The 256043-nt window shown below is 40.3% G+C and overlaps 1 protein-coding gene across 3 annotated transcripts; it reads left to right on the top strand.

The window, feature by feature from the left end:
- Positions 1-83019: 83019 nt before the first annotated feature.
- On the top strand, positions 83020-208292 carry TFEC (transcription factor EC). 3 transcript variants are annotated; one of them, XM_073331607.1, is made up of 8 exons: positions 83020-83090; positions 162938-163189; positions 165143-165238; positions 185248-185362; positions 186274-186327; positions 189300-189375; positions 204674-204821; positions 205728-208292. In XM_073331607.1, the coding sequence occupies exons 1-8, from the start codon at positions 83061-83063 to the stop codon at positions 206106-206108; spliced, it is 1152 nt and encodes a 383-aa protein (XP_073187708.1). In that variant the 5' UTR covers positions 83020-83060; the 3' UTR covers positions 206109-208292. The 3 variants fall into 3 exon arrangements, with proteins under 3 accessions (XP_073187708.1, XP_073187703.1, XP_073187717.1); XM_073331602.1 differs by having other exon boundaries at positions 186271-186327; XM_073331616.1 differs by lacking the exons at positions 83020-83090; positions 162938-163189; positions 165143-165238 and adding an exon at positions 172551-172619 and having other exon boundaries at positions 186271-186327.
- The last annotated feature ends 47751 nt before the right edge of the window (positions 208293-256043 follow it).

Genomic DNA, 256043 nt, shown 5'->3' with positions numbered 1-256043 from the left:
GTGGGACCTGGTTGAGTAGATGTGCTTAGAGACTATCTACTGGATATTTCCCCATGTATGAGCTAGGCAGCCAAATGCCCATCTTCTCTTGGTTTGTGATTTGCTCTGGGGTTTAATTGGGAGATAGGCATCTGGATGTCTTGAGGGAGGAAGCAGTGCACGTGCTCAGAGGCAGATACTTAAGTGTGGAGGGAACCTTTACCCTGAAAACTTAGGCACCGAGTGAGTTTAGGCACCTATGGGGTATGGCAGGAGTTTTGTGGATAACAGTGGAGCCAAAACTGGGATTTAGGTGCCTAAATCTGGAGTATAGGTGCCTACGTACCTCTCTTAATACTGACTGAAAAGGATTTGTAATACATTAGTAAGATAAGACAATAAAAAGTCAAAATAAGGGTTTTTTCACAACGTTTGCTTATACTTTGCTTTATACTTCCCACATATCTTCTCTGTCCTCCTTGTCCATGTGCTGCTCTATTAACTGCATCTAAATTCCCTTGTATCTCTCTCTCCTAAAGGAATCACTAAGATCTGAGCTCACCTATCCCATCCACCTTTTGATTGCTTCATAACCAACATATTTTAAATACAATTTTTTAGCATCAGTTCTTTATCACCAAACCAGCTGATCAAGACACAAAAAGCAATGAGGAAAGGAAATATTTAGTTGAAGCAGTGTTCCCAACCTCATTGTTTCTTTTCTCTTCTCTTTCCCCTCGCCCTTCATCGTATAAATAAAAGTAGCAGTTAAAGTTGCTGAATACTTTTCATTGTAAGACCCTTGCTTTCAAGTTGCTTTTACCTTTGCCATACGGAATCCCTTTGGGATGAAATTTTCCATGCCGGGTGTCTGCTTCATGCTATTTTTTTATTTGTTATTTTCAGCCAAAAAATCTCAGCTGTTTTCAGAACGAGAATAGGGGAAAATACTTTGTTTTGCCCATGAGCTCATGCTCAGAGGAGACTTGTTACAGCTGAATTCTCCCAAGCTTCTGTCCTGAGCATTCTCCAGCCCAGGGGATGAGCTGGACTTTCCCCTACAATTGCTGTTACCAGCTGCTGTGGCTGGAACGGATAGCTGGAAGACTGTATCTCCCATGATCAATGCCCCCCTCCTGGCAACTAGGAAGCATGCAAGGAGGAGAAGGTAGACACATCTTGACTGGAATGCAGAGGTCAAAAAGCCATGCCTGGAGAGCTGGTGATGGTCGTGGATGGTGGTGGTGGTAAAGACCGAGATGGAGGATTGGGATGAAGGAATGAGGTGAGCTGAGGAATCAAAGACTGGTGAGGAGTGCTCTAAACTCTGCTGACGAACTCTGCTACTGGAATTTCAGACCTTTTCTTTTCTTTCCACTCTTTCAGTCTGCTTTTTTAAAGACCTAGGAAATTACATACAAACTACTGCATTAAAAGGACATTCAGGTTGCAAAGCCAAGCAGTCAAAAGTTAGGAAATGCCAAAAGTAAGGCTGCTGATGTGATCTTAATTTGCCCCCTTTATGCATAAGTTTTATTGTAAAGTGATTACATGATCACATACTATTCTTTCCACAGGGCCATGGCCTCATTCAGTATACAGAACGAATAGTACCTAGATAATGAATCAGGGTTGAATGTTGGATCCCCGAAATGAGACAGTGGATTGCAGGGGGGGGAAAAAGGATGGTCTTGTGGCTTAGGCAGATGAATGCCACTCTGGTGAACTGTATTCTATCTTTGCCTCTGCCATAGAGTTTTTATGTGATATGGGGTGTGTCACTTAAACCAAACTTTTCATAGGTGGCCACTGAAGTGTTCCTCATTTTCTGAGTTCCCAAATTGAAAGAGTAGCATGTTCCAACCCTCCAATGATGAATGCAGAACCAAGGGCAAATGTGATGTATTCTGAAATGCCTTTGTAGTCTCATTTCTTGAAGAACAATCATGGAGCAGCAAGAGTTGTGGCTGAGCTGGGAAATTTAGTTAATTAACCATTGGAACAATTTACCCAGCATTGTGGTGGATTCTCCATTACTGACCATTTTAAAATGAAGATTGGATGTTTTTTTCTAAGACATGTGCTCTAGGAATTATTTGGGAAATTTCTATGGCCTGTGTTATACAGGTCGTCAGAGTAGATGATCACAGTGATCCCTTCTGACCTTGTAATCTATGTATCTATGAATGATTTGTCATTTATTTATTTAAATTGATACATTCTCTAGGTGTAAATTCTCTATGTTTAGCCAAAAATTAAAGAATACAACATAAATGTCTGACCTAGTTCTATAATATAAAACTATAATCCACTGAAAATGGTTTTGCACAGTCAGCTACCCTATTTGGATATATTTCCTATCCAATTTTGTCTAGTTGTACCAATGAAAAAATTTACTAATCAGTACTAAAGACAAAGATATGTGGGCAAGATCCCAAAAATTGATGAATTTTTAAGAGAAATAACCCATCATTCTTTCATCTAGGACAGGTAGGATTTTTTGTCTCGATAGGTGAGCAGCATACACCACCAATTTGGTCAACTTAATGTACCCTCTCTGCACATATGCACATTAAACATTATTTGAAAGCTGCTTATGTCTATTTTAAGATGAGGTATGATGTGGAGCTGTCAAGTGGTGTTGTTACCATAGAAATGGAGATAAATAATGACATAATTAACATGATAAAATGACCACTTTGGAATATTTGCATTATTTTCAGTTTGTTTAATTACTTTTTTATTAATTCAAGACATAAAATTAAATTTCGTTGTGACCTCAAAGCAACACAACAACAATCTAAAGGGTAAAACAAAATCTAGTAATTAATTTGTGCAAGTATCATTGAAATTTAATAGCACTGTTGACACTTCTAGTTCACGTCATTATCATCATTTTGTTATGATCTCTCTTGAGAGTGTGTGGGTTACCATAATCTTCATTGCCTTGGCATGTGCACAGTTCCATGCAGGGAAGATTGTTCTGACTACAGACACAGTTGATTGTGCAGCAACCCCTACTGGTACATGCACAGATAAGGTTTTGTAGAAGCTCAGAGGACACTGGGCCCTTGAAGAATACAGGAAGTGGTTAATCATCCATATTTTTCCACTCATGTTGCAATGGTGACCCAATAGCTGGTTTATCTATGCGTGAAGACATCCAAATCTTTGTTTGCCAAGATGCTTTTCTGACATGCTCTTCAGAACTGTCCTTACATGGTGGGAGTTTGGCCAGTGACTTGTCCTTTTGATGGCTCAATTGAGGCACAAGCAATACATGTCTCCATGAGTCTCCTTTTCTTTCTCACTCTGGTCATGCAGTGCTGCTATCAACTTCCTTGCTGCAGAAATCACAGCTTGTCCATCACTCTCCCAATTTGGCAAGATATTTGAAGTGGTAAGCAACCTTTGTTTTGACAACATTAAACAGATTTTTTCCCACTACCAAATTTGGATGACAGTCACATCCTTAATGTGCATATAGCAGGAAGTATGTTGCAGAAGTCAGAAATGAGTGTATCATAAACTGCTTGCTTGTCGGTTGTGCTGTTAACAGTGCCTGTTTCAATCTATTTTATCTTTGTATTCCATTCTTGGAAGCAGTGAACAGTAAGGGCGAAAGCATCTGTATCAGGTGATCTAATTACTATGATTCCTTTGACAGCAAGTGACCCAAAAGCCATATTGGCACATACATCATGCATAAGCATCCTTCTGTCCACTTCCTCTTGAGTACTGTACGGGTCTTGGGCTTCTCCAGCTCCTGTATTGGTGATGGACTTTGCTACTTCACCACTGGAAAACCATCCAGCAACGAGGAGTGTTTGTGCTGGGTGTACTCCTACACTCTCAAGTGCATTTTGAACCATACATTCACAGAGGAATTTTACAAGTGACTGCTTGTTGGATGCCATGTTAGAAACTTTTTCCTTGGAGGCTTGGGGTGTCCACCAGTCACCTGGTATGTCTTGCATACAACCTTAGATCCTGTCCAGTGCTATCTTTTACAGCTTTCTTAGAGTTACTGTTGTCAGATCTGTCTCAAAGACTAAGATTACAGAATTAGCTTTGTCAAATCCTTCTAGGATCTGCGTCAAATATGCAGCAGCCAATTCACTGAATGTGTGGAATTTGTCTTCAGCCATCATTTGTGTGACAGCTATGGCATCTCTGATCCACATGGTGGTTTCTTTGTTGCATGTTCTTAGCTGATGGATTCTTTCAGCTTGAACTTCCAGCTGATGCCCTAATTCAACTATGTCCTTCTCATTGTTCCATCAGCATGGAAGAGGGACATAGGCACAGGTCCTATTCGGTAACAAAGAACAGTTGCCATTGAAACATCATCTTTGCATCTTGCTACGGATACAGCTGTATGGGAAAACAATTTATAGACTGATAGTTGCTGTGATTGTCTGTCCCTTAACAGACTTAAATTTGGTCTTCTTGCCCATGTCAGCAAATGTTTTGATGCCAGGTAGCTTCTCTAGCCCTATCAAGACATATGTCCCACCAGAATCAAAGTGCATCTCTCACAAATCTCTCCATTTGTTCTTGACCAATATCTGCCATTTTCAGTAGGGATTCTTGTATCCTTGTTAGACGTATGCCATGTGTTTTGATAAGCCACCTCTGGATGTGATTCACAGTTGAATGGGTTTGTTATATTGTTGATGACATGGTTGGTAAGAGCTATAACATGGTGTTCATCCCTCTTCAGTGCACAGGGTTTGTGGATTTTGATCTTCACTATTTCTTGTTAGTTCATTTCTTTCTCTCATAGCTTTTGAATATTTGTAATATGAAGCTGAGTATTGTCATCTCTAACACTAATACTGACCTATGCATAAGTGTCACTGAAAGCTAGTTTCTAGATTATTCCAAAGGCTAATCCTGCATGCCTAGGCAATTTCAATTTAAACCTTCTACCAGGCAGAGTAGATGCTACATTGTATGTACACAAGCTTACACACAGAAGCTTGTGTACATACATGTACATACATGTACATTCATGTCCATTCACTAAGAAGTACAAACTATGGGCACGCAATCTACTGCTATTGGTACACAACCTGATCTGGTCAGCAAATTTCACTTGAAAATATAGACAACTATTATAATCACTTGTGAGATACTTTGACCACTAGGAATATGTCCTGTGAAAACATATCATGTTAGTATATTGCACAATGTTGATATTCGCCACTTTTGTCACATGCTAAACAGCTTAATCATAGGACTGGAAGAGACCTCGAGAGGTCATCTAGTCCAGTCCCCTGCACGCAAGGCAGGACTAAATATTATCTAAACCATCCCTGACAGGTGTTTGTCTATCCTGCTCTTAAAAATCTCCAGTGATGGAGATTCCACAACTTTCTTAGGCAATTTATTCCAGTGTTTAACTATCTTGACAGTTAGGAAGTTTTCCTAAGGTCAAACCTAAACCACCCTTACTGCAATTTAAGTCCATTGCTTCTTGCCTATCCTCAGAGCAGTGGTTCTCAACCAGGGGCACATGTACTCTTGGGGGCCATGCAGAGGTCTTCCATGGGGTACATAACTCATCTAGATATTTGCCTAGTTTTACAAAAGGCTACATAAAAAGGACTAGGGAAGTCAGTACAAACTAAAATTTCATACAATGACTTGTTTATACTGCTCTATATACTATACACTGAAATGTAAGTAAAATATTTATATTCCAATTGATTTATTTTATAATTCTATGGTAAAAATGAGAAAGTAAGCAATTTTTCAGTAATAGTGTGCTATGACTTTTTATGTCTGATTTTGTAAGCAAGTAGTTTTAAAGTGAGGTGAAACTTAGGGGGGAGGTACACAAGACAAATGAGACTCCTGAAAGGGGTACAGTAATCTGTAAAGGTTGAAAGCCATTGCCTCAGAGGTTAGTCTCCCTCTTTCTTGTAACAACCTTTTATGTACTTGAAAACTGTTATCATGTCGCCTCTCAGTCTTCTCTTCTCCAGATTAAACAAACCCAGATTTTTCAATCTTCCCTCATAGGTCATGTTTTCTAGACCTTTAATAATTTTTGTTGCTCTTCTCTGGACTTTCTCCAAATTGTCCACATCTTTCCTGAAATGTTGTGCCCAGAACTAGACACAATACTCCAGTTGAGGCCTAATCAGCGCAGAGTAAAGTGGAAGAATTATTTCTCGTGTCTTGCTTACAACACACCTGCTAATACATCCAAGAATTATGTTTTATTTTTTTGCAACAGTGTTACACTGTTCACTCATATTTAGCTTGTGATCCTCTATGACCCCCAAATCTCTTTCTGCAGTACTCCTTCCTAGGCAGTCATTTCCCATTTTTGTAGGAGCACAATTGATTGTTCCTTCCCAAGTGGAGTATTTTGCATTTGTCCTTATTTAATTTAATCCTGTTTACTTCAGACTATTTCTCTAGTTTGTCCAGATCATTTTGAAGTTTAATCCTATACTGTAAAGCACTTGCAACCCCTCCCAGCTTGGTATCATCCACAAACTTTATAAGTGTACTATCTATGCCAGTATCTAAATCATTGATGAAGATATTGAGCAGAACCAGACCCAGAACTGGATCCCTGTGGGACTTCACTTTATATGCCCTTCCAGCATGACTATGAACCACTGATAACTACTCTCTGGGAATGGTTTTCCAAACAGATATGCACCCACCTTATAGTAGCTCCATCTAGGTTGATTTTCCCTAATTTGTTTATGAGAAGGTCATGCAAAACAGTATCAAAAGACTTACTAAAGTAAAGATATATCACATCTACTGCTTTCCCCCATCCACAAGGCTTGTTACCATGTCAAAGAAAGCTATTAGCTTGTTTTAACACAATTTGACAAATCCATGCTGACTGAAAAAATATTTGCCCATACAAAACCAATAAAAATCTTTTAATACATTATTGTTTGCTAGCTTTGACCAATAAACATCAAATTAAGATGCTGAAATTAACTTAAACAGTGAAAACAATAGTTATAGTTATGATGCAGTGTTTTGGGGGCTATGCAAAAAAATTAGTTTCTCATTTTGGGTACCATTGTTTCACCTTGTATACAGGCTTACAGCACCACCTGAGATCTTCACATGAAACCTCATCTAAACATCCATAAAATAAACGTTCAAATGATATATGATGTGGGTGTGTGTAGGGTGGGTATATTAAACTCCAACAAATAGCTCTTTCTGGGGAATTACGACATGCCTATGAAGGTTTATGTATGAAGTGATTTATGCTGGAAGGAAATGGTCAGTTGAGATCGCATGTAATTTCAAGTTATCTGCATTCCTGCTTCCCTAGAGCATAGGAGTCATCTCTTTCAGGATTGAAATTGTCACTCATCTGTCACCTAGTTTCAAAATCACATTCATTGTTACTCAAACTATCTTATCCTACTTGTGCATGTCAGTCTTTAAAGAGAGATGACATTGTAAGTTACATGTTTGCTTTGAAGTGAGACAATGGTCAAGTATGTTCGTCTCAATGATCTGCTAGTGAATCTAAAATGAAAATTTACAATTTAAAATAATACAGTGAATGTGTAAGTCTCCTGCACACTTGTGGTGTGGGAATAAAGGTAAAAAATGGACACACAATGTTCCTGAGTCACCACAGCATTACTCCAGTTTTATAGTTGTAAAAGCCATTCTGATTAATGGAGAGGCAGGATTGTCCAGTGGTTGGGGAACTAGCCTTGGACTCAGGACACCCAAGTTCAGTTCTGTGGTCAATCCCAGGCTTCTTATGTGGCCTTGGAAAAATCACATATGGTAAAAATTTCCAAAAGGAACTTGAGTGCTTCACAGAGTGTCATGGGAATAAATACATTACAGACTAAGAGTTCCTCAGATAATGTGGTAAACAGGGTCAATCTCAAATAGATTATATGGCAGTAATGAATCCCAGAATTTGAAAATGACCTGATATTAGAAATAGCTGATAAGACGTTTATCTAATTCTGCTGTTCCAGGCTATTCTCCTCTTTTGAGAGGATAACATTTTAAGGAGGAGAATTCATTTGGGGTTTGATGCAAAACCGATTCAGATTAACAGAAAAATTCCCACTGATATCTACAAGCTTTGGATCAGATCCTTGGCTAGGTCAAATTACTACAAGTGACAATGGGACTTGACTTATCCTGTGCCCCAATTACAGAGGTCTGTTCATAGCTATATGCAAAGATGCTGCTGTGCATTTGGAAAACCTGTATTTTTTCCTTTTGAATTTGAGCTGCAATTCAAACCCTGTTTTCAAAACAAGATTATCAAACATCAAATATAAGCAAAGCTCTTAGTAAATCTGAATGCAAGTTAGCAGTCATTCATTTGCACATTATTAAACATTTTTCACAAATCACAGTGTTGTCACTGTAATTAGAAGCCTCTTTATACTGCATCAGTGGCTTGTTAATCTGACACATACGTTATTAATATCAAGGTCTTAAATATGGCATTTACATTAAAAACATTCTTGCTCTTGAGACATCTGTGATTATTCTGTTTACTTTAGAGACTTTCACATCATTTAGGAGAACTTCATAATATATTAGTGACTTTGTATTAACCTCCTGGTATAATTCTGATTTAAATTTGTAAAGCCAGAAATAGTCTAGGCTGATTATATTTGCTATTTTCATATTCTAATTAAGGCTGGACTTCTGACATGGCTGCCATAAGAGTTTTGGAACCAACAATTTTTACAAAAAACGAAACAAACGAACAAAAAAAAACAGCCCATGGTTAGTGGGGGTTTTTTGTTTTTGCTTTTGTTTTTTGTAATTTGTATTTTCTGCCTGTATATGAGTGGGCGGGAGGAGGGTGAATGACAAATAGGGGAAGAGACTTCAATGCGAGCCTTGAAAACTGCAAATTTAAGTTTTGAGCGTCTAAAGGGTTATTGGAGAAAAGGAGCTTACCAACAATTATCTTCAAGAGATTAAGTCCTCCAATGAGTCTTAAAGGTCCCCCCAATCCAGAAAAAAAGAATTTGGAGAGTCAGACTGGGTTTTAAAATGTAGCTCCAATACGGCAACACGTCTGTTCAGAATTGTCCACTGTTACCCACAGAACTGTCCACTTGGCATATTTTGTTATTTGCAATAAAAGTAATGGAAAAAATAAAGGTTGTGGTGGGTGCAAAATAGTGCCCAAGACTTTTGACATTTTGAAAACTATATTTCTTTTACTTTTGCACTTCTTGTCACAAAACCCCTCTGATTCTCTCCGATAAATAAAATTAAAATTAAAAAGAGCCATGAGAAAATGACAGTCCTAATTACAATATAAAATATATATGGATCAGATTGTGGCACAGCTGTTTAGGGAAGGAAGACATGCAACCTCTGTGGTTCTCCAGAACTTGGGATTCCTTTCTTGCACTGCTCCTGCACCACCTCTTGTACAGGGCAGATTGTAAATATCAATGCAAGAGTAAAATTAGAACTAAAAATGCCAAAAGTTATAAAACAGGGACCGGGGAAATAAGAATGTCACAATAAGATTAACTCATCCACATTCAGCAGTGCAAGTGGAATCCATTTCTTAATGGTACAGGGGATATGGGGGGCACATGACCTCCTTACGTGACCCTTCACATGACTCCTCCCTACCTTGTTCCTGGGGCCCCCACGCTCTCCCCATCCCCTCCCCCTGATCCACCCCCCCTTACTTGGGGCGGGACTGGGGCGGGACTGGGGCGGGTACAGCCACGCCATCAGGGCTCTCCTGGGGACTGCAGCGGGGAAAGGAGCAGAACGCCGGCAACCTCCGGCAGCTACACCCACCCCAGACCCGGCCCCAGCCCTGTCCTCTGATGGGGCTGCTGTACAGACAGAGGAGACCCTCCATGGAAAGTCTGGGGGCTGTACAGCTGTGCCAGAGGAGCTTCCTAGGTGAGGCCACCCAGCATACCGGACCATTCTGCCCTACTTGCACTGCTGTCCACATTACATGTACAGGGCCAAGTTCAGCTGAGATGTAAGTGTACCTAATTTATATTGACTTTGATGGGAGATGCTCTCATTTACGCAAGGGCTGAATTGGCCCTATGATACAAATATTTCTGTTACTAGTTAGGTTGTTAAATGTATACTTTACTAAACAGGGGCCAAATTCATCTCTGATGTGACTCCACTGTCTCCAGCTGAGTAATACCAGTGATGAATTTGGCCAAGTACATGCAGTGTGAGGCATAGTGTCTGATTTTGAATGTTTGAACTTTGCTTTCATTTGGAAACAGATGATTGAGCATAAATCGCATTGAAATCTTAGTCCAGACTTTGAACTGACCATATCTTGTATACCCCAATTCCAGATGCATTGTGTACAATATTGGCTTGGCCTTGGCTTTGGCCTCTACAGCAGAGGTCTCAAAGTCCCGGCCTGTGGGCCATCTGCGGCAACCTCCGCACTGCGGCCTGTGGAAGAAAGACGCATGCAGCCATGCTGCTGGCAATGTCTGCTGCAGGCACCGCCCCCCGCAGCTCCTATTGGCTGGGGGAGAGGGATGGAGATACCATCACTAGTCTCTGGGCAGAGTCAGCCATGGAGGCAGCATCACTTTTTTCCACAATAAATATAAACAAGTCAAAATACCGAACACAGCTATCCGATGCCCACCTTGCTGCAGCCCTGAAGGTTTCAACTGCTCAGTCACTGAGGCCAAACATCAACAAACTGACAGAACTGAAGTGTTGCCAGGTGTCTGACAAACACTAAAAACTCTCTAGCAGGCAAAGAATTGTATAAAGTTGTATGACAGTTTTATTATTCCTAAGAAATTCGAAATAAAAAATACAGTTTTCTTTTCTGAACATCATCTTCAGTGACATTGGCCTGCTGGAAGGATTTGAAGACTGGCACTGGCCCTAAGGTAAATTGAGTTTGAGACCCCTGCTCTACAGGCCTCTTCAGGCTCCCTGGCCAGAGATGTCCGTGACCTCCAACAAGTATGCTAGTGATGGTAGTATTTTTGAGGTACTGCTGCTCCTCCCTGAGAGTCTACCTGTGCAGTGTCACAGGTTCAGTCCTGTCTTCTTTTATCAACATAATTGTTAGATCACTAAGGCAGATTCTGAGACACTGTCTACAATACATCCACATTGTAACAGGGTGGCTTGCCCATTAAGGCCAGTGCCCGGGCCCACCAACCCTTGTTACTAAGGAAGCTTGATCAGGGATTACCTGATGGACCTATAACGAGCAGTGGGAAGCTGCAGAGAGGAGGATCTCAGGGAGAGCAGAGTGGAACAGAGAGGCTGTTGGGAGTAAGCAGGCTCCATCAGAGAAACCTTGGAGTTGGGGAGTGAAAGTACAGGTAGGAAAGGTCTGGGAATGACTTGACAAAGAGGTAAATGGAGGGACTTGAGAACTTTGTGTTTGAATGTTTGTTATTTTAATAAAGGAGAAACTAAGAAGGGGCATGAATGGACAAAATTATTTGTGATTTATTGAAGTCCCTTGAATGGGGAGACTGAGACAGGGGCTTCCCTGAGGCCATGAGAGGCCACTTCTAGGGCACCCCATCTGATGACACACATCTTTCTCTCTTTGAAGACAGTGCTGTCACTCAGATGATCAAATACCTGAGTGAGACAGGTACATGAATGAAAGGCAGCTGGTCACGTTTAATCCAGATAAGAAATAATTTTGGTAGAAAGGGGGGATTACTTCAAGAAATTAGCAGGAACTATGGCCTCGATTTACAAGGGATTTAGGCATTGCAATGCTGAGTGTTATGGTGCCTAAAAATCACAGGAACAACAGTGCAATCCACAAATCTTGAGGTAGGTGCCTAGCCTCCCTGTACAATGAATAGGGAGAGAGAGACACTTAGAATGCAATCCACAAAAGACAGCATGCTGGGTGGAGAGCTGGCTAAACTAGTCTATGGGAGATGCCAAAAAGAGGAGTGTGTCTTAAGCCCTTCCCAGAGATAGGTACTTAAGTTTGGACTGTAGGGAGGTGCCTAACTCTGCTTACTGATCCCTGAACTGGAACTTGTCTTGTGGTGTCAGGTGTCTAATGTGTTTCTTCCAGGAATAAATTAGATGCCTGCCTTGCCTTGCACAAAATGACTGGAGCAGGAGGAAGCAGTGCTGCTGCATACCTTAAACTTTTAATTCAGTGGTTAGAGCACTACCTGGGATGTAGGAGACCCAGGTTCAATTCCTCCCTCTGCCTGAAGGGGAGAAAGGATTTGAAGAGGGGTCTCACACTTCTCAGGAAGATTCTCTGACTGCTGATCTATGGGATATTCTGATGGGAGGCTCCCTCCATCTCTCCTGTTGAAGTTGTTCCACTCTGGGTAAATAATGAAAGTGACTGAAGCAGGAGGACTGGACTCTGGGTGTCTCATCTCCCAGATGGGTGCCCTAACCACCAAGCTACGGAGTCATTCTCTCTGTGGCCCAATGACTGTTCCGCTGTGGATAAATACTTAAATAGTCTTTGGGCCAGAGAGAACATAAGAACAACCATACTGGGTCAGACCAGTGGTTCATCTAGCCAAGTATCTTGTCTCTGATAATGGCCATTACCAGAGCTTCAGGGTTAATGTACAGAACAGGGCAATTTTGGAGAGATCCACTCTTGTCTTCCTTTCCTAGCTTTTGGCAGTCAGAGGCCCTCAGCATGGGTTACATCCCTGACCACCTTGTCTAATAGCCATTGATGGACCTATCCTCCAAGAACTTATTTAGTTCTTTTCTGAACCCAGTTATACTGTGAACATCACAACGTCCCATGGCAATCAGTTCCACAGGTTCATTGTGCATAGTGTGAAAAAGTATTTCCTCTTGTTTGTATTAAACCTGCTGCCTTTTAATTTCATTGGGTGACCCCTGGTTTTTGTATTGTGGGAAAGAGTAAATAACACATTTTTCCCACACCATTCATGATTTTATAGACCTCTATCACACCCCCTCCCCTTAATTGTCTCTTTTCTAAGATGAACAGCCCTAATATTTGCTGTCTTTCCTCATAGGGAAGCTGTTTCATACCCTTGATCATCTTTTGTTGCCCTTATCTGAACCAATTTCACTATATCCTTTTTGAGATAGGGTGACCAGAACTGGATACAGTATTCGAGGTGTGGGCACACCATGGATTTATATCATGGCATGATGATATTTTCTGTCTTATCTATCCCTTTCCTAATGGTTCCTAACATTCTGTTAGCTGCTGCATATTAAGTTTTCAGAGAACTCTCCACGATGACTCCAAAATCTCTTTCTTTAGTGCTAACAGCTAATTTAGAACCCATGTTGGGATTATTTTTTCCAATGTGCACTACTTTTGCAGTTATCAATGTTGAATTTCATCTGCTATTTTGTTGCCCAGTCATCCAGTTTTGTATTCTTCCCCTCCCCTCCCCCGCCACTTCAATCAGCTTTAACCCTAACAGGTGAATGAGAATGACTTGGTAGCTTGGTGGTTAGGATACCCAGCTGGGAAGTGGAGAGTCTAGTTCCTCTGCTCCCAATCATTTTCACTAAGGCAGATACAGAGAAAAAAAATCTGATTAACAGATTACAGTATGCAAGACTCTCCTACCAAAGGTAGCATCTAGAGCAGGGGTTCTCAGGAAAAATCCTTTGGTGGCCTCAGAGTGTGGCCACCAACTCTTGCTGGTGTCCGCTTTCATGTTTTTTTCTAAAATACTTGATTAGCTTTAGGAAAAACAAATAAATATGCAGATATATATGTCCAAATCATTGTAATTTATTTATGGCTAGCTAGTAAGTCTGTTGTGAAAAGTGATACTTGTATGTCCGTTAATATCACAACAGACTTACTAGCTAGCAACAGACATACAAGTATCACTTTTCACAGCAGACTTACTCATCCCAGGCAAGCCTGGAGACAAACTAAATCCTGGATAGGGGTTGGGTGAGGCAACGGGGGGTGAGGGGCAACCGGGTGGATGGCCAGGGGAGGCAGTGGGAGGCTGGAGCCTGAATCCCTGTGGTCAGATCCCAAAGCCCAGCGGCTGAGGAATGGGTCCTGGGGATGGAGCCCAAAGCTGTGCAGCCCAGGGCCTGCTGCCACACAGCCAGAGCCCAGGGCTGGAACCCGAAGACCTGTGGCCAGAGCCTGCAGCTCCACCACACCAGGGCTGAAGCCCAAAGCCTGAGCCGCACCACCCCGGGAAGATGGGGACTCGCCAGTTGCCTGCACCTCCAGTGTTGTGCGCCAGGTGTCTCCGGAGGGGGCAGGGCCCAACCGCTGCTGACAGCCCCAGCAACCAACACCAAGGTGGTGCATCCAGGAGCAACAGAGAGGGGCCGCTATTTTGCCACTTCCCCGCATTACAGCCCAGGAGGCTGTGGCTGCAGGAAAAGGCCTTGGTGGCAACATGCAGCCATGGTGGCCGCATTTGAGAAATGCTCACCTAGAGGTTGCCTCTTCAATCCTGTGGTGGCCTAGTAAGGTATTTAAGGATGGTTTGCAGTTTTCTAACACAGTTCTTGAGGGTAAGTATCCCTTCTACTGACCCTTGAGATAGAGACATCTCTCATGGAATAAACCTAGATAGGAGGCAGAACCTCGTTACCCCAGACAGTGTAAGCTTCCTTAATGCAGTCTCTCATTCTGTGAGACTCAGAATCTTTAGAAGGCTGTTAAGCTTTTCTGGGGAGCTATGAAGAGGATACATTTCTCTACATTGAATTGCATAAGCTGCTTAGCTGCCTGTTCTCTTAGACCATCAACATCATTTTGAATGATATTTCCATTTATCGTTGTGCGCAGTTGGAATGAATGTTACTTTGCTGTATTGTTAAAAGCAGAGTGCTTTGGCTAGCTAGATTCTTCTGGTTTTCTCTCTGTAAAGTTGGTTCTTAAGATTAGCTTCTTCAAAAGCTTCTGGGTTAGATCCTGGGGTTTGGCTGGTCTGCATAGAATAAAGATTGATGTGAGTGTGTACACATGTGCAAAGGTGGTGTAAAAGCTCATCCTTGTACTCTCCTGATTCTGCAGTAGTTCTGTACAGGTCAATCCCCTGACTGCCAGGCTAATGCAAGCTGAAGGCTGCTCTAACTTACTTGTAAACCGTACCAAGGTACAGCTGGGGATTAGTACCTCCTTCTATTTGGGCACAACCCTTTTCTCCTGCTACACAGACAGCAGAGAAGATGACTGGAGTAAGAACCCCTGTTTTGGCTCTACACAATTGAGAGGATCATCATTATATTCAAGTGATTTTTCCTGGCTAATTATACTGGTTTTAGAAACAGTTTATACTGACAGTTACACCACATCAGCAAGTTAAAGAGGTATGAGCTGGCTGAATGGACTATAAGGTTGATAGAAAGCTGGCTAGATCGTCTGGCTCAATGGGTAGTGATCAATGGCTCCATGTCTAGTTGGCAGCTGGTATCAAATGGAGTGCCCCAAGGGTCGGTCCTGGGGCCAGTTTTGTTCAATATCTTCATTAATGATCTGGAGGATGGCGTGGATTGCACCCTCAGAAAGTTTGCAGATGACACTAAACTGGGAGGAGTGGTAGATATGCTGGACAGTAGGGATAGGATACAGAGGGACCTAGATAAATTAGGGGATTAGGCAAAAAGAAATCTGATGAGGTTCAACAAGGATAAGTGCAGAGTCCTGCACTTAGGACGGAAGAATCCCATGCACCACTACAGACTGGGGACCAAGTGGCTAGGCAGCAGTTTTGCAAGAAAGGACCTAGGGGTTACAGTGGACAAGAAGCTGGATATGAGTCAACAGTGTGCCCTTGTTGCCAAGAAGGCTAATGGCATTTTGGGCTGTATAAGTAGGGGCACTGCCAGCAGATCGAGGGACGTGATCATTCCCCTCTATTCGGCATTGGTGAGGCCTCATCTGGAGTACTGTGTCCAGTTTTGGGCCCCATACTACAAGAAGGATGTGGAAAAATTGGAAAGCGTCCAGCGGAGGGCAACAAAAATGATTAGGGGTCTGGAACACATGATTTATGAGGAGAGGCTGAGGGAACTGGGATTGTTTAGTCTGCAGAAGAGAAGAATGAGGGGGGATTTGATAGCTGCTTTCAACTACCGGAAAGGGGGTTCCAAAGAGGATGGATCTAGACTGTTCTCAATGGTAGCAGATGACAGAATGAGGAGTAATGGTCTCAAGTTGCAGTGGGGGATGTTTAGGTTGGATATTAGGAAAAACTTTTTCACTAGGAGGGTGGTGAAGCACTAGAATGAGTTACCTAGGGAGGTGGTAGAATCTCCTTCCTTAGAGGTTTTTAAGGTCAGGCTTGATAAAGCCCTGGCTGGGATGATTTAGTTGGGGATTAGGGCCTGCTTTGAGCAGCGGGTTGGACTAGATGACCTACTGAGGTCCCTTCCAATCCTATGATTCTACCAGAGAATCTGCCCCTTTCTGTCTGACAGGAAATCATCAAAGATCTTGAACATAGTGTTGGATGAGGAAGGTTTCTTTGTAAAGGTCATTTGTTTCTGTTATTTTAGTCTACTAGTGACACAACACTTCAGAACTGAATCACTGTGTTTATTACAGTTTCTTTAGAACTGTCTCAAATATATATTTGCTGGAGGCAGGAGCTTCTTCCAGGCCTTGAAAGATTCACTTTTTGTTACACAGAGGAGAAGTTTTATTTCTTGTCCTGCTTTTTCCCAAGAGTCAAAGTTAACTTAGCTTTTGAACAAAGTCCAAAAAAGAAAGTACAGTACTGATGAAGAATCACAATTCTTCAAAGTAAAATTTCAACTCATAAATTTTCTCAGCAATGCTTTTCTATTTTCGGCTCTATATTTCAACAAGTTTAGCCAAGCTAATATCACATTAGGTCATTGAGCAGATGTGAAGTTTGTTTTCTTAAAAAAACTCATTTCCCTCATCTTAATTTTAAAAATGTATAATGATTAATATTGGTACTTTGTACATGACAAGGTAAAATAAGGTCACTATATCTGCATTAAGTCAGGGTAGTATAAAAACAGATGGTTTACAGTAATACATAAAATAGACAGGGAAGAATGACATTTTTCTAAGGTCAGGGACAACTTATGTTTCCATATCAACAAATTCCATGTTAATTTATTTTTATCTTAGCTATTAAGAGTATGTTGCATGCATCATCCAATCATTCTTTACTGCAGTTAGGACAGTAAAGTCCTTACAGGAGTTAGGACAAGTGTTACTCATACCACAAGTAACAGTAAGAAATTAATTGAGGTCTAGACATGGGAAACACATGTGTAAAGGTGAGGGAACCATAAAGTTGTCCCTTCACAGAATAAGCAAGGGGTGAGATCTGCTAAAGCTATAGTTGGAAATCCTGTGGATCTTGGACCCTCATGGAAAGCAGAGATGTTCAGATGAAGGCCCATTGTCTCTTCCTTAGTCCTAGCGCTAAGCATCCCTGTTGTTATAGCCTTCCCACAATGCGCTTTCCCATTCAGTTGAAGTTACCTAGCTTGCTGGAAAATCCATGGAAGATAATGCTGACTCAGATTAACAGGCTTTATTCCTGGTGATGGTGCACAAGCCAAAAAGAACACAGCTTGGCTTTCAAATCCCAGGCTGAGTGTGCAGGGCTGGCAGCCCAGGGAGAAAAATCGTTTATTTGTAAGCTGAAGAAAATTGACTGGGGAGACATTGAGAGATATTTAACATGGAACCCTACAGCACTTGTCTTAGAGAGTAGCTTTTTGGAGTAGAATCATGCCTTTATTGTGGAACCGCATTTCCTCCACCAGGTATTAGGGGATTTCTGTTTATGTGATGTCACATGAAGCACCAGATTCCAGCAAGCAGTACCCAAGTGCATCTAGCAGAAAAAACTTCCAGGACCAGCCAGAGGCCATGATATCTGCATGTGACAGATGGTACAGACCCTTCAGAACCTGAAAGGTGGCCTTCCTAGTCAGCTCTCCCATGTCCTCGTTTTCCTAACAAAGGGAAGCAACATTTGCCTGGAATGGGGTAAGCTAGGTCCCAGAGGAGTGCCTTCAGGAACTTGAAGAAAGGCAGCAGGACAGTTGCATCCAGTCTTCAAGAACATATGCAAAGAACAGCCTCGGTATTAACAACTCCAAGTGTTTAAAAATCAAGATGCAGGCCCCAAAAAATCATGAGGCTGGCTTTTTTATTTTTAAAGCGGGAACTTTTGCATAATCCATGCTATTCGTTTTTCTCACTTCAGTAGCCAAAGCATTTTGATATTGCTGTAGACCTAGGACCAATAGATTTACATTGGATTGAAACACTTGTCAATTAGACTGAAATCTGGCACATGGTATTTCTATCATACAAAACTTTCCAGCAGGCTAACTGCCATTCAGTGTCAGTGCACCGAAACCTCTAATGTTTCTAGTAAAGACTCTAGTTTTGTGAGTCTTTACTGTGGAAAGCTATGTGCTTAAAATAAACTTCAGTATATCAGTAACTATTGTTGTTTTTTTCCTAATGTAGAATGAAATACATCAAACTGCAGAATCTCTTTGCAAGAGACAGCAGAATGATGTTACTAATTCCCAACTCCTGCTACAGAAGAAGTTTGCTGCCACCTTATGGGTCTGTAAAGTATTTTTGGTGTTCTTTGTAATAATTCATTGCTGTTGTTAATGGTTATGATGATTCCTTTTCTTTTAATTTTTATTCTTTATTTGTATTAGAGAATCATGGAAAAGCCCCAGTCAGGATAGAGGCCTCATTTTGCTGCAGTTAAATAGAAATATACACATTTTTATTTATTTTTGCTATATTTATTTTTTTAAATATCACAATTTTTATTGCTTCCTTGTCTGACATTTTAAAAAAATTATTTCCTGGTATTTTATTTTATCCATTGCAGCTTTCCCCATGGAGACACATTTGTTTAGCTACTATCATCTCTAGAAATTCTTCTGGGGAAATAGATCTTTAAAGATCTATTGGGTGTAACTTTTAAAGCCATTAATAGAATGGGTCCACTACATACTTTATGACTAAAATGTCCACTAGGAGAAGGCTGATGGAATCTAGTCTTGCATATGCAGAAGATGTACCAATCTTATCTTTTCTTCTATAGCCCTATAACTATGGAATATCCTGTTCCCTGGCCTGGGGAGAACTAGAATTAGCCCCTTTTCAAGGGGCTTTAAAGCCTTTCATTTTAGAAGATAGTCATCTTATGTATTAGGTACATTTTCATACCCAAAAAACATATAATGTACTAGTGGCTGGTTGATATAGAATAGGAAACTGGACGGCAGCAGCCATTGGGCACTTGAAACAAGTGACCACATGAAACACCAAGGAGGAAAGACAAATTACAGGTGCCAGTAATATTTTATATTTGTCTGCTGGTACAGATGTGGCATTCACCCCCCTCCCACCTCCATCTCAAACTCTATTGTTTTGGAGGTCCAGCATAATTCATGGATGGCTTTAAAGAAAAAGTTCAAAGAAAATTGTTCATACTGATTGTTATTACTCTGAACATAAAGAAAAGAAGTCCTTGTGGCACCTTAGAGACTAACAAATTTATTTGAGCATAAGCTTTCATGACCTACAGCTCACTTCATCGGATGTATTCAGTGGAAAATACAGTGGGGAGATTTATATACATAGAGAACATGAAACAATGGGTGTTACCATACATACTGTAACCAGAGTGATCACTTAAGGTGAGCTATTACCAGCAGGAGAGCAGGGGCGGGAGAGGAAACCTTTTGTAGTGATAATCAAGGTGGACCATTTCCAGCAGTTGACAAGAACGTCTGAGGAACAGTGAGGGGTGGGGGGATAAACATGGGGAAATAGTTTTACTTTGTGTAATGACCCATCCACTCCCAGTTTCTATTCAAGCCTAAGTTAATTGTATCCAGTTTGCAAATTAATTCCAATTCAGCAGTCTCTCCTTGGAGTCTGTTTTTGAAGTTTTTTTGTTTAAGTATTGCCACTTTTAGGTTTGTAATCGAGTGACCAGAGAGATTGAAGTGTTCTCCAACTGGTTTTTGAATGTTATAATTCTTGACGTCTGATTTGTGTCCATTTATTCTTTTACGTAGAGACTTCCAGTTTGACCAATGTACCTGGCAGAGGGGCATTACTGACACATGATGGCATATATCACATTGGTAGATGTGCAGGTGAATGAGACTCTGATGGTGTGGCTGATGTGATTAGGCCCTATGATGGTGTCCCCTGAATAGATATGTGGGCACAGTTGGCAACGGGCTTTGTTGCAAGGATAGGTTCCTGGGTTAGTGGTTCTTTTGTGTGATGTGTGGTTGCTGGTGAGTATTTGCTTCAGGTTGGGGGGCTGTCTGTAGGCAAGGACTGGACTGTCTCCCAAGATTTGTGAGAGTGATGGGTCGTCCTTCAGGATAGATTGTAGATCCTTGATAACACGTTGGAGAGCTTTTAGTTGGGGGATGAAGGTGATGTCTAGTGGCGTTCTGTTATTTTCTTTGTTGGGCCTGTCCTGTAGTAGGTGACTTCTGGGAACTCTTCTGGCTCTGTCAGTCTGTTTCTTCACTTCAGCAGGTGGGTACTGTAGTTGTAAGAACGCTTGATAGAGATCCTGTAGGTGTCTGTCTCTGTCTGAGGGGTTGGAGCAAATGCGGTTGTATCGTAGAGCCTGTCTGTAGACAATGGATCGTGTGTACTCTGAACATGACATTTTAACTTAACCTTTGTTTCTCTAGATGAAAACACTTCATTGCTACCCCTTCTAACGTCCCATATAGCTGACTCTGCTTAAAATCATGCATCAGCTATATTTGAAGAAAATAGTTGAAAAATAAACAAAGTTGTTAACAATTATTGTATCTACTTTAATAGTTCTAGTGCATGTATGGTCAGTGTTCCCTCGAGTTCCAACTTGGAGATAACTAGTGAAGCCATTAACTCTAAAAAGCTCCAGCTGACAGAAACTGAAGCAGAATGTCTGCATAGCAGTGCTGGTCCTCCACTTTCTATGCACTGGATCCCTGTTGAATGCAGAGTCCTGATCAAGACGGCTCCATGACTCTGACCTCCCACAATAACTACATTCTACTGGAACAATGACACTGACCAATACTGTTCTCAAGGTTTAGGAGTGGAGGTGCCAGACTTTCATAGCAGCTCGTCCTGGCCTATGGAACTCACTTCCACAAGAGATCAAATGACCATGGGCCTCTAACTCCTTTCAGAACTAAACATCAGCTCAGCACTCCCTCAATATTTTCCTCACACTCCTCTCACACAGAAAAAGAAACAGAGTTTGAGGTGTGTGGTTTATCTAGTTCTGTAATGAGGTTTTGTGGGGTTTTTTTAGCAATGGATACATTGTACAATAGTACCCAATGGTTTAGAGCTTGAAAAATTTACCTAGCATGTGCTAGCCTGAAGACTAAGCTTACTAGCCAGAGTAGAAAAATACATGTACTATCATGCAGTCCTCATCCCCTAACTCATGTGCCCTCTTAATGTAAAAGAATAAAATGTTTGAACCTTAGTTATGTTGTTTGGTAACAAATTGTCATTCAACATAGAAGAACAAGATTGAATTTATTTGACATATTTTACTAGTATCTGTCAAGTAATACACTCCCTAGTTAATAGGTGACCGGATATAGAGGTGATTGAATGCCATTTGATCAGTTCTACTTTTGGGCTCATCTAAACTCCAGTGAGGCTGGCACAAAACTGCCATGAGAGAAGATCCACAACCGGCTCGCTGATGCCCACCCTTCCCCTCCATTTATCCCATCACAACCATCCCTCCCCAGCCCAGAATATGGGTCAGTATCTGCTTTGCGATTGGATATCAGGCAGCCAGAAGAGTCCGTGGTGGGGAGGAGGCATCCTCAGGTGTGTTTGCCTGTCTGTATGCATACACTCATACTCCTGAGGGACAGCGCCCATATAAAACACACATTAATCTAGCTAACAGGTCATACGGGCAATGAGCACCATCATGAGATCCATGTCCAGAAGAAAAGTTGGCAGTTTAAGAATATTGATGATCATTGCTTAAATACCTCTGAGGGTATATCCACACTTTGAGCTGGGGCTGTGATTCCCACTTCAAGATGATGTATCCATCCTAGTTCTGATCGAGCTAGTGTGCTAAAAATGGTGGAGCCGCAGCAGTGTGAGTGGCAGGAGAGGCTAACTGTCCTGAGTATGGACTTAGGATCTCTGACAGGTATGCACTCAGGACGGTTAACCCTCTTGCCACTCTCACTGCTGCAGCTATATTCTGTTTTTAGCGCACTAGCTCCAGGAGAGCTAGCATGGCTACATCATCTTGAACTGGGTAGAACTGTAGATGTACCCTGAATATATATTTGCTTCATTGGTTATTCACTCTGTGCTAGATGCTTAAAATTTATTAAAACTTTTTTTTCTAAAACTGGGCTTCTTTATCTAGCTCTATTTCTGTGATTGTATTTAGCCTACTTATAAAATGATTGAAATATATTTTACCTTACAGTTTTAAAACCGAAGTGCTCTGCGTTGATGTAACTAGGCTCTTGTTGAAGCCAATGGAACTGCTGAGTACTTTTGAAAAGTCCACCTGTAAATGATAGATATGTATACACAAGACGTCTAAAACTGTAGATGAACTCCGGGCCAAGGTCTGACACCCTTACTCATGTTCAATAGTACTGTACTCCTTGAGTAGTCTCTCTGAAATCAGAGGGAGCACTCATGAATAAAGATGTTACTCAGCATGAGCAATGGTATCAGAGTCTGACCCGCAGAATTCTGTTTTGGATTCTCTTGCAAATATATTTTTGGGGTGTGGAGAGTCCCTGTTCTGGTAATTCTCTTTTCTTTTTCTCCTATTATGTGCTGTCCCTGTCACACATTTATTTTAACTTTTGTACACTAAACCCTCCATACACAAATCTCTAATGCCGTCATAAGATAGTTCTGTATGTTATTTCATTACATCTGCTTTGGGTGGCTAGCATCTTCTGAATTTTTTTGCTAAGTGTCAAGAGTTTCCAGAATGTTTTTTTTAAACTTACGAATATTACATATAAAAATAGAAACCAATAGGACACTTCCAAGATCACAATGACATGCACCCCTACTGAGTGATGGAGTTTAAATTCATAAACTCCACTCTCCTGAACAGCTTGCCGCAATTCTCCAGCAGCATCACCATGTTTTCATAATAGTTCTGTCCAAATTGGGATATGTGATAAAGGAAAGTTAAAAATGTTGCCAAGGTCTTGTGATTTTAACATGTTGTTGATACAATCCAGTAAATTTAGAAAAAATATTCAAGTCATTTGTGGTACAGTCAGATGACAGTGACTCAGCAGTTAAACTCCAGCGTCTGCCGCAACTGCACCTCTTGGGAGTTTCTAACAAGAACTAGACCGTAATTAGTTTTAAAAGTACTTGAACTGAATAAAGAGTGAAGTAGGGAAGTATATAAAACTTCCAACAACAAAACAGGAAAGATTACTGATATTCTATTATCTTTCTTTCCCATTTCAGCTTGACTGATGTGAGAACCAATCTATTCTATAAAGACAGACAAGATATTTAAGAGACACAACTCTTGAGAACTCTGTATAGTATCAATAGGATAAATTCCACGTTCATTTGAAGCTCTTGCTCTAATTAAGTCAATGGGAATTTGCTACTGATGCCAAAGGAAGTAGGATTGGACTCAAAAGATGGGTATATATGAGTAGATGAAATCTATTAACACACATTAATATGTTACCTATTTCTACCATTTGTTTCTCTCCTACCCAGTGTACTGCTTGTGTTGTGAGAATTTACATAGGTGTAAGAGGTCAAATGATGAGGAACATAACATTTCCCAAACATTATAGTTTCCAACACACTTTTCCTAAGAGTGCTATAAAAAAAAAGTGCAAATTAACTTTTATAACTAGACACAATTTTTTGCATGGGTGGGTAGGAGGATGGGGGGGGTGGGTCTACGCTGGGGAATTTTAAGGCAAGCAAAATAACACAACAGCAGAGAGGGTTTGGTGCTGTTCTTAGAATTATCAATGCATATTCCATCATCTTGTTTACATCCAACATACAGACAGGGATGGGTGCTCCAGTGAATTCCCAATAGTGATGGGAGGATCTAGTATGGAGTGCTGAAATTGGATGATCAATGTCTAGTTGAAGGCCTTTTATTTGCAGTCTGGCTGTCAGGCAGAGTTGATATTCCTGGGCCACTAACATTTTTATTGGTCAATGGCACATCAGCAGCAAACTTGCCAAATAGTTTGGCAACTGACTGTGTGGGGAAATTAAAAAAGGGGGGGAGGGATGGGTGGGTCTAACTATAATCTTGGTATTTGGATTCAAAAGTTGCAAGTAGGTTCTTAGAGGGTTAAACCCTAATCATTAGCTCTTAATTGTAATGGTTTAGAAAAGATTGGTGTGAGCTCCAAATAGATACCTTTTGAAATCAACTCCAAATTGCTGTTTTGTAAAATCTCTACCAGAGGAAACTTTTCTCTGTTCAGAGAAGCCATTCCATGAGTACAGAAGGACCAGCACTAATGAAGTAGTGAGGTCTGAAATACAGAATTTACTTCACAAAATCCTCCAACTACACTCGGCGAAAATATCCAGTTGAACTAGCTCTAACAAGTTCAGCAGCAAACGTAACTGAGGAGAAACTGTATTCAGCACCATTTTCAGCCAAAAAATTGTGCTTCTTTACCCAAAACTTTAATGATGAAATGGCATATACTTTAATGCCTGAATCCAAATGTCAATATTATAGGTAGACCCCCCACCAAACTGTGTACATCCTGCTTTAAAGATATATATCAATATCATATAACATTTTATATTATATACACACTATATATAATAATTAATATTGATTTATTGAAAGATCTAAATTATATAATGAGAGAAATCAAACTCATATTAAAATGTTAAAATAGTTATGTATATTTTGCATTAACATACTTGGACAATAAAGATAAATATTCATTTGTCTAATTTTATTTAATTTTTGAGACTGGGAATTAATATAATCTATTGAAATGAAAGGGTGCACTTTGGGTGGTTGTTTTTTCTGTAACATGGTGTATTGTATTTTGGGTAAGGAATATCGTACTTTTTCAGGGCACCTGCAGTGGGATTATTTTAGAGGAATAGGCATTTTTAAAAAGCACCCTGTTCTTCTTCTTCAAGAAACATGCTAAAATAACTCAGTTGGCTGTGAACTGTTAATATAGTGGTACTGTATTATTAGTCATTCTGCTGAACATTTTAGTTTAATAAATGAGAGATGAGTCTGATGTGAAAAAGAGGAAGCAACTTGGGTTGATATAGCTTGACCTCTCTTCGGGGAACAGAATTGCTCATTTAAAACTGAAGGAAAGCACGTACTATATCTGTAAAGCCAGTGAAGAAAATACATACAGCAGATCATATGCCTGAGACATTACTGAAGGTAACATTTTTCTGAATAATTTTACAGGCAGTACATATGTAGTACCTTCATTATAGCAAGTTGTGAGCATTAAAATGTCTTTAAATAGATTATTGATTTGTATTACATTGTGCCTAGAGATCCCAACAAGTTTGGGAATCTATATTAGACTTATAGAAAAAGACATTCCCTGTCCTCATAGAACTTGGAATCTTCGTTTAGACCAAAGTTTAACCGGTCAATGAAAAGTTGGGGGCAAAGGAGACACGTTACAATAATACAAACATTTATTCATAGACAGCTGTGTGTATGCTATGGAATTCAATACTGGCTCTAAAATTCAGTTGATACTCTGCTTTCTTAAATTGTATCATAAATTGTAAATTTTCAAGAGGCTGAAGCTAAGCAGATATTATGTTTAAATACACTCCTGTTTGAGTTTCATTCTTCAGTGTATTTTTTAAAAACTGTCTTACAAACTTGTGTGTAAATTTAATGCTCAGAAATTGTAGGCACTGGCTGGAGTAAGTATTCTTATAGTATACTTAATGCTAATTACAGAAAAAAACAAGGAGCAAGAATTTATCATCTTCCTTACTCAGATTGTGATCCTGCACTTCTGATGCAGGCAAAATTCCTATTGTTGCAAAGGGAAAATTTGCCCTTATAAAGGCTGTGAAACTTCCTGAGTTCATTGACTTAAGTATTGTTCCATTCAGCAGTTCATTACAAAGTGTCAGAACATCTCTCCCCCGAAAAGGGTAATTTTCCTACATTCCATATAGGAGTCACTGCCTTCACATTGAATACATCCATATAGCCACGTTCTTAAAGCACTTAGCACGTTTGCTCTAATAATATTAATAACAATAAATCTCAAATTCTCTAGCATCACCAGCAAGTGACATATATCATTAGGATTCTATAATTACTCAGGTGTACATACATTTCTCAGGTAGATTAGTTGCAAAGAGGCACATGTGAGAGAAATAAAATATAAAACAAACAAGTAATGAAAAACAAACTTCTCTAGGCAGACTTAGCAGACCAAAGTAATAACAGGACCTATAATTCCACCTTATATATCATTCTGATGTTGCCAAAGTGTTATATGATCCAATGGTCTAATAACTAGAGCTGTTAGTTGTTAGTTTCCAGTTAAAAACCTAAACCATTTTTATTTCTGAAAACAGTTTGCAGTCAAAGGGTTTAGGTTTTGTAAAAAATTTTGGTTTACATAAACGGAAAATGTTTACTGAAAACAAGGGTGGTTTTTAACCAAAACCTAAACATTTGTACCGAAAATCTGAACCAAAACCTACTATGTTATTGGAAACCAAACATTTTAACCATAAAAAGCTCAGGTTTTGGTTTCTGATTTTTCTACAACAACACAGGAAAGGAAAAACATCAACAAAAAAAAACTGTAAGTGCAAATGTTTTGGTCACTTTGTTGGAAAAATGAGAAGGTAGGTATGGTCGTGTTAGGCCATGAAGGGCCTTGAAAGTGAAGACAAGTAGCTTATGTTTGATGTGATAAAAAAAGGGAGAGCCACTGGAGGGAGGCACAAAAAAAAAAAAAGGAGGGGGTTGACATAGTCAAAGCGATGGCTGAGGAGAATGATCTTTGCAGCAGCATTCTGACTGAAAAGAGGGGCAAGACTGCATTTCTCAGCCCAAGCAGCCCCCAGCCCATGTCCCTGCCCCCCAGGGCAGGTGGAGGGACTCAGGCTCCCCACAGCTGCCAGTGCGGCTCTCCCTGACCCAGCTCTGGGCAGGGGTGGGGCAGCTCGGAGCCGCAGCCTGGTCACAGTAAGAGCCGGATAGGCAGGTGTGGGGAGCCATGGCAGATCCTCCACCTGCCCTGGGCATGGCGTCTAAGCAGCTTCCTACCTAGTGTCCCTGCCCCCCAGGGGTCCTTGCTACAGCAGTGCTGCAGTTTATCACAGCTGCCCACCTGGTTCTTACCATCAGAGCCCTGCATGGATACAAAATTTGTATCTTCATCCATGCTGCTATCTGCAGAAATGGTCCACAGATATAAAATGGATACCCATGGATTTGCAGGGATCTAGTCATTTGCACCCTCCCTTTCTCTGGCCCAATGGCTATTTAACTAGTTAGCTGAAGTGGAATAGCTTCAACAGGAGATATTGAGAGACACCTACATCAAAATATCCCATAGCTCAGTGATTAAAGCACTCACCTGAGAGCTGGGAGGCTTGGCAGGGGAGGACGAGTGAACATGAGTCTTTCACATCTGGGTGACTGCTCTAACAAATGGGCTAAAAATTCTAAGGAAGGCACTACTTTGTCCTCCATTTCTTGCAAGAAATGACTTAGGTGCCTGAACTGCCTGAGTCCAGCAGAGGGATTTCTAGCTGGATCGCAAGCAGAGTTATGTGCTTCCCTGCAGCCTGGCCTGCGGTGCATATCTCTGTGAGAAAGGAGGGGTTTAGACACATCTCTCTCATCAGCATCTGTGGTTGGCTAGTTCAGGTGGTCACCTGCCTAGCATGCTGGCTTTTGTGGATCCCATACTTGGGTGCCTATCTCTCCCCATTTGTTGTACAGAGAGAGAGCCTAGTCACTTAATCCGGGCTTTTGGGTCTCCAGTGATTTTTCAAGGTGCCTAAAAGTTATGCATTGCAACACCTGAGTTCCTTTGTGGATGTGGACAAAATTATAAGTTTGAAGGAAGTTGTGGAGGTCTTATGCCAGCTGAAGAAAGTAAATGAATACCAGGGATGTTTTGGGGTAAGGCGGGGTATTGGGAGAAGAAAATAAAGCATAAGGTGTAATGTAGAATGGGAGTCATCAAATCTAGTTTTAGGAGAATCCGCTAGTATTGTATTTGGTGCAGGAGGCATTTGGGGCATGGGAGAGAGCTCTGATTTTGGTGTGGGACTGATATAACTGGGAAAAAGAGAAAGTTGCAGTTGCGGAAAAGTGATTAAAAAATTAAGATAAGTATCCAAAAGATTTAGGGGCTTATTGAACCTCTGAACTATTTGAGATCAGTCCAAAATACAACTCAATATTTTTAAATACAGCTTCATTGACATTAGAGTCTCTCATTTGTCAAATTATTTCATATAGCGCATATGCACCCATGTATTTAGTATCAGACCTTAACTATTCAGCTTCATAAGAGCTGATTGATATGAAAGCACATCAATTTTAGTTTGCTTTGTTCCATCCATAAGACAGATACCAATAATTTTCTTACAAAAGAGATTCACAGAAAGAATGACATTATAAATGTCAGTTTTTTCTCACACTTTTGGAAAATCAAGAAACAAACAATTTTAAAAGAAATACATAACACAATGAGATACTTGGCATTTATTCACATTGAGTACTACCATGCTGCACAAGTAGTTTTATTGATTTCAGTGGGGCTATTCAAGAGGCAAGGAACTACTTAACATGAGTAAGGGGATCAGAATCTGGCCCACAGAGTTTGGAAAATACATGATATCCTGTAAATGCTCCACTGCGGGGGATGCCTTAAGAGTATATGTAACAATGATTTAGTTATTTTCATAACATTTTTAACAGCATAAGATGACAATGCTGAAATCCCCACATCTGCTTATACACAAGGGCACACTTCCTCCTTTCAAATGTCACTACGTATTTTTAGATACAAAAATCCTGGGATCTATATTCTTTCAACAGACTGCACAACACAAGCCGTTTTGGAAAAAGACAATGTCATACATGCCCTTTTTTGGTTAATTTTAGGCACCGCCCCCATTTCTCTACCCCTTCTTCCTCTGGAAAGGAATCTAGGAGTCTCTGGGTGAGTAGGTTCGGAGACCTCCCATTCACTGGTTGGTGGTAAGAAGCTTAACACACTTCCCCTTCACAGATTTCATCCTATACTGCAGGGATTGCCTATGGAAGGTGAGAGGACTGTGGCTGGGCTCAACTGGAGGGAATTATTCTGTCAGGAGGGATAAATTATAAGAGGAATGAGTGCTGAAGAGCCTCTTTCTCTGGATTTTGAGCTAATTTGGAAACCTGATTTGTCCTGGCTTTGAGAAGCTCTTTTTATTTTGTTTGTTTGACTCTCAAATCTGTGTTGCTTTTCCTTCACCTGGCCCTTGACTTACTTTTTCTATCACATTATTGTCTGAACTCACTTCTACTCTTGACAATAACTTCTCATTAGTGTATTCCATATGTTTTCCACCATTTGTGTGAAACAGTTCTGAGTTGTACAGCTCTTTTACTCCCCCTCTTTAACATATCATGTTTCACTGTTCACTCTAGTAATCCTCTCCATGACATGGAAGTGATTTGAAAGAACATGGAGGAAGGCAGGGATCGAATATCACATAGGTAAAAGAAGAGAGGGAAAGGGAATGAGGAAGATGAAAGGAAAGAGAAAGTAAGAGACACTGAAAGACCAGCATAAGACAAAAGATTTACAATAAGACTCAGCCCCTAAGTTGAGTTAGGTCAGTTCTCTTGCTGTCACTTGGATAGCATCGGTGACGCTAAATGTGTTTTGGGCTTCTATGATGTTCTGTCCTGATGTCAGGAATAAGAGCCAGTCTCTGGGCAACGTACTGAGTGCAGCTGGCCTACAGTAGGCTGCCTGATTGGCTACCCTGCCTGATTGGTAGGAAGAATTACCAGACTAGCTGTTAAGTCCTGCAGCAGCTTAGTGACTGCTCAAAACATTCACCCATGGCTGTGATAGTATCTGTGTCTGTTCCCACTCATGTTTCTCCCTCAGACTCAGCCTTGCCTTACTCTGGCTAGCTGGGTTCTGACCTATGGCTTCTGTTCCTGATTTCTGGCTCTGGTGTCTGGCTTCTGGCTCTGGTTCTGATCTTGGGCTTCCAGGCTACTAACTCCTGCTCCAGCCACTAAGCATAACTGCACAAAGTCCTGGTCTCTGACATCTGGTGTGTTATGGCGTAGGATACCTGTGAGAGACAGGAGTCTGATACCATCCAGCATCTTTTGAGAACTCTTTTCCATCCTGTTTTCACTAGATCAAAGTTTGAGATGATTCTTGAAGGAAGTTGGTAGACATACCACCTCAGAGAGCATTGGGCAACTGTTTGAGAGAGGAGGAACTGCTTAGTTAGGAAGTGGATCTCTTCATCTGACTTGCATTTGTACCTCTTGATATTTTGGATCATTTGGAGATGCTTCGACTGAATGGTGTTCAACTTCTTTTCGGTTTTGATCATGACAGGCCATGTTTCAGTCCCATAGGTCAGAATACTGACCAGGAAGCTTCATCTCTCTATTTGTCGAGGTGTTTGGGGTTTCAGTGAGCTTCTGGTGCTACAGTAATAATAGTAATAATTAATAATGAAAGGAAAAAGTGAAAGGCATAAGAGGGAAGCAGCAACAGCTGTAGCAAATTTTAAAAGAATGTATTTCATAGAAAATGGAATGCCAAACTATTACAATAAAATACTGTCAATGTAAATAGTGAATGTATACACATTGGCACCTGGTAGTTCAGAATACTATCATTCTACCTTGGTATCATCTTACATTTAATTTGCACAGGTATAATTGACTACACAAGGTGCAAAGTGGTGAAAATCAGGCCCACAGTACTGAAAGGTGTGTATGATTTTCCTGCCTCGTAGAATCTATCCCTGACTGGGGACTGCTATATTATGCCTGCCAGAATAAACTTTTATCTTTAGATCTTTAATTTTTTTTTCTGGAGGGGGGTGTCTTTGGAATGCACTATATTGCCTCAAATAGTAGGTGCTGTCTTAAAAAATATCTTATGGAATGATACCCCTGCATAAGGGATTTATTCTTTCTACTACATATCATTCTGTCTAACCTAGGCTGCTCGAAAGATGACACCTAGGCCAATTTGCAGCTGCCATCCCCTCTCAAAGTCTGATCTTTGAAAGCAACGCTAGCAAAGACTCAAGTGCAGACAGGAGAAATCACTTTTGAATAAAATTAGTAAATGTCCTTGACAAGAAGGCTCTACAGATTGTGGGGGAAATGTGGGTAGGCTCAAGAAGTAAGAGAACCTCTATGAAATTATTCTCCTTGATCTCTTCCATCTCAAACCTCTGGGATTCCAGCTCCCAGACACTGAGCACATTACATATTTTCCACACTTTAATACCAACTGCAGAAACTCATGGAGCTTTTTCAGAGCAGTAGGCATGCTGGCCTGAATCAGAGTTAATACAAAGAGCTTGAACTACTGATTAGGTGTCTATATTAGGACTCTTGTTAGTGCCTGAACTAAGAACATAAGAACAGCCATACTGGATCAGACCAAAGGTCCATCTAGCCCAGTATCCTATCTTCCGACAGTGGCCAATGCCAGGTGCCACAGGAGGAATGAACAGAACAGGTAATCATCAAGTGATCCATCCCCTGTCGCCCATTCCCAGCTTCTGGAAGACAGAGGCTAGGGACATCATCCCTGCTAATAGCCATTGGTGGACCTATCCTCCATGAACTCATCTAGTTCTTTTTTGAACCCTGTTATAGTCTTGGCCTTCACAACATCCTCTGGCAAGGTGTTCCATAGGTTGACTGCGCTGTGTGAAGAAATACTTCCTTTTGTTTGTTTTAAACCTGATGCCTATTAATTTTATTTGGTGATCCCTACTTCTTGTGATACAAGAAGGAGTAAATAACACTTCCTTATTTACTTTCTCCACACCAGTCATGATTTTATAGACCTCTATCATATGCCATCTTACTCGTCTCTTTTCCAAGCTGAAAAGTCCCAGTCTTATTAGTCTCTCCTCATATGGCAGCCGTTCCATACCCGTAATCATTTTTGTTGCATTTTCTGTACCTTTTCCAGTTCCAATATATCTTTTTTGAGATGGGGTCTGCACTCAGTATTTAAGATGTGGGCATACCATGGATTTATATAGAGGCAATATGGTATTTTCTGTCTTATTATCTATCCCTTTCCTAATGATTCCCAACATTCTGTTAGAGAAACTATGCATCTCAATTTAGCAGTTCTACCACTTCACCTAAAGAAGAATTTCAATGTTTGCTTCCATTTATACTTTTATTTTCACATCATCTTGTCTTTTTAAAAACATCCCGGTCTTAATTGTTCCCAGGTTTTCAGGGTTAAAATGCCCTCTGTTTGTCTGTTTTACTCTGTGGCGTCTATTTTCCTTCTTAGTACATTAGTTTCTATTTCTCTTTTAGAATCTGACACTGCCATTTTTCTATATTTTGACTTCCCTGTGGCTAGCCTGATTGAAAGGATGCTAGAACTGGGCCCTTGGCTTAAGAAAATAAATACTAGGATGCCTCCCCAACTATATACATCTGTTTTATTGTCATGAGAAATATATTTGTATTAGTGACCCAGATTCTCTGACGAGGCTGCACTGATCTTGACACAGGATCAGAGGAAGGGGGCAAAGATGACTTTATACTACTTCTGCAGCTCCCTAATTCAGGGGCTGGTAGGAAGTCACTCTGTCCCCAAGCTGGGGATAGCCAGTGCAGTGGTGCTCCATCTTTATCTGTTTTTCCTCATCTCACTGTGTTCAGGCCAGTTGGGGATTGGCATAGAGATAATATCCTGGCTCTGGCCATCATCCTAGGGAATCCCCTTATGTAGGAGAGATCCTCAGAAGGCCAGTTGAACTAACTTTATGGCCCCAATTCAACTTTGGAGCTGGTCTGAGGATCTGGCCCAATGTTTGCATAACTTTATTTCAGGATGTTACGCTGACAAGAAGTGAAACTGGAATGAAAGCACTGATCTAACATTTATGAGGTATTGAGTCTCAGGGATGAGAAGTTCGTATACTTTTTTTCTTTGTGGGCTCTTAAAATCATGTGAGAGTGAGTCACACTCACGTTGTATTTATGTGACTTAATAAAATACCATCAAATATTCCCGTAGTAGTTGCCTGCCTTTTTCAGCAAACCGGTTTGATAAACCTGTGCTGTAGCATGTGACAATGTAAACTACTATTGGACAACAAATACAGTTTATAGTTCAGCCGCATCTGTTTAAGTCTGCAGTCTCATAGGATTTAGAACAATGCAGAGAAAGGGAAAAAATATCTGTGTATGTGAATGAAGTGAGTGAATGAAGCAGGGGATCTAAAAATTGTTACTTGCAGTGCTAGTTACTGGAAAACTTTTGCAAAATTTTCAAAGTAAAACAAAACACAAAAACGTGCATTTTAATTTTATTGCAAATCTAGATTAGGTTTTTTTATTGTGTCACTATATATTATTAAGGCCAAATTCTGGCGTGAGGCTTATATGTATTTTCATTGGAAAGTGTGAAATTTACCAGCAGAATTCAGAGATGCAAATGTTACTTAATATTTATTTTAGTGTCCAAACAGTGAGCTGCCTTGAAGAGCTTACAATCCAAATAAAGAGATGTTTTTACACATGGATACAGGACAAGGGGATAGGGGTAGGGTGAAAAGAAGGCAAGGTTTAAAGTAAGGAGACTGTGTGACTGCTTAGACAGTACTATATGTGTCCTGAGGCATTGGGGGATATTTTAGTTGTGAATATTGTTTTGTTTCTTTATAGTAAACTATCATTCTGCCTAGAATCTGATGGCAGAAAACCTGGCGAAACCCATCTGGATCAACTCATTTTCTATCTGTTTTAGGAGAAAAGGGCATGGTCTGGGGGGAACAAAAAGGGTTGCCAAAAGCGAGACATATTCCATTCAAAAATCCATCATTTCCTGGTCTTTGCTGACAGACTCAGCAAAGTGCTCTGTGTACCTTAGCTAAGCCAACTATGCCAGCTCAGTTGCTATAATAACAGTATTGCTAACCCCATGTGTTCAAAAATCATGAGTCCTCAAATAATCCTGGTCTCTGACATCTGGTGTGTTATGGGGTAGGATACCTGTGAGAGATTGGCTTAAAATGAGATTTTTGAAAGATAACACACTTTGAGATCTTTTTTGTTTATGGCTGATTATTATTTTATTTTATAATTTTTTGAGCCTTTAAGGTTCAAGTTTGATAGGAAGCTTCAAAACAAATCACGCCCTTTCACTGAAATAGCAATGGGACTTTCCCTTAAGTACAGCTTTCTGAATCCTTTCTCTGTGTCTCAGATTTAATTAGATTTCTGCTTAGGTTCTTATTCCCAGAAGAGCAAGTGCAGCTTCTTATAGTAGAAGTTCTCTCTCTCATTCATGAGGACAAACAGGCCTATCTCTTTGCATCAATATTCACACTTTGCATAAGCTCTTTCAAAGCAGATTTCCATTTTTAATGGTTTTAATTAGCTTTTGCGAAAAACTGGTTTCATATGATATAAAGTGACAGATTTAATTCGTTAAGTGGATAATAATAACATGTGAATTGATTTGTTTCACTAGAGTTTAAAAGGCTTCTGCTCAATGGGGCCTCCTTGTTAATTCATTTAGCATGCTTTGGACCTTAAGGAGATTTTTTTTTTATTTAATTAACACAGATGACTCCCAGGAGATAGTGTCCTCCACAAACCTAAGTGATAGAGACAGTAATTCAAAACCTATTTGTAGGTCTTTGTTTTCATTTACTCTAAAAGGGGATTTAAAAAAAACCTACATGAGATCATTGTAATGTAGTGAAGTCCTGGAACAATCACACATGCTATGGAAAGATGGTCTTGTGGTTAAACTACAGGTCTTGGCATTGGGAGACCTTGGTTACATTCCTGGCTCAGGCACTGACTTCTTATATGATCTCGGGCAACTCACTTCAACCAATATATTCAAAAATAGACATTTATTTTGGGTGCCTCACTTTGTAGAATTCTACCCTGAGACACCTCGTGTCTATATATCAGAAGTGCTGAGCTCCTGCCACTTCCTTGGAGTCAATGTGAGCTGTAGAAATGCAGCATATCTGAAAATCAGGCACAGAATTGGAAGGTGCCAATTGAAGCATGAAAAATCAGTGGCCACTTAAAAACAATTTGGCCATTAACTCTGTTTCTCATTTTTTCCATCTATAAAATGAGAGTACATATATTTATTCAACCTCACAAGGATTTATTCAGTAAGAATTTAGGAATGAACCCACCAGCTTCAACATTTTGATTAGTTCAAAAAGCAATTGCCCAGTAACTCAGCAATACTATCGGATCATATCACATTATTTCAGTGCTCTACTTTCTACTCCTCATTGAATACAGAATCAAGTTAAAGGATTTGGACCTTATTTTCAAAGCCCTTTCATGGTGTTGGCCCAAGTTACCTGAGGCACTACCTTATACGACATGGTCATGACCTTTCATGAGAGCTATGTTCTACTAGTGAAGTGGAATTGTTATACTCAAGAGTGAGACTTTCAAACTTGCGGGAGAGAGAGCTTTCTTGACCACTGGCTATGTAATTCTGTTCCAGGAAATAACCCCTCCTGTCCACCCCATGAATTGTACTGACTTTAGATCCACCACTGTCAATTCTTAAATCAAGACTGGATGTTTTTCTAAAATATGTGTTCTAGTTCAACAGGGATAAATTAGGAAAGTTCTACAAACCTGTGTTATGCACGAGGTCATATCAGATGACCACCACAGTGGTCCCTTCTGCCCTTTTCTTTATAACCTATTAATTGGATCAAATTGTAAACCTCATTCCTTTGACCTGATCTTCCCAGAATAATAAAGCAAAAACAAACCAAATCCCCATGATGATTAGATGATGGAGACAGAGATAATGTGTTTACTTTTACATTTTTTAGGTTGCTAGAATACCATGGTATACATATCTAGACAAGAACATTTGAGATCTTTGGATGGAAAACATTTACAGATATGCAAAGTATTATTATCCACCATTGGATTATCTTCTGGTATTGTGTACTACATACCATCCAATTTCTGCATGGGATGAGGCAGGACCGGAGGAAAAAATATTATGTGATTCCATCATACACATTGTAAGGAGAGTGATCACTTTAGATAAGCTATTACCAGCAGGAGAGTGGGGTGGGGGGAGAGAAAACCTTTTGTAGTGGTAAACACCCATTTTTTCATGCTTTGTGTGTATAAAAAGATCTTCTGTACTTTCCACAGTATGCATCCGATGAAGTGAGCTGTAGCTCACGAAAGCTTATGCTCAAATAAATTGGTTAGTCTCTAAGGTGCCACAAGTACTCCTTTTCTTTTCACAATTAAAGACTGTACCCTAATTAATTTGCCTCAGGGAATAGAGTTAAGTTGCATGATAACCTTCCCTAACATCAGAGCAGCTTATCTTGCAAACTTAATATATTTTAAATGTTGCTTTTGGAATGGATTTTCCTAGGTTTTTAAAAAAATAAATAAAGATTTTTAAAATGCTGTCAATTACTAGTTAGACAGCAGAGTGTTGAATAAGGCAGGTCTCCTGAAGCCCTGCTTCATTCAACAAACATATTAGGGCCCTCATTCAAAGTCCTTTGAAGTCCATAAAAAGATTTCCCCGTGACTTCAGTGGGCTTTGGAACAGCCTATAATAAAGCATACAGTATGCTCATTTAGCCCTACCTCCTTCAGCGCTCTACTTTCACATATCTGATCTGTGGTAATGATGGCTTATTTTTTTTAAATGGTAACTACTGTTTTTATGTGTTCCAGGAAGGTTTGGTAGAAATCTTCCCAATAGCCATTGGCCTCAGAGTCTTCTGCTTTCTATGGGATTTAATGACATTTTCTTGTTCCTTTGTTTTCAGTGATTCTATGAGAGCTGCTGGTGTTCAATATGATTAACCAGGAAATTCTGTATTTTGGTGCTGAGATCAGGGATTGCTATTATTCGCTGTAAAGTTCCCATAATAGTTAGCAAAGGCTGGAGACAGTTCTTCGCCTTTGTTGGTTATTTTATTCTGTATTGGTTGGCAAATGTAGCGGATTATTCTGGAGGACTGCTGCTTCCTCAGATGAAATGCCAGCAGTGTCCTTCCTCTATTCCACTGTTCCTAAGTTTTATTTTATACATGGCAGTTCAGTTTTCATTTAATTTTATTCAATTGAATTCAATTATGCTTTAAAGATTTTTAGCACCTCTCAGTTGAATTTTTTTGTCTTGCCTTTCTAGGTTTGAAATTATAGAAAAATCAAATCCCTTGAGACTCTGTCCATTGCTTTTTTTGTTTTAAGAAAGCATTTATTTTTCCTTTTGAGGACTGCTTTTAGGGTTTTTCAGAGGATTATTGGTGACACTTCTTTATTGTTAATGTGCAGGTAATTTTTTATTTCCATCAGTATAAAATGTTTAAAAGGAAATCTTTTAAGGGCGAGCAGTTAAGGGCGAGCAGTTTACTATATGGTCTAGGTGCTGCTTGTGGTCATATTGAAGACAGGTGGATGATGCAAGAGATATTGGGAGAGAACTTTTACGTTCTGGAGGTTTGTATTCAGCAAGGTAATTAACAGAGCTCCTTGAAAAATCACAACGTTTTTACAACCATTTTTATTTAAAAATTTTCAGTGTTTTTTCTCACTGAAAATCAATTATTTTGAGGACAGCATTCTTCAGAAATTCAAAATTCAGTAAGTTTCAGCCTCTTGTAGTACTTAAGCACATTCTTAACCTTTATATCCCAATGACTTCACTTATGGGCTTAAAACTAGGCATGTGGTTAAGTACTTGCTGAAGCTGGGCCTGAATTTCTAGGATAAGAAAGGGGTCCATCCTGGAGTGAATTTTGTGTATGCTACTGAAAAAGGTGGTTGGCTCTGCGGTATTAGTCTTTCGTGAGGTATCTGTTAGACTTAGGGTATGTCTTCATTACCCGCCAGATCGGTGGGCAGCGATCGATCCACCGGGGATCGATTTATCGCGCCTAGTCTAGACGTGATAAATCGACCCCCGAGCACTCTCCCATCTACTCCTGTACTCCGGCGCTGTGAGAGGCACAGGCAGAGTCGACAGGGGAATGGCAACAGTTGACTCACCACGGTGGAGACACCACGGTAAATCGATCTAAGTACGTCGACTTCAGCTACGTTATTCATGTAGTTGAAGTTGCGTAACTTAGATCGATCCCCCCCCCACCCCCAAAGTAGACCAGGGCTTAGTTAATAATAATTCCCTCACAAGAAAAAACTTTGCTAAGGTTATGGGAACAGGTAGTTGAGTGTATATTACCTTTCAAGAACACAAGTTCTAAAAAACAAAACAAAGCAGGCTTTAGAAAACAGGGTAGTTTGCAGTTAAGATTGCACTGCCTATAAAAGGCACCAAACCCACCTGGATTCTGTTGATTTAGGATTAAAAAAATTAATTGCGGTTTTAATCATACTGTTAAACAATAATAGAATATTAATTTAAATTTATTTTAAATATTTTTGGATTTTTTTCTACATTTTCAAATAATTGATTTCAGTTACAACATAGAATACAAAGTGTAGGGTGCTCACTTGATATTATTATTTTTTATTACAAATATTTCCTCTGTAAAAAAAGATAAACAAAAGATGCAATCTACACATCAAAGCATGAAGGGGCATATGAATGTTTAGCATATCTGGCACATAAATACCTTGCAATGCCAGCTACAACAGTGCCATGTGAATGCCTGTTCTCACTAACAGGTGACACTGTAAATAAGTAGCAGGCAGCATTATCTCCCGTAAGTGTAAACAAACTTATTTGTTTTAGTGATTAGCTGAAAAAGAAGTAGAACTGAGTGGTCTTGTAGGCTCTACAGTTCTACATTGTTTTGTTTTTCAGTGCAGTTATGTAACAAAAATAATTCTACATTTGTAAGTTGCACTTTCATGATAGAGATCACACTACAATACTTGTATGAGGTGAACTGAAAAATACTATTACTTTTGGTTATCTTTTTACAGTGAAAATATTTATAATAAAAATAATATAAAGTGAGCACTGTACACTTTGTATTCTGCATTGTAATTGAAATAAATATATTTGAAAATGTAGAAAAACATCCACAAATTTTTATAATACATTTAAACTGGTATTCTATTATTGTTTAACAGTACGATTAAAACTGTGATTAATCATGATTAATTTTTTTAATCGAGTTAATTTGTTTTGAGTTAATCACTTGAGTTAACTGCAATTAATTGACAGCCCTAATTGTTATACTGCTTTATGGGAATACATAAAGCACATAGAAGTAGAGCTGCTTGGGAATTTTTCAACAAAATATATTTTGTCAGTAAATTCAGATTCACTGAAACCACAATTGCTCACGGTAGGGTGACCAGACGTCCCAGTTTTACAGGGACAGTCCCAATATTTGGAGCTTTGTCTTATAGAAACGCTTATTACACCCCATCTCCTGACCCGATTTTTCACACTTGCTATCTGGTCACCCTACTTCTTGGGAAAGGATTGGTTCAGATAAATTTCCCATTCTGAAAATATTTGAAAATTGACACTGTCAAAACATTCTCATTTGACATTTTTAAAATAAAACTGTTTCATTTTTCAAGTCAAAATGGCTTTTTTTTCATTTCAAAATTTAAGTTAATTTATAGGGTTTTATTTAAAAAGTAAACAAAATCAAAATGAAACATTTTAATTGATCCAATCTGAATTTTTTTTCAAAATGTTAGCATGTGAAAATTTTTGAAATTTCAACTTTTCATCCTGATTCAGGATGGTGCTTTTTTTTTTTTTTTAAATCTTGAAAATTCTCATAGGATGGAAAAACACTTCCCACCCAGCTTTACATAAAAAAGTACATTAATGTCCTGGTTCAACAAATAGCATAAAACTCTTCATTACGGGCTGGATCCTGTGAGGTATTCTGACAGCATTCTGACACCTACAGATGGTGATCAGAACCTCTGAGGGTTACCCCTAAGTGAGAAACTACTGCACTTCCATGAGTAAAAATAAGTGTGTTGACAATTCGTCTCATATAGTACGGGAGATACGCAAGTATGAAACAAATTATAAAATCAATCTGTGCATAATTTTTAATAGACTCCTTGCAAAGTTGGGGAGATGGTAGGCTGGCAGGGTTAAGGTAGTTTGGATGTCTTGCTCCTGTTTGAAAAGTGCAGCCTTAACTTTGCTATTCCTGGGTTTCTAATGTCTAACTTCTTGTGTGTGGTAAGATGGGGATGAAGTTCTTGAAAATAACATGCAGTTAAACCTCTGACATGTGCATGTAATTGTACTTCATCTAAATGAAGTTATTTGTGTTATTTCCTTCATTTTTCAAATAGTTCTTATATGGTGTGGAGAATTGAAGAATGCTGAGGGGGGGAGGCATTCTCCCCCGCCCCCTTTCCAGACTTCTTGTGGTCTGTAGGAAGGTAGACTCACTAAGCAGCTCCAGAGATTTTGAGGAGAGGATCCAGTCACTTGTAAAAGTAGGGATCTTCCTGGGTCAGTGCATCAACTGCTTTGCAAGCCTCGTAAATCTTATCAGGGCTTTTCTAACCATTTCCATCCCTCAGATTTATGCTTGCGGAGTCTCTAAAAGCCCTAGGAACTTGGCAGTGAGAGGCTGCTGAGGACATTGAAGGCTGGAAACAGAGAGAGGGCTAAATGGGGGGACCTGAGGAGCAGCTCACCACTGCAGGAGAAAACACTGGGGAAGCATTAACAGGTCTCTTGCTTCCACAGCCAGTGAACCTCCTTGTTTTTCAGCAGCAGGACACCATCTAGACATGAGGGGAGTATGTGTTTTTCTAGAGGACATGGGGAGTCTGTCAGGAGCAGAGTTCAGGGGCCTCGAAGGGGACACTTGAGCAGCTTGAAGTACAAAAGATGGCAAAGGAAAAACACTAATGTTTCCTTACACTGTCCACTATATGGTATGTCAGAAGGGAGCATCACTCCAGGGGAGACTCACAGGACCTCAGAAAGTCTACAGGCGGGAGACTGGGAGAAAACAGATGTCTTAACATGGAAGAAATTGAGGGAGGGAATATTTCCCCTTCCTGAGGTCTGCCAGAGGAGAACTCCCACTGGGCCTTACTCAGCCAACCATGTGAACCTCTGGGACGAAAAGTTCTCCTTTTCTATTGACAAGCACCTCTCACGGTCCAGTTACACTTTTTTTCTTGCAGACAATATGCTCACAGACTTAGGCCTGGATCCACAAAATGACTTATGCACATAGAAAATCACTGGAATCTACAAAGCCTGAACTAGGCTCCCTATATAATACATGGGGAAAGACACATACCTGAGACTGGGAGCCAGCATGCTAGGGAGGGAGCTGCCTAAGATAGCCATTGGGAGATAGTGAGAGTTCAGTCTGGGCTGCAGGGAGGTTCTTGAAATCCCCCGCCAAGAACCCTCTCCTGGAGTCAGGCAGCCTAGGTGCCTAAGCCATTTTTGCAACTCCACACAAAAGTGCTAGAAGAGGGGAGGAGGAGGAGGCTGTTCTGATGTGGGATATTTTGGTGTACGTCTCTCTCAGTCTCTCCCACTGAAGTCATTATTAAATAATTAAACATTAATTGGCCAGAGAGCGAGAATCCCCCTGTAGTCCAGTGGCTAGGGCAGGTACCTGAGAGGTGTGAAACCTCTGTTCAAATTCCTTCTTGTCATCAAACATAGTGGGCAATTGAACTGGGGTGTCCCACATTCTGGGCTAATGGTTATAAGGAAGCTTCTTCCTTGTTGTTTCATGTGGAGCTGCAAGAACAGTTTAGGATTAGAGGTTCTCAGGACTAGTTTAAGTTCAGACAGGATGTCAGTTGCAGAAGTGAGGATTAAACCTAGGTCCCTTAATTCTCAGTCTCATGGGACTCACTGGACCACATTGGCCAATATTTCATTCGCCTTCATAAATGTGTTTGAGTGTTCAGTGTTGAGCTGCCCTCTGTATTTTTCAGTTCAGGACACATTTTAAAAATGATCACCCAGGAGCTTCAGCCAGTCTGAAAATATCAGAGGGATCTTGGTTTGTTATATGTTTTAGCCTAATTTTTCCTGATACTGGAATTCTTTTGTTTGATTCATTTGACTGGGCGATGGATAACTAGAGATGTATATTTTTTGTGACTGAGAATGACTGTCATTTTTTTCTGCCCTTATATTCTGTTTAAGAAGAATAGAAATATTGTCCTGCCCAGCTCTGTTAGTGGTGTTGCAATGGGTGTAATTTTGAAGTATGGCAACTGAACACTGTTTTCCCCCTCCCCGCCCCAGAATATTTAATGCCCACTGCCCTCCTTTTAGCTGGGTTAATCATACCCCTAACATTTAGTGTAGAGTTTCTAACATACAAAATATCTTTTGCAGACATTTTCACAAAAAATGTAGGTTAGGGTTTTTTGGTCAAAATTTCAATGAAAATTGTCATCAAAATTTCACCTTTTGACCATCTCTATCATAGACCTATATGGTGAAATCCTGGCCCCACTGAAGTCAATGGGAGTTTTGACAGATTTCAGTGGAGACAGAATTTCAGCTCTAAACATTCAATTGTTGTATCATTTTATTTAAAGTGTTTGCCTTATTTCTCTCTAGCCACTAGGTGTCTCTCTACCCATGTTATGAGGACGTTATTTTAATTTGAGACTCTCTTGTTTTTGTTCTACCTTGTCTTGCTACATTTCAAGTCTGTCTCCCTGTAAATGTTACTCTTGTGCATTCTTTTTTAGAGCAGTGATTTCCTCCTCCCCACCCCCCAGGTGTGTGAATTCCAGACATGGTCGGTGAGCCTTTTTATCCAGATAGGATTACAGTTAATGACAGAACTTTTGACCCAACTTTGGTTCTTACATCATGCTCACCACTGTGTTATCTGGTCACCTCCATGGTGGCAGCTTATTTCTTATTGTCTCCTACCGCACGAACCCTTAGCACTTCCCATCGGATAGTCAGTGGGACTTGCTGTATTGCTTTTCAGCTTACCTGCTCCATTCCAGAGTTTTGGTGACACTGAGAGCAACACAGGGCACAGGGAATGCGCCTGAGCTCAAGTCTAACCCCACTTGTGTCTAACATCGCAATTGTGTTAACCCAGGGCTCGGACCCAGGGTCTCAGGACCCTGGAGGGTGTGATATTGAGTTAGGACAGGACCCAGGGTCTAAGCCCTATTGCTTTGTAGTGAAGATACATCCCCATTTGACTTGGGTCCTGGGATTCAGCGGGAAGTATCCCACAATTCTGTGGGATAACTTTCTTTCTCCTCTCAATCCCAACAATCTGCAATCCACCACATTGAAAAGGGGAGCCACTGTCCCGCCGTGCAAATGGCAGCAGCTTATGTCAGCATTAAGCCATTGTCTTCTGATCACTGATCTGCAAGCACGCTATCAGAAAGCCTCCTGGATTTGCAATGGAGAATGAACTGATCAAGCTTTTTGCAAAGGAAGCTGCTTCCTTGTAACATGCATGGCAGTCAGTGAAGTTTTCCCACGGTGCATCATGGTCCTAGTGCTAGAGCGGCCACATTTCAAGGGAGAGGGGCAGTACTGGGAACTCTGGGATATGGTTACTTTGACTTGGGTCTGTGCATTGCACTGTGGATGCCAAAGCCCTAGATTTGAGCATGGATTACAAAAATCTTAACACAGGGTTAAAATACAACGTGGAAGCTCAAGCACAGAGTTCCCTAACACAGGTCAGCTGACTCGAGTCCCACTAACCCTGGGCTTACGTTGCAGTGTAGACATACCCTAGGTATTGTGCCTTGCTGGAGGAAGGGCTGAATGGGGAGTGGGTATCTTATCCCAGCTCCTTTGTCATTAGCAAAGCCAGAGTCAGAGTAGGGGAATGCATTTCTGGGGCTATATCCTTTATTCTCCCACAAGTAGCCATGGCAGTCATGCATAGATGGTGGGTATAACAGGCCAGAGGAGGCTAAGCCTCTCCAAACAGCTGGCCCACCACTTTTGGAGCGCACTGCTGTCGAAAGGGTGGGTGCCCCTGCTGTGGCCCCGCCTGTGCTCCACCCCAAGGCCACATTCCTGGTCATCCTCTTCCCCCGAGGCTCCGCTTCTTCCCATCCCCGCTCCACTCACAAGGAAGCGCACATGAGAGGTGAGTGGCCAGCTGGACGGTTGGCTGGCCAGTGGGAGGGCCAGAAGGGGGGCCAGGGCAAAGAGACTGGCCAGCCAGTGAGGCAAAGAGGCATCAGTGACGGGTGGAGAGGGCCTCAAGCAGGGGGCTGAGCAGGGCTGGGGTGGAGCATCAGCGGGACTTCTGGGGGAGGAGGCTGAGTGGGGGCAGGCCTCAGGTAAGGCCATGCTCCATGTGTGTGCAGCCTCCCCAGATGGAGGAATCACATGCCGCCCATGCAGTCATGTAAGAGTGTCAATGCTGCTTTTAACTAAACCACGATGAAAGCAGTCTCTGAAAGAACTCTCTGCTGCTCCCCACCTCTCCTAGGTATTGAACCATAAGCAATCAACCCAAAAAGGCTTCTCAGAGGCAACAAGGCCTGATATGTCAAGTGGGAAGATGCTGAGAATTTTTAAAAAAGACTGTTGGAACTGAGACTGATATGTGAAAAAAACAGTGTGAGAACAGAGCTGGGCTAAAAGGATTTGTAAATTCAGAAGTAAGGAAAACACAGTGGTCCTCATTCTTAGCTCTTGATATAGTCTGCCCCTTAACCCCCACAGCACCCCCACACCATAAAGCTGCCCTAATGTGGTGACCAAAGATTTTCCCCAGCAAGGGGGAATCTGTGTGGCACAATCTGTCTACAAACCTCTTCCTCACTCCAGTGCTTGTCATGTTATTTCACTAGTTTTTCAGGCGTTATCATAAAGACTTATGGACGAGAGAGGATCTGAATGTATAATGTGAGGAACAAATTGAAAAAATAACCTGTCCCTCCCACCTTTTAAAAAAAAAATTGAAAGATTTTATTTATCACAAATAAGAAAAAAAAAGTCCTCCTCTTCCTTTTTGTTTTTAGTAGGTCTTTTTTAAGGGTGCTGTTTTTCTGTTGAAAAATGTTTGAGGACCTTTGCACACAAACCACTGTTTCATCCCTTGTGCAATCGTAAAGGCATTCTCAACTTATTATTGGAAACTGAAACACTTGAAAGGCTGTAGAGAATGTGCACTGGTGGGCTAAGTGCACATGGCTTTGTTTCCTTTTCTGTTACATCTAAGTTTTGTTGTTATTGGAATCATGCACTTTATTGTCACATTAAGTCCTGCTGGGGATGGTGACATGCCATGAAACCACTGGAGATTGTAGACCTTCAGTCAGTGTTTACCATTGTTCCAGGGGTGTGTATTAGCTGCAGAGTAAAAGGTCATTCAGAGTACTTCCCCTCTCCCCTCCTTTTTTTGGTTCTTTTTGTTTTGGTTTGTCCTCCCCACCCCTTCGGACTGGTGCTGCTCATCTGCACAGCGTGAACTTTTTACTTGATGCCCTGAGAGTCAAAACATGCTGCTAGAGTGTTTCCAGTTTGAGATCCACTGGCGCCTTTTGGGAATCCTTGTTGCATTCCTGGAAAGCAGCAGATACAGTACAGATCTACTGTACTGATCTCCCACAGCAGCACTTACAGCCGAATAAGTGCAAAAACCTAAAGCTTTATACAGTTTACTGAGTTTTCAGACAAGTCAAGGTATTGACAGATTAGTTCTAACTCAGCTTACCTGCTTTAAGTTTCTAATATGACAGCTTTGTTTCCAGCCTCCTATGCTTTGTTGCAGAGGGCTTTTTGGGAATGTGGGAAAGGCTTAAAATGATATTTGTGATCATGCCAGATTTTACTCTGATCTTACCTTAAACATCCATTAGAACTCAAACTAAGCAAGACTCCTGCTGTTGACCCAGTCTACTGTGAATGGGCCTGTGTAACTGTTATATCCCCTTTGAAAGTAATAAAGTTGGGGCGGGGGAGAAACTGTTAAGGCTTTCTTTTTGAAATATAAGAATTTTTACTGTAAGGATTTCTATTTTTTTAGTGCTTTGATTGCTTAAATATTTCCACAGAAGAAAGCATACAAGATTCTTAATTGCTTCCTAAATTGGGTAGCCTCTATATCTTTGGCAGAGAATTAAATTATTGTGTTCTTCTTGTAGATCTGTGTCTGATTAATCTTCCAGATAAAATGAACTCTGGAGTGAAAATCATTAATCATAACATGTTAATAACACACTCTTCAAAAGAAGTATATACCCTTTCAGATTAAAAAGATCCTATCTGTGAAGCCAATGTTTAATGTGACATACTGGGGACATCTAGTGGAGAAAAGCTAAAATAGTAAAAATACCATAAGGTTTGCTAAGGATGTTTCTTTCTCACTATAGTTAAGACAGAATCAGGATCCACATTACTTGTACCAAAGTTTGCTCTAACATAAAACCCTATAGTATTTGCTTCCAGAAAAAGGAAAAAAATCAGATTTTTTGTAAGGTAGTGTTAATAAAAAATCAACACATTGTACATGCCTTTAAATAACACATTTTAACTACTTTAATTTAGTTTTGGATATATGGTTCTATTTCAGACCCTTTCCCAGAAATGCTGTATATCCTTCAGAAATTAAATTAACCTCTCTGCTTCAGATTCCTCATCTGTAATAGAGAGAGGACAATACTTATCCACCTTCTTACAGTGCTTTGAGATCCCTGGATGAAAGGTGCTCATAGATTCATAATCTTAAGGTCAGAAGGGACCAACGGGATCATCTAGTCTGACCTGCACATTGCAGGCCACAGAACCTCACCCACCCACTCCTGTAATAGAACTATAACCTCTGGCTGAGTTACTGAAGTCCTCAAATCATAATCCAAAGACTGCAAGTTACAGAGAACCCACCATTTACACTAGTTTAAACCTGCAAATGATTCACGCCCCACGCTGCAGAGGAAAGTGAAAACCCCCCAGTGTCTCTGCCAACCTGACCTGGGGAAAAATTTTTTTCCTGACCCCAAATATGGTGCTCAGTTAGACCCTGAGCACGTGGGCATGCTTTAACAGAGGAAGTGTAAATGGGCCTTCTTTTACAGGAAAAGTTGGCATTGAAGTTAATTTGTCATTGTTAAGTATTATTATTTATTATTTAACTTAATCTTTAATTAGCTGTGATAGTAGGTGGAACATTTCAATGTAATTTGCTTTTTGGGACTATTGCATCAAATTCTAATCCATCAGTCTGTTTCTCTCCTATCACTATAGTGTCTAGTCACTGGCCTATACGCTAAATGCTGACTCTGTCCTGAGTAATTCTGACTCTCCCACAAAGAAGAGGTATATTAGCTCCTGACTTCTGCTTACGGGAGCTCTGCACAGGGTTGACATATCCTGAGATTGGTCAGGGTTTCAGAAATTCAGTGGAAGCTACTGAAGCAATGTGGTTGCCTGTGGGGTTGTTATACTCTGACAGAGAAGACTGAGGATGAGGATACAGAAACATCCTCTTTGGGTGGAACAGCTTGAGGCTCGCCAAGAGCTGTACTCTGGCTAATGTGTCTCGATTGCTTTGGTGCACCTGCATGTATGCAAGAGTAATTTGGGCCTCAGCAGGTCCTTCATCCTCACCTGCCAGCTCTGTTTTAGAACTGGCTCCAGTGTTTCTAAGGGCCACTTGGTCCCTACACTGTATCCCTCACTGTCACTCAGCTGGGGTGATAACGTCCCACAGTCTGGGAAGTCAGGTCACTTTCCAGTGGCCCCTCTCCTACATATGGCAGTGGTGGGAGGTGGGGGGTTACTGATTTTGTCTCCGGGGAGGAGGATGGGGCTCTGCAGCCATGCAGCAGCCGCACCAGGGATGAGTCTTTCCTCAAGATTTAGCTTCCTCATTGGGACCGCAACACCTGGTTGAGCTATGGCCTTGAAAGCTGGACACCACCACTGGCTTTTGAATCAGGATCTGGTCCTATGCAGTATGTCTATGGAGTGAAATGGCACTAAGAATATTGCTTTTATTCTGGCCACTAGCAGATAAGAATATTAACAAATTGGAAGGAATTTTAAAGAGCAACAAAAATGACTAAACAAGAGACTCCTTTAATATGTATAGCATGGCCAAAGTAGGGAGGGATGTTGCAATCATTTTGAAGTGCTATATCAGAAGGTGTAAATACCAAGGAATTGTTTAGGCTGGCCAAGGAGGTATATCTAGAGTAAGGATTTGAAATTAAACAAAGAACATTTAGGCTGCCTATCTAGGGGTGGTTATAATTTCTTCATCTTTTACTGCAGTGCTTCCTCATATTCTGGATTCCTCACGTAAGTTAAGAAAAGACTATACAACACCAACAGTTGAGATCTTACAATAATGAGTGAACTGTCATTATGATATGACCACAAGCTTGCCAAGTAATACTTAATATACATCAGCTGTCTCCTCAGATGTCCCACCTCGTCCTCTGACCCATTCCCACAGAGGTCTGGCGAGGGAAATGCAATGGTCCCCCAACAATCAGAGATGATCTCTCAGTGAAACTAGTGTAGTTTCTGTCTCATATCCAGGACTATAGCCTGACAAACTTATTTATAGGAAATCAAGACTCCGGAAACTGCCATCACAGCCTGGTCATAAACTTTTCTATGACCTTTCCCCAAAATAGAAGATTTGAAAGAGGTTCGTAGTCAGCAAGATTATAAGTGTATAGAATTAGATTATTGAGCGAAGGCCCCACTCACTATAGCTTGTTTAAGAGCAAGTAGCACCACGATACCACGTAGGGCAATGACAACAACTGCTATAGGTCCAATACTTCTCTGCTGGCCTTCACAAGCGAAGAAGACTATGGATCCATTCATGGGTGGCGGCCAGGGGCCTTAAAGAGAGAGGCAGGCTGAAACTCAAGGACTGCAGACTTTGTGTTTTGCCCTTTCAAGATACCGACCTGTTTCCACAGCAGCAGATAATTCACTTTAGATCTAAGTGATCTGATTTACAAAGAAACCAGAAAATTCATCACCATAAGATCAGTTCCACTGTGTGACCAAGCGGCAGTAGCTCAGATTAATCAGGTTATCTGCTAGAAATGTCCACTGATAAATCATCCCAATCTCGAAGGAGATAATGGCCTTTGTTTTGGTGACAAAGATGTAATCTTTGCCTTCCTGATATCTAAACCCAACCCAAACACCAGATCCAGAAAGAGCCTAGATATGTGAGAAGAAACAAAAACCACCCAGGACAGTCCCATGGTTGTCACAGCAGCTGTGAAATTCTGAGCTGATCCAAAATAATTGTTTACATTCCAAAAGAAGTCACTGAGCTTAATCAGTGTTAGTGCCTTCATTTCACCTGCAGTGAAAAATGCCATAAACCCTGCAAGACCTTCCGGGGCATAATGGGTTGACTGATATAGCAGCACTAGCCCTATTTTGAGATGTGCACATGAGATGGTCATGCTTGGTTAAATATTTGTTGTAGTCAGTCTTCTGTATTTCAGACTCGATGCAAACAAAAAAAGCATAACCATGCTTCCTATACAATCTTCCTTTTCCTCAGACCTAGGAAACACAACCAAAGACAGTTGCACCAATGATGGTCCCATAGCATCATCCAACCAACTCTAGGTTATATATGCAAAGTCAGCAGCCTCATCCATATCGTCATGTGAAATTATCTCCCAAGGGAAATGATGGAAGATCTGTAGCTTTATTCTTTTAGAACTGGATTGGATAAAACACTATACTTTGTGTCTGTGTGTATGGAGAGATCATTGGCAGGAGAAAACACCTAGATGACCTATTAGTAATATAGTTTATATATATAAAATTAAAAACAGTCAAAAAGGGTGGGTGGGAGGTTATGAATAAGACTCTGATTTGGAGAGCTGAAAGACATGACTGGTATTTACCTACTGCTCTTTTTCTTTGGAGTTTGCAATAGAAAGTTATTAATTACGAATGTAGGATTTACTCTCACCATGCAAAAAGATTACACCATTGGAAAGGTAAAATATGGCTCTGGTAATAAATGTAATCTACTGTGTTAATTTCAGCAGATTTACTGCAACTAAAAATTCAAACTGAAATTTAAATTTGGAAAAATATCTTGTAGGTTCCAGGAATTTCTCTGTCTTATAGAAAAGCATAACAGTACACAGAAATAGGAATACACACAATTGCCTAAGGGTTTCATTTCACTGAAATAAATATATGAGATTTACCAAACATTTTGTTAAGACAACACTGACCAGAATGGTGAAACACTTCCTTGGTCTCAATTATCCCCTCTGCTTCCACAGTGAAAGCAAATGCTGCTTGGGGAGATGTCCCCTGGAGACTACGGATGCAGGGAGTGTTGCATTACAGATGCATTGCTTACTCTCCCTCATTCCCACAGTAGACTCTCCATGTGTAGTCTGGAAGGTTTGGACTCCACAGTCTTGGAAGGGGAGATAGCCAGGATGGGAGGGAGAGGAATTGATATCTGTGGCAGTCTTTCCTCAAGAGGCAGTAGATACCCATTCAGACATGCATACCCAAGTTAATACTGCTTTGAAACAGTATTAACATTGGCTCCATGCCAGCAATGCCCTCAGAGAAGGGGATTTGCTCAGATGGGACATATGTTTTCACAAGGCAGAGGAGAAAGTAGCTCAGAGGGCTCCTCTGCTGCTGGACTCTGTGTTGCAGGTTCCCTAGGACTTATGGTTTGGGGAGGCTGTGTGCTCTCCTCCTCTTGAAAGGCAAGACTTTGTAGAAAATTGTGCAAGGTCTGCCTCTAAGACTTTCCTGTCTCCCCTCCCGCCTCCCCTTCCCTAAAAATACCCAAGGGAGGGTAACAGAAGGGCTTTTGCCTCATGTATAATATTTTGACACTGCAGGGCCTGAGAATGCTCTCCCTGAAGTCAATGGGAGCAGAACCAGGCCCTCAAGGTATTTAGATAGGAGCGGGTTATGTTTTAAAATTGTATGCATATTTTTTTCAAGATGTATATTTTGTATAGACATAATTAAATTCATTTAAATTAACATTTATTAATTGAAAATGAAGCACAAATAGTGTCAACACGTTATTATTTTTTGCTCAGTAGCTGTTAAAATGGGTGATGTAGAAAAAGCCCTAAACTAATTCAAAATGCCAAGCCATATAGCCTCCCTTTCCAGGTATATGCCTTATGCATTAAAAGAAAATGCCCTTACAGTACCTTTTTACAATTTACATAAGCTCAAAATCCGTGATGTAGAGAAAAATATGACTTGCATAATGAGTCCATCACTAAAAAAAAATGAAGGCATGCAAAATAAACAAATCAACCAGATGAATACTAATTATCTAGAAGCAAAATCTGGAAATACTCAGTATGCAGAACAGATCACTTATTGCAGTGAGCACTTATAACTAATTTCCTGCAGGAAGAATTTTTTGCACTAGCTTTAGTGAATTTATATACACTACGGAAAGGTAGTAGCTAAATAAATATTAGTTTAGTTTAATTGGATTAAAATTAGAAATGCAAATTCTGATGCACCATATCTCTATATCCTTGTGTCCCTTTTTATGGTAATATCCTTCTAATGGTTTAAGCCTATGAAGAAAAAACACTGAAAATTTTAACTAGCAGCTTTGCAGGGGGGCAGAAAGAAGCAAAGAAGATTTAGTGGTGAAAAGAGCAAATAAATAGGTGCTCCAAGATTAAAAAGAGGGTAGAAGTGCATGCTGAGCTGTTGAAAGACCTCTCTGTGTTTAAAGAAAAATATTGTTTGGTTCTTTCACCAGTGCATGATCAAAATAAGAGGTACAAATTAGTTCATGGCTGCTGAAGCTACAAAACATCATGCAGAGAGCTGTCTTTGGGAACGTTTTAATGAGGAGAAGAGGTCATCAGACTGTGACATTGCTTTTCAGAATTCTTCAAGAACAACACAGACTTCCTGTTCCAAATGTGGTAAAGAATAAAACAACCTTAGTAGTAATCGTACAACTTTTGAACCGTGTTCCTTGGAAATACAGTACAGTGCTCATTTTGTAGCTTTAGTTAGCTATCTCAAAGGAACTCTTCCATATTTTCCATGTGCCCTTATTTCAAAAGTACAGTGAAATGGTAGAGCTTCAACGAGGATTATATTTATAACATAAAGTTTTATTCAGTCTTCTAAAGAGATTTTAATGTTTTCATTGCTCTAGGTGAAATGGTACACTGTGGCTCTGTTCATTAACATTTAGCATCAGTGCAAAAATCAAGGATTACCACATGCAGTCTGAAAGGACATCCAAAATGACTTTGAAATTAAATTCACTATAATCTTAGTTTTGCAGCATTTCAAAACATGATTTTAAAATGTATAAGTTAAGATAATGGCATTTTAGGTCAAATATTCCCAGCCCAATAACAAGTCCCACATAGAATGTCATTACTTAAACTTGCAATGCATTGTTGTGTGCTGAATGAAATCGAAGAAGCTTGAGTTTATCTGACCAAAAAAAATAATAATAAAAAAAATAGCCTCAATATTGTTTAGACAGACCACTGGGGGATAGAAAGCATTGGTAAATCAAATAATTGTTCTAAACCTGAGTAGCAGGCATTCCACATTTTAAGTGGCTGCAGGATTAGGCTTTATATTAATAGTATTGCAAACTACGCTAGTCCCAAACAGTCAACAATGTACTTTGCTCCTAATAAATAAATGTTACTATACAGGACAGCCCCTCTACTGACACATGCACACAATTCTAATTCCAAAGTCTCTGTGACAAAACTCCATAACAACAAGAGGGAATACAAATGGGTGTGATACAACAAAATAAGGTAACAGTGATATTATTTTAATTTAAGGATGACCTGGTGTTACTCCCGACTGAAAAAGTCAGTGCTTTACTTCTTTTACTTAAGAAAGCACCGTGTTATATTGTACACTTTATCTTTCTCTTGGTTAGAATAGCTCTAATGAATTAAGCTCTAAATGAGCATTATCAGTAGTGGCACAAAAAATGGAGGACAGGGAATACTGCTCATTGTGTTGCAGTGTTGTGCTATGGTTCTGTTCTGTTTCATATGCTGTTACAGTACAACCAATTCCATTGCAGAAGTAAAGTGAAATAAGAATGCTATCATCTTAGTCTTTTGTCTCTGTTTATTCCCCCAAGTGAGGAAAATGTGAAACTAATGCCCACTCCTGCTCCCTAGAAAAAAAACCCTCTCATATTAGTTTCAATGGCATTTTTTCTGGAATAAAAAATGAAGGCAAAGACCCATCCTCTGACTTTTTTATTTTACATTGTATACAATTATGCCTAACATGAAAAGTTTACAAAACATGCCTAGCTATGTATATTTCATCTGTTTCCTTTAAGACAATAATGATTAGATTATGAAATACATTAAAAATATTTTGTCATTAATCTTAATCTTATAATTGTAAATAGAATATACAATACTACATCTGTAATCAGGTCATTCCAATTTTGAGGAATCTTGTATGGATCTGTTTTCTTAAACATATCTATTTGCTTGTCTTCTGTAGAGTAAGCCACTACTTTTTCACATTTACATGCCCTAAACAGCAGTGGGGAATAATTTAGTTGGATGTTTCAACTCTAAAAAATCCCAGTGTCAATTTTTCTCACAAAGACTAACAAGTTTGTTGATTTTTAGTTTAAACCTTTAATCCTGTTTGAATGGATTGAGTCTTTTGCTTTGATTTACCATATTCTTCTGTCAGTGATTAGGGCCTGGGAGTTTGGGCTAATCTGAGATTTCTCCTCTTTTTGTATTGTCATTCCAGTGCCCATTATTCTTCTTTTCTCCCCCGTCTAAGAATACCATTGTATTCTATTCAATAACCATTTCTCACTAGAAGAAGATGTCTTAGATAGCCAATTAGCTGTTATGCATAGAGTTTTTGGCCAGCATGGTAGCAGTATTTGTTACAGGACTGTAAGCAAAGCACTGAAAAGTAAATGTTAAAAAAGAGACAGTGGAAGAAAAAGGAGATTCTGAAAATCTGAATTTTGCTTTCAATTATCCCAAACTACATCTACAGGCAGTAATGACAAGTGTCAGTTTTCAGAATCAACATGATATGAGACAGGAATCTTTGATTCAGTGGATAAACTGTGATGTAGAAATATTGGAGCAGCTTTACTAGTAAGTATGCTTTTATAATTAGTGTATCCATGATTCTATGTTTAATGCATAAGTGATATTGGGGTCTTGGAAACTTTTAGCAACTGTCAAAAAACGAGACACTATATCATGTTCTTAAGGTCAAACTTAGTTAAACCAATGGGTCCTTATTGACTATAACAGAATTACAATGATATAACCAAGTGCAGGATTTGGCCCAAATTTTATTAAAATATATACATTTTAATAGGCTTTGAAAAGCAATGATCATAGGCATTGCTAAAATTAATGGATATTTTTCAGAAAAAAAATCTTTTATATAAGATCTGAGACTTTCCACAGTAGATTGTTTACTGTCAAAATACTTTTTGAGTCAGAAATGAATTCGTTGCATATGCTACAGATATAAACCCACTGTTTTTATTTTAAAAAAAAGAAAACAGATCATTCATATGTATTTAAAACTAAAATCCTATAAAATTGCATATATCACATTATGTGTGGATTATTAACATAAATATTCATTTTCTCAGAATTAGTGATTTGCTAAGTATTTGCAAATGATCTTACATTTATTTCAGATCTAGATTTTTATTTCTTGGGTCTAATTAAATTTGACCTTAGAATTATACAAATTATACTGATTTCTATATTAGCAATGTTCTATTTTCATTCTATTCTCTAAGGGATTTATCCTTCAGATTTCCAGCAAAGGACTTATGCATGTGCTTAACTTTAAGTACATGAATTAAAGTTGGTTGAAAAACTGGAAATTTCAAATGAAAAAAAAAAGGATCTGTTTTCTTTTTTGTGTGTGAAATTTTCAGTGACACTCTTCACCTACATCTTTACAGAATCTGTTTCCCAAAAACTGGGCTTCAGTAAGAAAATGTGGGTTTTGGTAATCGCGTTGAAAAGTCTATGATGATTTTGAAAGTGATTTAAATAAAATTGTTGGTCAAAATAGCACAGCAAAATTTGCCAAAATTGGAAAATTTCTGTAATATAGACTAAGTTTTCAAGAAAAGTTTCATTTTTTAAAAAGGCCGTTTTTCAACAGAACAACACTGTGTGAAAACTTTTGACCAGATCTAATGTGAATAGTCTTACTGAAGCCTGTGACTTCTGGCCAGAGTGCTTGGCACCTTGCTAGACTGATTCTTAAAATTCTAAGTATGTGAAAAGCAATCATGCTGATTTACTATAGGATATATTCTTTACCACCAGATTAGATAATAAAGTAAAACTGTATTTTTATAATCTATGTAATAGTATTTTAATAAGAAAACTTACATATGAGTATGAGTTGTATAGAGTAACATAGAGACCCTATACTGTATTATATGCTGGCCTATGGCCATAACATCTTGTTTTATGGTCTGATTAGATCACACACCCTATATTTGAATGGAACTAGTTAGTGCTGAAGTGAGAGACCTAGGAGGAAAATCTAGGTGCTGTAAGAAATGGTGCTGGTAATTCAGCAAGTGGTATAGTTCCTGTGAGTCAATAAACAACTTGGGCTACAGGAAGGTGTTATGGGGTACTGTGTTGCTTCAAGTTTTTAGTTTCTGGATGAGACACAAAACTAAGAACCTATCCTGTTGTGCTCAGTAATGATTATATGGCAGTGTTTGAATGAATAGGTATGTTAGCCACTGTATCCTAACCAAATTCCGGTTTGATTAATTACATTCTGCCACTTCAAAGTTCCTCCATCTATTTCAACAGGACACAGTATTTTTTCTTCACTTCCTCATTGTTTCTCTTTGCTATACAGCAGCCATGTTCTACAGCTTGTCTTATTTTAGCATTAGGTGCAGTGACTGACATAGATACTGTGGCCTAGAATACACATGTGCAGCTCCCCACTGAAGTTAACATAAGTTTTCTCTCGCATCTGAGCTAAAATAAAGCCTAGAGATGGAAAAAAAATTTGGGGTCCTTTAGGATCAAAGGTACTATGTATATAAAATTTAACAGATCATTTCTGGACTATTAGTCTATATATAGCCTACTATACATTTAGACAGAAGAACTCCATTTAAAACATTAACATTTTAGTTCTGAATCATACCTGTCTTTCTCATTGACATTTTTGTGTTTTTTAACTAACTGTACAAGAACGCACCTGTAGACTATTACTTCATTAGACCTGAGATCTCCAGAATTCTAAGGCCATCGTCCCAACTCTGTTTCCATCAGTGGTAAAGCACCAAATGGAACCTAGCTGGGACAAGGAAACTGAAAAGCCTTTTCTACAGAGTAGTTTCCCATTTCTTGGGACCCAATAGAAACTCCTCCAACAGAATCCTGCAGCATTCTTCATGCTCAGAAATTTAGGGGTGGAGCAAGAAGCAAATACTCTTGGAAATGTGACTGGGACAGCATGTCGGACAGCCATGGTGCAGTTAGCCAATAGCAGCATGGTATTTAAAGGACACATGTTGTGGTTGCCATGGAAATAGTGGCCAACAGGGCTGCTGTATGAAGACAAAGAACCTGTACTGGTGCCCTAAGATCCAACATTTTTAGGAGGCACAAACCCACTCCATGTGGCTTGGCAAGGTAAAGTGACTCCAACCCCAGGAGAATGTTCCCTTCACGGGAAAGACCAGTACTGGGGAGAATATGGCCCATAGTGGTAAGTCAGGGTTATGCAGTCTGAGTGAAGGAGAACAGAGAGACAGAAAAATAACAGGAAATAAGCAAATAAATAATTGGTATTAATAGACTGATAGGTCCAATTCACATTTAAATAAACTGGTAGCCAAATGGTGTGTATGTAGTAAATGTGCTTTTCTTGTGCCACCAACCATCATTAGAGCTCCAAGGTTAAGAATTAAAAACAAATTTTCTGGTGTTCAAACCTATCAGAATGATTATAATTACAGTCAGACATTCAGCTTGATCCTATCCTCTAGCATCTTGCCTATCACCTGGTAGAAGACTGTCAGCCAGTGCAGCATGTGAGGCAAGGGCAGGATGTTAATTTTTTGTAAGAGGCTCTAGGTGATGTTATTCCTTCACCCACTTACTTCCCTGGTCCTTCTTGCATGAACAGAGAGCAACAATACCCGAAGTCCAAAGGTGCAAACAATTCGATGTTTATTGGGGTGAACTTCCAGCAAGCATGATTCCAGTTTCCTTCCTTAGTATCCTCCTTCCCAGCTCTGACACCACAGAGCCTTACACCTGTGTCCCTGTTCCCATTCCCCACCTTAGCCAAACATGATTCCAATTTCCTTACCCCCTTCCCTGTTCCCATTTCCCCCACCCGCATGCCCACCCCCACCCCCTACTTCCTGATTGACTGCAGACTATATAGTAAAACTTGAGTTCTGCTTTGCTATACCTTAACCAATCATGTTCCTGAAATTTCACTAACCAATCCTAACGTATTGTAACATGATTATGTACCCAATTATATCCCACCACCTTAATTAGTTTACACCCAGTCATTCTCTATGAGGAATACGGACACGTCCTCAAAATTAAACAAAAAATGGCGTAGTGTTTGTTTGTTTGTTTTTCCTATTGGATTAGTGCATTGCAGCATATTTGTCTATAAAAGTTGTGGATGTTTAACTGCTTCTGTTAAGAGCATATTCCATTTATTTTAAAATCATGATGATTGTGCTGAATGTAAAGTCTTGTTACTGCCTGAGCTTTGCATCTGAATAATGAGAAGTTGCCTGCAGTAGCCAAAACCCAAAAGTGATATTCAAATCCCTACAACAAAGACACCTTTATATTCATATGTCATGGCTCTTCTTTATATGAAAGAGTAGAGAGGCTTTATCTCAAGGCAAAGGTGAAGAGTAGGTAACTAAAGGAGGGTAAATAGATCAGTTTTCACTGCCTATCTAAAGCATTTTGCTGAATTTTAAAAATTATATAGGAAATCTTGACAGAGACAAAGTTTGAAAATGTTTGCAGCACTTATAACTTCCGAGCAAATGAGGTGTGTGGTAGGTTTTTTGTTTGTTTTGGGTATTTTGTTTTGTAAAGAAAATCATCTATTTTTACAACTGTTTAATACCTAGGACCGAATTTTTAGGGAGACAGTGTCTGAAGGAATGTTAACTCAGAATGTAGAAAGTAAGTATGTATGATTATTATTTACTTGGCAATATGACTGAGAACTGCAATTCCATTCACTTATTCTCTTGATCCTACTGTCACGTAGCTTGAGGGAGAAAAAAGGTCTCATGCAGGCATGAAAAATATCACTAGAGAATGCACTTGCCAGGACAGTTCACCCTCATAAACTGTAGTTGCATTTGCTACCAATAGTTAAACCAGAATCCAATTAAATATACTGGGAAATAGCTGGATACCTCCAAATGCTATTACCCAAATATCAGCTGGGATTGATCAAACAGGTGTTTAAAAAGAAAAAAAAGTATACTAGAGATGAAGCTGGCAGCAACGTTTATTGTTAAGGTTGCTTAAAACTTCTTATTATAACACACTCTACTTTCAGTTACTTGTAATTTTGCTGAATCATATGGGGCTGAAATTTTTCATGCCAGGTGTCTTCCTGAGTCTGCTTTTTTTTTTTAAATGTTTCCCCCAAAATGGTACTGCTGTCTCTCAGAATGTGGTTAGGAGAAAATTGTTGTGTTTTGCCAATGTTAAAAAAATTCTTACAACTCTTGGAATTGACAAGCTTTTGTGCTACACAGAACTCTTCTTCAGTACCTTTCTCAGATCCGAAGATCTTTTGTGGCTTGAAAGCCCATCTCTCTCACCAACAGAAGTTGGTCCAATAAATGATATTACTTCACCCACCCCGTCTCTCTAATATCCTGGGACTGACATGGCTAGAACAACACTGCATACAACTCTTAGAATTGAAACTTGGAAGGGGGGTTGCCCTGGAATCAGAAGGTTGCTGTCCATGTGAAATCCACCCAAACTTGACTAGGTTATAAATGATTTTTCAGAGGTTTTTCATATGATCTGTAGACTCTTGTTAGAGAGTGGCAGCAAAATTCTCTGATTCCACCTGCACTGACTATGCGCCATAACCACAGAGCCACTAAGCATGTTTCAGCCTAGGGTTGCAGAGGCTTGCTCAGTTTTACTTTTACTGCAGTTGCTCCTACTGGCTGCCAAGAGCCACTGTGGTGTTCCAGTCATCAGAAACAAGAGCAGGGAGACTGTCTCTCCTGTGCTGTCAATGTTCCCCCTTCTGGTACGTCACCAGCGTAATAGGGAAGAAAACTGGTTGCAAAGTCAACCACACAATAGTTAGGAAATGACCACGTTAAGGTAGCCCACTCAAGTTTACTTTTCCCCCCTCAGGTGCATCAATTATGATACCATCTTTAACTATATGGTCACACACTATTAATCCCAGAAGAGCCCTGTTTTATTTTCTGTACAGAATGGATAGTGTTTTGGGAATAAATCAAGGTTGTAGAGAGAGTGTTGTCTATAGAACCCCTGCTGCATTTGTTGCAGAAGTTGGAAGGTGTGTAGTGAATGAAGCAGGAACTGCAGGAGGAAAAAGGATGACCCTGTGGTGAAGGAAGTAGAATCCAATTATCCAGGATGGCATTCAATCTTTTAAAACTTTTCATAGGTGACCACTAATTGAGTTTCTCATTTTTGGGTTCCTCATTTTTGCAGAAGTGTTGAACACACACAACTGTAGCTGAAGTCAACAAGAGCTTGTGCTTTGAACATATAAAGTGACCTACAGATACTTAGTACTGTGAAAAATCAGCTCCTAGGCATCTCAACCTGGGTACCCAAAAGCAATGGACAGTTTTGATAATGAATCCTTTGTCTTGGTTCTCCATTTGTGCAATGGGGTTAATAACACCACCTTACTTCGCAGGGATATTGTGAAGATAAATTCATTAATATTTGTGAAACACTTACATGCTATGATGATAAGCACCAAAGAAAAGCCCATGAAGAAATTAATACATTTTTATTCAGTGCAGGCTTTGGATGTTATACAGTAAATAAGGCATGTGGCCATATATTGAATAATAAGGACAAAAAGAAAAATGTAGTAGCAACCTATTTATTGAGCATAGTGCATGCTGTGCCCGGAATGAGACAGGGGTCCTGTAGGGAAAATAATCATGTAATTAAAGACTGTGGCCAGGTCTATACTATAAACTTATATTGGTATAACTATGTCCCTCAGGGGAGTGAAAAATCCACACCCCTGAGTGATGCAGTTAGACCAACTTAACCCCCAGTGTAGACAGCATTATACTGACGGAAGGGCTTCTCCCATCGACATAGCTACCACTTCTTGCAGGGGTGGATTAACTATGCCAACGGCAGAAGCTCTCCCATTGGCGTAGTCATAGGTGCTGGAACTAGGGGTGCTGGGGATGCTGCTGCACCCCCAGTCTTGATGTGGTTTCCATCATATACAGGGTTCACAATTTGGTTCAGTGGTTCTCAGCACCCCCACTATACACATTGTTCCACCACCCCTGGGTGTAGTAGCATCTTCACTGAAGCGCTACAGCAGTGCAGGAGGTCTGAACTAAGGTTGCACAGACAAATTAATTCAGGCATTTCCTAACTGATGAGTGCCTTGGTTTGCAACCTTAATGTTCGTTTAATGTTGCTTTTTTAACATAATTTAACATGTTATACAATTCATGCTAGTTGTTGAGAGAATTTTTCAGGCTCTTCATCTAATTTCACATGTGCTAAGTGGTAGCCTCTGGCAGATGGGTTTGTGGTGGTGACTGTTTTATTTCTTATGGCAGACTTGTCAGTAGGGTTAGATGCCCAAAATACAGGAAGAATGGAATTTCTCTATCCCCACTTGCGCTCGGAACCTGGTTTTGGCACCATTGCACCATCCCTGCTGCTACCCCAGCTTCAAAAGCATCAGTGTGTCTTAGTTTGATAACCTTACTCCAGAAGGAGTTTCTCCGGTAGTGAAGTCTCACGCTAGAAAAGAACTGCTAAACAGCTGAACGCTTTAACAGTTAGTCTTCATTTTTTGTCCAAGAGCTGCAAACCAGTCCTGGCACTCTGATAGAATTAATCACAGAGATGCCAAATCTCACAGTATTCTCACAAATCGTGCAGTATTTTGTATTTTTCTGGGAATCGTGTGAACGCAACAGAATGTCAGCTTTCATTTTTTTAAAAAGTAAATTTCTAGCCCTCATGATTGCAGAGAAAAGCTGGAAAATGTGAACCCTAGAGGCTCTAAAACCAGAAGGCAAATAAAAAGAAACCCAAATGTATTATTTGTTAAATTCTCATGATTTTTAAACCAATCTCATAATTTTGGGACCTGACTCAATTTTTGAATGCTTGGGGTTAGCAATACTGTTTTATATACATTTGGAGGAAGTTGAGCCTGGCAAAGCATGGCTGTTTCTGACAGCCCAGGACCCTGACACCTGGGGACTAAGAGCAATGTGTTCTCATTAAAGGGCTCCTCACTCAACAGTTGCACCCATCCCCCCACAGCCCGATCTGAAAGAGCCTGACTGCAACACATGTTACAAGGCCTATGTAAGGGACAGATTCTGCAAATACACAGGGCCTGTGCTGGCAACTGCCTAGCCCCACATGTGTTCCGGAATCATAATCTATCCCAACACAGCCCAGCTTATATAGGAAGCATGCATGCTGCACCAACCCTTAAAATGAGGCAGCCCGCTTCCTCTGGCAGGTAAGCTTTGCCGGCCAGTATGGAGGGGGATGGGTGGGGCCTTCCTTACCTTCTTTGGATCCCCAGCCAGTAGGATGAAGCAGTCCTTGTGTTCCCATTAATTTAGTGACTGCAACAGTGCACTGCACAGGGGGCCGGAGAGGGAGGGCTGCTTGTGCCCTGATCCCCATATGCCCATGTTGAGTCAGGAAACAATGTAGTCCTAAGTGCTTACTGAAGCTTTTGATAAAGATTTGTTTTGGGGGTGGGATTAACTTCTGTTATGATTTTGGAAGTTCTTTGTACTTGGTAGTCTGTCTTTTTAGGTTGTTTTAACGTACATGATGTTATATTTTTTTATATGGATGTTAAGAGATATTCAAGGATGGCACACCTGGGCCAAGGGAGCTGTGGCCGTGCTGCCTAGCACCCTGGGGCTTGGGGAGTTGGGGGTTGGGGCTATTGAGGCACGGTGGGGATGCTCTGGGCTTCTGTGGGGCGGGGGAGGGTGGCAGAAGGGGAAGGGGAGAGGCAGGGCCTGAGGCACAAAGAGAGGGGCTGGGGGCTAGCCTCCCCCAATGGCCAGTTCACCGGCCGCCCATGGAGGTATTGATTAGTGCATTATAGAAATGGGGAAAAAATGACAAGATAAATAAAAGTGCTGCATCATTAATCATTGGACTGCTCGTGTCATTTGTTTAATTCCAAGTAGAACTGAGCAATAATTTCTAGAGGACTGAAATTGTGCCACTCAAATTAAACAGCTGAGTGTGATGATCTTGCCCTCTTGTGGCTTGCAAAGATGATAATTGCTAGTACTACTGTTAATTATTAGATCTACTTTTTTTGGATCCATGGGTGGGAAGTTTAAATCCCAGCAGGTATAGATTCCTCCCAAATTAAGAAAACTGCTGTTCATATCAAAGGGTCTGATTTAATATTAATAACTGGACCAGAAGTTTGCTGCACATCCAATATCCGGCACCAGCTATGGATGTTTTTCGGAGACTTCTTTGTATAATATTCAGGTTCCCTATCTGCTTCATTGACATAATTAGGAACAGAACTTATTGAGCATTAGACAACTTTTTAAAATAGAGGCTGCTTTTGTGCTGTCTTCATTTCCATCTTGAACCTGCTAGGGTATGTCTACACATCATTTTGAAGTCAGCCTCCTAGCCTGGGTTGACAGACTTGGGCTAGCAGGGCTCCCTCGAGTGCTCTGAAAATAGCTGTGTAGACAGCACTTTGAAGGGGAGGCTCAGGCTGGAACCTGGGCTCTGAAGTCTAGGGAGGGGATTGGGATCAGGCTGACTCCAAAATGCTGTATAGAGGTACCCATAGAGGGCTCTAGAGTGAATTAACATGAGGGATTAGAGGCCAGATCCTGTGAGGAACTGAGCACTTCTAGGAAGGTGCTAAGTACCCTCTGGTCCCGGTGAGTTCAACAGGAGTTGAGGCCACTCAGCACTTGTTGATTGACATCAGGCCCTAAATCACCCCCAAGGCAGTTGTCCTGCTAAAATACTCCTTGAAATCAGTCCCTGGGCTGCTCAGTACTGTAACTGCTGAATCTGCCAATAAGCCTGAAAATAGGAATAGAAATTAGGGGTGAAATTTTCAGAAGCATCTAAATGACCTAGAGGCATGAGTCCCATTGATGGTCAGTAGTTGGACGTGACTCTGAAGTCACTGAGGCTCTTTTGAAAATCCCACTGCAGAATGTCATATTGGCATTATAGGGAGTGGTTGAATTTTTTTAAAATTTGAATTTTCCGTGCCTTTTTTGGGGGTTGGGGACATTTTCTGACCAGCTCTAAAGGCTAATATTCACCTGATATGTTACTCATCTCATTTGTTTGAAGGGCAGAAGGAGTGTCTTTTGATTGTGGCACTGGTCTGAGGCTCAGGAGATCTGAGTTCTGTTCCCTGCTCTGCCAGAGGCTCCCTGTGTAAACCTGAGCACTTAAAACTTGATTTCATGAGGTGCTGAGTACCAAAGCAGAGATCCCCAAACTCCCACTGACTTCAGATGGAGTTTTAGATGCTCTCCTCTTCTGTAAAACAAACCAGGCCCTAAATCTTTCTCTGTGCCTCAATTTTTCATCAGTAAAATGGAGATAATAAGCCTTCCCTGGATCAAAAGGAGTATTGTGAGGATTAAATTTGCTAATGTTTGTGTGGCACTCATATAGTATGTCAACAAGCACCGCAGAAAAACTCGAAGTCAAACAAGTAAAGAGAAAATACAGAAAAGCAGATGGTGGGAGTCCATAAATTGGTGTGCTGCTAAGTGAAGCTGTTGTTATGATGAGGGGTACCTGTGACTGCGTGACTCACAACCCTCTTTGAGATGGGGTCTGAGCACACTCTTCAGTTAACTTAACTGTCAGGATAACTTAACCACAAGCACCTAAGACAAAAGGGGTTGTGAACTCACCCAGCAGTTCTTGGACTGAGTGAGTGGAGGGTTTTTGCTGAGTGTTGTTTTGGGTAATGTGTGTGAGGGAAGGCAGAACACACAGACACTGAGACCACACTGAACAGAGAGAGAAGCAGAGGCAAAAACAAGAAAGTTAAGCAGTAGCAAGTGAACACAGTGTGACCCTGGAAATAGCTAGAGAGAGAGTTTTCAGGTCTGTTGGCTGAAGATGCTTGGGGCTGTAAACTAAGAAACTGCACCTTTTGTTTTTGGTGCCTCCTGCATTCAGAGAAGCTGGACTTTGTACACTCTTTGTAAATAAACAAGATTAACAAAGAAAAATGAACAAAGAAAACACCAGACTCCATCAATTTCCACTTCCAATGGAACATCCCCAGGGCCCCAAACTTTGACTAGCCACTCGGGTCAAAAAGGGGCAACACTATTTTTGCAAAGTACCATTTTGTTTCTTAGCAGGAAAGAGATGATTGGCATGGGGCCCATTTCCCCCTTCTTATGTTTCCTATGTTCGAAATTTGTTCTTTAAGTTTAATCCAGAAATGTTGGCAAGATGTGTGAGGAAGGGGAACACAGAAATAAAGAAAGATCATTACATTTCCTCACAGGTTTCCTTTCTTGTTCCTACCTGGTGAGGTAGAATTGGTATGTTGAAACAGGCTTATATCATTTATAACTAGAAGAAAATATTGTCTCAAGTCAAGAAACATTATTTTTTGTTTTAAACTTCTCTCCTCTAGCTGTGCTGTGCTCGGACTGGCTGTCTTATGGACTAAGCATATTTGTCTTTAGTTGTGTAATATGAAGAGATGGCTAGTTTGTAATCTGCACCATGTTATACGCCAAATTCTGTCCTGATATGTGGTATTCTATGGCATGGAACCGATAGGAGCTTTGTGGTCCACATGGATCTGCAGACTCAGAAACAAATTCTCATCCGAAGGGAGTGAGACTTTTCTGGGAATGATATCTGGTGCCCAATTCCTCTCCATTTTCAATGGGGATGTCAAAGCCTGACTGCAGTATATGGCAACTGGACCTTTAAAGCATGACATCAAGGTTGGCACTGAGTATGCACTGTTGAAAAGCTTAGTGCTGTTGGGGGTCCAATGGGGGTCTTCGCGAGGTGACTGAGTATGGGGGAAATTGAATCATAGAACTGGAAGGGACCTCGAGGAGTCATCTAGTCCAGTCCCCTGCACTCAAGGCAGGACTAAGTACTATCTAGCCCCTCCCTGACAGGTGTTTGTCTTACCTGGTCCTAAAAATCTCCAATGATGGAGATTCTACAATCTCCCTCGGCAACAATACTCACGGCACAAGGAACGCTTCCCAACCACCACAGGTACCCTTTTTTGTTGTTTTAATTTAAAAGAAAATAAACCCATCCCCATCTTGGTTCTGGCCCTCTACTGAAGCTGTAAGGGGTGATGAAGACTTTGGGCTCCCTCCTCAACCCCAGCAAGGGGCAGAAAAGGAGACTGAGACACATGAGCCTCCCGCCACTCCAGCAATTCCTTCCCTACAGACTGAGTGTGGGTGCTGTTTCTCTGCTTCCCTTTCCCCTTGTGCACTGGGGAGGGGAGAGGGAGCCCCAGAATTGGTCAGGGTGGCAGGTAGCCCAGTTTATGTGGCAATCTGGAGTTTATGCACCCCAGGAGGCTTTGTAAAGAATGGTCTGAAATTGCCTTACTCCTCAATCATTTGTTAAATTTGTCTTTAATCAAATTGTTGACAAGGGGATATGTACAGTGCCTAACACAATGGTGTCCTGGTGCATGACTGAGGCTCCTAGGCTTCATGGCAATACAAATAATAATAATAATGGGGTATTGGTACTGGTGGGGGGTGAGGGCTGTGGAAGTACACATCAGAACAGCCTATATTCCATCTATTTCATTTTTGTGTGGAAAGAAGGAAACACTTCTCTGGCAAGCTGACCTCTTTTTTAAAAATAGTAGCAGTTTGAATCTTCTCAGAGTTTTGGATTCCAGCACAAGTGACTTCTGTCACATTCTTCCTTTGGCCCATACATGCATAATTCCTGGCTTGAGCTTCAGCCAGCTTGCTTGAATCCAAGCCACTATCACAGCCCTGCACCCTGAAAGCAGGGCAAAGACACCCTGTATTGAATTAGAAGGAGCTGTAAAGCTGCATTTTATCCCCACCCTGTTAGCACTGCAGCCCTCATCATCTCACTGTCTCCTTCATACACATGTTAACTATGAAGGGGGGACAAACTAGAACCCTGTGGTTTGTGTTTGAACAGAGTGTTCTTGTAGGAATCACTGGGTAAAATCCATGGGTTGTGATATCCAGGTGGCCAGATGTTATAGCTAGTTGCAGTACTTTTACTGGTGCACATAAGAACTAAGTATTATTAATCATTATTTAATCTGACATTAATTCATGACTAAAAGCAGGTTATAATATCACCAATATATTCACCTTCAAATCAGACTATTACTGCTGATGTTCCTTAGATCTGAATTTTTTCTTTCAGTATCTGGGCACCCTAATGCAGGGAGGAGATAAAGAGATTATCATGGAAGAGCTGAAGAACAACGGGCCTTCGTTAGGATTCTGACTTCAAATAGTTGTTACTTGGTGAAGAATAGGAGGAAACAAGACCACTGATGATGCATCAAACTCTGCTACTTCTTTTTGTTGATAGCAGGGCAATATCTTTAATGTCATTTTCTTCTGCATCTTTTCCCTGATCCATCTGCAACAATGACTTCTTCATGTACTGTTCTTTATCCATGTCCTTAAAGTCCAGTTTTCCATTCAGTTTTCCATCCTAAGCCCTGAAAAGAAAACTATATTTATAATTACTGTATAAAAAAGAATTTTTAACTATTATGGGTTTCTTCTGACTTATATCAGATAACTGTATGACTACCCTCACCTTTTCATCTCTCCCTGTGGCTACACTGAGCACTGCTGATTACATGGACAAGAGATGCAAACATCTGACTTAGAACTTTATGGGCTCAAAGACGTTAGAGAGGAAACAGACCTGATAGGTCATTTTGTCCATCCCCTGCTAAAACAGATTCATGACCTATTGTCCAGTAGCTGTACTAGTACAAAGCCAAGTCTAGTTTTAAAGGACTCAAATTATGGGACTTTCTTTGGGACACAATCACTGTCTTTTAAGATTCACTGTCAAGAATTTTTCATGGTATTCTACCTGTTTAACATTCTTAATATACTAATCATGACCAGTGATAACCTCTTGTATTATTATAAACATTTCATCTTCTTCCTCAGTATTTATGCCTTTCACCTATTTGTGGACTATTATGCATCTCACCCATTTGTCATTTAATTCTTATAAATCAGTCCCCTGACTCCTTAGCAATGCTTGCTATTATTCTTTTTCACATATTTTTCATTTTTGTGCTGTGGGGTGCTCAGAGCTATATGTAGTAGTAAATTCAATCTCATCAGCGCTGTAGAGAGAAAGGATATTGCCGGATCCATAATTTGATGCCTTTGGAAATATAACCCAAAATCTCACTGTTGTTTCTTCCCCCCTGCTATATTTAATGCAGGGTCATACTTGATTTTCTGACTAGCTCTCACTCTTCTCTTTCCCGTCTACATTTTAAACATTATTGCTGAATTTCCAATTCAGTGCATCATCCTAACCAGTTTCAGGCTAGCCCACTTATTCATTATCTCCATTGTTTAGTAGTGGAGCTCGTCTGACTTGTTTCCCGTAGTCTTTTGTAAAGATCCATCTTTTCTTACAAAATATCTCCATCTTCTGTTTTACTCCGAGTGGAAGTAAAACACACATGCCAGGCTTTGAGTTATGTAAAAACTTTTACTTAAAACCAGCAGGGAGCTAAAAGGAGGGCTGAGTGACTGAAAGATGGGATCGCTTTCCATTGCCCCTCTTCCTCAAGGCCTCCCCTCTGCACAGGACCAGGATTAGGGTTATGGAGCTGGGGTGGAGGGTGCTGCTGTGGGGGGTTAGTGGCACCACCAATGACCCATTGCACACCTCCCCCCCACAAGGCTGGCCAGATGTGTGGTAAAAGCAGCAGTTTGTCCAAAGCTCCCCTGTTTGAGAGAGCCCCCAAACCACGTGGTGTTCTGACCAGGTATGTGGGGTCATAGCATCACAGACTCAGCCCCTAGGCCCCTCCATCACGATTGAGGGGTGGCCAGGACACCTGAGTGGTGCTGTGATCCTGCGTGCCAGGTCGCAACATCCTGAGCATGGAGCCAAGTCCAGCTCCATGGGACAGGAGCTGAGTCATTGCTGTGCAGTGAATGCAAGGCATCCTCCTCCCCCCCTCACCCAAAATAAGTCTCCTCTCAGTGATACATTTTTAGGAAGGGTGGTCAGCCTCAGTTTCAGATTTTGCCCCAGATCCCCCAAAACCTCTGTGCACAACTCCCACCCTCCCATCCCAGTTGCAAAGTTGGCTCCGTCAGTGACTGTCTTGCCAGTTTTGAATTCAGGAAGTTGGTATCTCATATAACACCATAAGGGGAAAAATATGAGGAAGCCCTAGTGTGTCTTTAAAAATCAGCTTCATCTAATCTGGGATCACAGACACTAAAATGACTTAATCATAACTGTATGTTTATAGCATGTGTGACAGGGTCAGGTCAGATGGCTATAGGAGAGTAATAGAATCAGATATATTAGCCCCAGGCTAAGTAGGTCCCTTTTCTCTGGGTAAGGTAACAGGGAAGGTTCCAGAACAATCAGGAACCTTCTCGAAACAATTAAGACAGGCTGATTAGAACACCTGCAGCCAATCAAGAAGCTGCTAGAATCAATTAAGGCAGGCTAATCAGGGCACCGGGGTTTAAAAAGGAGTTCACTTCAGTTTGTGGTGTGCGTGTGAGGAGCTGGGAGCAAGAGGCACTAGGAGCTGAGAGTGAGAACACGGACTGTTGGAGGACTGAGGTGTACAAGCATTATCAGACACCAGGAGGAAGGTCCTATGGTGAGGATAAAGAAGGTTTTGGGAGGAGGCCATGGGGAAGTAGCCCAGGGAGTTGTAGCTGTCACACAGCTGTTCCAGGAGGCACTCTAGACAGCTGCATTCCACAGGGCCCTGGGATGGAACCCAGAGTAGAGGGTGGTCCCGGGTTCCCCCCAGATCCTCCCAACTCCTGGTCAGACATAGGAGGAGTCGACCTGGACTGTGAATTCAGAAAAATGGCCAAGCTGAGAGCTGCCATAAAGCTCCAAGGCGAGCAAATCTGCCAATAAGTGCAAGACCCACCAAGGTAGAGCAGGACCTTTGTCACACATGGTATCACAACAGGGCAGAGTTAAGTCTGTCTAGATTCTTTAACTCTGCATGTGCATAAGTGAACATGTTGAGCTTTCTTTGAAGTGTAACCTTAATTCTGAATCCCTGCAAGGTCTTTTACCATTCAGTTAGTGATATGTATTCTCAACCTGAACTCCATTTTCACATTTGTTTTTTCTTTTTTAATCTTGGAATTTCCATGACCAGTGGAGCTAGTCAGATAATTTTGAAAAGTTCTAAATTTCAACTAAAAAAGGAAAAAAAAATTGAAAAAAGGCTTAACAATTCCAGCCCCCCTAAGCCTCCCCCCAGCTCCCACTCTGAAATGAGGAACAACCCAGTATTAGATGGCTGGTTTTTTTTAACTTCGTTTTGTTATTAATAACATATTGGAACAAATTCTGAAAGTAATTTTTAGTAATAGCGGTTAAATACTTTATATGTTTGAAGTTAATTTTTACTTTTATGACTTTTGGGGGGTGGAAAAACCTTGAAACAAATGTAACTTTTTAAAATTGAAAAAAATATTTGAGATTCTTTTACATCTGTTGCAGTTGTATGTTACTGTCCTCCTTCCCTTCCATTGTAAGAGAGCATTCTATAATACATATGCAATTCCATTGGCATATAACTCTCTGTCAAAACTTGGCATACAAAGAGTTAACCAAGAGTTCCAATGAAATGCGAAGAAATTTATTCAGCTGAGTTGGTGTGTATAAAAATAATGTTTGTGGGTTTAGATGCCTTTTGTGCTCCTATAGTTCATATATATATATATATTTTCATTTTCAGGTTACCATTGACTGAAATAGATGACTGCCTTGGGGCATTTTTGAAGGGGAAAAATAAATGAAAATGACTAAGTTCCTTTGTTTAGAAGAACTACTATTCTGCATATCCAGTAACATTTTTAGCACACTACAGAGGGAGTTTTATCTGCATGGGTCTGCACTGCAACAGTGATATCCAAATTGATACAAGATTGCAGAGCCCAGGAAGGAGTTCTTGCAGCCACTTGTGTTACTTTGCATAATGCGCACTCCTCAGTACTCACTGGGGCTCATATCCAGTACCCAGCCTGATTAACTCATCTAGGCCCTGGGCATATAAGTCGTGGGGTTGGAAGGAGAGACTCTAATGGTTTGCAGAGTGACTGAGGAGCCACTCTGCACAGGCTATTATAGCTCAGTGACTGGAGTAGTGTCCCCTGTGGCCTTATGTGGCCATCTCAACCCTGCAGTACAAGGAAGAGAAGATCTGCGGAGAAGGTTCCTCTAACTCACCTCTTTGTTTCTTATGTCCCGCCTTGTGCATGGTGCTGCACAGGGACTTCATGCTGGAGCCAGGCTCCATGCTGTGAACAGAGGGTCTGATCCATCTCTCTGTGAAGTCACTGGGAGCAGGAGCAGGCCCAGAGTGTGCACCCTCTGAGTAGTATCCCCACATTCAGCCTCCTCTGTGCAGAAGCATGGTGCAGTTACTGCTGCAAGTGGGGCAGGGCCTACGAGGCTGTCAAGGAGGGGGATGGATTTTCACCCTTAGTGCCTCATTCTGTGTTCATAATAAGCCCCCAAATCCCATTGAACTGAAAGGGAGTTTCGGATGTTCAAGGAATACATGATAGACTGTCTCAATTTAAGGACCAAAAGAACATGAATGCCTTCAGGATAAAAGTAATGTAATAAAAAGGAAACAGGGTTTATTTTCTCTTGTTCGTTTGTGGCACTGGGCTCTATTCAGCTGCACAAGCCATTAGTACTTGTGGCTAAGGCACAGCCCTGGGAGCCAAGAGATGCCACATGATTTTATTCTCAGCTCCGTGCAGGCTTCCTTTGACACTTGGGGCAAGTTATCTAAATCACTGGTCCCCAGCTGTAATATGGAACTTTTGCAGCATCCTGTTTTGAGACTCAATTCACTTATGTTTTGGCACCAAAGGAGAAGAAAGGAAGACCTTGATCCTGCAGCTTATTCCAAGTGGGCAAATCTCCACTGATTTCAGTGTGTCTCCATGTCCACCTTCACGGAACCACTTGTAGGAGCAGTGCTTAAATTCTTACATTACGGTTCAACCAAGTATGCCCTCGTTATGGGTTCACTTTAGCCAATGTCAGATAAACTGAGAAGGATGAAACCTGAGTGAGAAAGAAGTGCACAACAGTTACCAGACTGTCTTCCACTGAACCTATAGTAACAATAATAAATAGTAATGTTCTATATAATGCTTTAAAACATTTTTAAAGTTCGTGGATATGTATGGACACGCTAGCTCATAACAGCTACTTAAGAGCTATTATAGTCTAATAGGTTCATAAAATGCATTTTTCAAAAGACCCTAAGTATGTATTTGCATAATGGGGGAAGGAGTTATGAGCTTGAGAAAAATAATGCACATTTTAAAAAGTCCCGAGGATATACATTTGGAACATTGCCTATATTCATATTTAGATGGTAGATTCTAATGGCTCCTATTTGGTTATTAATGCAGATTTTTGGAAATTGTCGAATTTCATACATGTCTCTCACAGATTTCTTTCTTTCTTCCCTTTTTTTCAAATGAAATAATTTATTAATTAATATTATTTAAAGCTGATTTAAAAAAACAAAAAGGCTGCTTACTGCACAGTGTGAAATCTGTCCCCGTTTTGCTTGAACTTTCATCTAATATTGCCCTCCACCAGAGGCCTGGAACAAACAGTGGGTGACCTGATCTCACGCAACATGACTGATACAACACTTAGACCCACCAGAGTGAATTAAAGATGGACGTGAAGCATTAATTCTGAATTTCCTGGGGCAAGTCAGTAGAAGCCATTTAGATAACATTATTTTAAAATCTATGATGCTGATCCTGTGAGTCATACTTACATGCTCCTATGAATTGTCCTCTTCATTTCTGCAGGACTATTCCACATTTATAAGGATTACTATTGTACAACAGGGTTTTGCAGGAATAGGTCCCTATTTTGTATGTGACTGCATATAAAGTGGACTTCAAAAGATTTCCTGCCCCCTAAACATGGAACAATAATATACTTGACTATTAGCAACAAAATTCCTCTAGCAAAGTAGAGTGGACACCGCATATGGAATTAGCTTTGGCTTCATTGCTTTTTTCAAGAGGTTACTTACATATATAGTATAGCTGTTATAGTACAAGTAGGAAACCGAGTAAGGAAAACTGCAGGCTTATATCAATTGTGCTCTATTCTTTTTAACTGGCAGTTGTTCCTATTTTAAGTGTTTGTTTCTACTTTAATGAGGATATCAACTTTCATCCAGTGAGATATGTGGGTCACTTTGTTAGTGCACTTATACACACCAAGGCAATGCACCAGCTGGAAATTTTGACTTTTAACTGAATTATTTCTCCCCAGCAAATGGCTTTCCTTTTGACATATTTTAATGTACTTGCACACTGAGAGGAAGAGTGGGGTGAACAGAAAACAGACTGTTTTATTAACCCAGCAGTCACCTTTGAGGTTCATACATGTCCACTTCTTTCTTGCCTTTGTACATAATCCCAAGAGACTAGTACCTGGCTTCCCTTGGAATAACAAAGTCAGTCACAAACCTCCAAACATGATTGTTAACTGAATGCCAACTGTTTCTTCTCATCTTTTAGTAATACATTGGGGATTGTGTCCTTATGGGTGCACTCTAACCACCATAACATTAATTTGGTTTTCTATTTAAGGAACTGTTCTTTCACTGTAGTAGCCTTACATTGTGATATAAATCAAATTGCTGCTTCTATTTTATTTTTGTGTTTTTCTACAGTGATTCTTTCAGCTCTGTTAATAGTGGAACAGGAGGAACTAAAGCTATGTTGCAGGCACTTACTGGACTACAATTTCAGCTCTGAGGAAAGATACAGGATCAGGAGCGGATGGACAAACACTATCCAGAAGAGCCCCAGGCATGTTATTCGTGGTGTTATACGCCAGTTCCACAGTATCCAGGATTCAAAGGATTTTTTCCAGTGGGAACACACATTCCATCAAACAAAACATCTGACTTCTCTGAGGTACCTGTATTACCAACAATCATTGATAAAGCAAAATTCAGTATACTGCGCTATCTGTAGAAAGCTGGGTTTTTAAATAGTCTTATAATATAATTAACTCACTTGGATCCTGAAGGGGAAGGAAAAAAGGCTGCTGGAATTAACACAGCCTAACAGAGGGGCAGGTGGTAAGTAAATCATAGCAAACTGGCTCCTCTTTGGGCCCATCCCGATCAAAAACATCCTACCTGAGCCAGAACACTTAGGCTCAGCTTTCTATTGACCTAAGCCTGCCCCCTTACAGTGAATCTGTGGGTGATCTTTAAAAGCCAAACCCTTTCCCTATGGATAGTGGAATAGTCCTGGGGTTTACCTGACTCCCCTTACTGTAGTCACTATCAGTGGATCATTTTATGGCAGCTTTCCTGGCTTACCTTTCCTCCTCCATTGATGGTGGGAAAAGTCCTGGGCAGCCTTCAAAACTCAACTCTAGTTGATAGCAGTGGAGGAGCAATCCGGCATGGGATGATTGCCTTTGCCACTGTTCCCACAGCCCCGGGCTCTTAGAGGCCATAATGCCTAGTCCAGTTCTCCCATCTCAATCAGGATCAGTTTGAGGTTGATATCTAGTAGTCATATTCACCCATGTTATTTTGGTGGTGACGGTGCATTACAGAAGTCAACATTTACCAGCAATTTCCAAACAGTGGTATCAGCTCATACAACTGTATTTCCCTCTACTCAGAATAGGAGATTACTGTGGTCTCTCAAATGCCACACGGTGGTAGCAGTTGATAAATGCTGAGAGTAGTTTGCTTATTTTTTAATTTATTAAACCAAGGGACACTAATTTACAATGAACGAAAGGGCCAAACACCCATTTCAAATGTGATATTCCAGGACTGAACTGGGAGATAGATCATTGTCTGGAATTTTATTGGGTTTCTTTCTTTCTTGAAAATAACTTCATTTAGCAGTGGGGAAAAAAACACAAGCAGAGGTTCAGTTATTATACAAAATCTAAATATGACCCTGAGTGTTCCAGGAGCATGTTTGACTGCTAATCAACTTCCCCACCCCTACTTGCCATTCCCTTCCCTTTGCCCGGCCCTCCAATCACCCACTCCTGCAGTCTACCTCACCATAGCCTGGGGAAAAAGAAGGGACTTTTTTTAAAATAAAGTTTTTATTTATTCCTTACAGCTTTTCTGCCCCTGTGGGCATTTGTCTGCCTGTCTGGCTAATGTGTTGTAATGAATTTGCTGTCTGCCATATATACACCATTCTATCAATCAGTGAGAGGAAATTATGAGTATGGTGAGCGCTAACAAGCACTCTCAGTGGGTTGGTTCACGTCAGTTCAAATGTACTGGCACTTTACTTTTCCCCTACAGACTGCCTTTAATTGGGAGGAAATAAATGAGGCCTGCATGTGGTTGGTACCATGACTTCCTGCCAATCTCCTGCTTTGGCAAACTGACCAACAGCTTCATCCTGCAGGGCAGCGCTAACTCCCCTTTCAGCTGCTTTGTTGTCTCTATGGTAACCTGAGACAGGGGGCACTGCAGGAAGATGCACTCAGTATTATGGCTTGCAGGTGATCAATGAGTGCTTAAGAGCCTGCAGAGATATCACTTTCCTTCAGGTAGAAAATCATACAGGAAAATGGAGAGGAAGGGACAAATGGAGAAGGAGGAAAATGAGAGGGTGGAAAAATGGAATATGGTGAGTGAGGGGAAGGAAAGCCGGCTTGGTGAGTGGGAAGGGAAATTATTTGAAGAAGGAAAATGGGGGAGGAAGCAGGCAAGTAGTAGGATGGAAAAGAAAGAGAGGAGGAAATGGGGAAAGGGATGCAGAGTAACAATGGGGAGAAAGAGGTGTACAAATAGTCTAGTAGTGGAACGAAAACAAGCTGGAAACAGAAAAAAATAGCAGAAAAATAAAAATAACCTAAGCTTGCCCCCTTATAGTGGATCTGTGGGTGACATTTAAAAGTCAAGCCCTTTTCCTATGAGTGGTGGAATGGTCCTGGGGTTCACATTACTCACCCTACTTACACTCATTTCCAGCAAATCAGTTTATGGCAGAAGCTTTCCTGGCTTACCTTTTCTCCTCTGTTGATGGTTGGAAAGTCCTGGGCACCCTTCAGAGTTCAACTCCAATCATCAGCAGCAGAAGAGCAATCTCGCATGGGATGTTTTCCCCATTCTTTTCTCACAGCCCCAGTTGTCAGTCACAGATAGGAAGTACTGTCTCCAAAAAGCAGGAAGTGTCTAAAGGTTCAAGGAAGATCAAGTCACCTGAGTTAGGGTAGACATTTTTTTTAAAGGTTTGAACAAAAAGACAAGTCAGGCAGAACACATTGTCAAAGTGTTGGTGTTTTAAACTACCATCCCAAAGACAGGTTCGTTTATAGACATGATCTCTTGATGTCCAGGATGGGATGGCTAGGATACCCACTAGGTGGAGTCTATGGAGTGCTTGTCATCACAGTAGCAAGTCATCTGATGGATTAAGATTTGCATTAATTGGTTTAGAGGAAGTCCTAGGTCTCCTCAGCTGACTGTGAGTTCAGAAGGTGAGAAGGAGTTGAGCGGGAAAATTGAAGGGGTTTTGAAGCTCTGAAAGGACGAATAATGACTTGAAATTTTCCACAAAGAATATTTTTCATTTTTTGACCAACTCTAGAAATTACATTCAGCTCACCAAAGTTCTCTTTACAGTTTCAGTTGCATACATCATTTGTCTTCACTTTTCCTGCCCTAAATGTTGGGTAGTGGTATTGTGTGGCTTTGAAAAGTTGCAAGATACACCCCTTGGGTGCCTACATTTCAATTACCTATTCTTGCATCTATCCGTACAGCCCTCTACATGCCTTCATTCAGGGAAAGTCCACATAAATGTCAGTGATAACTTTGGCCTGAGTAAATTGAGGATTGTGCCTATACTGTGTGAAACACATTAGGATCCCTTAGGCACACAAGGAACTATTTATAATTAAGATATTATATGAATTATCATTATTACTGTGGTAATAACAATAAAATAATAAATGCAAGATATGTTTATTTGTAGAAGAGTAAAAACAATCTTTGAAAAAAGATCACCAGAAAATAAAACCCATAAAGCACAGATAAACAAATAATTTTGACTAGTAGCCTCTATTAACCCCCTGGATTGTATCTACGTGTTGTAGGAGAGATCCTGAGTCTCATAATGGCTGCTCTTGGCCACTCTCCCAGCATCTCGCTTCCGCTCATCTCTGTGTGTAAATGAACTCTTTGTAGCCTCAGAGTTTATAGCTCTCCCAGGCGAATCAAACTAGAATGACTACACAGTCCCTGTGCAAGCTCTCCAAAGATTCTTAACTCCCCTCTACAACTGTTACTTCACTGCAGCCCTACATCTGACTTAGATCAGTACAGAGATCATTATTATATTTATAATTTATATTGCAGAGGTACCAGAATCCCAACCCCATTCAACTAGTTGCTGTATGAACACAGAAAAAGAGATGGTCCCTACCCTGAAGAGTTTATTCATCTCTGTATACTTATCTGGCCCTTATCCTCACAATATCTGAGTGTCTCACAATCATTAATGGATTTTTCTCCTGTAGGTAGAGAAGTATTATTCTCATTTTACCGCTGAGGTACAGGGTAGATTAAGTGAATATGCTGAGGTCACAAAGGAAGTCCTGCAGTGTACTCAAGCACCCTATCCACTAGGCCATCTTTCCTACATTCTAAGACGAAAGACAGAAGTGAACACAATAAACAGACAAGGGGGCACAAAGTAATAATGAGGTGATATTGATCAGCATGATAAGAATTGGTCTCAGCTTACCAGCTGCCTAACCATTGCCAATTTTTTTGTAGGCATCATGCAAGATAAAGATTTTAAGGGAGGATTTGAAAGAGGGCACTGAGCTTTAGCATAGAAGAAAATTTGCCAGGTGGGAATTGTTCCTCATAAAATCACTGCATGTTGGCGCTGTTCATTGGCATATCACGCCACCATACAACAGTGCAGGTCAAGAAAAAGTGAAAACAAATATTATGGGTCAGATTGTCAGGCTGTGTAAATCATCATTACTTCATTGACTCCATTGGAGCTGTTCTGTTTTACACCAGCTGAGGATATGACCCTACATCTTGTGTTCTGCATAGGTGAGTAAGACAATTAGCCCATTAGCCATTTTCAATCACTGGCTGTAATGGGCCTTTCCACACAAATACTGAATGATTTGGCTAATAAGAATAACTTCCATTATAATTGCTTCCTAGAACAATGAAGGAGTGCAAAGAAGTATTTTTGTAGGTGGCCAGCTGGCTGACTTCTGGTTTGAAATGAATATTTGAATGCTGCTGGGATTTTATTGCAATTCTAATTAAGTGTTTGGACACCTAGAGCATTGTATAGGGAACTTGTTTCTCTTTACATCTAAATAATAACAACCATAGTTCACTGCAGTAAGCAAAGCCTTGCTTTTTATGATCTTCTAGTTGTCACAAAGGTTATTTTCTTCAACCAATCAATCCCTCTACTCCGTTTATGCATCCCTCATGGCACCCCTATAGGGGAATCTAATCTGCCCTAATATCCCAAGCAAACCTGGACTACTGCAGAAGAACCTCTTTGTCTGCTACATCCTTGATGACAGCTTGGCTTTGTGCCAAGCTTTTCTTTCTTGCATAAAGTTGAGGGTCCTCAGTCGATATCAGTGACTCACCAATTGCTTTCAAGAGTGTGCATCCCAAAACTCTATTTACCCTTGTGTTTTTGTGGGTGAGTAACCTTCTTTTGTCTGAGGTCTGAGCTTGTCTGTTGCTGTCTGAACTGCCATTTGACTGTTCTTCCCAGAATCTATGTGGCTAATATACCGTACTAGAAGAGTGGCTGAGAGAGAGAACAGAGTGATAAGAGTCTCTTCCCAGTGGTGGCTCTTGATCTGCATAATGCTGCCTTTCACATCTGTGGCACTCTACAAATAAGAAGTCCAGAACAATACTGTTTGCCAGTGTTAATGAATGACACCCATGGAATCTTTGCTGCCTGTCAGTCTGAGAGACAATTGACAGGCATTCAGAAGCAGATAGAGAAACAAGAGAGGGAGAAAGAAGTCGGGGAGAAGAGGAAAAGGACAGAAAGGCAAAGAATGAGAACAAGGGGAAGAGGAACAGAGGGGAGAGGGAAATAAAACAGAAAACACAAGAAAATCAGAAGTAAAACAAAAGTGTGGGGGAATGGGAAGAGGAGGAGGAAACGGAAGAACAGAATATATGAGGAAATGGAAGGGGAGGGCAGAAGCTGAAGAAGGGAATCCAATGGAAGAAAAGAAAGTGAAAGAAATAAACAGGACGGAAGAAAAGAATTGGGGGAAGTTGTACAGTAAATAATGTGGAAAAAAATTGATTGAAATATTCTAAACCACTGATACTACAAATGTCTGCAATTTGATTAGAGAGACAAAGTGGGTGAGGTCAAAACTGACCCACTGACATAGTGCTGTCTTTACCAGCGCTTAGGTTGGTATAGCTATGTCGCTTAGGGGAGTGGACTATTCACACCCCTGAGCCAAGTACTTAGATCAAAGTAATTCTGTAAATATGCAGAACAGTCAACCTGTGGAACACCTTGCCAGAGGATGCTGTGAAGGCCAAGACTATAACAGGGTTCAAAAAAGAACCTGATAAGTTCATGGAGGACAGGTCCATCAATTTTATCAGCCAAGATGGGCCGGGATGGTGTCCCTAGCCTCTGTTTGCTAGAAGCTGGGAATGGGCAACAGGGGATGGATCACTTGATGATTACCTGTTCTGTTCATTCCCTCTGGAGCACCTGGCACTGGCCACTGTCAGAAGATAGGATACTGGGCTAGATGGACCTTTGGTCTAAGCAAGTATGGTGTTTTTGTCTTTTCCTGTGTGAATTCATTCAAGAGCCTAGTGATTGTTTGGTTTCATATAGTTGCATTTACTGCACTGGATGAGGTACACCACATGTGATAGGCATGTGTATGATCCATGGATCTTGAAAGATGTGTTGTGGGCAGGGGGTGTTGATCATTGTAGCAGTGAAGATTGCTGGTTTTGCATCTGTTGTTCTGACAGGGTCTGGTGCCACTTTGAGTTGGTGTGTCCTGGTCCTGGGAGCTTGCTTCTGATGATGAGTTTAGAGAGGTTGCTGTTAGAAGACGAGAAGAGGGGGTTCAGGAAAGATTTCTTTCAGGATGCGCTCCCCATCAAGTATGGGCTGCAGTTGTTTGATGATACCTTGTATGGTTCAGTGTGTGGGGTAATAGGTGAGAACTAGGAGTCAGAGGGGGGTTTATTTCTGTATTGAAGCAGGTTCTTTCAGGGTATTTGAGTGGCCTGTTCATGATGCTATCTACCTCTCTGGTGGAGTGTCCTTGTTTGGTGAAGGCAGTTTTGAGTGCGTTTAAGGTATATATCCTGGACTTTCTCCTTGGAGCATATTCTGTGATATATGCATCCCTGGCTGTAGATAACAGATTTCTCGGTGTGTTTGGGTGGTTACTAGATCTATGTAATTTGACTAGTGAGTCTTCATCATACACAGTATGGAGGTTCCCATAAATATAAACACATTGATATTTATTGACATACAGTAGTTACAATAAAGTAATCATGATAGATGTAATGATAGTAGGAACTTGGCTAAAGTTACCAATAGTGCTGGATGGAGGAGTCACTGTTTAAGTGAGCCTTGTCATCAGAAGCACATGGCTCAGACTTTGCAGGCATGCCAGCAACACCTATGTACAGTTCTTGGCAAACAACAATTTAAGTAAAGTTTTTACTGTTACTTAAAATGTTTCCAGTATTTTTTTTAATGTCAAAATAGCAAGTTGACAACAGCTATTAGATGGTGCCAGAACAAAACAAAAAGTAAGAAGAGTATAACAAACCCGAAAAGAAAAAGGGCAAACTAAAGCCTCTGGAAAAGTTCGTGTTTGAAGGAAATGCAGCAGAAAACTGGAGAAAGTGGAAGTAAAGATTTGAGCAGTACAGAATTGCGAGTGGTACAAACAAAGATGAATGGCTGCAAACAGCATTACTTCTTCATGTGGCAGTTTAAGAAGCAAAAGCATTTAAGAAGCATTCAATTTGATGCAGGAGATAAAGAAAAAAATACAGATCTTAAAGAATAAGTTGGAAGCGTGCTGTGCACTACAGAGAAATCTCCCATATGAGAGGCACCCAGAAGTCAAATAAATGGGGAAAGTATGCACCAATACACGACTGATTTAAAACTGGCTGTACAATGACTTGTGCATTTGGAGAACTGTGTGAATTGCTCATTAAAGACTACATTGTATGTGGTATTGCGTCAGACTCAGTGCAAGGAAGGTTGCTGAGGAGACTAATTTAACCCTTACACATGCTGTGGACATATGTTGAAACTAACTAATGAAATGACTGACTAAACTGGAAAAACACGTGCATGCACTGCCGTGTAAGTCTACCTTTAGTAAGCCCCCAGACATGCAGACATGCACTGGAGGGTGTCCTGCTGCTAATAAAAGCCCTGATCAAGAGAAGCAGGTTTAAAACAAACGAAAGGAAGTACTTCTTCACAAAATGCACGTCCAACGTGTGGCATGCATTGCCAAAGGATGTTGTGAAGGCCAAAAGTATAACTGGGTTCAAAAAAATTAGATAAATTCATGGAGGATAGGTCAATCAATGGCAATTAGTCAAAGTGGTCAAGGATACAACCCCATGATCTGGGTGTCCCTAAACCTTTGACTGCTAGATACTGAGACTAGATGAAGAGGATTGATCACTTGATGATTTTTCTTCTGTTTTATTCCCTTTGAAGCATCTGGCATTGGCCACTGTCAGACGACAGGGTACGTGGCTAGATGGCCCACTGGTCTGATCCAGTATGGCCATTTTTATGTTGTTGTGTAACTCTAAGTGGTCAGTTTGAATACAGGGAAAATTGTATTCCTGAGCTGCAGCTAAAGGCAGAGTGATAAGAACAGAAAAATGATTCAGATTGGAGTTATGGATGTTAAATTAAGTTCATACAGCTAAGTGTAAAAAAATTTATATGATAGTAGGAACTTTGGAGTAGGAAGCAAAGTTACCCAGAATGTTGTATGGGGGGGGATCATTCTGTAGTGAGCTTAGCCAAACTAGTGTAAAATAAGCAACTTTGGGTTTGTTTTTGTGAAGTTGGGTGGGATTTTTCATACAATCGTGCCTGCATTTCCCCCCTTGTTTGTGAGGCTGCTTTCTTTTTCTTGGACTGTGCTGTACAGGCATTTTTGCCGCAAATCCCTGCCTAGCATCATGGACTTCTGCACTGTTATAACAGACACAAAGTTGGTTTTTTAAAGGTTGTTTTAGAGCTGGTAGAAAAAGGGGGAAATTATGCAAACAACATTGCAGAAACTTTTCCCATTTAGAAACTGAAATTTTCTGACCAGCTCTAGTGCTTGATCTTGTATGTATTTGGAGTAGCTTTTTAGTATCGACTGCTTTTCTTTTGAGACGAGGGCACAAAAACATTGGGTCCACAAGTGGCATCTTATTTTTTAACCCATTCATCGTCAACAGTTCTTGGAAAAGCTGGTCTTCAAGATGAAATATCCCTTTTCTAAGACAATAAGCAATTATGTAAAAGTGATTCCAGTTTACCTCATACAGAGAATGGTAAGGATGGGACTGAATGGAGCCTGTTCTTTTAAATGAAAGCTTGACATGATTTGAGGTAGTTCAAAATGCTAACTGGAGGCCTTCAGAGAAGTGCCAAAGCAGCCCTTATTTGAGTGCCTTTCACCTCAGATTTCTCGATTGCAGCTTCTCTTGCTCAAAAGGTACTGGTTGTTTTTAGGGTTTTTATGCCCTGAAATGGGCTTAAATACATAAATATATATTTGCAAAGACACACACTTGCAGAGTAAAGAATGTTTTTCTATTATATATTAAAAAAAAATCATGACACCATGTAGCAAATCCTTCTCAGAGTTTGCTTGGGTTTTTTTGACCAGTCAGTAATGTTTTGGGTGGTTTTCCTGTTAATAATACACAAGTTAAGTATTTACTATTACTTAAGAGGTCTCCAGTATCTTTTCTTTTGTTAAGATAGCATTTGACAACAGCAAATGGATAGAGCCATGCCCTCCCCTCCCTTACTTCCTGTTTTAGTCAGTGGGATCCCCTTCTGTTCCAACCCCAGTCTTCTGTGATGCAATCAAATCAGCAAGTTCCTTTTACAAAAGTAGTCATGTTCATAAATAGATCGGTGCATATAATAATCAGGCGTAGCGTGACCTGTAGCCTTTTAAACATATTTTATCTTAGTAACAATGGTGACGCCTTTTGTGTCAAAGTGTTTGTAACCTATTTCGCTAGGGAACAGGGGGGAGCAAACGGGAGTCTGAGAGGGAGATCCCCTCATGAAGAAGGAGCAAGCACTAAATCTTGGGGTGAGTGAGCTTGTTTGTCTGTTTGGTTTCTCTTTTGGGTTGCTTAAAGTTTACAGTGTGGTCTGTTGGGGATCGTGTTTTTGGGGATGCGGGGGGCAGAGGCTGAGTGTGCACTAGCAAGGCTCTAGCCTTCTATCCTTTGACCCTTGATCATCCTTGTGACTTCCCTTCTGCTGGTGTGTTGATCAGGGGGCAAGGTTGACCTAGGAGAGAAGGGGTAAAAGTCAGATGCTAAGCGACCAAGGGGAGCTAGTAAACAGGAGTTTGAGAGGAAGTTTGTAGGAAGGAGAGAGAATAAAATCATCCTGCTTTGGAAAGGTGGCATTATCAATGCCAACACTGCTCTTGGCTCCTGCACCTGTGTCCTAACAGAGAATCTGACCATGGATACCTCTACCCAGGTCCTGGTGTGGATTTGCAGAGACTGTGGCCTGCATTTCCCACTCACAGAAAGCCAGGCTGCAGACACCTGCAGACACATCTAGTGTGAGAGGTTCCTACTGGTAAAATTTCTCAGGAAGCAGGTGGGAGAGCTACAGGAGGAGGTGGCGAGGCTGTGAGCTCTGTGCACATGAGGAATTCATTCATGATACGCATATGGAGACCCGCATGGTTGAGGAAGCAATCTAACTGGAGAGGAATGCAGTTGCACCACTAGGGGTGGAGAGGGTGGGGGAAGAAACTGCTACTTCACAGGGAGGAAGCTGGCTGCTGATTACTTTTGGCAATAAGTAGTACTCCACTCCTGCTCCCAGTCTACCCTCCAAAGAGATAAATAGTCTGTATGCTGCCTTAGTAATAAGGGTCATGAGGAGTCTCCCCCAAAGATGGAGGAGGAGAAGCCATGTACCCCCGAGAGGGAAGAATCACGACCACAACTCCCCAAAGGAAACAAAGGGCTGTGGTGGTCTGTGACTCCCTTCTAAGGCAGATGGATGCAGCCATCTGCTGGCCTGACCTGGCATCCTGGGGTATGCTGCCTGCCAGGGACCTGTATCTGAATCATTACAGAAGGTTTGCCAAGGATCATCCAGCCTCCTGACTACTACCCCATGCTGCTCATCCATGTGTGCTCTAATGATACTGCAAGGTATGACCCTGAGTGAGGGTGAAGGAGGTGAGGGCACAGGTGGTGTTCTCATTGATCCATTCAGTCAAGGGTAGGGACTCAGGCAGAGCCAGACACATCCTTGCAGGTGAATGCTTGGCTGTGCAGAAGATATCACTAGAAGGGCTTCAGTTTCCTTGATCATGCAGTGCTGTTCCAAAAAGAATGACTGCTGAGCAGAGATGGGGTCTACCTATCAAGAAAGGGAAGAGTATCTTTAGATACAAATTAGCTAACCTAGGGAGGCAGGCTGTAAGGTTGGTTTGATGGGGGCAGAAGACAAAAGTCCATAGGTGAGTTAAAAACAGGGAGGCTAGGTGAAGGGTCAGAACATTGGCAATCATAGCAGGGACAAAGGAGAGACAAGAGGGAATACAGAGGGGAAATCAAATGAACACCTTAAATGTTTGTATATTAATGCAAGAAGTGTGGAGAATAAACAGGAAGAACTAGAAATATTAGTGAAGACAACTATGGCATAGTTGGCATCACAGGACTTGGTGGGATAATTCACATGACTGGAATATTGGTATAGAAGGGTACAGCTTGTTCAGGAAGAACAGGCAGGGAAAAAAGGGAAGAGGTGTTGCCTTCTGTATCAAAGATGTAAACACTTGCACTGAGGTTGAGATAGAAAAGGGAGGCAAACCTGTTGAAAGTCTTCGGGTAAAGATTAAAGAAATTAAAAACAAGGGTGATGTCATGGTAGGGGTCTACTATAGACTGCCTAACCAGGAAGAAGAGGTGGATGTGGCTTTTTTTAAACAACTAGAAAAATTATCCAAAACACAGGACTTGGCTGTGATGAGGGAGTTCAGCTACCCAGACATTTGTTGGGAAAATAATACAACAGGGCACAGATTATCCAATAAATTCTTGGAATGCATTGGAGACAACTATTTATTGCAGCAAGTGGAGAAAGTGACTAGGGGAAAGACTATTCTAGATTTGATTTTGACAAATGGGGAGGAACTGATTGGGAATTTGAAGGTGGAAGACAGCTTGTGTGGAAATAAGAGTTCACATGATTCTAAGGACTGATAGGAGAGAAAACAGCAGAATAAAGACAATGAGCTTTTAGAAGGCAGACTTTAGCAACCTCAGAGAATTGGTAGGTAGGATCCTTTGGGAAGCAAGTCTAAGGGGAAAAAAGAGTTCAGGGGGGTTGGAAGTTTTTTAAAGAGACATTAAGGGCACAAGAGTAAACTGTCCCAGTGTGTAGGAAAGATAGGAAGTATTGTAAGAGACCACGCTGACTAAACCAGAAGATCTTCAGTGACCTACAAGTCAAAAAAGAGTCATACAAAAATTGGAAACTAGGTCAAATTACAAAGGATGAATGTAAAAAGAACCAACATAAGCATGTAGGGACAAAATTAGAAAGGCCAAGGCACAAAACGAGATCAAACTAGCTAGAGACATAAAGGGTAACAAGAAAACATTCTACAAATACATTAGAGGCAAGAGGAAGACCAAGAACAGGGTAGGCCTGTTACTGAATAAAGAGGGAAAGATAATAACAGAAAACAGAGCAATGTCTGAAGTGTTAAATGCCTTTGTTTCAGTTTTCACCAAAAAGGTTAACAGTGATCAGACAACTAACATGGTGAACATCAGTGTAAATGGGGTAGGATCTGATGCTAAAATAGGGAAGAACAAGTTATGAATTACTTAGACAAGTTTGATGTCTTCAAGTTGGCAGGGCCTGACTAAATACAACCTAGAATACTTAAGTAATTGGCTGAAGACCTCTGAGTCGTTAGCAATTATCTTTGAGGACTCATGGAGGACAGGAAAGATCATGGAAGATTGTAAAAGGGAAAATATAGCACCTATCTATAAAAAGGACAATGAGGACAGCCTCGCTTAACTTTGGTACCCAGTAAGATAATGGAGCAAATAATCAAAAAATTAATTTATAAGCACCTAGATGGTAACCAGTAACAGTCAACATGGATTTGTCAAGAACAAATCATGTCAAACCAACCTAATAGCTTTCTTTGACAGGGTAACAAGCCTTGTGGATAGGGAGGGAAACAGTAGGTGTGATGTATGTTGACAGTAGAAAGATTTTTGATATTGTCTCACATGAGCTTCTCATAAACAAACTAGGGAAACATAGCCTGGATGAACCTGCTATATGGTCGGTGCACAGCTGGTTGGACAACTGTACACAGAGAATAGTTATGATTTGTAAGGATCCATGGATTAGAGCCTGGGATGGCTGATGTTCCCACAGTGCCACCAGGAGGCCATGCAGAGTCACAGCCAGGGAGCACTCTGGAGAGTAAGCGCCTCAGGAAGTACAGCCCAAAGGACCCAGAGTGACGGTACTCTGCAGCCCTCTGATTGGCCAAATGTCCTATTTAACCCTGGAGGGTGCCCCACTAAGTTGTCATTCAGGCCTGCTAGACTCCAGACCCCATCGCGTCTCCCGATCTCCAGTATCTGACCCCAGGCTGACTTTTACCCCAACTCTTGCTTATTGAACTTGGCTCTAGCAATTTCTCCAACCCCTGCTAACTGACTACTGTCCCTGATGTGTGGACCTCAGATCAGTTGTGAATGCTAGGCCAGACCGCCTATGCCCTGTCCTTTACATCAGTGGCTCACAGTGAAGCTGAAAGGGCATATCCAGTGGGGTCCTGCAGGGATTTGTCCTGGGTCCAGTTCTATGCAATGTCTTCATAAGTGATTTGGACAGTAGCATAGAGAGCACACTTATAAAGTTTATGAATGATATGAAGCTGCGAGGAGTTGTAAGTACTTTGGAGGACAGCCTTAGAATTCAAAATGATTTTGACAAACTGGAGAAATGGTCTGAAATAAATAGGATGAAATTCAATAAGGACAAATGCAAATTACTCCACTTAAAAAGGAATAATCAATTGCACAAATACAAAATGGGAAATGACTGCCTAGGAAGGAGTATTGCAGAGAAGGATCTGGGGGTTATAGTGGATCACAATTTAAATATGAATCAACAGTGTAAAACTGTTGCAAAAAAAGCCAACATCATTCTGGGATGTATTAGCAGGAGTGTTGTAAGCAGGAGACAAGAAGTAATTCTTCCATTCTATTGATAAGACCTCAACTGGAGTACTGTGTCCAATTCTGGACTCCACACTTTGGGAAAGATGTGGAAAAATTGGAGAAAGTCCAGAGGAGAGAAAGAGAAATGATTAAAGGTGTAGAAAACATGACCTATGAGTAAGGCTATGATTTAGTCATGGGTATTTTTAGTAAAAGTCATGGACGGGTCACAGGCAATAAACAAAAATTCACGGCCTGAGATCTGTCCATGACTTGTACTATATACCTCTGACTAAATCTTAGCTTGGGGGTGAGGGGCGCTGCTCGGAGGGGCGGGAGGAGGGGCAAAGGGCCAGTAGCTGACAGGGGCTGCTTACCTGCCACTGCTGCTGACACCTCTGGGACTGCTGCTCAGGGCTGCTTGAGCAGTGGCTGGTGCAGCTGGCTCCAGGGCCGCTCCAGCATCGCCAGTGCGGCTGGTCCCAGGGGCCGCCCAAGTAGCTAGCCCCGGGGCCGTTCCAGCAGCAGTCGGTGTGGCTGGCCCCCAGTGCCAGCTGCTTAGGTGGCCCTGGGGTCAGCCACACCGGCTGCTGCAGAAGTCATGGAGGTCATGGAAAGTCACAGAATCTATGATTTCTGTGACCTCTGTGACAGACCCGGAGTCTTACCTATGAGGTTACATTGAAAAAACTTGGTTTGTTTAGTCTGGAGAAGAGAAGACTGTGGGGAGACATACGTCTTCAAGTATGTAAAAAGTTGCACTTATAAAGAGAAGGGTGATAAACTGTTCTCCTTAACTACTGAGGACAGGATAAGAAGCAGTGGGCTTAAATTACATTAAGGGAAATTCAGATAAGACGTTAGTAAAAACTTCCTAACTGTAAGGGTAATTAAACACTGGAACTTAGTCCTGCCTCAGTTCAGAGCACTGGACTAGATGGTCTATTGAGATCCCTTCCAATCCTACATTTCTATGATTTCTGTGTGTAATCTAGTACTGCCTAGAGGTCCTAAGTAAGATTGGGCCCCATGTTTGCTAAACACTATAGCATCATTATAAGAGACTACCTGCCCCAAAGAAACTATAATCTAAATAGATGAAATGCACCAGCTGAGGGTTTTCCAGGGTTCTTGAAGGTATGCATGAAAAAAGTGAAATCAAAACTTCAGATACTCAAGAATTGTAGTCAATTGTAGTCAGCCAGCTCTCAGCTCTGCTGTCATCTCTTTATGTCCTTTGTCCCTGGTTACCCTCTGGAACCCCAATCCTGGGCAAGCTCACTGTTCCCCACTGGAGTTGTGCTCACTACCACTGTCTTCTCTGAGTCTAATTACCTCCAGTCTGTGACACTGGTCCTCAGGTCCAGCTACAGGGCACTGAGGGAAAGAAGATGTCCAGAGCAGCCCCAATCAGGGCTGCAGTGTTTCTCTGCCCTAAATAAGGGGGAGGGGCAAAGGGGAGGCTGGGCTGCCCTGATTAGTGGGCTCCCTAGCAGCCTCTCCTCTTGAGCAAATTTCTCCCTGCTTTTTGGCCAGCTTCAGCTTTAGAAGCTCCCCTTCTTCAGGTAGAACATGCTCTGCATGTGCACCTAATTGGTGATGCATGAATGCAGGGGCACTTAGGCTTGCTGGCAGTGGGATGAGTGCATGCCCCATCAAACCAATTCCCCAGGCATGTTTTTCTTCATTTTGGATGATGTACTTCACACAAAATCCCACTCTTGCTATACTGGGCCAAACACTCGAGAATCTGCACTATATGAGAATTTATCTTTTATAATTAACCATAGCCACCTTATTGTTGACACCTCTCCATACCTTACTATAGACACAGAAGCTAATAGAACAGCTGCTTTGATTCCCCCACATAGATAGACAGATATTGCCTAAATCCATTGCTGTCTGGATGATGCATCCTACTCAAAAGTTTGTCCGATCCAAGTACAAGACAGTTATAGATGAGTCTGCATAATATGTTATAGCTGTGCTGAAGGCAATTCCTCCTTTGTGACAGCATAGCTACAGTAACAGCACACAGGAGCGAAGGGTTATTTATAATGGAACAGACGAATGATCCACCTAGTCCAATATTCTGTTTTTGACAGGTGCCCAATGTCAGTTGCTTTGAGGGAGGACAGAAGCCCCAGTTCTTCTTGATTCCAGTTGATGATCTGTTTAATAATCCATATGATATGAAGTTATTCAGGCTAATGTAACTGGGGTTACATTCTTTTAAAAATCTTGCCGGGCTATTTGCTGAAATAATGTCCATTGGCCATGATTCCCACAAGTTTTTTGATGTATTGTGTTCACATCTATTTTCGTACGATATTCATTTTAAAATAGTTACCTTTCACCTTCAAGGAGGGCCCTTATTCTTACATTATGGGAGAGGCCAAATAATAATTCCTGCCTCATGTGCTCTATCTCATTCATTAATTTGAATACCTTTGTTATGTCTCTTCTTACTCCAAACAACATAGGCCTAGTCTTTTTAACTCCTCCTCATGTGAAGTTCTCTGGTCCCACCATATGCCTCATCATTTTTTTTTGCCTTTCTTTGGACCTTTTTATTTTTGTGATGTCTATTTCTGCTCATGGCTCCTGACACCTGAGCTGCTGTTGACCCACTTCTGGGCAATAATTCCCATAACATGGAGATCACCAAATCTAGCTCTTTTCTGTCCTCTGATATTTCTGCTACTGAAAAGGAAAGTTCATCATGATCTTCACCTTCATCAGATGAAGAAGGCATTAATGCTGGATCATGTCTGTTCAAAATTTACAGTCATTTCTCTCATGAAATAATTCTCTAAGGATATAAAACTGGCACCTGTTAGGATGACTCATTGTGAAGCACTTTGTGATTCTTTGTATAAGAGGTGATGTACAGTGTAGAAGAAAGAGCTGAGCAGAAGAGGAAAAGATTTGATCAACCACAGGATATGCTGCCTTCCACCAGCCTATCCCCTGTTCAGAGTCTCCAGTAGCAGGTGGGAAGTCCATCAAGAGTGCACCACAAACCTTCTCTGCTGAGAGTCCTGGAGCTGACTGGTATACACCACAAATGGGTGGTGCTAGCCCAGAAGGAGCCTGGCCACGGGTCCAACAGATGGAATCATCCAGGACAGCCATTCTTTAAAGCTAGACAAGCTGGGTGAGGTAATAGATCTGAAGAAGAGCTCTGTGTAACTTGAAAACTTGTCTCTCTCACCAACAGAAGTTGGTCCAATAAATGATATTACCTCACCCACCTCTCTCACTAATATCCTGGGACCAACATGACTACAACAACACTCCAAACATAGTTTAAAGCTGTCCTCCCACAGTGGAAGTAGAGAGTGATGGTGAAAACACCATCTGCCCTTCCTGGTCATGAATCCGTCTCCTGAGTTACAGCAGTTTCACTGGTGCAGGGAGGTGCAATTTCCACCTGTCCATGACAATGAGGGTAAATCAGGCCTGTGAACTTGCAGATCAGAAGTGTACCAACAATAGGCACTTGGTGTGATGGATTAGGGCACCAACCAAACTGCACTAGTGATATATCTGAAAAACACCAGCTCAAGTTTTGGACTTGTACAGAGAAAGTTAAGTTGAAGGAGCATAGTGAAAAAGAGCTTTGCAATTACAGTACTGCTGCTCTGTGGCAAAAGCTATGGTAACTGAATTTTTGAAGAGACCTGACTTCCAAGGTATTAAGTAGCATTAATTGAATTAGTAACTATATCAAATTTTGAAGGATAATATTAATGAGTCTTATGCAAGTGTTTGTTAAACCCGCAATTCAGATTTAATGGATAACCAAAGGCCTTTATTATAACGGAAAGAAAGTTACACTTCACTTGTGAGATTAATCTCATTTAAAACCAAAATCTCTCTCTCTAGAAAGCTGGTGGTATTCAGCCTAAATTAGCAACTAGTGAAGTGAGTGGTTGAGCTTCAACTGACATTTATTAGGAAAAATGCATAAAGGCTGTGCTGTGGTGATCCCATTTCATTGTCAGTGCAATTAGTTGCCACTTTGGATGCCAGAACTATCGCTGAATAAAAAAATCAAATGTAGGGAAATAAACTATTGGTTACTGAGATCCAATGAATAATTGATTTTTTTTAATTTAAATTTTGTGGCAGAATTTTATACTGTTCATGAAAGTGAGAGACTGAGCTCTCAGGCTAGATCTAGGCATAATGGGGTGGGGAGGTGAAAGTAGTCATATTAACAGTGGTTGGTCTTCCTCATATGACTGCAAACCAGCTCTGACTTTTCCAGAAAACACTGAAATTACTGGATGTGTTTATAGTTGCCCACCTCCTTAGAAGAATCAGGATTATTTATTTTCTCCTGCTTGAATATATTAAAATGAAAAAATCCATTTTGTCCTCGTACATTATTCTGAGCTTCACCTTGTTAGCTCAGCAGTTTACCTAGGGCTCCTTTAACAAATCAGACATGAAGTTCATCTAATACTTTGACTGACTCCTCTTCTTATAAGAGCTTTCTTGTTTTCTAACATATCCATAAACCTGAAACCATAATTAAGCCCTATCCCAAAATGCAGAGATTACAACTACCCACTCCAACTGATGCAAACATGAATGTAAGAACGCATCATTTCTTGTTATGCTCTTTTCAGTTTGCAAATCATGTGTAAACATTATTCCTTTCAAATTAAATTTTGTATATTTGCCATAAAATGGAGCATTATTAGGGGCCCAAGAATGGTCCAATATGAAGAATTAACTCTCTCCCATTGAGAAGGTGGTCCCTTCATGTCAGGTCTCAGATCACAAGCAAAGCAGTGTCTGGCAGCATGTACTGTGGCTGCTTGTACAATGGCTGGCCTTTGGATTAATAAAGGAATGCAGTTTTTAAGAGCTGCAAGTTCCTTAATCTTTATAAAGAATGACAATCATCTCTAAATGTCTGAACTTTTTCTTTTGTTTTTTGCTTTTTCCTGTTGGGATCTGTCAGCTAGAAAGTTATTCAGATAAACTTCTGTATCTTGAAGTTTTCATGCACTGGTCAGTGGTCTGAGACTATAATTTTGGTGGGTGGTTGAATCTCTGTCCCTTGAAAGGTAGAAATTTGAAATGAAGTTCTTCTAATTAAGTCACTAGAGTAGAACTTGGGAATTTGGGCTTCTGTTCTTTGGCCACACAATGAAGAAATTACTTAGACGTTGTTTACATGAGAAATCTGATATATTAACCACCATTTGCTCTCCCTACCATGCCAATAACAAATCTCATACCCGCACATACAGTTATTTCTAGTGATGAACAGGTATTCACACCACTGTTTAGATTAGGCTTGCTTTGAGCAATACTAACAATCATGTCTTCCTCTGTCCTGGTGATCTCTGCCAGTCCGGTGCCAGGCTGAGCATAGTGTAATAGCCTGAAAGTTGTAAACATTCTTCCTCTTCAATGCATCCAGTCACATAAGTTGCCTGTCTAGTTTACTTTCTGATCTTCACGGCCCAGAGTCACGTTACTGTACAAATAGTGCTGCATAACTCCTATCTTCTGGCAGAGATCAAAGGACTTTAGGGTCAACCTTAACAAAGCCTTGGACAGTAGTAATAAGTCAGGCCAGAAAAAAGGTCTTTCTTACCCTCCCCCCCCCCGCAAAAAAAAAAGACCAAATCTTTGCAATTCTCCCTTCCACTCAGCTTGAGATGCCTTGCAATGCAGTCGTGAGGGGCAAGAAGGATGAGGAGAAGAATATAAATGCCAGGTACTCTTCAGGAGTACTTGAAGTCACATTGGAATACACCTGAAACGTTGCCATGATCTCATGATTTATCCGTGGGACTGAAGAGCCAGACAGAACAGTGTAGGCTGTAGTCAAGCTGGTTCAGGGGGACAAGAAATTGGTGGACAAAGAGATTTTCTGCAACAGATATGCAGCCTTTTATTGGGGCTGGAGAGGGAATTTTCCTGGTCCTCATGAATGCTGCCATTAGTATTTGTAAAAGGGTAGATGTATCCTTGAGTATCTCTTTGCCTCTGCCCCATGAAGTTTCTCCTTCTTTAGTCTCCACTTGCTTCCAATATTCATCCGTCCTATTGTCTCTACTGCCCAAGCAGAAGCTATCATGCATGTTCAAAAGCCTCATTCATCTCTGGCACATTGGCCATGCTATGTATTGATTTGTCCACTTTCCTGAAAACATCACCCACTATGAACTTCCTAACCCCAAACTGCTCCCCGATTGGCCAGTAACCAGCCAGGGTAATCAGCTTTCCTCAGGAAATTGCCACTTACTTTTCTATAGCGAGTAGAACTCTCATCCTGGTTGGTCTGACACGACTAGGTTGGGGCCAATGAAAAAAAATCTTCCCAGATTCTGGAGTTATAGAGCCATTGCTACTCATTCCAGATGTCTAGAGCAACTTGCTTCATCTGTCACTGTGGTTCTCTCTCCATTTGTATCATACTGCATGGAGTCAGCTATTCCAGGCCTGGGGGAACATGTCTAGAGCAACTTGCTTCATCTGTCACTGTGGTTCTCTCTCCATCTGTACCATACTGCATGGAGTCAGCTATTCCAGGCCTGGGGGAACATGGCCATTACAACCAGAACTCCATTAGCTGCTGGTCTCTGTTCCTTATCTCTACACGTATTGCTTGTACTACCTTGCTGCAGATGACTTGCCTCCTTATGACTGCTTTACTGAAGTTCCATGCAAAACCTTTCTTGCTGAGCAAGGAATGAGTACATACTATGTATCTTGGCCTCTGTTTTGAGACAAGGACAAGAAATGGCACTGGTACTTAGGGGCAGACAATTATGGGAGCTTCCCAGTGAGTTATGGAAAACTGATATCTTCTGCCACAATTCCTCAACCCACTGATCCAGGGAACTGTGCAGTAGGTACACAGAGGACATTGAAACTGCAGTTGTGTAGCACACAGCAAGTGTGGATGCAGAGTAAACATGCATCCAAAACTGCATGGGTAATATGAACACATGCAACACTAATGGTACTCACATCAGTGCTGTCCACTGGCTCGAATACCAGTGTTTCAGTTCTCTAGTGCAGCTAGATACACAGCTTTAATTTCTGCACCTCACTTGTAAAATGGGTATACAAATAAAATTCATTTATGTCTGTGTGATGCTCCGATATTACAAAGACAAGCACCATAGAAAATCCTTTTAATAAATAAAAATGTGATGAGCAAAACTGGACACTATTTCAGCATAACAAGTTGCATCATAGTTGCATGTGAGGAAACCTTCTTTGACTGGCAATATCTATTTCAAAAGTGCTTAGGCCAAATGGAGAAAAATACTATTCTAAATTAATCATAATCCACAAGTTGTAAATTGCAGCAGTTGTCAAAAAGAAAGCTTCTCCCCTCCCCCTCCTACATTCCACTTATTTTACCCAAGACTGCATATTTATTTTGAGATTAATTTGGTACTGCAGTGAGTATTTGCCAAGGTTTTCTTTTTTCTATTTAAATCTTCAGTTCCAAAGCTATGTTTTAATCCTATTACTGCTAATTGAGTGAAGTCTGCAGTCTTTTTCAGTTAGGTGAAGTTCAAGTTGTAATTGGTATCAAAGAAAGGCACAATGTAAGAACTAAATATTAATATTTAACTCTTGCCATTTTATATTTCCACTTGAAAATCACAGCAGTGGTTAAAAGACCATTTATGAGTTCATGAGGGCAGTGAATTGGGATGAGATTTTCACTTAGGCAGTGAGATTAACAAAAAGATTGCTAGCTTTGTAAGAAGTGTAAATTAAATATTATACTGGTGCCCAGTAGTATTGGTTATAGTCAAGGGTCTGGCAGTATTCCCATTATGAAGCTCTACCTCAAGTTGAGTATCTCCGCTGTAAAAATTTGCTCGAGGCTAATACTTGGCATACAGAATTCCAGCCCAGGAGCTATTTTGTTTCAGATATTCAGTTTGGCCTTTCTGAGATAACAGGAAAAATGTGACCATGTGGGATGCTGTTTTGGACCTTAGTAGTTTTTAAATGGCTGTGATTTTTAATGCAGAATATATTCGGTTATGAGTGTGTAATGTAGACTACTTGATTGTGATACTGAAAACAAAAATAAGGAACTGTATTCTGATCTCCAATGCTTACACTTGAGCAAATTCATGTTGCTGAAACCCAAGGATGGTTAATTTGCTCAGTATTTGCATAGGACCTAATCCAAAGACCACTGAAGGCAAGAAAGACTTAGTGGCTTTGGAAGTAAATATCACCTTCAATTAAAGAACACTTTGCGAAACTTGTCAATTAAGGGAGGTTTCTGCCTATATGTATGTCCCCTCGTCCCTTATCCTAATTTTTCATAGTTAGGGACATTTATGTGGTTACAAGACCTTAGATCCATAAGCCAGAATCCTACCTACAGTGTAACATCCCCCAGTTCCTACAGTTGATCATTTGAAATCAGACTAGATGTGTTCCACCAGAGAAGAATCATTCCTGTATCATTTAAATTTTTTAAAATAATCTTCTGAATGAGATGTTCCCATAATATTATGAGTGCCAGCAAAACCACTGGCTGATAGGGAGAAAATTGATAGGGAGTAAGGCTGAGAGTTGGAAGAAAGAAACAAATGAGATCAATGTACAGAATGGAGAGCAAAGAGAAGAAAGAAATAAGCAGAGTGAAAAATGTAGAATAAAAATGACAGATGCAGAGCAAATAAGGCACACAGAGAAATAAAGAAAGAGACTGAAGATGGAAATAGTACATGCAAGTCAAACAGCCCCTGGGTACACTGATCTATAAGAAAAGAAAAAAATCCTCATTATTATTATTTATTTGTATCTACTAAAAGTGATGTTAAGCACCTTATTGGACATAGGGACAGACAGGTTCTTGCATTGCAGACTTTACAGTCTAGGTTAGTCACTTGGTATAACTAGCAGTAGTAATAAAAATGGTCCCAACTTGAGACTCATGACCCTAACCACCCTTCCCTCGAACACTGTGATTTCAGGACAAAGTCTAAATAATTAATAAAACAAGAGTAGTCACTATGAGGTTTATTCTCTCCTGGAGACACAACTCTCATTAGTTTATTGGGGAAATTAACCAGCTCACTAAGCTTTCTCCATTATAATTTCCACTTGTGTCTCAAACATAGCTCAAAGGCTCGTACAGGTCTAAGAGTCCCTGTGACATTTACAGTACATCCATTTGTCCCTAATAGACCCAAACTTTACAGAATCAAAGATTCTAATGACTCATGGCCTACTGGCCTCCTAAAGCCAATGGAAGATTTTCCTGATCAAGGATAATGGAACTGGAACCAGAGTGTGTTTGGATGAATATGAGCCTGTAGCTCCCATTGATGCTACTGGAATGTATATATATGTGTGTGTGTGTGTGTGTGTGTGTCAAAGGAGAACAGAGCCCATATTTTAGTAAAAAATATTTGACATATTCTCTCTATATAGCACAATGTCCATTATTGTGAAAGGCAGGTCAGAACTATGTGCCAGAGAACTTGAACTTACAAACAACAATCTAAATAGACTGTCCTATATAGGCTGTGATATCTAATAAACACATAGGGAAACAAACTCCTTGAACCTGGTCTTCCAACAGTAAACTCCTAGTGAAACCAGTGGGAGTTCTGCATGGAAAAGAATTGCAGGGCCAAGTGCAAGTTAAGGGTGCAGTGAAATCGTCGTTACTGGGATCCTTGATTTTTGTGGCTAAAACGAAACTAACATTTGTTATGTGGTTTATATGGATCTTTCAAGTCTGCAGTATTCCCAGCCTGCTCCACAAATGCAATCTACACGCTATGCAGAGTCCAAATGAACTCTTTCCCAGGGATTTAGCTTTATTAACAAAGAGTAAGATTTTAAAAAGTTTTGCTCAAACCTTTTACCCAGGATTGGGTCCTGGGGGCCTTCTCTACCTATCTAAATACCTATCTTAAGTACTTTTGTAATCCCTCTTACCATAACATCCAAGTATCATATAAGCTTTAATGCGTTTGGCCTCACAATAAGAGCTAAGTAAGTTTGTTTCAGTAAAAATAATGATTTGTTTTCACCAAAAAATGTATTTTTGTGGTACCAAAATTATTCACAAATTCAGGTCAATTTGAATAAATAGTTTTGGCTGAAATAAAATAAGAAACATTAGAAAAAAGACTAAACATTTCACGTTGACTTTTTCATTTTAAATGTTTCATTTTGAAAATGTCTAAATGTTTCATTTCAGCTTTTCATTTTGAAATGGGGTTTTGTTTCCAAATTTGGCCAATTAAAAAAAACACACAAAGAAGGTTGAAAAAAACACTCATGAACAGCCAAACTGAAATGAAGACATCAAAATTATTTTGAATCGAGTGAAAAATTTTGGTCAATTCAAAATGAATTTTTTTTCAAGTTTTTTTCAATTTGATGATTTTTTTAAAAATTGGTTTTGATTAGAATCTGATTTATTTTTATTTTTCAGTTCTGCCCCTAAAACAAAAACCTGTGCAGCTCTACTCACAACACCTCTGTGTGAGGTATTCCCCATTTTACAAATGGAGAGGTCCACAGAGACTAACTGACTTGAGCAGGAATTCTGTGGTCGAGCAAGGAATTGAACCTCTCTCAAGTGAGGTCCTAGGCTTGCACTTGATCTACTGGGTCATTCTTCTTTCATCCTGATCTCTGTTTCCAGAGAGCCAGTCCTACCTGACTTATCTCCAGCTGAGGTAACTAGTTACTTGTCTCAGCAAGTCAGCAGAAGCTACTTAACCCTTTCCCATCAGGATCAACACTTGGTACCAGGGAGGTGTGTTTCGTGCAAATACTACTTGCTATTATGGTATCTGAGCAAATTTTACTAAGTAAAACAATATGTGATATTAATTCAAGGGTAGAAATTGAGTTGCTAGAGCTATCATAATTAATTACACCAAATTTTTAGAAGGGATATTAAACCTTGTACTTCAGAGCTTAAGCCAATTTCTAACTATTGAAGAGCAGAGTGAAATGTGTGTGGGAACAGATGATCCCACATCTGCCTACCATGAGGCTCTTACACCTTCATCTGAAGTATCTGATGCTGGCCATTGTCAGAATCAGGATACTGGACTACATGGATCTCAGGTCTATGTTCCTATGAAATGCAGTCCCTTAGGATATGTGACCTGGTATGATATTGCTATGATATTTTTGTTCTGCATAAAATAAATGTTGCTTTCCTGCCTGCTGTTTGAGAACTGCCATCTGACCCAGGGCCTGTTCCAAAGGACATTGAAAACAATGGGCAGACTCCAACTGACTTCTACAAGCTTTGGATTAGGTCCTAAAAGAGCAGAATTTTTTTTGTTTTTTAGTTAACAAGGAAAACTATCATTCTGTTTTTAAAAAGAAAAATGACTCTGAAAAGGTTTCTAAAGCAGTCACATTAGTGATACCACTGTGATGAGATTTTGTCTCAGCAGATATGCCTCTTATTCTAAAAATTTGCATAAAATGAAGGGTATAATTTTGTTTTTAGGAAATGTAACTCAAAGGGAACCTAAACCTGATCAAACATAAAATGGAAAAAATGTATTTTTTTCTTTATATTAAGTCATGTCTCCGTGCATACAAGGCTATTTTAAGCATACTCCCTAGCAGCAGAAGTGCTGATGACATCTCCAAAGTGACTCCCACACTGCTGTGCTAGTTATCACCACAGCTAATGGGCCACTCTTGTGATAACGGCAGTATTGCTTCTAAAACTGTGATGACCTCTGCAGATAGAAACCTCCTCCCCTGCATTATGCACATTGATTAAAAAAAATACTAAAACACTTCTCCATGGAAAGGAGATCTGGAAGAAATGAGGCTTCACTGGGCTTTTTTTTTAATGATTAAAAATAGAAAAGAATACAAAGAGAATCTCTTTTTAAATGGGATGGATTCTTGTCCTTTTTTATCCTCCTCATTATTAATAATATTGAATATACATACATGCATATATATAAAATCTGTCCTTTTCCATATCTATATCTATATACTCCTATATGCATGGTGGCCTGACTTAGTATAAAGATTTCAAATAAGGTACAGTAGTATCCAAAGGCCTCACTGTGTCTGACATTGTAAAAATACATATGAAGACCCAGTCCCTGCCCCAAAGAGACGACTATCTGATTCTACAAGATGCTTCTGGTCGAGTCTTGTTGACTTAATTGTGGGTGTAGGGATCCTTCCATGTGAAGCCACTTGCAGGCAAGAAAGCTAGTGACATAGAAAGTTGGAGAAGATGGTTATATTCAAATATTTATATTTTTATATGCATTTGTAATTTTAAAAGATGATATAAGTAGATAGAGTAAATGTTACTAGCCACCATTTTCAAAAGCAGGAGCCTAAAGTTAGTCTCCTAAATATATATTTAGGCACCTTCCTAGAGCTTGATTTTCAGAAGTGCCAAAGGATATTTCTGCATTGCATTCAGGAGATGTGATTGCAGCATGTGTAGACATACCTGAGCTAGCTTGTATCTAACTAGATCAAAGCTAGCTTGAGTAACAATAATGGTGAAGCCACAGCAGCATGGGTGGTGGCGGGTGAATTATGTAGACAGGCTTCCAGGCGGATGAGGCTAGCTCCTGCTGCTGTCTGTCAGCACAAGTTCCATTATCTTAAAAGAAACAGTAACTAACAGATGGTGTGGGAAAGGGTGTGTGTCTGGAACTTTCTTCATCCCAAACCCTCTAGCATCAACAGCATTGTTGTAGTTAGCTCCAGCCAGACTGCGGATTATTTCTTCCACAATTGGAGGATGAAAGTGATTATCTTTATAGCTTTATTAAGTTCCTCTGAATCTGGGCATATTCTCAGACTCTTGTTTGCTTTTTCTGCTACCACCATTGGCTGTACTCACTCATTTGATTCAGTAGTTTTCTTTACAACTCTTAAATTCACCAGGCATGTTAGGTCTTTCAGAAACCAGTCTCTCAGTGGAAGTGGAATTTTCCTAGGTAAAGCAATAAATGGGGTTACCTTAGGGTTTAAACAAATGTAATGTATGCCTTTTAAGCAACCACATTAATTAAAAACAACGAGGAGTCTTTGTGGCACCTTAGAGACTAACAATTTTATTTCACTTCATCAGATGCCCACGAAAGCTTATACCCAAATAAATTTGTTAGTCTCTAAGGTGCCACAAGTACTTCTTTTCTTTTTGCGGATACAGACTAAAACAGCTACAACTCTGAAACATTAATTAAACACATTACTGAAGTCTTCTATTATTGCTTGTTATTTAGACAGTAGATCAAACAAGGCCTTAATTACTTGTTTGATCAATTCTGTTTTTTCACTAACTTTTCATTATTTGAAAAGGTTGAGCTGCTACACCCTAACTCTCAAAACCAATTGGCTGTGCAATTTTTATATCCATACACTTGAGATTTGAAGTCTGGTGATTTCCCTCCACGATCTGTTGAGAATATTTATTTTTTATTTTTCTCTCTGAGATTGGTTCCTGATTTTCTGGTATTCATTTTTTGGTAATACATTGGCATGGGCTCCTATATCAAATTTCATAGAATATTAGGGTTGGAAGGGACCTCAGGAGGTCATCTAGTCCAACCCCCTGCTCAAAGCAGGACCAATCCCTAATTTTTGCCCCAGATCCCTAAATGGCCCCCTCAAGGATTGAACTCACAACCCTGGGTTTAGCAGGCCAATGCTCAAACCACTGAGCTATCCCTCCCCCCTGTGTCAGGGTCTCTATTTGCAGTTACTTTCTTGTTTCTATTTTCCTCAGTATTGATATGAGGCCCCATTGTAATAATAGTTAACTGAGGCACCAACTCATGAAAGCATCCCCATTCAGTACAGTGGTAAGCACATCCTTAAAGTTAAACACGTACTTAGATGTTTCCTTGAATCAAGGCCAAAGTGTTGCAATCTATCAGTTGCTGTAACTATACGTGCAATGCAACAACTGTGATTGTGCATGGTGATGATTCTTACTTTTAGCTGACTTTCCCACACATAGGACATTTCTTACTAGGATGTCTAGTGCCATATTTCCTATAGTCTAACTTTTGTGTTATGTTACTAATCATTGCTTCTGTTGATATTTTGTGAAATGCACTTTTTCTAGGAGCTATTTCATTTAAAGCCATCCACACCAGGTACTACTTTACTTTCTCCCTGATTTGGGAGAGATTTTACTTGATATTGTGAAACAGTTTTTCAGCTCTGCAGAAGCAGAAGTTCATTAACATTGTTGCCACAGGAAGGACTACTGCTATATCTTATTTATTGTTACTGCACTGACTCCTCCCCTGATTTGTCAGCCCATGTTCATTTTGTAGTGCTTTGCTGCTCTTCTTCCACAATTATTTTTGTGCTGTAAGTTGTTGTAGCAGAACACCAAATAAATGGTTTTGCCCTGTGTGTAGAAACTTGTCGCATTCAGTAGCAAGTTGCTGTGCTTGTGATGTGCGTGCCTTGGAAGTATAAGGCCTAGTTCTCCATATACTGTCCTGAAAACCTGTAGCATCTTATCTGTTTCATGTGAGTCTTGTGCAATGTGAGCATGGCTTGGAAACGGCTGTGAGATCTTCAGATGAAACACACTGTGGAAAAGCAAAGTATTAAGTTTTATTATTAGGCAAAATCCATTCAATGGAAACGTTCCCCGAGCAGAAGTTAAGGATTTGGCAATTATAAATAAAATATACTGCTTACTAGCTAAGGGAGAGGATCTAAGAACAAGATGCTATTGACAGGGGAAAAGCCCAGTTTCTGCATCACATTGTTTCAAGAAGAAAGATGAATGCATAAATATATATGGTTTCAAAACCATCTAATTGCCTTGCAGTATTCAGCAGTAAGATAACTTAGGGCTACACACTTTTAAATGAAAAATTTAAGGTAGTGGTTCATATAATCCTTACTGTAGCTCATGTATCTTGTTTTAAAGAGGGTTTTTAATTTGTTACCACATTAGAAATGCAGGGTGTTTTCGCCTAATGATGTACAGTTCACAGAGGGGTCAGAGAGTAAAGCTTCAATTCACAGGGGCAATTTAGCCTATATTCACAGACAGTAGAGAACCTAGTCAAGCATAACTTAGACCCTTTCTCCAAGATCTTTTGCTGCGTCTTGCCTGTTACTTCAAGTTTAAACTGATTGCTCTTTTGGGGTACCAACCCTCCCTTTCTGTTGCTGTCTCTGTTGTGTGACTAGAACAAGCAGAGCTTAGTCTGCTCTTGGAGACATTTTTATAAGAGTGTTTTGAATAATGAGCTGACTATTTATCTGTAAACTGGAAAAACCCTATTCACACCTGGATTTGTATTCTTCCCCAACTTTTGATTGTTCAGTGAAGAAATCATTTACTGTTCCTGTATTTAAAGAGAGTATAGGGGTCTGGAAAACTGGGCCTTCAGTGTACCTCCAAAGTCTTTTATGGAAAGTCCCACCTGAAAAAGAAAGGCAGATGAAGTGGGGCTTTCTAAAGAACCCAGGCTGTGTCTTCATTACAAATAACTTTGGTATAGCTTACATTGCTCAAGGTGTGAAGAATCCACACTCCTAAGAGACGTAAGCCATACCGACCTAAGCACCGGTGTAGGCGTCTCCCACCGACATAGCTACTGCCTCTCACGGGTGCAAGGGTTATTAAGCCGATGTGAGAGCTCTCTCCCATTGACTTAGAGCATCTTCACCAGAAGTTCTACAATCGCTGTAAATGATGTGGCATAGACATAGCCTCAGTGTTGGCCTAGCTCTAAGCCAACTGAAGCCGAAGTCGAAGGGAATTTCTATTGACTTCAATAGGAACAGAATTAGGCCAATGCTGAATACTTTTTAAAATCTCATCCAGGGTTGAAAGAGTTCATTGCCATAAGAGCAAAGGACCATCATACTGGGTCAGACCAAAGGTCCATCTAGCCCAGTATCCTGTCTTCTGATAGTGGCCAGTGCCAGGTGCTTCAGAGGAAATGAACAGAACAGGTAATCATCAAGCGATCAATCCTCTGTCACCCATTCCCCGCTTCTGGCAAAACTGAGGCTAAAGACATCCCTGGCTCATCCTGGCTAATATTCAGATGATATCATTTATTGCTTTACTGCTTAGAGATCTCAGACAGGTCAGGGCCCCACTGTACTAGGCACTGTACAAATATATGTAATCCTTCTGCCCGTCAGAGTTGGCAGCAACAAGGGCCGGGTTCAATATCTAGGGAATCCATTCCAATAACACAATGCAAACCGTCTCGAGCCCCCACCCAGTGACCTGGGACAAATATATTCCACCCCCGCTGGGCGCCTCCAAGAGGCAATACTTCCCCTCTCGCAAGCACATAGTCTGAGTGTAGCAAAAAGCCTTTTAATAACAGAGAGAAACAATGTGGCATTATGTTGGGGAAACACCACCAACAGGATTCATAACACAACCCATGAGCAAAAAAAACGCACCCCAAGCAAACTGGGGCATGCCCTTTTCCCTTTGGTTCTTGAGTCCAGCAACCCCAAATCACCCAAAGTCCCAAAAGTCAAATGACCCAAAAGTCTCTGTCCCTGGTCAGGGCAGCCCCAGAGTTCGAAAGTTTATCTGCGGAGCTTTACCTCCCAACCTGGGTGGAGATAGGACGGGGGTAAGAGGCACCTTACATGATCTGAAGCTGACCGCTCCATAGCTTCGCTCCGCTCCGCCAGCCGCCCCACGAACTCCTTCGCTCAGCTGCGCTCTGCTCCACCAGCCACCCCACAAACTCCTTCGCTCAGCTCCGCGGCCCACAAGCAGCTCCTGCCATCCACAAACTGCTCCGCGTCGAACTGCTTCACCAGCCTGTCCACAAGGCACTCCAGCCGTCCCGCAAACTGCTCCACAATATATCTTCAGGCTTCCCCACTACTTAACACAACACTCAGTGATTTCAGCGCTTAGGTGAATTCAGCTTGTAGTAGGGGAGCCCCAGTGCTGGTGCACTCTTAGCCCAAAGTGAGCTCAGCAGCCTGTAACTAGACTTCTAATGAAATCAAAATTAGCTCTGATATTCCACAGTGGAGAGAGGAGGAAGTGCAATTAGCATGTAAGGCCCTCACCAAGGGGCCCATGCCACCAAGTATTAATACTTGTCCCCAGCCTCTCTCAATTCACAGAGTTTTGGAACCCATGACCCTTGCCTAGCGAGTGCTACTTAGTTGATGGTGAATCCCTCCATCATAACAAAAGGCCACGTACGGTTCCAAGCACAGTTCCCATAATCAGGGTAATAACAATTTATTCTTCCTGCCCCAATAACAGAGACACTGGGGATCCCACAGCAGCCAAAGTGACCATTTGGGCAGCTATGGTCTCATTCTAGGCGTGGTGGGTGTGCCTATGCAAATGAGATCGGCCCCTGAAGTTCTTTTCCACAACTTGCCACACCTCGCCACCAGATGTCAGGGTGGAGCTCATCCTGACACTGCTTACATCGACATGAGCTCCTGCACCAATGAGCTTATAGTCTAAAGATGCCACATCCAGACTTTCAAGATCTGGGTGTTAAATCTAGCGATACATTAAGAAGAAGAATGGATCATAATATAGCCTAGGCTCATATAATCCAGTATGAAGATCATGTTCAGCCCTGTTGGAATGGGCTTGTAATTTGTACCTCTTTACTACAATGGGGATGCTCCACTTGCTGTGAGAGTCACCCTGGGAAGCCAGATGGTGTTTATACCAGCATCCTGCCTACGGATTCTGCTGGTGGAGGCCATCTTGACTGGGACTCCAGAAAAGCCCTGGTGAAGCAGAGTTCAGAAGCAGCCCATTGCTCAGCCACTCTGGCCATAATCCTTCCTTGACCATTACTTTCCACTTTTGGGGCTTCTCTGTCCAGCTCTGTCCTTTAGCAGTGCAGAGGTAGGTGGGGAACATTTCCACACAAATTGACTGCTGTTGGGAATCTTGTGTCCTAAGCTTTGTCAGCAGTAGTAATTTTTCTCTCTCTCACACACGCCCACATATATGAGCACACAAGCTGCCATTGCTGAATCAAGCCAGGATCTGTATCTTTTGTAGTTCGAAGGATTCCTTATATGGATTCTTGCATGTAGTGAATCAGCACAGTATGTAATTTGGACATGAATCTTGGTTTATTTGTTACATTGGACCTAATTCTGCAATGTCTTGCACCTTAAATAGTCATTTACATGTCTGAAAACTGGATGTAAAATATGACTAGATTGGAATGGGAGAATTTTAGATTCACTTTGCATAAGTTTAAACATCTACCAAAGGTGCAAGGCAATGGAGAATCAGGCTCCTAGTGTTTAAAGTGATAGGGTCAGATCCTCCTCACACCTCTGCCGCTCCTCTCCTCCAGTGTTCTAGCCCCATGTGCTGCTCCAGTGGCATAGAGAGACCAAATCTATGTTGCAAGGGGCCAGAGGAGAACTCAGGCATAACAGAGCCCCTTCACAAGCACAGGGCAGAAGTCAATGGGCAAGGGAATAACGGCAGTGCATGCTATAATATGGAGATTCTCCCATGAGTATCTCTCAGAAGTTATCTATACATTCGAGCAGCCATTGGAACTGCTTTAATTTATGAGGGGGAAGGAAGTGTCATTTTAGGTTGGAATAGTCCTGAATTACAAAGGCATTCCACTTTTGCCCTATTCTTCCTGGTCTGCACTTCCTGTACTGTGCCTTCTGGACGGCAGCACAGAATGTTAACTATGGTTGTGCCTATTAGCTAACGTATGCAGCATTGCCAATGTCAATCTCAAGCATTCAAAAATGAGGAGTTAGTCCCCTAAAAGTGATGTGATTGGTTTAAAACTTGAAGAGATTTTAAAAATAATAAATGTAGGACTCTTCTGAATGTTTAGGGTTGATGTTTTCAAGCTTTTCTCTGTAGCCACGAGGGATCACAATGAAAGCTGAGATTCCCGCATAGATGATGCCAGGTGCTGGGGTTTAAGAAAAATGCCAAATATTGTGAGAATTGAGATAAAATTACAATATAGTCTAATCTAGTGTGTAGTTTTTACTTAGTCTCAACCCCAAGTCTGTTTAAGTAGCATTGCTGACTCAAGCTACTTCCTGTTTTACAATTATAGAACACTTTATCACTATGTACTAATTTTCATTTATAAAAAGATTGCTGTACTATTGCAGAGAAAACTCAAATGTCTTGGTTCTTTAAATCACATATTAATGAGATAGAAACCTTATGCTTGCTCCTTTTAATGAGGAATAGGTAAATCATAGAATGTGAAAGATGTCTACGTTATGCATGGATATGGTTATGTAAGAATACATTAATTCACAGAACTCTTTTTTGTCATCCTAGTTTTGATGTTACAGTATCTTATGAATCTGCATTTGAAAGTGAACACTTAATAAGTCTGAGTTCATGAATAATGAGTTTTTGTGTTAGCCAAGCCAACAGGTCAATCCAAAAAGAAAGGTCACTCATAAAATCTTGGTTAGACTAACCAGAAATATTTTACATGAGCTATCACCTGAAGATAGAACCTGAGTGGTTCTGAATGCATGTGTAAAATATGATGAATCTAAAAAAGGTATTAATAATAATCTTGTATTCTGGAGTTTGTGTTCAAATGAGGGGAAAAAGCACCATCCTGATCTTATTTAGGTTCTTGTGGCAGAAAAATGAAATCTATAAACAAACTTTTTCCTTTAATCTTTTCAACTAGCCTATGCTCCTGGGTGTTAAACAGATTCTTATGTAAGACTCTTAATTATTGGACTGTTCTTTTGACCTGGTTGCTTGTAGGGTATTGGATTTCTGTTATTTGTGGACATAGATTAGCATGCCAGTTGTCAAAAATGCCAAAATACTGCTAAAAATTTGCTTTGAAAACTGAGATATTACAAATATCTCCATTTTGCTGCTGTATTTTTAACATCCCAAAAGCTTAAATTTTCAACTCTATGTCACTGTACTTCATACCTGTTAATTATAAAACCACCTCTAATAAAGGGTAGCTATTCCTTAGTAGTTAGCTGCACAGAACCCCATAATGACAGCATCATGTAATATTAAAAATGAATGGCACCCCTAAAAGTAATAATTAAATATCTGAAAGGTTGCTTAAGTTCCTAGTATTATGATTATATTTAAAATGTTATAGCATGTTCCTTGCAACTGCTGTATTTTTTGTTTACTTCATAGTGTGGACCTCATTTTAAAGGGACATCCTTTTTTGTGCACATGTGAAATGTGTACATTGAGGGCCTGGTTTTCAGCTGAGCCTCAGCACAGTCTTTAAGGGTATGTCTACACTGGAGCTGGATGTGTAATCTCCGGCAGGAATAGACATAACCACTCTAGCTCTGATTGTGCTACTGTGCTAAAAATAGAAGTGTAGCCACAGAGATACTAGCAGCAGGACAGGCTAGTTGTCCAAATATGATCCTGTCTGAAACCCTAGGCACATATTTGCACCATCACAGCTACACTTTTTCATGCACTAGCTCAGACAGAAGTATTATGGGTGCGTCTACCTAAATTGGAAATTGCACCTCCACCTTCATTGTAGACATACCTTAAGGGCCCAATTCTGCCACTCTTCCTCAATATCCAGCTCCTCAAGTATTCCTACTGATTTCACAACTCACAGCCATATTGCAGTAACTCTAATAAATTAAGAGGCAACATTAAGGCACAATAATTTGATTTCAGTGGGAATTTTTGAGGAAGAGGGTACTACTGAGTGTGAGTAATGGTGGAAGATTACTGTTCTAATTTTGTGAGTGCTGTCTTGTTCCTGCAAATTCCCCTGTAATTTTGCATTCATAATTTGTCATCATGATTGTGGCAATGTGGGTGTAGGTATTGTGACAGAAAAATTACATCCATATAATTAGAGGCCAACTCTAAAAGTCCTGGGTATACCTATCCACATTTGAGACTACAAACACAGCAGTTAAGCATGCATTTACTAGATCTGGGTGCTGAAAGATGGTGACTGAGAATACCAACAGATACACACACCGTTTGATTTCACAGGAAGAGAAGGCCTTTTAAGCATTTGATTCTCTGTTTTTATTTCCGCTGTTAAAAAAATGTCCCTTTTTTCAATTATAACATTTTAGAATTGGAATGTTTCAACTAGCTCTAATCAGGAAACAAAACAACTTGATTCTTCTTTCTAACAACGAGACTATATCCAAAAATTATATATTATAGATAGGTATACATACATCTCTCTCTCTCTCTCTCTCTCTCTCTCTCTCTCTCTCTCTATGCATTTATCCATGTATCTATATAAAAATTTGTACAACTCAGTGTAGTTACTGTCTGACAAAGATAAAAAGGAGGAAGCAGTCCATTATTATTTGGTTGCTGTTAGTGGCTTCCAGGAGGGAGAAAGAATGCAATATTGTAAAATTTTCGCCAATTAGTTGTTAAATCTGTCTGTTCCTTTATTGTAAAAGATCTAGTCCAAACATGCAGCAGTTGTGAGAATGGATGCAGCTATGTGGGGAAGAAAACCAGGTTGTTGTGGCTTGTGGCCTCCATGGAGAAAGGAGAATACAATTATAGAACATTACCTAACAAGTTCTTAAATCTGCTTTGGCCTCTGTCATAGGAGCCCTAGTGAAAATATTTTAGGCAAAGGTTTAAAAGAACCTGGAAGGCTGTACAAAAATGCTAAGAATTGGATTAATTGGCATAATACAAGGTGGCTGGGCACAGTTGGGGAAAGTGTCAGTGTAGGGAGAATCCCCACCAAGTAAGACTGTCTGTGCAATTAGCTATCTGAACTCTAACCCTTCTAGAATAATTAATGAATAACAGAGGGGATCAAGACAAAGACACAAAGTGATTTGGTGGGTGCTAGCAAGTAATACATCAAAGAATGCTGGTAATTGGCCCTGTGGCTTTCATTCTTTGCCCTATTTCTTTCAATTCATTGACTCAAAATAATGGGTTCAGGTTCATTATCAACAGGTTTTAGCTGTAAGAGCACAACACTTCAACAAAGCTATGATTGTAGCAGTGCTGGTGGCTAAGTAAAAAGTTGTAGACTGCAGCCCTTGAAAGGGAAAGTAGCAGCATAGGCGTGCGCTTCCTATTACATGAAACAGTTGGTATTCACAAAATTATTTTGAATTTCCTAAGGCTTGGTTTCCCTACAGTTACAATGCTGGAATACAGTTGGTATGGGCAGGTATGTATAACTCCACTTAAAACAGTCTTATAGCAGCAGTGAATATATTATGTTCCTTGAGTTGTAAGAAATAAAACTGAATTCTTGGCATCATGTGTCACATGTATAGGTCACTATTTACATACTAATTCAGGCAATTCCTTATTTTCTTTCATTGTTCTGGAAGTATGGTAGTAAATTGCAAATAGTTCGTTTTCAATCCCTAAAAATGTTTTCTTGGTCTGTAAATGTTATGATGGGTTTTTTGGCCTGAAATGGACATAAACTATGTTTAGCCATCTACAAAGGTTTTATTCTGTACATTCATTGGAAAGATATTGACCTGACAGAGGAGGATCTTTCATTAAAGGTTTATAACTTGAGGAAAAAAATTCAAGACACAGCAGACTATAGGGCAGGTTCTCTATCAGGCATTTCAGATTGGTGAATGATATATATTGCTTTGCTAAGGCTGTTTTCCATCACTGTTCTCATATTTTGCCCAACTAGTTACAGACTGTATTATATGTTGTCATTTTATAAGTAGTATTTGAATTAAAATTCCATTTGCAGCAAGTAGTGTAATGATAAACTTTTCATTTTTGTCTAATATTTGAGAAATGCATTCATTAATTATTTAAGTTACATAAGCACGAATGCTGTAAGGAATCGTCGTTAAGGTAAAATGTTGTGGATTTGTACATAGTGAATGTGCAAAATGTGTAGGTGCTTAAATGACCACATTGCACTTCCAAACTGCTTCAGAACACTCAACATTTCAAACTGTTGAATAGGGAAAGGTACGCACCTTACATTCTTCATTAAATTAACAGGCATTTTATTGCTATTACAATCCTAGGACCTGATCCAAACCCTACTAAAGTCTGTGGAAAGACTCCCACTGATCCCAATGTGCTTTGGATGAAGCCCCTAGTTAAGAAATACCTGCTGTTGCAACTATTGGCTATTTGAACATTCTGGGTCAGATTCTGAACTCGTTTACACCAGTGTCTCTTTGGAGTAGCAAGCAGCACTGGCTTCAGTGGAGTTACTCTGCATTTACACTGTGGAACAGAAGTCAGAATCTCATCCTATGGGTTTTAAAGTTTGTAGATGTTAGATCAGAAACTCAGTGGTTAACTTCTTCATTTGCTTCACAACATACAATCTTGTACAATAATAACAGGTTTCAGAGTAGCAGCCATGTTAGTCTGTATTCGCAAAATAAAAAAATTTATTTGAGCATAAAATAAATTTGTTAGTCTCTAAGGTGCCACAAGTACACCTTTTCTTTGTACAATAATAGAGATGGATAAAAAGAAAAGGAGTACTTGTGGCACCTTAGAGACTAACAAATTTATTTGAGCGTAAGCTTTCGTGAGCTACAGCTCACTTCATCGGATGCATACTGTGGAAAGTACAGAAGATCTTTTTATACACACAAACCATGAAAAAATGGGTGTTTACCACTACAAAAGGTTTTATCTCCCCCCACCCCACTCTCCTGCTGGTAAAATGTTGATATGGTCTGATGGTATTTTATGTTGACCATACTTATTCTTTTAAAATGACATTTGTTTGTGGAGCATTCAAATATAGGTATGATGAGTCAGACTGTAAATATAGCAATCATAATCCATCCTCCCCCTCAGTCACTTGTGTGTGTGTGTGTGTGCATACACACACACACACACTGATTTTAACAATGCAAGAGATCTATTTATAGGCATTATGGACAGATATCTCTATCATGCTTTCAGTCTGAGCATGTATCCCTTCTCATTTATTGCATAGCATGAGAAAAATCTTTTATTCTGTAAAACTAATGCTCACATTTGTATGTCTTCTGTATTAATCAGCCATCTATTACTTACCAACAAATAATTTGCAGCAATAATGTTGCTTGACACAGAAAAGATTTTCACCAAACTATTCAGATAAAACTGTTAAGCAACATTTTTGCTTTTTATAATTTTTTCCCTCCCAGCTGATTTTATTGGAGATTTTGAATGTAAAACAGATAAACAATATGTGAAATAGGCTTGGTCTAATGGTCTGAGACAGGATCAACAGCACTGTACTCCTGAGTTCAGATTCTGTCTCTGACACTGGCTTTTTATGTGGGGCTTTTGACTTCTTGGCCTCAGTTTTCCCATCAGGAAAATGGGTGTAGTAAAATTTAATTGTATCTTCCTCACAGGGTAGATACTGTTATCTTTTTAAGAGCACTTTGAAGGTGATGAACATTGTATAAGTGTTGGCTGTTATTCTTGTTATTGGTCTTAATGCTATCACCTAGTGGTAGAATAATAAGAAATAGATACAATCATAAAATAAAATTGTATAGCATATGATCTACAGAAAAGTGATCCCTCATCCAAATAATCTTAGGAACTGATAGATTAAGATAGCAGTTGATTCCCCCCCCACCAAGATATCAGCATGCTTTTTAGGACAGTTTCTTCTCTCTATGTATCTTTGTAACCTTAAAATGAGTAAGCAGTAAGTGTGCATGTATTGGAAAAAAAGTGCAGGTTATAAAAATATCTTTGTCTTGAGTGATGAGAATATTTATTAACCTCCTAGGACATTTATTTTTTGGTGTACAGAGGGTCTGAGGCTTGAGGACACTGATGTTGATTTGGAAAACTGGAGGCTTTATTTTAATTTAAATTTGCTTCTCAGTTTTCTTGATAGCCATATTGCAAGCTCCCTATGGGTACAGATTTACATGAAGTCTTGAGATATATGGTTGGCAAATATCTGCTATTGTTTCTACTTGTGGAAACAAAAATACATCTGCTCTGTAGGGCTAACCTAAACTGCTCGTTGCTCATGGAAATATGAGGGAAAACCCATCTTCAGTGCCTTGCTACCGTGTAGAATGTTACCCTCACCTTTCCAAAGTTAACAACATTTTCCTCTTTAGCCTACAGGGAGGTAGTTTTTTCTACTACTGATAATGAGTTCTGTACATGCATATTGACAGGAGATTATATTTGGTAGCAGAAAGTGTCATATTTTGGTGGTCCTATAAAGCCATTTTTTGCCCTTCAGCTGTAACCTATTCCTGTCCATTATTATGAACAGGGACAACTTAAAGATTTTAAGGAACTTTATCAGACAGTTATTTCAGCTGTTTTATTTAAAAAGTGTGCAGAGGATGGAAGGGATTCTTTACATGGATTAAGATTGGTTTCTGTTTTCCAGTTTTCACAAAGTGGATAGTAAGCTCTTTTAAAAATGAAAGCTGATAGACTCTTTTCAGTGTCTAGTCTCCCCAACACAAGGGACCCTGTGGCTGGTAGCCGTATGGCTAATTCTGGCCTTGATTCAGAATAGCTCTTAAGTATGTGCTTAACCAAGTCCATCCTTATTCAGGAAAGCAGATTGTTTATGCACATGTTTAAGTTATGTGCTTAAAGTTAAAGACCTGTTTAAGTGCCATTCCTGAATAAGGATGGCTTCCTATATCAGGATCTCAGTTTGGCAAGTATTCATGTGCTTAAATATCTCAAACTGTAAAAGGATATTGGGCCAGATTCTTGTTAAGTATAATTTTATTGCCTTCAGTGGGGTCACATGGGGTTTAATTTTCCAATTATCTATTGTAGATCAAACACCAAATTAAAAAAAAATCACAATTATTACATCCCTTGAAGTCATGTTGGATCAGGTAGAGGGAAACACAGGGCATCAGTAGTTAGATCAAAGGTCTGGAATGTGTACTTCTGGGTTTCAATCCCAATTCTGCCACTGACTAGCAGTATAACCTTAGGTAAATCCTTTAATTTCTCTATGATGCAGATTCCACATCTATCAGACAGAGATTACAATACTTACTTACCTGCATAATGCCTCTGAGATTCTCAGATGGAAGGCTTTTGCAGCAATGAATTGATTTATTCTCATGGCCATTAGTAGCAAAGTTAGTTTGATGGGTATCTTTGTGAGCTGTCTCATTGCTAAAGTTTTACCTATTTTCATGATGTACTCCTCGGGTATGTTGATAACATCCTCTCTTGATTTCAACCAGGAGGATGTGAGGAGTTTGTCAGGTGACAGAGACCAGAAGTACTGATCTGCACTGTGTGCAGTAGAAAGCCTCTCTCAGCCTCGTTGTTACCTAGCCCCCCTCTCCCAGCTCCATATGGATTTCATAGAAAGCAATGACTAGAGGTGAAGGGAAGATGCAACATTGGGCATGTGGGGTGGGAAAGGGGAAGTATAAGATATTGTCTCTACCCTTGATGTTTCATTGGCCAGTTCATGGAAACAGGGTGGCCCTATGAGCTTTCCCGCCCTTCCCCTGGCCTCTAAATGGCTTTTCTCAGGCCATCTTTAGGACCTGAACTGCACCATTCACCCTCGTTATATGGCTTTTGTTGTAGTATACCTGCGTTGGTTCTCCAGGATTGCTGTGGGCCTGGCCAACTTGGGGTGTCAGGATTTTCTCAGAGGGCAAAAAAAAAGCATGTGGGCTTTTTCACCTCATAGCATGCTGGAGTCCTGGTTTTATTAGGGATTTAACTGTGTTGAATTTATCACAAAATGTGCCAGTGTCTAGTGTGGTGAATGCTGGATTGTAAATGCTAGTTCATTAGGTAAACCCAAGCATGGGACCCAGGAGACTTTTGTTAGGTCCTGTATTGCTTGGAAGACAGAGACCCCTCATTCATACCCTCATCCTGCTACAAAGGGAGAGAAGTTACATTTCCAGCATCTGGGCTGAATCCTTTGTTTGGAAGGCTATGCAGGGGGCAGCCTGCATTCCTGCTGGTTTTAGCTTGAAGATGATTTTTCCCACACTGGATCTATTCCTGGCCAGGGTACAGTTAGTCCCTGTTGGCTATGTTACAGTTAAAAGAAGTTGTGGCATGTTGCTTAAACCGATTCTCTGCCTTGTTTGCTTATATGTTCTGAATAATGTATCATGCACTTGTTTGCAATGGAGGCAAATTAAAGCTAGCTTAGTGTCATCTTAATAGAAATAAATGAAAGAACCCATGAAAATACTGTACTTGTTACTTTAAATTACTCATTTGCCTTTTTATTTTATAGTCAGCAGTTCCCTCTCTCCTCCATTCCATCGCCTATGCCGCATCCCTTCTCCTATTCTCTGATGTACTAATAGGGTCCTTCACTGAAACATATCTAGAAAAACTGAGTGGGAGAAGGTGCGTGTCCTTTGATTATGAATCTTAGACTTTGGTTGGACAAGTGGGTGTAAAACCACCTTTTTGGAGGCAATTGAATCACTTCAGATACAAATATAGTAGTAGTGTCAACTGGGCCCAAAAGTGAGAAGAAAATGCGTCTCTGCAGGCTTCAGAATATAGCTCCCCCCTCCCCTTTTAAGAAAACCTCATAAAACTTACGATTTTTACAATTATTCATAATTCTGAAGAGATTGCATTACAAGAAGATCCTGATAATAGCACTTTTTAATCTCAGTCCAACAAACATTTCTGCATCACTACATATACCTTAGTTGCCCTTTTAAATACCTAAGCCTTGATCCATATTCAGGGCTTTTTTTAACTTGAGTGTGCCTGCTGAGATGAAAGAGTCCTCTCATCATGTATTAATTTTGTCTGGTATATGGAATATCATTATGCTACAGCTTTTGGGATAGGCTTGCTGGTACATTGGAGAATGTCTCACCTTTAAAGTAATCATTAAAGTTTTCCTTTCAGCTCAAAATAATATTTTGGTTGGGGTGGTTATATGGAGTCTATTTCCATTTTTCATTTACTACATGCAAGTTTTTAACAATTACATGAAGTTAATTTTGTGAGGAAACAACTGATCTTTATTAAGTCGCTGCTTGTTTCCCAAGACCCAAATCCTATCCCAATCTCTATGTCTGCAAACAGCCCTTGTCAAGTGAAGTGGGTGCTGCCTTTGTGGAAGAAGGGGAGCTGCAGACTTCTGATCCTTAAGTGCTTCCTGGGGAATCAGGCAGGGGATGTGAAACCACCTGGATCCACTCATGATTTTCTTCCTTGTAAATGGAGCATACTAGCCAGGTGGACAAATGCAGCACCAGAAGATGCAGTAATGGCTGCTCAGCTGCTGCTCCACCCCTGTGGGGAGCCGGAGCACATGGCCCAGCCAGGCAGGCTTCACGCTCATAGACTTTAAAGCCAGATGCAAAGGGACCATCACGATCATCTAATCTGATGCCCTGAGGCCACAGAACCTCACCCACCCACTCCTGCAATAGCCCCATAATCACTATCTGAATTACTGAAGTCCTCAAATCATAATTTAAAGACTTCAAGTTACAGAGAATCCACCATTTGCACTAGTTTAAACCAGCAAGTGACCTGTTCCCTATGCTGCAGAGGAAAGTGGAAAACCGCCAAGGTCTCTACCAATCTGATCCGGGGGAAAATTCCTTTTTGACCCCAAATATGGTGCTCAGTTATACCTTGAGCATGTGGGCAAGACCCACCAGCCAGACGCCTGGGAAGGAATTCTCTGTAATAACTCAGAGCTCTCCCCATCTAACCCTCCTCTGTCGCCTCCAACTGATATGTCCCCAGGTTATAGCAAAACTTGTTGTTAGTCCCTAAATGCATGACCTTGCACTTGGCACTATTAAATTTCATCCCATTTCTATTACTCCAGTTTTCAAGGTTGTCCAGATCTTCTTGTATGATATTCTGGCCCTCCTCTGTATTGGCAATAACTCCCAGCTTTGTGTCATCCGCAAATTTTATTAGCGCATTCCCACTTTTTGGGACAATGTCATTAATAAAAATATTAAATACGATTTGTCCCAAGACTGATTCCTGAGGAACTCCACTAGTAATCTCCCTCCAGCCTGACAGTTCACTTTTCAGTATGACCCGTTGAAGTCTCCCCTTTAACCTGTTCCGTATCCACCTTTTAATTCTTACATTAATCCCCATATTCTCCAGTTTAACTAATTTCCCATGTGGAACTGTATCAAATGCCTTACTGAAATCCAGGAAGATCAGATCTACTGCATTTCCTTTGTCTAAAAGATCAGTTATTTTCTCAAAGAAGGAGATCAGATTGGCCTGGCTCAATCTACCTTTTGTAAAACTATGTAGTATTTTATCCCAGTTACCATTTACCTCTATGTCCTTAACTACTTTCTCTTTCAAAATTTGTTCCAAGTCCTTGCATACAGTTGAGGTCAAACTAACAGGCCTGTAGTTTCCCAGATCACTTTTCCCCCTTTCTTAAAAATAGGAACTCTGGTTCCAGCTGTAGGGGAGTACTAACTAAAGAACAGTGTTTAATTGTTTAGACATTAGTAATTGATTTAAATTCTTATGTTTTAACTGTAGCTGAATTTGAAGTGCTTTTTTGTAACAGGAACTGATTGAAAATAACTTGTTAACCAGTGCCTCTGGATTTAAATCATGTCACAATTGAACTATTGTACCTCTAGGGTTGTTGTATTGCACCATAACTAACAGGGGTTAAGCTAGGCTATTAACCTAACATACTACTTACTGAGGAGACATGAACATTATATTTCCCAGTTTGCTAAAATTATTTTGTATGAATCAGTAATATAAATGACTCAGAGTATGATCTTTCACTGCTTACTCACACAAAGCTCCTGTTAAATTCAGTGGAAGATTTGCCTGCATATTCAATGCAAGACTATGTTCTGGTAATTGTATATGCACTGTAAGCTAGCACACACTTTTCTTTTCTAGTATATATTTATGCTTGGCACAATTTTAATAATTTTGATGGATAATATTATTTAAGCTTTTTTGCACTTTCAATTTAAATTTTCACAGTTGTGTAATATAAATGGTCAATATCACATGTCATAATATGCAAAGTGAATATCCTTAAATCAAACTCCAAGAAGTGTTCAAGCAGCGTTTTTCTTACTCTGCCTAAATATAAATTGTGATCATTGTAGATGGATATATTTTTAGTCAGTTTGTGTGACTATGGTGAAAATGAGGTTTATTGACATTTACCAATAAAAAACTAATCCTTCCAAGTAAGTATTTATATATCACTTGCATGTTACTTCATTATAAATTTTAGAATTTCTGTTATGGAATAAAGAGTAAATAGCATGTGAACATTATGTATGATTACATGTCTTTATTTGCATAAATATATGAAGATAGACTATAATTTAAATAACCATGCATACTGACTGCTGAATATAACTTATTTGTTCCCAAGGGGGGTGGGGGGGGGAACCGCATAAAATGAAAGAAAGCTATGATCACCAATTAGAGAATCTATTAGTTTAATAATTGCTTCCAAGGTCATGGCCAATTGTTTTCCAACTTGAGTGCCTAAAATTAGGCACCTAAGATGGGATTTTCAAAAGCACTCAGATGACTTAAGAGCACAATTCTCAGTGAAAATGAATGGGACTTGTATTCCTAAATCACTTTAAATGATTATGCACCCCTAAATGCATATTTTGGCACTTAAATCAGTGTCCTGTTTTTCAGCTGAGTTATACATCCAAAGCTCCAATAGGCTTCAGTGGAAACTGAAGGGGCTGAAGTGCTCTGAAAAATCAGACTGCTTATTTAGTGGCCTAAATGTCGATTTAAGGTAACATTTTCAAAAGTGCCTAAATTGCTTAGGAGCTTCAGTCACATTTTCAGAAGTGACTTATGCCAATATTTTTTTTTTAAAATAAGGAGTACTTGTGGCACCTTAGAGACTAACCAATTTATTTGAGCATAAGCTTTCGTGAGCTACAGCTCACTTCATTGAACTGTAGCTCACAAAAGCTTATGCTCAGATAAATTGGTTAGTCTTTAAGGTGCCACAAGTACTCCTTTTCTTTTTGCGAATACAGACTAACACAGCTGTTACTCTGAAACTTGTCATATTTTTAAAGGCATTTAGGCACTGCTGTGCTCAGCATTGCAATGCTTAACTGATTTAGGAGCCAAGAGTGCTTACATGCCTTTTAAAAATCAGATGTAGGCTCCTAAATCAGTTAGGGGTTGCAAGGCTGAGCACACAATGCCTAAATACTTTAAAAAAAATCTGGGTGTAGGATCGTAAGTCTCACTGATAGACAGTGGAAGATAGGCTCCCAAGGGCTAGATTTTCAAATGTATTTAGGCATCTAGAGATGCAGATAGATGCCTAGGGGATTTTCAAAAGAGCATAGGTGCCTAATTTCCATTAGTGGTTGTGACATTCTCCAGGGTACAATCTAGACTGCTGGACAGCTGTCCCCCCTCAATTCTCCAATCTGGGGTACTTTTTACACTGCTTTGCTGTGAGAGCAACAACTCCTGGCCTTGCTCACACAGCCTCTAGCATGAAAATTACTGCCAGCTGAGTTATGAGTGCTTCTAGAAAACTTCTGGAAATCCTGAATGATATTGCAGAATGACACCAGCAAATTCCCTTCTGTGCAATACAAGCTGATAGAAAGTCTGTAATTTCATTAGTAGAAAATGATGTGCAGAAACCCTGTTATCTCAAATGGAGGTTCCCAAACACTTCAGTCCAAACACAGTGGCTTAGATAAACAATAAAACAAGTTTATTTACTACAGAAAGATAGATTTTAAGTGATTACAAGTAATGAGGCATAAGTCAGAATTAGTTACAAAGAAATAAAAGATAAGTTAGGTATTACTTTGCATTTTAACAAGCTAAATGAATGCAAAGCAAAGATTTTTCTTGCCACAGGCTTTTCTTGGCTGAACTCCTTCAGTCAGCCCCCATTCCCCAGTTCAGTGTTTCTTCAGGCGTCGACACCGTGAGCAGAGAGAAAAAGGAGTGTTTGGGGGCTTCTCTTCTCATTTTTTATAGTTCTCTTCTCCCTTTGAAGATCATCTCCATCTGGGGTTTAGGAGAGTGGTGGTCTGGGGAACAGGAACCCTTTGCTGTTTCTTTGCTAATATGTAAATTTCTTGCTCACCGTTTTCTTCCTGCCAAAGAATGGCTGCTTAATCAAGTGATAGTCCACTTTATTATATTTACATCTGGCTGGGGTTGGCTAGCCTTTTGTCTTTGGGGAACTGGTCTGAAGCTGTTTCCCCAGACTTGGAACATGCCTCATACAGTAGAATTTTATAACTTTACATACAATGTTGCCACATGTTTTACCAGGACAATAATGTTCATCAGATTATGAGTTTTCAAATTATACCCCAGAAGACATATTTTGTACAAAATTTATCAAAGACTTGTAAAAAGGGTGACCATAAGAATACAGTCTGTCATAGTGGTCCATATCCAACAAGTGTCCATACTGCTATTTGACTTTAACAAAACTATGCTTATTCACCAACTGAAGATCTGGCCCTGTAAGTACAGAACAATGAGACAGGACATTGTTTTGGAAAAGTGTATGTCAGAGTGACTCCCTCCTTTAAGAGGGAGCAGAGTCACCATGCACATAGAATGATTACCCACTGACCAACAGGGCTTAAGGAGGCCACCTGCACCTTGCCAAGGGGAGATTTCTAACAACTACCTGCAGCTGTCTCCCCCTTGATAAGACACAGGTACATTCCCTTAAACCCTGTTGGGCAGCAGCTGATCAGTGCAGGTGCACTGGCCCCCACTCACTCTTAAGGGAGCCAGTCACTCTGTGGCAAATATGCATCTTGCACATTGTTTCAGATTTAATAAATGACATTCCTAATATAGCAATTTATTAACACTAATCTTAATTTCTGTAAAGCTAAATTTTAGCATTAGTCTGCAATATACTATTTTTATTATGGATTGATGTTAAGATATCATGAAATTTTTTTAGAAGAATCTCAAATTTAGAATGCAAGATTTCTTTAATAGTCCCAATAAAAAAACCAGATGAACAAACCAGAGCACAATCTAATAATTTAATCCAAGCCTAATACTCTTTGTTCTGAATGCTTCTGGAAGGAAGCAAAATTGAAGAATGATAACAAAGTTAGGTTCTAAAACACACATTGCATTTTAAATTTTAGCTGTTTAAGTTTGATTTACATATAAAAAGACTAAGCATACCTCATACCTTTGAATTTCAAGAATATTCAACACCTGAACTGACAGGAGACTCCAAAGGTGACAATTAGTGATAGGAAGAACAACTCTTACAGAATTCTTATCTGTGTTAATTTCACAAGTTGTTTACACATGCTGTGGTGGGAATTGCAAATGCATTTGAAAAAATGTAAATTAAAGAAGCTGACTTGAGCTGTGGCTGTAAAAGGGGAGCAAAGGTGGTTTTAAACTGTTTCCATAGCACCAGTCTTTGACTAATACGTCCACTTCTCCAAATTGTGCCAGTTTCTTACAGCCCTAAGGGGTGGTTCTGGCAGCCAGGGATAACTAGCCATGCTTCGTACACTGACAGCTGTTTGAACATCCCCCTGCACAGATGGGCCTGTATAAAATGACTAGGGCACCTTTGCACCAGTAGAGCACTGCAAAGCTGTCCTAAAGCAAGCTTTTCAGAAGAAACTGGCAGGGTTTCAGGATTTCCAAGCTCTGCTCACGGTTATCATTTTGTTATTGTTGCTCATATGTGCCTCATATGTATGGAGCCTATTTAGATTGTAAAAAGAAAAGGAGAACTTGTGGCACCTTAGAGACTAACCAATTTATTTGAGCATGAACTCGCAAAATACAGGCGAACACGGCTGCTACGCTAAAACCTATTTAGATTGTAAATTCTGAACTAGAGAATCTTGTCTGTTTGTAGAGCTCCTAGCACTGTGCTGGCACTCTGCAAATAGGACCAGATTATACTTTACTGTTGCATATGAACATGGAGAGTACAAGTTGTGACTAGACACTGCCTTCAATAGAGGGCTGGGTACAAAATAGAAAATCTGCCCCATAAATAGTGACATTGTAATGCATACTAAGAAACGATGGCTGCAAAAACTAGTAGTTCCAGCTGGAAAAATGCAATTGTCGCATGCAAATCAAGCACATAAATGGCTTATTAAAGTCTTCAGGTAGATGTCTGAGTGATGTAGGCCAGTTCAAAACTTGGTCGCTTGAAGTTTGGTTGGAAGCAAATTTAAGTGTGGGCTGGGGGGAGTTGTAACAAAAGTCTCAAGACTATAGTCACTTTATGAAAAATGTATAGCAATTTCTTTTTCCTTTAGCCAAAAAAAAAAAAAGTTGAAAACAGGAAAAAATGCATGTATAGCTCAGCTTTCTTTGAAGTTGGTGCACAGCCCCAAGGCAAGTGTTTATCCTGCTCTTCCCCTTTAAGGATTGCCCCCTACTCCCTTCCCCATCCTGAGCAACTGGCTCTGCTGGCCTGTGCGTGCGGGGGGTGGGGTGGGGTGCGTATTTTCATTTTTTAGGTGCTTAACAAACACTGTTGTAAAGAAATGAGGAGTGAATTTGTTCAGCGAAAATAAGTTCAGCCAAACCTAAATAAAACCTGTAATAAATCAAGGTCCTTGCTTACAGTTTAAATAGAGAAGACAGACAAAGGGAGACAGAGGAAACAATGGCAAATTGAGTTGCCTACAGTCACATAACAGGTCAGTGACAGCCCTGAAGTAGAGCCCAAGTGTCCTAGCTCAGGAGTCTACATCCAGTGCAATCTCTACTAAACCAAACTTATTTAGTATATTTTTCTCACACACCCCATCCCCAATGCTTACTTTTGCATTTCCTGGTTCCAGCCAGGGCAGGGTTGGAAACAGTTGTCAAAATGGCCAGGAAGGGGAGACCTGTTCTCATAGACTTTCCAGCCTAACCATAAACAGGAAGTATTGAAAATATTCCAAGATGGCCAAACTTTCACAAGACTTTGAGCCAAATGTATCTGCTGCAAACCAGTTAAACTCCATGGACTTTACTGGAATTGTTCCCACTTGAACCAAGTTTGAATTTGGCCCAATAAATATGGATAGTTTTATTTTACCTTATTGTTTATTGTTAAGTGCTGCATGTGCTCAGTGCTGTAGAACAGAGGTTCTCAAACTAGTGCACAAAGCACTTGCTAGTGGTCTACAGTGAACTATCTGATCACATGGTGCTGGTTTTCCTCCATATTTCCATCAGTTAAAGTTCATTCAAAGACAGCTACAATTACACAAGACACTTACATAGTTTTGTTTTATATAAAGGCAATTGCTGTAGTTGCTACAAGGATGTTATGTGAGTGCCAATGGAGGGGTTAGGTGGACAATGAGGCAATCTCTTTGTATTGAAATGTGGTCAGTGCTATGAAAAAATTTGAGAACTGCTGCTGTAGAAGACACATAATGAGGATAGTCCCAGTCCCAAAGAGTTCAAAGTCTAACAGAGAAGAAAGGATAGACTATAAAGTTGGGAGGTGGGAATAACTTAGACCTTGTCTCCACTACGGGGGTAAATCGACCTAAGTTATGGAACTCCATCTAAGTGAATAACCTAGTGGGAGTCAACGACGTAGCTTAGGTTGACTTACTGCGGTGTCTACACTGTGTTGGGCCAATGGCACAATCTCCCATTGACTTACCTTATGCTTCTCGTTCCAATGGAGTACCGGAGTTGACGGGAGAGCGATCTGCGGTCGATTTAGCGGGTCTTCACTAGACCTACTAAATCAATCCCTGGTGCATTGATCTCTGCAGCATCATTCCCTGGTAAGAATAGACATGCCCCAAGTGTTCTTGCCTTCCCCCCCACACCACGTTCAAATAAACATCCAGCTTTTGGGGTGAACCTGTTAAGGTTTGCATATCACTATTCTAAAGAGACTCCAGTAGACTCCATCTTCTTAACTTGCATCATTCTATAATTTTTGAGCTAGAACTCTATTGAAAGACAGTTTCTAAAAATAGGACAGTGAAATTTCATTATCTTGAGCAACTAGGGTATGGTTCATGCTATTTCTTAGAATACACTGATGACCCCTTGTTAATTCATATTAAGCGTAGCCTCTGTTCAGTTTTAGTTGTTCACTGTAGAGCTAGCTTCTTTACAGAACTTTGGTACCTATTGAAGTGTTTTTTCTAGTATCGTGGTTTAACTTTGTTTTATAGCCTTAAATTATAAGTGGCCTACTCTTCAGTTGGTATCAGTTGCTGTAGCTACTTTAACTTTAATGGAGCTACACTGATTTACAAACGCTGATGATCTGGCCTAATATGACCAAGCTGAAAAGGTAGGGATTGTCCCTCGTGGAAGGTGGAATTGTATCTGTAACACATTTGTTTTAAAATATTTAAGGGTGATAAAAGGTAGTTGGCATTTTGTAAAATTTTAACCTTCATGTACCTGTTTAACTTCAGCTCTGCAATATTCCAGCCTCTGCTGATGTAGCCAAGGATGCAGGGCTCTCAGTGGTAGCAAGTCTATGTGAAGTGTGTAATAGGGTACTCGGTGGGCTGGGCAGCCTAGCAGTTAGCACACCTGATGTTCCCAACTGTAGATGTACCCAACTATGGTGAGGTGACCGGTTCCTTACCTAAGGCCAGGAAACTTCTGGCCTCAACCCTTAAGGGTATGTTGTAGGGAGACCCAGGCCCTCCCTCTCCACCAGGTCCCAGCCCAGGGCCTTGTGTGCAGCAACACTGGCAGGGTCCTCCCAGCAGACAGCCTAACTCCACTGCCCTGGGCTACTGCCTACCCATGACCCTTCAGTTTGGGCACAGCCCCTATGGTCCAAACAGTCTGTAGTGTTTCACCTGGTGTACCACTCCCTTGTGGACTTTTAGCAGCATCCTGCCACAGCCTGAAGACCCTCTGGGCAGAGGAAGATACAAAGTTGGAGGGGGCCTAGCCCCACAATGGTCTTATAGTCAAAGAGTAAAGTTCACTCACTGCTGGGTGCTCCCTAGTGTCTTTAACAGTCTCTCTCGGTCAGGGGGCAGTGCTGCTGTCCCAGCTCTCATGCTTGTAGTTAAGCTCCCCTCCTTTAGAGAGAAGCAGTATGACCTCTTGCCTCTTCACCAGTCAGCCCTGAGCTGAGCAGGTTCTCTCCTTTTCTTCCTCCTCCAGGCCTGGCATTGGCTGCAGGCATAGCGAGACAGGGCTAGCTGGCCCATAGGCTCTCCTTAACCCCTTTTCTGCTGGTGTGAGGGTTTTCTGTTCCATCGCAGTGGAGTAAGGTGTCAGGTGCCCGCCAGGATCCACTGTGCTAGGAGAGCCAGAAGTGCCAGTTCTGCCCTCAAAATGGTGGTGGCTGGGGAGAGTGTATAGCCAGAGGACACAATGGGATTTGGTCTTTCCCAGTATATTCTAGGAAGCCTCCATCAGCAGGGCTACTATGGAGCACTGGATATATTAGGGTTTGATTCTGCCAGGTACTCAATGCCTCCTGGATGTTTTCACTTCCCATTCAGGCAAATGGTGCTGGGGGTGCTTTGAGAAATATAGAAGGCATCCAGCACCTTGCAACAAGAAGCACTTTAAAATCCTTCCTTGCTAGATTCTCTGGGAAGAGCCATACTCCAAATATTGAAGATCTTACCCCAGGGATAAATGCTTTTGTCGGCAACTGTGGCTTCCTCAGGTGCAAAGGGCTGCAGTTTGCAACCCACATGCCACTACCTATAGATCATTCTTTGCCGGAGTCTGCAGGCTTCTGCATTTTACAGTGAAATCCCAGAAAGAATGTCTAACCAATTATAAACACCAACAGGAATCCTAGTTTATCTTTATAGTTATTAACATGATAGTAAGTTGAAATATTCCTTCTTTCTAAGCAAACTGAATTAATCAAACTTATCTTTCTCTTTGATGCCCACAACTCATCTTCCATGATGCATTCTGTGAAATGCTCAAAGGGTTAAATTAAAGATGAAACAGCATGCAGTAGTGTTCAGCAGAGGTTCCCCCTGCCCCTCAAAAATCATATTTAAATGATAAAAAGCCTTTCTACAGGGTTAGTTCCAAACTGCAGAGTTCCTGTTATATTTAATAATGTAACTTCATACATAATGATAAAACTTAATTCTTTAAATTTAATTTCTGGAATTACCAGAATGAATTTACTATTGATGTACAAGAGGAGTTGAAATAATTCACATACTGTTTATCTGAATATTGTTTAAAGATAACTGTTTATATGATACAGCCATTTTTTCAGTGGCCTTTAATCTTGAAGCCCTCCTTTTATTTTAATTCTATTGGTTTCATTATTTTTTCTACATTGCTGTTTCTGAGTTCATACCCTGGCAATTAGATTTTATTTTAAATTTCAACTAAGTAGAAGTGTGCTCTGTTGGTATGTTATGGAGGTTTGCCAAGAGCACGTGACAGTGAGGACAGTTGCTACTTAGTTTTTGGAACAACTTCATTACATAGAATATTTCCAAAAGCAGATGGCCTGGCAGCTGCTGCATGGCTGGGAGGTTACTTTCTTCTTTAGCCTATCTCCGTCAAACTGGAACAAAAGGGACGTTCAATGAAACTAAAAATGGATTTAATGGATAAAAATAAACTTTTTTTTGTTTATAAAACACAATATAACCTGTGGAACTCTTTGCCATAAGATATCTTGGAAGCCAAGAGATAAGCCAGATTCCATTGTTTTAAAGCATCTTCAGTTACACTAGAAGAAAACTTTTTTAGCAGAGATATATACTTATGTTTCAGGACAAAAGTCAATCATTAACTGCTACGGCTTAGCAAGAAACTTCACTAGGGATAGGTTATTCCATAATTGTCTATGCTGAGGTTTCTTACACTTGCCTTTGGATAATCTGGTGTTTGCCGTTGTCAGAGAAAGGATGCTGGACTAGATAGGCCAATGGTTTGACTTGGTATGACTTTTCCTATGTTCCTTTACTATCTCTGGCAATCACCCCTTTTCATAGACATGTAATACAGTAGAACCTCAAAGTTATGAACACAAGTGTTACAAACTGACTGGTCAACCACACACCTCATTTGGAATGAGAAGTATGCAATCAGGCAGCAGCAGAGACAGAAAAAAAAATACCATACAGTATTGTCTTAAATGTAAACTATATAAAAAAAGTTTTTTTTTTAAAAAACATATTAGACAAGGTAAGGAAACTGTTTCTGTGCTAGTTTCATTTAAATTAAGATTAAATTAAGATTAAAAACCAGCATTTTTCTTCTGCATAATAAAGTTTCAAAGTCATAGAAAGTCAATGTTCAGTTGTAAACTTTTGAAAGAACAACCATAATGTTTTATTCATAGTTACGAACATTCCTGAGGTGTTTGTAACTCTGAGGTTCTACTGTAATGTGTGTTCTGGTTGACCTCTTAGTTTATGTGGTCATAAATGGGCCAGGCCTACCTTGTCCCAAAACTTAAATAGGCTAACAGTTCAACACAAGTGACTGAGCCAAGTTATCCACAATCTCAAAGTGAGAGAGTGGACATTTCAGCTGACTCAAATATCATTAGTTCCAGATAGTGGGTTGATGCCTAATTCACAGGAAAGGCTTTATCCCTTAACTCCAAATCTGTTCCCTTTGGACCAAGAACCAATCATTAAATCTGGACTGAGCAGCGGGGATTAGCCAGTGGTTGCCAGAAAAAGCAAATTCCATTGATCGGACAGTGCGCCAGTTGAACACAGGCGGTTGGTTTTGCAGTATCAAACTCTGCAATGCAGGGCCAGCTGAAAAGGCTACTTAAGTAGACGGATCACACAGCAGTGAATTGGGTATTGCATTGGATATGGTTCTCTTGTTCAGTTATGGGATCTGACATAGTGTGACTTTTTAAATTGATGCCTTTGGACAAAGATCACTAAGAATAGTGGCAGTGATAGTTCACCTGCTACTGTGCAAAGATTGGGATAATATAATATAGTGATAGCTCCTGGTGAACTTTAAGTTATTGTAACATTTGTGCAAAATAACTAATACTTTCAGAATAGACCCAATAGTTTGGAAAAAAACATATAATGTTTACTGTAAGTTAGATATTTCCCAAAGAGAGGTTTTTGTCAGGGAGCAGCATACTTGAAAACAGTTGCATTTATTTTTTTTTGTGCAATGGAGAACAAAGTACACATCTTTTCCCGATAACCTTGGCATTTTCTTAACATACATGCGTCTATACAGAATGAGAAAGTTACTGCTTGCAAGAGATTTAGAAACTAATCCAAAGTCAATTGAAAACAAAGGAAAGACTCTGATTTATGTTAGTGGTCTTTGTGTGCTACCGTAAATGTCAGTGATATGTAATTTTTAAAAAATGCATAGTTTTTTGTGTGTATGATGTTAAATGTTTAACAAAATTGGACCAAAGTAAAACCTAATGAATTTCACTGTGTAACTCATGTATCAAACCAGAATCTCTGAGAAATAATATGCCATTAATTTAATTAGAATGAAAGAATTCAGAAGTAATTTATTCCCAGAGTGCATTAGCACAGGTCTACGGTCAATGAAATGTGTAGTAGATGCCACCATCCTGCAGTGTACATTGAGACACTGATCAGAGGGACTGAAATAGAAGGATAGAATCGTAGGACTAGCAGGGAACTCAAGAAGGCATCTAGTCCAGACCCCTGCACTCATGGCAGGACTAAATATTATCTAGACTATCTCTGACAGGTGTTTGTTTAACCTGCTCTTAAAAATCTCCAGTGATGGAGATTCCACAACCTCCCTAGGCAATTTATTCCAGTTCCATATGAAGTCAATGGAAGTTAAAGATGCTCAGCACTTCAAAAAATCAGGCCTGAATTTGAATTTTTGGATCATTGGACTGGTCTAAAATGCACATTTCAAAAGAGGCCTTCATATTTGTAAATATGCCATGCTGGTTTGCATCTGTCTCCCTTTGCTGGCTCATGGGGATCACAGTCATAGATTTGCCCTGAAACCACTCCAACCTCCCTCTTTGGACCACTGTCCAGTCTACATTTTCCTGCTCCTTGCATGCCAAATGTCAAGGATTGGGATTATGTCTGGACCCTACACAGGTGCACATCTGGAAGGGGAATCTTTTTGTGCCCTTCCATCCTGGTGCACTCATACAGGAGGTCAGTCTAGCCCTTGCTGGTTTTACATGGTTTCTGTTGAGAAGGTGTCATGAATGAAGTATCACAACTAATTCACAATGTTGCATGTAACGTTTGTGTTAGTACAACATTTTGTTAACAGTGCAGGTGGAATTTGAGAATGCTATGCACTAGAATCAGATATTCAGCCAGTTCTCATGGTCCTTAAGAACTGGTGTTGTCCTTCGATCAAAGACTTTTCATTACTGGGTCTAAATCTCCTTCTTTCAACAGTAGTAACTTTATTTTAATAAACGGAGTTACACTGGTGTAAACATGATGAAAGAGAGCAGAAAATTAATTTTATAATTTGAAGGCTAATACAGTGGGAAGAGACTTTTTGAGTGTTCAGTAGCTTGCCTTTTGAACAATATACAAGAAATAGAGGCATCTAGTTTATCAGTCAGCAGCAGCTTTTACCAGATCCAATGAGATAACCACATGCATATGTGTATCAATACCTGTAATGAGCCTTGAACCAGAGAGGAAATATGTTAACAATGCTGGGAATCCACTTCTCCCTCAATGTTCTGCACATTTCTGATCTGGTCATATTTAAAATTTTATTTTTATTAAAAAACAAAACAAAACAGTAATCACGTTAGGCCTGGTTTCCCATGGCAGGATACAAGTGACATACATTGAAACTAATGAGATTAATTAATATCCTGTGTTGGAAGTATAGAGCTCATTGACTGCAGTCTGGGCTCTAAAGCTTTTGAGATAAACCCCAAGCCCTCAAAGAGCTTTCAAATCTATATTTTTAAAACTGGTGTGTGTGGGACAAATATATACACCTATATAAAACATTTCCCATTTGTGGTGGTTATTAATAATATGTAAGTAAATGTCAACTATCCCTATTTGGCCTTTGTGGTGGGCACTCCCACTAGATCATCCCCTTCTGGCAGGAGTGTAGTGTCACCCATCATGTTTCCTGGGGGCCAGATGCAGAACTGCAGGCATGTTCCTGCCTCCACTTCCCCAATGGACTTTCAATAAGGCTTTTATGTAGTGAACAGTGACCCTTCAGGGGTCTAATTGATTTAATCAAAAGCCAAATGGACATGCATGTAAGTCTTCACCCCAGCATCTTAGCTGGGAGGGGAGGCTGAGGTAAACTTAGCCTGTCTGGTCCACGTGAGTCCAAACAGGCTTCTTATCAGCAAGGTCCTCTCAGCCCAGGAACCCTCTCTGTAGAACCCTGGTCGTCACCTGGGGAAAGGTTCCTTCTCTTGACTCAGGGCTCTGCAGAGGTCAAAAGAATAGAAGTCTTCACTAGAATGGAATGTAGTTCCACTGCAGTCTGGACCACCTGCTGCTTTCTCGTAAGGTCCTTTAACAGGGACCAGACTGCACTAGTGGCTTGGCACTCATAGCTCTTCCTTTGCAGAACCTCTTACTTCTGAGAATACCTTTCCTACGTACCCTTCCCTCGTGAACTCCCTAGGCAGCTCCCCTGGAAAGACTCTCTCATCAGCCGCTTCCTGCCTTCTGGCCTCTCCTGACTGAGCCCTCATGACGTTTTATTAGGCTCATGTGTTCCTGAGCTAATTGACTGTCATTCAGCCATGTGGTCAAGTAACTACTCACAGGTGGATCTGGGTTAATCCTGAGGAGAGCCTGTCACTGTTGGTTGGGTGGCTGACCTGCTGAGAGGGTCAGCTACCCTGCAACACCTTTCAGCCTAGACATCACTGATTGGTTGATTTCGGACTGGCATCCTGACAGACATAGGGCTGAAGGGTAGGAGATGGGTACTGATGCAAAATGGTGGCCAGCATGAGATCCAAAGCAATCAGTAATAAGTGCTTTAACTGAGAGGTGATTTTTTTTATATTTTGTAGTATGCATAAGCTACTATATAATTATCATCTGAATGCACTATCATTTAGTTTGCTGAGTCCTGTGGCAGAATTCTGATAAGTGTATGAGATCCATTGGGAAATTCATGAACGTTGGGCATGTTTTGAACAAGTCTTTCTTTTTCTTTCTTCTCTGCAATTACCCCACAAAAGTGGATTTGAAGCATCTCAAATTAATTTTTTATCTCCTATAAATAAGTGATTCCACAATTACTGGAACCTCAAAACAGGCATGCATCCCACTACTGTTGCTCTGAATACCTCTTATGTTGATAGTGTTGTTGTCACTCAATAAAAGTAGGCTCTGCCTTGCAATGTTTGAAACTCAACAAAAAACTTGTTTGCCCTTGTTGTTTTCTGATTGGCTTTGGGAACACTGAGAATGTTTGCATTTCACCAGGCAAGGTAGAAATAACATATGATAAAATTACATCTGCATGTGGCATAGTCCATCGAGATTATCACTGAGTGCATGTGTCTGAATAGTGGGGAAAGGCTTTCTGATGAATGTTCATGCCATTACACTATAACCAGTCGCTGGCTACATAGGAATGCATGGTTATCATTAGGTTTCACACAATGGTCCTCCAGCACCAAAAAGCAGCAGCCCTACCACTTGCACAACAGGAGACAGTTCTTCTGCTAAATTGAGTACAAGGCCTGTTATAAGTAGTTGAACATTTGTGCTTCTATCCAGAAAAGGGCAGTGGCATACATACACACAAGTCAATGTGTTTGTGTTTACAGTACTTTGTTCAGATATGTTCAGAGCCTCTTCAGTAAATTTCCTGAAGTATTGTTGGTACGTCGTTGGTAGATTGGATCTATACTAATCTACAAAGGTATGCAAAGGCAATTTTTCTTGGCTAGATGTTATTGTGAACAAGCTATTGCTATAGCTTATGGAAGACTTTCATATCTGGAGACCCAGATTCAGAAACCTGCTTCATCTTGTAAATAAAATGTATTTGGTGATATTAATCTTGTCATAAGCAGACATTTATGCTTATCACAAAACCACTGCATAAGATTTTTATGGATGATAGAGGTAAGCCCCAGTAATTGAATAACTGTAGTGTTGCAGGTAAGGACTGAGGTGTGTGAAGACTCTTTCACAAGATCTTCCTGCATTATACCTATTTCAGAGTAGCAGCCGTGTTAGTCTGTATTCGCAAAAAGAAAAGGAGTACTTGTGGCACCTTAGAGACTAACCAATTTATTTGAGCATAAGCTTTCGTGAGCTACAGCTCACTTCATCGGATGCATAAAGTGGAAAATACAGTGAGGAGATTTATATACACACAGACCATGAAAAAATACACATTGTAAGGAGAGTGATCGCTTAAGATGAGCTATTACCAGCAGGAGAGTGGGGTGGGGGGAGAGAAAACCTTTTGAAGTGATAATCAAGGTGGGCCATTTCCAGCACATTTCCAGGAGTTAACAAGAACCTCTGAGGAACAGTGGGGGGGGGAGGAATAAACAAGGGGAAATAGTTTTTACTTTGTATAATGACTCAACCACTCCCAGTCTCTATTCAAGCCTAAGTTAATTGTATCCAATTTGCAAATTAATTCCAATTCAGCAGTCTCTCGTTGGAGTCTGTTTTCAAAGTTTTTTTGTTGAAGAATAGTCACTTTTAGGTCAGAAATCAAGTGACCAGAGAGATTGAAGTGTTCTCCGACTGGTTTATGAATGTTATAATTCTTGACATCTGATTTGTGTCCATTTATTCTTTTACAAAGAGACTGTCCAGTTTGACCAATGTGCATGGCAGAGGGGCATTGCTGGCACATGATGGCATATATCACATTGGTAGGTGTGCAGGTGAACGAGCCTCTGATAGCGTGGCTGATGTGATTAAGCTCTATGATGGTGTCCCCTTAATAGATATGTGGGCACAGTTGGCAAGGGGCTTTGTTGCAAGGATAGGTTCCTGGGTTAGTGGTTCTGTTGTGTGGTGTGTGGTTGCTGGTGAGTATTTGCTTCAGGTTGGGGGTCTGTCTGTAGGCAAGGACTGGACTGTCTCCCAAGATTTGTGAGAGTGATGGGTCGTCCTTCAGGATAGGTTGTAGATTCTTGATAAAGCGTTGGAGAGGTTTTAGTTGGGGGCTAAAGGTGATGACTAGTGGTGTTCTGTCATTTTCTTTGTTACGCCTGTCCTTTAGTAGGTGACTTCTGGGTACTCGTCTGGCTGTGTCAATCTGTTTCTTCACTTCAGCAGGTGGGTATTGTAGTTGTAAGAATGCTTGATAGAGATCTTGTAGGTGTTTGTCTCTGTCTGAGAGGTTGGAGCAAATGCGGTTGTATCGTAGAGCTTGGCTGTAGACAATGGATCGTGTGGTGTGGTCTGGGTGAAAGCCGGAGGCATGTAGGTAGGAATAGCGGTCAGTAGGTTTCCGGTATAGGGTGGTGTTTACGTGACCATCGCTTATTAGCACTGTAGTGTCCAGGAAGTGGATCTCTTGTGTGGACTGGTCCAGGCTGAGGTTGATGGTGGGATGGAAATTGTTGAAATCACGGTGGAATTCCTCAAGGGCTTCTTTTCCATTGGGTCTAGATGATGAAGATGTCATCAATATAGTGCAAGTAGAGTAGGGGCATTAGGGGACGAGAGCTGAGGAAGCGTTGTTCTAAGTCAGCCATGAAAATGTTGGCATACTGTGGGGCCATGTGGGTACCCATAGCAGTGCTGCTGATTTGAAGGTATACATTGTCCCCAAATGTCACCCATAACTATTTCACAAATCATCATTATTTTTTCCCTGAGAAAGGGCAAACAGTTGGTGCCAACCTACAGAGTGGCTAGCTATTGTTATTCCTTTTTTTTTAACAAATGCACACTGAATATTCATAAAAAGTTGACATTGTTTCATTAGTGGTTGTAGGGATATGTATAAACCTACTGATATGTTCTCTGCTGGATGTCTGCATGAATGTTCCTAAAACATGACTTTCGGGGAGCACTGCAGGACATGCAGCAACAGACAATGAATGTTATTGAATGTGTGTTCCCAACCTTTCGTTCCTTCTCTCTTCTTAAGTCAGAACTGTGCTGGTTATTATGAGTGAGATCTGGCACATGAGCTGCAAGCCCTGGCAAAGAAAAACAGATATGTGGGCTAGAAAGGGAATATTTTTCAGATCTTTTGCCTCCTTAGATGTAACAACAACAACAAAAGTTTCCTAAATGTCATTTTTCAGAGTAACAGCCGTGTTAGTCGGTATTCGCAAAAAGAAAAGGAGTACTTGTGGCACCTTAGAGACTAACCAATTTATTAGAGCATAAGCTTTCGTGAGCCACAGCTCACTGATGCTCTAATAAATTGGTTAGTCTCTAAGGTGCCACAAGTACTCCTTTTCTTTTTGCTAAATGTCATTAAGACTTTTTTTATGGAATGAGGCTGTCAGGGTTTTTTCCAAATGAGCATTGCAGTATGGCAATCCCTAGAGTTTAAAAATCATGAGTCTGTTCCCCCCCCCCCCGCAAATCACAAGATTTCAAACAAAAGTTAGAAAAATAGACAGAGCAAGACCAATTTCTCTCCCCACCCCCACCCTCATATGTGCGTGTGTCAGTTACAGTGTGACCAACTCTCACAATCTTGATTTTTCTTTTGTCCACTGCTGTAGGAGCTCTCACTAGATGACACACTTGGATCCCCTTATGCTAGGCCCTGTATTAGCACATTGCTCTTTGGGGCAGGGACTGTCATTTTGTTCTGTGCTTGTACAGTGCCTAGCACAATGCAATCCTGGCTGACAACTAGGACACTTAAGCACTACCTCAGTACAAAGAAGTAATCATAGTGGTAAAAAGTAGTTCCTGTCCCAAATAACTTGCAATCTAGTGGGGAGTTTGTGGCAGGGGAGCTGGAATTGGGACTTGCCAAACTCATCTCATATAGGGGCTACTAACCATCCTTTAGATAGGAGTAGTTCTTAATCTCCACTGAGCTAGGCAATATTCAAACTGGTGATCTCCAGAGGAAAGGCTCTATACTTCACTGGCAACACCCTGAGGTATCCAATTCCCCATAAGCATTAATGTTACACCTTAAAGAAGGACACATGGTTCCTGGAAAGGTAAGTTTATTAAATTAAGTTCTGATCTTTCGGGAGTTTACATAGGCAGGGTCTTCCATTCTCTGGCCCCACGTGCAAAAATCTTCCACACCTTGCTGTCTGTCTCAAACACACTGTAAGTCTAGCACATCCCACTGTGGAAGGGGAAACTCCCATTAACTAAACACAAATAATAAAAATGCAGCAGTAAAACATGCATTAGCACACATCCAAGTTCACTTCTGAATACGTTTTGCAATAAAGTAGAATCATCAATCTTACAATTACCTCAATTACTAACTTTTACCCATAATTTCTTTTTCTCACACCCACATGGGTTATCAGCAGGATATTAACTTACAACCTTTATATCAACAGCACCAAGGTAGGAGCCACTGGTAGGAGGAATGCATGGTGTTGTCCTCTGTGTGGATCAGTCCATGCAGGGATAAGCTCTCAGTGCCAGTGAGTTACAGAAGGAGACAGCTGGAATGCTGGGCATCAGGATTCTTGTTTTACATTCCTTGATCTGGAAGAGGAATGTGGTCTAGTGGTTTCAGACAGCATAGCTGAGTTATCTGACAGGGTAAACCGAGGACGTAAAAAAAAGTGATTTTTCTACCATTTAAGATAAAGATTCAGATCTTCATATGGAAGCAGTTGCAGAATCCATAAATCTGTCATAATAGGTCTTATTGCAACAGTGTGGTGCAGAGCCACACTGTATAAGTCCATGCATTTAATTTGACATGCTCCTTCTGAAAGATTGTGTGGCAAAGTGGATGAGACTTAGCTCTGTTCTATTAGAGACCTGGGTTCTATTTTCAATATTTTCTGAAGTTATGTTATGCAAGCTGTCAGTTATTTTAGTTGTGAAACTGGTGAATGATATTTACTCACAGTGCATGAAATCTTGGCTCAGAATAAGAGTAGTGAAGTGCACAGAAATATTAACAGCAGTCAATGGAAGAGCAGGGACTGGAACCCATGATCTGTGGGCTTGAAGCCGAATGGGGCCACTAGCAGATTTCTGTCTCCCAGGAACAGGAAAGGAATTGTCTCTCTAAGACATGCTTCATAATCTGTGCTGCTCCTGGGGGCAGATTGTAATAGCATGGTCTAGTCCTAAATTTGAAAAGAACAAGCATCTGGTCTCCAATTCTACAGGAAAGGACAAAAGAATGTCCCCCCGCCTCCACCGTGCACACACTTTTTATGGAAAATGAGTCAGTTAATTTTAGGATAGAGCTGAGATTGTGCATAATTCATCCACTCGTGGCTGATCATGTGTTGTTCCTGGTGCTGCTCTGAAGATTTTTAAATGAATGTTTTAGTGACAAATAATGAATAGTGGACATTCCTGAAAGGAATCAAGTTATCTTTGGGGATGGAGGTTTGCTGATCTGCACCAAAACGCAAAGCCAGTATGAGTTCCATCAGTCTTGCACTGAGGTCCATTGGGTTTGTAGACATTGTTTACAAGGACAAGAGTCTAGTACGTCTTTCCAAAATCTCTGCATAAGTGGATGGAATGTATATGCATCAAAAAAGCTGTGTTCTGTATCGAGACAGTACAAATTATTTTATAAAATAAAGGTCCCGTTTCTCTGCTGGTGTAAGTCACTTTAACTCCATTGATTTTAATACAGCTACATTGATTGACACCAGGGGACTTAATCCTACATTCTTGTCAGATTTCTTTCAGTTTTGCAAGCAAGGCCATATTTCGAGTCTATCTTTAAAAACAGAGCACATGTAAGTCACGTATCAGTCTATGTTAATCAAACATACTATTGAGTTTGATAGATATATCACATGTAAAGGTACATGTATTGTTGCTTTAATGCATTCTCTCACTACTTTGATAAAAGCCTTAAGATGTGCCACTAGTTCTTTGATGTTTTCTTCTGATGTTAGAGGACATCTTTTTCCCCCTCTTCTAAGTATTCTGTTTTGCATAAATAGGAGCTGGCAAGTTTTTTCTAGTTAAGGGTAGAAACAAAGTTTTATCAATGAGAACCAAAAAAAAAAAGTAATGCAGACTTTTATGTACTATTGTCAAACACAAAAATGTTCCATGTGGATGTGTTTACATTGGACTTATGGCAAACATATTATTAGTTCTAAATGAAATAGTTAATGTATTTTCAAAGGTCTGTTTTCTTTTGGTACACTTGCCTACTTCCTTATAATATTTATAAGAATGATCTCCGGGAACTCTGAAGGAATAAATCTTTGTGTTTATGACCCTATAGTTCAGAGGTTGCTTGTGGATCCAATCCTGTCCATAAACTTATAGTAAGCCCCCGTCATGCTTATCAGGGGTTGAGCTGTTAGCAAAATTCAGCCCACCCTGAATTTCAACAGGTTTTAGCCCCAAAATAGTATTTTTATCTTGAGAGGAAAAAAAATGGTTAGATGGTTCTTAATTTATACAAGTAAAACAATCATGAAATATTTGTAATGATCGTTGCTGTTGTTGACTCTACAGGTCCCAACCCATATCGGGGCTCCATTGTGCTAGGCACTGTATAACGTGTCTGCCTATAGAAGGTGCGCAATCACCAACAGTGCCACCTAACAATTAGGCTGGGTTTTAGCATGGCGCCTCCCCACTGAAAGCAGTCAGATCCCTCAGTGCCCCTGCCCCAAAGGTTTCCAGTCCTCCCATTTAGCACAAACACTTTGGTGGGGCTGAGCCCTTGAACAGTCAAGGCCTTTTCCAGGAGGTCTCTCACCTAGGTGAAGAATCCTGGTGTGGTAATATCCTCTTGGGGTAAATAGGGGATCCCAGGCCCACCCTCTCCACCAGGCTCTGATCCAGGGCCCAGTGGTGGGCAGCCACACTCAACATCTTGGGATGTTAAGCTATGCCCTCCCCAGGACCACCTCCTACCCCAGTTCCCTTTTGCTTCCTAGAGTAACTCACTCTAATCAAGTCACCAGCCTGCAATCTGAGTTGCCTGCTTCTCCTCCATGGGTTTGCACAGGCCTGCATTGCCTGGTCCAGGCAATGAGCTCCCTGGTAATATTTTCCCTTCAGAGCTCAGAGCAGTCCTCTGGTCCCTTCCGGGGTCTCTGTCTGAACTGCTCTGCTCCCCTTTGTAAATTCCTGCCACCAGCTTGTTCAGGGGTTTCAGGTGTGTCTGAGCAGGGCCACCTGGGCCCAGAACTTGCTTTCCAGGATGGGTTCTATATACCACATCGCACTGCCTAAATATAAATAAATAAAGGGTGGGAGAAAGGAAGTATGATTAGATGGGGAAGTGAGGCACAGAGAGATTAAGTTACTTGCCCAAGGTTATACAAGAAACATGTGGTAGAGCCAGGAGTTGAAGCCTCATCGCCTATGTCTCAATCCAGTGGTATTCTGTTATTTTACCAGTAAAAGTTGCTATAAATGGCATTAGTATGTGTAGTATTTATGAAGTACACATACAGTATTTGTGAAGACCATGCTGTCGTAGAGCTGCAGCATGGTTCAGTGATTAGAGAATATTAATTTAAACCATGAACTGGCTTCTAGTCTTGAGTGCCACAGGCTTGTTTTCCTCTGGGCTAGCCAAAATTCTCATTGATTTCCTAATGCAGTGGTCTCCAAACTGGGGTACGCGGCAGCTCTGCACGTCCACGGCTGGTCTTCTTCCATCAGCGGCACGCCTGCGGCAGGTCTTCCGGTCTTCTTCCGTCAGCGGCGCACCTGCGGCAGGTCTTCTGGTCTTCACCCTGGGGATGCTTGAGCCTAAAAGTTTGGAGACCACTGTCCTAGAGAACACAATCAAATTCAATGGTACATTATGGTATTAGGCTGAGATTTTCAGACTCATCTAGAGGGTAGAGGTAGAGAAGCTGCTGTGCTTTAGCTTTGGAAGGCTGGAGAGGCCTTTTTTTTAAATCCATCACTGATTAGGAGTCTTGGTGGCATAGGGTTATTTTTTATATTCTAGCAGGACTGTATGCATTATATTTTGTAACAGAAATGTGTCAGATGCCCAGCATGATAGTTTGTTGACTAAATCATAAATGGTCTGTTTATGTTAAAACTTATCTTCATACACCACTTCACTGGTGTAGTAGGGCAAGGCTACAGAACTCTCGTCCACGCTACAGCCTGTGCTCTATCCTACTCCTCCCTGGGCGTCCTTTCTTGCTTATCCTCCAGGCAGATGGTCAAGTGCGGGAAGCCTAGATTCTGAAGCCCTTTATGTACACTATTAAGACTTTGAATTTGATGCGGACATACTGACATCCACTGAAAATTGTGGATCAGAACCAACTGTTGACATCTTATCTAGGGAATTAGGAGAATAGTCTGTAAAAGTGACTCACTAGCCAGTGTACAATCTTGAGTCTGGGTGGAGGATTGTCCAAAGGCGAATGCACAGCCTGACTAACCACATTGTGTGTTGCTATGTTCCATCAGGACTAGGAGAAGGAATCCTTCCTCCTGGCTACGGAGTTGTTCTAGAGCTGCTACTGCAGGCACAGGGCTGCAATATCCTCCAGGCTCCTTTCCCTCTTACCAAGTGAAGCATGGTCAGTGGATTCACATAGTCACACTGGGCAGCTCTTCGGAGTCCCTCCACAAAACTCACCTACACAGTGTAGTACAGAGACTCCCTTGGAAATATTTCAGGATCACACAGAGGGGGTGGGGTTTTGACTTGGTTCAGTGCCATGACATGGTCAAAAGCCTTACTGAAATTAGCACCATGGTTTTTTTTCCTTCCAAAGTCTTTCTTATGCTAGTCATTTCATTCTGGCAGAACAATTTACAGCACTTTTTGGCTGATGCACTGTTTTGATCCGTTGTTCTCAAAGAGCCATCAGCACGCTTTGCTGTGCGGGCATTAAATAGAAGTTGGGCGTGCAGTGAATTTCAATTTGCAATTAAGAAAATATTTAAACAGTATGTGTCACTTATGGTATGACAAGAGTGAATTTCGTTCTGCACATTCCTGGATTTATTTTTTTAAATAATCAAAAGCCTCCTGTACAAGACTACCAAGCATTCTTTTCTTGAGCCATATCTGGTTACCCATGTCTTATAAGTCTCTTTTTAATGTATCCTTCCATGTTCTCTGCTAACTCTCCTATCCTAGCAATCTATCTTGGCTCCCTTCATAATAGTTATCTATATTTCTTCTCTTTATTTCAAAACATTCTCCAGTTCATTGTCATTTTACCTTCTTCTTGTGCAATTTCCTTTACCTGGTTTTGCTTTTTTACCAGTTGATTTTTACTCCAACTATACTTTTTCCCCTGCTTTACTATCCAGCTTTGTCCTCAGTACTTTCTTGGTGAGTGCCTTTGTTTTTGCTTAAAATAACATGGCTAATAATATAAAGATACCAAAAATATCATTACAAGCAGAAATGAGACTTGCTGTTCAGTCTTCCAAAGGCTATTTATCAAGCCTTAATTCTTTTCTTGACCTCATCATCTTGCCTGGATTAGCATGCAACAGCTAGTCCAGCTTCTAATTATTTTTCATCCATAATCACAATTGTATTAAACATGATTTTGGTCCTCCACATTCATCATGAGTCAACGTTTCTTACTCTTCCTAGTAAAATTTCTGATAACTGTTTCAAAGTTTTTCAGCAAATATAGTGTCACCTGCAAATCTAAGGTGACTTGGGTATTCTCCATTGATATTGCTATGCTTTTCTTCTCATTCATTCAAGGTTTATGAAGACCTTCTCCAGGCAGGAAGTGAAGTATTTTGGTGACATAGCTCAACCTGATCTATTCACTCTCCTTGTCAAACATAAATGTCAACTCAACTGCACTAAAAGTGCTTTTGAAGAGAGACAATTTACTGTAATGTGAACTGAACCTTTGGAAGTAAAAATGAAACTTTAGTGGTTAACATGAAAGTCTTGCTTCAGGAGTTGAAAATGTAGGTTACATTTAGCTAGGCAGAAGACTTGAGTGTTATTTTAATGTAATATGCTACATTCTTACACTGGAGATCCAGGCTTCAAATGCACTTAAAATTAGTGAGATTTCTTGATCTTTTGGGAAGGGTAGCCTTGTGCTATACTTGGAATGCTTACGGTTGTAGCAGTGCGTCATTTGGAAGTACAACTATGTGAAGGGGGAAAAAACATCAGTAGAACAAAGAATGGCACAGATTCAGATGTTGGGATCCGACTTACACTCACTCTGGTTTCCTGGTTTATTTTGTGAATTCTTCACCCATTCTGGCAAGCAGTTATTCATGCTCACAGTTCTATTGACTTCAATAGGATTTCTCCTGACTACTCACCAGAGGAAGTCTAGACCTTAATTAGAAAGGTGAAAACCTTATTGACCTAGGGAGAGTTAATGGAGAAGATACTTTCAGTGCCTTACCACCAAAATATGTGAGTATATAATAGTCATACCCACATGTATATAAACCTGATGGAAGAGAAAACTACTGAAGCCAACAATAATCAGAGAAAATTATGGAATTAACTTCAGAACAGTGAGTCACATACAAATACGTTGAACTGTGTGGAGGATATTTCCAGTGCTTGCTGGACTGTTAGTCCTCAAATACAGGAAGTTAGTCCATCCTAGATAAGAATAAGAATATATTGTTAGGAAAATGCTGCCTTGGTGGGTTTTTTTTGCAAAGAAACAGTGATGACAGAGCAATAAAGCGATTAAGGAAAACCACTAACATGGCTATTCCATTACCCTATGGTTTCACTCCAGCACTGATTCTTCAGTTAGTAACACATTTTACACACAAATAGGAAGTGTCTTTGCTTGAAATTGCTGTATCATTTCTTCTTCCTTAACTGAAATTCCAGACTGACCATAATGTACCACTTCTCTTTTCTCTCCCCTCAATTAACTGGATTTTGCACAAAACATAACATACATTATTCGTAGTCAGGTATTTTACTGTGTTATTCTTTTGCTTGTCCTTAGCAAGCTGCTTACGTTCTGGTAACAGGGCTCTGAGTTGATGCTATAAGAGATGATAAAACTGATAGAAATCCAATCACAGCGGGTAAGTAACTAACCTGGCAAGTCAATGTTTGTACTTTAATTAAGTGGTAAAAGCAGCCTAATCAATACTTGCTTTATGTTACACATGTAACTTAACAGAAAGTGGGATTATCTTGTTAAAGCAGATGGAAAAGATGACATTTTGCATCTTTTCCATGAGGAGGCTCTCTCATAATGCTGGTAACAAATACAGCTATTGGTAAATGTCACCCCGTTTGACATTCATAGGTCTTCAGTTGCTGTTGCACACATTCTTTGGCATTCCTTCATTGTTAGAAGTTCTGTGTCTCTTGTAACTGGGAAATAGTTTAAAATATTAAAATTACTCAAAGTATAATGGAAATCAGAACCTGCAAAGACAAATATCAACAGGCCTGCTTAATAAGATGTTTTTATTCTTCTGTGATGGATTTAATTTGAAATTTCACCTCATTATTACACATTTCATGGCATTAATTTAGAATCAGGTTCAGTATGATTTAATAATAGTGTTCTTTGCTTTTAAAAATGCTGGATCCATGTTTCCGATTTGAAAAATGAAGTTTAGTAACTATGAGAGTTATTTGCTAAGCAATTCTACATTTATAACTTATGTGCTTTTTCACATTAGGACTATAGTGTTTATAAGGCTTGTTAAGTCTGCCTTATTCTGTACTATAGATCTTTGAATGACTACTCTTAATAATGTCATATCCATAGTAATCCTTAATTCTTTATTCACAGAAAACTCCCCTTAAAATTAAATGGGAGTTTCACAAGCTTAAATGACAGCAGAATCAGTCTTCTTAATTTCATTTTTACTTGATTAAAATACTCTTGAGTGGATAATGACTGAAAATTATTGATTTATAAAGCAACAAATCAAGAGAACTACCTTGGATAATGACAATTAGCATTTGGATATTTCCCTAAATAGCGACTCCTACAAATTCTGACTGCTATGGAGTAGTCCGTACTCAGACAGATAGCTCCTTCCTAAAGTCTACCCAAGTGAGTAAGTGAAGGTTTGTTGCAGCAAGCTCTAAATATAAATGAGAGAGCCTAAATTTATAATACTGAATGAACAAGTACTGTCTCTAAACTGCCTCTAGAGTACATTTATGGGACTGTAACCTAAAAGGAAAAGCTTTTTTTCCCAAATGGTTTCTCAAAAGCTGCTTCTAGAAGTCAAGTAATTGGAGACAGAAGTGAAACTTTGATCCGTTGCACATTAGAAATAGCCTGAATGATATCTTTTTTTCAGCTAATTGAATGACTACTGAATGGGACATGTGGTGAACTAAGATTTGTTATTATGATGAATGGTCAAGTTCATTTGCTAAGTTTAGTATTGTAAGTACCAATTATGCTGTTTTTGTGGGATTTCCATTTAATTGCAAGAACAGTAAAACACATTATGTTGTTTACAGTCAGCAACCTTCTCTTCATGAACTTCTAACTCCTCGTCACCTCTGTAAGGGATATTCAGATTAGTGTAAGGCCAAATAGAAGCTCTTCCAAATTCAGACATGGAGAGTACAAATTTGGGGCACGCACATACACACATATGCAGGATTAAAACATTTTTTAAGTAGAAGCTTGTGCAAGTTTACCTTGTAACTTTTGCTTACACAATAGGACCTCTATTAGTTTTTAGGATCTTTGACTCTGTTTATTGAAAATGAGAGATAAGAGAAAGAATAATTTAGAAAGAACTAAGTACCCCTTGTAATATTTTGGCTAAGGGGAAGGGTGATAAATTGTTGTTGTTATTCCCTGAGGACAGGACAAGAAGTAATGAGCTTACATTTCAGGAAGGGAGATTTAGGTTAGAAATTAGGAAGATGTACTTTTATGTACCCGCTCGGTCTTCCATTATCCAGACTGAAAAAAGTGTTTTTTTTTTCCTTAAATCTTTTTCATAGGTCATGTTTTCTAGAGCTTTAATCATTTTTGTTGCTCATCTCTGGACTGTCTCCTATTAATCTACTTCTTTCCCATAGTGTGGTGCCCAAAACTGGACACAGTACATCCAGTTGATGCCTCATCAGTGCTAAGGAGGGAGGGGACGGGAGGAATTACTTCTCATGTACTGCTTACAGCTTCTCCCAGCTAGCCCTCTTCTTTCTTTTTTGATGGCAAAGTAGACACGTCTGATTTGGCTATAGCCACCACCAACTATAACGCCTCACTACTAAGCACTTTATATCCTCTCACAGTCTCTGAAAGATACAAGGCAGAGTAACAGCACTTGTAAAAATAATACCTCATCCCCCTAGTGCTTTTGCTAAAGCACAATAGCTTTTTTTAACCTTAAGACAGCTGAACGTCTTCAAGTGTTTTCCTCTCGTTAGCAAAGCCGTTAACATACCCATCAAAGGTGATCAAATTGTTTCTTCTACCTTACAGAGTGCACACAGTCCATCTTGATCTATTTATTAAAAAATATTTTTGTTTTAAGGCATAATGACCAGTTAGTACTCTAAACAAAAGCACTTCATTAGTCCTAGCCAAGCCCTGAAGGAAATCACCAAAACCCCTCTGTCTAATAGTAATGTAGCTAGTATTGACCATTTATGTCGAGTTATTAGTCAACAAACAGATGCATCCATATGCTTAGTGGTATATCATAGGCAACTGAAGAGCAAGTGAGGGGTGAGGCCTCAAACTCACAATTTATACTGGCTACTGACGTTCTTCAAAAAGATCAGTAGCAAATAGTTCATGGAGCATATTTTGATAGGAATTTTTTTCAGTCCCAAAATTTAGACCAGTTCTAATCACTAAAGCACCATAAGCATTTATAAGGCCATACTGTCCTTTACAATAAGGCTCCTTTACATCACTCGGGCAATGTAAAAGGAGTGTAAAATGTAAATGTAAAAATGTTTACACCTGTTTTATACTCCTGGGGGAATTCAATAAGAACAATGGGAACGATTCACTAAGCAGGCAGGCTGCTACATTCTCCTCTGCCTGAGAGACCAGAGTCTGCCCTATGCCTACCTCTTCAGAAACACCCCCAAAGCCCTGCCCCTCCATGCCGAGCATGCCACAACAGCAATTGAGAGGGACAGAGTGTCTCTCTCACACACATGACTACCCAGACTCCCCCCAGTGGTGATTTCCATCTCTACTGGCTGCTCTGGGTGCCCAAACCCACCTGCCTGCACTGCCAGGGAGTTGGCGCATGACCATTCTTGCAGTTTCCCTTTGCTTCCCCGTAAGAAGTCATTTTTCTGCGCGGAAGCAAAGAAATCTCTGGGAGTCATGAATTCTGTACACACACAGTGATGCAGAATTCCTCCAGGAGTAACAATTTTCAAAAGGTAGTCTTTTCTATACAGATAGTGCCACATCCTGAGGTCTTCACTAGGAGACTGATACCCCCTACTCTTGTTCTGTAGCCTCTTCTGCCTTAGGTAGTCCAGTTGATTTCAGTGGGAGTACTCATGGAGATAGATGATATTCAGTGTAAGTAAAGGTTTGACCAGTTAAATATAGCTACCTGTGCAAAAAGTTTCTCTCCATTTATCAACTGCAATAGCCAAAAGTTACCAATCCCTTAAATTGAATAATGTCAACAATAAAGACAAACTGGAAAAACACAGATGTGTTTTATTCACAGATCTAATTAAATCAATGGGACCACTGATGGAGTAAGGTACTGTTTAGCATGAGTAACAATTTTAGAATCCGTTCCATAATTTGATGAGCCTGCATGATCCTATTAAAAAAAAACGGGTTAAAGAATATTTATTTAAGTTAGTTGTATTCAAATTGTCAGGGCCTGACTAAATTCATCCTAGGGTATTTAAGGAACAGGCTGAAGCAATCTTGGCACCTTTAGCAGCTGTCTTTGAGAACTCTTGGGGGACAGATGAGGTCCCAGAGGACTGGAGATGGGCAAATAGCTTTAAAAAAGGAGACCAGTCAGCCTGGAAAGCTAGTAGCACAAATTATTAAACAATCAATTTGTAAGCACTTAGGAGATAATAGGGTTATAAGTAATAGCCAACATGGTTTTGTCAAGAACAAATCATGCCAAACCAACCTAATTTCCCTTTTTGATAGGGTTACTGGCCTAATGGATTGTGGGGAAGCTGGAGATGCGGGTTGTCTTGATTTTAGTGGTCTAGATGAAATTACCATAATATGGGGTGCAAAACTGGTTGAAAGACCTCAGAGTAGTTATCCATAATTTGCTGTCAAACTGTGGGGATGTATCTAGTGAGGTCCCTCAGGGTCATTAGTGACTTGATAACGGACATACTTGTAAAATTTGCAGATGACACCAAGCTCAGAGGGGTTGCTAGCACTTTGGAGGACAGGATTGGAATTCAAAATGACCTTGATGAATTGGAGAACTGGTCTGAAATCAACAAAATGAAATTCAGTAAAGAGGAGTGCGAAGTACTACACTTAGGAAAGAAAAATCAAATGCACAACTACAAAATGGGCAATAACTGGCTAGGCAGTAGTACTGCTGAAAAGGATCAAGGGGTTATGGTGGATCAGGGGGTTATGGTGGATCACAAATTGAATATGAGCCCAACAATGTGATGCAGTTGAAAAAAATGCTAATGTCATTCTGAGGTATATTCATAGGAATGTTGTAAGTAAAACACAGGAGGTAATTATCCTGCTTTACTTGGCACTGGTGAGGCCTCAAATGGATCTACTGATTAGGCCTGAACTGGAGTATTGTATTCAGTTCTGGGCACCACGCTTCTGGAAAGATGTGGGCAAATTGGAGAGAGTCCAGAGGAAAGCAACAAAATTATAAAAGGTTTAGAAAACTTGACCTGTGAGGAAAGATTAAAAAAGAGTGGGTATGTGTAGCCTTGAAAAAAGAGACAGAGAACATAAGAATATAAAATGCCCATACTGGGTCAGATCAAAAGTCCATCCAGCCCAGTATCCTGTCTACTGACAGTGGCCAATGTCAGGTGCCCCAGAGGGAGTGAACCTAACAGGTAATGATTAAGTGATCTCTCTCCTGCCATCCATCTCCACCCTCTGACAAACAGAGGCTAGGGACACCATTCCTTACCCATCCTGGCTAATAGCCATTAATGGACTTAACCTCCATGAATTTATCCAGTTCTCTTTTAAACCCTGTTATAGTCCTAGCCTTCACAACCTCCTCAGGCAAGGTGTTCCACAGGTTGACTGTGTGCTGAGTGAATAAGAACTTCCTTTTATTTGTTTTAAACCTGCTGCCCATTAATTTCATTTGGTGGCCCCTAGTTCTTATATTATGAGAACAAGTAAATAACTTTTCCTTATTCACTTTCTCCACACCACTCATGATTTTATATCTCTATCATATCCCCCCTTAGTCTCCTCTTTTCCACGCTGAAAAGTCCTAGCCTCTTTAATTTCTCCTCATATGGGACCCGTTCCAAACCCCTAATCATTTTAGTTGCCCTTTTTCTGAACCTTTTCTAATGCCAGTATATCTTTTTTGAGATGAGGGGACCACATCTGTATGCAGTATTCAAGATGTGGGCATACAAGATATTGCCCTTTATATAAGGGCAATAAGATATTCTCTGTCTTATTCTCTATCCCTTTTTTAATGATTCCTAACATCCCGTTTGCTTTTTGACTGTCGCTGCACACTGTGTGGATGTCTTCAGAGAACTATCCAGGATGACTCCAAGATCTTTCCCCTGATTAGCTAAATTAGCCCCCATCATATTGTACGTATAGTTGGGGTTATTTTTTCCAATGTGCATTACTTTACATTTATCCACATTAAATTTCATTTGCCATTTTGTTGCCCAATCACTTAGTTTTGTGAGATCTTTTCGAAGTTCTTCACAGTCTGCTTTGGTCTTAACTATCTTGAGCAGTTTAGTATCATCTGCATACTTTGCCACCTCACTGCTAACCCCTTTCTCCAGATCATTTATGAATAAGTTGAATAGGACTGGTCCTAGGACTGACCCTTGGGGAACACCACTAGTTACCCCTCTCCATTCTGAAAATTTACTATTTATTCCTACCCTTTGTTCCCTGTCTTTTAACCAGTTCTCAATCCATGAAAGGATCTCCCCTCTTATCCCATGACAACTTAATTTATGTAAGAGCCTTTGGTGAGGGACCTTGTCAAAGGCTTTCTGAAAATCTAAGTACACTATGTCCACTGGATCCTCCTTGTCCACATGTTTGTTGACCCCCTCAGAGAACTCTAATAGATTAGTAAGATATTATCTCCCTTTACAGAAGCCATGTTGACTTTTGCGCAACAATTTATATTCTTCTATGTGTCTGACAATTTTATTCTTTACCGTTGTTTCAACTAATTTGCCCGATACTGACGTTAGACTTACCGGTCTGTAATTGCCAGGATCACCTCTAGAGCCCTTCTTAAATATTGGTGTTTCATTAGCTATCTTCCAGTCACTGGGTACAGTAGCTGATTTAAAGGATAGGTTACAAACCATAGTTAATAGTTCCACAATTTCACATTTGAGTTCTTTTAGAACTCTTGGGTGAATGCCATCTGGTCCCGGTGACTTGTTACTGTTAAGTTTCTCAATTAATTCCAAAACCTCCTCTAGTGACAATTCAATTCCTCAGATTTGTCACCTACAAAAGATGGCTCAGGTTTGGGAATCTCCCTAACATCCTCAGCCGTGAAGACTGAAGCAAAGAATTCATTGAGTTTCTCTGTGATGACTTTATCGTCTTTAAGTGCTCCTTTTGTATCTCGATCGTCCAGGGGCCCCATCAGTTGTTTAGAAGGCTTCCTGCTTCTGATGTACTTAAAAAACATTTTGTTATTACCTTTGGAGGGAGGGACCTGATAACAGCCCTTAACATATTTGAAGACTGTTATAAAGAGGACTGCGGTCAATTATTCTCCATGTCCACCGAAGGCAGGACAAAGTAAAGGGCTTAATCTGCAGCACCTGTCTGGGGTGGTCTAGGTTTACTTGGTACTTCCTTAGCACAGGGGACTAGAACACTTGTTGAAGTCCCTTCCAGTTCTACATTTCTCTAAGTAACTATACTGTTTGGTCTGATTCCTAGTTCATTTTTCAGTTCTAATCTTTCATTTAAATCACGTAGTTTGTAAAAAATAATGCCTGTAGTCTGTTTGTTTTGTTTAAGATTATGCACTATTTTTAGACTGCATGTTTTGAAACTTAAATCCTTCTGGGCTAGGGAGTTAAATTGTTCTTAAATGCCATAAAGGCTGCAAAGTTATAAAGACTTAAATTTTATTTTAACACCTGACAAGCTGGCCTTAAAGCCTTAGGGCTCCTTTCAGCAAAAGTCAGAGTTAGATTATTTTGGCCAAGGAGCCATCAGAGGTTTGTGCATCTTGACTGCATGAGTTCAATTAAGGAGCCAAAAGTCTCTCCAGTATTCCAGTGCAATTGGGACAGCAAGCTTTGATGATATCCCTGTAGTTGTAAAGTACAGCTAGTTGGCCTCGCACAACTCATTTCCTACTGAATGAATGTTGTGTGAACAATGATGTTAACAGACAGAAACAGAGGAAGGAAAGGACCCGAGCTCAATCATTGAACGTTAGCAAATACCACCTTGAGGAAATCCTGTCAAAATAATCACCTTTCCAATTCTTAAAATAACTTTGCAGGGAATGGCCAGTTCTAAGATATAGCCCCAAATGGTCACATGCTGTTGTGTTGATCTTCTGTCCATGGGAGAGCTGTTGTTCTTCTTGTACCTTTGGTCATACCTTGCAGAGAGCTTTTCCTTATGCAACACTGGTATTTGCACTCTCTTTTTTCACATTTGATCCACACAGTCCAATTCCTTCTCTTTGCTAATTTGCTGAATCACTTTTCTTTAGCTCCTTTGGCTACATTGTGTATATTTAAACTTGTTTCCTAAGATCAGTGCTCTGACAAGTGGGTGGGCTTTTGGTAATGGTCTATATAACAGTGGGCAAGGTGGGCAGTTGCCTTTCTATCTTGGGACCATGTGGATTCCTCTCTCACCTTAAGATCAAAGGACTGCAGTCATTCAGTCTTTACTTCAGCCTTTTAATCTAGCTCACTTCTCTTTCCCAGTAGCCTCTAACTTAGAGTTGGGTCAAAGTATTTTTCAAAGTATTGTGAAAAATGTCAAAATTGTTTCTATTTTGCGGAGTTTGAACCAGACCTATTTTCCACTAACAAATTGTGAATTTTTGCAATGAAATTTTGTGTAAAAAATGTTATCAAGGTCATAATTGATATGACTGACATTTTTAATTTAGCAAAAGTCAAGTTTGATTGTAGGTAACTATTTTAATGATACACACACATCTGTGTGTTCAGAGATAATGTCCAAGACTTTGATCCCTGCAAACACTTGTACTCAGCTTTAACTCTAACTTTCTTGCAGTCCTATTAGCAAAGCTTTTTCCTATATTTTTTTTTGTCAAAAACATTGACTTGTTAAAGATTTCAAGCCATTTTGTACACATTTTCATAATCTCAAAAGTTAGCATTTTCATTGTAAAAACTTCCTTCTATGAATGTTATATTCTGCTCCAGGCCCTAGTCTTACCCAGCAACTTGTATGAGAAAGGTCCCATTGAAGTGCATTTTGTAATAAACTCTAAAAGTCAATGGGGTCGTGCATGGGAAGAGGTGTCAGTCACATGAAACAGCTTTCAGACATGCGGTCCTATTTATCGTCTTTATTTCCAAGTTTCATGTAGACCAGAATATGAAGCCTTTATGGTTGTATTTTGCCAACAAGAGCAAAACTTAGAAATGTAATGTCATTCATGTTTCAGCAGTTTGTCTATCAAATTAGAAAATTGTGTTTAATTTTTAATTAGATTTTGGACACTTAAATACTGAAAAAAATGTTAATGGGCTTTTTCAAGGTCTCACTGAAATAATGGAGGATCAATTCTTCTTGAACATCTGTGAAGCAGATGGTGGGAATAGAATACTGCAGTTTAAGGTCTTGATTCATGAAAGCGCTTAACTGTGTGCTTGGATTATACCTATTCAGGAAAGCACTGAAGCTTAAACTTGTGTGGACCCAGCTGATATACACTAACATTTCTCTAGCATGTATTAATGTAGCATTGTTTGAAACAGGACTATATTAATGTGCACTAGGGAACTTTTAGTTCACATGAGCATGGGTCTTTGTGGGCCAGTTAGTGCACATCATGCTCGTGTGCACTCGAATTTACACACCTCTAGTACAGACTAATGCGCCTTGTAGACAAGTCCCCCATGACTTCTTTGGGAATTAAGTACATACGTAAGTGCTTTCCTGAATTAGAAAGTAAATGAAATTTTTTCAAGATAAGAGTAAATGCCTACAATCATTGTAATCTTTAAAATGAACAGAAAACATATCATAGCCCTGATCCTATATCTGGATCCACTACTATAACCCAGGGTCCATACTGCTGAGTCCCATTGTCTTTAAGTGTGTATTACAGAATCACCTGTGTCCTTTAAAAGTTAAAAATGTCTTTCTGAAAATATTATAGTCACTTTAAAATGATATTTTTCTTCTTTGCAGACAAAAAGCGCAAAAATGGCATGTAAACCTATTTCAAAAGAATATAAATGACAAAAATTAATAATATATTTCTTACCTAGCTATAGTTGCAGCAGATTTTTAAGGATCTTTTTATTAAATTTATATCATGTTTCTAATAATGACTGACAGCCATGATAGAGAATTTTAGAGTCCTTCCCCTTCCATTTAGAACTGAGAGAGCTATTTTAGGACATTGAGATACCAAAATAGAGAAGACAGTAGTGATTGTCAAAGACGTGGCCTTTGCAAAAGAACTTTAAAAATGCGCTTCTTTAGTCTCGTCACCCTTGAAAGAACGTTCACAACTTATTGATGAATATGATGTCAAAAGGTTAAACTGGATGAAAAATAATTCATTAGAGTCACATGAGAATTTTGTTTTAACTTGAAAGCTACTTTATGGCATCAGCTAAACACAGTTGTGGATTGCCAGACTGGATGTCTTTTCTCTTTGTAATCTCTCTTCATGCATATTAATAGAAAAGGTCCCATCTAGTCAGATCAAAGTTCCAATCAATAAAATTTCACATTACAAAAAATTAATTACTGCGTTTAGCTTAAATAATTGGCACCCTCGCACATACTTGTAGACACCAGCCCTAAGACAAGCAGCAACATTATTTGGAGATAAATTTTTAGATAACAATGGAACATTTTTATTCTAACTTTAATTGAAATTTAATTTTGGTATGAAACAAATACATGCAATTTTCAATAAAGCTTAACAAGTTTAATAAAATGATCAGGACAAATAAACAACTTATGTTTGGTGCTGCCAGCAGTTAGGAAAGGCTATTTCATCAAATATACTATCTTTCTGAAAGCTACTTGAAAACCTACAGAAAAATTATTATAATAGTCTATGTTGCTGTTGCACTTATCTTAAAATGGAATTATAGCTTTAGGTTCTTACAGAATATTTTATTAACAAAGAAGTTGTAGTTCAATGCTTATTTTCTAGTACTAAGATTGAAAGAACGTGAAATCCTATAACTAGAATAGTTATTGTGAAGATTGTATTGCTGTCAAATGGTGATGGTGTTCCCATCAGTGTAACTCTGACTACCACCAGAGAAGTTTATTTCACAAATAATTAAAAATATGGTAGTACATTCATCTGTTACATAAGTGGGCAAACTGTAGTGAAATCCATTGAGTGTCACCCACTATATCAAGAGTGCATTTGATCCAGTGATTTTATAACAAGGCTTTCGTTTTAACATTGTTTGCTGAAAATTCAAATTTTTTTTAATCAAAGAAAAAGTAGCTGTAAAGCAGCCAAATTTATAATTTCATAGAGTAAACTTCAGAAGGGACCATTGATCCTCTAATCTGACTTCCTGTATATCACAGACTGTTAAATGTCACCCATTACCCCCTGAATTGATCCCAGTAACTTGTGTTTGACTGAAGCATATCTGCTAGAAAGGCATCTAGTCTTGATTTTGACTACATCAAGAAATGGAGAAGCCACCACTTCCTTTGGTAGTTTTTTCCAATGATTAATAATCCGGATTGTTACAAATGTGTGTCTTATTTCCAATTTGAATTTGTCCAATTTCAGCCACTAGTAGTTCTTATGCTTTTCTTCACTAGGTAAAGAGCCCTGATATTTTCACCAAGTGAAATTATTTATACACCTCTCAATCTTCTTTTTGATAAACTGAATAGATTAGACTCTGAAAATTTCTCACTGAAAGGCATTTTCTACAACCCTTGAATCATTTTTGTGTCTCCTTTCTGCACCTCTTCTGTAAAAGTATTACATACTTTTTAAAATGTGGATACCAAAAAGGAAGACTGTATTCCAGTATTCAACTCACCAATGCCAAATACCAAGTTCAAAGGACCTTCTTTCTCCTACCACTGCTCCTTGGTGTATACTCCAATGATTTCACCAGCCCGTTTTGCCGCAGCATCACACTAAGAGCTCCCATTGAGTTGCTTTTCCACTATAACTCTAAATCCTTTTCAGAGACACTGCTTTCCAGAATACAGTCCTCCCATTCTGTAGGTATGGCCAGCATTCCCTGTGCCTAGATGGTGTAACTTTGCATTAGACTGTTTTAAAACTCATTTTGTTTGAATGGGCCCATCTTACCATGCGATCAGTTTACTCTGCATAACAGCCCTGTCCTCCTCCCTATCCGGTGATGCCTCCTCACTATCAACTACTTTTTGAGATCTCTCAGGGTCCATCTACACTACAGTTGGGATCGACGCTCTGAGATCGCTCCACAGGCAGTCAATTTAGCAGGTCTAGTGAAGACCCGCCAAATTAACAACAGATCACTCTCGAGTCGACCCTGTACTCTACCCTCAATGAGAAGAGTAAGGTAAATCGACAGGAGAGTTTCTCCCGTCGACCCCCCTGCGGTGTAGGCCCCACAGTAACTTGACCTAAGGTACATCGACTACGTAGATTACGTAGCGTAGGTTGACTTACAATGGTAGTGCAGACAAGTCCTCAGTTAGTCAATTTTTAATCCATTTAACTTGTGCTTTATTGATATTGTATAGTGCTAATTTGTTAATCAGAATGTCATGTGGTACTAAGTCAAACACTTTACAAAAGTCAAAGTACGTTACATCTGAACAGTTATTTTAACTCATTCTGTAATTTTATCAAAGAATGAAGTAAGGTTTGTTTGACATGACCTGTTTTCCATAAAATAATATTGATTGGCATTAATTATATTCTTGTCCTTTATTGACTGAATCCCATATCAGCCTTTCCATTATTTTGTCAAGGACTGATGTCAGGCTAATTGGCCTATATTAACCTGGGTCATTCTGCTTGTCTTTTTTAATTACTGACACAACATTAGCATTCTTCCTTATTTGGATATTTAGAAGAACTATTCATGACTCCCACCTGCCCATCAAATATGGGCTTTTTCTTACCTTTAACATGACTGCTATGAAAACCATAGAAATTGTTTTGTTTTTCCAATTGAAAAATCCCATCAGCAAATAATCTGGTTAATGTTTGCTTAATTAAACAAATTGGAAAGCCTAGCTATGCCATTGTAAAAGATACCAATTTTACTTTCATTTTTTTAATCTAAATTTCATACTTGTGCAGGAATAGAATGGATATTACACAGTTTTACCACAGATTTACAACATGGTCAAGATGTGTGCTCAAATTAGAAAGAAACGAAGACTTTTGCAGTTGCATCTGTAACTCCTAAAAATTATATTTGTACTCATAACTGGCTTGTGAATGGAATATAAATTAGAAATACAGTACATATGAACATGTGAGCTGACGGTTCAAAAACAAGACCTAAACTTTCTCCAAAGTTTGGGAGTGTTTGGATTCAAGGTTTTGGTTCAACTCAAATCATAACGTTCAGTTCTGGGTTTGGGTATGGATTTTTAATGCTTTCAGTGTTCAGGATTTGGGATTCTGGTTCTGAACCATCTGATTATGTAATCCTACCTGGAGTAGGTAAGCAGAATCAAGATAGTGGGCAGGAGATGAAGTGTTCTCTGCTAGAACTTATACCAGCTTTCATTCATCCAAAAGTCTTAGCAATAATCGGCCTGGACTGACTATAACAGCTACAAAAGAATGTCTGGGAGGAGAATCAGTACTGGCTCATCTGCACATTTCTGCTATCCTGAGTGTTTACCAGTAACATTTTCAAAAACATTTAAGTCACTTAGGAGCCTAAATTCCATCCCATTCCAAAAGTGAGTTAGGCATTCAGTATAATTGAAAGTCAATGGAACTTAGGCTCTTCAATGCTTAACAACTCCCTTCTGAAAATAGGACTTACACTATTAAATTACTTAGCTGCTTTTGAATAACTTACTTAGTCTCGTTAAAAAAATCATTGGGATTTAGGCTTAAAGCCCAGATTTTTAAAGGGATTTTGGCACCTAAATAGGAAAATGGATACTTAAGTCCATCATGTAGGCACCTCTGACATTTTCAAAACTGGGAGCTCAGGTACCACCTAATTGACCCCACCGCTCCAACTAAATCTCCCAGGCACCTACATTTTGGCCAGTCAACATTTTCAGAGCAATTTAACTGCTGATGCTCTTACTAAAGTCCACAGTCTTGCTAGCCTCACTCCAGAGATGTACCAAAATCAGGCTGTGCTCCTGTGACCGTGAAGTAGCACAATTTGCAAAAGGCTTGTTTTGGTCAGTCTCTATTGCGAACTCAGGGATGGTGTGTTTGCAGCTCAGGGGTCAGAAGGGTTAATGCCGACTCACTGAGCTGCTGCAGTACACCCAGGGTGGTTGCATCTGTTTTCAATAGTGTAGGTTCAAGAGTCTTGGAACAGAGAGGACAGAGGAAGTTGGCTCCTGGGATTCTGAGATACTTTTTGGAGGACTCCCAGGACCTGAGTCAAGTGGGGCTGCATCTATACTGCCTCTTGAACCTGGGTCAGGGCTTTGACCTGGGATCATACCTTGCAGCCCCTCAGGGTCCTGGGACCCTGGGTTAGTGTGATTTGTGTATGGACAGAAGGGGACTTGGGCTTGAGCCTGAGACAAGGCTTACGTTGCCAATGTAGACACATCTTCAGAGCCCGGGTCAGCTGACTTGAGCTTGGGCTGCAACGCTACAAATAGCAGTGTAGATGTTCAGGCTTGGGCTGGAGCCCAGGCTCTAAGCCCCACCCGCTCTTGTGGGGACTCAGCCCAGGCCCGGGCTCCAGCCAGAGCTTGAACATCTACACTGCTACTTTATAGCCCTGCAGCCTGAGCCCTGTGAGCCTGAGTCAGTTGACCCAGGCCAGCTGCAGCGATGCTGGAGGGCTTTTATTGCAGTGTAGACATATCTAAATCATGTAGGCACTTCTGAAAACTTTCCCCTACCGCTCATCTTTTCCACAATTTAATCATTTACATTTCCTTTTCACAAGTGTTTTAAGCAATAAAAATAGGATAAATGTAAACATAGGCCCGAATTCTGTAATTATTTACTTATAGTAGAACCTCAGAGTTACAAACACCTCAGGAATGGAGGTTGTTCTTAACTCTGAAATGTTTGTTACTCTGAACAAAACGTTATGGTTCTTCTTTCAAAAGTTTATAACTGAGCATTAACTTAATACAGCTTTGAAACTTTACTATGCAGAAGAACAATGCTGCTTTTAACCATCTTAATTTAAATGAAGCAAGCACAGAAAGTTTCCTTATCTTGTCAAATCTTTTTATAAAATTTTCCCTTTTTTTAATAGTTTACATTGAACACTGTACTGTACAATATTTGCTTTTGGTTTTTGTCTCTGCTACCTAATTGCATTCTTCCTGTTCCAAATGAGGTGTGTGGTTGACTGGTCAGTTTGTAACTCTGGTGATCGTAACTCTGAGGTTCTACTGAACATGAGAAACTTTATGCACATGAATAGTCCCTTTCAATGTAATGGTTCCAGTGAACTAAAGAGTTACTCGTGGATGTAAATGTTCATTTTGAGCTTGGTTCTAAAACTGGATGAGGTTGTGGGGGATCCCAGGAGCAAAGAGGAATGCTTGTTTTATCCAATGATCCTTTTCCTAACCCCCTAGATTGAGTATTTCAATGCCAATGCCTTTATCAAGACTAATTAAAAATGGGCTAGAGCAGTGATTCTCCATCTATTTACCATTATGGGCCACATATGCAGCTGTATATGTGTTATGTGAGCTGCATCCACACAATATATATACTACCTGAATGGCCCTGAGGATGTCACAGCTATGTGTAGATTGGTTGAGAACACTGGGCTAGAGTGTCCAAGTTTAGATTCAGATTCAAATTTCTCCACAGTCTGTGGTTCCTATCCTTGTGGCCAGGGTTTTGTTCTTAACTGCCACAGAAATAATGAACTATACCCAACAGTTACACTGAAACTCAAACTCAAAATGAAAATTAAATAACTGTTGTCGAAATTACAAACACTAAAGAGTTTATTTTATTCTACAGTCTCAGCTATTCAACAAATCTAAACCAAACATAATATTACTAACATTTAATAATGTGACTCATTCCAGTCTTCTGACATTCCAGTAGAGAATAAATCAGTGTCCAATCATATTGTGGTTAGTTGCTACATTACCCTCAGACTTGATAACATTTTTACCAAGTCTTGAATTTTCTCTTCTATTTCACTCATGTTGCACAGATATTCTTAATTCTTTTGAGTGCTTGACTTTGCAACCCTAATGTTCTCTTAATATAAAAAGAAAAATTTACGGCCTATATAGTAGGGTCAAGATTTTTTTTAAAAAAACGGTTGCCTAAAGATGGACTGGGTACCTTAACTTCGAGTACGCATTTTAAAAAACCCTTTCCACCCAAACAATTTTACTTTCATATTTACTGCTTTTGTAATTTGAACACTTGAGGCCACTAAGAGTTTGAAAAACTATAGCTGAAGTAATGACCATCTCCCACTGGAGGAGCTTTAAATGCTTTTCTGCTTGTGAAATGTCTACTACAAACATTGTTAAGATCTGTTGCTCCCACTGAAAGAAAACCATCCAAGAAAAGCACTGATAATGAGCCTGATTTCTGAATTACTACTGCTCCATGCTTAGTTGATTTTCATTCATGGAAATCACAATGCAATAGGACAGTGACAGAAGTGGTGGTCCAATTCGCAATCGGGTGCCACAAGCGTTCACTGATTATCCTAAAAGCCTAAGAAACAAAAATAAAGCGTCTTCCTCCTCCACATCATCCTCCCAGGAAAGATCCTGGTAATAAAATCAACTAATTGATTAAATCTCCTTGTTTGCAAGAACAATTTAAATTAAGACAACATAGACTAATCTAATGAACTGCAAATGATTTATACATTCCTTTCTGTTTATTTTTTACATCTAGTAGTGTGGTTTCAATATTTCCTGCAGGAATGTTGAATTTCCAAGCCACTTTTTCATTCATGATAGAGCAATTGTCCTCTCAGTTTAAGAAGAAAGAATATTTGGTCCATGGTATGGAGAGCCTGTGCAAAGTCCTCCTCATCTGTTACACCATGGAAAGGGACTCTGTGGGGGTTCTACTAGCAAAACTGTTGAATTTGGGTGTCTGTGGACCACAGGAAGGGTTTCTGCACCAGCCTAGGCAGTGTGGAAGTTCTAGTAGGCTAGGAGAGGGGACATACATTCACTCCTTTGCAGTGGCTCTAGAACCGTTTGTAACTAGTATGGAGGACCTGTGGCTCTTTGTGGAATGACAGCATGAAGGAATGCTAAACAGTAATTCTGTACCCTGGTCCTGGATTGGGGTCAGTTCCCAACCATGCTGCACTCCACTCACAGAGTGTCCAAATTCCCTCGCTTAATGGGCATGGGGTAGATTTTACACTTAGGCCCTAATTCAGCAGTTTATGCTTAAATTTGAACATGGGCTTAAATCCAAATGAAGTTAAAGGGATTTAAGCACATAGTTAAGTACTTTGATGAATAGGGATGGATTTAAGCACGAGTTTAAAGTCAAGCATGTCCTTCAGTGCGTTGATGAATTGAGGCCTTAATAAACAGCACCTTACATACTTTCCCAAACTAACATGAAAATTCCAAGCAAGACCTAATTATTTTTATGGGCATAAATTTGATCTAGTTGGTATTGTTGAAACCTGGTAGTATGATTTACACTATTGGAGTGTTAAAATCAGTGGTTATAACCTATTTAGGAAGGACTGAGTGGGCAAAAGGGGGGCCACTATGTCAAAAATGGCATTACCTGAGTCATTGATAACTCAGAAGAAAATGATCCTGAATGCTTATGGATCAATTTCCTAACATATAAAGCACAAGATGAGGTATTGGTGGCTGCGACAGAGGAAGAGGATGGCCACTTCCTTACATACTTATCTATAATATATAGGAAAAAAAGCTGTGTGATCATGGGGAAGTTCAGTTTGAGTTACATCAGCTGGAGGTCTCATACTTCCAATACTAAAATATTCTTGGAATTTCTAAACATTATAAATGACAATTTCCTAACTCAAAAAGCATTGCAGCCAGCACAGGGAAATTCTTTATTAGACCTTGTCTGAACAGATAAAAAGGAACTGACCAAGAACTAAAAATTAATGGAAGCTTAGGTACAAGTGATCATAGCTTGATCAAATTTATAATGTGCACACAGTATAAAGTCCAGACCATTAATATATATATCCATATAGAGATGGATAGATACTTTAATAAGGCCAATTTCACAAAACTGAAAACAATTATGAGCCAAATTATGTAGTAGGAAGAATTTAATGAGAATAATGTGAATGATAATCAGAATATTTTAATAACAGCTTACTAGACTGCTAAAGAGTTCACTATCAAGGAAGAAGGATGTATTAGTTAATAAATAAATAAATAACTGGTTTCAAGGGGGAGTGAAGGCAACTGTACAAAATAAAAAATAATATATAACAAATGGAAGAAAGGGGAAGTTGATAGTAACGAATATAAATCAGAAGTTAGGAATTGTAGAAAATTGAGAAGAGAAGCCAAGGGGCATAGATTTGTCCTTGTGGTCAGCATAGTTAAGGACAATAAGAACGAGTTTTAAAAATATATTAGGAACAAAAAGAATCCTGACAATAGTATTGGTCCATGACTAGATGAAAATGGCAGAATTATCAATAATACTGCAGAAAAAGTGTTCAATACATATTTCTGTTCTGTATTTGGGCATAATTAGATGAGATAGAATGTTATCACCATATTATGAGACTTTCTGTTCCCATCTCTGGAGGACGTTAAACAGAAGCTACTAAAGTTAGACATTTTTAAATCAGAAGGTCCAGATAACTTGCATCCTAGAGTTTTAAAAGAGCTGGCCAAGGAGCTTGCTAGACCATTAATTCTGATTTTCAAGAAATATTGAAGCACTGGGAAGTTCCAGAAGGCTGCAAGAAAGCTAAGGTTATGTCAATTTTTATAAAGGGTAAAGAGGATGACTGGATAATTATAGGCCTGTCAGTCTGACATTGATCTCCAGCATGGTAATGGAACAGCTGATACAGGACTCAATTAATAAACAATTAAAAGAGGATAATGTAGTTAATGCAAATCAACATAGTTTTATGGAAAAATAGATCTTGTCAAACTAATTTGATTTTTTTTATGAGATTAAAAGTTTGGATGACAAAAGTAATATTGTTGACGTAATATACTTAGACTTCTTAAGGTGTTTGACTTGGTACCACACAACAAAAGTAAAACAATATAAAATGAACATGGCACACATTAAGTGGATTAAAAACTTGTTAACAGATATGTTTTAAAATGTAATTGTAAACAGAGAATTGTCATCAAGCAGATGTGTTTCCAGTGTGGTCCTGCAGGGCCTGATTCTTGGCTCTACACTATTTAACATGTTTATCAATGTCCTGGAAGAAAACAAAATCATCACTGATAAAGTTTTCAATTTTAGAAAAATTGGAGAAATGGTAAATAATGAAGAGGACAGGTCACTGATTCAGAGTGATCTGGATCACTTGGTGAACTGGATGCACACAAACAAGATGTGTTTTAATACAGCTAAATGTAAATGTATATCCCTAGGAATAAAGAATGTAGGTCATACTTACATGATGGGGGAACTCTGTCTTATGAAGCAGAGACATTGAAAAAGATTTGAGGATCATGATGCATATCAGCTGAACACGAGCTTCCCCTCTGATGCGATGGCCAAAAGAGCTAATTCGATCCTGGAACACATAAAAAGAAGAATCTCTAATAGGAGCATAGAGGTTATTTTATCACCATTTGGCACTGGTGCAACCATTTCTGGAACACTATCCAGTGCTGGTGCTCATGATTCAAGAAGGATGTTGATAAATTGGAGAGAGTTCAGACAAGAGCCATGAGAATGATTAAAGAATTAGAAAGCATGCCTTATAGCAGTGAAATCAGAGCTCAAACCATTTAGCTTCACAAAGAGAAGGTTATGCGATGGCTTGATTACAGTCTATAAGTACCTATATTGGGAACTGTTAAAGATTCTGTGTGTAGTTCCATTTTGGTGTCCCATCTTTCACCAAATTGTCTCTCCTCTATTTAACTCAAATTTGCCCAGTCCATCAACTTAACAGAAAATTAATCAATCAGCCCTTAACTCCAGGGCTTACAGTCTTCCTTTACCTCCCTATCAGTTCCCTGGAGCCAGCCTAGGTTTGTAGCCCCTCTATCATCTCAAGCCCTTCTGCCTCCTTTCTCCCTGTTCTCCTTCCTTTATAGCTGGGGTGTTTTCCTTATTGGTCTTAGCTGTGGGTGTGTGTCTCTGGCAGTTCTGGCAGCTGTGGCAGTGTGCTCAGCCTGGTTGCCTCTCAGTGAGGAAGGCTCTCCTCTCTCCTCTGCCTATGTCCTGTGAACCCCATTACAGGAATAAATATTTAATAACGGGCTTTTCAGTCTGGCAGAGGAAGGTATAAATGATCTAATGGCTGGAAGTTGAAGCTGATAACTTTAGACTGGAAATAAAGCATAAATTTTAACGGTGAGTGTAATTAACCATTGGAACAATTTACCAAGAGGTGTGGTGGATTCTCCATCGGTCACAATTTTTCAATCAAGATTGAATGTTTTTTTTTAAAAAAAATCTGCTCTAGCAGTTATATTTGGGGGAGTTCTATAGCTTGTGTTTTACAGGAGGTCAGACTAGATAATCACAATGGTCCCTTCTGGCCTTGGACTCTATGAATATTTCTTGTGAATTAAATGACTCCAAAATATATATGAATATACAACAGCCATACATAGGACATATGTATTCATAACTTAAAATTATAGGATTGTCTAAACAGCATTCTTAACATTTTACAGAGATGTTCTACTGAAATGCAATTTAATGTCTTTAAAGCCTATCTCATGTACACTATAGCAATGTATATGTATATTTGTTATTGCAAATCTTAATTTTTTATATGACTGAAAAATTAGTTTATGGGAGCCACAATTAAAATAATTTGCAAAGTACCAGCATAACACTATTAAAATAAAATAAGTGCTGCAATATTGTACCAAAATACAGCTAATTTAAATGCAAAAGACTTTTTGTGGGCTATTTGTCTGTGCTGATGTATGTTAGGAGAATTAAAAAGAAGTTTATTTAAGTAGAATGAAAAAATAGAGAAAATAAGGGCTGCAAAGCGAGATTTACTATTGTGTAAGAAATATTAAACATGCCTGCACAAAGGCCACTTGAGGAAAATTGATTACAAGAAATTTGTGACTAGTCATACCGTAGCATAGAAAGAGAGCCACAGGGCTGAAATGACAGTACAGTTTGTGGTGGTTGAATTGTAGGAATGTGACATTGATCTGAAATGGGACCCATTTGAAGTAGTAATTGTCAATCTGTGCAATTAAAGGATGGCCCAAAGTCTTACTCAATTAGCTCTTTTGGCATGACCACTTAGTTTATAAAGTCCCATCGTCTTCAAAAATAGTCATTCTTCCAGTGGAGCCTGTAGAAGACGGTTTGGTTTGGGGTTGGTTAGTACCCATCTAGGATTGTATCTGGAATTTTCCTTTTGCAAAAATACAAAAATGCCTCATTTGATGGACTGCTCTTATTACAAGGTGAGCCAATCAAATATACTATGAGATTTGATGAATGATTGCCACTGTTTAATTACTCAAACACAGTTAGATTACATGTTGTTTTAGAATCCTTTTATTCATTAAAGGAAAAGGAGTACTAGTGGCACCTTAGAGACTAACCAATTTATTTGAGCATAAGCTTTCGTGAGCTACAGCACACTTATAAAACAATATTTTATTGTGCATACATGTTTAAACATTTGACTGCCATTTTTTGCAGATATGGTCAGTGTTTTCAGTTAGAGATGAATCATGAGTTTGAAAAAAGGAAAGAGATGTACCAGATTATGTACAGTGATTATATTTCTATCCCCTCTTTCCCCCATCCCATCATGTAAACAAATTATATAGCCCTAAGGAAGCAGGAGGGGAATAATGGTATGTGAAGTATCTAATTAATGAATAAGGGAGTGAAATCAACCAAAGATTTGAGATTTATAATAATTCTACAATGCTAATATAAGGGCCAGATTTTCACCTCGTTTAAATCAGCATAGCTCCATTTACTTTAATGGAGCTGCATCAATTTACTCCAACTGAAGATCTGGCCTTTTATGCTCTTCTTTACCGAAGTTATGCTATAAAGCAACATTATGTATAAATAATTGTACTGATAAATATAAACTTCAAAAATTATTTCCTTTTCCCCACAGGTACAAACACACTTGGAAAATCAATCTAGATATCACATACAGCAAAGCCAAAAACATCAAGTGAAACAATACCTGACACTTGACACCAAGCTCTCCAGCCAAACCCTCTCACTGTCCCACTGCCATACAGTCCAGCCTGCAGGAGCTACACCCGTACTGAGAAACGGACACATGCCTCCTGCCAGCGATATTGGCACTCCAGAAAGTCCGGTTACCAAGCTACTGGGTCTTGGAGGACAACATGAAAATGTGGTATGGCATGTATGTTTAAGATACAGGCCGGGCTGAGGGAAAGTATAGGAGAATGGTGGTTATCTTGCACACCTTGTGTTACTTGTGAATAACAATTAAATGTACGTGTACCAGTTCTTTGCTGCAGCACATCAGTGTTCCCTTTCTTATAGCCTCACTTTACAGCCCTTGTTCACTTGGGTACTCCTTGCTTACACAAGCAGTCCCATTGAAGTGCGTGGATTCTGAATGCCAGTGTGACTAGCTGCTTGCAGGATTAGACACTTAAACTTTCAGTTTGCACCTGGATATTTTGTATTTGCAGAACGCATGTCAAATACAAAGTCTGACATTAGTATATTACTGTCCACTTTTTTGGTTATGCACCTGGATTTGCAAACCTTTGTCAAATGGAAGTTATTTATGTCTAAAAACATTATTTCAAATATATAATAAAGTTAAACACCAGATCAGACTAAATTTTAGATGCAATAACCCATTCATTGATTTTTTCGGTTAATTGCTGTATTTTATATAGGCCCGATCTTCAGCTCGTGTAAATCTGTGTAGCTCCATTGACTTCAGCACTACCATTGACTTCAGTGGAGCTACACCTAGTTACACCAGCTGAGGATCTGGCCTGTACATTTTATGCAGTCCGATATAGATCAAGATGTTCTTCAGTACTTCAGTCGATTTCAAGAGATGTTGCAAACTAGCAAAAGGAGAATTCATCCAATGGCATAAGAAAGGGAGCAGCTTTATCCCATGATGGGATTTAAATAGAACAAAAAAGACTCATGAATACGCTGTTACCACAGGGTGAAATCCTTTCCATCTACATATGCCCTGAGTAGTTGAGTTCTATGTCAGTGGAGTGTGAAAGGGCTGGGGAAGTGGAATACAGTACCCCAGTGTAGGGCCAATAGGCATGGGTGGGGGGCGGGGAGCTGCAGAATAGTTACCCTCTCCCTGGGGATGCTATTGGCTGCAGTAGTGACTGCAGTCTCTCAGTGCCAGTTGCATGGAGCCCCAGATCCGCATAAATATCCCTGGATTGCTCCATTTGTGGCCTTTGATGGTAGTTGACATGTGGGAGCATGGAGTGTGCAGGCACCTCCACACAGCTGCTCCACCCACAGTTCCCCTACCAGCTCTGCTTGTACAAACCCACATGACACAAGTGAATCTTACCTATAGGCAACAGAATTAGCAACAGTGTTTGACTATGAGGCCTTCTGCAGGGCTGCTTTGTTAAGAAAACAAGGTATTTGTGTACCAATCCAGATTGTTACTCAAAACTCAAACGGAACCCAAACTGAACCTATATTGAGGTTTCAAAAAGTATTTAACTGTTTTTTCTGTTTAATTATTTATCAGTGTCACACGTTTCTGCAGTTCCTGATTCTGGCTAGGACCAGACAGGCTGTTTTGGATATGTGTCCAATCTTTGGAATGAATATCCAAACTGAGGTACCATGAATTTCTGTGCTTCAACACACAACACATTACTCAACCTGCTGAATTTTGGCAGCAGCATTATATGCTGCAGCATGAGTGACCAGGATTCTTGAACAACCACAGATTCCTGGCAGCCTTCCTGGACCAGTAGATAAATGTGTTACGGATGTGACACACTTGAGAGGGGTTGGGATTGATGGTTACTAGTTACCCACAACCCTTCTATCATCTGATCTTGGTGTGACAAGGTGGTAGGCTCAGAAAGGGGGAATGGGTAGAGGGCTGTTGTTATTCAGGGAAAAAAGTAACGTAGTGAACCACAATCACTTTTACTTTACTCATGGGAACTAATATATATGAAAATCTTGCACAGATAGGAAAGTTTATATGAGGCTTAAGAATTTGATCTTTGTTTTTAATTCACTTTTGTTGATTGCAGTTTATTTTCTCTTTAGTTTCATATTATCAAAAATATGGGTCATCATTAATAGTTTAAAACTATTATTTTCTTAGATGGAGGAGGTTATTGATGACATCATCAATATGGAATCAAGTTTTAATGACGAAGGGATAGGTTGCTCCGAAGCTACGCTACTAATGCAAAGAACTGTAAGTATTTTATGGACTTTCATCCTGCTATTAGTAATATAGATTTGTGATATAGAATTGAATTGTAAAATATAGTTTGACAGAATAAGCAGTATTTTCAAGTGGTGAAGTTTCCTCCCCATTGTCCTGAGTTATTTGTCTTTGTGCCAGGAAATGCCATAGGGGTTGAGGGAATCCACAGCCCCAGGATGTGGCCAGGATAAAGATAGAGGGTTCCAGCACAGTTCCTCTATTGCTATTATTGCAGACTCTGGGATGGAATAGTAGCTTCAGCTCCTCAATACCCCTGTGCAGGGGTTTTATGACTAAATAGATCCATGAAAGCCAGTATAAAGTCTCCCTCCCCCAATAGCATGCAAGAAGTTCAAAGATTCCCCAGTGTTGCGGCAACTACTCCTACATGCTACTCTGAAGGGAAAGATGGTGGGGTGAGCTCTATTTGTTGCAGAGACCCTTGGGTTTACCTCTAACATTGGTAAACAGCACCCATTTGAAATAATTATAAGCATTGAGGTGAGAATATGAAAAATACCAATTGAATAATAATATTAAAGCAATAGACTCAATTTTTAAAAAATGTGATGAGCAGTCTGTTTACATTGTCAAATATGTTACAAGTTTGAGGAAGGAGAGTGGACAAAATTTGGGTTGTAAATAAAATAGAGCATTACGTATTTGGGGAAATAATTTGAGTGCTCAAACTTTACTTAAGATGTCATCTGTTTTCTCCTCTCAGCCCCGACTCATGTTGTGATCCTTATTTCCAGACTTCACCCTCAAAGTGATAGTGCCCAGATTGGCAATTAGAACTTGGAGTGTTCAAACATCTCTATGCCAGTTTCAGAGTTCAAATTATTATTTTTATAGCACGTTGTAAATATGCAGAACACTTTACAGATGGTCCTTGATGAACAGAGTTAATACTCTCAGATCAGTCTGATGCACGGGAAGAGCCTTAACTGTTGCAAGATGGTATGGAGGGATGGTCAGTCAGAGTGAAAAGACTCCATGAAAAGTGGGTTTTCAAGCAGGACTGGAATCCTTCTTTAAAACTGAAGATTTTTCATTAACTAAATATGCTAATTCCAGCCTCATTAATGTTTAGCTTCAGGCATGAAGTATACACACTCTGTGTATTGTCTATGGCTACTCTCTTCTTGCAGGTGCAAGTCAGCATTTTGGTTTTAATCTGTCAAACACTATGGACCTGAGTTTTCTCTTATTTACACTGTTTTGACTGCAACTCCACAGGGCCAAACAGTGCCATTTACCGGCTGGCTTCTGTTGGAGAAGATGCTGGGAGGCCAGAGAGATACAACCTCTTTCTGAACAGCCAGGTGTGTGTCCTTTAGGATGGTACAGTCTGCTCCCCATGAAGCACCTGGCCTGCTCCAGGGGTCAAAGTGGAGAGAGGGCAGGCCATGGCTCTGCCTCCTTCCTGCTCCCTTTGGGTGGTTAGATGACAGAATCATAGACTATCAGGGTTGGAAGGAACCTCAGGAGGTCATCTAGTCCAACCCCCTGCTCAAAGCAGGACCAATCCCCAATTTTTGCCCCAGATCCCTAAATGGCCCCCTCAAGGATTGAACTCACAACCCTGGGTTGGCAGGCCAATGCTCAAACCACTGAGCTATCTCTCCCCCCAGTTCTTGAGTTCTTCAGATACACTGTTGTCTAGCATCACATAAAGTAGAGGAATATATTATTTTCCTGAGTTAAAACATCTCTATATATTTGGTCATGTTATAAAAAGATGTTCCAGGGACAAGGAGGAGGGAGCAGCCAGAATTAAAATCTTAGGATTTTCAGTTTCCCAGAAGAGGCAGGTATCTCCCACACTAGCTATCATCTTTGTGCCCGCAAGCAGAAGGATTTCAGTTGTATCCCAGTTCCTTGCACAGTGACACAAAGAGCAGTTAGGGAGAATTCTTGTGCCTTCCCCTGTGCTTCTGCACAAGGGCCTGACGTAACTCTTACACTGTTGTCAGATGGATCAGAATCAGGCCCTAGGTGATTATGGCTCACTTAGTGGTCTTCCCTCTCCTTATACTCCACTGTGGCAGCTGAGATCTACAGAAGCATTAGAGACACACTTTAAATTTGTGCTTCTGTCATTGTCTATGGTTTGTTCCTCAGTTCTGAAACACATTCCCTCTTACGCTCTGCTAGAACTCAGCTTGTTAGGTTTCCACATACCATGTAAAGCTCACCTTTTCAGTGAACTTTGGCTTCACAGGGTCTAATCCATAGACCGTTTTCTTTCCTAATCTTAGTGGGTGGTTGATGTGGTTGGGGAATTTGTATTGCTGTCCATTGTGTGTAGTTCTAAACTGATGTTTGTTTTAGTTGGATGCATTCATGTGTGACTTAAATGTTCACATTAAAGGCTATGGGACTACTTATGTGAATAATTGATCAGAGGTTCATAATCTGCCCCTTAATTAATGAATTATAGTTGTGGTATTAGTAGGGTCAGAAAAGTGAAAACAGGAACATACTCCTTCCATCCTGTAGGTGCTCATTGCAGCTCCACCTATGCTAAAGCAGCTGGTCATCTGGCTTTTACTGAAATTTGGTCTAAATTTCCTTATATCAGAAAACCATCTATCCCTGGGCCCCTGATTTAAGAACTACTCAGAGTGGAGAATGCACTAGCTCTATTTCTTCTGCACTTAAGTTTCTACTTTAGATCAGGGGTATCTTTTATCACCAACTTTTAAAATCACTTATGCAAAGAAAGATAAGGGGACAGAGAATGTTTAATCTAGCTGCCTCAATACTTATGCAAGTATTTGTAGACCCCAGTTCTGTCTCCGACCATGAAACATTGGTTTCAAATAAAGCATATCTATTACCGTCATGTATTGCTCAAAGGAGATGTAAGACTAGCATTGTTTCAGCAGTACTACAGCAATGAAAGAATAACAAACCCAAAACACCATTTTGCTGATATAATCTAGAACTTTAGTTAGAAAAACAAAATTAAAAGTAAAACAGAATATGATCGAGACTCGTTTTTCCATAATCATGAGGATCCAATACGATGACACCTCTTATTTTGACTGTTGTTAGTGTCAGCAACACCACCATCAGCAATTCTGGGCCCCAGGGCAGAACTGTCAATGGGCCCCCAAGAAAGGGTCGCTGGGGTGGGGAGTCACTGCCACTGCGTATCATGGAGGGCGGGCTGGAGACAGGCCCCACGCTGCTGCTGGCCTGGTGTGGCATCAGCCCATGGGCGCGGAGCTGGACCACGTGCAGCGGCTGGTGCACGCGCACGCAAGCTGTGCCCATGTGGACACGGTCCACCTGACATTTGGGCGATGTTGCGCCTGCACTGGCTGGTGCCCAGCGAGCTGCTGCTGGCTGTGCTCTTCCGGCACAGCCAGGCTTCCACATGCCTGCTCGGCTGCCTTCGCCTCCTGCAGTACCACCCTGCACGCGCCTAGCAGCCCTGCAACTCGCATGGGCGATTTAAAAGGGCCCGGGGCTCCCGGGACTTTTAAATCACCCAGGCCCCTGGAAAATTGTCCCCTTTGCTCCCGTCGTCAGTGGCCTGAGTGTCAACTCTAGAAAGTAACATAGCGTCCTTGAGCTTTGAACACTGAGGACTGATGCGTTGAATGCAACATGTATATTAAGACAATCGGCCGACTGCAACTGTAGTAATTATTACTTAGCTGCCACCTGTAATGAAAGAAAGGTTAAATTAACTACAATGTAACCCCAGAGTTATGAACACCTGGGAATGGAGGTTGTTCATAACTCTGAACAAAATATTATGGCTGTTTTTTCAAATGTTTACAACTGAACATTGACTTAATACAGCTTTGAAACTTTACTATGCAGAAGAAAAATACTGCTTTTAACCATCTTAATTTAAATGAAAGACATACAGAAACAGTTTCCTTACCTTGTCAAATCTTTTTTTCTAAACTTTCCCTTTATTTTTTAGTAGTTTAGATTTAACACAGTACTGATCTGTATAGTATTTGCTTCTCTCTCTCTCTCTCTCTTTTTTTTTTTTTTTTTTTGGTCTCTGCCACTTGCTTCCAAATGAGGTGTGTGGTTGACTGGTCAGTTCATAACTCTGGTGTTCATAACTCTGAGGTTCTGTTGTAGGTACAAGTACTGCTATAGCTGGAGATGGTCACAGATGCCAAAAAGCTACCAGCTCTCCATCTTCACCAAACTTGCACTTTAACACAAAACCTTAACAGCAACCTCAGCATGGCTGAAGTGTATTAACTTTCCAAAGACTTGGAATGTGTGACTGTCACTGTTGATATAAAGTATATGACCTCGCCATTAAGATTTTGCATCAAAGTGCAAGTTTAATGAAGTTGGGGAACACATTGCTTTTGGAATCTGTTGGAGATGGAAGTGAAAGCCTTATGGAGCCTGTTATAGACAGTGTAGCAGGAAATGTGAAAATGTCAAGGAATGCAAGAGACTTTTTATTTCCAGGCTTTTCAGGTTTTGGATCAACTGAGGTGTCGTGGTGCAATCCTAGCTATCACTAACCATAGCTTTTGTTTGTGTTACTATATATATATATATGCTTCCAAGACTCATGGGAACACTATACTGGTAGTTTGCCAAGAACAGTGGCCTCTATGAAAAGATTATTTGCCAATAGTTATTGTACAGGGGTATCTGAAATACCACAAATACTAATACTTTAAGAAATAACTGCAGTATTTTAGATAATCGCAGTGTATCAACTACTGATGAGCACTGACTTTTTTTAATGGCTTCTACTTCACATGATTTTCACCAAACCTTACATCATAAGAATTAGAAAATTGTTAGAATCCTGCCATCTGGATTCTTATCTAAAACCAACCATTCTGCAAGGACCTGAGCTCCACCCATAAAGTGCTAAGTTGGGCTGGCTGGGAAACAAGAATTCTAACTTGAAAAAAATAGAGGTTTTGAAATTTTTAATTTCAATACAGAGCAAAAATGAAACCTAGACCTTTTGAATGTCTTCATGAAAAAGCACAGAGACCCACCAAAGAACAACCAATATTCTGGTGATTAGGACACTGCATTCACTTAGGAAATGCAGGTTCAAGTCTCTACTCTGCATCAGGCCAGCGAGGAACTTGAACCCAAATTTCTGATATCCTAGCTGAGTGATTTAACCACTAGGCTATGGGGTCAGTCTCTTTTTCTTTCTGTCTAGCCCAGTGAATATTTAATTATTCATGCAGTATGAATTAGCTTCACCAGAAGAACTTGAGAAAGAGAAAGAATGACTTTTTAGTTGGAAAAAAGTGTCAATTTTTTTGACCACCTCTAGTGCTGAGAAAGCCAACAAAAAAAGCCTTTGAATATTCCTTCACAATTTTTAATGGTTTTACTTTGTATCCATTTCTTCTATGTATATTCTAGTCAATTAGTTTGCTAGCAGTAATATTTCCTGAGAACAGTGAATTATAAGCAAATACTGGAGAATACTGGTGAAAAGCACATTTTGAATTAGTAACTATAAGTACTTGCACCAGAAACATGGAATTATGCTCATTCATTTAAGAAATAGAAACAAACCATGTGACCTAGGCAAATTTAATCTTGTTCACAGGTTACTGAAAAAAACCTCGTCTCATAAAATCTACGAGAAGTATTTGCCCAAAATATTCATGAATAAAAAAGAGGTTTAATACATCAAACATTGTGAGTTATTCTATCCGTTCTACAGTTATACCACAAGACTCATGGCCAAAAATCTCTATAGGGGTTTAAGGGTTTATCTGCCCTCTCCAAGATCTTCAGCCTCAACTGTGAGTCCTTTACACTTAAACTTTTTCTAGGGCTTCCAAGTGAGCCCGGTCCACTTCTTGGGGAACCTGGGCCCACCCACTACACCAGGAACCCAATAAACAACAACCAGAAACTTCTCAATTCAACTTGTTGCTGCTACTTCCCTAGGCCTCTTTATCTTCATCCTTATAAGAGGGCCAAAGTTATCAGATCCCTCTCTCCCTGTGCAAACCCAGCTACACAAATGCAGCCAGCAATAAACCTTGGCTAATCCTCATGCTCCTATAACCAGAGAGAAGCATGCTTCTTTAATCCTCTGGTGTCAGCCAGGGACTGGCCTACTAGGGCCCAGCATCTCCTTTTATCTGAGCTTGCTGGGCTCTGATTGGGCTCTGATTGGATGTTGGTAGCCCTAGAAGGACCGGGCCTTTGTAGTTTCCAAGATGGCTGTTTCAGTGAGGTCCCTCTAGGTAGGCCTGGAGAACTTACTTTTTGTGCACCTTTTTTTTCCTGTATTGCTGCTTTCTTGGATGGGATGTATTGGGACTGCCGTGTTTTCTGTAGGGAGCTGCAAAGGCTAGGTACACCCTTTCACAAGGGGATAATACACAAGTGCAGAAAAGAACAACAGAACCCACAAAAGCGAGCTAGCGTGTTACAAGGGAATAACCCATTAGACAGCCTGTAAGAGAGGAAAGGACATAGATGAGCCTTGTAGCCCTTACAGGGAAACAATTGATTAAGCAATTGTCAGTTGCCTAGTGGCTCAATCCAGGCTAGTCCTTGTGATGTTGATAACCTGCAAAGCAAAAGGAATGTTCTGTAGGGAATAATCTTACCCTGACCAAGGTTTGGACTAGATGACCTAATAGGTCTTTATTCATCTGTAATTTTTATGATTATGTTAACAGCAGTGGATAAAAAGCTCTCATTAAATCACTCTGAACCATGATGAATGCACAATTCTATCTATCTGCAAAATCCCATTGCTGTCACAAGGTCTTTGAGGTCACAATTGCTCATCATGGCATTAATAATTTGTATTCATATTCATTATTTGTCAAATACTGGTGGTTACAATTTGGTAATTGAATGGATTACAAAAAAATTACTGTCTGTCCCATTGCTAGAAACCACACAGAAAAAATATCAGGATATTTCTCTAAATACTTTATTGAATAACTACTGTGATCATTCAGGCAGGAATCCTTTGCGTTAAAGGGTGCACAAAATAATGCTGGACTAGGCAGCCCAGTGCTGCATATTGTATGGGTAGTTTTCAGTCAGTAAGCACTGATGTCATTTGGCAATTTTCATAAACTGTTAGGGTTCAAAACCATTCTAGAGAAAGGTACAGAGTAAATATTAACAACCCTCTTTGCTTACTGTGGGTAACTTGAAAAACGTGCATAACGTCAATGTGAATGCTTTGTCAATCACATTCTACACCAGATTAGTCTGAAAGTCCAAGGAAGAATCAAAGTTCACCTAGGTACATAAGCTTCAGCATAGCTCTCCTAGATATTGTTTACAAGATTACTGAAAGAGAAAAATGAAGGAGAAAGACCAAACTATCGATATTGTGGAAATTATAGACTCTTCAAAAATAAAACTGGTGAGCAAATATTTTCTTTCTTCAATAATTTTGAGTTAAAAATATATAAAGCATGTGGATCATGAGATACTAATCTTAGAACAAACAAGATAAAGTACTGGGTTAGAAACTGTCTAATATGTATAGAACCAATAATGCAGTTTGTTAATTTAGATTGTTGCAGTAAACAGTTCTGAGGCAATCTTTGTGGAGACATTTCTTGATATCAGAGAGGACATTCTCTTGTGTTTGTAACTGAGCTGTCAAAACAAATGCTTAGTACCAGTTTTTCATGAGTTATACCAGTATGAAGCAGGACTCTGTGGGTGAAACTCATTCATGGTGTGGAAGACTGGTATACAGCTCTCTGTCGGAGTTAATCCCTTCATAAGGGCTGCATGCGGGTTACTTTGAGGGAGTGGCAAAGCAAGGAAGCTTATGTATCCAGCCTGCCACAGAATAGGTTTTTGTAACAGCTTTACAGAGGCCAGTACAAAAACTAAAATAGGTGTGGTCCAGACGAGGGGCCACAGGTCCACCTCACGGTAGTCAGGTATCACTTCATTAGTTTGCTTTGAATTCACATTCTTAGGTTATCTTTGCACCCAGAAGGGCCAGGAACATTTTTAAAAAGGAATTAAATGTATAGCCCAGCACACAACTCTACAGCAAGGAGTTGATTCCACACCAAATTCCATAGCTGTATGGGATACATGAGGCCCTGGTCTTATTTGCCCAAGCCTTTGGCTAGCCCAGTGGTTCCCAAACTTGTTCCGCCGCTTGTGCAGGGAAAGCCCCTGGTGGGCCGGGCTGGTTTACTTGCCACGTCTGCAGGTTCGGCCGATAGTGGCTGCCATTGGCTGCAGTTCGCTGCTCCAGGCCAATGGGAGCTGCTGGAAGCAGTGGCCAGTACTTCCCTTGGCCCGCGCTGCTTCCAGCAGCTTCCATTGGCCTGGAGCAGCGAACTGCAGCCACTGGCAGCCACGATCGGCTGAACCTGCGGACGTGGCAGGTAAACCAGCCCGGCCCGCCAGGGGCTTTCCCTGCACAAGCGGAGGAACAAGTTTGGGTACCACTGGGCTAGACCATGGACATTTATGTATATGGTCAGTAGTAACATTTCTTCTGGGCATATACTGTATGTGGGAATCTGAAACTAGTTCATTTTTCTCTTGTGAATAATGAACAAGCTTGCTGCTCATTATTCAAAGATAAAAATAGCCAGTTTTCATACATAATATATCTGAGCGTTAAGTACCAGGTCAAGCAGTGTACAATTATTAACCAGGTTAAAGATAAATGTAGAAGGTGCTGCAATTTGTGCTGGGTACAAGTACAGAGGTCTGAAACTTGGAGCACTTGCTAACTTGATGTTTTACATGGAAATAAAGAAAAAAGAAACAGGTATTGTTTTTATTAGTTAGCAATAAAGCAAGTTTATTTCCCAATATACAGTGATTGTCCTTTAAAAGTCAATATTTTTAATAAGTAATTATTTAAAGTTTAATTACTGGAGTACCTTTAACATCCAACTGCAAAAGGGATCCCTAGACCCTGGAAATACTCCTAGTAAGAGAGAGCTCTTGTGCCAGAGCACTGATAGTCTAAATAGACCAGCAGACAAAGGGTTGGGCAAAGGGAGTATTGTTATCTGTGATCTTACAGAGTAAGTGGAGAGAGAGAGAGAGAGGTTTACTGAGTTTCCCCAGGTGACACAGCAATTCTATGACAAAACCAGAAGTTGGACTCAGATCTTTAGAGTCCTGTTCCAGTCCTGAATCACTAGACTATATGTCCCATCTATATATCCCTTCCATTGTGTGAGCTGTTAGCACACACTAAGCCAGATACTGAGAGGTATTTCAGATATCCCAATTTCCCCCCTCTATTTAAAAATAGGATGTATTTCTGACATTTCAGATATTATTGTATAGTAAATGTATGAGCAACAATTTCATCAACAATTTCGTCACTTGATAGTTATGGATTAAAGTGCAGAAAAAAATCAATGCATGTTTTGAAATTCATATCCATACTTCAGAGTTTAAAGCCAGCTGAGTCACCTGGTTACACTGAACAAATGAGGTAAATGATAAGGAATTAAATACTTTGTTTTTACTTTTTGAATCTGAAGGAATAAAACAAATAACATTTTACATAATACATGAAATGGACAATCAAAATGGTTCTAACTTTAGACTTTCTTCCACATTAGGGATGCAAGTGACACCAGTGTAAAAGCGTTATTAAGGCCCTGTCTGTAGTTATAATTAGAAAGAATTAACAAGAGTCATTTTTAAGTAGAAAGGTGCTAACATACTTTTCCTGGATAAGGTAGACCGACAAGAATCATTTTACAAAATTGTGCTATAATTTAAGGTCCAATATTAACATGATTTAAGAGGTGTATAGACAGGGTGTAAATGTGAATGACAGATTGTCCTAACATTTAACATGCAAGCACTGCAATTTAGATGTCATCTGATGTATTAATTTCTATCAAGCAGAAATGGAAATTTACAATTACAGGTATTGTTATGATACTGTACACTCAAGAAGATGGACCAAACGAGTATAGCTATTAGAAATACATGTGTTTGTTGAAGGTATCTATTCTTAACATGTATGACTCCTCCTCAATGGATGGTGACATGAATTTCAAGGTCTAATGGATCAATGATGGCTGCTCACCATATGAGTGCCTCTTGCCAGCTAATTTTAGAATAAATCAGGGATTATTGATTTTGGTCTAGTCATGTGGGTGGAAAAACATCAGTGCAGATGATTAAAGTGGAATAGATATTATAAAGAAACTAAAACTCTATTTAGAGCTGGGCTTTACTGCATTCAGTAGGACTTTACAAAAGCAAGAAAATCTAGTTTATTTTGGAAAAGAAATTACCGTTTACTTTGTGTTTGTATAAGGCCTAGTAGAATCAGGCCCTGATCCTGACAGAAGACTTTGGATGCTACTGCAATGCAGCAAAAAAAAAAAAAGTAACCTGGAAAAATAGTAATGTGATCATGCAATTAAAGACTGTATCATAATTAAGGATACAATTCTGTCATGGAGGTCATGGATTCCGTGACTTTCTGGGATCACTGTGACTTCTTCTGAGGCAGGGCAGAAGCAGCATCCGGGGTAGGGTCAGCCCCCCTGCGGCTGGAGCAACAGCTGTCTGTCCCTGTTCCAGGAGCAGCGGTGGAACTGGAGCAGCACCTGGTGGCCAGCCCCAGGGCTGCTGGAGCTGAGGTCCCTGGGCCTGCTGGAGCTGTGGTCCCCAGAGCAGCAGTCTCTAGGGGTCAGCCCTGGGGCTGCCAGAGCAGCTGACTGGTGGGCTGACCGTTGGACCAGCAGCTCCTGGACCGAAGCAGTGGCTTGGGTTGGAGCAGCTGCCGGAAGTCAGCCCCCGACAGTGCTCTGACTTTTAGTCTCCCCCAACCCCCAGGGTATTTTTAATAAAAGTCAGGGGCAGGTTGCAGGCTTCTGTGAATTTTTGTTTATTGCCTGAGACCTGACCCTGACTTTTACTAAAAATACCCATGACAGAATCTTAACCTTAATCATAATACATATGTACAAGGGGGCCAAATTAAGGCAATCTTAATTCTTGGATTTCCTAAATTTTGGGTGCTTGATTTAGCAACCTTAATGTTCTTTTAACAAAGGGTTTTTTTGTGTGTGTAATATTGATATATTATATGTTTCATATATGTAGTCTCCACTAAAAAGACATCTACCAACAGTTACCATGCTGTGATATCTGGAATACCACAGTATTTCCCTACATGAGGAAATTAGTTTGCTTATCAGCATGATATTTTCCTTGGAAAAGGAACTATGGTATTTCAAATACTGAATTGTGGTAACTGCCAGCTCTTCAATAGCAACCACGAACTACATTTTTATAACATTCATGTCTGCAGCCATACTAATTCAAGCTGTAATCTCATTGGATGGCACAAATTCCTCAGGGTCAGGCATAGCTGCTGGAATTAGGAGTGCAGGGGGGTGCTGCGGCACCCCCAAGCTTGACGTGGTTTCCATTATATACAGAGTTTACAGTTTGGCTCAATTGCTCTCAGCACCCCCACTATAAAATTTGTCCCGCACCCTGGGGTCAGGCCTCTTCAGTAGTTGGATGAGAGAGCCTAGCAAAAGTCCTGGAGCTGCAGGACTTACTACTGGGGGCACTATGGACTTGATCTTGCAAAATGCTGCTGAGTCCTAGCCAGAGACTCACTCACAAAGTTAAAATTCAGCATGGGCTGAAGTGCTTTATTGGTCTAGGCTGGAATGCACTGTTCAGCACCTTGCAGGATTGAGCCCTACAGATGAGAACCACCATCTACAGATGAGATGTCAAACCAATATTCTGATACAGTCATTGAAGATCCAGTGACACTTTTGTTATTAAAAGCAAGAGCGTTAAGCCTGGTATCCTTGCCAAATTCTAATTTGGTTAATTACATTCTGCTTTCATTAATTCCCCTTGCAGTTTCAGTTGGATATAGTATGATTCACTTCCAGTAATACACTGTCACTGGGTGTGCCTGGTTAACATTTCCTGTGTTAACAGTTGCTATCTTTCTCCAACTGCTCTTTTTAAGTGGGTGAAATTATTATGTGTTTGTACGTGTATAGGACATACATGTCATCTACAAAGTACACACACAGACACAGAACTGAGAGCAAGCATGTATATTTTGTACAGTTAGGACATTTTTAAGTGCTTTGGATTCATCACATTTAATGGTGCTATATCACTGTAAGGTCACTTTCATACACATAATGTATAATTACATCATTGCAAAAGTATTTGTACTTTTTTGTAAGGTTACAAAAGTTTTTGTGAGGTTTAAATACAAAGTTTTGAGTATATTTGGTTCAAGCCATAATTGTGTATAAACTTTCAGTGCTACATCATATAACATCATGAAATCCTGTTGTGACATACAGGATCCTGTTGTGACATACAGGGTAATATATATGCAAGTGGCCTGATATAACGTGAATGACGCCTAATAATTTGTATAATATTTTGGGGTATAATTTTTGTCTTTTGTATTTAATTCCAAAATGCCCACATTTTGGGTCACGTTTGAACTAACTTCTGCAACATTTAACCAGGAAACAAAATTTCTCATCTCTCATTACAGCAAAAGTGACCACTCAAGGTTATAATGCAATTTCTATTTTAACCTCTAATTTGTTTGGTACTAGAATTTTCCATGCTTGGTATCATGCCAGAGGTGAATTTTTTTTATAGAGTTTCAGCAAAATCCTTTAAGAAATTGTGGAATTTTCATATGGGGGGAAAAAACCCAAAAGAGAAATGTGTATACATGTCAAAGGGGCATCAAATTTGTCTTGCTTTGTAGATCCTAATGTGATTTAAACAAGAATCCATATTTGAAGGAAAATAGTTCAGAAGTTTTAATATTAAGAAAACTGACAATTTATTTTTAAGATATGTACAGTAGGATTTTCTGAGGTTTTTGTTGTTGTTTTGCTTCGTCTATACCTTGTAGTATTGTGGACACATAGTTGCATTAAATTTTGCTATTTGTTTTTTCTGCTCTATATAAAGCAGCTTCAAACACTGTGAGGCCACTGTGCAATCTATATTTGTAAGGATGTTTAAAATCTCTAGTAGCCTATATATCCTGATGGAGGAAGCAGAACCCCTACTCTAGAGTACGAATGGAGGAAGGGAGCTCTGAACTCTGGAGTTCTACTCCAATCTTTGTTACTGACAGGCTTGATAATATTTTGTATTTATATAGCATTTACTGACATTATTTCATCCAGGCACTATAAAACCAGTATTTGACAAAAAATAATATATTTATACTCATTTTACAGATGGGGAAATTGGCACTCAGAGAGGTCAAACAACTTGCATATGGGCACACAGCAAGTGAGTGCCAGAACTAGGATTATAACCCAGCACTTTTGATGCTGAGGCATGCTCTTAACCCCCCTAGATAGTGGATGACAGTCTCTATTGCCTTGCAGCATGTATAGTCACTTATATCAGTGCAAAGTGGGTGTCAAATGTTATCACTCTGACTTAGTGTTTTACATCCATTTTGTGCTGAGGTAAATGTCTACATAAAGTGCAGGAAGAAAAGGAGGACTTGTGGCACCTTAGAGATTAACAAATTTATTTGAGCATAAGCTTTCGTGAGCTACAGCTCACTTCATTGGATGAAGCTCACGAAAGCTCACGCTCAAATAAATTGGTTAGTCTCTAAGCCAAAAGTCCTCCTTTTCTTTTTGTGGATACAGACTAACACGGCTGCTAGTCTGAAACCTCTCATAAAGTGCAGGGTAATTCAGAATCAAACCTAGTGTCTTCAAGCGAGATCACTTTGGGTATGTCTACACTGCAATTAAACACCCCTGGCTGGCCCGTGTCAGCTAACTCAGCCCAAGCCCTGTGAGTCCATGGGGCTGTTTCATTGTGGTGTAGATGTTCAAGCTTGGACTGCAGCCCAGGCTCTGTGACACCCTGGGGGAATGTCCTAGAGCTTAGGCTCCAAGGTCCCTGAATCACAGTATTGCTATCCGTATAAAAGGGATAATGGATAATAATATTTCCCCACCTACATCACAGGAACAACCACCTCATGTCTTTTTGCTTAATACAAAGCTGGCATTTAATCTACTGCCATTTTAGTTTGCTGACTTTGGGCATTGTGTGGAAACAACAATTCACTTCACGGCACTTCTATTTGATAGAACTGATCTGACTGCTTTTGTGGGTGCAGATTTGTCTGACTTTTCTTACAGAGTTTAGGATACTTTTGCTCCCTAAAATGCTTGAGGTTTTAGGGAAACTTTTACCTGTGACCTGTAAATTGGCTTCTAGCCCCACGTGGCTTATAAATTCAAGCAGGGAGTTATGGGATGAATTATAAATCAGGATTGTTAACATCTTTTGGGAGGTTAGGGTGCCATTATCTTACTGATGGTTAAGCCCTTGCTCAAGAAGCCACCTCTTCATACTGTTTTTTCTTCTCTCTATCTGAACATTTCAGTCCTGTTTGTTTGTTGTTGGGTTTTTTTTTTTTGCCTGAATATGGCAGAGTGTTTGGTCTAATGTTATTTATCCAATGATTTCCTAGCAAGGGACAAAGGACAGATGTCTATGCTGATTCTTTTAGGTCTATTCTCAGTCTTTGATACCATTGACCACAAGGTTTCATAGAATCACCTTGTTCTTCGGCTGGGAACATGGTAAGTTACATTCGGGTTCCACTAAAGTAAATAGAAATTTTGCCATTGACTTCAATGGGGACCAGATTTCAGTGGTCTCTCTCTCTCTTTAATGGCTTTGTTCTTATCTTTCCAAGTGGTTTTATACGGCGAATTGGGGCAAGGTGTTTCTCTACAAGGCTTCTTTTGGACACTCCTTTTTAACACCTACATGGAGCTTTTGGGGAGATGGGGAGATTATTTGGACTGCACCGCCATCAGTCTATGAATGACTTGCAGCTCTGTATTTTTTTCACTTTTTTTATCACATACAGATAGTGTGGTAGCTTTGCTTTCCCAGTGCCTCACTGAGAATGGAACGTAGAGGAGAGAAAAACTGTCTGAAGCTTAATCTCTATGAGACAAAGGTGATGTTAGTGGGTTGGGAAATGATTCTGGGCCTTTTATATCAGTTGTGGAGACTCAGGCCTGGTCTGTACTTCAGAATTAGGTTGATACAAGGTAGCTTATGTCAATCTAACTATGTACATGTCTACACTAAAATTTCACTCCCACCGATGTAATTCGCACACTGCACCAACGTAATAACTCGACCTCCATAAGAGGTGTAGAGTCAATGTAGTTAGGTCGATGCAGTGTCAGTGTAGACACTGTGTTGCTTACATCAACTGTTGCTGGCTTTCAGAAGCTGTTCCGTGAAACCCCACACTGACAGTTCAATCAGTGCATGCAGTCCTGGTGAGGACATAGCAAAGTGTAGACATGTACAAGTGATGTAATTTCTGCAGCAGCTGTATGTCGACATAAGTTAGGTCAACTTAATTTTGTAGTATAGACATGCCCTCAGGGAGTTTGTCCACCCTTTGTTGAGGTGATTGTCACTACAGAGGTACTTTTGAACCCCCATCTGCTCTTGGGCTGTCATGTGCAATTCATGGTTAATGCATCATTTTTCATCAGCATCTAGTTAGATGTCTGTGATCTTTTTTCTCAGAGTTGGACCTTGTCATTATAATTCATGCCTTTGTGATTAGATGGTGGATATTTGATTATATCTATATGACAGATATATAGATTATATTTATATGGCTTAACTCTTGAGATTTAGATGTGTTCTTCAATTTAACTCATCTGTTCATATCATCCATCCCATTCTTTATCATCTACACATTCTTATTTAATGGCACTGGTATCTGTGATGGGGCGGCATGCTGCACTCCTGCCTCTTCCATGAACACAGAGCACACCGAGACTGGTGATTAGGTACACCTCTGCCCAATTAGGCCTTCTCCATGGGAACCTAATTAGAATTAGTTTCTTCCTCTTTGCTCTTTTTCCTTTAATGGAGGTTCTACCAGGCATCTGCCCCTCCTTGCCCTCAGAGTCTTCATCTTGGATCCTATTACAGGGGCTACCCATTTTCCACCCACAAAAATCACATTTGGTGGGTGTGGCTCCGTCCCATAATTCTGTCTCTGTCTGAGGTCATCACATGAAGGGCAGCCTGTTGAGCTGTTCTCCCCCCCTTACACCTTCTTTGTTGGTGCGGGGGGGTCATTCTTGCTCTTGGGCCTCTGTTTCCATCTACTATTCTTGCCACGGTACATTTCTTGCAATATTTATCTGTGGACTGGCCCACCGGATCCAAGATGGCTGCTTTAACCACGTTATAGTCTCTTGCATGCTCATCACCAAGAGCTGTATATGCTGCCTGTGCTTCCTCAGTTAAATAGGCTGCTAGCCAGAAGGCCCACATTGTTCTGGCTCCCACTGCCACCTTTCAAAAGTAACCAAATGCATCAGGGTAATCTCCCTGTTCCATCCTACAGAGTCCTATCCCTAGGTTCTCTTTTCCATTGTAGGACTCAGCAATTTAAACTTTGCAGGAATTGTTGCTGAACCTGGATTTGCTCCCATATAAATTCCTGCTGGATTTTTTGCTGCTCTGCCTGCCAGGCAAGCAAGGACTATTTCTCTGTGTGGTGCGATTGTTGGAAGCCCTTCAGTGTCTTCTACAGCTCTCTTTGCTGCTCCATCAGCCATTGTGGTGTTCCCACATCGCCAAGACTGCCAAAACTCGACACCAGCTTCTCTGTCAGGTTTCCAGACCACACAGATACAGGCACAATCCCAGCCAAGCCTCCAGATCATGACAAAGCAGCATGGTGCACCCCTACCTCTTCCACGAACACACTACCCTGAGATCTTCTTGCTTGTAAACACCACTGCATTGTTTATTTAGAGTTTTAATCCCTCCACAAATACATAGCATTGTCTGCACACTTACACACTGTATCTCAACTTCCTGATCCAGTCTCCAAAAGTGGTGGGGGAGGTAGGTAAGGTGTTTCTACTCAGGGGATTCCCCCTGCATTTGGCAAGCTTTCCTAGCCTTCTGTTCCTCTCTTTCTCTTTTCCCCCTGAGCACTCCTTCTTGTGCCCTTTTTTACAGCTTCCCTGTCAGAGGGGCTAATTGGTTTATTGACTATTCCCAATCTGGCCTGGTAATCTGGTGCACCTCTTCTAATTAGGCCTTCTCCAGGAGAACCTAATCAGTACCAATGGTAACCAGAGTGCTGGCTCAGTACTAGCCTTCAGCACTCTGTTACATAACATTACAAATTATAATGTATTTACCATTACTACGATATTAATACCTAGTTTTGAATATGTATGTATAGGCGTATGAGAATTTTGCTGCAGTTATTTGAACAAATCACATTTGCTGGACTATTTGTATGTAAGAAAACTATTATTTTATTAATAGTTATTTTTTCCCTGTCATTTCACTAAAACAATAAGACTAAATCCCAATAAGGGCCTGATCCAAAGCCCATTGAAGTGAATAGTAACATTTCCATTAGGAAGATTTTGGATTAGGCTGTTGGAAATTACTGAGTTAATCTAGGTTTCAGAGTAACAGCCGTGTTAGTCTGTATTCGCAAAAAGAAAAGGAGTACTTGTGGCACCTTAGAGACTAACCAATTTATTTGAGCATGAGCTTTCGTGAGCTACAGCTCACTCACGAAAGCTCATGCTCAAATAAATTGGTTAGTCTCTAAGGTGCCACAAGTACTCCTTTTCTTTTTGAGTTAATCTAGTGTCAGGAGCCCAACTTCTGCATTAACTTACAGTAATGTAATCTCAAAGGAGTCCCTAAATATACACCTGGAGCTGATACAAAATCCACTGTCATAGTTCAGTTATAGTATGACTGCAACACAGATATTGCAAATTTAAAAATATAATAAATACTACAGTACTCTTTGTTTTACTGCTCAGGAATGAAATAAAGGTGCTTATGATGGGAATGTGCTTAGCTTTCAAATCCTACATATTAAACATAGTTTGTTCTTGAGTAATACTCAAGTGAATTCTGAACATTCTTTAAAATTTATTTGCACTGAGAGATGAAATATTTAAGCGGATTTTCAAAACTGACTTGGCTTGGTGATTTCTATCTGTGTTTAGGAGCGCTCCATGCTCTGAAGTATTAGTCTTCTGATAAAGTGCTTTGAAGTACATAGGTGGTGTTATTTGTATGTGTGCAACATGTGCAATGGTAGATTCATTCTACCACTGGCTACTAGGAGAATTTGCAGTGAACTGAACTCTCAAGTGGAAAATCTTTAAAATTAAAGAGATTTCTTCCCCCTAGAAGATAAATCTTCTTTGTAATTAGATACATAAAAGGACTCACGAAAGAATGTAGTAACACTAGCATGGGACAGATAAGCATTAAACAAATCTTTACCAAAGTACCTTAGTCCCAAGCAGCTTGCAATGAGGTACGTGCCCAACCTTAGGGAAGGTACAGAAATAGTTAATTAGGGGCTCAGGAATGTAAAGCAAGGGAGGCAAGGGAAATCTAGAGGAGACATCCTGAGGGGAAGAGGTAGAAGAACTGGAAGTGCTTTCCCAGCCCAATCCCATGGTCAGGATGCAAGAAAGAACTGGGACAATGAAGGTCTATACAGTTTAAAAGAGACTTTTTGTATCTTAAGGACAGTTTACTTTTCCCCCAACTAAAACAAACTGTCTTTGCTTTTTTCATCTATCTTTTTAAAATGTTTTGGACCAGACTGACAAAAGCCCCTAGCTTGTTGTACATTGGCCACAGTGGAGAAATGTTGTGCACAGAAGTTGTGTGTGCAATAAAATGGCAGAATACAATATTTGGCATCTTTTCTTCTGCTTTTCCCGGACTTATTTTCTGTTGGGCTGGCTTGAGTCACATTTGTATACAGCTGTTTTCACATGGACACACAACAGTGTTTAATTGTAAGTCTGGTGCGGGGATAGTGCGTGATGAAGGGTTGATTATATGGGATTGGAGTCTAAATTGCTCATTTCTAGATTTCCAGAACTGGGTTTTATTTTAAAAGGGTTTAGAATTATTCAAAGAAAGGTTGATATCTTGGGGTGCTAGCAGGAATCCATAGGAACACTCTTTCAACCTTCACTCCCTTTTAACAATTTTTTTGTTTTGTTTTCAAGTACCATATCGCATTTCACAAAGGAAGGAACAATACAATATTATGTACAGCCAGACATGGTAGAGCTGAATTAAGGCCAGTAGAGTTTCTGGTCTATCCTTGTAACTTTGCAAGATTTACACCAACAGCATGTTCTCCAGTGCTCTGTTCACTCCTCTTTTAAAAGCAATCGGGCCTTAACCTCTTTATATTGTTAAAACATAAACAATCCGAAATACTAATTCTGAGTTCAGTGGTGTGGTTAAGTACTCCCTGGGGACTAGGTAAAGACCAGCAAGGTTATTTTCCCTTTCAACTTAACTCATGTTTGAAGTGTAGCTGCAGTAATCTTGTTATTGGAAAATAGGCTACAGTATTATTTCAAAATCAGACACCAAGAGCCATATTCTGCCATCACTCAACATACAAAACTCACATTGTCCTCTATCAAAGTTCTGCATGTGGAACAATGGCAGGCTTTGACCCTTAACCTTTAATTTTATTTAATACAAGATGATGACAAATTCTCCTTTAAATGTATATATGCAGCTCACACTGAAGAACATGAGACATGAATACGCATTTGATAGAGAATTTTGCTCTTAGCAAAAAGAAAAGGAGTACTTGTGGCACCTTAGAGATTAACCAATTTATTTGAGCATAAGCTTTCGTGAGCTACAGCTCACTTCATCGGATGCATAAAAGTGCATTTTCCACTTTTATGCATCAGATGAAGTGAGCTGTAACTCACGAAAGCTTATGCTCAAATAAATTGGTTAATCTCTAAGGTGCCACAAGTACTCCTTTTCTTTTTGTGAATACAGACTAACACGGCTGCTACTCTGAAACCTGTCATTATGCTTACTCTTAGCATTTACTTATGCTTTTTACCTTTTAAGCTTGTAACATATTGTGATTCTTTTTTTCCTATTTTTTCCTTTGTTTCCTTAAGCTGTCCAGTAGCATTCTGGATATATACAACAGTGACCAAGGATTGTCACCTGCTAATATGGGTCTTACAAATGCTTCCTGCCCATCTACTCTACCACTAAAAAGGGAAATCACAGGTAATATAGCTCTGGGATTTTGGAATGTAATAATTTAAGAGGCAATGATGTTTGTTTTAAAAATTCAGTGAACCTTACCAATAAAATATATGTGAAATACAGAGTATTTTTTGCTTAAGAATTTGCAAAGTGCATGTTGTTTCCTTTAAGGAGTTGAGCAAAGAGCACGGGAAATGTTTACACTGGGTCCTCTACTTTAGCAACTCAGAAACAATGTGTACTCTGTCATTTTTATGAACATCATGCTTCTAATAAACCTAATTATTTTAGGAAACATAGAGGATTCTTCCACATTTTGGCTCCTAATCAATAGCATAAATAAATTATCGCCCATTAAATTTGTTCCAGGATTGAACAAATGGCTCTTTTAAAAGCTTACAATACGTCTATTCAAGGAGAATCTATATTAATGGATTAACAACTTTAAAAGTTACATTCAGTTAATCCAAAGAATGCTAACAACCATGTACGGTTTATTAGTGTCACTCAAAAGAAACAGTGAGTTTGTTCAATATGAATATCTTAGAAATCTGATTAACTATTGCATTATGGGATATACAAATCCAGATTCACATTAGTTTATTGTAAAGGTTGGGGGGCAGGGATTCCTCCCACCGTAAAGTACAGCAAATTGGAGAAAAAAGTACTAAATGTAATGTTCTTTCTTACCACTTCTAATTTTTTTAATTAAAATGCATGTTCAATAAAGTCTTAAGAAACCTGTCAGGTACACTGAAAAATGCAATACTGGTCAAAGGCACAGTCTTCTTTAGTAATGTGGGAATTGATAAAAATTCTAAAGTTGTTGCCTAAAAACTTTGCCTTAATGAAAAGGGGACACTGTAACAGGGAGAAAGTAGTAGAACTGTGACCCAAGGACTGTTTTAATAAATGTTACTTTCTGTCAGAAGCAGATACACGAGCAATGGCAAAGGAGAGACAAAAAAAGGACAACCACAACCTCAGTGAGTATATGTTCTTCTTCTATATCATTGTATGTTGTGTACAGAGAGAACAGAAATGGAGTGTGCCAGCTATCTGCTGTTGTCCAAGACTAACAGAAAGGATCTGTTTCTGGGGGGGGGGGGGGGGAGACAAAAAAGAACTGCATAAATACATTGCTTTCTTCCCAGAGATGATAAAATAATACTGTGCACTTATATAACATTTTTAACCTTTGACATACTTTACATATTTTCATGAATTAATTCTTACAGCATATACTTAGAAATAACTTATAATAAATTATATTTTTGCAGTGATTAAAGGTGGCAACCAAGACTGAGGCTCCATTTTTCTAGGTGCTGTAAAATTAAATAGCAAGAGATAGTCCCGGCCCCAAAGAACCTATAGTCCAAACAAAGACTGGCAAAGGGTGGGAGGAGACACAGAGATAAAGTGACTTGCCCAAGGTCACACAGTCAGCTGGTGGCAAAGCTGGAATGGAAGCATGGTCTGCCAACTCCCAGTATGATACACTGTCCACTAAACCATGCTGTCTCCCTTACTTCTGTGAATTACATATGTATTATTATCCCCATTTTACAGAATAGAAAACTGAGACCCAACTATTCAATGACTTCCCAATTCTGTGGTCAGAATCAGACTAGCATTAGATCTCAGGAGTTCTTATCTCTCCATCTGCTCAGATAACATTTGACGTAGGTTAAGCAGGATACTTTCTGGCATACTGGGAGTGTAGTATCATCCACCTACCCATGCAAGCTACTCTTCACTTGCTGTAGAATACTTTTTGCTCACTTAGCCTCCCCCCTCCAGAAGGTATCCTTGTTTCCACCCAGATTTTTGTGGATGGGGCCTTTTGGGGTTACAAACACACCCTGAAAATCTTTATGATGGTGGCTGTGGCATCCTTTTTGAAGCCCTGCAGCAGCCACTGCCTGTTTCACATGATTGGCCAGAAATGAAGAGTTCCTTCTGAAGGAGGAAAAGACACAGGTAGGAAACTCCAGGTGTTGCTGAGTTGTTTGGATTAATGAGAGGGAGGAAAGAGAGTAGCAAGCATACATTTGGGGTGCCAAATCTTGTCTTTGCTTAGGTTGCTCCCTCCGACTATTAGACCATAATCACCTCACGCAAATTAGTTAATTAGGCATCTCAGTGGGTGAGAAGAGTGCATTTAATTGTACACAATATTGGAGGCTAGGTTGAAGCCTAGCTATATGTCATGACTACAATATTCAGCCATGGGGCATGTTTCACATTGCTTTGGTTCTGTGTGTACACGTTAGCGCTCAGACTCTCTCTGGAGGCTAACCCGACTATCTGTTTGCTTGTATGTATTAAGACATTAAATAATAAAGGTTTTGCTGGAGTGATTTAAAAAATAACCCTTTAAGGTAAGCTCTTTTATGAGGATCATATTTTTTTAGAGATGGTCTGAAGAGGATTTGAACTACACCAGCATTCAAATACCAGGCACAATTAAAGTTCACATTTTGTAGTTATGATCCAAAATTTACAAGAACATCTGAAGAGGAACTGACAAAATAGGCCACATAAATTTCTGGAACCAAAATCATGGAGATAGGTTTGGATCTAAGAAATCAGCTTTAACCTATATGAAACTTTAAGAGTTTCAACTGGTTCCTATAGCTTTTAACTTTGTTTATTTTAAAAATAACCATTGAAGCTTGTTACGTGTTTCGTGCCACACCAGATCAACAGTCCCATCTTAGCCAGTGCCATAATGGAAGGTTTAGTGGTTGATAGCTTTATTCAGTGTTTTGTTTAGTTGTCTCAAAAATAAATTCTGTGTGTTCAGTTTGGCACCAAATGCTCTGTTTCCTTGTCCTTATAATATGGACACGCTGATGATATAACTGGTTTTCCTAGTAATGCACACTTCCATTGGCAACACATAGAAGGGAGAATATGGGTGAAATTTCATGGGTGAAATTATTAACCAGTTGACTAAACATCCTATTTTTGTCTGTCTCCTTATTGTTTCAAAAGAATTAATATGATGAGGGAGCGTAAGTTGCCTGATGCTTTGACCCACATATTTGTCTTAAGTGGCCAGATGCATTTTCAGTGACTTATCTCTTAGAAGGTGGCAGGCATTCCCAGAACCATACCATTGGCTTGTCTACATAGTGGGCTAAGGTGCTTTATGGGGGAGTGTTTTCTAAAGCTCACTAAGGTATTGCTCATTAATTGGCCCACCTAGACCGTGCTACTGCACTTTAATGTAGTGCTGTTTGAAACAATAGTACATTAAAGTGCACTAGGGTAACTTTAGTACTCACCACTACAGTGTCCATGGACCAATGAATGTGCAACACAGTGTGCTTTAGAAATCATACACCCATAGATTACAGTACCCCATTGGGTAGACACACCCTCATTGTGATCTTATAAGCAATATGAGCCCAATTCATTCCTAGGATTGTGGGCCCACAGTGGAGGCAAGCACACCAGCTACCGTGAAGACCAGAGATGTCCATTGCAGGCAGGAGAATGGATGTGGAGAGGGGACAATCACAGGCACCTAGTACATTTGATACTGGGGCTTCTATGGAACCCCAGCCATAGTAAATGGTGGCAACCTTAACACCATCTGCCCTGAAGTAATGGCCCTGCAGGGAGAGCTGCCCCTGTGGGTGGAGGGATATGAACTTGCTCCCTCCTGGACCACAGTGGTAAGTCAATTACATTAAAAATCAAAGCAAACCTACATTACTGAGACCCTGAGACAAGTAGGCAAAGGGATGCTGAGCGATATAGGTTTTGAATTTGACTCGGTAATTTATTATTTCTAAGCTAACTTCAGGATTAATTCTATCATTGTAAATCAGAATGTTTTGCACTGGTCCTTATTTTGGTCTGCCTGTTTTTAACTAATTAAAATGTTTCATTAGGCCTTTTCCAAAGAATGTTTCATAATGACCATAGTAAATTGTTCTTTTTTTAACAGTTGAAAGAAGAAGAAGGTATAATATTAATTACCGAATCAAGGAGCTTGGCACGCTTATTCCAAAGTCTAATGATCCGTGAGTTCAACAGTCATTTCTATAACAATGTCTGTAGTATAAATAAAGAGGGAAAGAAGCGATAAGATAACCATGAAAACGGTTAATGGGATACAGAGACTTTTGCTTCTAGGTCACTAGTTCAAATCCAGCCCAGCTGGTCAGATAGGTAGCAAAAATCATTAACCTCTGATGGCTGTAATGAAAAGAGTTGGTGGTCTTATCATTGCATTTCCTCAGAGAGAAGTCTCCACACCACAAAAACCACCATTACATCTGGGAATAATTGCTATGCCTGTTCGGAGTCTCACCAGAGAGGCCACGGGTAGCATGATAATGGGGAATGAGCTACCTTCTCATCCCTAGAGATGGTCCCTTTAATGGGACGAAGCAGCATGCGCACTGCTGCTACCTGCTGTTTAGATAAACAGAATACTTCAGTCTCTGAGGCTGTTGATTTGGCACCTTTCGTAAAAACCACATCCACTGAGAAAAGAAGCTGAAAGGCAAGGGAAATTCAGGTACTTTGAATTGATACAAAAATGGCTATAATTTTTATGCCAGTGTATAAATAAATGTGTGGTAACTCAAATTTTATGCTGCTACACCTTACTGCATTCTCTTAATGTTTATATTTCCATCATCCCTTTTAATTTATTTGTAAGAAAATAGTTTGTGTTGTCAACAGTTCTGTTTAATAGATTGTATCTAAAGATTAGCTTTTGGAAAGTCTTTGCAATCAGCGTGCCCTATTAAAAGAGTTGGCTTTAACTCTTGTAACATAGAAAACAGGGAGTCAATGACCTTCAATTTGCCAGCTTTCTCTGGTGCTAGCAAACTTTCAAAGCTCTGCAGTAAACAAAATGGGAGCGGGGGAAGACACGCCATAGTGAAGCCTATTGCAGGATGAGCAAGAACAATTCAGTAAGTTATTTAAAGCCTAGACTTTTAGCTTTGGATTTTTCATGTCACTCAGTGAAGCCTAAAGAGTATGCCCCAGTATGATTGTAACTTGGATATAATTGGTTATACAAATATTGTGGGTTTCATTTGTTCGTCAGTGGCTGCTTCGTGATGCTCAGAATAAAATTCTCTGTTGACACTTCAGCCTTTTTTCCTCAGGGCTAAGAAGTTTTTTATTAAATTAAGGATTTTTATAATAATATAAAGCTGTGTGAGACTTGCATAAGTATAAGCGTGGCATGACAAGCCACTCTGAGCAAAATCGCCAGTGAGAAAGTTAACACAGTCACAGTCCTTTCTAGGGAATGACCTTTTCACAAGCTCACCTTGTTCTCTGGCATCAACCCAAAATGGGTAAAGTGGGCATGTTGTTGTTGATGCTACTAATACAATGATGGGTGTGCCAATTGAGTTAAAGTAAGACCACCACTAAGCCGCCAAATAAGATTTTATTCACATCAGATGTCCTGTAGAGACACATTGGTAACATTGGTTTTAATTTTAGTGTTTTTTCGGACAGTACTTTAGACCATTTAAGTAAAGAATTGTGAGGAAAGATTACTCTGAGGAACAGTGGATGGCACTGTTGGTTTGCAGCTATGAAGTGCTAATGGAAGCAAGTCTTGAACTGTGATTAGAAATGGGCGAGAGCTGCAAACTCCAGATGTGAATCAACATTTTCACCCAGATGTGTAGGGGTGTTTGGGTTGAATATTTTGGTTTGGATTCAAGTCTTGTTTTGATATTTCATACATTATAGTGATCTCCTGTAAAAACACATAAATTGGCCTTAAATCTGTTTTGGTGCTTCCACAAGCACATGATGGATTTAAACTCATGTCACTCAGTGAAGCCTAAAGAGTATGCACCAGTATTTTGGTGATGTTGCCTCACAGTTTTTTTGGAAAAAATAATAAACATGTCACATTTTTGTTTCTCTCAGTACTTGACTGGTTCGATGACGTGACAGTAACAAAGTGACCAGTGAATTTGAGTGCCTCCGTTTTTAAGTACTCAAGTTGAGGCACTTTGAAGGGGCCTGATATTCATGTGCGCAGTGCTTTCTGAAAACCAGGTCCCTTTAAAGTGTCTCAACTTAGTTGAGCATCCCAAAATGGAGGCATCCAAGATCACTTTTGAAAATGTAGCAAATATAATAGATTATGTATATACATAATCTCCCATAATCTAACTTTACTACTGTCTGTCAGATCAAAATGCTTCAAAGAATTAATGTCTATGAACTTCCCTTTATTTGTAATTACAAATTAGCCTGTGCCTGGGGCCCATCACATCTATCAATTACTTCTTCCTGGCATGGTACATTGCCAACTCCCTACACCCTCTATTGAGGCTCTTGTTCTGCTACCATCCACCTTCCTCTTCTCCCAGTCAGCCCTCTTTCTTTAAAACACCCCACTTTATACTGTCAATCTGTAACTTTCTTCAAATTCAATATTGTCACCATATTTACTGATTTTAAAAGATGTTCCTGACACTGGAAACTTGGTTGCAAAGGGAAGAGCTTGGATGATAGTTGGACTAATAACAGTGGAGCAAATCATCCTTAGCATTGGAAGAACAATGCTACTGCAACTGAGGCAGAGTGATTAGCATGCCTATCCTGGATGGCTTCCTTTGAGATCACATTCAAAATCAGGATCAAAAAGGATATTTACAGAGGCTATCTGGAAGCCTCTTATGAGGAGGGCAAGTCTAGTGGGGTCCTGCCAGGGTCTGTCCTGGGTCTGGTACAAGTCAATGTTTTCATTAATGTCTTGGTTAACAGAATGGATTGTATACATATAAAATATGTGGATGACACCAAGCTGGGTGGGATTGCTAGCATTTCGGAGGACAGGTTTAGAATTCAAAATGACCTTGACAAATTGGAGGACTGGTCTGAAATCAACAGGATGAAATTCAGTAAAGACAAGTGCAAAATACTACACTTAGAAAAGGAAAAATCGGAGGCATAGCTACAAAATTGGAAATAACAGGGCTCCGTGGTAGTACCGTTGAAAGGATCTGTGGGGTTACAGAGGATCACAAATTGAAGATGAGCCAACAGTGTGATACAGTTGCAAAAAAGGCTAATATTCTGGGGTGTATTAACAGCAGTGTCATATGTAAGACATGGAAGGTAATTGTCCCACTCTAATCAGCACTGGTGAGGTTTCAGTTGGAGTACTGTGTCAGTTCTGGGCACCAGGCTTTAGTAAAGATGTGGACAAATTGGAGAGTCCAAAGGACAACAACAAAAATGATGAAAGGTTTAGCAAACCTGACCTCTGAGGAAAAGTTAAAAAATCTGGGCATATTTTAGTCTTGAGAAAAGAAGACTGAGGGGGGCCAGTCTTCAACTATGTTAAGGGCTGCTATTAAGAGGACTGTGATCAATTGTTCTTTATGTCACTGAAGGTAGGACAAGAAGTAATGGGCTTAATCTGCAGCAAGGGACATTTAGGTTAGACATTAGGAAAATCTTTCAAACTGTAAGGATAGCTAAGCACTGGAATAGGCTTCCAAGGCAGGTTGTGGGATCTTCATCACTGAAGATTTTTAAGAATAGGTTATGCCAGGGGTGGGCAAACTACGGCCTGTGGGCCACATCCAGCCCGCGGGACCGTCCTGCCCAGCCCCTGAGCTCCCAGCTGGGGAGGCTTGCCCCCAGCCCCTACCCCGCTGTCCCCCCTCCCGTGCAGTAACGCTGCCGTGCGGGCGGCACGGCTTGTGCCCGCCTACCTCCCAGGCTTTCAAATAAGCCTGTCCTGCCACTCTGAGCGGCATGATAAGGGTAAGGGGGGAGGGAGTATTGGATAAGGGGCAGGAGACCCTGGGGGGAAGTCAGAGGACAGGGGGCGGTTGGATGGGGTGGAAGTTTGGGGGGGGTGGGGAGATCAGGAGACAGGGAACGGGGGGGGGGGTTGGATGGGGTGGGGTCCTGGGAGGTCGGGGGGACAGGGAGCGGGGGGGGGTTGGATAGGGGATGGGGTCCTGGGGGAGCAGTTGGGGACAGGGGTCCCAGGGGGCAGTCAGGGGACAGGGAGCAGGGGGGGTTGGATAGTCATGGGAGTCCTGGGGGGCCTGACAGAGGGTGGGGGTATGGATAGGGGGCGGGGCAATCAGGGGACAGGGAGCAGGGGGGGTTGGATAGGGTGTGGGGTCCTGGGGGGGTGGTTAGGGGTAGGGGGTCCCAGGAGGGGGTGGTCAGGGGACAAGGAGCAGGGGGGATTGGATGGGTTGGGAGTTCTGAGGGGGGCAATCAGGGGGCAGGAAGTGGGAGGGAGTGGATAGGGGGCACGGGCCAGGCTCTTTGGGGAGGCACCTTCCCTACCCAGTCCTCCCTACAGTTTCACAACCCTGATGTGGCCCTCGGACCAAAAAGTTTGCCCACCCCGGGTTAGACAAGCACCTTCGGGGATGATCTAGGTTTACTTGGTCCTGAGTCAGCGCAGGGGGCTGGACTAGATCACCTCTGGAGGTCCCTTCCAGCCCTACATTTCTATGTTTCTATGATCGACCTTTACAAGGCAGATTTTGCTTCTTAGAAGTGTTTGTATCTCACTTTTATTTTCTTGTGTCTTTGCTGAACTTGTTTTGATCCAGTTGAATTTCACAGGGGACTCACTCCTGACTGCATTGAAATCCCTTTTCTTCTTTTTCGTTTAATTTTATGCTTAGGGGCATGGATTACATTGCTTAACTGAATAGATGTTTTGAACTTGCTTTTTCAGTGGGAGAAAACTTGAGGTGGGAATATTGTCTCTATTAAGTTACAAAATACTTTGTCTTTTTAGTTTAATTTTAAGGGCTTAGATATCCAAGTGATAGGTACTTTCAAAATGCAAAACTATTAACAGGCAAGTAAAATCATTTAAAAATAAAACTGGGAGAAAACCACAACCAAACATTGATATTTTGCTGAAAATTCAAAACCAGTGCATTTAAATATATGTATTTTTTCTATTTTCCTTTTCATGTGTCTCAGCACTTCCAAGTTCCAGTTCTGATTGGTTAAACCAGGCTCCAGATGGAACCTGGAAGTACCAAAATAATAACTATCTTTCTCATGGTATCTCCAGTGAAACTGAAGAAGAAATGGAAAGAATATTTCTGACCCCAGAGCTGTGAGCCGCAGCAGTGGCAGGTCTGGACCCCTGCCCCTCCTCTCCTCCAGCAGCAGGGCTCGGGTTCTCATCCCCGTCAGCCCTATTTTGTTACCATTCTTTTTAGTAAAAGTCAGGGACAGGTCACGGGCTTCTGTGAATTTTTGTTTATTGCCCATAACCTGTGCCTAACTTTTACTAAAAAGTAAAAGTGACAAAATCTTAACCCTACACATAATATAATAGTCTGGGGTAAGATTATTGTTACAGTAGCACACAGATGCCATGGGCAGTACTGAGGTTTCACTGTGATGGGCTAAAACATAGGAAGAGACAGTCAGGGCCAGATTAAGGAGCAGGTGACCCAGGCAACTGTCTGGGGTGCTGGGCTTGGGAGACGCTGGGCTTGGGGTGCTGTTTTTGTTGTTAGCGACAAAAGGGAAAATTAGAATGTTGGAAGTAAATGTTTCAGGTATTCCGTATGTGGATTCATGTTTCACTAACCTCCTAGAACGTTCTGGATCTTTGTAGAATCTCATGGAACCTTCCAGACTTTCTGAGAACAACATTTTCCTCAAACCTCCTAGAATGTTGTTAGCCATGCACTCAAGGATATATAAGGGGCAGGATGTTGCCAGTCAATCAGTGAGATATAAGAACAAACTGAAGTGAAATCCCACCTGCAATATTGGGAACCTTGTTTTATTGTGTAATTGTGAAAGTGTACTTGTGTTTTATGACTTGAACAGTGAAATAGTGACTAATAGTTTGGCTTTCCAGGGCTCATCAGGTAAGTTGTTCACTTAACATAATGGTAATTTTCTGAGTTTGGTAGAGCTCCTTGGAAATACGACAATGTCATGCGTGAGCATCTACGTCAAGTAGTTTGTAAAGAAGCTATGGACCATTACTGCAACAAAACAATTCAAAATGAATTGACTGACCTTATGCCAAGGAAGGTGCTTGATAACATATTGATGTGGCTCAGCAAAGCAAAGTACTACACCATAATAATGAACTGCACTCTTGACATTAGTCACAGTGAAAAGATGTCATTTATAGTAAGCTTTGTTGACAGTGAGGGTGGCTGTATCCAAGTAAAAGAACACTTTATCTGTTTCCAGTCTGTGGACGACTCTACTGGAAAAAGCCTAACAGAACTGTTTATGAACATTTTGAATGGCAGATTGGAAGAGGCCCTGGGGTTTTTTTGCCTTCCTCTGTAGCATGGGGCACAGGTCACTTGCTGGAGGATTCTCTGCACCTTGAAGTCTTTAAACCATGATTTGAGGACTTCAGTAGCTGAGCCATAGGTGAGAGGTTTATCGCAGGAGTGGGTGGGTGAGATTCTGTGGCCTGCATTGTGCAGGAGGTCAGACTGGATGATCATAATGGTCCCTTCTGACCTTAATATCTATGAATCTATGAATGAGAGTAAAATAAAGCTTCAGGACTGCTGCAGCCAAGGTTACGACAATGGTGCTAAAATGAAAGGAAGAAACAGGGTTGTCCAGGCAAGGACCCTTGCGCTGAATCCAAGAGCTTCCTTCATGCCTTTTGAATGCCATTCCCTCACCCTAGTTGTGTCAGATGCAGTGTCATCATCTTTAGATTCAGTATCTTCAGATTACAGCAAAGGATATACGTCCTGTTTTCAGCATCAACTATCAGGAGGAAAATCCTCATGGACAGTGTTACAAATCTGATGTGAAGCCACTAAGTGACACTCACTGGGAGTGTAAGGCCAGTGAGGTACCAAGTGCCTGAGGTTTACGACGTCTTGATGGAATTGGCACAGTCAAGTAAAACTGAGGCCGGAATCTGACACAACATTCATAGCCTAGCAAACTAGAAACTGAGTTCAAATTTCTGGTCTCAGTTGTGGTTTGGCATGATCTCCTGTTCTAAGTAAACATTGTAAGCAAGGTATTACAAACTCAGTCGATGGACATCGCGACTGCTACTACTTGGATGAGAAGCTGCCTTGATTTTGTTGTGGCCTACAGAGACAATGGATTTGAAGATTCTATCACTGCTGCCAAAGAAATGGCAGAAAACTTAGGAGTTGAATCTTCAGAGAAACTCGTATTCATTGGAAGAAGAGACAGCTTGGCTACAAGGGAAGAGATGAGGTGATGGGAAGCCAAGAAGAAAAATCAAGAGGGAGTTTTTTTGCTCACTCGTTGACACTGCTTGAATGTTCATCGAAGAAAGGTTCGGACAAATGAAGCACCATGAAAAGACCTGGGTGGTTTTTTATGACCTTAGTAAGCTGCTGGTGGACAGGAAAACACTCTTGAACAATTGTACTGACCTTCACTGGATGCTGACGCATAGGGAATGTTTGGATGTCAATGATAAAGACCTATATGTCGAACTAGACAACTTCTGTTACATTCTGCCACATGGGAAGCACTCTCCACTCCAAGTTCTCCAATTCCTTCATGATGCAGAGCTGAAGGACACTTTTCCTACTGTGTGGATAGCTTTGAGGATTCTGCTCATGCTGCCTGTCACAGCCATGAGTGATGAGCACAGCTTTTCAAAGCTCAGGCTCATTAAAACATATCTTCGATCGATGATGGTCAACAAGAGATTGACATTGTTTGCTATTTTATCACTTGAAAATTCCATTGGCCACTATTTGGATCTCTCTGATGCTGTGCATCAGTTTGTGTGGGCAAAGGCAAGAAAAGCGACCTTTTGAACTAAAGGACTTGGGTTAATTTTCTAAAGCTGTCACCTACTGTAATACTATTTAATACTGGTCCACCCATTGTTCGTGCATAGTTCAATTTCTTGATGTTAGTACATTTCAGCTATTCTATAAAAAATTTCTATAAGCTTAGAGGAAACTAGTTTTTTATTTGCTTATATATGACATGAATAAATACAGATTTACATATCCTAGCATGCAAATTTATCATTTTATATGACAGGGAAAACCATGCATCCAAATGGTGCATCCAAATTGTGAAATGGGCTACATATTACATATGCAATAAAAAATAAGGTATTCAAAAGTTTAATAAATGGAAGGGGAGCACTGAAGATGCTCCTCACCTGGGGTGCCATTAGGGCTAGGGATGGCCCTGGACACAGTCCTTATTGTGAAGAGTTTACAGTCTAAGGTCGTAATCCTGTAAGCGCTTAAGTGACCTGCTCTTGTGTCTTGAGTTATATATGTAAGTATTTACAAGACTTGGGCCTAATTTAAGACATTACATGAGTATGACAAGGAATAGAAAAGAATGGGGAAAGAGGACAAGAATAACAAATAACAACTCCCTGAAGGTCTACAGGCTAGTTATATGCACAATTGGATGGGGTTCCAATTATTTAAAATGTAGCCATTTTTAAATATTGTTTTAAAATATTATTTGCAAATAAAATAAATAACAACTAACATCAACTGCGTGATTTTGCAGATTCTCAGATGAGTTTGCAGCACTGGTAGCTAGAAAATCATAATTCTCTCTGTAAACTGAGCAAGGTTGATATAGAAATCACTGGGAGACAATAAACACAGAATTCCACAATGACACTTGCAGTCACTTTTCACTTAACTTTAACTGCATTTCAGCTTAGAATTTCAAAGTTTAAAGAACGGGAAAATGTTATGGGAATTGCTAAATTATTCTGATGTTGTTTTATTTTTTTCTTAAGTGACAATATTTTTCAGATTCCATGATTTTTTGTCTTAATGTTGATGAACTCAGCTCTCAAGGAAGTGAGGGCCAATTACTAACTAGAGCTAGGCATACTGCAGGTAATTGTTATGCAACCTGTGAGGTAATTGTTATGCAACCTGTTATGCTGCACTGCCAGCAGAAGGTGGTGCTAAAGTGGGCATAGCTGTCCCAGGAAAATCACACTAGTAGAAGGGGAACCTTGTTAATTAGAGCCAGCACAGAAGCTCTTTCATCAGCTCTCCTCTGTTGATGACATAAATAAGTATGGATGGAGCAAAGGGCCTATGGATGGTACTGTCATACATCAGCTGATCCCCAACCAATCCTTTGCTGTTGCATGCCTTTCCCCTCCCTGCATCAGTCCTAGTGTATGAGGGAACTTCTGTTTCTCTTTCATGCACTGGAAGGATTAGCTATAATACTCTTATTTTGTAAGACATCCCACCATATATATGCCAATTAGTTAGTACAAAATTTCTCCTATCAGGTATTGAACAATACGCTTATTGGATATCACACTTAAGAAAGTGTGACTGATGTCATTCAGTCCAGAGCTTCCAGACTTAAAACCAAGGATTCAAAATTCTTTAGTAACGTGATATCAGAAGGGCTACAAGCTTTTCATCAGAGTTCACATTAGTGGGCAAGCCCCTCAAATTTGTTAATGTCACCTTATCTAGTTAATGTCACCTGTCTAGCATTTGTGCCTTAACGCTTGTGAGCCATGTAGCAGTTGACTATTTCCATTGTAAATGTGAATGTAGCAATTAGACTCTTAGATCTTAGATCTAACTTAAAGAAGATCTAACTTAAAGAAAGAGATAAAAATAGCACCATTATATCAGTAGAAATGTCCAGCCAGCACAATTAGGAAATGTAAATAATATTCAGAACATTATATTAAGGTTACTAACGTTATTCTGTTAAAAAAAAAAAGATTTCCAGTTGTTGATTGGTGAGTTCAAAGTATAGTCTATAACACATGGTTTATTCTTATGTCTAGGAGGAATATACATTGAAAAAACTTTTTTGTCAAAATTTGCCTGTTTTGAATAACAACACTTGTGTGAAACTGTTGCAAAAAATCTTGACAGTTTTGTATGAATTATTTTTCCACTATGAGGATGATGCTATCTTCAGAATTTCTAATTTGTTGAACATTGAAGTATCTTGGCACCTAATTTTGCAGCATTATATTCTTTATTTTCAACCTGAGCCAGTTGGTTGTGAGTGGACACATAATTCTCATGGTACTGTTCTGGCTCCTTGATAGGACAGGCTGACCTTATGTGGATAGGAGGATTGGCAAAAACCCATTTTGGATGTGTTTCTCTGAAGAATATGCTATAAGTATTCTTATTTCAGTCTCACTTTGCAAAATTGCCATGAAAATTTACCAAATCAGGCACAAGATCTAGTCACTCACTCGTTTTCTTGAAAATAGAGAAAATATTAATGATATTTTCGTCACCACAGGTTAGTGGGTGAGTACAGTTTTCCAAGGCTGTCTCTGAAATAGTCAAAAGAAGTCTCTTTCTGTGCTCTTTTGGTGCCTACAGTCCAAAAAGCAATGGGAACTGATTATTTTGGGGGAGGGATAGCTCAGTGGTTTAAGCATTGGCCTGCTAAACCCAGCATTGTGAGCTCAAACCTTGAGGGGGCCATTTAGGGAGCTGAGGCAAAAATTGGGGATTGGTACTGCTTTGAGCAGGGGGTTGGACTAGATGACCTTCAGAGGTCCCTTCCAACCCTGCTATTCTATGATTGATTTGTTTTAAAATTTATATTTCATTTTCACCATTTACAGAGCATATATGAGTATACATTAATGGCCCTGATCCTGCAAAGCAGCCTATATGGGTTACCTCTTACCCCACCTCCAGATCCCAATTGACTACATCCAATCAGTGTCACAGTTCATGGCAACTGAACTAGTACTGCCCCTGTGTGGTCCACCAAGGGCACCCACTCTCAGGCTTGTGACTCCCCGGCTGTCACGTTTCTTGGGAAGAAACATGCGTCTCACTCCCTCCTGACCCGGGTATTTGCAGGTGGCAAAGTTCCTTGCCTGCTCTATGAATTCCCCAGCAAGTCAGACTGCCTGAATAGGCCTGCTTTGCTTTTCTCCTCATAGGCTATAATCAGCGTAATTGCGCATAGTTATAAGGTACCATACACCTTTTCCTAATCAAGCCATTTATTCTTGAGGTGAAAACATTATAGAGAAAATATATTTAAACAATAAAGAAACCTACACACATGCTTATCAGAGCTCACTGCAACTCCAGCAAGGGCTCCAGTCCTTCAAACCCCACCAAGGGCGTTTTCTCTAAGGTTACAAGTTCATAACCACCTTGGCTCAGAATGAACACACTCATGAATGTATGAGCCACTCCTGTATACAGGATGGGCCTCTGATCTTAGAATCATAGAATATCAGGGTTGGAAGGGACCTCAGGAGGTCATCTAGTCCAACCCCCTGCTCAAAGCAGGACCAATCCCCAACTAAATCATCCCAGCCAGGGCTTTGTCAAGCCTGACCTTAAAAACCCCTAAGAAAGAGATTCCACCACCTCCCTAGGTAACCCATTCCAGTGCTTCACCACCCTCCTAGTGAAAAAGTATTTCCTAATATCCAACCTAAACCTCCCCCACTGCAACTTGAGACCATTACTCCTCATTCTGTCATCTGATACCACTGAGAACAGTCTAGATCCATCCTTTTTGGAACCCCCTTTCAGGTAGTTGAAAGCAGCTATCAAATCCCACCTCATTCTTCTCTTCCGCAGACAAAACAATCCCAATTCCCTCAACCTCTCCTTATAAGTCATGTGTTCCAGTCCCCTAATCATTTTTGTTGCCCTCCACTGGATGCTTTCCAATTTTTTCACATCCTTCTTGTAGTGTGGGGCCCAAAACTGGACACAGTACTCCAGATGAGGCCTCATCAATGTCAAATAGAGGAGAATGATCACATCCCTCGATCTGCTGGCAATGCTCCTACTTATACCTCCCAAAATGCCATTAGCCTTCTTGGCAACAAGGGAACACTGTTGACTCATATCCAGCTTCTAGTCCACTGTAATCCCTAGGTCCTTTTCTGCAGAACTGCTGCCTAGCCATTCGGTCCCTAGTCTGGTAGCAGTGCATGGGATTCTTCCGTCCTAAGTGCAGGACACTGCACTTGTCCTTGTGCTTCAGAATTGATTCCTTGAGGACCTGCTCCATGATTTTTCCAGGGACTGAGGTGAGGCTGACTGACCTGTAGTTCCCCAGATCCTCCTCCTTCCCTTTTTTAAAGATGGGCACTACATTAGCCTTTTTCCAGTCATCTGGGACCACCCCCAATCGCCATGACTTTTCAAAGATAATGGCCAATGGCTCTACAATCACATCCGCCAACTTCTTTAGCACTCTTGGATGCAGCACATCTGGCCCCATGGACTTGTTCTTGTCCAGCTTTTCTAAATAGTCCCAAACCACTTCTTTCTCCATAAAGGGCTGGTCACTTCCTCCCCATGCTGTGCTGCCCAGGGCCGTAGTCTGGGAGTTGACCTTATTCGTGAAGACAGAGGCAAAAAAAGCATTGAGTACATTAGCTTTTTCCACATCCTCTGTCATTAGGTTGCCTCCCTCATTCAGTAAGGGGCCCACACTTTCCTTGACTTTCTTCTTGTTGCTAACATACCTGAAGAAACCCTTCTTGTTACTCTTAACATCTCTTGCTAGCTGCAACTCCAAATGTCATTTGGCCTTTCTGATTTCACTCCTGCATGCCTGAGGAATATATTTATACTCCTCCCTGGTCATTTGTGCAATCTTCCACTTCTTGTAAGCTTCTTTTTTGTGTTTTAAGATCAGCAAGGATTTCACTGTTAAGCCAAGCTGGTCGCCTGCCATATTTACTATTCTTTCTACACATCAGGATGGTTTGTTCCTGTAATCTCAATAAGGATTCTTTAAAATACAGCCAGCTCTCCTGGACTCCTTCCCCCTCATGTTATTCTCCCAGGGGATCCTGCCCATCAGTTCCCTAAGGGAGTCAGTCTGCTTTTCTGAAGGCCAGGGTCCATATTCTGCTGTTCTCCTTTCTTCCTTGTGTCAGGATCCTGAACTTGACCATCTCATGGTAACTGCCTCCCAGGTTCCCATCCACTTTTGCTTCCCCGACTAATTCTTCCCGGTTTGTGAGCAGCAGGTCAAGAAGAGCTCTGCCCCTAGTTGGTTCCTCCAGCACTTGCACCAGGAAATTGTCCCCTACATTTTCCAGAAACTTCGTGGATTATCTGTGCACCGCTGTATTGCTCTCCCAACAGATATCAGGGTGATTGAAGTCTCCCATGAGAATCAGGGCCTACGATCTAGTAACTTCCATTGGTTGCCGGAAGAAAGCCTCATCCACCTCATCCCCCTGGTCCGGTGGTCTATAGCAGACTCCCACCACGACATCACCTTTGTTGCTCACATTTCTAAACTTAATCCAGACACTCACAGGTTTTTCTGCAGTTTCATACTGGAGCTCTGAGCAGTCATACTGCTCTCTTACATACAGTGCAACTCCCCAACCTTTTCTGCCCTGCCTGTCCTTCCTGAACAGTTTATATCCATCCATGACAGTACTCCAGTCATGTGAGTTATCCCACCAAGTTTCTGTTATTCCAATCACATCATAATTCCTTGACTGCGCCAGGACTTCCAGTTCTCCCTGCTTGTTTCCCAGGCTTCTTGCATTTGTGTACAGGCACTTGAGATAACTCGCTGATCATCCCTCTTTCTCAGTATGAGGCAGGAGCCCTCCCCTCTCGTGCTCTCCTGCTCGTGCTTCCTCCCGGTATCGCACTTCCCCACTTACCTCAGGGCTTTGGTCTCCTTCCCCGGTGAACCTAGTTTAAAGCCCTCCTCACTAGGTTAGCCAGCCTGCTTGCGAAGATGCTCTTCCTCTTTTTGTTAGGTGGAGCCCATCTCTGCCTAGCACTTCTCCTTCTTGGAACACCTCCCATGGTCAAAGAATCCAGAGCCTTCTCTCCGACATCACCTGCGTAGCCATTCATTGACTTCCACGATTCAACGGTCTCTACCCGGGCCTTTTTCTTCCACGGGGAGGATGGACGAGAACACCACTTGCACCTCTAACTCCTTTATCCTTCTTCCCAGAGCCACGTAGTCTTCAGTGATCTGCTCGAGGTCATTCTTGGCAGTATCATCTTGTCCTCATGTAACAGGCGATCAGCAGACAAAGGTCCCTCCTCAGGAACGTGGCAATGCTTCAAAAGGCTGAGTTCTTACATAACCAGAGGTATATTAGTATACACCACCCCTAGAGATTTTGTGGGAGACCCACTTAACTTTAAAAGTTCATACTTGTCTGGTCCATTGTTTCAAATAGTCCTTAGAAGCTCATAATACTTCCCAGGGTTTACATTAGCCATGTTTCCCTACTAGAAATGTTACATACAATCCCACAATAATATGCAATAATTTGCATATTTCATACAATGAGCTCCTAAAACTTAATTCAATAAGGTTTGTCCAGAATATTGCAGGAAATTATCATATCTGTCACAATCCGCTATTATATATACAGGACCCGGGGCCATGTGAGTTCTTTCCTCTGTGTGGACTCCTACAGGCATTCTGTCTTTGAAATTGGTGACATGGATTTGCTAAAATCTTGCAATCTGTATCTGTCATGCAGGCTGTACCCATACCTGTATTATAAGATTTAGAACTATATCAAAAATCTGCATGCTTCATAAAATCCATTTTGTTTCAAGGCCACAGATCCACAAAGTCCTTGAGTGCAATGTTAACTTTAAGCACATTGACTTTAATGGGACTACTTGTGTGCTTACAATTAAGCATGTGCTTAAGATCCTTGTTTGATCAGTGCCAGAGACAGTCTGATCCTTGGAGAAGAAGTATTTGGGATGTATTTTTATTTGTGCTGCTTTAACCAGCTATATATTGATTCAAGTGTGGTCAAAGGGTTTGAGTGAGAAAGTTTTGTCATATTACACTCCATGTGATTGCTAAACTATAATTTGTCTGCTTCACCATCAATGAGGACCAGCATTCAGCCCAGACAATTTTTTCCCGACAAGCATAAAAGCTACCTCATTAGAAAGTCAGGTAAAAGGAGTAGTATATTTGAAATGATCTTTAAAAATTTAGGCTTAAGTCCTAAGTAATGTATATTTCCTAGTTCATTAATGCAGAAATACTGCACAGAGATTTTAATCTTAGAGTTAATAATAAAAGCAATTTTCACTAAAAATATAAAAACTGTAATGGTAGAATCATGATATTGCATTTAGCTCTCCCACAAAAAGTCACTTTATTACTTTCTTTTGACACTTATTTTCATTCTGGGATTAATTTTACTATATAAGGGCTTCTTAACTATTCTATTAAAATTTCCATTCAGAAGCAATAATATCTAAGAGTGAATAATAGTCATGTAAATCATTATTTCATATTAATGTAAAAGATTTTGTAAGTTCTTATGAATTCTGCTGACATGCACAATTGTGAAAAGGTTATCTCTACATTCTGCAGTGATATGCGCTGGAACAAAGGAACTATTTTAAAAGCATCAGTGGAGTACATCAAGTGGCTACAAAAAGAACAACAGAGAGCTAGAGAATTAGAACACAGACAGAAGAAATTAGAGCAGACTAACAGAAGACTTCTTCTTCGAATTCAGGTTTGTATAAGAATGTCACTATGAACTACAAAGATTTCTCACTACTTATCCATCATCGAATTTAATTCATCTGTATCATTTTTTCTCTCTTAAATGCCATTTATTAAAAGTGGATTGGCCTTTTTCAGGAATGGTACAATTTTACATAATTTTGCGAGTCTGTATTTATTGCTATGCAAGTTCTTTAGATTTCTAGAAAAATCCTTTGATAATTAGGCCTTATGCAAGGTAACATTTATAGAGAACTAATACAATATTTTGAAGAAATGTTGCCTTATGTAGTATATCTACATTATAACTACAGCAAAAAAATTCATTTGTTTCCCTAAAACTATATTGAACACTAAATCCTCCTCCATATTTTCTTTTCCTCTTTGTAAAATTTCCACGGCATTGCATTGCCTTGGGGTACATTGTGCCATGTTATATTAAGTCACACATCATCTGCTCATGTGACATAAAGTATCAGAATCTGGTCTCCATAGCTTGAAATGCAAGATTTAAAGAAATATATAATCAGGTAAGGTACCCGCTATCTCTCCAGATAGCAGCCTTGAATTTTTGTGGATAATTAATAAGTAGAAATATCTGCAGCATTTTTCCATCACCTTTAAGTGGTTCAGTACTGTAGGTAATGGTATTATGGGGATTGTCATCTCTCTTATATTCCCGTAGGGCGTTCACTTAGCTACAGGCTGAGAATTAAAAAGAAAACCAGCCCAGGTTGTTTGTTGTTATTTATCATGGATTGTCCATATATTGTATTTTTAAACATATTGCCACAAGTGGATTAAGAATTACTGTGCACGTACAATCTGTATGCATATTTCTTACCTACAGTTGTTCTAAAGAAATGAAGTTCCCTTCCAAAATCATTATTTAAATCTTTTTTGTTTGAAACCTTAGGAACTAGAAATACAGGCTCGTGCTCATGGGCTACCACTCATGTCTTCACTCAGTGCTGTGGATGTAGCTGCCCAGGTCATCAAGCAACAGACATATCCAGAGGAGAATTCCATAGACTATTCTCAGCAACTGGTTCTGGTACATGGACCAAGTGCTGACCTTTGTGATGGATCCACAGCCTTTTCTGATCCTCTCTCGCATTTCACCGATTTGTCTTTTAGTGCTGCTTCAAAAGAAGAACAAAGGTTAGAAGAAATCTTACTGGATGACACAATATCGCCATTTGGAACAGATCCACTCTTGTCTTCAATATCACCTGCTGCATCAAAAGAGAGCAGCAGAAGAAGTAGCTTTAGCACAGATGATGGAGATGATTTCTAAAACTAGAAAGGGCATAATTAATTTTGATAATCTTTTGTTGGTGCTAAGAGATTGTATTATGAATTTAAGTGTGATGTTTGTACTCAGTTCTAAGAAGGTGGAGAACTGTTGTGGACATAAGCTGCTGCATGGGTAGGATGTAGGTGACTGCATATGTCACAGAAAGATGAAAGATGGACCTGGATTCATATCTCTTTGCCCAGAATTGACTACACCTGTTCAGAGCTAGCATTTGCACAGACCCTTCCTTGTTCACTGGGAAGGCTTTAGCCATTTCCCCTCACATTCTCACAGCAGTATTAAAATGGTTCCCAGAAAAATGAAGACCCACATTGCAAAAACTCTGTGGAATCTACCACTCGGTTCACTCAAATTTAACAATGTTTTAGTCAGAAATATTTGTTAATTTCTTTTTAAATGAAAAGGAGAAATTTCAATATATACAACAATTGCAACACAACAATGAGGAAATGTTTGAATGTGATGTTCCTGCAATAGAGAGGTTACAAACATAAAAAAAAAAGGGAGCACAGGGCTCTTGTCAGAGTAAAGTCCACATAAATTCAGTGCTTCATGAACTGCATCGCCTTCTTTTTATAATGAAGCCACAAAGTCCATAAAGTTGTGTTCAGAATCCTTATCATTTCTGTTTTATTCCTATTTAGAAAAGTATCCAATATTTTATATTTATTTTCAAACGCTTTAGTGTAACTGAAGAAAAACAAAAACTACCTTAATGATACTGATTTAAAAGAATTAATCAGACAAACAGATGCAAGGTTTAAGCAGCTTCAAGACAGATTCTGTTCAGGCAACAGAACATACTAAGAGTGCAGGTATGTTCAAGACACAATGAATATATTCAGTGTTACAGATAGTACAAATAAAAACAGACATTAGTGCTAATATGGCTAACACCAGCTCTTTGTTGCAAACTCTTCTCTCTACTGCTTTTCTTGAGAGAGCTTTTTCCAGACGTGAATTGTACCTTGTTTCCTGTTGTGACATAATAAGGTTTTTCTAAAGGGACTATATCTAAATTGATACCTACGTCTTTGAGCCAGTTGCATATGGAAGGCAATGCACTGGATTCCCATTATATGCATTTTGTCAGAGAGAATTTCACTTTAAATTCATCTCTAGATTCACTATAAAAATGAAGTAGGCAGACCTTGGAATCATAAGGGATATTCCTGATACCTATTGATATGATCCACTGCTTTCTAACATGCTAGTACTGCGCACTCACAAAACATGTGGATTGATAACCCCACAGAGGTTTGGCAGTTGGAAGGCAGGAAGAACACACTTGATTTTTGTACATAGTGGGATTTTGGAGAGTGAGGTATATACTTGGAATAGATTAAGTGCAATCATTCTAAATCTAATAGTAATACACTGGAAATTGAGCTGACCCGAGTTCTTCAGAGCTTTCCACAACTGAGTCAAAAGAGCATTGTGGGGGTCTTGGTGCAAGTCAAAAAATGATTCAAAAGTAAAAAGTGTTGTGTTTCACTTTGCTCTGCCAGAGCCTGCCTAAAAAAGGTATCTTATAGATATGGGTAGTGGAGTAGCTAAGGGAGAGTCAATCAGGCTGCTAGTTGAGTGAATGCTTTACATTTATTGTCCAAGAATGATGTCTTTATCCTGATAGATTCATTTTCTTTAAAAAAAAAAAATTGTGCCCAGAAGTCAAATGAGATCTCCTGGAATATCCATTCAGGTTACTAAATGGATCGTTCCCTTAGGTAAATGTTTGTACAGGGGCCATAGCCCAGACCTGACTAGTGTGCTACAACATATCCAAACAGTTTGAGGGCTACAGTTTCCTTATCTGGTGTACTCTTGATGGTATTTTATCTTCTCATTCCATTTCACTTGGACTGACTTCAGTGCATTGCTAGGAGTTTAAGACATGGGTTTATGAATTGTATAATTTCATCTGAGGTTCTAGGAAGCATTGCAGACGTGTAGTAAAACCAATCTCTGTCTGTCTAAAGGAAACATTTGAGTTTTTCAGTCAACTCAAGGAGTTCTATTAGCTAATATAAATCAAATTATTTAGACTGTAAGTGCTTTGGGGCAGGGACTCTCTTCTTGTTATATGAGTGCCTATTACACCGGGGCTCTGATCCTTGATTGCGGCCCCTAGTTGTTACTACAATGCAAATAAACAATAATAACAACAACTGACATGTTAAGTATTTTTTTTTAAAGAACATCGGGAGTGGGGATGGGAGCATTGAAGGGATATTAACCACAGGTAATTGAATACAGGAAGAAGAGCCTACTTCGCTAGAGTTCACAGCTTTGTCAGGGACTAGCTCAGCAGTTTCCAACCCACGGGCCACATGCAGCCCAATTAGCACACAGCTGCGGCCCAGCTCAGCTGTGTGCTAAAGGCCAGCTCCAGGGGTCGGGGGTGGGGCAGCCACCTGGCCCTGTGAGCTCCGGGGGTAAAGGGTCAGGGTCCAAGCTGCCGCTACCTTGCCACCCTGCCCCTGCGGCCCAGGTAATGCATTGTGGGCCGCAGAAGTAGCCCACAATGATAAATAAGTTGAGAACCACTGGACTAGCTTGTAGTGAAAGTCAAATACAAAATTGGATATATCCAAAGTAACATTCATGCACAGATTCCTAATTTAGGATGGATATTGCCCATTTCAGCTGCCAAAGGGAGGGAATTGTTGGCTAATGTCAAGTATTTTCATTTGTCTTTGTACTGTAGTTTCTACTACATTAGTTTCAAATACACCAATGTGAGTTTGCTCATAATGGAGAAAAAGAAATTAAATATGAATGTTACATGATTTTCCCATTGAATTTTTAGACCATACCTAGGAACCATATTGACTTTAAGGAGGATCCTGAATTTAATCACTTCTACAAGTGCTGTCCTAAAAAAGGATTACAGTGCATCCATGAGTTTTTTTTAAAGTTCATTTTTATTCATCTTACAATGCCCTCAATATGAAACACCAGATGTATTTTCTGCATGAGAAATCTAACAGGCAGTGGTTCTATTTCCAGATACTGAACTGCTGTCTCTGCAAATAAATATATTGACAACAACTACACTCTCATCAATTTGTAGTCATTCATGAAAATGCTTATGTTAATGCACATGATGATAATGCTGTGTTAATGCCATCAAATTATTTTTCCAGTAGAAATTCAGCATTTCAAATAATCGTTAGTGTTTTTATGAATTACTACAACTTAATAAAAGATATGGTGTCACCCCTGAAATCAGTGGTATAGAGTGGGAAATACTTCTCTGACACATCTGCTAGGGGATGAATCTTTGGGGAAAAAAGAAAATTAAGTTGGCTCCTCAGTGGCAGAGTCTATAGTTTCCTGGTTTGATCTATTAATACAAATATGTTAATGCTTACAAAAAAAAAGGGCAATGGAGACATGCCCTACTGAGTTAAGGAAGCTTCTGAGAAGGCTAGATGGCCAGAGCTGTCTACGTGTTGGTCTCACTATCCCAAACTTACTAGAATAACAAATTCTCTGAGTCTGCTCAGCTTTAGTGAGATGGTACTAAAGCTTAGTACTTTTTAAACCAGGGCACAATGCTTTCTTCATTGCATGCTTGTGCAGAGGAAAGGGATTTGATGAATATGGGGACAAATCCTGAAGCAAAACTCCTATTGATGTCAATGAGTAAATTATATATCGGGACTGCAGGTTTTGGTGCATGAGCAATGTGGCCAAATTATTTCTAATACAGCCTTGTTTGTTGAAGTCTTATACAAGAGGTGTGGAGTGGGTCTATGACTCAGGCCCTAAGAAAGAAAGACTTCTATAGTTCTTCTAGGATACCCACTATCCATAGATATTGGAACTAGGGGTGCTGGGGGTGCAGCAGCACCCTCAGGCTTGAAGTGGTTTCCATCATATACAGGGTTTACAAGTTCGTTCAATGGCTCTCTGCACCCCCGCTATACAAATTGTTCCAACACCCTCTGCCACTATCTTCATTTTTTACAGATATGTTAAATGAGGAGCTTTTGCCCATTTTCAGTAGCAGATATTAAAAACTGGTCGTCATATTCTTAAAGTATACATGAACCAGTGAACTGATAATTATACAAAAGGAAAGGGAGTTGAAATATCATCATCTTGTTTAATTCATGAAATGGATATAGATGCTATACTAAGAAACAAGACCTAAATTATTTCACTGTCTAGAGTGGGGATACTGTTTGAAAAGGTAAACTACGTGCAAACATTTTAACAAACAGAACTGCAGTTGCTTTATTGGATAAAGGACTAAATATAATTCAATAATTTAATCTTAATAAGAACATTGTTATTATAATACCTTTTGACTTTAATAGGGCTGTATATATGAATGGAGGCTGTAAAATTATTGTAATTTAAAATTATGTTAAGTCTGTTAGATCAGTAAAGACATTTACATTACTAGCATGAGACTAGAATATTTTTATAATAATTGCTATTTTTCATTGTTAACCATACAGTATCTTGTTTTCTAAGTAAATGTATGTGACAGAATATACTTTATTACCTACTGTACATGCAATCTTTATAAAAATACACTTGATATGTCCTGGTACTTTATGTTTATTATATTAATACAATTAAAGAAATAAAATTAAAACATCTTTTTTTATATATCCCTTGTGAAATATCACTGTCCAGACTCACTAAGAACCCACTACCAAACAATATAATAACATCGGCCAAGAGCATCTGAGGAGATACCTACTAGACTTCACAACTGCTAAACATTTAGTCCATTAGGATACATCATGATCCAGAAGCCTTCCATTAATGAATATAATTGATATATTCTTTAATATGTTCTCCTGCCATCTGCTTATTCTTGCGGCTAAGGCTTTGATTTATGGAAAGTGTTTTCAGAATGTTGCAAAATTGCTAGCAGGTCTGATGGTATCCGTTAAATCACAAAGATGCTCTACAAAAATCTTTTACTATACTAGAAGTTCCCCAGACAACCTAGGGGAAACAGAATATTGTGTTTTTAAGATGTAAAACATTTTTAAAACTGATAATTAGACAACATTTTGAATTAGGTTAGGATTTGGGTTTAACATTTTGAATTACTAATATCAGAAGTGCCATCTCAAGAATATAGCTGGCATTTATGTACATGAATAATACAAATATTGTTAAATAGGAATATATATTTCAGCCCCGTTTTGGGAGCATTTTTGTTTATTTCTTTGAAAATAAGGATTTTCATTGTTTTATACAGCACTAGATAAACATTTTATTTAAAATGAAGATAGTATTGTCATTTTTATTATTATTATTCCATTAGTCCGTTCATTAAGATTTCTCTAATTAATGTTAAAAACTGAACATGCTAATTATTACTTGCATACTAAAGTTCTGTGATTAGCCAAAAGGAAGGAAACTTTGCTTGTGCATACATTATACACAGATCTGATTATAAAAGATTCTCTGTGCAGTGCTAAGAGCTCTCAATTCCATTTCATGGAGGTGCTCAGCATCTTGCAGAATCAAGCTCCTAATGATTAAATAAATAACATCAGGAAATCCAATCAGAAGTTATTAAAAAGATTAGGAAAGACACTGTGTGTTAGACTGCTTGATTAAAAATGGTGATGTTAGCAAATGATAGCCAATCAGGTTTGATGTAAGCATCACTTGTATTGACAACCGATGGTAGATTAAAGGAAAACCCAGAAGTTTTGATACTAATCAGTTGCAGGGCCAAAAATCTAATTATAGCGGGGGAGGTACAGTAGTGAAGCATGCTAAAGCTTATTGGTTAAATCACTGATACCCATCAAGTTAAATATATATCAGTTTCATTAATTGGCAACCACAAGACAAGTGTACTATATTCCGGATGATGATGATTTTGATATAATCCACCACATTGTGGTTAAGTATATGATTCATGTAATAAGAAAAAGGTGCCTGCAGGCTATTGTTCCTAGCATGGATTAAAATTTACATATTGCTTCTCCTTATGTCAAAACATCTGGTGTCTGCAAATGCTAACATTTCGTTAAAAAGTTTCATGAGCTAGGAATAGTGGATTGGAAACATTGCCTGTGAATCATTCAAGCATTATAATGGAATAAGAGGCTATGTTAGGAAAAGGCAGATTGCTGAAAACAATACTATAGTCAACGTTGCCAACTCCTATGCTTGTCAATGTGATGAGTAACTCTATGTTTGTAGGAGAGGGGAAAATGTCCCAAATCTTAAGAATTAATTAGTAATTTTCAATGGTTATGAAAAATTTCTTACTTTCAAAACTAAACAAAACAAAATTTTCATTTCATTTAAAAAATGTTCATTGAAAATTGCCACAAAATTTGAACCAAATGAAAAATGTTAATTTCCTTTCCAATTTTTCACTGAAATTGATTGATTGTTTCCACCAGTCCTATTCTGTAGCAAAAAGTGTAATGAGTCCTAGTGAAGGAGACTGGCAGTGTCTGGTGGAATCAGATAGACTGCGGGACGCACGCCAATAAACTGCCTATTGAAGGGAAGATGTAACTGGCTTTTAATGCCGCCTTTTCTTCTGCTCTGTGTTTTAGTATAAGAATGCCATCCTTCCTCTGAATGAAACTATCATTCCCATTCATTGCATAGGCTGAACTGTTATACGGTGTTTAGCTATCTATCATTCAGACGTCATTTTGTTTACAACTGTGCATTCACTTTAATCTCTAAAGATGTTTGCTTGTGACAGTGTAGATCCAATGGAAAGTGCATTGGAACTACCAAAGCAGCATAATTGTGGCAGGTACTTTAGAGGAGGTTTTTGGCAGATGATTTGGTTCAGCCTGTCATCCGTATGAGCTAGATGTGCTGTAAAGTGTGGTACAACTCACCGATACAACTGACCATAAAACTAAGCAGCAGGGCGAGTGACTGGCCAACATTAGTCTTTTTTACTGTTACTTATTGTTACCCTAGATGTAAAAAAATATTAAATATGTCTACATTTCAATTAAACAGACAGAGCTGGCTCATATCCAGCTTCTCGTCCACTGTAACCCCTAGGTCCTTTTCTGCAGAACTGCTGCCTAGCCACTCGGTCTCTAGTCTGTACCAGGGCATGGGATTCTTCCATCCTAAGTGCAGGACTCTGCACTTGTCCTTGTTGAACCTCATCAGATTTCTTTTGGCCCAATCCTCTAATTTGTCTAGGTCCCTCTGTATCCTATCCCTACCCTCCAGTGTATCTACCTCCCCTCCCAGTTTAGTGTCATCTGCAAATTTGCTGAGGCTGTAGTCCACACCATCCTCCAGATCATTAATGAAGATATTGAACAAAACTGTCCCCAGGACCGACCCTTGGGGCACTCTGCTTGATACTGGCTGCCAACTAGACATGGAGCTGTTGATCACTACCCAATGATCTAGCCAGCTTTCTATCCACCTTATAGTCCATTCATCCAGCCCATACTTGCTGGCAAGAATACTGTGGGAGACCGTAACAGAAGCTTTGCTAAAGTTAAGAAATAACATGTCCACTGCTTTCCCCTCATCCACAGAGCCAGTTATCTCATCATAAAAGGCAATTAGGTTAGTCAGGCATGGCTTGCCCTTGGTGAATCCATTCTGACTGTTCCTGATCACTTTCCTCTCCTCAAAGTGCTTCAAAATTGATTCCTTGAGGACCTGCTCCATGATTTTTCCAGGGACAGAGATAGGGAGAACAGGGAGTTGAGAGCTCATGGCTGGGCTCGGTAACCAGGTTCCCAAAATGGATCCACAATCCCACATTCTCTTTATCTTCATTTTTTTTTTGAAAGAGTGAAGAGTATTTCCTTCTACTCTCAGGACTTCCTCAGCTTCCATAGGGTGAGGTTACAAGTGCTTCTTCCCAGACCCCTACAGCTTTCTCTCCTCTTACCCTTTTCAAACAGGACCACATTCCTGGAGGAGGAAGGCGCATTTGATCCCAGACACCCCTCTGCTGTCTCTCTCCCCTCCATTGGGTGTGTATGGGCTGTTCCTTCCCAGGGGAAAGCTGCTCCCAGATACACTTTTTCCCACTTCCCCTCACCCGCAGCTGTTTGAGGGCTGCTGCTGCACCAGCTGGGCCTGGCAGAGAGGGTTAGCAGGAGACACTTAAGGTAAATTAATGCCACTATATAAATAATAATTATTAATATTTTTAAAAGATCAAGATGGGATATTTACTCGCCTTGACCCTCATTTTTATGAAATGTCATAGTCATTTAAAAATATGTATATACTCACTTTAAAGCTGGGATTTTCCAAGGGCCCTGAGGGTACCCAAATTTCGCTGGGATCCAATGGAAATTGGCTACCTCACTCCCTTAGCCCTCTGAAAAACCCACTGCATTATTATTATTATTTATTTCTATTACCATAGTGCTTAGGAGCTCCAGTCATGGACCACAACACCATTATGTTAGCTCCAGACATCTTAGATGCCATTGAATAAGTGATGTTTCAAATTTACTCTCACGCATATTGCTTGATTATGGGAGCAGCCCTATTGACTTTACGGGGCATTCTTTTGCAGTAAGGTTTTGCAAAGTCAAGTTTTCAGATTCAACAGGTAGAGCAGAAGAATGTGAAAATGAAAAATGTATTGTGTTAAAAACCATCCCACCTTATTCTCAATTCAGCAAGATGTAGGGTCAGTTCTTATTTTATGCAAAGCAATTATCTCATCCTTAGCAGTATTTATATTGACTCTATTGAGATTAAATAAGTTGTAAAGGAGAGGAGAATTTGGCCCTTATAAAATTAACAAGATGGTTGGACATGCACATATTTGAATGTACATCTATCACACTCAGACACTTGGAAGGGTAACAAAAGTGGAAGAGCAGGAAGAGAGAGACTGGAGAGAAGTTGTCATGTTAACCTCCGCAGGCAGTTGGCTCCTGTCTGTTACCTATCCGCAGACCAGTAAAAATAAGCTTTTCTGTGCAGCTAACTGCCCTGTTTCACATTTCTGTAAATGTAGTATACAAACAAACTAGTACATTTTCAGCAAAATGCTTTTGCAGAATGCAAAATGCTTTTGTCTTTGGGCTTTTGCCTCTGTAAAGCCCATTTATTTGGGCAGGTGTTTGGGGATCTGAATAGAGGATGTGAGCTATTTTTTGGGGGGCGGAGAGCTAGGGTTTGGTGAGAACTGTGGGCAAAGAAGTTGGAGTTTGTAGATGAGTTGTTTTTGTGAAGAAAAAAGCAACAGGTTTGTTATTTTTTTCTCTGATTGTACTTTAAATTCTCTGGTCAGGCCCTATAGTTTGGGACAGGTATTCTTTTCATGGCTGTATTTTGAAATCTAAGTGCCAGATTCTGCCTCCTTTATTCACACTGAATCGCCTCTTTGTCCACAAATGGGTCTATATGTGGAATAAGGTGCTCTTCAAAATGTATAAGAGTATAAGGATCTAACCCTCAGTAAAACATGTCAGGCATATTTTCCCGTGCTCAGAGTCCAGTAATTTTTTCCTTCTTTATGGCAGAAAATTTGTAAGCATTATTTTCCTATTCCATTACTGAGCATATCTGCAAGCAAGGGGGATGAGGAAGTTTTAGCAGCTTTTAACACCAAGTCCTAGGGCATCTTCCCCATCTGTAACCTATTGGGACCCTAGGTCTGTATTATAAATAATAATACGTGTATGTGGTACATGATTCTAATGATATAATTGAGTTTCAGGTTTTTACTACCATTCATAAACTGCTTCAGCAGACCTCTTGTAATTTATGATATCAATAGAGCCCCTTAAATTACATCCTATATTCTGCCATGTATTGCCCTATGAAACAAAATGGGTTGTATCCAACATGATTGTAAGAGCAGCATTAAAGGCAGAATGAGCCAAAAATCAAGTGTCCTTTATGGAGGATGCAAGTTGCCGCACATGACAGGGTGTAAGACAACTGTAAGCTTGAAAAAAATAAATATAATACACAACTTAATTATTTGCTTCTAAAGCACATTTTGTTTTCCAAATAAACTTGCAAGGATTATGTAACTCTGGGGGAGAGACTGTGCTAACTGTACCCTCCTAACTCCAGCTGCTCCAGGGGCTAAAATAGGGGGCTGTGTTAAGGGTATATCTACACTGCACACTCCTTATAGTTGTGTGTAGAGTACATACACTGCATGGCCCGGTGGCACAGGTACAAATAGCAGTGTAGATGGTGAGGCAGTGTTTTGGTGAGTAAAGACATGCCAGAACCTTAGGGTATATACCGTACACAGCTCAATACATGCCCAAGCAATGCCTCCCCCTGTCTACACTGCTATTTTTAGCATTCCACTACCAGAGACTTTCCCTGCTGCCAGAGCCTTTCACTGCCACGTGTAGCTACACACTACAGTGTGGACGTAGCCTGTGTTTCACTGCGGCATGTAGCTCAAATACACCATTGGCAAGAGCGTGTAGGGCAAAATGCAGACATACCCTAAGTAATATCTGACTGCCTCTGGGGGAGTTCCTGCCCAGCATCCCTAAATAGGATACAGGCCTGCCACCTGCTGTCACTGATGTGGGCCCTGTGCTGGGGCTAGCGGGGGTCAGCAGAAAGACCCTTATGGTGGCCCTACAAAATGCCTGCACCAGTAATAGTCTCTCCGCAGTGGTGGTGGGGCGTTCATGGCGCCTGTATGCTGGGGCATCCTGCATGCTGGGGCATCCTGCAGGGACCATAGTATGACAGAGGATCCTGACAACAGATGAGATGCTGTTATAACGTAATTCAGATTTATATGCCAGTTGTTTTGAATATCTCTAACTGAAACAAACTGAATTTGTTTATTCTGGTTTTGGGGGTTCAGGGGGAAATCCAAGTGAATCCAGTTGGGGGTGGATCACAGAAGGGTTGGCAGCACTTCATCTTGTCACCTGTCACCCCCTCTAAGAAGTTCAAGAGCTGCAGATGGTGAGGCAGTGGGCAATGGACTCTTTGCAACTCTGCAGAAAAACTCCCCAAGTTAGTGCTGACTGTGTTAGCATTAATTCAGGTGCTTTCTTCCTCTGCTGTGTGTAAGCCCTCCTTTGGGGCAGTCCTGGGGGCAGTAGCTGGAGGGGGATGCTTTGGCATGTTGGCTCCATCAAAGCCATTCTGCAGCGAGGGTTCTGCCTGAGGGACTGGGAGGCAGTGTGGAGGTGCAGAAACTCTGAGGGGAAACTCATGTAGTTTTGTATCCCATGGCTGGTTTTCTCCCGCATAAGGGATGGCTAGCCTTCAATTATTAAAAGCATTAGGAAATAATGTGTAGGATTGTATGGCACAAATTGCACTTGCAAAGCCACCAGAACTCCTCAATAACCATGTTTAATTTTATCTTGTGATAATTTCCTGACAGTGCATTTGATTGTTTGCTATATTTCAATGATGAAAGTCATGTGTATTAAGGCATCAAAGTGGGATTCAGAAGAGACACTAAACTCACTATACTGGCCAAAACATTTGAAATGTTAATAGGATCTTTAGTTGTTGACAGTGACAGCTATGATTTTTCAAAGCATTTTAGTGGAGTTTGACCTTGATTGTTACCGCTGAAGGAAAATGGCTTTAGACTTGAGCTTTGCTCTTGCAAAAGGAGCAAAAACAATTGCAACTTATTTTATGGATCTAGGGAACCTATTGTAGTTTCAAAATCTGTGCGATTGGTATTGTCTGAGCAGATTTACTTACCTGAAAAAATCTTAAAGGCTTGTTCTCAACATCCCACAACTTTGGAAAAAAATTGGATCTGGACCTAAACTTTTGGTCTTGGTCATATTGGTATCTAAAAAACAGAAAATGTAACTTTGAGACAAATGAGACACAGCACTTGAAAATGTATAGGCTTTTTATACAGTTCTTATACTAACCTTATTGTAGACGCACCTCACTATTTATATAGGATAACCTGCCAGCTCATGGGAATGTTATCTATACTGCCTTTTATCACATTTACTGTCTATTGCCCCAGGATTTTATTTAGCAAATTATTTTTTTGTGGAACTTAATTCTGGTTACATTGTGTGTTTTCTATCAACAAATTAAATGAAATGTATACAGTAGAAAATGAGTTGTGGTTTAAAATGTTCAGACCTGTCAAGTGTCCATTAATCTATAGATATATATTTTGCGTAGGAAGTAGAAAGCAATATGAGTTTTTACATTCTTTGGATTTAATATTTAGCTGTGGTCATATATGAAATAATTCTAATAAAACTGCAGCTACTTACAGTTTACAGAATGGGACTAATGCTGGCAGTTGATCCTAAACTGACACAAACCAGATATTCTCTTAATGTTACTCCAAGGAATTTTAAACTGACTCTGTTAAAGCCAAGGTTATTTGCCTTGGGGATGCCTAATGGAAGGGTTATTATAACACTGTCCGCAAATAGGTGTCTTGAGAGAGCCTGGGCCATAATACTTCATTGACAGCTAATAGATTGTGCGATTGCTGTATCATAGTGATCCTTGAGGTCAAAGGTCATATCTCTCCCTTAATATTTAAATAAAGATACTTGACTAGAGCAGAAAACAGCTTATTGCCAGTGATGGCTGCTGCTCAATTTACAAGAACCTTTACAAAGTCATGCTAATTCCTGGCCTTCTTAGAATGCACGGTAACCTTTCATAAATCCATCTTTTCTAGATGTCCTTGGAAATGACAGGTATAAAACTACAAATGATTTGTAATGCAAAATGGGACTGACAGACGTGAAGATTAGTTCTCAATGTACTAAAATGACTAAAGACTATAGCTAACAAAAGGCTTAAAATGCATCAATAAGTATCTGCCAAAACAGCTCATGACCATCTTAAACATGCTTAGTAACTGCTGGAAAATATGAAATATTTGTGTTTATGATATGACAAGTAGCAGTTTTCCTCATCCTGGAGCAGAACTTCCTCTGTTTTGGGTCAGTCTGGAAGACAGATTTTAAACAGATTACACTTTAAAACCCGGTTTCAGAGTAGCAGCCGTGTTAGTCTGTATTCACAAAAAGAAAAGGAGTACTTGTGGCACCTTAGAGACTAACCAATTTATTTGAGCATAAGCTTTTGTGAGCTACATCCGATGAAGTGAGCTGTAGCTCATAAAAGCTTATGCTCAAATAAATTGGTTAGTCTCTAAGGTGCCACAAGTACTCCTTTTCACTTTAAAACCCCTGACCTTATTTTTTTGTATCATTTTCTTTATGATTGAGGCCCAACTTGAATGGCGGGATGATTGTCAAATAATTGCGGCTGAGTTGCAGACAAGACATGTAAAACTGGAAAAATAATAATGGACCTAAATTTGGAAAAGCCAGAGAAGACCTATTTATTTAAGAAAAAATTGTGGGACCACTATAAACACTCAAGTATTATGTTATGCCTGCTAATTGTTTTGGTAAACAAATGGGGTTCTACAGTACAATGAGGGGGAAAAGTGTGTGTAACAAACTTCAAAATGTATGCAAACTTGTGGGCTGTGCAAAGTAAGCTAATTAAAATTAAAATTCTGGTAGAAGCCTAATATTGCGGGATCTGCAATTTCTGCAATATCACAAATTATAAAGGGCCTTATTTATGATGCATAAACAAAATTGTGGGACCAAATACTGCCCTAATTTACACCGGGTGCAATCCAGTAAGGTTTTCTGAGATTTCCAGCCACATTTAGATTTAGAAATTACTACAGAGAATGTGGCTTGTTGAAATTAAGAATAATCTCTACGAAAATTTAAGAAAACACACAAAAGCCTTGCTTATTTTATTCTACAGGGATTAGCAAGTATATATGATCAAGGGTTCAAATTTTCAGTGAAATTATATAGGAACCTTCTGATTTAGTCACCTATATAGCTCACAACTAGAGGGTGCTGGCAATTTCCTATTAAGGCCACAATACCAATTGCACAGAGACATCTGAAATACGATTAAGACACTGGGTGATAAGGTTTGCCGTTACGCTGATGTAAATTCAGTGGCTTCAGATTTCCATTCAGGTAACTGAGCTCAGAATCTGGCCTTCTATTCTAGTTATAAATAAAGTTTACAAAGGATCCCAAATGACTAAGTAGAAAATACACTTCTAAATACATGCCTGGCTTGTGAGTGGTATATGGACAGTTTGTTTGGCTACACAGCTGTTTAACTAAAGCAGGTTAAAATCAGTAAAAACCGAGCTTTTTTTAAAGAGACAGGGAAATGTACAAAGGTCAAAGCTGTTTGTTTTGTGGGGAACAGAAAACTGGGGAGATAAAAGAAACATCCCCAGTAGAGGTAACAAGATCTTTTGCCCAAGTGGGTAAGAAATACAGCAGGGCAAATAGTACTGTAGCCGCACCATTGTTCTAAGATCTCTGATCTGTGGCTACGTGTCCATGTAACAAATCCCTGTGTCCTACCACTTACTATTCACCATCAAGAAACTACACGAGAAAGGAAGGGGACAGAACGGGGTTTTACATGGGCATGTATGAGATAGTTTGACATAATCCATCTGACCCAAACCAGCAATTAAATTTCATCAGGGAAAACAAAAAACAAATAATAAAACACAGTAAACTGCCTCTCAGGGATGTAGTTGGTAACTTACATTAAGTTAAAGACAATATTGCTGTGCCTATTCTCCATTCCTATACTCTTAGGCTTTAAACCCAGAAGGGACCATTGTGATAATCTAGCCTGAACTCCTGCACATCGCAGGCCACAGAACCTCACCCACCTCTTCCTGTAATTGACCTATAACCTCTGGCTGAGTTACTGAAGTCCCCGAATCATGATTTAAAACAGTGGTTTTCAAAATTCGCAACCCAGTTGAGGAGAATTGTTGATGTCGACGAGCCAATGGAGCTGGGGAATGAGGGGTTGGGGTATGGGTGGGGCTCAGGGCTGGGGCAGAGGGTGGAGGTGAGGGGGTGAGGGCTGCAGGGTGGGGCCAGGAATGAGGGGTTCACAGTGTGGGTAGGGGCTCAGGGCTGGGACAGGGGGTTGGGTGCAGGGCTGGAGAGCAGGCTTAACTCGGACAGCTCCTGGACAGCAGCGCAGCGCGGGTGCTAAGGGAGGCTTTCTGCGTGTCCTGGCACTGTGGACCACGCTGCACCCTGGAAGCAGCCAGCAGCAGGTCCTGCTTCTAGGTGGAGGCTCGCAAGCGGCTCCGCGTGGCTCTCACCCTCAGGCACCACCCCCCCAGCTCCCATTGGCCGGTTCCTGGCCAATGGGAGTGCAGAGCCAGTGCTCGAGGTGGGGGCAGAGCGCAGAGCTCCTTGGCCCCCTGCCTAGGAGCCGGACCTGCTGCTGGCCACTTTGAGGGTGCAGCGCGGTGTCAGAATAGGTAGGGACTAGCCTGCCTTAGCTGGGCAGCACTGCTGACGGGACTTTAAACAGCCCTGTAGGCGGTGCTGACCAGAGCTGCTGCAACCCAGTGCCTTACGTTCTGCGACCCAGTATGGGGTCGTGACCCACAGTTTGAAGACCACTGATTTAAAAGACTTAAAGTTACAGAGACTCTACCATTTACTATAGTTTAAACCTGCAAGTGACCCAAGCCCCATGCTGCAGAGGAAGGTGAAACCCCCCCCAGGGTCTCGGCCAGCCTGACCTACGGGAAAATTCTTTCCCCCAAATATGGTGATCTGTTGAATCCTGAGCATGTTGGCAAGACCCACCAGCCAGACACCCGGGAAAGAATTTCTGTAGTAACTCAGAACCCTTCCCATCTAGTGCCGCAGCTTTGGCCACTGGGGATTTTTACTGCTAGTAGTGGCAGATGAGCCAGTCCCATCGTACCATCCCCTCCATAAACTTATCAAGCTCAGTCTTGAAGCCAGTTAAGTTTTTTGCCCCCACTGGTCCCCTGGGAAGGCTGTTCCAGAACTTCACTCCTCTGATGGTTAGAAACCTTTGTCTGATTTCAAGCCTAAACTTGTTGATGGCCAGTTTAAATCTATCTGTTCTTGTGTCAGCATTGGCCCTTAACTTAAATAACTCCTCTCCCTCCCTGGTATTTATCCCCCAATATATTTATAGAGAGGAAGCATATCTCCACTCAGGCTTCATTTGGTAAGGCTAAACAAGACAAGTTCCTTGAGTCTCCTCTCATAAGGTAAGTTTTCCATTCCTCTGATCATCCTAGTAGCCCTTCTCTGCACCTGTTCAAGTCTGTATTCATCTTTCTTAAACATGGGAGACCAGAACCGAGCACATTAGGTTGCCCACCACTGACCTAGTTGGTTCTATATATAACAATCTATTTTTTCTTTCTCCAATTATGTCATTGTCGTCCAGAAAACAAAGCAATGTGTACAGCTATTTTGACCTACTGGTATTTATTTCACACAAAACTAGCTGCCACCCCAATGTGTCTATCCTCCGAATCAGAGTGTCCAGTTTTATAAAATGCTCATACATAGGTAACCATCAGTTCCCCTTCATTATTAGCTGAGAACTATTGGTATAAGGTCTGAGAGGACTATGAATAACTTGCTTGGTAAAAAGACTTTATAAACGCCATCATCCTCCCATGTCTGAGGAGAATTTAATTAATGCAAATTAAGAAAATTAGAGGTGAGTGGAAAAATTAGGGCAGAAGCTGAAAATAAAAATAGATCTGCAAAATATTAGATCTCCCTTGGTCTCAAAAGAGATCAATAAAATCATAACAAGAGAAAAGATACTTTAAGAATTCCTTTGGGGCCAACAAAAGTCTGAAGTGTGATATTTGGAAAATGCCATAATTTAAGGACAAAACAATGTTATTTTTGTATGCTGTAGAACAGCACAACCCCACCTCACTCTCCTGTTAAAAATCATACTCAATTACTCGGAACTCATTGACACAATATCCTGGGGTTTTAACACTTTCTGCCCATTTTTCCCCGTATCACAGCAGTTCCAGAAGTCAGTCACCAGAGAAGTCATAATTATGAAATTATTCTTTACAATTCAGACAGGAATTACGGATTCCTTTTTAAATTATGTACCACACAGGATACTAGATGGTAAAAAGTGCTACAGTAAACAGGCCCAATAATTTTTGTAGGGCATCCTACTCTGAAGGTTTAAATCTCTGATGAACTGCTTACTCTATCTCTAATTAGCATTAGCACTAATAAACACTATTTACTATTCAGATTTGTTCATATCCTTATTTTAGATTAACCACTGTTTAATATGTGGTTAAAATTATTCTGCACATCATCAACTGATCTATGTGAAATAGCACAGAGAACAAAAGAAGCTTAATCTTCCATGAAGCTTCAGTCAAGTGAAACTGTACATAATCTAGAGACAGTTTCTTTTTGATAACCTGTCCTTGATACACACTACATGTCCCATATCTCCGTCTCTGCATATTTTGTACCAGTTCATAAAAAATCATGATTATCATTAATTTGCTGGTTTTCACACACACAGGGCCTGATTGTGCAAATCCTGAGTGTAGTGCTTGTTACTGTGACCTGTCCTATGGACAGCACTGTGGACTAACTACCATGATACCAATGGGACCACTCATCATAGCATTATACCCAGGAAGAAAGAAGCGGCCACAGGATTCAGGCTTTGAATAGTAATTATAATTGCAAACTCCTTGAGGCAGGAACCTGTCATTTTTGTCTGCTAAGTAATGGCACTTCTATGGTGTTGTACAAATAAACACATAAATAAATAAATAGTTACAAATTAAGAATAATAGCTGTTGACAAAAACTTACTAAATGATAAAGGCAGCAGGATTGCTGGTGACTTACTCACACGAGCAGTCCCAGTAAAGTCTCTGGTTCCCCTGTGGGATTATTCACCTCCGTGAGTGTTCATCAGTGTCAGGGCTCCATGAACAGGCGTTCGTAAAATAAACAAGATTTTCAGACTAAAGCTCCTGTAGCTTGAAATATTAAATATTATTTTTTAAAAAATCACATGTAGCAGTATTGTAATTTGTCAAATTGTTATATCCCTTAACAAGTTTGGGCTAGATCCTGGCATGGCTCCATCGAAGTACGTGGATTTACACCAATTTACTCTAGTTGATCATATAGCCCTATACCTTTACATATATCTTTTATCCAGATTTCACCCTTCTTGTCATAATATCTGTCTCCCTGGGTCTCCTTTTTCATGTATCAGCCCTGATTTTGTATCATAGTGTACTGTATGCACAGTAAATTAAGCGTTACAGTAATTCTTCAGTTTCCTGGATGTAACTTTCATTGTCATGAATGGAAGGTTTGTGTGTATCTAGAGAGAAGACTAGTCCCCGTAATTATCCAAATGTAGAAGGAACAAAAACAATATGTTCACCATTTAGTAAAGCAAAGTTACTGTACAAGCAAGGCAAAAACAATAAAACCCTTTTTAGTTATACACATTTTATTCCACTAGAGGTCTCTCTCGTAACAGCTTTCCTTCTGCTGGGCTTATTAATTATTTTACTCAAAGGAACAATTCTACCTTTTAGATTGGAATGCCTCACTTTAAGTGTTATGCTAGAGAAAGATATAATGCCTCCTTAGCTTGTTCTCCTGCTGATGAGTAGATGTTGGGTTGACTGAATGAATCATCTTGGATAGTTTAATACACAATGGATATACTTTAGCAAAGAAGTTTGAGCTTTCACCTTGGCTTCGAAAAGGTTGAAAATTTGACCAGATAAAACAATATGCTACAGTAAAAAGTGCCTTAGCATTGAGAGCCAGGCAGCATGATACGTCAAACTCTCCTAAGGACACCTAGGAGCTGGTATATACTTAGATTCTGTAATTGCAAGCATGAACCCTTTCACATTCATTTGTATTTCTTTTTAGGAGAAAAGAAAGTGTGTTTTCCCACCTGAGTTAGCCCTAAATGTTTAGTATTTTACTCTTTCTAATCCTGCACCTACTCTTTTTTAGAAAATGGGAATATTAGTTGAGAGAGATTCTCTCTCTTTTCATTGTATTCTCATTATGAAATGGTAATAAATGATTAATAATAATAATAATTAATAAACAAACTATTTAGATACAATACTTTAATTTTTAAATATTCTTGTAGGTGGTGCCCCCAAGGAACCTCCTAGCTGGCTGAAACACAACAATTAACTAACTTAAAATAGGGATAAGTTATTGTGAGTCATAAAAAACAAAAGAGATGAAGAAAAATGAAAAGAAATAAAAAAGAACCCCCTCCACATAAACAATGCAAACCACGTTTGAACAAAGTATGGGAAAGCGCACTGATATCAGCTGAAAGACTATATAAATATTCATGGGTATAAAGAATTTTCAGATTTCTGAGGAGAAAGGTGGAAAGACAGTTGCAGCTTTCTCAGCACAGGGAGTTGCATGTAAGAGGTAAAGAAGGACATACTGTAGCAAATCAATTCCAATGTTATGCTGGAGGAAGAGTCAGTGTAAGTGAACAGATTCCACCGCTAAACACAGAGGTAGGCATTGTATAACAGTGGGGGGAAACAAAGAAATCTGAATGAATAGCAGTAATATGACACAACCTGGCCAAAATCAGAAGAAAAAGTCATGAAGTTCTGGGGGAAGATATACTGCAACAGTGCTGTGAATTGAGCAAGACAGCATTTTAAGCGGTGTATGATTCCAAAACCACAGAATTCAGGCTGTGCTGAAAGAATTTAAGATGAAGCCTATTTCCTGTAACTAACTGGAAAGTACAGTTACTGTGCAAATATATGCACACCACAATATCTTATTGGGATTGTTAAAAGGTTACGGTATATAGGTCCTGATTCTGATCTCTTATCTCATTTTCACATTGGTGCAACTGGATGATCTCAGTGGAGTTACTTTTGATTTTCAACCCATTGAGATCACACTCAGATGCTTAAAAAGCAAAGGCTTTCTTTGCATATCTTTTATAACTCCAAAGTATTTGTTCAGGATCATGCTGAACTGCAGAAAATACTTCCTTTAAGATTTTTGACGGCCAGACTTTCCACTGCCACGTCATCCCCATCTTTCCAAAATGGGTGTAAAATGCAACAATTCTGATTTTGCAGCATTTTGTACACTGCCCTGGCACAGGTGTGAATAACAGAGGTGCAGGGCAGTGTAATCATTTTTCAGTTATATTTTTAACGTTAAAATATATAATGGCTCAAATCTCAGGCCATGGCACATCCAAAGAGTGACAGGCACAGATCTGAACATCTCTGCTGGACTCCACACCCACACAGGCCTCTGTTTATTCTAAGGCCACCTACATACTGTCATGTCACACTGGCCGCAGACAGGATACTTTTGCTTCATTCCTGCGGTACGGCAGAGAAAGGATCCAACCAGTGGAGGGTGTTGTGTTACCCAGTTCAGCAGCCAGCCAATAGAGGGCTCATACAGAAAATGGAAGTAGTGTCCTAGGCTAACAATCTCCTTGAGAGCAGGAGCAGCAAGCTATAGGCAACAGTCTAGAACCTGGACAAGGGAGCAGTTAGGGCTGTCGGTGACCCTACTGAATACAGAGTAGCAGCTTGCAAGGAGGAACGACTGCATGTGTGATGGAAGGAGACCTGAGCATATCCAATGCCTCCCTGCTTTAATGTGGTGGGTAGATTCCTGCTCATTTGCCTGACAGACAGGGAGACTGAAGGTGCGGCCCACAGAGAACTCCTGCCTGTGAGTTCTAGCAGGTACGCAGGCTGGGACCTGGCAGATCAATCTTCCCATCGCGTCGCCAAGGTAGGAGGACATAGCAGCTTTCGTAATCCACCGCTCTTGCATCAGGAGACCATTTTATTTAAAAGCCCTGTTAGGGACCCAGTTCAGTCCATCTCTACACCCCTTGAGCAATTCTATTGTAGCCTCACAGCTGCAGTCCTCCCTATGGTTCCAGGAAAGGGAGAGAAGGCCCAGGATTATTATTCATCCTTTGTAGTGTTCTATATTATGACAGTAGCCCTGAGAGGCCCCAGTTGAGAGCATAGCCCCATTGTGTTAGGGCCCATGCAACACTAGGTAAGAGACAGTCCCTGACCCGACAAGCTTACATGTAAGTAGACAATACAAACAGAAGATGGGAGGGGAAACAGACCCAGAGAGGTGAAGTAGTCACACCCAGATCTCCTGCCCTACCTCCTGACCATGCTGCCATTCACAGGGTCTGTGGAGGTTTTGTTCTTGGGGCATGAAAAAAGCATGCCCAGTGCCTCCCTGATTCAGTGTGGAGGGTAGACTCCTGCTTCTCTGCCTGATGTAGACTAAGGCTGAAGTTGACCCCTTTGAGCAGCTTTGCACCACCCACTGCCCTCTTGCAGGTGGGCTGATTATAGGGCTGGTTTGCTTAATGCAGGACCAGATTATGCTGCAGCAAGGGGCAGGGCTAAAGTAAGCGGGGGGGGGGGGGGGAGTATGGAAAGTACTTAGCTCTCTCTGCTCTGCCAAAAGCAGAGGGAAAACACCCCCCCCCCCATTTGTTTCCCTTAGTTTGGTGGAGTAGTACATGACTACAGCTCCCTCTGATCCTTAATTATTGCAGTTAGACTCCCCGCTCCTCTTTCAATCTACTTTAACCACTCATAAGGGCCTAACCGCACCCCTCAATGCTACATAAAGTGCAGCCATGGCCCCCACATTTTTAACTGGATTCTAATTAGGCTAATGCTATAAATTAGGGAAGTGGGAGAGAGCTTTATTATCTCTGGATGTGCCCTTGTTCTTCAGACCCTTCACATGGTGTCAGTAACCACAAAGGTTTTCAGTTAGCCTATTCCTGTGATGTGCACTGTTTTTAACATTTACTTAGGACCACACAAAAAAAAGCTGCCAGTTTGGGAGGTTTTATGGGTGACAAATCTTTAATAACTGTGCCAATCAAGTCTTTAATACCACTGACATCACTTATTTAATGGGCTGCTAGTACAGAGTCTAGAGTGAGGGGTGACTTTTGGCTGGACAGGAGACCACCAAAGGTGGATGTTTCACGAGGGCATCACCAATTCTTAGAAGAATTCCACTGCAGGAGGATGATTTTTGGTGAAAGGGCTTCCATGCTAGAGGAGAACATTTTTTAACTAGGGATAGTAAGAAAAGGCTTTCTGGCTCCAGAATTCCATCCAGGGAGCATAGGCTGTGAAAGGAAGGAAAATAGCCAGGAGACAAGTCCTGCTTTAGCAAGGAGGAGGAAGAAAAATTTGGAGGAGTAATGGGGGGGGAAGGAAAAGCAACCCAAGGAGTGAGGAAGGAAAAGAGAAGATCCGTCACTTGTCTGATTTGAAGTATAGGGTGCCAGAAAACATCTTTTCCAATATCACTAATACATGGGGGGAGGGATAGCTCAGTTGGGGGGAGGGATAGCTCAGTGGTTTGAGCATTGGCCTGCTAAACCCCAGGGTTGTGAGTTCAATCCTTGAGGGGGCTATTTGGGATCAGGGCAAAAATTGGGGATTGGTCCTGCTTTGAGCTGGGGGTTGGACTAGATGGCCTCCTGAGGTCCCTTCCAACCCTGGTTTTCTATTATTCTATGCAAACTGCCCTGCAATGGAGTTAGGAGTTTTCTGAACCTAGGCTACTTCTTATTTGAAGGGGAGATTACCTGCTTCTCCCCTGACCCCCAGTGGCTGTGCCATATCAAATCAGGCATTCTCCAATTATCTTCTTCCTCCTTCACATTTCCCAGGACATAAAGGAGAAAAGTTCTAGGTTGGTAGTAATTCCTTTGCGTGCCAGGAGTGAGGTGAAATAGTCCAAGTGTAGGTGCTATAAATCTAAGAGTCAGGCTCTGTGGAACATAAGAGGCAGGAAGCGAGCTCATTTCCATCAGCTCTTTACCCCACCCCCTTAGGGAGCTTCACAACTTGCTTCAAAGGATCAGGGTTTTTTGGTTTTTTTTTCCACAGAAGGCTAAACTTTCTGCTTATGCAGCCTACACCATTGACCTTCTGAGCAGGCCCTAAAAGTGTTCCCAGTTTTCCTTTGAAATACTGTATTGCTGTTCTGTTGGTTAGGATTTTCACCAATAAGTTTGATAACAGAGTGATTTACAGCTAGCGATAAGGCTTTTGAGCTCATGCACTATCTGTGCTATACGATGACTCCCCATTCGCCAATCAGATTATGTAGAGCTCTGCATATATGTAGTAAGAGCAGACTGTTGCAGTTGAGTTCCACTGTGAGACTCAGGGAACAAAATTTTGCCATAATTATAATTTTGCCTTTAAAGAAATATTATGATATGAATCCTTTCCTGATTTGAATCATTCTAAGGAGATCCTATATCTACTACTTTTGCCCTGATTTCCAGTTTTGAAGATTACCAATGTGGTTGGTTGAATTACCATAGAAACCTCTCTAGGTAGCTTTCAACTCAAAAGATATATGGAATGCCAGTATATTTATATGATTTCTGAAGAGCGTATGTGCTTATGTGTCTGCGTGTGTGTTCGTGCTGAACTTTAAAAAGTTCTTTGTCAGTAGCTGATGCATAAAGTATTTTATAGTAAAGCATTTTGTTTACAGCAAAATGGTGGCATAAATAAATAGGAATATCAAATCAAAACAATTGCCTTCAGCAGCCAGCATTGTAAATCATACACAAGCTGTCATCATGACTTGAAACACGTCTGCATATTTAGTACCATGTTTGGCTTGTCTAATCAGAACAATATGTAAACTGTTCATGCACAGGAGAGCTTGCCAAGCCAAAATTATTTACAAGTTACATTTTGTGTTTCTGGAAATTTTCAAAAAAGAAAATATTTCGACTGTGAATATGTGAGGAAGCCAACATATTGGTCAGAGTAATCAGACAAACACCGACAATGTTTTGTTCTTTGACAATATGTTGCACTAGATCGCCAGCTTGTGTAAATCAGAATAGTTTTATTGAAGCCAGTTAAACTACACAGGTTTACACCAGCTCCAATCTGACCTAAGTGTTACTTTCTGTTAAATCAGATGAACGTAAACAAAATATTTAAAGCACACAGATTTTTCAGTTTGCTTTCATTTTTCAAACCACTGTATCTTCCAATTATTTATTCTGATCATAATATTCCTCTCAGTCTCTAGCTTGCAGCCTTTCGAATCTGGATGATTTGCCAGGTTCTCAACTGGTGTAAACTGAAATATTGGTTTGAATAGTGTTACAGCAGATGAGGTTTCAAGGCCAGATTCACAAAGAATAGAAATATTTGAAAACAAGAACAAAAATAGAAAGCTGTGATTCTCCTTTCTTTTATTTGGGGGATGGGAGTGGGGAGCCAGGGGTCTCACGGTCCGGAGAAGAGAGGCTGTGCCCCTATTAACAACTCACTCCCAAACATCCCTCAGTAGTAGCCTGTACTGCACCAACTTCCACAGTACGTGGAGAGTGTATAGGCTTGGCTGTTTTGTCCCCTAGGATTGGGCTTCAGTGGTGAATTAGCCTTCTCTGTTGGGATGAATTTCTCAAGTGGGTCTGGATTGTGCGTTTAAGGTAAAAGACTGCTTTGGAGGTGCCGTAGAGGTGCCCTGAGGAGTCAGCTTTGGGTGGCATTGCAGACAGTGCCCAAGACAAACTGCCTCCCAGAGTTCACAATGTGAGTGCATACGCAGTAGCTTCGCCTCAGGAGAGTGCAGCTCTGGTGGAAGGGGATGGGATCTTGGCCACAAGTCAGGTGTGCCTTGCCTCCCTGTGCAGAGAGGAGAGCAAGCAGGGAAAGCTCCTTAAATCCACCCTCCATTGCAAACCAGCACTAGGGCCAGGTACGAGCGGCCATTAATGTACAAAATAATACTACCATTGATTATAAAGCCAGGAGAAAATTGCAATGCAGCACCAGATTTTATATTATAAATAGTCTGCTATCTTCCTGACAATAAAGAGCACCTTACTGTAGAACAGATGCTTTCCTTGAGTGTTTGCTGTTCACAAATAGGATTTTCTTTTGTTATTAAACGTGCCATCCTAGTAGAGGATCCTTTCTAAAATTTCTGATTTCTTTGTAGGCCACACGCAATTTAACCATGGTGGGCTACAAGGAATAATATAAGTAGAATTACAATAGCCTACTTTAAATCATGCCTTGGCACTTGACCATGAACACACGCATACTTGGAGGTTTCCACTTATTAAAAATCCAGCACTTTTTATTGATCAAATTAAATGGTTCAAAATCACAATGAAATAGCACTATTACAGCTGATCTTACCTAGAAAAATATGGCACTAAACCTAATGAGAATGAACTGTTCTGTCTCCATTTTACATACATTTCTGACATCCATATGTGGCTTTACTAAAACTATCTTTGGCCTTTTTAGAAAATCTTAATGTGTATTTAAATGAAAACATAAGTGGACTGCAATCTTCTAAAGTCCTGTATTCAATTAACTTTTTTTTCTCTCCTCAGTAGAAAGATTTGAATTATTGTATATTGTTTTGCTCCCTGAAAGTCTCCAAAATGATTATTGTGATGGTGCCATTTGTGCCACCATGGCTACATTTGTGTCATATTTTTCATTTATAGCTCCTTATTTTCAGATTCTTTATGAAGGAGCCATTTAGCAGCCTGGTCCTGCAAAGTCTTAGGCCCCAATCCTGGAAACACTTATAAATGTTCTTAATTTTACTACTGCTAGAAATCCCAGTAGTAAAATTAAGCATGTTTGTAATGTTTGCAGGATTGAGGCATTATACGTGTGAGTAATCCCACTAGCCTCAGTGGGACTCCTCGCAGTGTGTAAAATTAAGCACATGCCTAAATCTTTGCAGGATCAGGGCCAAAGTTTGCTTTGGGATGAAACTTGATCTTCTGGGTCTTTGATCACAAGCAAATGATTTTGAGAAGATTGGAAACAATTTGTTTCAGTTGTTATTAAGTCATATAAGTGCAAAATACAGAAATGATGTGATTTTTAAATGCTTTCTTTAGCTCATGAAATTTTAAATAAATTTTTTTAAATGAAATTTCGCAGGTCATTAGTCTTCAAAAGGCAGACGGATATTCAAGGGTAGTTTGAAATTCTTTGATAAAAAAAAATTAACTGGTCATATATATACACACACACACACACACACACACACACACACAGCCACAAGCTAATTTTAATAATAATACATTTAATAAACACATAGATTACTCTATACCTGCAGCAGCCAAATGGACATGAGATACTGTAAGAGACTTAATGGAGCAGTGGTAGTCCATTGGGGTTAAAACTGTCTACAAGAATTTAAATATGTATTTAAAAGAATAGACCATAGTGGTTCAAAAACCGGCAACGGTTAGGGTTGCCAGGTGTCCAGTTTTCAACCGGAACACCTGGTCGAAAAAGGACCCTGGCGGCTCTGGTCAGCACTGCTAACCAGGCCATTAAAAGTCCAGTTGGCGTGGGGCTGGCAGGCTCCCAACCTGTCTCCGTATGGCTCCCCAGAAGTGGCGACATGTCCATGTGGCTACTAGGCAGAGGTGCTACCAGGGGGACTCCGTGCACTGCCCCTACCCTGAGTACCAGCTCCGCAGCTCCTATTGGCTGGGAACCATGGCCAATGGGAACTGCAGAGGTGGCACCTGCGGGTGGAGGCAGCATGCAGAGCTTCCTGGCTGCGCCTCTGCCTAGGGATATGTCTGCAGCTTCCTCGATGCCACCTGAGGTGAGCACCACCTGCAGCCCACACCCCAAACTCCCCCCACACCCCAACCCCCTGCCCCAGCCCTGAGCCCCTTCCTGCACCCAAACCCCCTCCCCCTGCCCCAAGTTCCCTCCTGCACCCAAGCTCCCTCCCAGAGCCTGCACCCCCTCCCGCACCCCAACCCCCATTTCCCATCCCTGAGCACCCTCCTGTACCCCAAACCCCCCTCATCCCTGGCCCCACCCCAGAGCCTGCACCCCCAGCTGGAGCCCTCACCCCTACCCACACCCCAACCCCATGCCCCAGCCCAGTGAAAATGAATGAATGAGTGAGGGTGGGGGAGAGCAAGCAACAGAGGGAGAGGGATGGAGTGAGCAGGGGAAGGGCCTTGGAGAATGGGTGGGGCCTCAGGGAAGGGGTGGGGCCAGAGTGTTCAGTTTTGTGTGATTAGAAAGTTGGCAACCCTAGCTATGGTGTACAAGCTAACTACAGTAGTTGATAGTAAAAATTCAGATTTGCCAACAGTTATCACACAGAGATACCTGGATATACCACAGTTGAGCCAGATACTTAAATAGGGAATAAATGCCTTGTACTACAACCTTTACTCATGCAGTGGTCCTCAGTCACACAAAAAATCCTGTTGGCTTTCATAAGGATTGCTCAAAGATCAGATTATGAACCCGTCACTCACATTGCTCAGCAGGTACACAGATAGTCCCATTAAAGTAAAAGAGACTCCTTGTATGAGTAACGGCTCTCCTGTGTAGGTAAAGGGTTCTGGCTCCAAGTGATGAAGGATTTGCAGAATTGCACTCTCCAATTGTAGTGATTATGTGATAAGCATTGGCAAATGCTGACCTTTTAAAATATAGCCACTCCAGTATGCCTCCTCTAAATTAGCACGTTACAAAATCCATACTTACCTAATAGACAGTTTTTCTTAAATGCAACAAGTGCATCAAACTGTGGCCCTGATCCTGCAAATGTTTACAGATGTACATAACTTTACATATCTTAGCAGTGCCATTTACACACATACTTAAATGTTTGCTGGAATGGAGTCTGATGTTAGATAAACCCACATTTTTGCATTTAACATATATATGATTTTCCTTTTCTCATACACTTAGGCCCTGAGTATGTGAACTTTTACCTATGTGAGAACTTATATGCACACCACTAGTCCCATTGGCCACAAAGACACTGCTCAAACATGTAAAGTTACTCACACATGTAAGTGTTTGCAAGTTGAGGGCCTCAATTTCCTATCTTTACTGTTTAATATTTAAAACTGAATTCAGAAGTTTTCTTCATTGTGATTAAATACAGGTGAGGAGAAGAGATTTTAGATACATAGTTTCCTTTCATCTTTATTAAAATTTTAGAAAATAAATTAAACTCTTCACCTTAGAGAGTTTGAGGTATGATAGCGCAATCCAGATGGGAAATACCCAAAGACTTGCATAAAAGAACGTGAACTGCAAAGAGGGCTAGAGTTAAAGAAGTTGACAAAGCTGTAATACTAAACTCTGATTTAGTTTCTAGTTGTTTGTTTTTGCAGTGATCACAGGTTTCCATTATAACATTTGCTTTTATGGAAAAACTATGGCAAGACTTGGTTTCCATGGTGACACTTCTCTTTTCATACATATTTATCATTAAAAAGCAGGAAACCCACCCTTTTCTATCAGAGAACGCTACTTTTCGCGCTTAATAATTGAAAGCTGATTTATTTTTTATGTCGGTGTCTTATACACATCCCTCTATCAGTGAAAACTCATGCAGTATTACAGTCCTTTTCTTGTAAGTAGTTTATTTCATATATGACTTCAGAAAAACATACCGAGTTTTTAAAACTGGAGAAGAGTCTGCCTTCCTCCCTCCCCCCACTTCACCACAGGGATTCATGGCTAAGCTTTCAAACTATTTCAGAACACAGGCCTCTCTATACACAAAACCTTCCATTTCATTAATATGGCATGCAAGAATAAAAAACTGCATTTCTAACCCTTGCCAATAATCAGAGAGAACTGAAAGAGCAAGATATTTGACAAAATTAATCTTTTTCAAACAAACCACTTTGCTTTTACCTGGGTTACGGTCTTTTGAAATTGCACTGTAGCTGCTTTTTCTACAGAGCTCAAATATGTACAAAAAAGAATATAAAATATCCCCAATGTCAGATTTACTTTTCTTAAAATCTGCATTTTATGTGTCACTTTCCTAATGTTTCTCAGATGATAAAAGTTAGAAGCACAATCCCAAACAATTTCTCCATTCTTAAGACCCCATGTGGCTGCCTTTTATTAGCTGTGCTTTGTGTTCTGAAGGATAGATACCCTTGTGAAATGTGTTATCTAATTAGTTTTGAATCTAAAAACACAAAGGATAAATGACATAATTAAATATACAAATGCTACTTGAACCTAACCAACGCTTACAGAAATTGAGGTGAGCATCTGAAATGGTTCATCAAGGACAATGAACGTAGTGTATATACCAGTGGTTCTTAACCAGGAGTATGCAGAGGTCTTCCGGGGCGTACTCAACTTATCTAGATCAGTGTTTATCAACCTGGGAGTTCTCAACTCCCTTGAGGGCCACAGGACAAGTTTAGTGCGGGTTGCCAGTGCAGAGCAGTAGGGGATGGCAAGCAGGGCAAATGCCCGGGGCCCCACATCACAGGGGGTCCTGAGAAGCTAAGTTACATGCTTCAGCCCCAGGCGTCAGGGCTCGGGCTTCAGACAAGGCTCACATCAAGTGAAAAGCAGGCTCAAGTATCATACTGAAATGTAAGTACAATATTTATATTCCAATAGATTTATTTTATAATTATATAGTAAAAATGAAAAAGTAAGCAGTTTTTCAGTAATACTGCACTGTGACACTTTTGTATTTTTATGTCTGATTTTGTAAGCAGGTAGTTTCTAAATGAGGTGAATCTTGAGGTACGCAAGACAAATCTGACTCCAGAAAGGGGTACAATAGTCTGGAAAGGCTGAGAACCATTGTATACTCATGTATATTTTATAGAACAGTTACCCTAAAAACTTGCCAATTGCCTCAGATAACTTTACTTTAATGTAACATTTAGATACATAACTTTACTTTAGTATTTGCAGCATTCTCTCATCTTTATCTAGAATAAAAAAAGGGATCCTATGAGTTCATGGAAGGTAGTATATATCCATATTTAAGAAGGTGGATGTTGGGCAAGACTGGCTGAATAGCTTTTCATATCTGGGATACCTATTATACAGCTATGGTGAAGAATGTGGTATAAAAACATAGGGATTTTATCATTTAATGACATGGAGTCATTACCACATTAACCAAAAGTGGGACAAGTATTACAGACCACAGTGCAAGTGGATATAAGTATTAAAAAATACCTTGAAATGAGTTACAGCATGCAGTAAATAGCAGTTGTTTCAAACACTGTTTTGTCACTCCACTCCAGATGCTAGGGCCTGGCACACGTAGATGAGATGGATATGGGGGAAATGCATAGGAGAGAAGGAGGGAGGAATCCAGTGGCTGAAGTGGTCTATCTAGCAAGCACCATAAAGATTGGGAAGATCCACAGCAATAGAGTGCCTGTCCTGCCCATAAGCCATCTCCTTCCACACCTAGGTAGCAAGCACTCTAAGAGCAGTCCTCTGTGACACACTGAGAGTGCGGATACCTCTCCCTTTTCCAGTCCCCTTCACTCTTCAGTGCAATTCCACTACTTCAGGGCCCTTCCAGCCTTATTAAATATTATACATTAAATATACATTATATATTGAACATATAAAGAAACAAAACATGTTGGAAAAAACAGTACAAGTGGCTTTATGCAAGGGAAGAGAGAGAGATGAAGTTGAAACTCAGGGCATTTGAAAACCATATCTAGGTAATGTTCAGTAGAAGAACACTTTTTTTACATGCATGTTTTCCCATTTTAACACCATTTATCCATTTTTTGTTTTCCGACATCCTAACAAAAACATTTAACTTCCCCTTTCTAGCAACTTGGTTGATTACACCATGTGCAGCTGTTTCAGTCTAGGCCTTGGTCATATCCTCTGGATTTATTTATCTTCCAGTGTAGAGCAAAGGTGGTCTTTCATATATGTGCTAATAATGTTTACATTTATAAAATGGAACACAGACTTTCTGTTGAGGTAGAAGATCACAAGGTCAAGGAAACACCAAGATTAGATCTTCTATCTAAGCAGACTGCAATGTAGAGAAACTTTGGAGATCTTGATCGGTAATGCTAATACCCTGCTTTATAGCCAGAGGCCAAGACCTTGTGTATCCTATCATTTTTCTTAAAATTATCCTCCAAAATGTCTTTAAATTACCCTTGAGCACTGGAGAAGCGCTAAGCATAGTACCTAGCAATGGGAGCATAGCACAGCCATTGGTGTTATAATCATCGTGAGTTTATCTTCTCTGCTAAGTGAAGGTGTGTTTGTCACAGAGATAGGCATATCCATGTTAGCTTTAATCTAGCGAGGATGGGTAACAATTGTAATGAAGATACACAGGCAAGGGCTTGTACTTGTGCTAGATACCTGAACCTGGGCACGTACTTGGGTTGCTAGTTTGTGCTGAAGCACATGCTGCTAGTCTTCACTGCTGCTCTTACTTGTGCTTGCTAGATTAAAACTAGCTCAGATATGCCTACCTGTGCTATAAAACACCTTCACTTTGCAGAGTAGATGTACTCTATATTCCCTAACCCTAGTAGAGCAGAGTTAGGCAATGGAGGGATTAAAATGCCAGTGGCCACTGGCAGCCCATCAACAATACTACTCCCTTGCTATGATTAGTAGACAGGAATTGGCCGCAATGATTCAGTGAGGAATTTTAAGAAAAATAGTGTAGTGTAGTGTTGTGCTAGTGTAGAGTAGGTTCAAGACGGATAAAGGTTTTTTTAGTAGAAGAAATGCATTTATAAACAGCTAATAAATGATGAAGGCGAAAGTCAACATCTTGACTGAATTATCTGGGTAGCAATATACCTAAACAAGTATACTATGCTGCTGAAAATACTCTAGAGAGAAGCTAACTCATGAGTACAGAATTAATTGGTGGATACATCTAACTTATTCAGATATAGTGACATGGGTCCAAAATAAACGGAATGGAACTCGGAAGTTCCTAAGACCAGAACCATGGTAAAAGAGCCAACAGATTTTCCTAGGGGGATAGTCACCTTTGTACAAAGGGCCAGCACCAACACTATGAAGTATGCATGGAGTTCTTGCAAACAATCCATGAATATTTGGAGTTTTTACACTATACAGCAGAACCTCGGAGTTATGAACTGACCAGTCACTTCTGGAAGCAGAAGTAATCAATCAGGAAAGAGCAGAGATGGGGTAGGGGGGGAAGCAAATACAGTACAGTACTGTGTTAAACGTCAACTGCTAGTAAAGGGAAAGCAGACTTTTTCTTCTGCATAGTAAAGTTTCAAAGCTATATTAAGTCACTATTCAGTTGTAAACTTGTGAAAGAACCATACCGTTCTGTTCAGTGGTACAAACATTTCAGAGGTACGAACAACCTCCATTCCTGAGGCGTTTGTAACCCTGAGGGTCTAATGTAGATGATGGAACTCAGTCACACAATGTGCTCAGCACCTCTCAGTTTTGGTTCCCAACTGAAGCAAAATTTGGAATTTAAACATAACTCTCGTCAAAGACATGGATGACTGTGACCTTAATTCAGTACTTATTGCACCAGGAATGCAAAACAGCTAAGACTGTTATGGGTATGTGCAGCACATAGCACAATGGGGCCCTGGTCCACGAATGGGGCTTCTAGTACAAGTACAGCGGAACCTGTTTGACGGAGCCTCCATTATCCAGCTCTCCAGAGTAACTGAACCACCAACCATCCGGGGCTGACAGCGGCTGGGGCTCAGGCTGTCAGCCTTGTGCAGCTGGGACTCGGGGCTGTTAGTCCTAGGCAGCTGCGGGTTTGGGATTGATAATGAGAGCCCCAGCCACCTGGGGCTGACAGCCAGAGCCCCAGCTGCCCATTCTCCTGTTTATCCAGAGTTTTGGTTATCCAATCCGGCCATGGTCCCAATTGGATCAAATAAACAGGGTTCCATGTTATTGTTATTAAATATTTGATGGAGGAATATTTATCTTGCCTTAATATGTTGAAGATTGCTAAAGATCACACTAAAGAGGAAATTCACCCCTCCCTGCGTGAAGTCCGAGTTATTAACCTTTGTGCAGGAAGTTCTGCAGCACTTCTGGGAATGGAGTGCACTTCCTTTACCTATGGGCAGGCAACTGAGCTGACCACCATCTCCTGTGCTACTGCTCTGCCTGCCCCTAAATGTTCCCTTCCGAGAGGTTCCCGCCAGCTGAATCTGCATGATTACAGATTGCTTGGCCCGTCCGCTGGCCTACCCCCAAGAACCGTTCTGCACTGGTGTCATTTGGTTTACAAGGTTAGGAGGGTCTTACATGGTCCATTCATAGGTGGTTGAATTGAAGTCTAAATCATTTAAACCTCTTTTCTGAATTGAAACAAGTATATAAGGTACACCATTGCTGGAGTGCACAAAACCTACGAAGTCCACGTATCAGAAACAATGGGGTTGTATAGTTATTGGGATCCTCCAAGACCATCTTCGATTCAGTTCCCAAAACCTCAGTTTGATTCTGGAATTTGTCACTCAGGTACCTTTATTTGGCCTACAGTAACTCTACGCCTAAGCTGAAACACTACGGCAAGGTGAAACGCACGGTATGAATGCAGGGTACATCACAAAGCCAGTTACACAGCAAAGCTTTTCCTTATGTACAGTAACTCCTCACTTAGCGTTGTAGTTATGTTCCTGAAAAATGCAACTTTAAGTGGAACGATGTTAAATGAATCCAATTTTCCCAAAAGATTTAATGTAAATGGAGGGGGGTTAGGTTCCAAGGAAATTTTTTTGGGGCAGACAAAAGGCATTATATACTGTACAGTATTGTGGTTGGGACGTGCCCCTGGCTTACCCCACACAGGCACAGCCCGCTGGAGGCAAGGACGCTGGGAAGCACCTTCACAGCAGCAGTGGCAGCTTACCCAGAGAAGAACAGGAGCCGACTTTGCTGGGGGATGCTCCAGGCCCACCTCTTCCCACCCCCACTTCACCTCCTCTCCGGAGCATGCCTCATCCTCACTCCTTCTCCACCCCCAGAAAGTCCTAATCGCCACCAAACAGCTGTTTGGCGGGCTTAGGACTTTCTGGGAGGCAGGGGGAGGAGTGGAGACACAGCGCTTCCCCGCTCCTCCCCCTCCCTCCCAGAAAGTCCTAAGTGCTGGGAGGAAGGGGGAGGAGGCAGAGAAGAGGAACTTGTGCAATTCTCCCTTGTAAAGTCGCTGCTCTTTCACAAAATCTTACATGCAGTGTACAGAGCAGGCAGCCAAACGACATTATAAGGGAGCACTGAACAACTTTAAACGAGCATGTTCCCTAATTGAGCAGCGACGTAACTTTGAAACAACGTTAAGCAGAAGGATGTTAAGTGAGGAGTTACTGAATTCATGACTATACATTGCATCGTGTGCTTCAGGATTTTCTTGGTTACTTTTCAGGAACCAATCGCTGTACAGCACGCTCTGTCCGTAGCTGTTCATGTGTAACCTGATCTCCACATTCCAGGTTTATCTTGTCCATTGTCGCTAGTACCAGGGTGTTCCTGCTTATCTTAGCTAGACTGACTCCAGCCTAATGCTTGTTATATCCTTATTTATAGCTCCCATTGAGAAAGGAGAGCTTACTTATGTCAAGTTATTCATGTCAAGTTATGCCTAACATGGCCTGACCTGATAGTGACGTGGAGGCTATGTAGGAGACAGTGTCTGCTCTTCTTCTTCTTCAACGCTTAGCTGATCGCCATTTGCTCCGTTCCTGTGCAGCCACCAGGGCTTGACAGGCCAAGAGTCCAATGTCGGAACAGACTTGAGGCACCCATTTAATAGGGGGTCTGCCTCTAGGCCATCTCCACGCCTCAGTTGGTGGAATTTTACCCCAGAAGTTAAAAGCCACCTGGAGAATGGTGTTCGCAGGAATGTCCCCCATGCTAGATTTCTGATTCCAGCCAGTTTCTAAAAATAACATGAAGGCTGCAGTGAAAACTGATAAAAGTCTGGAAGTACCAGATTACAGTTAGCACAGATACTGGTCTTCATTCTCAGTTGTTTTAAAGCCCCTTTAAACAGCTCTGACAGTGTAAAGGGGCTTTGAAGTGGGTGTGAATTACATAGTTAAAATAGTTACTCTGGTTGATCAAAAATAGTGTTGCAATATAAGGCCATGGGAATAAGTATTGTCTAGTTTTGTCTTCTTGTCCTGTACAGGTCTGTAGAATTTCACATAATTGTAGGGTGGTATTAGGTAGGGCACAATCACAGTTTTACTGTATGCACTACACTGTTAGAAACTTATGCTTGAACCAGAAGCTCACATTTCTCAATATAGTAGGTTTTAATGCACAGGATATCAAAATTTAAATTAAATTATTTTTTATTAAATAAAACCTGAAATTGTCAGAAACACTTTTTATACCATATTCCTAGCTGGTCTCTGTACAGGACCATAGTATTAGAAATATAGCATGTTGTTTAGACAGAGTTTGGTAAATTTGATAGAGTAAAAGTCTAAAATTCACTCAATCTAATTCAAGTGTTGCATCTTAACTTTAAGTCATTATGCAAAACATACTCAGTTTGAGTAAAAAAGTGACCAGACAATGGTTTCCTTGCAGTTCTACCTAATCCAGCTGAAGCTGCTTTTAATAGCCATAATTGGTGATTTTCTAGAGCAAGGGTCTTACTCAGATCAACGACAGTAGCTTGTGTATATTGATTACAAACCATGCCTATGAAAATATCATTTGTTACCTTGGGAATGATAGTGGATGAACAGGCTAACACCAAATTGGATGGGATCGATATGTTGCATGTAGGTAAAAAGAAGCATGTTATCTGAGAGAACATCATTTTTTCATGGGCTCTGGACAAAACACAAAATGAAAAAAAAACACACTAGGTCAGTCATTCAATTGTTAAACTCCTGTGTTTGTTTTCTAGAAAATTCTGAATCAAGTACATGTTGTGTAGTTCATTTTTCAACCAGAGAGAAAAAATAAGAATTCCCTAATCCTTGTTAAACTATGCAAGGCATAGCCATTATAAATAGAAGAAAAAAAAACAGCAACATTCACTAGCATTCCACTCGTGTATGTACTGTTACAGAAATGTAAGATAATGTATCCTCTTTTGAACACTTACTGTTGCGTAGGCATGTGCTGAACTACCCACAGGTGATTTGCGAATCATATGTGGGGCTAGACAACCCCCAACACCTATTAAAGCTATATATAAATCCCATTCAACTCCCCTCCCCAAAACTCCTGGAAATTAGGAATAAAAATAGAGACACAGAAATCATATACAAATATGTTTATTTGGAAGCCCATATCTTAAAAAGCTATTTCTTCACCTACCCTGGACTTGAGCAAAAGGGATTGACTAGCTTTGTAGGCCTGACTGTGGGATGGCAGGAAGACGGCAAGCGTAATGAAGTAGTAACCATTACAGTTCACACCAAGGATATTTCAAGAAAGAAAAGGTTCCCAAAAATGAAAAGAGACCTAAAGACTGCATACTTTTAGCAGAACTATATCTTAAGGTTCAGACTCCTGGGGAGCAGAGGGTATCCCAAAGTCTGCAGTAGCAGACAGAGAGGTTCCTCGCAGTGTGCCTTCAATATGGCCATGCTGGAGGAAGTTAGAGAAGGGGCTGGAGGCCCTGGAGTCAATATGGAGGCTCAGGGTCACTGTGCAGACAACTCTGAATCGCCAGCAGACCCCTTAAAACCTGAACAGTTATTGGGATTTGTAGGTTCTGTGGGTCAATCCCTTGCTTGTTCCAGGAGTATGGAAGAGGGGGGCAAATCCTACCTCCTGTAGAATAATCTGTTGGAAACTGTGGATATTTTCCGTCTTTGTTTGGTTTCTTCCATTGTTTTTTGTTTTCTGCAGCAGGGCCTGATATGCTAGGTAGGTTAGCGAATTGCGATAACTGGTTTCTGATACTAACTGGCTATCAGTTGTGCACCAGCTAGTCTGTGCTAAAACAACCTATAATTTTAGTTAGGCCACTCTCCTTTCCTCTCTCCTGCTTGTTTGATTTATCCACTGGTCATGTCTTGTCTTTTAAACTGTAAACAATTTGGGGCAGGAACTGTCCTTTGCCATGTGTTTGTACAGTGCCTAGTATAATGGCGCCCTATGTAATTGAGGCCTCTAGACACAAATATAATTATAATAATATTTTTTATTATACAGTGTTTAAATGAACTAGAACAATGATCTGAATACAGAGACATAACCGATTGCCTTTTTCAGGAATCTTTTTATTAGATCTGCACCTTAGTAAGTTTTGATATCATTTTGTCCAGGAAAGTCCTTCAGCATAGACCATTTTTTTTTATCTTGCAGCCCTCTGAAGTGTACAGTGCTGCCAAATCTTGTGATTTGACCATGAGTCCTGGGCTATTTGGTGCTTTCCTTAAAATTCCAGTTCCTTGATTAAAGAGACTCTCTGCTCTCTTAAAACAAAAAGTAATGTTCTGGCTCTCATGCGTGTGGAGAAAAGTTTGAAAATATGACTTGAGTGGCCCCTGCAGGTACAGAAACCAGAAGGCAAATGAAAGCCTCCGCACAGGGGTTTGTTTTTTTTAAATCTCATGATTTTGAAACCACTCTCCTGATTTTTGAGAGTGTGGGGCTGGTAATATTGAGTGTACCTTGGGCTGCTGTAAAAACAGAAGAAATTGCTTACTTCTCAATCATATTATCTTGAAATATTACAACCCTAGGAACAGACATAATCCTAACAGCCTGCACTTCTTTTAGATATTGTTTCCAGCAGTGATGGGATGACTACAGAATAAAAGCCTTTCTACTTCATTAGTGAAGACCACTGTGTCATCACAGAGTTTGCAAATTATCTGCTGCTACTTCAGATAAATACTTCTCCACAGTGCAGATCCCCTAAATATTTTAGATAGATGAAACAAACCAGTTGCACTTACACAGACGGGGGAAAAAATACCTGAAAAGAGGAAAACACAAATACTACGGAGGCTTATGGAATTTGTAGCTTAAAGTAAACAAGTAGCTAAAATGTTAATCCTTTGTTTGTTTAAAACAATGAAGGTCATGAAAACACTTCACAGTGCAGAATCTGGCACATGCTGGAGGAGTGGCGGCCTCATCAGCAGAGGAACCATTGTTGGTATTAGTTTGCTAAACTGGATTCATGCTGCTTTCTGCGTCAGCTGCTTTTCCTTTGTTTCTAAACATTAGACAAAACTAGCTTTCCTAGCTTTGTTTTCAGGCAACATGATTAAAACAAGACGCTGATTACATTGCAAAGAGCAAATACAGGCTGTCTCAGAAAATTAACACCCTTATTATATGGTTCAGGTTTTAAATCAAAATTGACAAATAAGAGTGGCACACTACTGTATATGAACCATAGGGCAGTTTTTACATATATAAACACAAATTAGCATTTCACATCAATTTGTTAATTTAATTAGATATTTTCAGCAATTTTTCAATATTACTTAAGTGGAACGCCCATATTTAAAGCTTTTATGTGAAGGTCACATGGGCAAATCTTGTTTTGCCAGGTGGACTGTCTACAGTGTACAGAGTCTTGATAAAAACCAGCTGCAACTGCCTGATACTGGTTAAGACTGAAAAATCAGACTGTGCAAACAAATATATCTTGGCCCTCGATACTTGCCACATCTGCCAACAATTAGTTATATATCAGAACTAGAAAGAGGCACAGAATAAACAAGATCTGATTTCAGAATAAGCAAATAAACAAGGGGCTCCGCATCATTATTCATCAAGTGGATGTGGAATTACCTAACTTGGAGGCTTAGACTTGGAAATGTCAATCCTGGAGGTTTAAATAAACGCATTCGGTAACAAAAGATCTGATTGATGAATACTTTGCAGATGCCCTGGGAGCAAAGGGCCTGCTTGTCTGTTCAAGAGTTCCACCCAAACTGTCAATTGGGATGCTTATGTATCTTTGGGATGCTTATGCATCTTTCATAGTAGTTTGGAAGTACCATCTCTAAAGTGTACTCTAAAGTATGCCTAACAATGTTGTTATGCAGTGTTGTTCTAGCCATGTTTGTCCAAGGATATTAGAAAGACAAGATGTAATACTGGAATTACACAACATTGTTAGAGAGACAACGTGGGTGAGGTAATATCTTTTATTAGATCAACTTCTGTTGATGAGAGAGAGAAGCTTTGGAGCTTACAGAGAGCTCTTCAGAAAGAAAGAAAGAAAGAAAGAAAGAAAGCTTGTCTCTCTCGCCAACAGAAGTTGGTCCAATAAAAGATATTACTTCACCCTCCTTGTCTCTTTAACAATGTAGGTTTCAGAGTAGCATCCGTGTTAGTCTGTATTCGCAAAAAGAAAAGGAATACTTGTGGCACCTTAGAGACTAACACATTTATTTGAGCATAAGCTTTCGTGAGCTACAGCTCACTTCATCGGATGCATACAGTGGAAAATACAGTGGGGAGATTTATATACACAGAGAACATGAAACAATGGGTGTTACCATACACACTGTAAGGACAGTGATCAGGTAAGGTGAGCTATTACCAGCAGGAGAGCGGGTGGGAAAAAACCTTTTGTAGTGGTAATCAAGGTGGGCCATTTCCAGCAGTTGACAAGAACGTCTGAGGAACAGCGGGGGGCAGGGGGAATAAACATGGGGTAATAGGAAATGGGTCCAGATGATGAAGATGTCATCAATGTAGCGCATTGTAGGTGTTTGTCTCTGTCTCTGTCCCCTAATGCCCCTACTCTACTTGCGCTACGTTGATGACATCTTCATCATCTGGACCCATGGAAAAGAAGCCCTTGAGGAATTCCACCATGATTTCAACAATTTCCATCCCACCATCAACCTCAGCCTGGACCAGTCCACACAAGAGATCCACTTCCTGGACACTACGGTGATAATAAGCGATGGTCACATAAACACCACCCTATACCGGAAACCTACTGACCGCTACATGCCTCCAGCTTTCATCCAGACCACATCACATGATCCATTATCTACAGCTAAGCTGTACGATACAACCGCATTCGCTCCAACCCCTCAGACAGAGGCAAACACCAACAAGATCTCTATGAAGCGTTCTTACAACTACAGTACCCACCTGCTGAAGTGAAGAAACAGATTGACAGAGCCAGAAGAGTACCCAGAAGTTACCTACTACAGGACAGGCGTAACAAAGAAAATAACAGAACGCCACTAGCCATCACCTTCAGCCCCCAACTAAAACCCCTATAACGCATTATCAAGGATCTACAACCTATCCTGAAGGATGACCCAACACTCTCACAAATCTTGGGAGACAGGCCAGTCCTTGCCTACAGACAGCCCCCCAACCTGAAGCGAATACTCACCAGCAACCACATATCACACAACAGAACCACTAACCCAGGAACCTATCTTTGCAACAAAGCCTGTTGCCAACTGTGTCCACATATCTATTCAGGGGACACCATCACAGGGCCTAATCACATCAGCCACAGTATCAGAGGCTCGTTCACTTGCACATCTACCAATGTGATATATGCCATCATGTGCCAGCAATGTCCTTCTGCCATGTACATTGGTCAAACTGGACAGTCTCTACGTAAAAGAATAAATGGTCAAGAATTATAACATTCAAAAACTGGTCAGAGAACACTTCAGTCTCTTTGGTCACTCAATTACAGACCTAAAAGTGGCAATTCTTCAACAAAAAAACTTCAAAAACAGATTCCAACGAGAGACTGCTGAATTGAAATTAATTTGCAAACTGGATACAATTAACTTAGGCTTGAATAAAGACTGGGAGTGGATGGGTCATTACACAAAGTAAAACTATTTCCCCATGTTTATTCCCCCCCTTCCCACCGCTGTTCCTCAGATGTTTTTGTCAACTGCTGGCAATGGCCCACCTTGATTATTACTACAAAAGCTTCCCCCCACCCTGCTCTCCTGCTGGTAATAGCTCACCTTACCTGATCACTGTCCTTACAGTGTGTATGGTAACACTCATTGTTTCATGTTCTCTGTGTATATAAATCTTCCTACTGTATTTTCCACTGAATGCATCCGATGAAGTGAGCTGTAGCTCACAAACGCTTATGCTCAAATAAATTTGTTAGTCTCTAAGGTGCCACAAGTCCTCCTTGACAATGTTGTATAATTCCAGTATTTCTAGAAATACTGGTCTCAAGGAAGTTGCTTTAGGAACATAATTGTTTAAGACGAGAAACTGAGCCACAGGGGTACTTGACTTGCCGAAACTAGTCAGCTGTAGTGGCTGTGAGAAATGCCCAGGTGTCTTGGCTCTAACCACTGTCTTTTCAGCAAACAGTTGCAGGTTTTCAAAGTTTTTCAGTTTGTTTATAGTGTTGTTGTAGTTGTGTTGGTCCCAAAAGGTCCCACCTTGTCTCTGTAAATTTTTCCAGGGCATTGTGACCTAATTCTAAAGATAATGCAAATGGAACTAAGGTTTCAATAATCATAAATTATTTAATGAAAATAAAATTGACAAATAATAGGTCAGGTTTATTTTACTATCCAGCCAAAGCAAGTCTTTCTGATATTCTGTTTCACTTGAAAGATTGTATTCAATTAAAATCAAAGCAGAAAGGAATTTTATTAGCTGCATGCAATGTGGGATATGATATAATGACCTTCATTCAAACCCCCAATCATTAAAACTCTCTAACTGGTGACCAGGGAGGGCTTCAAATTCAGGCCCAACAGCTGCAAAATATGAATAAAAACTATAGCTTAATTGAATCTATGATTCTAAATCTTAATACACAAATGGAATGAGGAACATAAGCGAGTGGAAAAAAAAGCTCTCACTCTAATCTATTACATTTATTTTGAATAATTCTCCAGCCCCGTTATGGTGGTAAAACCCAGAAAGACATTGCACAATATCAGTTCTGCCTGATGCCCCAGTTTTATTCTCTTGAATGAGATAATTAACATTTGGTTTATGAAAAAGTTACATACGAAATATACTGATCCCACCAAAGAAAGAACAAACTCTACTGGAGGCTATTGCTCTCATCTTCTGTAAAACACACTTTTTATATTGGGCCAGATTCTGATCTCAGTTATTCTATTGCAAATCAAGAGTTAATACACTCTAGAGCCCGACCATTCTCCCAGAAGTGTGTGAGAGGAGATACTCTGAAGACATAGTTTTGAGCCCATTTGGATGTGGATGATGCTCAGCCATCTCCACACCAGTGTTTCCAGGAGCCCATCATGGGTACTCAGGATCCATTCATATGTCCTGATCCTACAGTTTATTGAAATCGACAGAATGACTTCTGTTGACTTCAACCAGCTTTGGATGAGCTCTTGGAGAGCAAGTGAGCCATGGCCAATACTAAGTGGGATCTGTATTGTCCTTCCCAAACCCTCTGGAGAACCCATTCTAAGCAGAGAATCTTCTCATTAGGGAACAACCACTAAAATGGGAAGTTACAGGGGTAACTGCTTGTTTGGGGTATTCTGGCTTCCCAGAGGCTGCAAAGCTAATGTCGAAAACAGGACCTTGTGTCTTGTGGCACGTGTGGGTATACAGGGGCAGGTGACCATGGGGAAGAAGCTGGAGCTCCAATGGCCTCTCTGGTGGAAGATATTGAAGAAGCTCCACAAGGGGATACTCATGGAGATTTCTCTCTCAGAAACTCTCCATATCTTTTTCCACACAAGGTAACACTATTTTCCAGAAGTTGATCCTTTGTTTTTAAATTGAGTAATAAGAAGATATAAAAAAGTACAATAGAACCTCAGAGTTCCAAGCACCTTGGGAATGGAGGTTGTTTGTGACTCTGAACAAAATGCTATGGTTGTTCTTTCAAAAGTTTACAACTGAACATTGATTTAGTACAGCTTTGAAAAGTTATTATGCAGAAGAAAAATGCTGCTTTCCCTTTTTTTTTTTAGTAGTTTACGTTTAACAGAGTACTGTACTGTATTTACTCTTTTTTTTTGGTTTTGTTTTGTTTTGTCTTCCGGTTCCAAATGAAGTGGGTGGTTGACTGGTCAGTTCATAACTCTGGGGTTTGTAACTTGGAGGTTCTACTGTACTAATCAGATTCCTGGCTAGGTTGATACTGCTTTGAAAACTCACTGATATGCACTGAAATATTTTCTGGGCTAATTAAAAAAATCTTTTTTTTTTCCTTATTAATACTTTTTAACCAGCTCAGTGGAAGCTGGTTTTTTTAAAAAAAAATTCAGAAACTGGAAATGAACTCAATAAAAAGTGAATTAGCATTTCATTGACATATATGTTTAACATGGATGGATTTATACAGTACAATATACTTACTATATTACAAGTCATTAACATATGTACCTATTGTATTTATTTTGATGTTGTAACATAGTAGGTATGTCAAATGCTAAGTAAATATAATTATTCCTAATATGCTGTGCTCCTAAACAACCAGTTATTAGATGCACATAACTTATGCACAGAATACTTGCCCATAGAAAGTCTGTGAATTTCTCATGATATATCACTGTGGCCTGGACCAAGGGGATATTAACTGTCAGGGAAGGCCTTGTAAGGTTATTTTTGGTCTTACATAGCCTCCAGACCTGACCTTTTCTCTTTAGAGTCAGGGATTCTGCCCAATGCTGCCAGAGTCCTGGTACAGATACGGGGGGGTGGGGGTGGGGGGGTGTCATATTGAGCATGCTCAAATGCTGTCATAACATCCTACTGTACTGTGCAAGTTCTTTTCTGTCATGCCCAAAACAAAATCACCAGTGTGAAAAATGAAATGTATGCCCAAAACAAATCCCAGGGTTTAACAAGAACATCTGAGGAGCGGGGGGGGGGGGGGGTAGGAAAACCTGGATTTGTGCTGGAAATGGCCCACCTTGATTATCATACACATTGTAAGGAGAGTGGTCACTTTAGATTAGCTACTACCAGCAGGAGAGTGGGTTTGTGTGTATGTGGGGGAGGGGGGGGTGAGAAAACCTGGATTTGTACTGGAAATGGCCCAACTTGATTGTCATACACATTGTAAGGAGAGTGATCACTTTAGATAAGCTATTACCAGCAGGAGAGTGGGGTGGGAGGAGGTATTTTTTCATGCTTTATGTGTATAAAAAGATCTTCTACACTTTCCACAGTATGCATCCGATGAAGTGAGCTGTAGCTCACGAAAGCTTATGCTGAAATAAATTGGTTAGTCTCTAAGGTGCCACAAGTACTCCTTTTCTTTTTAAGTATGTAGATGTGACTGCTCAAGCTATAAAGACATAGCATCTCCAGTTCACAAAATAGGTTGGTACCAAGACAACCTTCATTTGTCTAAGGACACCCTCTAGGTAGGATTCTTACTCCTGAGTCTTAGCTCCTTAGTGAAAGACTGGTAGAAAAAACTCTCCTAGCTCTTAAGCTTTCTACCTCTGAGGACAGTGGTAGCAGGGCAGAATGCAAGTAAAACTCCCTTTTGACTGTAGTGTACAACCCCTGCTGGGCTTAAATGCTACATTCTGAATGTTTCAGCCAGCTCCTTGTTGACTGTGGTTGGCAAAAGAGTTTCCACACGAGTTAAAAACCAGTACTCTTAAGCTGATTTTCAGTTGAAACTAGTCTGGGAATCTACCAGGGCCACTGATAACAGATAACTGAGCCAAGAAACCCCATTCAATATGGTTGCCATGCCCTTGCACTCTATTTTGAACCAGCTGATGAGTAACATGTAGAAGATCCTTCATACAACTACCCCAGTCTAATGGAAAAAAAGGTATGTCCTCCTCAAGGGTGCTGTTGATTGTGTCCAGCCCTCCTCATGACTGACTAGTGGTGGTGGCTGTAATGGCGAGAACAGTGGTTCCCAAACTGGGGTTCATGAACCCCTGGGAGTTCACAAATGTTACAACCTTCATGTTGTTTCACATCTGATACTCCTTGAAGAAACACAGGAGCCTTGTCTTATAACAGGCTTATTCAAAGTGATACAAACTACGAAAGTGAGATCTTGGAAGAGTGTTGCCATTTTCATAATGTAATAAAATACTGTAATGATACATAATAATTAATAATAAATAGTGTGTAATAAGCATGTCATAAAAACAAATTTTATATTTCCAAGATCACTGCTTTTATAATTTATATTCAGGTAAAGGAGAAAATCCCTGGAAATATTCATTTTTAGGAGAGGGTTCGCGAAACTTGACATTTTAATGAAAGGGGTTCACAGGTTGTTAAAGTTTGGGAACCACTGGGCTAAAAGGAAGATCAGGCACATTTATGTTGCTGCACCCCAGAATCCTGACCTATGGTGCTAGGATTTGTTTGGTATAAAGGTTCACCAGTCTGCATCCATGGTCATAGGACTTTCTGGCCAAAGGTAAAGTACAGCCTGATCTCTTCCCCAAGAAAAAAGCCAGGAACTTGAGAAGCTGATCCGTGAGGGTGTAGACCAAGGCCAGTATCATGTGTGGGTGGCTTTTGATACAGATGATACAGTGACAAAGTTTGCTGACTCGGGTGGACACCTGAGGACTGCTTAGCTGGGATATTATTCCAAATATTCCATATACTTCGTGATAACTACAATGACAATCATGCATTTTAGAGAACTGAATCAATATCTGGTCAAGTAAAGACTCAAGATGATCGACTCTTCTATAGGAAGGCAATTGACTTTGTATAGCCTGTAGATATGTATAAATACATAGGCATACTTTCTAAACACCAACTCATCGTGACTGAGGATACATCCATCCTGGGATCCAAATTTTACCAGGGCAAGGTGATCCAGATTGATCTATGTTTCCTCTTGAAGATGGTGTCAAAGTTCTACCTTAATAAGTCAGTTGTCACCATTCTTCTCAAGACCACATGCCCGTTCTGATAAGGTTCTGTTCTATATACTCAGTTTCAAAAGAACCAATCTTTTCACAGCACTGGTGCTATTTTTATCAGCCAAGGGGTAGAGGAACTATGAGTGGATTCTAGAAGTTCTAGAAGTTCTCTTCTGGGAATGGCCCTGTGAAGTTCCATTTTATCATCCTTTCGAGAATGAAGCAAACTGATAACAAAGCTCCTGTGTGAGTTCCACTTCCAAACATGTCCTAAGTAGTCTGCTGGTTTAAGAGGGATAATATTCCTTTTCATGTATCTGTTTAGTGGTCATAGAATATGCCAGAACAACAACCCGATAGACTGAAATCCTGTGTTCATGCACAAAACAGGTGCAGCTGTTGAAGAGGCTATACAAGAATCTATACCCCAACTTCTCCCACAGATAGTCTTAGTTTTGTTCTAAAAGGGATCTGAGGTGGGAGGAGAGGTCAGTCTCCACAGACATTCAGTTTTTGTCCTCCCTGCTGAGACAGCCACAAGGATGCCAACTTTAAATTGTGCCACGTGTGGTGCAGTGATGTGGGCACTTGTACAAAGGGGACTGGCCTGGGAATAGCAACTCACTGCACACAAGCCACCCAAAAGCCTTGAAATGGTAATAAGGTTCAGGCTCGACTGATTTGAGCTGGATTCAAATTGACAGGTGAAAAACTCCAAACCCTTTACTAATCCCCTGAGCCAAGATTTCCCTTTGCTTTTCAATTCCTATACTTTTAAGGTCAGAAGCATGACCAGCCAAACTTTTATCATATGCTGCTGTGCTGGTTGATAGATTGTTTTTGTCCTGGATCTACAGCAAGAAAGGCAAGATACAAGGGATGTGGTTTAAGTAGGCTACAACTCTCTGCCATTGAGGATGCAGAGGTTCTATATATCAAACTTGTCTATCTACGAACTTATAACTCATGTGTGAATAATGGATTTTTCAGTTTGCTGGCAATTACAAAAAAAAAAGAAAAATTGTTTTGGGTCAAACTGAAATGAAATATTTTGAAGCTACTGGGGAATTGAACAGTTCAAAAAATATTTTGGACCAGACTAAATGGCTTGTTTTGACAAAATCAGAACATTTTGATTTTGAGCATTTTAAAATATTCTTGTTTTGTAATAAAATTAAAGGAAATTTTGAAATGAAAAGTTGTTTCAAATTAAAAAATTGAAATGTTTTGTTTAAAAAATGTTGAAATGTGGGTTTTTTTTCAGTATTTTTAAGGCATTTTTAACCAAAGCAATTTGGTGAAACTGACAAATTCACGAAACAATTTAGTATTACTAAATCTACATTTTTTGCTACACAAAAATTTGATATCTTCCAAGTATTTAAAAATAATTTCCTTCCCAGCCTGTAGGAGAAAATGTTTGATTCATTTGTAAGTGTTTTTAAAAATAGTTTGGTGTGTGTGTGTATGTGTGTGTATTATGTGGCTAAATGTGTTTGTAAATAATTTTATTGAAGAAAAAATAAATAAAAATTAGCTTTGCCTTTAGTTCTGAATAGAGTTAGTTCCATGGTCATTGTCAGTGAGTTCATAGGCTAGTTCCAGATCCCCTAAAAGTTCAGAATCCTGCACTTGAAAGCCTCCCCCTATTGGTCAATGTAATGGTGCATGTGGTGACTCAAGAGAATGAATACCAACTTCAGGGCAGACTATTAAGAACCAGGGCACAAACTCCAAATTTGGTTACGAATTCTGTATTAGATTTCACCAAACAATTACAGTAACTCCTCACTTAAAGTCATCCCGGTTAACGTTGTTTCTTTGTTACGTTGCTGATCAATTAGGGAACATGCTCATTTAAAGTTGTGCAATGCTCCCTTATAACGTCGTTTGGCAGCCCCCTGCTTTGTCCACTCCTTGCAGGAAGAGCAGCCCTTTGCAGCTAGCTGATGGGGCTTGGAACCAGGGTGGACTGGCAGCCCCCCATCAGCTCCCTACTCCCCTAAGTTCCCTGTGTGGCAGCCGCCCAGCAGGCTATCAATTGCCAGCAGTTCAGCTGTCCCTCCCCGCACTGCTCTGTGCTGTTCCTGCCCTCTGCCTTGGAGCTGCTCTCCAGAGCCTCCTGCTTGTTGGGGAGGGGTCAGGAGCCGGGGGCTAATGTCAGGGTGTCCCCCTCCAGCTGCTCCTGCACCCCACTTATCCCATCTCCATAGAGCAGGGGAACACAGGACAGGACGGAGGGAGCTTCCTGGCAGCAGCTGCTGCGGTCTCAGCTTGCTGATTAACTTAACAAAGCAGTGTACTTAAGAGTGGGTCAGCGTACTTAAAGGGGAAATGCGCATCTCTCTCTCTCTCACACACACACAGGGTGTGTGTCTCTGTCTCTGTTTGCCATGCTGTCTCCCCTCCCTCCATTCCTGCTGCCTTGTAGAGTGTGAGGCTACTTTAATAACAATGAGTTAACCCTTGAGGGCTCAGGCAATTGCTAGTTCATCGTTTAGCAGTAAGGCATTCCCTGGGAAATATCCCACCCTCTGACTCCACCACCTCAACCAAGCTTCAGAGTCATCATTGCTGAGTACAGTATTAAATTGTTTGTTTAAAACTTATACTCTCTGTGTGTGTGTGTGTATATATAGTCTTTTGTCTGGCAAAAAAAAATGTCCCTGGAACCTAACCCCCCCATTTACATTAATTCTTATGGGGAAATTGGATTAGCTGAATATCGTTTCGCTTAAAGTCACATTTTTCAGGAACATAACTGCAATGTTAAATGAGGAGTTACTGCATCATGTGTAAACTCCTCAGGCACTATAACAGCCTAAACACGGAGTCACAGACAGTCCCCTTAGGTATCCCAAACTGTCTTGCCACCCAGAGTGTGTATATCTTTGTGATAGATGGTCCCTTACATCAAGAATCACCAAAAATATTCAGGTTACTCACAGTCCTAAATGATCAGTCAGTTAACCCAGGTCAATTGCACTTTAGATCTCACACCAAAGAAAACACTTAGAGCCAATCCTATAATGAACAATATACAGGTTTATACAGGTTTATTAATAGGAAAAAGAAACAAGAGAATTATTAACAAGGTTAAAGAAGATAAACATGTACATAAAAGAGTTACAATCTTTAGTTTCAAAAGGTAGTAAGAAGCTTCTGTAATAAGCAAGCTCTATATGACCTTTACAGCTAATTCAGGCTAAGCAGCTGGGGATCTCTTGCTTATGCCTAGAAAATCTTGCCCCCCAGAGATACAGTCCCCTCTTCTAAGGGGTTTTTATCCTCTCTTCCTTTGTGCCCTGAGCTGCAAAGTCAGCTGATGGGAGGAATTCCCTTTCATGACTCATCTTTACAGCAACAATAAAAATACTGTATTGAAAGAGGTAAAAAAAATCACTTTTAAAAACATTTTACCTATGTTACTATGAAAAAGCAAGGCTTTGAATATATTGTAACAGAGTTAAAAGAAGACTAATAAAATGTGTCTTTTCTTTTACATTCATGGCTTGCATTACAGAAGGACTTGGGAAGACTGTACTTCACACCTCCATCATCTTTTCCCTAGACATAAAATAGCAGAGATGGCATAGATTAGAAGTGAACGTCCCTTGATTCTTGTCACCAGCATACAAATGTATGTGGATGAGATAGCACTGCTAAGAGTAAATCTGTTACAGAGAAACCACTTGTTACTGGTTTAGTGATAATAGATGAGTGTTAAATGGAAATAAGTCAAGGTCGTGGTTTTGGACCATCAGTGAAATTCATCAGCTTCAGCCAGTCTCCTCTGACTTGTGCTAAAACTTTTTTCTTTTTCAGATGACTTATGTGAAGAATTCTTGTAGTGTTTTCAGTGGCATATTTCCGTATGATACTCGGAATCCTTAATAGGGAAATTACAGTGCTTGTCAAATTGTTGCTCAAATGCTACTGTGCTTTTGTGGGATAGTTTTCCTTTTCTTTGATATTTGTTTCCAAAAGAACAGACACATTTGTATCAAGTTGAGCAAAAGGTATTAATTATCACAGTATGTTGTTTAAAACAGCCAAAATATAAAGAGTAAATTATTGGCTGATTATTTTGCAATCAATTCAAGATCTCAAAATTCAACTTCCTTTTTTTTTCTATTTTTAATCCATTACTAAACCATTCATAACAGTCATGTGTTGTGGGAAGTGTATAAATTACTGACATAAATATACAGTAGTAAAATGTATTAAAGGCAAAATTATTCTCTCAGATCCACATGCTGGTATTCAGCTTCATTATTCTCTCTCTACATATACGGATCACTCATTGTCACCAGAGAAAATTCAGTGCTCCCATACAGATCTGAGAAGAGATTGCCTGATAGTTCTAAATGCAAAAATATGGGGTCAAATTCTGCAGTCTGTAATGAAGGTTAGAGCTGGCTCAAGTTGGTGAACACTTTTTCCC

This window comes from Lepidochelys kempii, chromosome 1, assembly GCF_965140285.1.
Source record: "Lepidochelys kempii isolate rLepKem1 chromosome 1, rLepKem1.hap1, whole genome shotgun sequence".
In the NCBI taxonomy this organism is placed as follows: Eukaryota; Metazoa; Chordata; order Testudines; family Cheloniidae; genus Lepidochelys; species Lepidochelys kempii.
This window is presented reverse-complemented; position numbering and strand designations above follow the sequence as displayed.

Bases quoted from the DNA above. Each gene is read 5' to 3' on its own strand.
- TFEC (XM_073331602.1), top strand. From the start codon at position 83,061: ATGAAGAAGGAGCAAGCACTAAATCTTGGG. The intron at 165,239-185,247 runs GTAAGTATTTTA...TGTTTCCTTAAG, and splicing joins CGCTACTAATGCAAAGAACT to CTGTCCAGTAGCATTCTGGA. The intron at 185,363-186,270 runs GTAATATAGCTC...ACTTTCTGTCAG, and splicing joins ACTAAAAAGGGAAATCACAG to AAGCAGATACACGAGCAATG.